The sequence below is a fragment of the Oncorhynchus mykiss genome, chromosome 6 (genome assembly GCF_013265735.2).
Source record: "Oncorhynchus mykiss isolate Arlee chromosome 6, USDA_OmykA_1.1, whole genome shotgun sequence".
Taxonomy (NCBI): Eukaryota; Metazoa; Chordata; class Actinopteri; order Salmoniformes; family Salmonidae; genus Oncorhynchus; species Oncorhynchus mykiss.
Window position 1 is genome coordinate 72,113,638 of NC_048570.1, and position 288,358 is coordinate 72,401,995.

At 42.4% G+C, this 288,358-nt stretch overlaps 11 protein-coding genes and 1 non-coding gene across 34 annotated transcripts; 7 read left to right on the top strand and 5 right to left on the bottom strand.

Annotated features, from left to right (window-relative positions):
• Positions 1 to 4,100: 4,100 nt before the first annotated feature.
• LOC110526510 (plakophilin-3) lies at positions 4,101 to 21,826 on the top strand. Of its 3 annotated transcripts, none has more exons than XM_021607537.2 (13): positions 4,101 to 4,238; positions 5,097 to 5,274; positions 11,329 to 11,417; positions 11,847 to 12,212; positions 12,415 to 12,619; positions 17,489 to 17,663; positions 17,765 to 17,882; positions 18,290 to 18,454; positions 18,614 to 18,793; positions 18,940 to 19,093; positions 19,224 to 19,419; positions 19,535 to 19,622; positions 21,091 to 21,826. In XM_021607537.2, the coding sequence occupies exons 1-13, from the start codon at positions 4,233 to 4,235 to the stop codon at positions 21,130 to 21,132; spliced, it is 1,962 nt and encodes a 653-aa protein (XP_021463212.2). In that variant the 5' UTR covers positions 4,101 to 4,232; the 3' UTR covers positions 21,133 to 21,826. The 3 variants fall into 3 exon arrangements, with proteins under 3 accessions (XP_021463212.2, XP_021463211.2, XP_021463213.2); XM_021607538.2 differs by lacking the exon at positions 4,101 to 4,238 and adding an exon at positions 4,872 to 5,002; XM_021607536.2 differs by lacking the exon at positions 4,101 to 4,238 and having other exon boundaries at positions 4,869 to 5,274.
• Positions 21,827 to 22,909: 1,083 nt separating this feature from the next.
• Positions 22,910 to 37,239, bottom strand: LOC110526512 (anoctamin-9). Its single transcript, XM_021607539.2, has 24 exons — positions 36,738 to 37,239; positions 33,971 to 34,042; positions 33,706 to 33,828; positions 33,373 to 33,515; positions 33,228 to 33,277; positions 33,068 to 33,126; positions 32,797 to 32,876; positions 29,993 to 30,127; positions 29,750 to 29,843; positions 29,593 to 29,653; positions 29,410 to 29,492; positions 29,056 to 29,160; positions 28,759 to 28,923; positions 28,645 to 28,681; positions 28,384 to 28,495; positions 27,876 to 27,933; positions 27,649 to 27,746; positions 27,186 to 27,385; positions 26,824 to 26,976; positions 26,577 to 26,721; positions 25,436 to 25,558; positions 25,079 to 25,172; positions 24,595 to 24,707; positions 22,910 to 24,432 (listed from the first exon to the last, which is right to left on the bottom strand). The coding sequence occupies exons 1-24, from the start codon at positions 36,759 to 36,761 to the stop codon at positions 24,399 to 24,401; spliced, it is 2,361 nt and encodes a 786-aa protein (XP_021463214.2). The 5' UTR covers positions 36,762 to 37,239; the 3' UTR covers positions 22,910 to 24,398.
• Positions 37,240 to 37,372: 133 nt separating this feature from the next.
• Positions 37,373 to 40,799, bottom strand: LOC110526513 (protein TSSC4). 8 transcript variants are annotated; one of them, XM_021607545.2, is made up of 4 exons: positions 40,659 to 40,799; positions 39,298 to 39,422; positions 38,872 to 38,945; positions 37,373 to 38,765 (listed from the first exon to the last, which is right to left on the bottom strand). In XM_021607545.2, exon 4 carries the CDS (start codon positions 38,694 to 38,696, stop codon positions 37,761 to 37,763), a length of 936 nt encoding a protein of 311 aa, XP_021463220.1. In that variant the 5' UTR covers positions 38,697 to 38,765; positions 38,872 to 38,945; positions 39,298 to 39,422; positions 40,659 to 40,799; the 3' UTR covers positions 37,373 to 37,760. The 8 variants fall into 8 exon arrangements, with proteins under 8 accessions (XP_021463220.1, XP_021463215.1, XP_036836784.1 ...); XM_021607540.2 differs by having other exon boundaries at positions 39,281 to 39,422; XM_036980889.1 differs by having other exon boundaries at positions 39,251 to 39,422.
• Positions 40,800 to 43,552: 2,753 nt separating this feature from the next.
• Positions 43,553 to 67,672, top strand: LOC110526514 (anoctamin-5). Of its 3 annotated transcripts, XM_021607549.2 has the most exons (21): positions 43,553 to 43,870; positions 50,848 to 50,895; positions 55,172 to 55,242; positions 56,137 to 56,244; positions 56,918 to 56,986; positions 59,442 to 59,726; positions 59,837 to 59,956; positions 60,078 to 60,193; positions 60,750 to 60,884; positions 63,180 to 63,285; positions 63,589 to 63,649; positions 63,767 to 63,918; positions 64,027 to 64,101; positions 64,221 to 64,449; positions 64,703 to 64,881; positions 65,020 to 65,117; positions 65,322 to 65,443; positions 65,574 to 65,779; positions 65,958 to 66,160; positions 66,356 to 66,461; positions 66,662 to 67,672. In XM_021607549.2, the coding sequence occupies exons 1-21, from the start codon at positions 43,795 to 43,797 to the stop codon at positions 66,884 to 66,886; spliced, it is 2,790 nt and encodes a 929-aa protein (XP_021463224.1). In that variant the 5' UTR covers positions 43,553 to 43,794; the 3' UTR covers positions 66,887 to 67,672. The 3 variants fall into 3 exon arrangements, with proteins under 3 accessions (XP_021463224.1, XP_021463226.1, XP_036836786.1); XM_021607551.2 differs by lacking the exon at positions 50,848 to 50,895; XM_036980891.1 differs by lacking the exons at positions 50,848 to 50,895; positions 55,172 to 55,242.
• Positions 67,673 to 71,434: 3,762 nt separating this feature from the next.
• LOC110526515 (vesicular glutamate transporter 2.1) lies at positions 71,435 to 93,405 on the top strand. 2 transcript variants are annotated; one of them, XR_005052234.1, is made up of 13 exons: positions 71,435 to 72,167; positions 73,853 to 74,108; positions 74,654 to 74,772; positions 76,595 to 76,709; positions 80,532 to 80,619; positions 80,753 to 80,839; positions 81,458 to 81,600; positions 87,393 to 87,542; positions 87,725 to 87,857; positions 88,059 to 88,169; positions 89,600 to 89,727; positions 89,857 to 90,275; positions 90,306 to 93,405. XR_005052234.1 is itself a non-coding variant. In XM_021607552.2 (12 exons), the coding sequence occupies exons 1-12, from the start codon at positions 72,094 to 72,096 to the stop codon at positions 90,196 to 90,198; spliced, it is 1,746 nt and encodes a 581-aa protein (XP_021463227.1). In that variant the 5' UTR covers positions 71,436 to 72,093; the 3' UTR covers positions 90,199 to 93,405. The 2 variants fall into 2 exon arrangements, 1 of the variants encoding a protein (XP_021463227.1); XM_021607552.2 differs by having other exon boundaries at positions 71,436 to 72,167; positions 89,857 to 93,405.
• A 14,305-nt stretch (positions 93,406 to 107,710) lies between these two features.
• On the top strand, positions 107,711 to 130,827 carry LOC110526517 (growth arrest-specific protein 2-like). Of its 2 annotated transcripts, XM_036980892.1 has the most exons (9): positions 107,712 to 108,074; positions 113,948 to 114,176; positions 115,118 to 115,227; positions 117,699 to 117,840; positions 120,627 to 120,725; positions 121,506 to 121,569; positions 121,694 to 122,201; positions 122,468 to 122,575; positions 126,989 to 130,827. In XM_036980892.1, the coding sequence occupies exons 2-9, from the start codon at positions 113,966 to 113,968 to the stop codon at positions 127,199 to 127,201; spliced, it is 1,455 nt and encodes a 484-aa protein (XP_036836787.1). In that variant the 5' UTR covers positions 107,712 to 108,074; positions 113,948 to 113,965; the 3' UTR covers positions 127,202 to 130,827. The 2 variants fall into 2 exon arrangements, with proteins under 2 accessions (XP_036836788.1, XP_036836787.1); XM_036980893.1 differs by lacking the exon at positions 120,627 to 120,725 and having other exon boundaries at positions 107,711 to 108,074.
• Positions 130,828 to 130,829: 2 nt separating this feature from the next.
• LOC110526518 (transmembrane protein 178B) lies at positions 130,830 to 137,775 on the bottom strand. The gene is made up of 4 exons (XM_021607557.2): positions 137,092 to 137,775; positions 133,185 to 133,298; positions 132,564 to 132,701; positions 130,830 to 132,193 (listed from the first exon to the last, which is right to left on the bottom strand). The coding sequence occupies exons 1-4, from the start codon at positions 137,492 to 137,494 to the stop codon at positions 131,946 to 131,948; spliced, it is 903 nt and encodes a 300-aa protein (XP_021463232.1). The 5' UTR covers positions 137,495 to 137,775; the 3' UTR covers positions 130,830 to 131,945.
• Positions 137,776 to 143,049: 5,274 nt separating this feature from the next.
• Positions 143,050 to 154,095, bottom strand: LOC110526519 (zinc transporter ZIP13). The gene is made up of 10 exons (XM_021607558.2): positions 153,895 to 154,095; positions 152,554 to 152,901; positions 151,189 to 151,302; positions 149,061 to 149,194; positions 146,293 to 146,415; positions 145,972 to 146,061; positions 145,059 to 145,109; positions 144,693 to 144,825; positions 144,209 to 144,308; positions 143,050 to 144,056 (listed from the first exon to the last, which is right to left on the bottom strand). The coding sequence occupies exons 2-10, from the start codon at positions 152,876 to 152,878 to the stop codon at positions 143,981 to 143,983; spliced, it is 1,146 nt and encodes a 381-aa protein (XP_021463233.2). The 5' UTR covers positions 152,879 to 152,901; positions 153,895 to 154,095; the 3' UTR covers positions 143,050 to 143,980.
• A 19,298-nt stretch (positions 154,096 to 173,393) lies between these two features.
• LOC100136249 (Spi-1/PU.1 transcription factor) lies at positions 173,394 to 181,260 on the top strand. Of its 2 annotated transcripts, none has more exons than XM_036979109.1 (5): positions 173,394 to 173,766; positions 174,361 to 174,451; positions 175,319 to 175,506; positions 179,496 to 179,670; positions 179,830 to 181,260. In XM_036979109.1, the coding sequence occupies exons 1-5, from the start codon at positions 173,719 to 173,721 to the stop codon at positions 180,150 to 180,152; spliced, it is 825 nt and encodes a 274-aa protein (XP_036835004.1). In that variant the 5' UTR covers positions 173,394 to 173,718; the 3' UTR covers positions 180,153 to 181,260.
• A 3,095-nt stretch (positions 181,261 to 184,355) lies between these two features.
• mybpc3 (myosin binding protein C3) lies at positions 184,356 to 226,327 on the top strand. 9 transcript variants are annotated; one of them, XM_036980894.1, is made up of 34 exons: positions 184,356 to 184,570; positions 189,366 to 189,698; positions 191,488 to 191,661; positions 191,965 to 192,042; positions 192,222 to 192,370; positions 192,576 to 192,693; positions 192,883 to 192,931; positions 194,823 to 194,882; positions 195,048 to 195,050; positions 196,163 to 196,192; positions 196,473 to 196,642; positions 197,087 to 197,219; positions 197,442 to 197,444; positions 197,796 to 197,920; positions 198,073 to 198,178; positions 199,296 to 199,462; positions 204,532 to 204,697; positions 204,791 to 204,897; positions 204,991 to 205,020; positions 205,145 to 205,284; positions 205,921 to 205,968; positions 206,768 to 206,927; positions 207,336 to 207,440; positions 207,770 to 207,958; positions 215,355 to 215,489; positions 216,018 to 216,185; positions 218,288 to 218,376; positions 219,610 to 219,805; positions 220,108 to 220,247; positions 221,244 to 221,403; positions 221,613 to 221,749; positions 222,036 to 222,222; positions 223,710 to 223,730; positions 225,879 to 226,327. In XM_036980894.1, exons 1-34 carry the CDS (start codon positions 184,546 to 184,548, stop codon positions 225,926 to 225,928), a joined length of 3,951 nt encoding a protein of 1,316 aa, XP_036836789.1. In that variant the 5' UTR covers positions 184,356 to 184,545; the 3' UTR covers positions 225,929 to 226,327. The 9 variants fall into 9 exon arrangements, with proteins under 9 accessions (XP_036836789.1, XP_036836792.1, XP_036836791.1 ...); XM_036980897.1 differs by having other exon boundaries at positions 191,488 to 191,622; XM_036980896.1 differs by lacking the exon at positions 196,163 to 196,192.
• LOC118965108 lies at positions 218,999 to 219,053 on the top strand. The gene has a single exon (XR_005052440.1). It is a non-coding gene; the product is annotated as a U7 small nuclear RNA (small nuclear RNA).
• A 1,056-nt stretch (positions 226,328 to 227,383) lies between the features above and the next one.
• On the bottom strand, positions 227,384 to 255,038 carry LOC110526521 (leucine-rich repeat-containing G-protein coupled receptor 4). The gene is made up of 18 exons (XM_021607560.2): positions 254,220 to 255,038; positions 244,551 to 244,622; positions 241,256 to 241,327; positions 238,299 to 238,370; positions 236,448 to 236,663; positions 235,255 to 235,326; positions 234,507 to 234,575; positions 233,396 to 233,467; positions 232,857 to 232,928; positions 232,531 to 232,599; positions 232,279 to 232,350; positions 232,105 to 232,170; positions 231,905 to 231,976; positions 231,621 to 231,692; positions 231,347 to 231,472; positions 231,082 to 231,179; positions 230,911 to 230,964; positions 227,384 to 230,817 (listed from the first exon to the last, which is right to left on the bottom strand). The coding sequence occupies exons 1-18, from the start codon at positions 254,405 to 254,407 to the stop codon at positions 229,469 to 229,471; spliced, it is 2,883 nt and encodes a 960-aa protein (XP_021463235.2). The 5' UTR covers positions 254,408 to 255,038; the 3' UTR covers positions 227,384 to 229,468.
• Between the last annotated feature and the right edge of the window lie 33,320 nt (positions 255,039 to 288,358).

Sequence of the window (288,358 nt, forward strand, 5' to 3'; positions counted from 1 at the left end):
ATTGCGAACATATTGGATGTGTTCAACCATGGACCTGGAGAAGATGAGGATGTCATCCAGGTACACAAACATGAACTGGTGAAGGAAGTTACGCAGCACATCATTAACTAGGGCATGGAAAACGGTGGGAGCATTAGTAAGTCCAAACGGCATGACCTGGTACTCATAATGTCCATTAGGGGTGTTGAACGCTGTCTTCCACTCGTCTCCCTGTCTGATGCGCACCAGATTGTATGCGTTCCCTAAATCCAATTTTGAGAAAACTGTAGCTCCCTGTAGTCTCTCAAAAGTTGACGACTAAAGAGGAAGAGGTTAACAGTTCTTGATGGTAATGTTATTTAAACCCCGGTAATCGATACAAGGATGTAGTCCCCCATCCTTCAAAATTATGTTAATACACTAATATTGCACACAGAGTGAGACCATGGAACTTATTTTGTGACTTGTTAAGCACTTTTTTACTACTGAACTTATTTAGGCCTGCCATAACAAAAGGGTTGAATAGTTATTGACTCAAGGCATTTCAGCATTTAATTTTGTATTAATTTGTAAAAATGTCTAAAAACATAATTCCAATTTTACATTATGGAGTATTGTGTGTAGGCCAGTGAAACAAAATATAAATGTAAAACATTTGTCACACAACAAAATGTGGAAAAAGTCAAGGTGTGTGAATACTTTCTGAAAGCACAGTAGACATTAGTCAACAGCCTGGATGTCATGTATACTCCCTTTCCGGCGCTTGAGGTTGTCAGTCTGCTTATTATTACTCACACCTGTCACCATTGTTACGCGCACCAGTGTCTCATCAGACTCACCTGGACTCCATCACCTTCCTGAATACCTTCCCTATAACTGTCACTCCCATTGGTTCTTTCCCTAGGTGTTATTGACTGTTTGTGTTTCATGTCTGTACGGTACTCGTGTTTCTTGTATTGTTCCATGTTCATTTATTCATTAAATATTCACTCCCTGTACTTGCTTCCCAACTCCTAGTGTACACATTATAGAATAAGCCTCACCAAAGGGAAGCAACAGCGATTTTTTTATTTCTTTTTTACTGGTGACGTCGGGTCCAAGGGCCTCTGCCATAGCTGTCTCGTCAGGCTTCCTGATGTCGGCGTCCTGATGTCTCAGCTGGCTTGACAGGATCTCAATTCTTAGGTTCCCGTCAAGCGTCTGTGGCCGACGCTACCGAGGATGCCTCAGCTAGCTCGTCAGGCTCTCATGCCTCAGCCGGCTCGTCAGGCTCCCATGCCTCAGCCGGTTCATCAGGCTCCTATGCCTCAGCTGGCATCGACAGGTTCCGCGCCTCAGCAGAAGCGATCGGCCCGCTTTTGGTCTCCAGGACCGTCCCTCTGGTCGGCGTCCTGCGGCTAGAGTCGCGTGTCAGGGTGGGGTTACGCACACCTGTCACCATCGTTAAGCGCAACAGCGCCTCATCAGACTCACCTGGACTCCATCACCTTCCTGATTACCTTCTTTATAACTGTCATTCCCTTTGGTTCTTTCCCTAGGCGTTATTGACTGTTTGTGTTTCATGTCTGTACGCTACTCGTGTTTCTTGTATTGTTCCATCTTCATTTATTTATTAAATATTCACTCCCTGCACTTGCTTCCTGACTCCTAGCGTACATGTTACACTGGGTCACACTTTTTTGGGGATAGTTTGGATTTTCTATCTGGAGATGCTCTGCAGATGGTCATACTATCAACAATGATCTATTGATAAGCAACTGCTTGCTAATGTTACGGTCAGGGTTTAGTATAAGGGTAAGAGTTAAGGTTAGGGTTAGTAGTTAGTTAGTTGAAAATGTTACTGATAGTCTGTAGATGCATCTACAGATGGACTATCCAAATAAAGTGTTACCACAGCCTGTAATGAGTAGCCATGGATTCTGAACTCCCAAAGTGATGTCACTGTTTCAGAGTAAGGAAAGGCACATCTGATGACCTCACTAATACTTGTTTTTGTTCTCACTCAAAACTAAGCAATAAGGGACTGAAATCAGTTTAGCTTGTGTCCTAATGAAACACAGTGGAAACAAAGGATTGGACTTTTTCAAACCAACGCTTTGAATGTATTCATTCATAGAAAAATGCAAACAGCAATATAAATGTATCTTGTCCAATGGACTTTTCAATCACAAGAATGATATTCAATAATTTCTTTCATTTCAGTTCATTTCAGTTCAATTTCAGGCCAATGGTGAGTTTAAAGGTAGGGTGTGTTAGTCTGAACTAGCTTGTAGGCCTATATCTGGAGACATCCGGAAGGGAAAACATGAGCTGCTTTTCTGGTTGAATCCCCCCCTCCAAACAGATAAAGTTATTCTCAAGATCTCAGTGTGTGTACCTGCAACCACCCACCCAACCTGAGTCAGCAAGCTGCCAATGATCATGACAGGTCTTGACAGGTTCGGTCGTCCAACGGGAATCATTGACAGCAATCTGTTCCTGAGAAAGACTTCATGACACACATTGCCACCCATAGATACACATGATGAATTTTGGGATCTCTACGGTGCCACCTTCCTGCATCACCTTGACAGGCCTTGGCATGGTCCCTACACTACATTCCTGCTACCCAGATAAAGCACTAAATAAACTTCCGTTAGTGCTAAACACGACTGCTAGAATCTTGACTAGAACCAAAATATGTGATCATATTACTCCAGTTCTAGCCTCTCTACACTGGCGTCCTGTTAAGGTAAGGCCTGAATTTCAAGGTGTCACTGCTAACCTTCAAAGCATTACTTGGGCTTGCTCCTACCTATCTTTCGGATTTGGTCCTGCCGTACATACCTACACGTACGCTACGGTCACAAGACACAGGCCTCCTTACTGTTCCTAGAATTTCTAAGGAAACAGCTGGAGGCAGGGCTTTCTCCAACAGGGCTCCATTTTTTATGGAATGGTCTGCCTATCCAAGTGAGAGATGCAGACTCGGTCTCGACCTTTAAGTCTTTATTGAAGACTCATCTCTTCAGTAGGTCCTCTGATTGAGTGTAGTCTGGCCCAGGAGTGTGAAGGTGAACGGAAAGGCACTGGAGCAACGAACCGCCCTTATTGTCTCTGCCTGGTCGGTTGCCCTCTCTCCACTGGGATTCTCTGCCTCTAACCCTATTACTGGTGCTCTTCCATGCCGTCCCTAGGAGGGGTGCATCACTTGAGTGGGTTGAGTCACTGACGTGATCTTCCTGTCCGGGTTGGCGCCCCCCATTGGGTTTGTGGCGTGGCGGAGATCTCCGTGGGCTATACTCTGCCTTGTCTCAGGATGGTAAATTGCACCAGACGTGCTACCTGTCTCCAGACCTGCTGTTTACAACTCTCTAGAGACAGCATGAGTGGCAGAGATACTCTGAATGATTTGCTATGAAAATCCAACTGACATTTACTGACATTTACTCCTGAGGTGCTGACCTGTTCCACTCTCTACAACCACTGTTATTATTATTTGACCCTGTTGGTTTGAACATCTTGGCTATGTTCTGTTATAATCTCCACCCGGCACAGCCAGAAGAGGACTGGCCACCCCTCATAGCCTGGTTCCTCTAGGTTTCTTCCTAGGTTCTGGCCTTTCTAGGGAGTTTTTCCTAGCCACCGTGCTTCTACACCTGCATTGCTTGCTGTTTGGGGTTTTTAGGCTGGGTTTCTGTACAGCACTTTGAGATATCAGCTGATGTAAGAAGGGCTTTATAAATACATTTGATTGATTGATTGACTACATAATCAATGACAGCAGCATGTTCATGAGAGAAAGTTAATGACATACAGTGTTGACCAAGGTCAACACTTTTAACCCTCTGGTCCAACCCAACCACACATTCATACAAAATCTTCACCAAACAGAACCAGTACACTGACATGAAACCCATTGATATCACTATAACAATTTTGGGCCCTGACAGTTTGTGATTCATTTAGACACATTTGGTTAAAATATGTTCTCACATCTTCACTTCTAACCTAGCCTCTCCTCTTTGACTCATCTTTCTCTCTGTCTTCATCCCTATCCCATACTCCCATCTTCATCTAAATCGGGCCAGGATGTGGAGTATAAGGGAAGGGTTAAATCAGGGGTGAGCCCTCAGAGCTCAGCACTCCTTAGTCTAAAACCACCACCTCCCTAAAAGAGAACAGACGGACTAGAGCTAACTGTAGGTAGAAGGAATACGGAAAGAAGACAGAAAATATTTAAAACACTCTGGCAAAGGCTCCTTAAACCTATTATGATGGTGAGTCCCTTAATCTGACTATGTTGGGGTCTTTGGATTATCTGATGGGATAATGATACATGTAAACCTTGTGAGTGTTTTATTGTACCTACATTAGGTACCTAAAACCGGGCATGGGTCAAAGATGGTAAGGTATGCAATGTTGGTTCAGAAGGAGATGACATGGTCTCAAATGATGTCCTGTCGTTTCATAGCTAATTAATAGGCTAATTATTAACTTCAATTCAATTCACATCAATTCAGTAGCGAGGGAAAAACAAGAACAGAATATTGTGGGCATATACCGGTCATTAAAAATAATCATGCCAGTAGACCGCTGATAGCCTACAAATTTGAGGTGGGTTTTTTGAAGTGTTTTATGCTTTGGCCACAACTACGAGTATATATGAGGATAGAATAAGTCAACAACATATGAGTTAACAGAATGTGAACTTTTACCATTTCGATTTTCACTGGAACAGTTCCTTTAATTTATATCCAGAAATGTATGTTACAACTAAAGATTCCAGCTTTAATTGAAACATTCTCCTAGTGTATTATGCTGCAGCTGCTGCAGTAGGCTGTGTGTTGCCAATGTGAGACTGCGTGACATCAAATAACTCCTCCTAGCGTTTGGCTGGAGGAGGCAAGCATAAATTCAGAAAGAAGTGTAGCAGGGTGGTCTGCGTGCCTTTGGGAATTATTGAGTGCATGAGTCTGCCACTTTATACATAGGAGCTGGGCGTCATTTACACATAATAACGAACTAGGGACTCTATTTGAAGGTCCTCTGTCAATTTGAAATGATTGTTTCAATTTGTGGTTATCGCAATGAGTGCGACCGTTGCTTCAGAGAGCTGCTTTCTGTCTGCCCTACAGCCCAACACCGCGGTCACCACTTATGCAGTCCCGTCCGATGTGCAGTTGGGACCGAGGGGTTCCATAATGGACGAGGTGGAAAGGGCTAAGAGGGTTCAACAACAAGTCAATTTGCGCCTCGCCGAAAAGAAGTATTCTACCCTCACACGGCTGAACTGCTCGAACTGCATTTCCCCAGGTGGGCAACTTATTTTACGTTTTAGCCTGTGCCCCATTTTAGAAATGTGAGGCATTTGTTTTCCCAATTTAAAAGCACACATGAATTATCAGCTGTGTGTAGACCAGACCAAATACTCATTAAAACAAGTTTTGGAATTCTTTAAGGGTTTATAGTGTGGTGTGAGTAGTCATATTAAGGTATAGCGGTTTCCCGTAAGACCACCTCCAACTAGGCTATATTACTCTCTCCTACATGCCATGAAAATGCAGGCCTGCAGGTATTTCATAACATGCAGGGGCAAGGTAACACATCTGAGTGATCTGACCAATGGTCCTCACATCTGCAGTCATGGTGTCAACAGATGCTATGGCAAACCAGTAAAGCATTCAATCTGTCTTGCCAGATGCCAAACAGTAATTCTGCATATAAAAAGTTACTTATACACAGATGCTTTTACACAGAAGATGTGATATTCTGAAAAAGCATAACATTTTTATTTATTTAACAAGGTAGGCAAGTTGAGAACAAGTTCTCATTTACAATTGCGGCCTGGCCAAGATAAAGCAAAGCAGTTCGACACATATAAAAACACAGAGTTACACATGGAGTAAAACAAACATAGTCAATAATACAGTAGAAAAATAAGTCTATATACAATGTGAGCAAATTAGGTGAGATAAGGGAGATAAAGGTAAAAAAGGCCATGGTATCAAAGTAAATACAATATAGCAAGTAAAAAATAAATGTAAAAAATAAACACTGGAATGCTACATTTGCAGTGGAAGAATGTGCAAAGTAGAGATAGAAATAATAGGGGTGCAAAGGAGCTAAATAAATACAGTAGGGGGAGAGGTAGTTGCTTGGGCTAAATTATAGATGGGCTATGTACAGGTGCAGTAATCTGTGAGCTGCTCTGACAGCTGGTGCTTAAAGCTAGTGAGGGGGATGTGTTTCCAGTTTCAGAGATTTTTGCAGTTCGTTCCAGTTATTGGCAGCAGAGAACTGGAAGGAGAGGCGGCCAAAGTAAGAATTGGTTTTGGGGGTGATCAGAGAGATATACCTATTGGAGCGCGTGCTACAGGTGGGTGCTGCTATGGTGACCAGCGAGGTGAGATAAGGGGGGACTTTACCTAGCAGGGTCTTGTAAGATGACCTGGAGCCAGTGGGTTTGGCGACGAGTATTAAGCGAGGGCCAGCCAACGAGAGCGTACAGGTCGCAGTGGTGGGTAGTATATGGGGCATTGGTGACAAAACGTATGGCACTGTGATAGACTGCATCCAATTTATTGAGTAGGGAATTGGAGGCTGTTTTGTAAATGACGTCGCCGGAGTCGAGGATCGGTAGGATGGTCAGTTTTACAAGGGTATGTTTGGCAGCATGAGTGAATCAAATCAAATCAAATGTATTTATATAGCCCTTCGTACATCAGCTGATATCTCAAAGTGCTGTACAGAAACCCAGCCTAAAACCCCAAACAGCAAGCAATGCAGGTGTAGAAGCACGGTGGCTAGGAAAAACTCCCTAGAAAGGCCAAAACCTAGGAAGAAACCTAGAGAGGAACCAGGCTATGTGGGGTGGCCAGTCCTCTTCTGGCTGTGCCGGGTGGAGATTATAACAGAACATGGCCAAGATGTTCAAATGTTCATAAATGACCAGCATGGTCGAATAATAATACGGCAGAACAGTTGAAACTGGCGCAGCAGCACGGTCAGGTGGACTGAGGACAGCAAGGAGTCATCATGTCAGGTAGTCCTGGGGCATGGTCCTAGGGCTCAGGTCAGTTGAAACTGGAGCAGCAGCACGGCCAGGTGGACTGAGGACAGCAAGGAGTCATCATGTCAGGTAGTCCTGGGGCATGGTCCTAGGGCTCAGGTCAGTTGAAACTGGAGCAGCAGCACGGCCAGGTGGACTGGGGACACCAAGGAGTCATCATGTCAGGTAGTCCTGAGGCATGGTCCTAGGGCTCAGGTCCTCCGAGAGAGAGAAAGAAAGAGAGAATTAGAGAGAGCACACTTAAATTCACACAGGACACCGAATAGGACAGGAGAAGTACTCCAGATATAACAAACTGACCCTAGCCCCCCCGACACATAAACTACTGCAGCATAAATACTGGAGGCTGAGACAGGAGGAAGGAGGCTTTTTTGCGAAATAGGAAGCCAATTCTAGATTTAACTTTGGATTGGAGATGTTTGATGTGAGTCTGGAAGGAGAGTTTACAGTTTAACCAGACACCTAGGTATTTGTAGTTGTCCACATATTCTAAGTCAGAACCATCCAGAGTAGTGATGTTGGACAGGCGGGCAGGTGCAGGCAGCGATCGGTTGAAGAGCATGCATTTAGTTTTACTTGTATTTAAGAGCAATTGGAGGCCACGGAAGGAGAGTTGTATGGCATTGAAGCTCGTCTGGAGGGTTGTTAACACAGAGTCCAAAGAAGGGCCAGAAGTATACAGAATGGTGTCATCTGCATAGAGGTGGATCAGAGACTCACCAGCAGCAAGAGCGACATCATTGATGTATACAAAGAAGAGAGTCAGTCCAAGAATTGAACCCTGTGGTACCCCCATAGAAACTGCCAGAGGCCCGGACAACAGGCCCTCCGATTTGACACACTGAACTCTATCAGAGAAATAGTTGGTGAACCAGGCGAGGCAATCATTTGAGAAACCAAGGCTATCGAGTCTGCCGATGAGGATGTGGTGATTGTCAGAGTCGAAAGCCTTGGCCAGGTCAATGAATACGGCTGCACAGTACTGTTTCTTATCGATGGCGGTTAAGATATCGTTTAGGACCTTGAGCATGGCTGAGGTGCACCCATGACCAGCTCGGAAACCAGATTGCATAGCGGAGAAGGTATGGTGGGATTCGAAATGGTCGGTAATCTGTTTGTTGACTTGGCTTTCGAAGACCTTAGAAAGGCAGGGTAGGATAGATATAAGTCTGTAGCAGTTTGGGTCAAGAGTGTCCCCCCCTTTGAAGAGGGGGATGACCACAGCTGCTTTCCAATCTTTGGGAATCTCAGACGACACGAAAGAGAGGTTGAACAGGCTAGTAATAAGGGTTGCAACAAATTCGGCAGATCATTTTAGAAAAAAAGGGTCCAGATTGTCTAGCCCGGCTGATTTGTAGGGGTCAAGAGTTTGCAGCTCTTTCAGAACATCAGCTGACTGGATTTGGGAGAAGGAGAAATGGGGAAGACTTGGGCGAGATGCTGTGGGGGGTGCAGTGCTGTTGACCGGGGTAGGGGTAGCCAGGTGGAAAGCATGGCCAGCCGTAGAAAAATTCTTATTGAAATTCTCAATTATAGTGGATTTATTGGTGGTGATAGTGTTTCCTATCCTCAGTGCAGTGGGCAGCTGGGAGGAGGTGTTCTTATTCTCCATGGACTTTACAGTGTCCCAGATCTTTTGAGTTTGTGTTGCAGGAAGCAAATTTCTGCTTGAAAAAGCTAGCCTTGGCTTTTCTAACTGCCTGTGTGTATTGGTTTCTAGCTTCCCTGAAAAGTTGCATATCACAGGGGCTGTTCGATGCTAATGCAGAACGCCATAGGATGTTTTTGTGTTGGTTAAGGGCAGTCAGGTCTGGAGAGAACCAGGGGCTATATCTGTTCCTGGTTCAAAATTTCTTGAAAGGGGCATGCTTATTTAAGATGGTGAGGAAGGCATTTAAAAAAAATAACCAGGCATCCTCTACTGACGGGATGAGGTCAATGTCCTTCCAGGATACCCGGCCAGGTCGATAAGAAAGGCCTGCTCGCTGAAGTGTTTCAGGGAGCGTTTGACAGTGATGAGTGGAGGTTGTTTGACCGCTGACCCATTACGGATGCAGGCAATGAGGCAGTGATTGCTGAGATCTTGGTTGAAAACAGCAGAGGTGTACTTAGAGGGCAAGTTGGTTAGGATGATATCTATGAGGGCGCCCGTGTTTACGGCTTTGGGGTGGTATCTGGCAGGTTCATTGATCATTTATGTGAGATTGAGGGCATCAAGCTTAGATTGTAGGTTGGCTGGGGTGTTAAGTATGTTCCAGTTTAGGTCGCCTAGCAGCTCGAGCTCTGAAGATAGATGGGGGGCAATCAGTTCACATATGGTGTCCAGAGCACAGCTGGGGGCAGAGAGTGGTCTATAGCAGGTGGCAACAGTGAGAGACTTGTTTTTAGAGAGGTGGATTTTTAAAAGTAGAAGTTCAAATTGTTTGGGTACAGACCTGGATAGTAGGACAGAACTCTGTAGGACAGAACTCTGCAGGCTATCTCTGCAGTAGATTGCAACACCGCCCCCTTTGGCTGTTCTATCTTGTCTGAAAATATTGTAGTTCGGAATGGAGATTTCAGAATTTTTGGTGGTCTTCCTAAGCCAGGATTCAGACACGGCTAGAACATCCGGGTTTGCAGAGTGTGCTAAAGCATTGAATAAAACATTTAGTCACAGCCAGGAAATATCACTGCATGTGGCAATGAACCATATTATGTGAGTGACACATTCCTTTTCATGGGTTTGTCATTCACATCTTACAAGGCTATGGCACCCGAGGCTTTAGATTTTAGCAGAAGTTTGATGCCTATACAGTATGAACAAGTAACAGTCACATGGCTCATAAGTGACAGAGGATCAACTCAGCGAATTATTGAAGAAAAGGGTAGTATTTAGTCTCTGAGCTTTTAATCCTTGTGCTGACTGATTTAACACTTTTAAAGATTATTTCATGCCCAATACTAATAGAAGGAATATTTAGCTGGATTCCTCAAAATGGTTACACAGTTGGAGAATGTTTATTTTTTTAACACTAGAATGATATCCTCAGGTAGCTAGTTTAGTGGGCAATGTTTTGAGCATGTCAATTTCGGATAGTTGACACTTTATGACATTATTTTTTTTACAGGATTAGGGAGGGAAATGATGCACAATACAGTATAATATGATAAAGTATAATGGTAGTTTTGAACTGCTAGTCATGGTGGATATTGATAACATAATGCTCTGATTAAAAAAAGTGGGACCCTCCGATGGTTGGACACGAATGTTCCATACATTCAGCTCTTCAGAATGGGTTATCAGTAGCACCAAGCTGCTCAGCTCATGTTCTATTTTGGACATGGTTGAGTGGGTTGGGTTGGATATTGTGGTCAGATCTCAAAAAGAACTACGTGAAACCAACACATAAATCAGTCAGCTGCCTGTGTTTTGCAATGAGAAGGCAAACAACTTGGGTTGGGAAAACTATACTGTTAATTATAGTGCTGTTATAAACAAATTAAGAAAGTTTTTTTGATTGAAAACATACAGTGATAGTAGGCCTATTCCACTCAGCAGTGAAGTACATTCCCAACAATTGATCATATTCGTGTGTGTGAGTATGTGTGTGTGTATGTGTGTGTAAGTAAAACTCATAATGGAGGGGATATTGGGAATATAATGCATAGTTTATTTGACAAAAGCTTATGTTATGGCAACTCCTATTCAAACTCAACAGGGGGCTATAGATAATACTGTAGATAGATAATACAGTCTCAAATGACTTACAACATCATATTATCACACTGTTGCCATGGTTATACAGTCAAAACATACAGTGCTTGTATACACAGTAAGAAAATGAGATTTTTATGTCCTGTTATGCACTCTCTCTCACAAAACAAAGAGTCTCCCAAAGGTATACTACCCTGCTTGCTTAGTCCAACATTATCTTGTTTCTTCCCTCAATGTTTCTATATCTCAGTACAGTGCAGCTCCAGTTTTAGGCTAATCCCCTTTAAAACATTAGGTATTGTGCAATATCTCCCTGGGTGTGTGTTTACATTTCTACATGTTTGCTGCTTGTCTTGGTGTACAGCTGAGGCTGATATTGTTGTTGTTTTTCATGCACAAACATAGTAACCATGAGTCCAAATAGCAAAGAAAGTGGCAAGAAGCTAATCAGTCATCATTGGTCACTCTTTGTGGTAACAAGAACAAGACACGTTATAACTTCATTAATATGTAATTAGACTAATTACAAAGTTGTAATCTCAGGAGAATGTTGTGGTTGCATTCTCTGTCTAAGACAAACTATTTCTCTATCCACATGTAGACCATGGTGGCACAATGAGATTTAACACGTACAACCCCGGATTCAGCTCTAAGTCAATGGTGTATAACACAGGGAGCAGGACCATGAAGGTGAGTACGGTAGGACTTCATATTTTCTAATGTTCAGTTGTGTTTATTTTTGCCTTCATGATAAACCCTAATCCAACAGCCCCAAAGTCCTACTTTTCTAGCTGATTGCCATGCCACCTTTGTCCCTTATCTAAACCAGGAGAGATGTGTTAAAAAAAGAAACTCCACAGTCCTACCACAGTGACACACTTCACAGCTGCACCCTCACAGCACATACATGCAGTATTTCACAGGATCCTACCATATCTATGTTTAGATGAGACACAGGAACAAAAATCTCTGGACAGGATTCTACTGCCCAAAGAGTCTAAAAACATCTTACCCATTACCTAATTTTTAAACTAGACAGTTTGGCCAATGTTTGCTTTTTGGGGATTTTTATAGTGTAGATAGTTAAGTGTAACAGTGTTCTCTCTGTATGTCCTCTAGATGCCCCCGGTATCCCAGCAGTACTTGGGAGGTGGGTACTCGTCTTGCTCAGCGGTGGAGTTAGGACCTAGATATAGAATCAGCCAGCCTCCAGTCAACATTGGCTACCTCCACCATGACGACATCCAGCTGGGTGGCTACCAGACCAGCCGGACGAGGACCGCCAGGTCCAGATCAGTTTGTCAGGTGTCTGGCGGGGGCAGTGGCAGTGTGTGCGGAGGCTGGGGTCAGTACCAGAACTCCCTGCACAGTTTAGACATGCCCACCGCGGTCAACTATCTCTTCATGTCCGACACAGCCATGCAGGTGCTGGGAGCAGCCTACATCCAGCACCAATGTTACCATAGCAGTGATGCCAAGAACCAGGTAACAGGTCCTTCTCAATAATAATAGCCATTTACAGTAACATACTTCATTGCCCAAAATTGAATTTACAGCCCTACTGTTTAAACTAAACTGAGATCTCCATGCTCTTATCAAAAATCCATTGTAATATATAATTGATTGTCTTGTTATGGCTTAGTAAGTCAGCCTGATAGTCATATAGACTGGCCCACCCTGTCTACAGGTGCGTCTGCTGAAGGGTGTCCCAGCCCTGGTGCAGCTCTTCAGCAGTGACAGCCAGGAGGTCCAGTGCTATGCTACAGGCGCTACACGCAACCTCATCTATGAGAACATGGACAACAAGGCGGCCCTCATTGAGGCCGAGGGAATAACCAAGCTCATCAGTGTCCTAAACGAACCAGATGAGGAGCTTCACAAGAACATCACTGGTAAGATCATCTATATACTTTAACAATCAGCTTGGATCTCAAACGAAGTTACAATTTTAAAGTTCAAGGAAATACTGTGTCAGTATGAGAGCAAGAAAAGCAAAACATTCAAAGTGACATGTCCCCAATCAGAGATTCAAATAAACACTTTATTTCAATTAGAGTCCAGCATAAAGTTAATAAAGTTTAAATCCCAAATATAATATATTTTTAGTAGTGATGGACACCGATATGGAAAATCTATATCAATATCATTTGCTTTTTTCTAACCAATATCAATATCCTATCAGTTTTATGAAAAACATTGCTGCTGTGTGAATGTTTTATTTTCTGTTTACTTCTACAGCTTTGAGAAGTCCAGACAAATAACATTTTGGGGGAAAAAAGCCAACCTGGCTTCTTCATTTATTGAATCAGATAGCTCATTGATCACAAAGCCCACTGATATTGCAAACTACTTTAATGACTTTTTCATTGGCAAGATAAGCAAACTTAGGGATGACATGCCAGCAACAAACGCTGACACTACATATCTAAGTATATCGGACCAAATTATGAAAGACAGGAATTGTACTTTTGAATTCCGTAAAGTCAGTGTGGAAGAGGTGAAAGAATTATTGTTGTCTATCAACAATGACAAGCCACCGGGGTCTGACAATCTAGATGGAAAATTACTGAGGATAATAGCAGACAATATTGCCACTCTTATTTGCCACATCTTCAATTTAAGCCTACTAGAGAGCATGTGCCCTCAGGCCTGGAGGGAAGCTAAAGTCATTCCGCTACCCAAGAATAGTAAAGCCCCCTTTAAGGCTCAAATAGCCGACCAGCCTGTTACCAACCCTTAGTAAACTTCTACATTTTTTGACCAGATACAATGCAATTTCACAGTAAATAAATTGACTACAGAATTTCAGCATGCTTATAGGGAAGGACACTCAACAAGCATAGCACTTACACAAATGACTGATGATTGGCTGAGAGAAATTGATGATAAAATGATTGTGGGGGCTGTCTTGTTAGACTTCAATGCAGCTTTTGACATTATTGATCATAGTCTGCTGCTGGAAAAACATATGTGTTATGGCTTTACACCCCCTGCTATAATGTGGATAAAGAGTTACTTGTCTAACAGAACACAGAGGGTGTTCTTTAATGGATGCCACTCAAATATAATCCAGTTAGAATCAGGAATTCCCCAAGGTAGCTGTTTAGGCCCCTTGCTTTTTTCAATTTTTAATAACGACATGCCACTGACTTTGAGTAAAGCCAGAGTGTCTATGTATGCGGATGACTCAACTTTATACACGTTAGCTACGACAGCAACTGAAATGACTGCAACACTCAACAAAGAGCTGCAGTTAGTTTCAGAGAGGGTGGCAAGGAATAAGTTAGCCCTAAATATTTCTAAAACTTAAAGCATTGTATTTGGAACAAAACACTCACTAAACCCTAAACCTCAACTAAATCTTGTGGAAATTGAGCACGTTGAGATTACTAAAACTGCTTGGAGTAACAACACTATTAACAAGGCAGGTCCTACTGGCCCTAGTTTTGTCGCACCTTGACTACTGTTCAGTCGTATGGTCAGGTGCCACAAAAAAGGACTTAGGAAAATTGCAATTGGCTCAGAAAAGGGCAGCACGGCTGGACCTTGGATGTACACAGAGAGCTAATATTAATAATATACATGTCAATTTCTCCTGGCTGAAAGTGGAGGAGAGATTGACTTCTTCACTACTTTTATTTATGAGAGGTATTGACAAGTTGAATGACCCGAGCTGTCTGTCTAAACTACTGGCACACAGCTCGGACACCCATGCATACCCCACAAGACATGCCACAGGAGGTCTCTTCACAGTCTCCAAGTCCAGAACAGACTATGGGAAGCACATGGAGCCATGACTACATGGAACTCTATTCCACATCAAATACCTGACGCAAGCAGTAAAATTAGATTTAAAAATCTGATTAAAAAAACACCTTATGGAACAGCGGGGACCGTGAAGCAACACAAATATTGGCGCGCACACACGGCACGCGCGCACACACACACACACACACACACACACACACACACACGATACATACACATGGATTTAGTGCTGTAGATATGTGGTGGAGTAGGGGCCTGAGGACACACAGTGTGTTGTGAAATCTGTGAATGTATTGTAATGTTTTTAAAATGGTATAAACTGCCTTAATTTTGCTCGACATCAGGAAGAGTAGCTGCTGCTTTGGCAGCAATAAATACAAGTACAAACTGATTGCTGTGTGAATATTCTACGGGTTTAACCTACCCAACCACTTTGGATACAATGAAAAGCCAGTTGATGCCCCATCAGCAGGAAGTTAAGTTGAGAGAGTTTTGTGCTTGCAGAAATAGTAATGTATGTTTGTTTTTGGCTGCCCAGGGAACAGACTACTCTCAGGAATGGTGCTTGTTTAATAAAGTTAGATCAAGGCTGAATCAAGGCTGAATCAATTTCTGCAACATCACATAATTATAGTATTCTATATAACTGAATATAATAGCATAGTCTAACGTTACTGTAAAAAAAAAAAAAAACATTCATATGAGATTTTAGGATGATTGTGCAAATGGTTGCATTTTTCTCTCATGTGGCTATAAGGGCACAAGACGAGACCAGATGCAGACACAGGAGGCAGATGAGTCCAATATGTTTATTAACAATCCAAAAGGGGTAGCCAAGGTCAGGCAGGTGGGAATGGAGTCCAAAAGAAAACAGGCAAAGGCAGGGAAAATAAGCGACACCTGGAGGGGGTAGAGACAATCACAAGGACAGGTGAAACAGATCAGGGCGTGACAGTGACCAAAACTCAGCAATGTGCACCACTAGGCAAAATATGTGCTTTGATGATAACTAAACACAGGTAAGCTACAGTTTGTTAACACCATCTGCTAAAGTTTTTGCTAACTGTATATAATTGAAACCAACAGTGTAGATTACTTCACTGTTTAAAGAAGATATATATGCATATCCCCATGAATTGGATTGAGATCAAATCAGACGCTGCATGGCATTTCACATGTAAACTTCACCTGTAAAATAATCATAATTCAAGACTGACAGTGAGAAATGTGAAGGGAGGGTGACCACAAAAACTGGTGAGTAAAGTAGAGGTAAAGAAACACACAAGCAGAACGTGATTGGGATCTTCCGCTCTGGCGAAAAGGGAAAAACACCAAAAGAAAGATGCCTAGGGTCCCTGCTCATCTACATGAACATGCCTTAGGCATGCTGCAAGGAGGCATGAGGACTGCAGATGTGGCCAGGGCAATAAATTGCAATGTCCGTACTGTGAGATGCCTAAGACAGTGCTACAGGGAGTCAGGACGGACAGCTGATCGTCCTCACAGTGGCAGACCACATGTACCGATCCTGTGCAGGTGTTGTTACATCTGAACATCACACCTGCGGGACAGGTACAGGATGGCAACAACTGCCCGATTTACACCAGGAACGCACAATCCCCCCATCAGTGCTCAGACTGTCCACAATAGGCTGGACTGAGGGCTTGTAGATTGTAGGCAATCTCAACGCTGTGTGTTACAGGGAAGACATCCTCCTCCCTCATGTGGTACCCTTCCTGCAGGCTCATCCTGACATGACCCTTCAGCATGACAATGCCCCCAGCATACTTCTCATTCTGTGCATGATTTCCTGCAAGACCGGAATGTCAGTGCTCTGCCATGGCCAGCGAAGAGCCCGGATCTCAATCCCATTGAGCACGTCTGGGACCTGTTGGATCGGAGGGTGAGGGCTAGGGCCATTCCCCCAGGAAATGTCCGGGAACTTGCAGGTACCTTGGTGGAAGAATGGGGTAACATCTCACAGCAAGAACTTGCAAATCTGGTGCAGTCCATGAGGAGGAGATGCACTGCAGTACTTAATGCAGCTGGCGACTGCACCAGATACTGACTGTTACTGTTACTTTTGATTTTGCCCCCCTTTTGTTCAGGGACACATTATTCAATTTTTGTTAGTCACGTCTGTGGAACTTGTTCAGTTCATGTCTCAGTTGTTGAATCTTGTTATGTTGATACAAATATTTACACATGTTAAGTTTGCTGAAAATAAAAGCAGTTGACAGTGAGAGGACGTTTCTTTTTTTTGCTGAGTTTAGAAATAATATTTCCCATTACAGATCCGTAGAAGGTCCAAAAGGCTTCTAACAGCTTCTGCCCCCAAGCCATTAGACTCCTGAACATCTAATCAAATGGCTACCCGGACTATTAGCATTGCCCCCCCCCCCCCCCCCCCTCATTTTACGCTGATGCTTTCTCTTTATTTTCCATGCATAGTCACTTTACCTCTACCTACATGTACATATTACCTCAATTACCTCGACTAACCGCTGCCCCCGCAGATTGACTCTGGACCGATACCCCCTGTATATTGCCTTGCTACTGTTACTTTTTTGTTGCTCCTTAATTATTTGTTATTTTCTCAATTTGTCTTATTTTATATTTAAAGTTTATTTTAAGTTTATTTTAGTAAATACTGTCCTAACACTTTTTATTTTCTTAAAACTGCATTGTTAGTTAAGAGCTTCTAAGTAAGCATTTCACTGTTGTATTTGGCGCATGTGACAAAATAACAATACATTTGATATTGATACATCAGATATTATTTATTGGCCACATAGAAAATAGGCTCCCAAGGGTTTACTTTGGCATCATATGACATGAATCCCACTGTGTTAATAGTGATTATTTAGACCTATTGAAGTTAAATCATTTGGATGTCAGGTAATCAGCACACACTCTATCCTGGTCATAGGCCGTTTTAGTGTATGCGACGGAGTAGTTCAATAGACCCTCTCTCTCCTCTGTCTGTCCTGCAGGTATTCTGTGGAACATGTCCTCTAAGGAGAGTCTGAAGGAGAAGTTGGCCAGAGAGACATTGAGTGAGCTCACAGAGAGGGTGCTGGTGCCCCTGTGCAGTGGTGGAGATCCAGAGCTGATCCGTCAGAGTCCATCTGAGGCAGACATCTTCTACAACACCACAGGCTGCCTGAGGTAGCTATACATATCTGCCTACATGTTGTATACATACACACTGTACATGGACTGTTACATGTACTGTATACAACTTCTCTGTACTCTCTTCCTCTGTTCAGGAACCTGAGCACAGTGAATGAGAGGACGAGGCAGCAGATGAGAGACATGCGAGGGCTGGTGGACTCGCTGGTGGCCTACATCCAGAACTCCCTTCAGGATGAGAAATCAGAGGACAAAGTACACCTCAACTGTTCTACCTATGTCACATTATTGTGTGTTTGTTTCACAACTTGATTATTTTTCTGGGCATGTTCTTTCAGGTCCAACCCTTTTCACTGATTTAATATCTCATTTGATTTGATCTTAAATACGATAGGCTTCAGCAACTCATTGGTTCAGCTGGGGTAGAGTGAGAGCCAATCAAAGTATCTGTAAGGTTCATCATTAGTGGTACTGTTTGTATTATCTACCAGACAGCCAGACTGGTCATGCTGTGGCCTATCTGCTATGCCTTATGTAACGCAGGCTGCTCTGAGAGACACAATGGCCACCAGTGTTTCTATCTCACCCTCTCGCTCTCTTTCTCTCGCTCCCTCCTTCTCCCCCCCCCCCCCCCCCCCCCCTATCTTTGTATGTGCCTGCAGGGTGTAGAGAATGCAGTGTGTGTCCTGAGTAACCTGTCTTATCAGCTGTACAGTGAGATCCCTCCCTCAACCCTACTGCGACTGGAGGGGCCTACGTGGGCCAGAGCCACTACTGGGACTGAGTCCATTGGCTGTTTCACCCCACAGAGCAAGAAGGCAAAAGAGGTAGGTGTCATTTACACAAGGCAAACCCAAAGGAAATATCAAGTTACGGCTAAACATCAAGACACTGAAACATGTACAGTATGTCGTCATGCAATCCTGATGGATATGGAACCATGATATGTTTTTTCTGTAATGAATCTCTCCCCCTGATCTCTATAGCGACGGAACCAGGAACTGTCCACCTCAGAGGTGGCTAAGCAGCCGAAGGGGGCGGAGTGGCTGTGGCACCCCCAGGTGGTGGGGCTGTATAACCGCGTGCTTCAGCACTATGAGACCAACACGGCAACACGAGAGGCTGCAGCAGGGGCCCTGCAGAACATCACAGCCGGAGAGACCAGGGTAAGTCCCACCCCTCCTCTCCCCCACTGGCTCACCTAGCCATCACTTTCACCATGACAGGCTACTTATGCTTCATTCAGATTTACAGTTCAACTGAAAATGTACTCAACACTAGTGTTGAATTCCCCTTCCTCCTTGTGTATTAGTGGGCGTCAGTGCTGAGTTGGGTGGCTTTAGAGCAGGAGCGGATGCTGCCTGTGGTGCTGGACCTCCTGCAGACACAAAGCGACCAGGAGATGTGTTCCCTCACTGGCCTCCTGAGGAACCTGTCCCGAGACAGCAGAAACAAGAACGACATGTGTGAGACACTCTACCTCTGTCTCTCCTGCCCACAACCTTGTATCCATCCATTCCATTCATATTAATCACAGTAATTCCCCTTATAAGGAGACTTTAAAGAATGGCTACATCTCACCCTTCTGACCTCCAGCTACGAAGGTAGTGAACGTTCTGGTGACCAAGCTCCCCAGTGATGGCCACCAGAAGGAACCCTCAGGTGAAGTGGTGGTCAACATATGTGGGATCCTCAACAACCTGGTTGCAGGCAGCTCACTAGCAGCGAGAGACATCACCTTCTTTGATGGACTCCCCAAACTTTTTGCAATCAAGTCTTCCCACAATAGCAGGTTAGTGAATCTTGTCTCTCAGTGTTCTTGGTTTTTGTTATTCATTGTGTCTGCTTTTTATTTCCAATTTCCTGTCTGGCTCCTGTTGTTTGACTATGTTTTTCTCCTACTATAGCTCAGGGAAGCTGAAGGCTGCCAAGGCTGCTTCCACAGTACTCTTCAACATGTTCCAGTACAGCAAGCTGCATAAAGATTATAAACAGGTGAGGCTAACACCATTTAACATAGACATTGTGCTAGATGGGATTGGAGAGCAGGAACGGGGGGGGGGGGGGGGGGGGTTGTTTGGCCTCTTCCATTGTGCATGGCCCTCTGGTTCTTTATTTTCTTTATGGCCTCTAATGGTTAGTCTAACTTTTTGTTAGACTTTTTTTTTTCTCCCCTCCCCTGGATCCACTGATATCCCCCATAGTTCTTTGGCACATATTTTCACTAAAGCTGTTAATTATTACATTTTAATGGAAGTTAATTTTTCTTGTGGCCCTTAGGAATCCTCATTCTGTGCAGGTACTACAGTTATCAGTTCAAGTTTATACAATCTAGTTATCTGTTATCAGTTATATATTTAGACTAACTTTTATATCATGGTTTTCTTTGCTTGAGTTGTTTTGGGGTTTATTGAACAGGACCAGTAAAACACCTTGGCTTGGTGGTTGGCAGCTGGACAGTCCTCTCATTTGTGCTATAGTGCTACTTGAGTTTGTAGTGCAGTGTCTAATCCCTTGTTTCCTTGGATGGTCAGTTAAATGGTATGTTTGGAATCTGGCAGTGGAATGCTGGGAGCAGCCATTGATTGTCTCTTGCAAGATAATGGCTGTCTGATATTTTGCACAGAGAAAAAAACAATCTTCAGTTGACACTTGTAAACACTGTTTGGGACGATACCAGAATCGTGAAAAATTGTCATAGACTGTTCTCTCTACCTCATGGCAAGTGGTACAAGAGCGTCTGGGACCAAAAGGCTCCTGAACATCTTCTACCCCCAAACCATAAGATTGCTGAACAGTTAATATACTGGCTACCTGGATTACTTACATTGACACCTTTTATTTATTCACTTTTACCCCTACCTACATCAGTGGAAGCTGCTGAGGGGAGGATGGCTCATTATAATGGTTGAAATGGATCCAATGGAATGGTATCAACCATATGGAAACCAGGTTTGATGTGTTTGCCACCATTCCATTGACTCCATTCCAGCCATTATTAATAGCAGTCCTCCCCTCAGCAGCCTCCACTGGCCTTTTCGTACTTTTTAACTCTGCATTGTTGGGGAAGGGCTCGTAAGTAAGCATTTCACTGTAAAGTCTACACCTTTTGTATTCGGCGCATGGGACAAGTACAATTGGATTAGATTTATGTGATACTATTTAGTATTGTGGCAAGGAAACAAGTGGATTTAACTTCTTTAGCCCTAATGTTGGATACAAACATCATTATGTTGTCATCCAGTCACATGTATTGGTTTTCCCAGCTATAGCACACACTATTTCACATACAGCAGGTTTTTAAAGGAGCAAAGTGTTTGATCTGCTTCGTGTTTTCATTTTTGCCATGGAACAAAAATATTGTGATACTGGTATCGTCCTGGGCCTACTATTTACCCTTTCTAAAAACAGACTGCTCTATCTAAGTGGCCTTCTCCCTTGTGTTCTCCCTTGTGTTTTACAGAAAGGGTTCACAAAGTGTCACTTCACCGACACGGCCATTTAGAACAGACGGCTTGGCCCGTTGACTGGATTCATATTCTGGACCTGCTGGTAGAGCCAGCAGGAGGACCCCCACAATGAACCTGACACATCTGGTCTCAAATGGATGCGTTGATGGAACCTGAATAATTCTGAGGAATGTATTTACTGAATGTATTTAAGGACGGAGGAGAAGCAGCTTTTCTTTACTCAATATATTTTTTAAATTATCACATTTTATTGGTCTTTCAAAATGGACTGCTTTACCAGCTTAATATTTGTATTGTCATGAGAGTGTGTTGGATGACTGAGGAATCTTCACTTCAGGACGGTGTGTGTGCGTGGTTCATGCCTGTGTGCATGCATATGTGTGAATGTTTGCTTAGTGGACTCATCCCGTAAAAGGCATTGGATGCCTCTTTTCATCTCTGGTACCATATGGGCTCAACCTGCCATTCCTGCAAACATACAGTGAATACAACCCTCTAGATGTTATTAGTTCTACAGTACATGGATGCTTCACTGAAAGACAAGATACAGGATGGGTGCCCTCCAAACTCCCATGGTCATGGTGAAACAATGTTTTCCGGTTCCATCCAAGGAGCCTCTTCTGTGTTTATTTTCACCCCAAATAACTAACAATAAACAGCATCTGACATGACCAGACAGTTGTTCCCAGTGTATCCTTTTAGAATGAAAATAAAATTATCATTATCTTATCTTCTTTCACAGATCTGTGCTACATTGTTTCATGATGGTTACTAATCGTAAATGCTCACTGCCTCACATAGTACATAGCACATAGTATGGAGTTTCCTCTGAAGCGTTTGTACTGCCTTCTCTTGTGGGAGGAATTGTTCTCATTGGCGGCAGGCCAAACAGGGCGTGTTTAAGTTTACAGATACTGTTCCTCAGTCTGGCAGCACACTATGAGGTATGAACTGTGGTGAGAGGGTAAGGTTCTACAGGAAGTCATGGGAAATGGTGGTGGAGTAAAAGGACCAGATGAAGAGCACAGACACAGGCTAACAACCCTCTTTATAAAGGGAGTGGAGAAAGCCTTGGAATGCAGACAGTAGGATCTGGCTTGGTTTTATCTCCTCTGAGATCAACAGAGTCAGGTTAGAGAACTTCCGTGAAAAACAAAAGTTAAGAATGGAGAAAGGAAGATTGATGAACTGTTCTACCATGACTTAGTCTGATTTGTCCACACAAACATGTTTTTAAAGAACAAAAGTCTATTTTATATGCTCAGTGTGACCTTAGTATTTCTGAAACCTCACTGAATGCAGATATGAAGTGAACCCACTAAGAGGATTTATGTTATTGGAACACTGAGAATATTTTTGGGTTTAACTCTAATAGGAACTCTCAATGAAATGACAGGCCAGGGGACATGGATAGAATAGTTATCGCTACAGTAAGATGACATGTAGTTAGGAACTGCTTTTAGCAGACCATGTAGATGAGCCCTTTCATTTCCCTTCACTTTGCCAAATCTATTTTCACAAGGTAGGTTAGGTAGTTTAGTGCTGTATATAACTTTGGGCTGTAGAAGAGAAGATCACTCTGCCCTCTTGTGGTATACAGACACTATGTTCATAGAGGGTTGTTTCATAGAAACCTTCTATTGGACCACTTTCTCTATAACTATCTCTTCTGTTTTATTTACCTGACCTAATGTGAAAATTGTTTTTTGGGTGTTGATCAGGCTCAACTTGTTAGGGAATTACACAGGGTGTGGTCCACCAAATGGTAGTTAATTGTGTCTACTTAGCTTACCCCCAACAAATCCTCAAGTACACATTCAGCTGAGGCTTTAATCTTTGTCCTGTCGGTCCATCAAAAGTGAGAAGCAAATGAACAAAATTATAGTGCACTTTCACTCAGGTGACTGAGACTGATGAGCAAAACCCTGTCACATACTGTATGTACAATATACAGTAAAAAAAAATGTACACCATTCCAACAACAATACAATATCAATTTTTGGCTCAAATCATTTCTGAATTATACTTTACAAAAACTCGTGCTCATACAGAACATAAAGCAAAGCTATGTTTGAATTTAAATTTCAAATAAAGAAATAAGGCAGTGGATTAAAAGGAAAGTCATGCATAATTATATAACAAAGAAATGACATTCCCACTTTGTGATTCTATATGTTGAGAGCACATAGGTTACTAAAAGCATGTAAACATCAGTACAGTATTTGCAAAACAGGATGTCACACCCTTACCCAAAATAAAACTACTGCAGTTCTTTGTAAAACGTGATTGGCCAGAGTACGGTATTCAATACATTTCAACTCAGGTTTTCCATTTGTATGTCATGTACAGTTTGTGAAACAAAATTAACCCCAACTCTGTTACTGTATAGGCATCCCTGCTAGGTTAACCTAATGGAGCAGGCATAAAATAAATCTACACACTGAAGAAGGTTGAAAAGTTGAAAAGTTTGTATGCTATCCCTGCAGTGAAAATACTTTTTTATTTTAATTTTAATTAAGTAATCTTTATGCAACATTTTTGTGTACGGACCCATCACACCTTTTAATTTATCTGATTTCACACCAACCAAACTTCTAGAAGACTGCGATGGTCCCCTTTTGATTAGAAAAAATAAATGCCTGAAACTAGATCCCCTACATACTGGTCTTGACGAGAAGAAAAAAAAACGTTATCTTCTGCACTGTTCAACCAATCCGGTAAATGTGGAGGAGGAGTTAAGATGGTGTGTCGCCTTGTTAACGTCTAAAAGCGGAAGTCGCGTCACAGGCTCTCTTTCCATATCCCCTGAAAACCGGAACATCTGGTTGTTGGGGACTCGGCTGAGGCTACTGCTGGGTCATCAGTCATTCAAGAAAATACAATGTTATATGGACCTCTTCTTATGAACCCCAGTTGTGGTTTGGCGTCTGGTATCTGAGGTTAGTCTGTCAGTATATTGGTTCATTTATATTGGGGTACCCTTGCTTATATGTGAAATAGAGTTTGGAGCAGTCTAATCCTCGTAGAAACTTGTCACCCCGATCGGCTATTAAGATACGTTTGCATGCGCCACGGGTAGCCATTAATCACACCGGTATAAACAGTGTTGACCATGTGGGGGGAAACTCAGCGGTGTTGGGAGAGGAGGCTGTCCTACCTCTCATAACCAGGCGCTAGCTATGCTGTAAGATGCTGATCTCAGGACAGTGCAGAGAGCATAATTTTTAATGTGTCTTTTTTCAAATCTTCAAAGTCATGTGTCATGCTGGTCATGTCTCAGGATGTCCCTCCGTTGCAGTCATCACACATCTGTGGACTGGCTGTACTTCATATCCCTGTCAACACAGACAACATTCCTTTTCATCAGATCATGGAAATCACTATGGGGATAATACGTTCCATGCAGATGAAGTACGGCAACACCAAAGGTAACACTTTATAATATATGTTCATACAAGGGATATTGTGGTAGTCTATAACCATATGTTTTAACTCACTGCAGTTCCTCTTTGAGTCTACTGAGTTTGTCCTTCAGTCTGTCGTTCTTCACCAGCATGGGGGAGTCCGGCACAAACCAGGCAGCAATGAATTTAAAGATGACCACTACATGCTACAGATAGAGGTGAAAGGCAGACAGGCTTGTTCAATCATATCCATGATATTTGGCATTGCTCAATGGCCATTTGGAGTTGCAAGGATAAGGTTTTGACAAAACCCTAAACTCACCTTCTTAGCTTGGCCTTTAACAAGTGATTTTATTGTTTTAGACATCCTTTGTGTTTGCTTTAACATCTTTAGTTTTATTGTAAAGTGTCACAATTTTAAATGCCCTTTAAATAACGCCTGATTTGATCATGGGTGCAGAGCTTAATTAAAATCAATATGGAATTCAGTGATTCCTGATGTGCCAAAACTATACTGAAAATAATCTAAGTAGTTTGACGCAAATACACATATTCATGGATGCAAAGAAAGACATACCTCAAATAGGATGACGAAGGCAAAGCGTACAGCCATGATGAGCCAGAACTGGGAGGTGAGGCTGTAGTCAACATCATTTCTGTAGTCTTTATAGCTGGGAAAACACACCAGTTTCACCATCAACAATCTCTCTCAACAATTACTGGTATCACTGGATTGGGTTTCTTTCTGTTTGTGACTGCATAGACTCTCGCTACATGTATGCATGCCTGAGGAGAATTGGTTGCTTTGGTTTCTGATTATTCAAACACTCAGTTAATATAAACAGTGAAATTAAGAGATGGGCAGTAAGGTTGAGACAGACTTTGGTAAATAGTAGCTTCTGTAGTGACCTAGTTGTGCCTTACAGATGCCCACCTGCATTGTGTAACATTGAAGCCGCTCTCTGTGATCAGTTGACTGGGGAAAAAATCATTCCGCACGCTCAGGTCTGTTATATGAGCAGTGGATAGAGTGTCGTTGATATAGCCCTTCATACAGCTATAAGGGGGGGAAAAAGGGATTATGGTCATATAAAAACAAACCTGCAGTACCCTTCTCCAACTCATGAGGTTTTATGCAGCTAACCGTTAAGAGAACCCCCAAAATAATGCCCAGCACAAAACATACATTTAAAAGCATACAACTTAGTTTGCTTATACAAAATCATAATTCCGTATCCAATTGTTTGGGAATTTGGAAACAGTCACATGGTAACATGGCGAGTCAGTATTATTACAACTTTAGGATGTCCTTGACATCTGCCACCAGTGTTTACCCACAGTGCTTTGTTTCATATGCAAATATACCCATTTGTCCACAGCATGGCAGCATGGTTACTTACACCAATAAAGACTAAACTAGGGAACTGTTGAACTCTGCCTTACAAAGCCTTTGGAACAGTTTCAATAAAGAATGTATTATTTAATTTATCTCCCCAATTTTCGTGATATCCAAACTGGTAGTTACAGTCTTGTTCCATCCCTGCAACTCCCGTATGAACTCGGGAGAGGCGAAGGTCAGGAGCCATGCATCCTCTGAAACACGACCCTGCCAAGCCGTTCTGCTTCTTGACACACTGCTCGCATAACCCGGAAGCCAGCCGCACAAATGTGTCAGAGGAAACACTGTACAACTGGCAACCGTGTCATCGTCCACGCCACAGAAGTTGCTAGAGCGCGATGGGACAAGGACATCCTGGCCGGCCAAACCCTTCCGTAACCCGGACGACGCTGATCCAATTGTGCACCGAATCATGGGTCTCCCGGTCGTGGCTGGCTGCAACACAGCCCGGGATCGAACCAGGGTCTGTAGTGGCCCCGCAATCACTGCAATGCAGTGCCTTAGACCGCTGCGCCACTCGGGAGGCTCGAATGTAGTCTATCAGATGACATCATCTACATTATTACTATGGCATTCATTGCTTTAAGAGTCCAGACAATGCTCTGTGAAAGGTCTACACTACTGTAGGTGCAACCCATGCACCAGTCACTGCACAAGGTGCTACAGTAGAACTTACTGTACATCAGCTTCTCCGTTGGCACAGGGTCCGTAGTGGTAGCGATAGACCAGCCGAGGGATGAAGTCTGAGGACACCCCAATGACTAGCCCATTGGCAATGACAGCCAGAACACCAATAGCTTCCAGAACTTTGGTCCATATACCTGAGGAATCATATTAAGGGATGAGCATACAAGCCCCAACAAAAACATGGTAAGGAGTTTACCAGAGACGCACAAGCTTTTACATATACTGTTTTAACTCACCAATGTCATTGGTTTTCTTGGGGACTAATCTGCGTTCCAAGCTGACCATCTTGATGGCATCCAGACGGATCTCAAAGATATTGTTGATGAGGGCCAGTAGAGGGGCCAGAGGGAAGGCCGCCACAAAGATGGTGGTGAAACTGAACTGAACAACTGCATGAGGAGAAGAGTGTAATAACACAAGAGATTTAACATTCAAGACGGGATTGGGAAGTCAATAAAAACAACTGGGCAGAATCATTGAACATAAAAGAGACCATGAATCACAGTGTAAGAGAGAGATAGACAATCATTTTGGTGAAATAAATAAAAACGTTGGACTTGGAGAGACAATGAGACATCCATGGAAGGTAGCGACGTACCCATTTCCAGAAACTCATTGAAGAGACTGAAAGAGTTGACATCATTCAGATCGTAGTTGCGGAGCCAATCACGCAGCTTGCAGATATCACATGGGTCATGGCCCATCTTCTCCTCTTCACGACATGCATTTTTGTAGCAGTGGCCACACTTCCTCTCCAGCCTCTTAGTTGTAGTCCGTCTGAAGTAACTCTTGAACCAGCTGCACAACAACATAGAACAACCTAAAGTGAGAAAGTATGATGCTCCACTTTGGATGTCTAATTCGGTTAGTTAGAAATGTATTCAATTCATTAACTACAATTCATTTTTACATGGGGTTTTATCATCTGACTGACAGTCAAATGTTTATTTGCATTACCAAAAGCTTATTCAACACATCAAAGGGCTTATTCAACCTATTCATTTCCTCAGAATGTATCTATGTTAAGCAGTTAGATAACCATAGCTATATACTGTACTTACGGCACAGTAAACTCAAAGATGTTATTCAGTGTCTGTTTGAGCAACATGATGACGGCCATTTGAATGAAGAGGTCAGTGAGGCAGCCACTGGGATGACACTAGCAAGGACAGGAAAAGGCAGATATGGTAACAGTCTGGTAACAGTCTAAAGACAATCCAAACCGTTCAACCATGTCATAATCCCATGTTAAGTAATACTTTTTTTTAAATAGTGATGAGCTACCCACCTCCTCCAATCTCCATTTACCAGAAATACGAACATAGCTGCCTGGGCGACCATTTATCCTATGTACAAGAACAGTGTGTTTAGATTCATTAAATGTAAACATTTCAAATACTTACACCTTTATGGTTCAGGATTCAAACATTTCAAGGATCACAGATACAGAAAGCACCTTCTCCATACAGCTTAGCTGCCCATGACAGCTGACACAGAGCAGTACCTTACCAACAGTTTTTCCCTTGGTTTTAACTGGGCAAGTCAGTTAAGAACAAATTATTATTTACAATGACGGCCTACCCCGGGTAAAACCCTAGCCCCGGACGATGCTGGCCGCCGCCCTATGGGACCCCCAATCATGGCCAGTTGTGATACAGCCTGGAATCGAACCAGGTTCTGTAGTGGCGCCTCCAGCACTGAGATGCAGTGCCTTAGACCGCTGCACCACTCGGGAGCCCCATGTACTGTCAGCCAGATCAAATATTAACACGACACACACACGTTGCACTCAGTACCTGCCCAGAAAAAATGCCACATATATGAGTGAGGAGAAGAGGGTGAAGAACTGGAAGGTAAACATCTTAACAGTGAAGCTCCTCTCAGTGGCCGCAAATGACTGTGTCTTCTCTGCAGGCAAGAGCAGAAATGTTAACTTAATTCATTGACTCACTTAGGTAAGTACAATTCCATCTGATGGAATTACAGAGATTAACATTTTAATTTACAATCAAACATGTACATGTTCAATGCAAACATATGTGCCTCTTCAGACTCACCTATCTCACACAGCTTGAAGGCCACCACCTTGTTGACCTTTCCGGGTAAGAGTGGAGAGGAGTTAGTGATTGTGCAGGTCTGCATGACTTAGAGGGGTTACTGGTTAAACTTACTTTGGTCATAACTTGCATGGTGAAGTAGTGTAGTACAGCACCCAACATTACTGCTACAGTGTTGGCATGGTCCCTTACAAACTCCCATGTTCCCTCTGACAGCTGCACGGCAGCAACCACACGGAACACCACCAGAGCCTGGGTTAGCCCGATGATCAGAACCAACTGGTAAAAGAACACACACACACAGTGAGAGGATAACATTGACTGAACCGGAGCTAAACACTGGTATAGCCCAGGATGAAAACTGCTACGTCTGTGATGCAATATGGCACTGAGTGACTGACTGGGACTGACCATGAGAGTGACCAGCACCAGAACTAGAGTGCTGCGCAGATAAGAATGGCGAAACTCTTTGGGATGGCAGTTTGGATCATTCACTACTCCCAGGATGAGCTCCTCCTGCAGGCCAAATGGAACAATATTCAGGATTATACCACAGCATGAGTCTGAGGTCATATCAATCACACAATGGGTCCCTACCATAAGATGACAGGAATCAACAGGACATTTTTTTTTTTGTTTTTTGAAAGAGTATATGATTGGGTAATATCAATGAGTAACAGACAACCTAAACCATGCTAAAAACATCCTATAGTATACAGTAAATCCAGACATATAATGGTTACTTAGGCCTAATTGAAACCATACCTCTTCCTCACACCAGTCAAAGACTTTCCATTTGGACACAAACGTTGCTTTGTGTCTCTTCCACAGCTCCAGAAAAATGGTAGCTGGAAAAATAAAAAGGGCAAGTCAAGACAGTCAAGATTTATCTGAATTAAAAATGTATTGGATGGAAAGAATCAGTTTTACCCTGTGTGAGAGACTTACCCCAGACTGCCATGAACATAGCAAAGGCCACCGTCCCCTCATTGTCAAACAGATGACTCACCTGCACACAAGACACATTTTGAACATACAAACTTTATTAACTATTTTTTTAAATAGTAACATTTGCAATGCAGTATGGTAGAATGACATGAGTTACCTTGGCATAGGTACAGGTGTCACGCAGCTGCCATACTTGACACCACTTGTCACACCTCGGGCACATTACGGTGTCAGACTCACAGACCTCCTTTCTGTAATATGAAGACACACAATGCACCTTCAGAAACACATTAGAGTTTTAAAGAGGAGCAACTCCATGTAACCCATTTTTTCTTCCTACTAACATGTCAGCACCAATCAGCTTAATAAAGAGTTTTTCTCAGTGGGTCTGTCAACTCACATGAGGGGGCTGGTGTTGAAGAAAGCCAGTGCATACAGGAACACAATCACACCCAGAATGGCTGCAGGGACCAGCAGGATGGTGTACCAGCCCAACCACAGGTAATACAGAGCCACCTTCTCTCCAAAGTAACTCCTGACAGATACATTTCAGTTTGCATGTTCAAATTCAAACCAGGAAAAGGACATTCCTAATCAGTTAACACCCCTTACTAGGTTTCCAGGGGGATTAAAATAATATTTAATTAACACGTAGTTTAGTTTCTCAGTTTAGTTTAGTGTCATCTTCAGAATTTCCCTTTCACACCACTGAGGTAAATGACATGTTGTATTACTATTTGCATGCTATATATTTAAGCAATAAGGCACGAGGGAGTGTGGTATATGGCCAATATACAGTGCCTTGCGAAAGTATTCGGCCCCCTTGAACTTTGCGACCTTTTGCCATATTTCAGGCTTCAAACATAAAGATATAAAACTGTATTTTTTTGTGAAGAATCAACAACAAGTGGGACACAATCATGAAGTGGAACGACATTTATTGGATATTTCAAACTTTTTTAACAAATAAAAAACTGAAAAATTGGGCGTGCAAAATTATTCAGCCCCTTTACTTTCAGTGCAGCAAACTCTCTCCAGAAGTTCAGTGAGGATCTCTGAATGATCCAATGTTGACCTAAATGACTAATGATGATAAATACAATCCACCTGTGTGTAATCAAGTCTCCGTATCAATGCACCTGCACTGTGATAGTCTCAGAGGTCCGTTAAAAGCGCAGAGAGCATCATGAAGAACAAGGAACACACCAGGCAGGTCCGAGATACTGCTGTGAAGAAGTTTAAAGCCGGATTTGGATACAAAAAGATTTCCTGGCCGATTTCCTGGCCGTCCCTCTAAACTTTCAGCTCATACAAGGAGAAGACTGATCAGAGATGCAGCCAAGAGGCCCATGATCACTCTGGATGAACTGCAGAGATCTACAGCTGAGGTGGGAGACTCTGTCCATAGGACAACAATCAGTCGTATATTGCACAAATCTGGCCTTTATGGAAGAGTGGCAAGAAGAAAGCCATTTCTTAAAGATATCCATAAAAAGTGTAGTTTAAAGTTTGCCACAAGCCACCTGGGAGACACACCAAACATGTGGAAGAAGGTTCTCTGGTCAGATGAAACCAAAATTGAACTTTTTGGCAACAATGCAAAACGTTATTTTTGGCGTAAAAGCAACACAGCTGAACACACCATCCCCACTGTCAAACATGGTGGTGGCAGCATCATGGTTTGGGCCTGCTTTTCTTCAGCAGGGACAGGGAAGATGGTTAAAATTGATGGGAAGATGGATGGAGCCAAATACAGGACCATTCTGGAAGAAAACCTGATGGAGTCTGCAAAAGACCTGAGACTGGGACGGAGATTTGTCTTCCAACAAGACAATGATCCAAAACATAAAGCAAAATCTACAATGGAATGGTTCAAAAATAAACATATCCAGGTGTTAGAATGGCCAAGTCAAAGTCCAGACCTGAATCCAATCGAGAATCTGTGGAAAGAACTGAAAACTGCTGTTCACAAATGCTCTCCATCCAACCTCACTGAGCTCGAGCTGTTTTGCAAGGAAGAATGGGAAAAAATGTCAGTCTCTCGATGTGCAAAACTGATAGAGACATACCCCAAGCGACTTACAGCTGTAATCGCAGCAAAAGGTGGCGCTACAAAGTATTAATTTAAGGGGGCTGAATAATTTTGCACGCCCAATTTTTCAGTTTTTGATTTGTTAAAAAAGTTTGAAATATCCAATAAATGTCGTTCCACTTCACGATTGTGTCCCACTTGTTGTTGATTCTTCACAAAAAAATACAGTTTTATATCTTTATGTTTGAAGCCTGAAATGTGGCAAAAGGTCGCAAAGTTCAAGGGGGGCGAATACTTTCGCAAGGCACTGTACCACAGCTAAGGGCTGTTCTTAGTTGGTTCAAACTAAGCTTGATGATGAGTTGGTTATTTGAATCAGCTGTGTGGTGCTAGGGGAAAAACCAAAACATGCACCCAGGGACGGCCCCAGGACCGAGTTTGGGAAATCCTGCTTTAGGTAAGCACATCACATTTAGCTGCATCGGCAAACCCAAAGTTCTGTGTGGATATAACCACTAGCTGACATACTTCCTGGAAACAGAGTTAATTACTTTGAAAGTGAGAGAGAGAGACCATTTCTTATTTGGGCAAAAGTCTGTTCTCCACCCTCTCTCCCCAGTCCTCCTACCTCATTGACCCTGAAACCGATAAATGGTCAAGGAGAGTGACAATGTTTTGTAGGAAACGAAAGATGGTCCTCCCTTCCTCGATAGCCTCCTTTTGGCATGGAAGCAGAAGTGAATCCTACATGATTCCTTCGCGGAAGAGTTTTACTCTTCCACACCCACTTTGAAATCAGCTGTTGTTTTCTTGAAGGAGAAAAGCATGCAAACATTTAAAAACAATATTCTATTGATCATTTTATCTACAACATGTCTTGCAAAACTAGCTAGCTACATTTGTTTTTAATCACTGTATACTTGGGGATTCCACCCTGCAAACATCATTTACGTCCATGTGCCATTGCACAAGGAGTCTTATTCCATACAAGCACAATTTTGTTCAAGTTCCCCCTTCTCGACGCCTCTCCTTGATTACCTATGACCTTTTTCAAAAGGAGGCCAGAGAGGACGGAGGTGAGAGGATGCAGGAGTTGAGCAAATCCAATTGAGGAAAGGCCACTGTGAAACCAAAAGACACAGAAACACAGCAGGATATATGGAAGGTCTTACCTGACATCATCGACAGGCTGGGTCATACAGAGAGCAGACCATCGTGCCCACTTTTGTTTCAACACCTTTTGCTTGTTCCTCTATAAAAACAGAAAGCGGCTCATACTGTAGATGTATTTCACATCAATGAATTTCATATGGGCTACTTACTTACCTACTTACTTACAAGGCATAAACAGCTACAATGCCCCTCAAGATTGAACAAGTAATCAGGTATACTAATCAGGTATCCAGGTATATTAATTATTATTAAGGAGAAGTTTTTTTTAACCTCATGCAGGCAGAACGTGGCCTCAAAGACACCCTTCTTCTGGAGCTCTTCGAGGTTCTCTGTTGTGTTGAAATGAAAAAGAGGGTTACGAGTGACGAACAATTGAAGTCCGGGACAAATATGTTGCTAAAGAGATCAATGGAGGGAGCACTTCACATACCTCCTGTGTTGATATGGGTGTGGTGTAGGATGTAATGCACTACTCTGATCCTGAAAAAAAAACCAAGAAAAAGGTAAGAGAACATGTTGGAAGTTAATGTGTTTTGCGTATGGAATGGCAAGAGAGAGAGTTCAATGCATCTCACCTGGTTGAGTGAGGGATGATGACACATTTCCGGTCGCCGCTCCAGTTGCAAGCATCAGACACCTTTAGTAGGTACCTGTACTTGTCAAAGATCTCCTTTGGGGCCCGGACACCATAAAACACCTTGTCATCATGAACGATTTTCTGACACAAAAACAGGCAAAGTACAAGATGAGCATTGAACCAGGTGAAATTGGATCATTTTGGGAGGATTGGCCATACAGTATAACTTCCACACATTCTCTACAGTTGTACACATCCCAATAAAAGGAACCTTGCCTCAACAACGCTCCATATAGAATGTAAACATGATTCAATGAAGTAACAAACTCACTGTCACTTTCATGTTTTTCTTCCTCAGGTGGTCAATAAAAGCCACCTGCTTCAGAAACTTTGGGTGATCTTGGTCCTCAACTTTGTCAGCAACTAGAACATAATCATATGTTCTCTGCTGGTGCTGTGGGAAACATACACAAGCTTTTCTGTATTCTAGGGACTGTGTCATACAAACAGGTTGAATAATTATCACCTGTATGACTATGTATGTCTCTAAGTTATGAATGTGGTGAAATTAATAGATGGTGTGTGTTGTCGCTTACCAGAGTTGGGAGTAATGCCTCCATGGTATTGTCAAAGCCATCCGTGTTTCTCTCCTGCAGCTCATTACCATCCTAAAACACAGGGTAACAAAGAGGAACAATGTGACATCTCTCTTGTGATACAAAGGCTGGCCCATCTCCCCACCTCACTGCAGTGGTCTGCCAGGCATGTGCCAGTCAGCATGGACCACAAGGAACCTCTCAGCTAACATAATGGTCAATGATGTGCCTTCATTCACTACATCCAAATTGTCATTGTGGCTTCACTATCCTGTGTCGAAAAAAGGGACACTAGGCAAATTCCTTTTTACAGTTGGTCCATGAGATGTCAATAACACACATCGCTAAGCAGAGGGGTAAAACAAATAAAGGCAACTGGGCCATCCCTCTTGCCATCTCTGTTGTTATGCAGGTTTCTCTCTAAAGCCTGTCAGTCTTTCACTTTCATTCTTCCAGACTCCCACAGGATTTTCCAGATTACAGGCCCCAACACGCCCCACACTGATTAGCTGGGAGGGCTTGTAGCTTTTGCTGTACAAAAGATGGGATTATTTAAACCTCAGAATATAACATTTATATTTTGTTCAAAGGCCACACTGAGTTCTATGCTCTGCTATGTCTCGAGAGACATGATCCAATCTTGACTGATCATATTTTGGAGGTGTGCCACTATTACCCTCTTTAGTGCAGTTGAATAAACTTTAATGAAATAACCTGTTTCACCAGGAGCACAGCCAAGAAGACCAGGCAAACGTTGAAAGGAGGCTGGCTCTGATGTAGGGTATTGTGTAGTGGATATGGCATGGGTTGCCAGAGGAGAGGTGTCATACATCAGGCCTCAGCATCACATAAATCATAGACACTCTTCAGAGAAACATGGTCCAGGGTAAAAAGCTGAGACCTGACAATTTCTCAAAGATCTACATGCTTTAGATGAGGACCATGGTGGGAGACTGTTCAGCCAACTTTGAGTGAAGTTATGCTTGAAACCCAAAGGCCAGATTAGTGACCTTTAAATCAGTGAAATATTTTAAGTTGGTCTCGGATTTTTGTTAATTTATTTTAGCTGCTGCAATGAATCCAGCCTATACAGTGCCTTCGGAAAGTATTCAGACCACTTGACCTTTTCCATATTTTGTTGCGTTACAGCCTTATTCTAAAAGGGATTAAATAAAAACAATTCCTTAGCAAATCGACACACAATACCCACACATAATGACAAAGCAAAACAGTTTAGAATTTTTTTGCTAATTTATTAAAAATGAAGACAGAAATACTTTATTTACATAAGTATTCAGACAATTTGCTATTAGACTCAAAATTGAGCTCAGGTACATCCTGTTTCCATTGATAATCCACCTCAATTGATTGGGCATGATTTGGAAAGGTACACACTTGTCTATAAGGTCCACAGTTGACAGTGCATGTCAGAGCAAAAACCAAGCCATGGGGTCGAAGGAATTGTCCGTAGAGCTCAGAGACAGGATTGTGTCGAGGCAGAGATATGGGGAAGCGTACCAAAACAATTCTGCATCATTGAATGTTCCCAAGCACACAGTGGCCTCCATCATTCTTAAATGCAAGAAGTTTGGAACCACCAAAACTCGGGGGGAGAAGAGCCTTGGTCAGGGAGGTGACTAAGAACCCGATGGTCACACTGACAGAGCTTTAGAGTTCATCTGTGGAGATGGGAGAACCTTCCAGAAGGACAACCATCTGGCCTTTATTGTAGAGTGTCCAGACGGAAACCACTCCTCAGTAACAGGCACTACAGCCCGCTTGGGAGTTTGCCAAAAGGCACCTAAAGGCTCTCACACCATGAGAAAACAGATTCTCTGGTCTCATTGGCCTGAATGCCAAGCGTCACGTCTGGAGGAAATCTGGCACCATCTCTACGGTGAAGCATGGTGGTGGCAGCATCATGCTGTGGGGATGTTTTTCAGCGGCAGGGACTGGTAGACTAGTCAGGATTGAGGCAAAGATGAACGAAGCAAAGTACTGTGAGATCCTTGATGAAAACTGTCTCCAGAGTGCTCAGGACCTCAGACTGGGGCGAAGGTTCACCTTCCAACATGACAACACAGGAGTGGTTTGGGAAAAGTTTCTATGTCCTTGAGTGGCCCTGCCAGAGCCCGGACTTGAACCCGATCTAACATCTCTGGACAGACCTGAAAATAGCTGTGCAGCAACGCACCCCATCCAACCTGTAGGAGCTTGAGAGGATCTACAGAGAAGAATGGGAGAAACTACCCAAATACAGGTGTGCCAAGCTTGTAGCGTCATACCCAAAAGACTTGATGCTGTAACATAATGTGTAAAAAGGTCAAGGGGTCTGAATACTTTGACGGCACTGCACATGGTCATACTACGAGGCAGAAAAGTTACAGGAAACCTCAGCTACAATGAGCCACAGTCAATGTGTTCGCAGTCCAAATAAAACACCTGTAAAATGAGGGTGTATGTGACATTTGACCCACATCTAGTCCATAGATAAGGCACTGTATACCACTTTTGTTACAGTAACATAACACAACTCAGCATACTCACAAACTTCTGCACAGGCTATAGCAAGATGGCAATAGATTTTAACCTGCTATGAGGTCACCTCTAAAAAGCAGTTTCATTGCCATAATCCATGAGTGAGTATAACATTTTTAAAAATACATTATTCAGTCCAACTGATTTTATAATCATTCAAAATACTGTACATGAAAACATGTTTCCTAAGTGGTTTGCAGGTGAGTTGTTAATAAATAATTTTCCTCACCTGCTCTGGATTCTTGAAGTACATGTTGCAATACGCTCGTAATCCAAATTGAGCGAAAATTGATCACCATTCACATATTCTGTCGTTGGAGCGCCGTTTCCTTCATTACTCACGAAACGTTTACCCTTACTTCAGACATGGAGCTCTAATTATACTAAAAGTACAATATTAAAAACTTCTGTACTGAGCTAAAGATAAGTTGACTTCACTTCCGCGTTTCTGAGTCAATTGCTTTCAGGTAGGTAGCGTCACTGCTTCTCAAAAGGTGAGGCGCTGATTTTGAGCGCTTCTCTTGGAATAGCAATGCGGCCATCTGGTCATAGTAGGACAGTCGCAGTCGTTTAAAAGGTTTACAGTTAGTGACCAAAACGGAGTCTCTTGGTATCTCTCTACCTTTGAAAGTGCATGCAAATGATTGTGCTTTGCTTATCTGTGAAACCAACGAATGCATTTAATTATTTGACGTTGATATGAATGTAGCTATCTATATTAACTCATAAACACATTCTTCAAATAGTGTAATATAATGATAACACGTCGGATAACTTCTAGATTAATCACAAATTAAACACTATTGGCTTCACATCAACCATGGAAAATACGGGAACAAATATTCATAAGTGACAAAGAAACGATTTAGTTGTGGGAAGACTTTACTGCGCCAATAATCAATAATAGTTATAGCAATAGGAAAAATAATGCCACTTACAAGGGTCTACTACAAATACAATTGTTTACATTACACTTCCACCAGTATACTTGACAGCTAAATTCAATGTTCTTTGGACTTCAAAACAGCCATATACATTAGCATTACTGACAAGTGCTTTTCATGTCTGAAGTTAATATTCAAAATACACATTTTACATTGATTCTGATAAAGTCAAGAGGCCGAAACCATTCCCTTGATTCAGAAAAAAACTCCACTGGTTGAGGTTCTACAGGGAAGCACTAAAATACTGTCCATATTTAGGGTCCTCCATTATTTCCAGAGGACTTCAATTGATTGATGCATGTGTACTCTCAGTCCTCCTCTTTCTCTGACACCTTGCGGAAGTTCTTCCTTTTGATGTTCCTACTAATGACAAAGCCAATAGGCGGCTGATCCTTCCTATCAATCAGCACGCCCTCTGCATCCCCCACCGGTGTCCACTTCCTCTTCCGCTCACTCTCCTTTGGGCGTTGGGGGGCGATTGCTTGGCCTATACCCTCCTCTTCTTCATCATCTAAGTGACAGAGACCCATCCCTGCCTTAGTTCGATCAGGCTTGTTAACTTCTGCAGATTCATCTTTCTGTGGCCGGCTAGGTCTGGAAAACACAATCTTATGCTCTGAGCTACTACTCTGGCCTTGGTTGAAAGTAGGTGTAAAAGGCTCTTCAGGATCATCTTCCATCGTGTTCTCCTTCTCCTTCTGCTGCAGGCTTTGTATGTACTGCTGAGCCACCATGCTATTCTTGCTGTCACTGGTCTCTGGCACATCCTCCAGGTCGTAGCGCGTCCAGCGCTCAGGATTCACCAGGTAATCTGGCACTCCTCTCTTCTGAGGAGGCTTGCTGACCAATTCCCCCACCTTCTCCCCATACTTCTTTCCACTCGGCAGCAGTGGGGGTGGAGGGGGACGTGCAAAGACCCCATCAATGACATTGTCCTGGCCCAGATGGGACGAGGACAGCTTAGCGGCACTCTCCAGGCAATCAAAGATGCTTCGGCTGCGGTTGGAAAAGCTTGAGCTGCCACCTGTCAGACTGAATGCGGGTTTCTTGGGACCGGGACCAGGGCAAGAGTTCTGGTGCTCTTCATCATCAGATGAGGACAAATCTTCCACCTCTGGGTCTATGGACTCATTACGCTCTTCAGGGTCGGAGTCACTCAGAGAGAGGTTATCTGTCAGCTTGATTGCGTCACTGTTGGACAGCTTGTTACGTCCACCGTCTCCGTGGTCCTCTTGCTCACACATTGCTCTCAAGGGCCTGGGTCTGATGCCACAGGAAAAAAACAACTTTCAAACAGTCAAGGGGTCAAGAGCCTGGAAGAGTATGAGAGGGTTGTTCTGAGTGGTAATTGAAACATATAATATGTATGGTAATATAGCATGCATTATAATATTTTCACTTTGTCAAGAAATGACTGACCTTAGCCTGGTAGAGCTGCAACACCGCCACTTTCTGTATCCGTGAGGTTCAAGGGTGGCGGCAGTCCTTCCACCCTTAACAGACACACAGAAAGATATACATTAAAAACAGCCATACGGATCTAGTCATTTAAAGCTTAGGCCTATACTGTAAATAATAAGTACATTGCCAGGTAAAAACAATGAAACTATCATTTCAGAGCAATTGCACAACATCAACACAAGATGTCAAGTGTGACATCAGGTGTGGTGAGTCAACTGCAGATGAGTAGGCCTATAAGTCCTCTGCAGCGTCGTGTGAACATTAAGTACTGTAAGTGGGTGCATCTGTACCGAGGGCTTTCAAATCATTTAATGTTTGACATCCTACGTAATGTTACCGTTTGTGTTAGTGTGAGGACGTATCTTACTGGAGTTGCAGACTCACAGGTTGCGGGAGCTGGTTGGGATGCTGCTCAGCTCAGATAAGACAACAAATGTGTGGGGATTGATGACAGCTCCAACTTTTGCCATGGTGTGACCAATACCAGACAAAAATGGTGTAGCGACAAGCTGTAAAAAAATATAAAAAAATACACGCAGATCAGTCTGTTACCCACTCACTGCATATATGTAAATTGTGATTACATTGCATACATACAACCAGACTCATATACTTAGATGGATCTGCATACAACACAGTAGCTCTGGTCCATCACGCAACAACAATGCCTTGCGTTGCCTTGCATACCACCCATAGAGATATTGTAGTTAGAGGACACAACATTGTATCTGTCCCATTATGATGTCTGCTAGAGCATGGGCAAAGCAACTGAAGCCATCTCAATTTTGAAGTAGTCAATTTTCTCCTTCTACTTCTTCTATGGCATTTGTAAACAAACTGAAAGGGTGCATACTGCCACTTGAAGTGTTGTTTGAACAGGTATAAAGCTAAGATTGGCGATTTACTACCACCTGCAGTTATGGGATGTTTGCTCATGAGTATAATTAATTGTCTGCTCCCTTCATCAACCTGGATGGAATTATGTGATCCTTCCTTAACCTATAGGATGTCCCACCTTGTTGACTGACTAATTAAGCATGTTTAAAGTTCTCAATGGCTCTGCCCATCCTAAAACGGGCCTGATTCCTACATCTAGCTCAATGATACTGCCAGAGAAGCTCTGGTCCACGCTTGTGCAAGCAGCTAGTAGTGCAGATCTCACGCATACGCGCGGATCAGGATCTTTTGACGATAATGAAAGTACTCCTAAACGTCTTTTGGGAAAAAGTACACCCTGTACATACAGAGAAAAGTAATCCTGCAAACTACAAATATGTTTACTTTGATGAGTTACGATGAAAGGATATGGAAAACGACAAAGCAGGGGCATCTCGTCGTTGTGCGATGGACAAGAGCTAACACAGCGACTACGCCCCCTAACATTAGTAGCTAGTTCGTGCGTATCTCAGGTCTCCTAGCTAGCTTTTGTTTGTAATGGTATTTGACGGGAAGACAGCATAACAACATGGAGGGTTGAGTAATTCACCACGAAGTAAACCAATTATGGAAATCGACATTGGATATCTATTAGCTAACGTCAACTAGTAGCCTCATTGGCTAGCTAACTTTAGCTGTAGCTGACTTTGAATAAAGGGAGGGTGGAACATACCACAACCACACACAATCATTCTATATCTTACAATACTTCATCGATTCGTTGGAATGTGTTCAGTAAACTACCTAGCTACTACATCAAGCAGTCAAAGCTGATTTGTGTTGCTAGCTAGCTGCAGCTCCCGCTTTACCTTCTTCACGCTGGCGCTGCAACTTCGGTTTGTATGCTGCAATGTATGCTGGGTAGGGTAGTTTCCCCCCGCTCCTGCCTTTAGTGGGCAAATAACCCAATCGTCATACCATACCGCCACCTACAGTAGTCTAATGGATTGTAAATGTAATGCCAGTGTAGGCCTACATCATAATTTCTAAACATACATCTTATTCGCTGAGATTTAACGGTGGTTGGCATCCAATTTCTGTTGCATTACCGCCACCAAGACTGGGGTATAAATTCGCACTGAACTAAAGGCTAGAGCTGCCGCTTTAAAGGAGCGGGACTATAACCCAAAATCCCGATATGCCCTCCGAAGAACAATCAAACAGGCAAAGCGTCATACAGGACTAAGATTGAATCGTACAACATCGACTCTGGCGCTCATCAGATGTGGCATGGCTTGCAAACCATTACAGACAACAAAGGGAAGCACAGCCGAGAACTGCCCAGTGACACGAGTCTACCAGAGGAGCTAAACTACTTCTATGTTCGCTTTGAGGCAAATAACACTGAAACATGCATGAGAGCACCAGCTGTTCCGGAAGACTGTGTTATCACGATCTCCGCAGCCGATGTGAGTAAGACCTTTAAACAGGTCAACATTCACAAGCCCGCAGGGCCAGACAGATTAACAGGACGTGTACTGTGAGCATGCGCTGACCAACTGGCAAGTGTCTTCACTGACATTTTCAACCTCTCCCTGTCCGAGTCTGTAATACCAACATGTTTTAAGCAGACCACCACACTAAGGTTTCCTGCCTAAAAGGAACACCTATGTTAAAATGCTATTCATTGACTACAGCTCAGCGTTCAACACCATACTGCCCTCAAAGCTCATCAATAAGCTAAGGACCCTTGGACTTAACACCTCCCTCTGCAACTGGATCCTGGACTTCCTGATGGGCCGCCCCCAGGTGATAAGGGTAGGTAACAATACATCCGCCACGCTGATCCTCAACACAGGGGCCCCTCAGGGGTGCATGCTCAGTCCCCTCCTGTACTACCTGTTCACTCATGACTGCACGGCCAGGCACAACTCCAACACCATCATTAAGTTTGCCGATGACACAACTGTGGTAGGCCTGATCACTGACAACGACAAGACAGCCTATAGGGAGGAGGTCAGAGACCTGGCCATGTGGTACCAGGACAACAACCTCTCCCTCAACGTGATCAAGACAAAGGAGATGATTGTGGACTACAGGAAAAAGAGGACAGAGCATGCCCCCATTCTCGTCGACAGGGCTGTAGTGGAGTAGGTTGTGAGCTTCAATTTCCTTGGTGTCCAAATCACCAACAAACTAACATAGTCCAAGCACACCAAGACAGTCGTGAAGAGGGCACGACAAACCAAGGAGACTGAAAAGATTTGTCATTGGTCCTCAGATCCTCAAAAGGTTCTACAGCTGCACCATTGAGAACTTCCTGACTGGTTGCATCACTGCCTGGTATGGAAACTGCTCGGCCTCCGACCGCAAGGCACTACAGAGAATAGTGCGTACGGCCCAGTACATCACTGGGGCCAAGCTTCCTGCCATCCAGGACCTCTATACCAGGCAATGTCAGAGGAAGACCCTAAAAATTGTCAAAGACTCCAGCCACCCTAGTCATAGACTGTTTTCTCTGCTACCGCACGGCAAGCAGTAGAGCGCCAAGTCTAGATCCAAGAGGATCTAAACAGCTTCTACCCCCAAGCCATAAGACTCCTGAACGTCTAATCAAATGGCGACCCAGACTATTTACATTGTTGTTATCATCTATGCGTATTCACTTTAATGACTCTACCTAGTATATGTACATATTACCTTAACTAACCGGTGCCCCTGCACATTGACTCTGTACCGGTACCCCCCTGTATATAGTCTCACTATTGTTATTTTACTGCTGCTCTTTACTTACTTGTTACTTTTATTTCTTATTCTTATTCATATTTTTTTTAAACTGCATTGTTGGTTAGGGGCTCGTAAGTAAGCATTTCACTATAAGGCTGTTGTATTCGGCGCATGTGACTAATACAATTTGACTTGATTTGAAATCATTATACATTATACTGATCCACAAAATGGAAAAAATGGGGAAAGTAAAAACATTTAAATGACCCTGCCATCTAACCCTACAGTCATTAAGACTATCGTTATGAACGCTAAACCAACCTTTCTGAAGCATACATCACTCATTGACCTATCCCTCTGTGCTGTCACAGATCTACTAGGCCTACTCACAGGGATTCTCTCAGGATCCCTCACTGCCTCAGCATAAGACACCTTCTGTACGACTTACTCTGACTCTGGCCAACTCAACCTGCCACTCTTGCACCCACTCTTTCGATCCCTAGCAAACATGGGCACCCCACAGTTGACACACATAACCTTTTCCACCGAAACCTCCAGTGTTTCCCCCAATCGTTTTTTTTTCTCTACAAAAAAAAACTAGAAAGTAGGTTACATTTTAAGAACCATCACCCATCTTCAATTAGTACTGTACTCTGTCAGAGAGAACATATTTTGAATAAATTTGAAATATATTATATATCATTTAGGCCTAATTCTAAGAGAAAGTAAATATATTTATATGTATATATATATATATATATATATATATATATATATGTATGTATATGCATGCAGTTTGCTTGGTGGACTGTGTTTCTTCACATAGCACAAATTGAAATAATTTAGTAGGATAGTCAGTTAGGCTCATATGATTAGGCTGTACAAAATATTTATTAATTTGGTGAGAATTGAAGGGTTTTCAAAACCGTACAAAATTACCAAACATCCAGTTTGAGGCCATTCACATGGTAAAATGCATGATGCACTAATTCCCAAGAACAATGATTTGCCGACAGAATGTGCGTGGTTTTGCCACTCCCCTTTAATATGTATCGTGGATAGAGAAGCAGTATGAGTGCAATCATAATATGATAGGATATGTCAAGACAATGTTGGGCTATTCTTTCAGCCAATGAATGCCAGAATCGTTGATTTTTGGTGTGAAACCCAAGCCTCAAACTAAAATACAGTGGGTCGAGGATCGAGTCGTGGGGTGGCATCCTCTCTCTCCGTCCTCACTTTCCAGAAAAAGCAACTCCTTTCTCATAGTCGGTGGAGATGAGAAGAATAACGGGAAAGGCAAGGGATGACATTTTGATCGAAATGAAGAGCGCAATGGACTCCCAGATTGGAGGTAAAAAGCACATTCAGAGATTAGCCTACTTTGGTAATATACACGGTAAATGTAGACTATACCATCATCTTTGTTTTCATTGGCTATTAAGAAGTTTACTATAGCGCTTTCAGAAAATGCTCAAGGAAACACATCCAACCAAAGGCTACTTCGATCAGTTTTGTGACTAGAAATTCCACTGTCTATCATTTGGGTTCGGAATAATGTTTGGCTAATGGCTATTACTTCTGTCTGTGCCATATGTCACTGTACGTTAGTGGGCTACCTGGATGAGGCACATACAATGTTTTGCCTAAAGAGTCGCAAATGTTATGGAATGTACATGTTATTTATAACAGATTATGTTTCGGAAACAGTTTCATGTGTTTCACAGTTGTACAACTAAATGGTAAAGGTTTGAAAAATAGTTCTGAAATAACTGAAAATACATGCAATGACGTCATTCACATGCTGACAGGTCTACTGGGAGAGAGGACAAACTTGAAGTTTGAGAAACTAACAAATTAAAGTAACTGTCCAGTGTTTCCAGATGTATATGAAATAGGACCAATAATTAATTACAATATGAGTGAAGTCGTTCTCATTCCAAAAAATTGCAATTAAGTATGTTGTGTTTTCTGCGTTGGAATGGTGTGGGCATATATGGGCCCAAAAAAATATTTAGCTAGTAGACTGCTGATTGGCCATCTAGAGGATAACATCATCCTCTATAAGGAAATCGCAATACATTTTTTTGAAGTTTGAAGCGGGTTTTTAAAGTTTTTTTTCTCTCCAATTTATGCTTTGGCCGCATGAGTCAGCAACATTACTTGGGTATGAGTTATCAGAATATTAACTTTTGAAAGAGATTTTTACTGGACAGGTACTTAAAGCTCATTCCAGAAGTCTGTAAAATGGCATGTATTTGGCTATTTCTTTGTTGATTTGCACATCAGCATTCAAAGTGATTAGTATTGAGTCCAAATAAGTTAAATATGATTCATAATGATGTAATTATAATAATTTCCAAGCAGGTTTGTGATAAAATAATTATTGCAGATTGATGTCTTCTTCAATGCAAGGTTGATCTGTTGTGCTAATGTATAGGCCTAGTAAAGCTGATGCAAGCGGCACTCTGCTTATCTATATCCCTCTATTGAGAACTTATTAGTCACTCCACACTGCACAAGGAATGTCGCTTGAAACTGGCCATTGTTGTGGCCATGCCCGCCCTTTTAAACACCATTAACTGCCCCATAACTTCAGTATTGCTCTCAGTATTGCTCAGTACGTCTCCCCTTAATGTGCTCCTGTGTGAATAAGCTGTGTCTTATGTTCATGTTTTCCATGAAATTTCATGGCGAAAAGGAAACAAGTTATAGGTAGACATCTGCAATGATGTGCTAAGACAGACATGTCCACTCCATCGCATGTGGTTGTCCTTAACTGTCTAATCATGGATTTGTAAAATCCAACACAAATTGGATTGCTAATTGTTTTCAGTTATTTCCTAGTTTCAGGATGTGTCAAAGGGCTTCAGTAGGCCTCTAATCCATATCTATAACCTTTGCTTTGTGTGGTGCCACACTGTCCCAAGGTAATACTCCCATAATTACATGCTGGAGAACAGATAGTTGTTAACATTGAGTGCATGAACTCTTAAACACAATTATCTGCTGATAGTCTCTCTACCTTGAGTGCCAATTTAGACAGGGAATAGACCATGATGCTATGGACTGACTGAGCAGTCACTCACTGAAGAGATCTGTAGGGAGGAGTTGGACTGTAACACTACTACTGTTTTTCCAATTGTGCTTAGTGACAAATAGGCCGTAAAGGCCAGAATATATGCAGAATATATTACTAGATCACATTTGTTAAAACAAAAATGTCACAATTTGTGAGAATGTGGCAGTGTGCCTATACAGAGTTGCCCACAGAGACGACTTTGTCTCCAAATACAGCCATCCACTGCATAATGTGTTAAGCTGTCATGGTAGCAAGGGTCCCTCTATGAAATGTTGCTGGTTGAGAGGTAGCTCAGAAAATGTAGAGCTGCTGTGGGTAATAAACAGATTTGAACAATTACAAATGTTCCTTTTGTTAAAAATACTTTGTAGGCTGCGATGTATTATGTATGGCTTCACAGAAAATAGTACTTGACCATTCATAATGTCGACAGTAAAATGGTTTCAATAATGCCGCAGTAATTATGGTTTTGAGATATTGTTACATCCGCCTCTCTGCTGGGTAATGAAGTGATTTGGTGCAAATTCACTGATGGATGGAAACAGTCCGGCTTCCCTCCAACCTGTCTCACACTGTTTACTCCCAGCATCTCACCTCTATAGGGCTGCAGGTCGCCTAGTGGTTAAGAGCGTTGGGCCAGTAATTGAAAGGTTGCTGGTTTGAATCCTCGAGTTGATTAGGTGAAAAATCTGTTGACTCTGCTGTCCATTTGACTTATTTTGGTATATCAGAAACAGGTTCCACTATCTCTGAACAATAGGTATTTCTGTTCTCAATGTGTAGTGAGTTGAATGAGCAGGTTAATTTAAGGACAATCTGTCACTTGCCCTTTTGTGTTAAGGCTCCTTGTTGGTAAATATCCACAGTATGGCTGACTACCCACACTGGGTCTAGATGGTGTGGACTTCTGTGTTGATAGACTGCCCTTTCACACCAACGGCTTTGTGTTGGCTGTTATCAGGGAAAACCTTCCTGCACAATAACAATGACAAAGATCTATTTATATGTGCGTCTGTGTTGTGGATCACCATGCTGACAGTTTTATATAGGGACTGAACGTGAATAGACTTCAGGTTCATCTGCATCTATATAATACAGTTCTATTGCAGAATAATAATTTTCATAGTTATATTACCCACATGCTCACACTGGCTGCCTTGTTATGGCTCTCATGGCTCTAAATCAGTTACATATCCCAAATAGTTTTTTTGAAAGGTTCCGATAAGGCACTGTAGTATTATCAAATATTAGTAAACAACATCTCTCACTGTCGCAGTAAAACCTCTATTAATTTCATAGCGTGTTTCCAATTCTGCATGCCTAATTGGTCTTGATCAGGGGCAGTCAGGCACAAACTAGGCCAGGCCTAAATAATAATCTTTACATTACAGCACTCACCCTTAATCATTGATGATCTAATAAGAAACGTATTAGACAGTTGTGTACCGCTTCCATTTAAGGTGTTTTATATCTGGCTACGGAGGGCAAGCCAGTGAATTCATCTTGGCTCACAGACGAGGGGGAGCCCCAGTGTTGCCATGGAAACTGGCTGAGTAATTATATTTTCTCTTTGATAGCTGAGCTAGACAGACTGTGAGCAGTATCTGAATATCTGAATATATGCGAGAGTGTTAACTAACTTCTCATATAAATACTTCTCTGATAAAAACATTACACGCCTGGACTTTTCTCCTTTCACCTCCAATTGGTTATTATCCCTTCTTTGGTCTTCCACAATTACATTTCAGTGGCCATGAGCAGATTAATATATACATCTTGAGTAACATTGGTCGATGCACTTGATCACAGTGGGCTTTGTGATTGTGTTGCTTTGTGGGTTTAGGAAGCTCTGTGCCAAAGCATTCCATGTTCTATCTGTGGGTTAACCTGGGCATCACATCTGAACAGGCAACAAGCTACGAAGAACAAAGAACAAAAGTTTGTTTTCATGTACTCTGCCATATCCTCAGTGGCGATTATGCAGTACGCAACAAGGCCAAAGGGTGCAGATGAGAAAAATTAGGGGAATAATTCTGATGGACAAGATCTGTAATATTCTAACATTTCTACTTTTCCTCCTTATGCAAGAATGCCTCATTCAAACAGTATAGTATTAGAAGGATGACATTTCATGTCTGTTTTAGAGAAGATAAAGTATGAATTCTGCTATCTGCTCTGCCCACGATCCCTCGCTGGGAGGGGCACCGGGATATTGCTCCACTCTACTGATCTAACTTTCAGGGTTTTGTCAAGGCAAAGTTCCCTTCTGGGTCTTGGCCAGTTGTATCCTGGAGATAAGAAGGGAGATTTTGTTTGTTCCATGTGCAGAAAGTCATCAACAGACGATGTGAGAATGGGGATTCAAAACAGCTTTCCAACTGGACAAAAACTGGTTGACTCATTGTTTCCACGTCATTTCAACAAAAAAATGTAATGTGATGACGCTGAATCAACGTGGAGAACTGATTGGATTGGAAAAAAGTCATCAACAAAAGGGAATTTAATCTTTTTTTCACAGAATTTACAACCTAATTACAATTGCATGGTGTTTTGTTGATTTCACGTTTGAATTCACGTTAGTTGACAACTCAACCAAATGTAAATCAAAACTAGAATGGCTTCCCCCTAAACATAGACCCTATGCTGCTTCATTTAAAACATGCTAAATAAAATGTATTTAAAAATCCTCAAGTTAGCATTTGGTTACTTCAGCAAGGTAAACAAAAGCAAAACATGGATTGGTCTTTCTTCCTACAGGGTAAGGAAACCAATGTAATTTCAGTGAGGTATCCTGTGTGTTGTCTTTCCCCTGAGAAAATGAACTTGGGGATGATGTCAGTAGTTAGGCTATTGGAGCCATGAGTCATGTATGTTTGAGTCAGTCAAAAGAAGCCAGTCTGATATGTCATGGTGCTATTTTTAGCTGGAGCTACAAGGATGATAAGAGTTTAGACATAATAGGTCACATCAGGCCATGGTAGCAACATAGTGACATTGTTGTGGTTCATTGTGTCTCGTACACGAACATCTTTCAACAATAGGATGTATGTTGCACAAGCCTCACATGCTGGCCTTCTAGATGATCCATCTTCTGTATGTAGGGCCGTAAGACATATGGCCGGTTATCTTACCATGTTGGTCATGAGTGAATGAGAATGTGGTGAGTGTGTGGCCTACAGTGTTTCCCTGATAAACTAATCAGCTCTAGTTATGTGGGGGATGAATGGCACATAATGGGCCAATCATTTCCATTTAGTACTTATTGACCTACAGTATATACAGACATATTGTAATGCTTTAACTTTTATTCTAGATATCCATCTAATTAAATAGGGTACCGCGTCACTGTGCAGCATCACAATGCCTATTATAAACTGTATTTTTTATCTATTATGAATTGTATTTCTATCTATTATAAACTGTGAGAATCCCTGGCCTAACATGACATGAGATTGACGCACTTTTGTAGTTCATCAGAGAACAATTTCACCTGTGATATGATGATGATGCTCAGAGCCCTGGGTCTGACCACCCTCTGCAACTGGATCCTGGACTTCCTGATGGGCAGACCACAGGCTGTGGGGATAGGCAACAACACCTCGTCCTCACTTACTCTTAACACGGGGCCCCCCAGGGGTGTCCTCAGCCCTCTGCTGTACTCCCTGTTCACCAACGGCTGTGTGGCTAAGCACGACACCAACTCCAACATCAAGTTTGCTGACGACACCACGGTCGTAGGCCTGATAACCAACAGCGATGAGTCAGCCTATAGGGACGAGGTAAGTGAACTGGCATTGTGGTGCAAGGACAGCAACCTCTCCGTCAACATCAGCAAAACAAAGGAGTTGATTCTTGACTTCAGGAAGGGAGGGAACATTCCCCGATCCACATCAACGGGACTGCAGTAGAGAGTCACTAGTTTTATGTCCCTCAGCATCCACATCATAGAGGACTTGACATGGACCAACAACACCACCACTCTTGTCAAGAGGGCGCAACAGTGTCTCTACTTCCTAAGGCAGCTGAAGAAATTTGACATGCCATCCCGGGTCCTCTCCAAATATTACAGCTGCACCATCGAGAGCGTCCTGACCGGTTGCATTACGGCCTGGTACAGTCGGGAATTTCTCCGTCCAGACCGCAAGTCCCTTCAGAGGGAGGTGAAGACAGCCCAGCACATCACTGGAACTGTGCTGTCACCCTTCCAGGACATCTACTCAAAACGGTGCCTGAGGAAGGCCTGCAGCATCATCAAGGACCACACACACCCCAGCCATCAGCTCTTCACTTCATTACCATTGGGAAGACAGAATTGGAGCATGAGGTATGATACCTACAGTCTGAGACAGTTTCTATCTAAAAGCCATCAGACTTCTGAACACTTAAACTGGACTGACCACCTGCACTGACTCTCCTCTCCTCATCTTAGCACACATGCACTCACTCACTCACACACACACACACACACACTCACACACACATAAAAATGCATGCTACACACACATCACAACTGCTGTTGATAAATTGTGCCTTCTTGTATTATACTTATGCTAAACATTTTATTCTACTTAGCCATTTACTTTATGTTCATATTTTTACATTTCCTTATTGTTGTTGCAATGTCGAGAAGGAACCTGTAAACATTTTGTTGGACATGGTATGCCATGTGTATCCTGTACAAACGACTAATAAAACTTGAAACATGAATAACAGTGGTAGCCCAGTAGCTGAAACAGAAGAGGAGAAGGTTCATTAGAGGAAAGTAGCCTAAAGCTCAGGCCTCGTATTACCATTTAAATCACTAACCAAATTGGCTTGGTCTGATGAAATACATCATTTACCAGGCTGTCTAAAGGTTTATCTGGCTGAAACAATAAACAATCAGGAAGGCACTGTGACTGTCACTGGAAAGTAGACAGGTGCTGCCGGTGGGAGCAGGTGACGCAGGTGCTGTTAGGTCCTCACCAGCATCAAGGTGACAGCTTCTTTATGCCACAAATTAACATTGAATAATGTATTCCTGTCCTCACACTGCCACTTACTGTGATTGAGGCAAACAGAGAATATATCAAACATATTTAACACATGGTCTTTTTGTTTGAGGCTAGTGTGTCTGTGTCTGGTGGGTGCTACTCTAGATATTCTAATTCAGAATTTGTGTATCTATGATATCATGAAAGCATCTATCAATGTCCAGCAGCACTTTGTTAAGCAGACTAACCCCTTTGTCCTGTGTCTCTCCTCTGAAGAAGATGGCCCTGCTGTGCTGACAGCATTCAGGATGAAACTATTAACAGGTACTGGCAGACGAAAGGCTTAATGTGACACCTGTCTGTCCATCCATCCTTTCATCCTCTCCTAACCTCACCTCATAGTCAGTGGCTGTGTCTGTATGTACTGCTGTCGGTTACTCTGAGGCTTGTGCTGTTTGCTCGCTGCTCAGCCTCCCTTCATGCCAGCAGCTGCAGAGCCAGGCTCCTCATAGCCCAAACCCAGCCCTATACTACTCTGCATCCTCTGGTCCTCTGTGAGTGAGTGCCAAGGCCTTGGGTTTACCAGTGGATCACTCCATTTGATTTAGTACAGGAAGCAAGGAAATGACCTTTCAAATCCAACATGCTAAATTTTATTGAATTTACCTGTACCATATTTGACATTTTTAAATATATTTTTTTGTGTGATTTTGTTGGGAGAATTTTATCTGTGCATCTCTCTGTGGGTTATTTGATATATCAGAAAGGGAAACATGAGCAGAAATCTGCTAGAGCTCTCCCTTTATAAAGATCTAAGGCCAAGGCTTAAGGCCAACACTCCTAGCAGATGCTGAAAGAACACCTGCACTGAGTGCATACATCTTTATGCATTTATCCAGCACCTAAGAAATAATATGAACTGGGTGGTTTAAGCCTTGAAGGATGATTGGCTGAAAGCCGTGGTATATCAGACTGTATATGACCTCTCGGGGGGAGGGGGGTTGTTGTATATGGCCAATATACCACAGCTAGGGGCTGTATCAAGGCACTCTGCGTTGCTTCATGCATAAGAACAGCCCACACCCCCTCGGACCTTATTTCTTAAATGGATGTGCAAGACAATGTGAGGTATTAATCACTCCAGACTACCCACTGAAGGTACTTGTAGGTCAGCTACAGTAGGATGAGAGGTTCTCTAGGACTTCGATGGGGTTATCAATGTCAGTTTAATTTAGCGTGTGCTGGAGACTACAGACTTGTTTACAGTAAGTTAGTGTTCTGCAGACAGTGGGTGTTATTTTGATGTACATCTTCACTAGTGGATCTCCTACTATCTGAATGTGGGTCTAGTTCCAGGAGGTGGTACACTACGTGACCAAAAGTATGTGGACACTTGCTCATCAAACATCTCACTCCAAAATCATGGGCATTAATATGGAGTCGGTCCCCACCTTTGGTGCTATAACAGCCTCCACTCTTCTGGGATGGCTTTCCATTAGATGTTGGATCATTGCTGGGGGGACTTTCTTCCATTTAGCCACAAGAGGATTATTGAGGTCGGGGCTGATGTTGGGCGATTAGGTCTGGCTCGCAATCGGCTTTCCAATGCATCCCAAAGGTTTTCGATGGGGTTGAGGTCAGAGCTCTGTGCAGGCCAGAGAAGTTCTTCCACACCGATCTCGACAAACCATTTCTGTATGGACCTCGCTTTGTGCACGGGGGCATTGTCATGCTGAAACAGGCAAGGGCCTTCCTCAAATGGCTGCCACAAAGTTGGAAGCACAGAATCGTCTAGCATATCATTGTATGCTGTAGAGTTAAGATGTCCCTTCACTGGAACTAAGGGGCCTATCCTGAACCATGAAAAACAGCCCCAAACCATTATTCCTCCTCCACCAAACTTTACAGTTGGCACTATGCATTGAGGCAGGTAGCGTTCTCATAGCATCCGCAAAACCCAGATTCGTCTGTCGGACTGCCAGATGGTGAAGCATGATTCATCCCTCCAGAGAACGTGTTTCCACTGCTCCAGAGTCCAATGGGGGTAAGCTTTACATCACTCCAGCCAACGCTTGGCATTGCGCATGGTGGTCTTAGACTTGTGTGCAGCTGCTCGGCCATGGAAACCCATTTTATGAAGCTCCCGACAAACAGTTCTTGTGCTGACATTGCTTCCAGAGGCAGTTTGGAACTCGGTAGTGAGTGTTGCCACCGAGGACAGACCATTTTTACGCGCTTCAGCACTCAACGGTCCCGTTCTATGAGCTTGTGTGGCCTACCACTTCGCGGCTGAGCCGTTGTTGCTCCTAGAAGTTTTCACTTCACAGCACTTACAGTTGACCGGGGGAGCTCTAGCAGAGCAGAAATTTTAAAAGGTGGCCTCCTATGTCAGTGCCACTGAAAGTCACTGAGCTCTTCAGTAAGGCTATTCTACTGCCAATGTTTGTCTATGGAGATTGTATGGCTGTGTGCTCGATTTTATACACTTATACAACGGGTGTGGCTGAAATAGCCAAATCCACTAATTTGAAGGGGTGTCCACATACTTTTAAATATATGGGATATATACAAACAATAGTGTATTTATGTGTTCAACCATACTGTATTTGAGGATATGTGTCTCCCATTGTATTCCTTTTTGAAAACATTGAAAAATGTGTGTTGCTTGGGTGCTGAGGTGTATGTGAACGTATGCATACTATGCGTATACTATACTGTGTGTTTCTGCATGTGTGTGGATGTGCTGCTATCTATAAATGTCTAATAAAAGTGGCCTTGTCCCTGGTTGGTAACACACTCCCTCTCTCTCTCTGTGTTTGCTCAGCTCTGGACTGATAATAACTGTTAGCAGTACAATCATCACAGCTTGGCACACCCCTCTGCTAGTTTGTCCTTCATAAGGGTTAGGGATGCTTGTGCTCAGACTCATCTGGCTGGCTGGCAGTCTCAACATCATTCCTACCTCATGAGTTGTCTCTTTAATTTACCTCTCAGCTGTACAGAGCGGCTCCCTTGAGCCTCTCATTGGCTTGCAAGGCACTCAGTCAAACCTCTGGTTCTTTAAAAATATCCTACTCATCCAATGAAAGAAAGGCTCAGGGCAGAAGGAATCCTTCCTGTGGTAAGCTAGATTGTGTTACGTCTGAGTGAACTACAGGGCCTCTGACTGGGCTGCTGCCCCCTCCCCCATCCCTCCGTGTACGTAGAGGCCTAACCTCCCCACAGGAAGTGCTTGTTTCCCAGCATTCAGAAATAACCAGGCGGCAGGCAGCGCTGCAACATGAGCACATTCCCTCCTAGCGTTTTCTGCCAGGCTGGGGGAGTGCTCTGCTCTGCTCTGCTGCTGGAATGCTGTGTGTCTCTTGTCTGTGTGTCTCCAGATGGAAAGTGTGCTTTTGTGAAAGTTGGTCTTTTATAGGCACATGTGTTTAGTTCTTTCCCCTGGTTTTATGTCTGAGAGCTCTTGGGAGAGTGAGTGTCTTCATGTCTATTTCACCATGCTGTTGCCCTGAGGGCAGTCCATGTCAACACAGTGGTGTGTTGGGGTGTTCTGACATCTGACCACAACACAGTTCCACTGACAGACTAATGCTGTTTTCTTCACATCAGCAATCCCTGCTCTCAATATAGAACTATTGCGCAATAGGAGGGAGACCGACTCGATCATCTGCAAAATCATTGGCAAATCTGTAGAAAAGGAATGTTGGTGGAAACAGAGGGATGGGTCATGTAGTGTATCTGATGACATTACACAGTCATTTTAGTTAAATAACATAGCTTTATTTTTCTAGGATTCATTTAGCCAATTGACTGTATGTAGTGAAGGTATCATACATGACCACAGGGAACAAGTTTGACATTTCCATATCAAGTGTATGTTGTATCTCATATGACCTATTAGGCTAGTTCGTGTGATGAGGCTGGAATAATTACGTAAAATATTATAGACAAATAACCCATTGCTTTCTCTCAAGTAAATGTGTGGTCACACATTTCTGCACACATATCACTATGTCATTTGTACATTGTAAACAGTTTTCTGTTAAAGGGGCAATCCTTAGACCTCAGTGCAACATACATTTTTTATTTACATTTGTTTGAGTTGTCAACTAACGTGAATTCACCATGACATTGGATTGAGGTTATAAATTGGGTGAAATAGAGATGAAATTCCCTGATGTTGATGACTTTTTACAAATCCAACCAGTTTTCCACGATGATTCATTTTATATTTTTATTGAAATTATGTGGAAACAACATTGATTCAACCAGTTTTTCCCCAGTGGGATAGATGCAAGGACTGACCTTCCAAGATACCCAAATTATAGTTTTAAACATGTTTTGAGGCTATACTGTGTTTGTTTACATTTACAATATTTACCAACATTTGATTAAAACTAGTTTATATTTTGTGTTCCGACGGGGTGTGACAGTTAAACTAAGCTCATGAGGCATGTATAAGTTATATTATTCAAGAATCAATGGACTCATATGCAGTATATCAATGTACTATATATCCTAAGTCCAAAAATGTATGGAGCAACTGCAGATTGCCCTTTATGGGAACTAATCTCTGCTCGTGTTTATTTTCTCTACACAGAGGAATGTAATGGCCACAGTCTTAATAACTTTGTAGAGGACGGAGGTACACAGCTACCTGGACACACAGAGGTGAGTCCCATGACCCCATGTTGACCTACGTTAACATATCCCTGCCCTAGATGACTTCCCAAGCTCTCTGTGCTGTAATGCAGCAGTGTTCTGACATGCAACGGGCAAATGAATTGAACGCTGCAACAAACAAAAAACACATCAAATGATTTACATGATAAAGGTTAACAAAATGTTGAAGGATTAGTAGATACATTTCTTTGCACTTATGTGCGTATTTGGCTGTAAGAAATGTATGATTATGTGTTTTGTTTTTAGTCTTCCTCCACATGCTTGATTGATCCTCATCCGTGATCAATATTCTTGATCAATAGTGAGTGTGTATTGAAAGTAGGTTGTTTTGCATGCCTTTGTGTACCTTGCCTAAGTTGGAAACAACTGACCTCTTTCTACTACAGTTCTCATTGTTCAGTCGCAAGACCTCAGTGTCTCTCAGTGTCTCTCAGGGCTTGAATCAAGAAGTGGCTGTATACTGGTCTGGGATGATCTGAGAATATCAAGACTAGGTTTAACGTTATTATAAAAACCAAAAAGTTAATTTCAGGCACTAGTGCAGTATGTACCACTTTGCTTGCCATAGTTGAGGGCTACGTTTAGCATAATGATAGGCATGCCTTCACTGGAACATGTCCAGGATCCACTGCCTCCTAACTCCTATTCAAGTAACATAAGACAAACCACACAAAAGAAAGTCCACACTCATTACAACATAAATGTGTTTATTTCATTTTGGCCGTGTCCTAAACGATATACTAAACTACGACCATGTACTTATAATATGCTTTTAACATGCATCGTCACATTCAGTAAACAGATGTTCTCTGTTCATAGGAGGAGGAGAGCAATAGTTTGTGTGGGTTAGTGTTCTGACACTCTTCTCTGTCTGCCCTCCAGACTGACAGACTACAGCAGAACAAAGACACCGTGTTCTTCAGGGACGGGGTTCGCAGGATTGACTTCATACTGTCGTACCTAGATGACAAGGATGGAGAGAAGAAGCAGGTGGGCAGCATAACGCACCATCATCAACACCGTGACAGAGAGCATTGTGTGGTTACAGAGAGACACATGGCAGTTTATCAACACGGACATGACAGCACAGAGCATTAACCTTGGAGTGGTCAGGCTTGCTTTGAGTCTGAACGACTTCAATAAGAACACAGCTATTTCAGTTTTCCGTTGCAATACCTTTTTTCACAGTAAAGATGGTGTCTGGGGTCAACTGACCACGTGACCATGACTCATAATCAGCCTGAATTAGGGCGGTAAAGAGGAGAAGGTGGCTAAAAGGAAGTGGCTGACAAGATCCCATTGGTTAAAACTTTGTTGTTGGGGTAATTGCATCACCTCTTTCTTGACCGAGAAGCAAAGATTTCATGCCACAGACAGACCATAGACAGACCAAATGTCATTATTACAAGGCCCTCTAGCTTCTGATTTTTGGACTTTGAGAATGCTGTGACTGGTGCCAGGCAGTCTTTCAACAGAGCTTCTACAAGAACAAAATGGATCCTCTCAAGGAAAGATTATGAGAATGAATGGGGAAGTTAGAATACGAGGAAGGATAAAGTGATAGCAGAGATGATAGAGGGGGAGATACAAGGATAAATGCTTTTCTGCCCTGATCCTTGCTATTGCGTAAAGTGCATGTGTGTCTGTCTCTGTATTTGTACAGGAGAGGAGGAGGGAGTTTGAGGCCAACCTTAAGAAGGCTGGACTGGAGCTTGAGACTGAGTACAAATCGGTGAGTTACCCATCCGTGGCACGCTGTCGTCCTCTAGTGGTCATCATGCAGCAGCACATCACATTACTGCAAAGTGGGGAATATCTCAGCAGAGCATTCTTAAAGGGGAATTTCACTCCACAGTCTTCTTTCCTCAGTGGTAGAAAGGTTTTTAACATATACTGAGTGTACAAAACTTTGGGAACACCTGCTCTTTCCACAACATAGACTGACTGACCAGGTGAATCGAGGTGAAAGCTTACCTAATATGATTCCTTCAACCAGTGTAGATGGAGGCGACAGGTTAAAGAAGGATATTTAAGTCTTGAGACAATTGAGACATGGATTGTGTATATGTGCCATTCAGAGGGTGAACAGGCAAGATAAAAGATTTAAGTGCCTTTGAACAGGGTATGGTAGTACATGCCAGGCGCACAGGTTGGTGTGTGTCAAGAACTGCAACGCATCTGGGTTTTTCACGCTCAACAGTTTCAAATCAAATTTGATTTGTCACATACACATGGTTAGCAGATGTTAATGCGAGTGTAGAGAAATGCTTGTGCTTCTAGCTCCGACAATGCAGTAATAACCAACAAGTAATCTACCTAACAATTCCAAAACTACTACTTTACACACACAAGTGTAAAGGGATAAAGAATATGTACATAAAGATATATGAATGAGTGATGGTACAGAGCGGCATAGGCAAGATGCAGTAGATGTATCAAGTACAGTATATACATATGAGATGAGTAATGTAGGGTATGTAAACAAAGTGGCATAGTTTAAAGTGGCTACTGCTCTTAAACGCTAGTAAAACCAAATGCATGCTTTTCAACCGATCGCTGCCTGCACCCGCATGCCCGCCTAGCATCACCACCCTGGATGGTTCCGACCTAGAATATGTGGACATCTATAAGTACCTAGGTGTCTGGCTAGACTGCAAACTCTCCTTCCAGACTCATATCAAACATCTCCAATCGAAAATCAAATCAAGAGTCGGCTTTCTATTCCGCAACAAAGCCTCCTTCACTCACGCCGCCAAGCTTACCCTAGTAAAACTGACTATCCTACCGATCCTCGACTTCGGCGATGTCATCTACAAAATGGCTTCCAACACTCTACTCAGCAAACTGGATGCAGTCTATCACAGTGCCATCCGTTTTGTCACTAAAGCACCTTATACCACCCACCACTGCGACTTGTATGCTCTAGTCGGCTGGCCCTCGCTACATATTCGTCGCCAGACCCACTGGCTCCAGGTCATCTACAAGTCCATGCTAGGTAAAGCTCCGCCTTATCTCAGCTCACTGGTCACGATGGCAACACCCATCCGTAGCACGCGCTCCAGCAGGTGTATCTCACTGATCATCCCTAAAGCCAACACCTCATTTGGCCGCCTTTCGTTCCAGTACTCTGCTGCCTGTGACTGGAACGAATTGCAAAAATCGCTGAAGTTGGAGACTTTTATCTCCCTCACCAACTTCAAACATCAGCTATCTGAGCAGCTAACCGATCGCTGCAGCTGTACATAGTCTATTGGTAAATAGCCCACCCATTTTCACCTACCTCATCCCCATACTGTTTTTATTTATTTTATTTTCTGCTCTTTTGCACACCAGTATCTCTACCTGTACATGACCATCTGATCATTTATCACTCCAGTGTTAATCTGCAAAATTAATTATTCGCCTACCTCCTCATGCCTTTTGCACACATTGTATATAGACTCCCCCTTTGTTTTCTACTGTGTTATTGACTTGTTAATTGTTTACTCCATGTGTAACTCTGTGTTGTCTGCTCATACTGCTATGCTTTATCTTGGCCAGGTCGCAGTTGCAAATGAGAACTTGTTCTCAACTAGCCTACCTGGTTAAATAAAGGTGAAATAAAAAAAAATAAAAAAATAGTGATACATGTATTACATAAAGATGCAGTAGATGATATAGAGTACAGTATATACATATACATTTGAGATGAGTAATGTAGGGTATGTAAACATTATATTAAGTAGCATTGTTTAAAGTGGCTAGTGATATATTTTTACACCAATGTCCATTATTAAAGTGGCTGGAGTTGAGTCAGTGTGTTGGCAGCAGCCACTCAATGTTAGTGGTGGCTGCTTAACAGTCTGATGTTTAACAGTCTGATGGTTTCCTGTGTGTATCAAGAATGTTCCACCACCCGAAGGACATCCAGCCAACTTGACACAACTGTGGGAAGCATTTGGGTCACCTTGTTGTTCATGCCCCGATGAATTGAGGCTGTTCTGAAATTAACTCAATATTAGGAAGCTGTTCCTAATATTTTGTACAGAGTGTTTGTTTCTATGTTTTCTTTACAAACTTTTAGGTGAAAATATAATAAATGTATCATAAATGTACTCAATATTTTATATGATTACTCTGTTTTGTGCTTAAATTGTATGGTCAGTCAAATTGCCTCGCTCTGTCCTCTCTCAACTCCTTCCTCTTAGGACTCGGATGATCTGAAAACATACTTCCTGAAGATCCACGCCCCGTGGGAGGTGTTGGCCACCTACGCTGACGTGCTGAAGATCAAGGTTCCCTTTAAGGAAAGCGACATCCCCCACGGACAGGACGTTCCACTGGAGTGGCTCTCCCGACCGTTCCGCCTGCCAGGGAAGGTGATGCGCCCACAGCCTGACTACTTCACCTCTCCATTTGATAAGGACAAGATAGACTTCTTCCTCATCAAAAACCGAGACACCTTCTTCCCCCCCTCCACACGCAACAGAATAGTGAGTACAGAATCTTAACACAGAATCCAGAGAGACACGCGTGCACACACACACACACACACACACACACACACACACACACACACAGATCTGATGTCCCTTCCTGTCAGGTGTACTACATCCTGTCTCGCTGTCCGTACCATAAAGAGGACCGCAAGGAGACAGACAAGAAAGGTATCAAGCGGTTGCTGAACAACGGGACCTACACCTCAGCCTTTCCACTTCATGATGTAAGAATCATGTGACGCCCCACCTACATCACATCAACATACTCACAGTAGATTTCATGTGAAGATGTCAGATTTATTTCTAAACTAGAGCTGATTATTCTCCTTTCCCCTATGCTGTCAGTGTCGATACTGGGAGAGGAACACAAATAAGCAGTGTGAGAGCGAACGCTACCACCTCTATAAGAATTGGGCAAGGTTCCTCTGTTTCTACAAGGAGCAGCCCCTCAACCTCATCAGGTAAGATAAAATCGGCTGGACATCGGTTACATTTCCCCGATGCATGGACACAAAGATCTACGTCTATAACGGGGGGAGGGGAGGGAGGGAGGGAGAGAAGTGGGCGAACTCAGTCCGGCTTTAAACTTACACTTGAAAGTTGGAATAGTAGAATGCACAAGGTGCAATTTCGAAATTGGGTAGTGCATCATCAGTTCCTCTTGTCATGTCAGTCATTGTATATCTTAGAGAGATATTTATAACTTGTCAGAAATGTCAGCTAACGGTTTTTTACTTAGGTTTTTTAGACCATAGATATTGTTGTAACAATTTGTCACTCAAATGTCACATGAATACACATTAGACATGACAAAATGTCTAGAATTGCATGAAAATGTGCTTTAAACCTGCAACATTCTCTCCACCAACAAGAGCGGTGTGAACAGTTTGTGTCATCAACAGCTTGTGCACATGGGGGGGGTGGGGGGGGGGGGGCTGATCTATAACACCATGCAAATACTAAGTGTCCCTACTCCCTAATGCCAAATAAGTTGAATTATGTCTGTGTTGTTAACAGGAAGTATTATGGGGAGAAGATTGGGATCTACTTTGCCTGGCTGGGCTTCTACACAGAGATGTTGTTCTTTGCTGCGGTCATGGGTGTCATATGTTTTACCTATGGTGTGCTAAGCTACGATGATAATTTAACAAGGTTAGTACCACCAGGGGGCGGAAAGGTGCCTTATTTGAAAAATAGGAAAACAGTTAATTGTCTGCATTTAAACAGGCTGCCCAATTCTAATATTTCACCCAATTATTGGCAGATGATCAATCAATCAAATGTATTTATAAAGCCCTTTTTACATCAGTCGATGTCACAAAGTGATGTACAGAAACCCAGCCTAAAACCCCAAACAGAAAGCAATGCAAATGTAGAAGCACGGTGGCTAGGAAAAACTCCCTAGAAAGGCCAGAACCTAGGAAGAAACCTAGAGAGGAACAAGGCTCTGAGTGGTGGCCAGTCCTCTTTTGGCTGTGCCGGGTGGAGATTATAACAGAACATGGCCAAGATGTTCAAAAGTTCATAGATGACCAGCAGGGTCAAATAATAATAATCACAGTGGTTGTAGAGGTTGCAACAGGTCAGCACCTCAGGAGTAAATGTCAGTTGGCTTTTCATAGCCGATCATTCAGAGTTAGAGATAGCAGGTGCGGAAGAGTGAGAGTCCAAAACAGCAGGTCCCGGACAAGGTAGCACATCCAGTGAACAGGTCAGGGTTCCATAGCCGCAGGCAGAACAGTTGAAACTGGAGCAGCAGCAGCGTGACCAGGTGGACTGGGGACAGCAAGCAGTCATCAGGCCAGGTAGTTCTGAGGCCTGGTCCTAGGGCTGAGGTCCTCAGAGAGAAGAGAGAGAGAGAATCAGAGGGAGCATACTTAAATTCACACAGGACACCGGATAAGACAGAAGAAATACTCCAGATATAACAGACTGACCCTAGCCCCCGGACACAAACCTTCGCAGCATAAATACTGGAGGCTAAGACAGGAGGGGTCGGGAGACACTGTGGCCCTCTCCGACGATACCCCCGTACAGGGCCAACAGGTAGGATATAACCCCACCCACTTTGCCAAAGCACAGCCCCCACACCACTAGAGGGATATCTTCAACCACCAACCTATTACCCTGAGACAAGGCCGAGTATAGCCCACAAAGATCTCCACCACGGCACGAACCCGAGAGGGGGCGTCAACCCGGACAGGAAGATCACGTCAGGGACTCAACCCACTCGACGCACCCCTCCTAGGGACAGCATGGAAGAGCACCAGTAAGCCAGTGACTCAGCTCCAGTAATAGGGTTAGAGGCAGAGAATCCCAGTGGAGAGAGGGGAACCGGCCAGGCAGAGACAACAAGGGCGGTTCGTCACTCCAGTGCCTTTCCATTCACCTTCACACTCCTGGGCCAGACTACACTCAGTCATAGGACCTCCTGAAGAGATGAGTCTTCAATAAAGACTTAAAGGTCGAGACCGAGTCTGCGTCTCTCACATGGATAGGCAGACCATTCCATAAAAATGTAGCTCTATAGGAGAAAGCCCTGTCTCCAGCTGTTTGCTTAGAAATTCTAGGGACAGTAAGGAGGCCTGCATCTTGTGACAATAGCGTATGTTCGGCAGGACCAAATCGGAAAGATAGGTAGGAGCAAGCCCATGTAATGCTTTGTAGGTTGGCAGTAAAACCTTGAAACCAGCCCTTGCCTTAACAGGAAGCCAGTGTAGAGAGGCTAGCACTGGAGTAATATGATCAAATCTTTTGATTCTAGTCAAGATTCTCGCAGCCGTGTTTAGCAATAAGTGAAGTTTATTTAGTGCTTTATCCGGGTAGCCGGAAAGTAGAGCATTGCAGTAGTCTAATCTAGAAGTGACAAAAGCATGGATAAATTTTTCTGCATCATTTTAGGATAGAAAGTTTCTGATTTTTGCAATGTTATGAAGATGAAAAAGCTGTCCTCAAAATATTCTTGATATGTTCGTCAAAAGAGAGATCAGGGTCCAGAGAAACGCAGAGGTCCTTCACAGTTTTGTTTGAGACGACTGTACAACCACCAAGATTAATTGTCAGATTCAACAGAAGATCTCTTTGTTTCTTGGGACCTAGAACAAGCCTCTCTGTTTTGTCCGAGTTTAAAAAGTACAACAGTTTTTAAAAAGTAACAACAAATAAGATCTGATCTCAATGTTCAAAATACAAATTATTGGGCTGCCTGTTTAAACACAGCCTTTGAATCATGCCCAAGTGGGCTCTCATACACACACACACCTAATGGTGTGTATTCAGTATATTAATAATAATTGTGTAAAAAAAAACATCTTTGTTGTTGCACACCCAACAGTACACTAAATCACGCACATCTGTCAGTCTATACAGGACATGTGAAGTCACGTCATATCAAATGTATTAATGTTCTTTCCCACTTTCTATTCCTCCTATTTATCTCTCCCACAGTAAGGAGATCTGTGACCCCAGCATTGGAGGGAGTATTGTGATGTGTCCGCTGTGTGATAAGAAGTGTAGTTACTGGAAGCTCAACTCCACGTGCCTCTCATCCTGGGTAAGGGAACATACACATTTTATTCTGTCATTCACAATGTAATCTTTCCTCAAATGGTTAATCATAATCTCTTGATGATTGGCCATTACATCTAATTATTGATGGCTCTTCACACTTAAAAAAAATATTGTCTGTGTAAATATTCTGCATGCTTAGCTTATTGTTTAAACCAGCCTGTCAATCAAAGCCAGTGAAATCTTCCATGCTGAGTGTGCAGTATGTCATCTTTCTGTGGCCAAAGCACAGCATGTCATTTCCTCTGGGTGGTTAGGAGCTCATCCTGTCCCATGTTCCCTCTTCCAGCAATCCCATCTGTTTGATAACGAGGGGACCGTGTTCTTTGCCATGTTTATGGGGATCTGGGGTAAGTGTCTGTCCACTCTGTTGTTACTGTATTAACCTGTTGGAGAATTACAGTACATCCCCTGTGAGGGAGACAGACTGTTACTGTTAGAGTGTAATGACCCTGTCGGTTCTGCAGTGACTCTGTTCCTGGAGTTCTGGAAGCGGCGCCAGGCCCAGTTGGAGTATGAGTGGGACCTGGTGGATTTCGAGGAGGAGCAGCAGCAGCTCCAGATCCGCCCGGAGTTTGAGACCAAGTGCACTGACCAGAGACTCAACCGGATCACCCAGGTACGGGCTGCCAACTGGTTATTACACACTACTTGTAATACTGTGCAAATTCTAAAGTATTCAATGAAAAACTACTGACTGGGCTTTCCGTTATTTGTTATTGTGCAGGAAATGGAGCCATACCTACCCCTCCCCAAAAAGTGTGGTCGCTTTTGCCTCTCCGGGGTTACTGTTCTGTTCTGGGTAAGCCAACATACTACATCAACTCTGTGTGTCTGCAAGCATTTGTTCGCCAGTGTGCAGTATACTGTATGTGGGCTGTATGTGTGCACTGTAGCATGTGGATTTTGTATTCTCCACAGATGCTTCTGATTGTGGCCTGTATCACTGGGGTGATAGTCTACAGGCTGGCTGTGTATGCAGCCTTTGCCAGCATCATGAAGGACAGCCCCACTAAGAAGATCCATCTGGTGGGCTCTCTCATCACCCCGCAGCTCGCTACCTCTGTCACCGCCTCCTTTATCAACTTTGTCATCATTATGATCCTTAACTTCTTCTATGAGCGAGTGGCCATCTGGATCACAGATATGGGTGAGGAGGAGTAGCTCCCTATCATGACGATTTTCTCAGGAGTAGCAGGAAATGCAGGGGGATGGAACACTGATGGCATATCAAGTGATGTTTACCCCAGGTCCCATTAACTATACATTTCCTACTCATTTATTTTTTAACATTTTTTTCTCCTATAAAGATTCACTCATACCTCAGCAGTACTTTACACCCATTAGTTTAGGTAGCTGGTGTGCCTTGAATGGCTTTGACCTCCAACTACTTGCTCCAACAGAAATTCCCAAGACACATCTGGAGTATGAAAACAAGTTGACAATGAAGATGTTCCTCTTCCAGTTTGTCAACTACTATTCTTCATGTTTCTACGTGGCCTTCTTCAAGGGCAAGTTTGTGGGTTACCCAGGCAACTACACGTACATGTTTGGCAAATACAGCAGGCTGAGGAACGAGGAGGTGAGCTTTGTCACACACCATCTACAGTATATGAACATATTCTATTATATGAAACTCACACCTTTTGAAGAATAAACTACAGTATTTATGTTTTGATCTCAAACCTAACTGTTAAACACCCACTGCAACTTGTCCCAGTGTGACCCAGGAGGCTGTCTGATTGAGCTGACCACCCAGCTGGTGATTGTCATGACAGGGAAGCAGGTGTGTGGGAACATCCAGGAGGCCCTACTGCCGTGAGTTTCACTGACCTCTGACCTACTTCTGATATACTGCGAAATGTACCTCGATGATCTTTCAGTTGCATATTTACTCCACCATGGGGTGTGAACCAGCTTGAACTTGTTAAAGATGTCCGACATTCAGCATGTCATTTGTACACGTGCCCTCCTCAGAGTTCAGTATTCTGTATTCTCTTGATCTATATTATATCCTGTCAGGCTGCTGAGGAACTGGTGGTGCAGCAGGAAGGCCCGGAAAGACCAGTACAGCCGCTGGGAGCAGGACCACGACCTGCAGAACTTCAGCCAGCTGGGCCTGTTCTATGAGTACCTGGAGATGGGTAAGGAGGCCCTTAACCCACTTCACTCTCTTCCCACATAGACAGGAGAAGGTGTAGGGCTGTTCATCAACATTCTCTCTCTCTCTCTCTCTCTCTCTCTCTCTCTCTCTCTCTCTCTCTCTCTGTGCAGTAATCCAGTTTGGTTTCATCACTCTGTTTGTGGCCTCTTTCCCCCTGGCCCCCCTGCTGGCCCTCTGTAACAACATCCTGGAGGTCAGAGTGGACTCCTGGAAGTTCACCACCCAGTTCCGCCGGCCTGTGGCGGCCAAGGCCCACAACATCGGAGCATGGCAGGAGATCCTCAATGTGGTGGCCATCTTGTCCGTTGTCACCAATGTGAGTAGGATTAAATGTTATTAAGCTGTAGCCACGTTGTTGTTATCAAGTGTTCAAATCTATGTCTTTATTGTTGAACAGCCCCATTTTATAATTCATATATTCTGTATAATCAAAATACAGTAATTCAATAGTTCAATGTGTCTTGGATCCCCTCTCATACTCTCTCATCTCCCAGGCATTCATCATGGCCTTTACTTCAGACATGATCCCCCGCCTGGTCTACCTGTATGCCTACCACCCTGGCTCTGAAGCCACCATGAGTGGCTACATCAACAACAGCCTGTCAGTGTATGACATCTCCCAGATCCCTCTCCTCAGTACGCCCGAGGAGGGGGCGATTCCTGCCTGGTTCAACAGCTCCTTCATCACCACCTGCAGGTGGGAAGCGACTGCAATGCCAGGCCACTCACTTGCACATTTAAATACCCTTTGTCTTGACTTCACTTGACGTCTTGACTATGAAGCTGTGATTGTATTAATCCAGATGTTTACAGAGGACAGGTCAATGCTTGGGGTTTAGCACGATTGTATGTAGTTGTTGTGTCTTGACATTGGCCCTATATATTGTCTCAGGTACCGTGACTACCGCTACCCTCCAGGCCACCAGAGGCAGTACTCCCACACTATGCAATTCTGGCACATCCTGGCAGCCAAACTGGCCTTCATCATTATCATGGAGGTAAGCCATCCAAAATATGTCTATGGAACACAGCACATCTCTCCACTCTAAACCAGCAGGTGCTCTCTCCATTATATACAGTATGCAGCAGAGCCCAATCTTTGCTATCACTGTCTTTCAACATGTTATCATCTGTACTTAATAAGGTGAGTGTGTGATAATGGTATGCTCTGTAAAGAAATGTATTCCTTTCCCATCAGCACGTGGTGTTTGTGGTGAAGTTTTTTGTGGCCTGGCTGATACCGGATGTGCCATCCGAGGTGAAGGCTCGGATCAAACGGGAACGTTACCTCATCCAGGAATACCTGCACAACTACGAGGTTGAGAAGCTCAAGATCCAGCTGAGTCAGAGTTTTATCATTGAACCCAAACCTGAGGTCTGCACTGCCACCGACAAGCATGACGTGTTATCGGAGTGCCTGTAGGCCACCAATCAATGAACTGACACCCACCAGGGTGTTGCTGTGAAGTCTCCTCCACTGAAGGCAAACAGAAGTACAGTAAAGGGCTTCTGGCAATGGGGCAATCCTATCTACTGTTTCTCTTTGTTTTGTTGTTTGTTCATTTTCTAATGAGCAGCTAGCAGATTTCAACCTTTTCACCTATATTAGGACTTTCATTGGAGGCAGGGATGGAATAATTTGATCGATGGCCACATCTTGTCACCTTTTCTCAACGTCCAATGCTGTTGCAATGCAAGCTCCTATTGTTCTGCTTGCTTCATATCTTCTGTGCAATGATGTTTCTTGCAACTGATTCAGTCATTCAGTGTTGATTGTGATAGGATATTATGGAATCCTACAAAAGTATGTGCCAACTTGTTAAGTGTTCAGTTAAATGCTATTGGGATTCATGATATTGTGCCAGACAATATACAGCTTCTTGAAAAAAATGTAATCTAATGCTCAATTTATCTACAATGTCATAATATGTTACTAACAAATGTCCAGCAAAAACTGCCAAAGATATCCCATGGCTTTTATCAGCAGCTATCTAATAAATGACCTTTAAAGAAATATGCATGTTTGATAGAATGTAACATATAAAAATCTAATTTATTTGCCTTCAAATGTTGGCATGTTATCTGCTTCAATTTTGTTGTAGCTGGGCTACATTGAATGTGATGTGTTTTCCTTGCGTTACTGTCATGTATTTGAGATATTTTCATGGGAGTCAATGCAAAAACTGTAAATTAAAGGCCCAATGCAGCCGTTTGTATATCAATATCAAATTATTTCTGGGTAACAATTAAGTACCTTACCGTAAAAATTGGCTAAAATTGCTTTTTAGCTAAACTGTTTTTTCAAGCAAGAATTTTGCTAGGACTGTCTGGGAGTAGTCTGAGTGGGGAGGGGAAAACTCAAAACTAGCTGTTATTGGCAGAGATGTTTGGAACTTTCTTTGTATCTGGTCTATCAACCAATTTACTACATGGTGATGTCACCATGGAAAGCTGAAACTCCCATCCATGCAAACCTGATGATTAGGAGGTACTGTGTATATTGTATGTTCAACCAGCAAATAACTGATCACATTTTTTTTCATCAGCTGTTGTACAATTTCGATATAAAACACAGGAAAAACAGCATTTTGACTGCAGTGGCCCTTTTAAAAACTGCTTCTCTCAGCTGGGTAATGCTAGATTGATGGTCCAAGAGGGTAATACACCCATACGTCTACTGTACATACACTACCGTTCAAAAGTTTGGGGTCACTTAGAAATGTCCTTGTTTTTTTTTTTGTTTTTTTTGTCTATTAATATAACATCAAATTGATTAGAAATACAGTGTAGACATTGTTAATGTTGTAAAAGACTACTGTAGCTGGAAACTGCAGTTTTTTTTATGGAATATCTACATAGGTGTACAGAGGCCCATTCTCGGCAACCATCACGCCTGTGTTCCAATGACACGTTGTGTTAGCTAATCCAAGTTTATCATTTTAAAAGGCTAATTGATCATTAGAAAACCTTTTTGCAATTATATTAACACAGCTGAAAAATGTTGTCCTGATTAAAGAAGCAATAAAACTGGCCTTCTTTAGACTAGTTGAGTATCTGGAGCATCAGCACTTGTGGGTTCGATTACAAGCTCAAAATGGCCAGAAACAAAGCACTTTCTTCTGAAACTTGTCAGTCTATTCTTGTTCTGAGAGATGAAGGCTATTCCATGTGAGAAATTGCCAAGAAACTGAAGATCTCGTACATCGCTGTGTACTACTCTCTTCACAAAACAGCACAAACTAGCCCTAACCAGAAAATAAAGAGGAGTGGGAGGCCCCGGTGCACAACTGAGCAAGAAGACAAGTACTTTAGAGTGTCTAGTTTGAGAAACAGATGCCTCACAAGTCCTCAACGGGCAGCTTCATTAAATAGTACCCGCAAAACATCAGCCATTGGAATACAGGAGTGATGGTTGCTGATAATGGGCCTCTGTATGCCTATGTAGAAATTCCATTAAAAATCAGCTGTTTCCAGCTACAATAGTCATTTGCAACATTAACAATGTCTACACTGTATTTCTGATCAATTTGATGTTATTTTAATGGACAAAAAAATGTTTTTTCTTTCAAAAACAAGGACATTTCTAAGTGACCCCAAACTTTTGAACTGTAGTGTATGTTTGGTCTGATAGAGCCCTTTCCAGTGGATACAATCTACACTCCATTTGAAATGTTTTGAGTGGCATATTAAGTCATACCAGACAAAATATTAGCCCTGTTTTTGGGGTTGCATTCCTCTTTCTTGTTTAGATTTATGGTGAGATATGCAGCTGTATATATGATTTCTTCTGGTGTGGGAGGCAAATGTGATTTTGCCTGTGTTACTCACACATGTATCTATCTGCTCTTTATTTTGACACTTTTCAAACTCATTGTAAGCAGGAAAATCACCTTTCTCAGCCCTGTTAGTCATTACTTACTGAAGTTAAATGGATCATTCCTGCTTTTTCTGTCATAATCTGTGTCTGTACTCCGTAGCACATTCTCTTTTTAATTTTGTTTTAGCACAGAGCACTTATATGGGACTGATTTGATTTAGCCAATGAGTCTTTCAGACGGAAAACTCCACTACATTATTAAATGTTTAATGTCAATCATTCCAACATGTCTGGATGGTCTCATATTAAAAGGAAAGTTGACTTTAGATTACATGTTTCAAAGCAATTTTTATGAAATTCAACTTCAGAAGGGACTGTAGCTTATTGAATCGATTTCAAGTTACTGTAATGAGATTTGTGCAAACAGAGGTGTTAGCTATAGAGTATATAGACTCAGAGTATGCATCACAATCTCTTGTGTCCCATAGACATTCAATGTAAGGAAACATGCATATTTTAACAACATGAGTGAACTGTCCCCCTTACAGCAATAAATTCACACTATTTTATCACAGCCAGTATACACATGAAGAATGTTGGGATATGTACAGTAGTTGCAACATTCATTTCAGTAAACAACCCAATTATTATTTAGATTGTTGTACAGATTACATTTGTAAAGTATAGTTTACTCAATGTAAGATTAGGTATTTCTGTCGTTTATTGACCAGATTTGATTCTGTAGGCTTTTTCTAGGTTCATCTGTTTTGAACTAATCTGTTTTGTAAATCTTAATAGCCTTTCATGGTGATGGTGGAAACTATGCCATTGGATGATTTTACTTGGTATAACTTCAACTTCAAAGTCACGTGCTACATCACTATCTCAGGCTTGTCAATATTCCAGTGCTTGACTAACACCACTCTCAGCCACACAGACAAAATCCCTTGGGAGACTCTTGACTCCTCATGTCCTTCTTGCATGCAGGGTGGAAGCCACAGTACATGACCAGTAGATCAAAGCCTTAAATGTCTATGTTTACTTTTTGGGTTGTTCTTCAAAAACAATAACTTTCTATTGTTCTATTCCTATGATGTTTCACAACTCATATGTTTTAAAATCAGTCTGTGTTGTGTAAATATGTTATCTTGCTTGTTTTGCATGAAAGGCTATTGACCTTATTAACAACATTTTGATAATGTAATTCCTTTAAATAAAATATTTCAGGATTTTAAATGTGTGCACTCTACAATTTACTGTTTAACTAAGAAATCTCAAATTCACATTTATTTCTATGACAATAGTAGCCTATTCATATGAGAAATAATTCAAATATTTGACAAATAACAGTCAATATCATGTTTTTTTTAAATAAAGTTGATCGTCACGATTTCACACCCAGCCAGTACTGCATGTAAAACGTAGTGTACTTCAAGGATGTCTCATTGTCCTAATGCAAACCTGATAGGAATTATACCAAGTGCCCGCCAGATGGCGTCAGTGCCTCAATCCATTTATATTGTATTAGCATTATGTAGGTGCCAGTTTATTTCAGAATACCCATGTGTCTCTCAAAGGTGTCTGGCTCTCACATTTTAATATTTCACAATGACCCAACTTCAGAATGAATTGTGGTGGAACCGCAAGTCCCTCGAAATAGTCAAAAACGTGAATTAATGATTTATTATTTGCAACATTGTTTCAATGAATATGCATGGAGTAGCCTCCATATTATACCATTCTACCCTTTGATGTTATAGTTACAGTGGGGATGTGTGTGTGTGTGTGTGTGTGTGTGTGTGTGTGTGTGTGTGTGTGTGTGTGTGTGTGTGTGTGTGTGTGTGTGTGTGTGTGTGTGTGTTAGAGAGAGAGAGAGAGAGAGAGAGAGCAAGCAAGAGAGAGGTGGGTGAAAGTGTATGTGTGGGGGATGCCTAAATTATTGATGGATTCCTGTTTTCACGAGAGCTCATATGAAGGGAATCCAGCCCTCATCTGGTTTCCATAGCACCGCCCTCGGGAGGCTAAGACAGTATTGTATGTAGGCTACATGTAGACTTCATGCCTGATATAAAAACAAACATTGGGAAAGGTTGTAAAACTGGAAATGACTTGCGTTTGTATGTCATAGCCCTCGCACTTTGTAAGGTTATGATTTCCAAATGCAATCAAACCATCCTTTCTTATTCCAGCCTGAACCACTCCCTAAATCAGTCGATTACAGTATAACAACAATAGCTTTCAGGACAGTAGGCTATATTGAATTTCGCTCTGGTGATCAGTTATGGGGACGCGGCGTGCACCACGCGCAGATAGTGTGCACGAGGCTGTCGCTGACCTTGGTGCTGAACAGCCAGAGGTTCTCGCGACGTCAGAAAAGCTGGCTGTCTCCACATGAGACGCGCAAGCCCAGCTCTGTGGTTTATAGAAGCAACTCCACACACCGCCAGTTCCCGCTTTTGCTGATTGTTTTTTTGTTTAAAATTATATGGTTATCACCGTAGACGCTTCTAACGTTTTTCTCTTTCGTTCGCTTTAGGAATTATCTGTAGATTTTCATCACGATGGCATTGCATGCACTTGTACGTGAGGCGAACGATGAGTATGTAATGGTGAATGGGGAATCAGGGCTCATCTGATTTCTCTCATATGTAGGCGTTTTACAGCGATCGACGCGTGATAGGCTACAGATCTTGTCTGCTTTTCTTATCAAATAATAATATACATCGCTTGCTTCACGGGTTTGTTCGGTCACATTGTACCGTAACATGAAGCTTAAACAATAGACATTTTTGAGAAAAACATTACATTTGGATATGGAGTCCGTCAAGATGAGAGCCAAAGAGGGGATAAAGGAATTTGGGGCGAAGACCCTGGGGCAGATGTACAAGTAGGTGTTGAAATTCTGTTTTATATACAGGCTAGCCCATGTTTAAACATAGGGCTGGTTATGATTTCTGTATTTTCAAGTGATAGGCCTACAATATGGTGGTGTCATATGGTGGTGTAATGGTAGTAGACTACTGTACGTTCCTAGCCTATGCCGAGAAGTGTGTTACTTTTATCTCAAACAGCTTGCAGTCATGGTCACGCCTCTAATAGACGTAGTGGGAAAATTATGCAATTCTGTATAACCTCGTGAAAGCACAGGAAGGACCTTGATGTATGTGGAAAAAGTCACTAATACATTCACGCCTAGTATGTATGCGATTAGATCATTTAAAAAGTCCACTGAGTGTTATCTTCGTTTGCAACTGCGTCCCTGTTATATTTTAAATATTTTACTAAAAACCTCATGTAGTTGTGGGAGGGTATCTATTTCATTATTTACGGGATTGGTATCGATGTATTACTAGTCTAAACGTCTAACTGATTTGTCTTGCTAAGTGACAAGGGCTTCATTCAGACATATATTCTGATGCTTGTAGTTGCAGCATACTGTCAATAAATGTATTGTTGAAGCTCTAAATGAATATATTTCGTTTTGGTTAGAATATTTTTTCGATTCATTGGTGCTTCCTTCGATAGGCCTATTTTGATTCCAAATCCCACTTTAAACTTAGGCTGTATGAAATAACAGTTACATGTTATTGCGTAAAAAATATGTATTTTTCGTTGGGCATAACGAAATTATCACCTTACTGTAGTTCATGTAAATTACACATTATGTGCAGTAGTTTTGATATTCCAAATGTATATTCTAAACAGGAGTGCTTAATTAGATATCTTCATTGTTACAGTGCTGTTGTGAATAAGAAAGAGTTATTGTAATTTTTCCTTATGTCGATTTCACATATTTTTTTTTAGGTATAGGCCTAATACTGTAACTGTAGGCTAAGCTTTATTTGGGTTCATTTTGGGCAAACAAATTAATTGTGCATATGGTCATAAATGCATTTGAAACCGCAGCGTGAATGTTTTCCTGGAGAGATGAGCAACTGCCCAATCCGTGAATGCAAATGAGGGTGAAGGTGAGCGGTTGCTGCAATGCGGTGGACTCATCTTCATTCGCTTCTTGCTCCAATGTACGATGCTTTTTTGGCCTTCGATTAAATTGAACCTGGTGCCGCTAACATACAGCGCTATTTTATATTAATAGTTTCTAAATTACCTTGCAAAAGTAGACTTTTCGTTTAGTGAAAAAAACAAAAACATTTTCTGGATCATGTTAGTTATCATGTTCTGAATCATGTTGGTTATCATTCATCAAATAGCGCCCCCAGTCGTTGGGGCGAATACACTATCCTCATAAAACAACGGATATGTAATGTAGACCTAGATAACCTAATAAAATTATGTTTCAGTACGCTACCCAAAGACGATGGTTTTCAAATATAAATCAGTCGTCTTCCTTATTTTCAAAAACTTCTACATTTTAAAGACTATTTTTGGACATGCAGGCTATAAAATATAGGCATGTAGGTCTATTATTTAACTTAATTGTAGGCCTGAATTGTTGCTACACTAAAATGCCTTTATTTTTCATAACATTCAAATATCAAACGTAGGCTGATCTATTAATTTGATGCTGATTAACCGAGGAAATTGGATGACTTTTTATCTGGCTGTTTGAAGGGTGATGGAGAAGCGACAGGGAACTGGTGAAGTTATCGAACTAACAGAGGACGGCAGGCCCTCTGAGGCCCAGGAGAAGAAAGCACCTCTGTGCGACTGCACGTGTTTTGGGCTGCCCCGCCGATATATCATCGCCATCATGAGCGGTCTAGGCTTCTGTATATCCTTCGGCATCCGATGCAATCTGGGCGTGGCCATCGTGGGAATGGTCAACAACAGCACTATTCACAAAGATGGGAAGATCATCATCACAGAGGTGTGTATGGTGCACACTTTACTGACGTCAACATCGTGTCACCGCCCTCCTGCTCCATAATTTGTCGTCCCTAAAAATAGTCCAGATGTTGGAGGTCTCCTAATCTTCTCACACTTGACCTGACCTTATATTGAAAATAAAAAATAGGCAAAGGCAGATACAGGACATTTCCCTTATTGTATTGGTTTTATAGCGAGATTATCTCATTATTTTTCAGTGCAGCCATAATAGGTATGCCACAACCATAAACTATGGTATCCCATAATAACACAGCATTTAGCCTGTGTATCCTACACATCGGAATTGTGTACCGTATATGACAGTAGTGATTATTGCTCACATTTCTGCTACTCACTATATCCTTATTTACTGTTATGATATGAGAGCCTTATGATTTGGTTATTACGGTTATTATACGGTATTATACGTTTTGTGAATTATTGTATTGAATTATAATGAAATTATACATGTGAAGAGGATTTATTATGATGTTTCATCGATTTTTTATGGTTTGTTTTATTGTCTTTTTTTATTTCACTGGAAAGAAAGCGAAGTTCAACTGGGACCCAGAGACAGTCGGTATGATCCATGGTTCGTTTTTCTGGGGCTATATAGTGACGCAGATCCCGGGAGGGTACATATGCTCGAGACTGGCAGCTAACAGGTAGGCAGGCCTACATTTTTTTATTTTTTTTTTATTTTTTTTTTACAAAAGTTCTCATTCCCTCTCACAGTCTCAAATGTGATTTATTCGTTATTATTCAATTGGTTACTAAATCCATCACTATGAAATGAACGACCCTCAAGAAAAAAATGAAAATAGGTCTGATTTCTTTTAGTCATGAAGAGATGTACCCGAGCAACTGTGATGATGACGTGGATGTTGGCTACTGAAGCCTGGATATACTATCGGTTTTCAACGTATTATTATCACACCTTTTACCGTCAGAATACATTTTGTAATAAGCATTTTTTTTAACGGAATCAACATTTTAATGGTCTGAAAATGTTGCAGACACAATGGCATACAAGGGTTTGCTTGGACGTTTCAAATCTTTACGACAATTCGGCCTTTATTGTAAATGAGAGGGAGGATTTGTAGGCCTGTATTGTGACCCAAGGTTTAACAGACAGTAGGCATAGTAACCAGTTTGACACTGTGACTGCAATGGAGAAGGCCATTAATGGGGAATTAATTTGTGAGGGAGCGACTCAGCCGCTGACGCTGGCAGTACTATTGAGATTTGACGGTGTCGCTCCGGTCCACAGGGCTTTCTGCCACCTGTTAATGAGGTCCCCGGGGGGAGCCGTGTCTAATTTGTTGCATTCTGGGGGCATGGCGACCAGCCCGGTCCTCGTCGCCGAAGGCTTACTCACGCTCATATGCACTGTGCACACTAAACATGGCTTATAAATAAGGTTAAGGCCTAGCTTACATGAGGCATGAGCAGCATTTAAATATAGGAGATGACAATAGGAAATCTAGGTTTAATTACTTTATATTTAGTGGGTCTTTGGACCTTAGTTCATCATAGTAGTGCCCATAATAATTTGGTGATGGCAAGTTATACCCTGAATATACATGAAGAAAAACTATCAATTTGGTTGAGTATATACAATATTACTATTTGTTGAGCGGGCTATTTAAATATATACGATGTGTTACATGTGTATAATCTAGTTTAATGTATAACATGTTTATTGTCTATATGCTTTCTTGATTGACATTGAGATGTAATCGAATCAACCTGTCTCGTGCCAGAGAGTCACCTCAATCGGATTAGAGTTGCCCCCCGCGTGCGGGTGGGAGGAGCGGGGTCTCCGGGTGTGTACAAGACGTGACAAAATTTTTAAAAATACCATGTTTCGTGTTATTCATTTGCGATTGCCTCCACTGGCTCAGCTGCGCTGAAACCAATGTCGTCTGCTGTCCGCACTCCCTGTCATCACGCTTTCATTTCTTTCTCCAATTGAATTATTGCAATCAACCGTAAATTGAAAAGTTAAAGTTGCACTAGCCAATGCTTGACATGAAAAAATCCAAGTCTTAAATATTTTAATTATGCAAGAAAATTATATATATATATATATATATATATATATATAATTGAACGTAAGATTGGCCATTTGATTAGAATAAGAACAGCAGGCCGAGTTATTTAACCATTGGAAAATGGGATAAAGAAATTACATTAAATAGCCTATTTGAAAAGCACTAACTCCATTTCGATAGTAAACCAGTAAATGAGTGTGGAATGTGATATGTTCGATGGGTCCCTGATGAATTTAGCCCGGATGGCCATAAAAAAAATCTGAGATTAATAAATTAAACATCAAGTCAATGAGAGGCCTAGGCCTTTGAAGAATAAATTGGCCAATACATAAATGCAGGTTAAATAAATCACTAGGCCTACTGGATACATTGTTTATCAAAAGGATAAACGACATACGATATGTGCAAATGTATATATTTCTGTTTCATTTAGGGTTTTCGGTCTAGCCATTTTCCTTACCTCGACGCTCAATATGTTAATCCCCTCCGCGGCACGGACGCATTATGGACTGGTCATCTTTGTGAGGATATTGCAAGGGCTGGTGGAGGTAAGGAGTTATTTAATTCAAAAGTCACATTTCTGGAGAGCTATTTATTTCTATGCACATTTTAATTGAGATTGCATTGGCCTATCCTGTCAATACCACATCTTTTGAAAATGGCCAATTTTCCTTTGTGGCATTTCAATTCTGATTAGGCTACAGTATAGCAGAGGCAATGGAATAGAGGCAGTACAACAGCCAGAATTCACCCTGGAGAAATGTGAGACTGTTGTATTGATCTGCAGCTGGGTATTTGTATTTGTTCTAAAAATATGTTCAGCGTTTTTTACACAAAAATTAACTGTAGTTGTTCTGGTTTTGTCCCATCTTGATTACTGTCCGGTAATATGGTTACGTGCAGCAAAGAAAGACATAGAAAAGCTGCAATTGGCTCAAAACAGAGCAGCACGCCTTGCCCTTAACGACACATCAGTCTTTCCTGGTTGACGGTTGATGAGAGATTAACTGCTTGTTTTCTAGTTTTTATGAAAAATATTACTGTGATGAAAATTCCAGATTGTCTGCATAATCAAATAACATACAGCTCAGACACCCATACATACCCCACAAGACATGCCACCAGGGGTCTCTTCACAGTCCCCAAGTCCAAACGAAATGACGGCAAAGCACAGTATTTTACAGAGCCATGATCGCTTCCATCTCCAATTACTCAAGCAAACAGCAAAATTACACACACACACGCACGCACGCACACACACACACACACACGCACACACGCACACACAAACTATCACACTATCACACTCTAACACACACACTCTAACACACACAATCTACACACACATTATTCTTTAGTTGTATTGTTTGTATATCTTTATACAGTTATTTTACATTTGTGTAACTGTTCTTGTCTATCAGTGTATCAGTGTTTTCCCACTGGGCACAGACGGCAAATTAACATTGATTCCATGTTGGTTCAGTGTAATTTCATTGAAATAATGATGTGGAAACAACGTTGATTCAACCAGTGTGTGCCCAGTGGGTTGTTACTTGACATGTTTTATGTTTTTGTGTGGGCCTGCTGCTTCGGCAAAAGCTAATAGGGAGCCAAATAAACCAATAAACCCGCTGAAACATATCTGCTCTGCTCTCTGGTAGCAACACCACAGTTAGAAAAATGCTGGTCTAGCCAGAATCATATTCCCAAAGACAATGTGCTGAAACATCAGCAGCTCATGAATCCACTGTCCAGTAGGCAAATTGAAACATGAGATGTTGGCAGCGGCTGCCTTGTACAGTAAAACATGATGCCATGTTGATACTGAAGGGCAGGCTACATTCACAGTGTCATAATAAAACACATCCAGCTAAACGAATCAGATGTGGAAAAGTACTCAAATGTCATACTTGAGTAAAAGTGAAGATACCTTAATATAAAACGACTCAAGTAAAACTGAAAGTGGATAAGTAAAAGTAAAAGTAAAAGTTGTCAAAAATATAAATAGTAAAGTACAGATACCCCAAAACAATGACTTAAGTAGTACTTTAAAGTATGTTTACTTATTTACTTTACACCACTGAAACAGATACACAATCCTGGCAGCAGAGACAACAATTGAGAATCATTTTGAACACCATTGATGGAATTTTAGAATAATACTTTATTGTCCATTATCTTGCAGAGATTGGAAATGTATATTTATTCTCACAGGCCTGACTAACTACTTTCTGTGCAATAATTCTATTAAAATAATTGTCTATAGGCTGCGTTGGCTGTGAGTGATAGACATAGGGTTCAAATTAATGTCTTGTGATAATGAATGGTGTAATTTAATAACAACAGCACATCTACGTGTTTGGCATTGATGGCTGAGGTGAGACTGGGCCAGTAGCTCCCATCTGGGCACACACTGGTTGAATCAACGTTGTTTCCACGTCATTTCAATGAAATGACGTTGAACCAACGTAGAATAGACATTGAATTGACGTCTGTGCCCAATGGGTCCTTGATTTGAATGAGCCATCATGTGACAAAGGCTAATCTGGTTATGTCTTGTTTTTGTCTCTGTAAGGAAAGGTGTTTTGAGTAAATTCAGTAAATAGCGCAACATGAATTAAGTTGGGCGTGGCATACGAGCTTACAGGAGGACCTAAAAGTGATTTATATATAGTGATCTCAGATCAGTCCAGTGGATAGCTAGGATACATCTCCTCCTAGCATGTCCATGCAGATTGCATTTTCAAATAGCACACTCTGTTCCAATTAGCAGCTAATGAACATTTAATGGCAGCAGCATTGTCAGTGAAATGAGAGGCTCATCAGTTAGCTCAGAGCACTGCGTCTCTTATTAATGTTAATCAAAAAGGCAATGAATAGAGAGGTATGTTGGTTTTGGTTTGTGATCATATTTGATTTACAACCATGGCAGCTCATATCTAGTAGTATCATCTCTTGTGATTGTCAGCTCAGTGCAGGCAAATCTATTATCAATATGTCTTCTGTTTACAATTTCTCCCATTATTCTGTGAAACCATCTATTTGAATTGCACAGTTTTCTACATTTAGTCTTTAAGATGGTTGTGTGCAATCTCATGTTTTTAATTTTATTTTTTTATATATATTAATCAGTTGGGCCAAAATGGGTCAACTATTTGAAGGACATGTGAAGAATGATTAGAAGACAAGGTTAAGATGACAAATGAATGTTGCATTTTACCAAATTAATCCAATCGCAGGTGGTACTGTAACACGTTACACTATATCTTAGCTAACACATTAAGGGCGATAGACTGTAACAAGGCTCAAGATTCAAGGCCTGCCCACTGGGCACACACTGGTTGAAACAACGTTGAATTGGTGGTTATTTCATGTTCATAAAGGTTTAATTTTACCCAATGAAACCCACAGGGGTGGTAATTGTAACAAAATGCCTACAAGTTTAAGAGATGACATGTTACCCCAGGAAAGGTAGCCTATCGGTTAGAGCTTTGGGCCAGTAACTGATTGGTCGTTGGTTCAAATACCCGAGCCGACAAGGTGTCAATGTGCCCTTGAGTCAGGCACTTAACCCTAAATTGCTCCAGGGACGTCATATTACTGGATGACCCTGTAAAACTGCACCTATCAGGTATATGTGACAAATAAAACATACAGTACCAGTCAAAAGTTTGGACACACCTACTCATTCATGGCTTTTTCTTTATTTGTACTATTTTCTACATTGCAGAATAATAGTGAAGACATCAAAATGATGAAATAACACATATGGAATAATGTAGTAACAAAAAAAGTGTTCAACAAATCAAAATATATTTTAGATTCTTCAAAGTCGCCACCCTTTGCCTTGATGTTGACACTCGGATATAAATGATGACGGGCGGTAACTATAGAAACAAGACAGCTTTATTCACGTCAGGGGAATTTAGTAAAAAGTGTCAGCCTATTTGCAACACACCTCCTTGTTATTGTATTTCCATTGTTGTGTGTTTCACCTGCATTCAGTAGTCTATGAATTGCATGATTATGAAGGCATACATGTATGATAGCATGTAGACTTATTTACAGTGTATGTAGTTCTGTCTTGTGATGTACATGTATTATGTCATGTTTGATGTTTTGTGTGGACTCCAGGAAGAGTAGCTGCTGCTTTAGCAGTAGCTAATGGGGATCCTAATAAAATGCTAAATACTAAATGTTAAGCAGTATTGCTAGAATCCATTGCTATTGCCATAAGGAGCAGGATGATCAGAATTTTCTGGCCATCTTATTCATTATAATTTAATGATAATAGCAGCAGTATGATTTACTTTAAACCAGTTACCTACTCTTAGTTGCTCATGGTTCTGTGGTTTGTGTGACCTACCCAGGGAGTGACCTACCCAGCCTGCCATGGGATCTGGAGTAAGTGGGCTCCTCCTCTGGAGAGAAGTCGCCTGGCAACCACCTCATTCTGTGGTAAATACTCTTTTCAAAGTATCTTATCTGTCACACTATGGTAGTGAAGCAAGAGGTACAGTAGTTGTACTTCCTTTGTCTATTTAGATTTCCTTTTTCTTCTCTTCCCCCTCTCTACCATTTCCTCTTACAGGTTCCTATGCTGGTGCTGTCATTGCCATGCCTCTAGCAGGGATCCTGGTGCAGTACTCGGGCTGGTCCTCTGTGTTCTATCTCTATGGTAAGATAGTGTTCCATGGTGATGTTATAGCTTCCAAATTTAAAAGCATGAGCTGATGCACACCCATCCCGAAGAAGGCACTGTGTGACAAAACGTTGGTTAAGTTTACCCACTCAATTGTTGGGAGCATATATAGAGTTTTCAACTGTTATTCTTTTTATATCGCTATCAAATTTGTTTTTTGTAATTTTTTCACATTCTAACCAACAACCTATTTGAAAATATGTTGCGTATAGTACATCATCTTCAGGACATTTTAAAGCTGGTTGCTGATGCTTTCAGACCTCCAGACCATTGATTTCTTCCCATTGTTTTTGTGGGACTGTTCTCCAATAATTTTCCATCTCACCCTGGACTAAATGAATTTGACCTTTCTGTCTGGGGTTTAGTCTATGGGGGATTTCTGAAAGATCCGATTGCCTTTTATGAATTTGATGTTATCGTATAGGCCAATCTAAGCTTTTCACATGTTCACATACAACAATGACACAATTAAAACACATTTACAATAGGGTTTCTGTAGCTTTGCTGCATGGTTCCATAATGGCTAGAAGATATACATAATCCACCACCCATATTTTATTTATCCTGTGTAATAATCCCAATATCATTGTGCAGGGTGCTTTGGGATCTTCTGGTATATGTTCTGGATCCTTGTGTCGTATGAAAGTCCTGCTGTGCACCCTACCATCACCCAGGAGGAACGAGTCTACATAGAGGAGAGCATCGGGGAGAGTGCCAAGCTCATGGGCCCTGCTGAGGTGAGGGACAGGGCTTGAGGTTGGTTGAATAAAAGTTGTTTGAAGGGTTTCAAACAACTTTCACTCAACTAACCTCATGCCCTGCTTCTCTGTTTCAGTGAAATAATCCAAATCTGTGTGAAAGTTTGACAAAAGTTTTTTAGAAGGCCATTATGTTTTCTGAGTGATATTAGGCCAGAGTTCTCAAAGTCTTCAAAGTCCACTTCTCCTCAAATCGATTCCGATGATATTAAATTGGGAGATGATACTATGCCCCACTTTCTATTCAGGCTTGTTTTGATCTCTGCTCCCCTGAGGCCTCATGCATAAACTGCGAGTACGTCCAAAATATAGCAGCACGTTCTATAATATATAGTCGAATTTAACAGGTAAACATTTGATCTTTTACATTGAAGTAGGCCTATGTTGGCTACTGTAAGTACACAACGTAGTCTCGGGGCAATCTCTGACACTCTGACACTCTATTTAGTATGGTATGTTACGTTAAGTTAAGCCTCCTGTGACGCGGAAAAAAATGTTTGTGGTCAGAAAATATGGTTATTTATATTTCATTGTATGTGCAGAATTGTCCTCTGTATCTGTCATTAGGATGTAAATATTACAAAATTGACATTACAATCAATGGGTACAGTAGATGAAAAACATAGATGTGGCATGTGGGTGTCCACTACAGAGCACATTTTTTAGAAACTATTATTTAGCTCTTATTTAATGTGAAAAAAATATTACAAGTCCTGACAACTCACTTAACTATTCCTGTGAAATCCACATACTAGAAACAATTTGAATATCAAACTCACAAAAATTATCTTTAATAATTACACACACTTCTTTTCAAATTACCATAAAATGTGCACATTTTGGACGGCAGCTATTTTTTTTAAGAACCAGGAAGATAAAGTTGTCAAAGTCACACCCCCACATGTGATATCACTGAAAAGCCCATCATGTCCTCTCAAAGGGACAACAGGACTTAATACAGTGGCTTGTATGGCCTTAGAGATACGGACCAAGAACTGATGTCCACTAAAAAGGACAAAAATGAATTGCTGGGTCTCAGGAGTTTAGGTTACATTATGAAAGAATAGCGGTAGTGCAATATTCTATGAATTACAGGATGTATAATATCATACATTTTACCTAGTCGTACAATATCATACGAATTGGATGACGTAACTTATTATATATCTTGGATGACGCATAGTATTGCACGTCTTGATCTGAGACAAGGTTGCTTGTTGCACCATAACAACAAAGGAGAATTATAGAGAGAATTTCTGTTGGCGGTTAGGGGAACTAACGTCAAAAAGTTAGAAGAACTAAAATGACAAAGTTTACGTGAATTTATGTAGCAGGTTAGGTGGATTGGGTTAAGTTTAGAATAAGGGTTAGGAGAAGGGTTAGCTAAAATACAAGAGTTGTCCCTGACGCGACTTGAACATGCAATTTTTGGATTGCTAGTCTGTCGCAGATTAAGGAAACAGCATGCTTCCAAACTCAGCCAGGCTAACCTAGCTGAGTAAAAGCAGTAATAGTAATATTTGTCCATTTGGAGATATCATAGCCAGTATACGCGTCCTCAAAATAATCAGAATTGATTTAAAATAACTCAAATCTGTCATTTATTTTCATAGCTGTGCAATTTTGCATCTGACAAGGATGTTTGGTGTAGTATTTTTTTTTGCATGAGGACCAGTCGTCTCTCGATGAATGACAACAGGCACTTCGGCTTCCAACTTTGGCTTGCCTGGAGAAAATGTTTTGTGTGCCTGAATAGCCGAAAAAACCCTTGCCAGTCCACAACAAAGAAAAAAGTCACAACATGTCATCATAATATACAGGTGAAGTCAGAAGTTTACATACACCTTAGCCAAATACATTTAAACTCAGTTTTTCACAATTCCTGACATTTAATCCTAGTAAAACATTCCTTGTCTTAGGTCAGTTAGATCACCACTTTATTTTAAGAATGTGAAAAGTCAGAATAATAGTAGAGAGAATGATTTATTTCAGCATTTATTTATTTCATCACATTCCCAGTGGGTCAGAAGTTTACATACACTCAATTAGTATTTGGTGGCATTGCTTTTAAATTGTTGAACTTGGGTCAAATGTTTCGGGTAGCCTTCCAAAAGCTTCCCACAATAAGTTGGGTGAATTTTGGCCCATTCCTCCTGACAGAGCTGGTGTAACTGAGTCAGGTTTGTAAGACCTCCTTGCTCACACATGCTTTTTCAGTTATGCCCACAAATTTTCTATAGGATTGAGGTCAGGGCTTTGTGATGGCCTCTCCAATACCTTGACTTTGTTGTCCTTAAGCCATTTTTCCACAACTTTGGAAGTATACTTGGGGTCATTCTCCATTTTGAAGACCCATTTGCGACCAAGCTTAAACTTCCTGCCAGATGTCTTTATATCCTCATAATTTTGTTCCTCATGATGCCATCTATTTTGTGAAGTGCACCAGTCCCTCCTGCAGCAAAGCAACCCCACAACATGATGCTGCCACCCCCGTGCTTCACGGTTGGGATGGTGTTCTTCGGCGTTCAAGCCTCTCCTTTCTTCCTCCAATCATAACAATGGTCATTATGGCCAAACAGTTCTATTTTTGTTTCATCAGACCAGAGGACATTGCTCCAAAAAGTACGTCCCCTCTTTGTCCCCATGTGCAGTTGCAAACCGTAGTCTGGCTTTTTTATGGCGGTTTTGGAGCAGTGGCTTCTTCCTTGCTGAAAGGCCTTTCAGGTTATGTCAATATAGGACTCGTTTTACTGTGGATATTTTCACAAGGTCCTTTGCTGTTGTTCTGGGATTGATTTGCACTTTTTGCACCAAAATACGTTAATCTCTAGGGAGACAGAATGCGTCTCCTTCCTCAGCGGTATGACAGCTGCGTGGTCCCATGGTGTGTATACTTGCGTACTATTGTTTGTACAGATGAATGTGGTACCTTCAGGCGTTTGGAAATTGCTTCCAAGGATGAACCAGATTTTTTTCTGAGGTCTTGGCGGATTTCTTTTGATTTTCCAATGATGTCAAGCAAAGAGGCACTGAGTTTGAAGGTGGTCCTTGAAATACATCCACAGGACCTCCTCCAATTGACTCAAATGATGTCAAATAGCCTATCAAAAGCTTCCAAAGCCATGACATCATTTTCTGGATTTTTCCAAGCAGTTTAAAGGCACAGTCAACTTTTTAATCATATTTAATCTTCTGATCCACTGTAATTGTGATACAGTGTATTATAAGTGAAATAATCTGTCTGTAAACAATTGTTGTGAAAATTACTTGTGTCATTCACAAAGTAGATGTCCTAACCGACTTGCCAAAACTATAGTTTGTTAACAAGACATTTGTGGAGTGGTTGAAAAACAAGTTTTAATGACTCCAACCTCAGTGTACGTAAACATCTGACTTCAACTGTATACACAAACTGTTCCAAACTGTTTTGGCCCATCATTCCTCCCCGACCAACCTCCCTACTTTCGCTTATGTCCGAAGTAACTAGAACATTAGTAGGTATGATACAGTACTTCTTGGAGGTGCTCAGAAATACGTGCAGTATATTCCGTATGACTCTGAGGCCAGGCTGATGTACTGTAATAGATGTTTTATTTATTTAGAGTAGACAATGTTTCAGAATTCGCGGGTAGACCATCGTAAATAGGATTGTGGAAAAGTCGATGCAAAACATTGTTGAATTCAAACGTTCTGCTGACAGGTCAACAGCAATTTCCATTGTTTTCTCTTTCAGAAACGGACAGTTCTTTTGCCAGCTACAGCATAAATTACTGCAAAAGATTAAAAGATTCTGCCAACACAGTAAATAGACCAGTAGCTTATGTAAAATATTTGACAGTATGGGTAGCTACAGTATTGCTGTGTGATAGGAGCATAACATCATAGCCTATTTCATCTCAGAGCCTATAGGAAGGCAAGACATAGAAGCCCAATACTCTAATGATAAACTACATACAGTGCCTTGCGAAAGTATTCGGCCCCCTTGAACTTTGCGACCTTTTGCCACATTTCAGGCTTCAAACATAAAAATATAAAACTGTATTTTTTTGTGAAGAATCAACAACAAGTGGGACACAATCATGAAGTGGAACGACATTTATTGGATATTTCAAACTTTTTTAACAAATCAAAAACTGAAAAATTGGGCGTGCAAAATTATTCAGCCCCCTTAAGTTAATACTTTGTAGCGCCACCTTTTGCTGCGATTACAGCTGTAAGTTGCTTGGGGTATGTCTCTATCAGTTTTGCACATCGAGAGACTGACATTTTTTCCCATTCCTCCTTACAAAACAGCTCGAGCTCAGTGAGGTTGGATGGAGAGCACTTGTGAACAGCAGTTTTCAGTTCTTTCCACAGATTCTCGATTGGATTCAGGTCTGGACTTGGACTTGGCCATTCTAACACCTGGATATGTTTATTTTTGAACCATTCCATTGTAGATTTTGCTTTATGTTTTGGATCATTGTCTTGTTGGAAGACAAATCTCCGTCCCAGTCTCAGGTCTTTTGCAGACTCCATCAGGTTTTCTTCCAGAATGGTCCTGTATTTGGCTCCATCCATCTTCCCATCAATTTTAACCATCTTCCCTGTCCCTGCTGAAGAAAAGCAGGCCCAAACCATGATGCTGCCACCACCATGTTTGACAGTGGGGATGGTGTGTTCAGGGTGTTGCTTTTACGCCAAACATAACGTTTTGCATTGTTGCCAAAAAGTTCAATTTTGGTTTCATCTGACCAGAGCACCTTCTTCCACATGTTTGGTGTGTCTCCCAGGTGGCTTGTGGAAAACTTTAAACGACACTTTGTATGGATATCTTTAAGAAATGGCTTTCTTCTTGCCACTCTTCCATAAAGGCCAGATTTGTGCAATATACGACTGATTGTTGTCCTATGGACAGAGTCTCCCACCTCAGCTGTAGATCTCTACAGTTCATGCAGAGTGATCATGGACCTCTTGGCTGCATCTCTGATCAGTCTTCTCCTTGTATGAGCTGAAAGTTTAGAGGGACGGCCAGGTCTTGGTAGATTTGCAGTGGTCTGATACTCCTTCCATTTCAATATTACCACTTGCACAGTGCTCCTTGGGATGTTTAAAGCTTGGGAAATCTTTTTGTATCCAAATCCGGCTTTAAACTTCTTCACAACAGTATCTCGGATCTGCCTGGTGTGTTCCTTGTTCTTCATGATGCTCTCTGCGCTTTTAACGGACCTCTGAGACTATCACAGTGCAGGTGCATTTATACGGAGACTTGATTACACACAGGTGGATTGTATTTATCATCATTAGTCATTTAGGTCAACATTGGATCATTCAGAGATCCTCACTGAACTTCTGGAGAGAGTTTGCTGCACTGAAAGTAAAGGGGCTGAATAATTTTGCACGCCCAATTTTTCAGTTTTTGATTTGTTAAAAAGGTTTGAAATATCAAATAAATGTCGTTCCACTTCATGATTGTGTCCCACTTGTTGTTGATTCTTCACAAAAAAATACAGTTTTATATCTTTATGTTTGAAGCCTGAAATGTGGCAAAAGGTCGCAAAGTTCAAGGGGGCCGCAAGGCACTGTATTGAACAATAATTAATCTTTTGCATAGAAGTGTGATGGCTGTAGCATTTAGCCTACTTTTAAATGGTTTCAAATATAAAATAAATCTATCAGAATGTGCGGACAGGCACTCTCTATAGGCTGCATGTATGTGTTTCTCTCTTTCGCACCGCTGCTAGCCTTTCACTGGTAACTCATGTATTTTCCTCCCTTTTGCTCCATTGTAGAAATTTAAGACCCCCTGGAAAAAGTTCTTCACCTCCATGCCTGTCTATGCAATCATCGTGGCCAACTTCTGCAGAAGCTGGACCTTCTACCTACTGCTTATTAGTCAGCCGGCCTACTTTGAGGAGGTGTTTGGGTTTGAGATAAGCAAGGTGAGACCAGTGGAGCGTTCCCAGGATAGGGCACCAGCCTAGCCAAACAGTGTTTCTGGGGTATGGTACTCGGGGCCTAGGTGAGGGAGGAATGTGTGAAAATGTTGTGCTTGGCTCTAACGGACTTTAATACCTTTTAATACCTCTATGTTGATGTTGATTTCAACTGTTCCTGTCCTCAGGTTGGCATGGTGTCTGCCCTGCCCCACTTGGTGATGACAATCATTGTGCCCATTGGAGGGCAGTTGGCTGACTACCTACGCAGCAGGAACATCCTGTCTACCACTACAGTTAGGAAGATCATGAACTGTGGAGGTGAGAGAACCCCTTCGGCACACTATGCACAATTATATAAAATGTGTTTAATAGAATAGTACTGCTTTTACACTATCTGTATGATGGTGATACAATGACTGTAGCAAAGCAATTCTGTTTTGGACTGTAATTAAATTGCAACTGTGATGGTCCATAGCCCCTGGGTTACTGTAGCATGTGTGTGACTGTCTGTCTCTGCAGGGTTTGGCATGGAGGCTACGCTGCTGCTGGTAGTGGGATTTTCCCACACAAAAGGGGTGGCTATTTCCTTCCTGGTCCTTGCTGTGGGCTTCAGTGGATTTGCCATATCAGGTCAGTGTCTGTTAAACATGTGGTATCAGAGAGTCTGCCAGTATAGATCACAGCTGCCTGTAGGATACTCCTCCTTTACTATTTGTAGACAGAGAACAAATCTACCAACTACACCGTAGATTCTGTCTAGAATGGCCACTATTTATTGCCGGTTGATGTTTATTGTCATGAATCTTGCCATGGAAGCAGCACTGAGTGATTTCCTCTAGATGGGCCGGCTGAAAAATCTAAGTAGGCTATATCGTCAAAATTCAAGAAAACAAAACGTGACCTTTTGGTCTTAATTTAAGGTTAGGCATCAGGGTTAGCAGTGTGGCTAGGGTTAGGTTTAAAATCAGATTTTATGACTTTGTGGCCTTGCCAGCTAGTGACCACTCTGCAGAGCTGCCTCCAGAACAAGATTCATGATGAAAAACTAACTTGCCTACTTATTGTTCCACAGCCACCGATGTGGTCTAAAAAGGACTTGCAATCAGCAATATCCAGCTACAAAGGGAACAGGGTCGATTTCCCCCATTTCTCAAACATCTATTCCAGCTGAAGCTTGTGGCCGCAAGGCAGACCTTGGTTTTACTACTACTCATTTTTCTTGGGCTTTCTCCTGGAGTATTTAATAATTCAGCACAAGTCCCAGAGGAGCTGCCATACAGGCTGGCTGTGTGCAGCTACAGAGGACACTCAGTGTGGGGGAGGAGATTCACTGGCTAGCTACTCCCTTTGCAACAAGATGGCTGCATGGTGCTTTGTTTTCATCGCAATTTAAATTCCATTACATTTATATTATGTTTGGGATATTTCAGTAGTTTTGATACATCCACATACTAGTACTCCATTAAGGGGGATGTGGTCTTAATTAAAGAAAAAAAGGTAATTACTAATGGTGGTTTTTATTACCTACCTAGAATGAGCTCTAGAGACCATAAGGGCTAGAGCCTATCAGATCTGCGCTAGCCGACATCCACATATCGGTTGTTTTGTCGGTGTCTGAGGTGCAGCCGCGTTACAAGTTCAAACACTCGAATGCGTGATGTTTTATTGCCTGATAGGCTATGATTCCCCCCATCCAAATTAACATTAAATAATGAATTAGCATATAACTTCTATTGGCGTTTTGAACTTCTAACGCAGTGGGGATACTAAGGAAGGGAGTGATTTGTGACACAACAGCAGCCACTCACTTATTTGTCAGTTCATAACGCAGTTACACCTCCAACAACAGTTGTCATGCAGATGTCAGCCATCGCGGGTTTACACTAGATTTGATTGAAACGAGGTCTAAGTTATAGTGAAATCAGTTAAACCACAAGAACTATAACCACTGGATTTTATTTAATCAAATGCTAATCAATTGTTGTCTTAGAGATTTGTCACGTAGAGAGTAACTTCACACTGAAAACCTTGTATTTCATTCTGAACGTTCTTTCCATCAGGATTCAACGTCAATCACTTAGACATTGCTCCACGCTATGCCAGTATCCTTATGGGCATATCCAACGGTGTGGGCACCCTGTCTGGCATGGTATGCCCATTGATCGTAGGTGCCATGACAAAAAACAAGGTAAGACATCCTGTTACCCTTGGAAAGTCCATAAAACATCATGGTTAAACGTAGATTCATTATCAGATAGAACTACAATTCTCTGTGACTTTGTATAAAACACTTTATATTCCATCTGTCCACATGAAGACTCGAGAAGAGTGGCAGTGGGTGTTCCTCATCGCTGCTCTGGTTCACTACGGGGGAGTCATCTTCTATGGCATCTTTGCCTCTGGAGAGAAGCAGCCGTGGGCCGACCCAGAGCTGACCAGCGATGAGAAGTGTGGCTTCATCGATGAGGATGAGCTGGCAGAGGAGACGGGCGACATCACCCAGAGTTACAGTGCCCTGGGCGGCGGTCCGACCAAAACGTATGGTGCCACTACGCAGAACGGGGGCTGGGCTGACAGCTGGGATAAGAAGGAGGAGTTTGTCCAGGAAGAGGCAGAGGGAGGGCCGTATGGCTACAGGCAGGACCAGGACTACTCCTAGAGACAGCAGACACAATGACCATCAAACGGTAGACTTATTTTGTAGTGTTTACCAGTTTAGACGAAACAAGTCAAAAACCAAACAAAAAAGATAACAACCCATTGTTGTATGTTTGCACAAATTCAAATCATTATTTCAAAATATAAAATTAGTTCAAAACAGGATTTTATTGTGCAAATAAAAATATTACTATAGAGATGTAACACATATCAAATTGGCAGATCTATTTGTAAACGTAATATGCATATAAATTATAGATATATTTATTTGGAGTGCAATTGTGTGTAAGTGTGAACCATTTCCACCTCATCAATCTGTGCTTCTTCATTCTGGAGATGCCTGTTATGTACGATCAGACAAGATTTAACTGGCTTCCTGGATCATCATGCCTAACTGGTTCTTATTACAACTCCTCATGAGCCAGCCATTGCAGTGTAAAAGAAACATGTCACTGGTAAAAGGGGACTTAACCAGGAATGAGACTGTATGTCTTAGGTTGTACAGTATCTCTTCTGAATGCACTGAAAGTAGTGTGTCCTTTTAATGCACAATATCATTTTCTTTTCTTATTATTATTGGTTTGTTAAACTGTGTCTTTAACACAAAAAGGCATAAAAATACAATAATGTTTTGAAGAACGACATAACACTTTCGCCAGCTGATGTAAAAGTCTTAAGATGCATGAAAGAAGAATAATGACGAAGCGTTGCTCACGTGTTTACTGTGCCATTTTGAGAGCTTGGGACTATACGGTTCTATCTGCATTTTCAGAGCTTGGGACTATACGGTTCTATCTGCATTTTCAGAGCTTGGGACTATACGGTTCTATCTGCATTTCTTTCAAAATGAAGTTAGTGACATAGCCTTGTTCTGTTCAATGTTCTCTTCCTATGTACCCCAATTCAAGTTGTTAAGTTCAAAAGAATACAAGATATAAAATAGCTGACACCATTCAAACCAATGAGGGTTTGGAACTTTGAAGCCAATTATCTCAGAATCATCTTCTTACAGATTGAACCTTGTAGTCCCAAGCTCTCTATTTCATGCCTATAACAATGTTACATCTGTTGTTAAAAGTGTACGTTTGGAGGTTACAAACATTCATAACTCAGTTATGTAATTATTATGATCATTATGTCAGTTAAATTGTGTGGTCAATTCAAGTCATTTCAAGGCATTTCAATGAGCTTTGTTGTTGTTTAAAGGTAAATGTTTGTCTGAGGTGACTAAAGAAAAATAACTATGATGTATAAGAGCACATGGACAATATAACCAAATGCTGGCCGGCACTATCAAGGGCCTGTGCAATGCAGCGAAAGACCAGCCAGCCGATCCAGAAGTAGCCAATCAGTATATCTACTGTACAGACAGTCCGTCAGCAGGAGATATGTTTTGCTAATGAAAAGGAAACATTTTTAGACTGGGATAGTGACCCAGATAGACAATGTTGTTAAAGAAAACTATACCTTACCAGTCCAGGAGGACAATTAGCCAAGTTGGGGATTGAGATTCATATTACATATACTTGTAAAAACATTAGAGCATTACTGAATAAAAAAACATGACAGTATAGCTGTTACTGCCTATGTAATGTATGTCACATTGAACGTTTACCATTCCTTAAAGAGTAGGTAGACAATCAAAAGAGCAGCAAGACATGATTTAGCCAGTGTGTATAGAGTGGGAATGACCAGTGTAGAGATACTGGGTTCCAGTCAATGATTTATATATACACTAGATGACTGACAAGGGCCTTGTTTAGAAGCCGCCGCGCCTCCATCTTGGCACTCCCCAACAATGTAAATAAATATTTTGGAAGCTATAAAAATGCATTTATTAATGCCTACATTTGTTTTTGCCATGTTTATTCTATTACAGAAACTTTAATGCATACTGTTAAATGATATTATGTGAGCTAAACATTCCAAAAAATACATGTAAAATGTTTTCCTTAAAAGTATAAGTTACTGTCCCCAGTACAAAAAAACTACTTAAATACATGTAATTTTGGCCTATAAAACATTTAATTGTAATACTATAGAATTCCATTAATTCCAATGGAGGACTGCTCCTACTGGGAAGTGCCAATATGGCTGACCGGTGGCTTCAAAGCCTCTCATTGACCAGTAGATAACATCAGCAATCCAGGGTTTATATACATCATTGGTTTCAGTAGCGTGTCAGGGACCTAAACCTGCTTTTCACTGTCTGTCTGTGGAGACCAAAAGTCAGCACTTCACAATGTATTTATGGAAATGTATTTATGCATGGAACAAAGCCGTAGTCTGAATGTTCTTACTTTTTATTTCTTTCACAAAATGTATTTTGTCTCTCAAACTGTTACTAATGTGTCAATTTCTTTGCACAATTTACCAAAGGTAACGTGTCAAGCTGGGTTTGAACAGGAGGGCTATATACTAAAGGAATTGCTGGACATTGCAGTGAAGGCCTCTGTAGGCCTCTCCAGGTGGCGCTAACCATACTCAGTGTACAAAGCAATAAATCCATGGTAACAGTTGTTGTCAACCATTGAAAAATGTAAAACACTAGCATATGTAACTAGAGCGTTACTTTTACGTTTCAAGCTGTGTTTTTTGTGATATCAAATATAGAAAAGAACAAACACAAGTACTTGTAAAAATATAAAACCTATGTAGTTAGAGTCCTCCACACAGCTCTTTGACATGCTGATAATGCAGGGAGTTTGTGAGGGGACTGCTCACCAGAAGAGAATGATACCCTGGGCCATTCCTGTGACATGGATGATGTCTATCTCCATATCTCTATGGTTCCACTCCTGTTGGTGTCTGCGCATCCGTTGTTGTTCTGTACAGTTTTCAGTGGTCGTTTTGGAGGGTGTGCTATTGTTCAGTTTTTTCTCTCTCTCTAAACCCTGTTGGTTTGATTGATGTGTGTTCTGTCAGTGGCTGGACCCCTATTGCCCCCTTAACCATCTGTCTCTAACTACCTAAACCCCTTTCATTGTTGCAATATTCAATGATGTGAAGGTTGTCTGTAAAGGTGATCTAACATTTACAGAAATGGTAGATGTATAACATGAAGTAACGGTACCTTCTTCCTGTTTTGTGCCTCTGAGTGAAGTTACAGTGTGATTCTATGGCTTATTTTGCTGTGTCAATGGAGAAATTTGTTGATGTCAAAATGAAATGCTCTATATATCCATTTTATAAAAAAACAAATGAACAAAACATAACTTGTGTCTGTATTTGTGTGAACACATCCACAATCGTACAGCTCAATCAGTGAAGTCTGTATAGGCAGATGAAGAAGCCTGGCTTTAAGTCCAATTGCTGTATTTATGATTCCAAGGGGAAAAGTGCCTAATGTGTCTGACTACTAACATTGGTATAATGGTCCTTCAGAGTTACAAGCTTGGACAAGAGCACACTCTCTCCCAGAAAATGTGCTTTGTGGTATACCTTGCATGATGTCTGCACACGACCTGAGTCCGTCTTGCACTAAGCTTACAGGACATGGTGACCCCTCTCTACCAAAGGACCCTTCCTCCCTCTCTATTCTCCTTCTTTGACTTGTAGTGAAATCAATGGACCAGTCCCTCGTGCTCAGCCGAACCTATTGACTGTTCTAACCTCTTAATGGAGATGGGAGGGAGGAGCAGCACTTATAGGGCTATTTGGAAGAACTGCTCGATTCAGAGAGACCCTTGGGACTGAAGCCCCCCTCATGGTGGGAGACCCACAACACTCTTTTTGAAACAGGCCCAGGAAATATTTCCTCATGTTCGCAACATTCAGCACTAAACTGGTACACCGAGTTTATATATATATTTTTTACAGATGGTTAAATCGATAGATTGAGTGATTGTTAAAAGGTTGCTGTGAAGACCAGCATGATTGCTAAGAATGGTTGCTTAGAAGGCACAGATGAATTGTTGAGGGCTTCTCCTCTTGCATTCACTGCTAATTGATACCAACAGTCAGTAAAAAGATGACCTTCAATTCAAATAAGTATTGGCAGAAACTGAAAGGTTACAGTCTCTGTTAGACTTCCCCGTGTCTCAGCATGTGTCTGTGCATTAACAGAGAATCCTGTCACCCTGTCATGCCAATTGAATTAGCTACCTTCCATTCGACAACTAATTTCCAACTGAAGAAATGGCTAACTCCCAATTCAACTTTATTAACTGTGATTAATTCATTACATGTCCCTTCCCTTAAACACTACAAAGGTAAAACTATGTGTTAGCATTCTGCTATTGTCCTGGCTTTGTTTACATTTAGTAGATAAACTAATTCCAAATAGAATAGGCCTGGGCCTCCCGAATGGAGCAGCGGTCTAAGGCCCTGCACTACAGACCCAGGTTCAATCCCGGGCTTGATCACAATCAGCTGTGATAGGGAGTCCCATAGGGTGGCGCTCAATTGGCCCAGCATTGTCCAGGTTAGGGGAGGGTTTGGCCAGGGTTCTTTACTTGGCTCATCACGCTCTTGTGACTCCTTGTGGCAGGCCAGATGCCCGCAGCCTGACCTCGGTCGTCAGTTGAACAGTGTTTCCTCTGACTGACACATTGGTGTAGCTGGCTTCCGGGTTAAACAGGCAGGTGTTAAGAAGCACGGCGTGGCGGGTCATGTTTCGGAAGACGCATGACTCAACTTTCACCTCCCGAGCCCATTGGGGAGTTACAGTGATGAGACAAGCTCAGAATTGTTGAGAAAAAGGGGGTCATTTTTATATTTTTATAATAAACAAAAGAAATTGCCCTATAGTTTGGTAGCTGTCAATACGTAGTTCTGTCACATTTTCAAGCTGCCACCAAACTGCCACCTTTAAATCAAATATATCTTCAGCTGCTACTCAATAGCATTTAACACCCGATGAAAGGTACCAGTACACAGGGACAGGACTAGAGAGCCCTGGAAAAAACCAAACTGCCACCTTTAAATCAAATATATCTTCAGCTGCTACTCAACAACATTTAACACCCGATGAAAGGTACCAGTACACAGGGACAGGACTAGAGAGTTTTTTCTACACTAGTGACGTCGTATTTCCTTGTTTCTCTGCTAAACAGCAGGATGTTTGCAGAAGTCATGGGGGCGGAGCTCCTTTGCTGATTGATGGCACCTGGATCAGCAGAGGATAAACAATCAAGGGGGAGGGAGCGTGTAGACACAGACACCCAGCAATTACACCATGAGCCATGTCCTGGCTCAGCCCATTGCTTTCATTAATTTGACAGGCTCGATAAATGTGTCACCAGCCCCTTAAATTATATTTTCTCCCAGCCAACCAGCCAGAACGGTCACGGTTCTCATCTCATAGCAAACAGGGGAACTGACCCATAACCCCCTGTGTGACCATCAACCCATCTATTATAACTAAACTGTCTATCCCTATTCTGTCCTATATGATTATTAAGGCAAGAGAGCAAAATGGAAGTGTCTATGTAAGTGTGCGTGTGTGTGTGCATTTACATGTATGCATTATGCAAGTGTGTGTGTGGTGTTAGTGAATATCAGAGGGTGTAGCTACATAACAGAGTGTATGTCCATATGCTCAGTGGTTTAAAGATGACTGCTCATCTGTGGGTGGGGGGCAGGTGATATAGTGACCCCGGGGGACCATGAGGGGAGGCTATGTGATGCCAAAATCACTCTTTGATGACTGGGGCAGCACTGGGGCCCATAAGACCCTCTGGGCTCCCTGTTCACCCTGAACACCCTGTTCTCCACATACAGCCTCCATGATACACGGAGGAGCTACTGAAATCATTGTCCGAGGACACAACACCCCCAGAGACGATAATGTGAAGCACACCTATCGTGCATTTCAGCATCTCTGTGCATAAAACACTGAACGAATGAATGAATTGTCGGTTGTAAAGCGCAATGAAGAGTACAACCCACATAGCCCAACCCCCTCTCCAATAGACCACTGCTACAGATTTCATCTATAATTTGGAGGTTTCATTACATTGGTGCAATAACACACGAAGCTAGCGACTGATTTTTTATTGAATGAACTTTGTCGTATGGATTACAGACTGGAACAATAGAATGTAGAATCTTATTAGTGTAATGTCCCGGTTACCTCTAGCATCCCTGGACGAGAAATATGATTCCACTCTCATATCGCATGTCCTCTCCCCAGCCATCTTCAGTCATGAAAAGCCACGGGACTTTTTCACAGTGTTACATGAATGATTGTAGTAAGACAGGATGCGTATTTGGCAGGGGAGAGGCATGGATTGGCTGGGTGAGAACCCGCCTCTGGCTCTGGCAACGTGATAGAGAGTGGAGGGGATTGGCACGTGTTGCTGAATTGCATCACCCCAGCTGGTAGGTGTTGGCCCCCCCTCGTCTGTGTGAGATATGAGATGTGCGTCACAGGTATGAAACCGAGGGAAAGTCTCTGGGGCGTGGCACGATAATGGTTAGAGGGCTGAAGACACACGCACTCCACTTCACCTGGCTTCCTCTCAGATCAAACTGTACAAGACCTGCCCACACAAGCACAAACACAAGCATACAAACAAACACATGCACACACACACACACACACAGGCAAATGGACAGGTGCTCTCCTCTCTCTGCTCAAAGAACTGACCTCTGTACTTAGTTTTCCATTAGTAATATTGTTGCACACAATACTGTCTCTCGTACTGTTTTCAGAATGTCAGTGAATGCAGTCTTCAAAGGATATGCCAGTGTTTGTAGTGCAGCCCTGCATCTAGAGTAGCATCAAAGGAGATGTTTACAGGATAGAAGAGAACATAGAAGGGAAATGTTTATCAAGAGGAAAGGTAAAAGTGAGAATGAATATGAATATTTCGCACTATATTCTCATAAGAGGGTTCAAGGACATCGGTTCGGCGTTAGAAGCATTCAGACACAGCGGGTTTGGGAATATGGATTTTGGGATGTTTTTCAGTGTGAGAGATGATCCTGACTTATAAATGAAATCACATAAAAATGCACCACAAAATAAAAAGGAGAGGATGCAACAGACGATTAGAAAATGAAAAGGGTTTTCTACGATAACATCTGAAAAGCATTCAAAATCTATAAAAGGCAAATGCTTCCTACATCATGGCATTATTCATGCCAAGGAAATGACCATGTGGTAGCATGTTACAGAAGACGGGATGGAAGACAAAAACCTGCATGTACAACCAATGCATGTCAGAAAAGCACCAAAGTCTCTGTGTGATGGAGATAGCATAATGATCTGTTTCAGCACTGGACAGCTCCACTGCCACCAACCTGACAAAAAATGCCAACTGAGGAATGGAAGGGAAAAAACAGATGTGTGCAGGGGATAGAGAATGGCAAGGAAAGTAGACGGAGTAGAAAGTGTGAGACACGGGAAGGGGGGTTTCAATTGATGGAACTTAGGCACGTGTGTGTATGGGGGGGGGGGGGGGGGGGGGGTCTACTGCCAAGAGTTTCTCATTCAGCCCTGCATGCCTCTCAGCCTCTCAGTAGCTCTTCACCAGATGGGAGGTAGGGAGGGGTGGAGGGTCGTGAGGGTAGGGGGGCTCTCCTGAACCCCAAGCATTAGGCCTCCCTTTGTCCTCTTGGCTGTCACCGATGGCAGCACAGTGGGGTAACACAGGCAGGCACATTGCAAATCTCATTAAAAAGTGAGAGGAGTGGCTGGAGGAGGCTTTAGGAGGCTTTCTAATAACAATACATGGGGAAAGCTTGCATATTGGATTCAATCACAAACATCTGCCCCCACCGTAACTCACTCTATCCACAAAAGGTCTTCAATAACCTCAGATACTTTAAGGATATTTGTTATGAAATGAAGAAAGCATCACAATGTTACAGACATTTTACAAACTGCCGTATTTTACCATGACAAACACAAAACAAGACTGTCTGTGACTTGTGTTACACATCACCAGCATTGTAAGTCAACCAGTTGTACAGGGCCGCATAGAATGATCTTCTCTTCCTTTCAAACAAATGTTTTTACTTCTCAACCAACCAACACAACCACCCACACTCACAAACACTGCCCTCCTCCCTGTCCCTGGTCCCCTCCGCCTACCCTAGTCCCTTCCTCCACTTTCTCCCTCTATGCTTTATTGATTTCATGTTGTCACCACACCTCTCTATCTGATTTCATTAGTCACAGTGAGGTGACACATCAGATGGAGGGATCTCAGAGAAGGAAGAGGACAACACAGGAGTGACAGTATCACAGTCTCACATCTTGTTCAGTGTTAAGATGGAGCACAATGTCGTACTTAGGAACTGAATGGTTATATTATATTGTATGATATTGTATCCACAAACTTGACTGTGTGATGATTTCCAATGTTGTGTGTATGTCTATGTAAGTGCAGTTGGTCCTCTTTTGAACACTGCTCATTCGTCACGTCACTGACCCTGTAATTGACCGTTTAACACAGTGAATGGGGGATTCAACAACCCTGTCATTTCACTCATTGTAAGATTACACACATACCAATTGGCCTATCATCCAAACCCTATCAATGTTACAGCCACTCGGATAACCAGATGGATGGCTAGCTCTTTCCTCCTGGCAGATACACTATGTGCTGCCAAAGGATTTGAATTGTCTTCTGTCTTTTCAGCTTCATGTTTCTATCTTTCTTGCATTTCTAATGTGAGCGTTTCGGTGCTTTTCTAATGTGAGCGTTTCGGTGATTCAGTGAGTTTTCTGATCTATGTTCATTCATTTCTTCTGGATTTATATCCGATTTTGTTTGTCTCTCTTCCTCTGTCCTCGGTTTTCAACTCTCTTTCATCTCTCGCTCACTTTCCTTTTTCTGTCCTGCTTTAATGAGCATGGTGTTCACTGCTGGGGCGTACTGTCCCTTTAAGAGCGGGAGGTGTGAGCGCAGACACCTTGTGATGAGTGAGAGGGAACAAACCATAGAAAATGAACGCATACAAGGGGAGGCACACGAGAGACAGTGCCTTGACATTTACGGAAGAAAGAAATAAGTGCAGTCTGATTCTCTCATAGACAAAGACAGAAAACCCCACAATATAGCATCTTGACACCAAGGCAGAACTATAGAAATCAGCACAGAGTTTGCTAGATAAAGAAGGTGCCAGAGCATAATTTATTAAGTAGGGGGACAGAATCAGAAAAGGGTCAAGATGAATGTCAAAAAGAGTCAGATTGATATAATATGATAACGTATGACCACTGTCACTGTATTTCTCTGATTATGTCCATTCCCTGTTCATCTGCCCCCCCCCTCTCTGTTTGTCACTGCATGGTGACTCAGACACTGCAGAACTGCTAGGTCTTACATGATATGAAATTAGTCACACTGCAACCGGACATTATCTAGCTCTCTTTCTCTCTCTCTCTCTCTCACACACACACACACACACACACACACACACACACACACACACACACACACACACACACACACACACACACACACACACACACACACACACACACACACACACACACTACACACACACACACACACACACACACACCAAGCATTTAGCCTCAGTACTCACTACCAACCTTCCCCTGCAGCTGGCCCGCAAACAGCCTGGCACGGACAGTGAGCTGGTGTACTTATCATAGAAACTCCATTACCAGACTGTGCTCCTCCAATGTATCTAGACACCTGAATAAATACATAAACTGATTTTAATGATGCTCTCTTCACACTGCCTTGACCACACATCACACAGGATGAATGCCCAGACTGGCTGAGGCTGTCAATCCACACGCCTCCCCTCAGAGACATCCTGCTCTCTCTCTGTCTCTTTCTCCATTTCTCTCTCTCAAATTGAAAGTCAGCACTGCATGGTTGGTATGTCAGCTGTGAAAAACCGCACAGTCTTTTAAAAGTATTTTCTTTAGTTTAGAATGGCTTCAGCAAGTCAGTCAAGCACAGGCCTTCTATTGAAAATAAAGTGCCCACTGCCCATAGATAGAATGTGACCATGAAAGGAAAACTGTTCTACAGAGATAGATAGATTCTACTGAGAAGAATGCTTGACACTCATTGTCATTTAGCTTTCAGTGACATTATGAGCACTCTGGGGCGGTTGATGTTGCTTTAACAGCTTGGAGCACAAGCTCTTCAAAGTGCCCTCGCAAATTGATTACTTAATGCCACTCCCCTCCTTCAAATAAACATGCACGCTGTTCTCACAGACCTAATGCTTAAGTGTCTTGTTACTGTTGCAGATAAAATCATGTCCCCTGAACGGGTATTGGCAGACATGTCTGTGCTGTTTAGAGAGAAAATTATGGTGGGAGGGGAGATCTAGGGAGGAGAGACAGGAAGGAGGCAGGAGTGGGGAGCAAGGAGGGGGAAGAAGGAGAGATGGGAGAGGGAGAAAGTGCAGGAAGTAAGGAGGAGGGAGGAGGGAGGAGGTGTGGTTAGGAAAAGCCTGTTTAGTCCATCTGACTGCTCCCTGAGTAGCGATGCAGCGCCCACATGAAAGTGGGTTGTGTCATATGTGGCTGGCTGTGGCACGACGCCACGTCACACGACTCCTGAAATCTAGCCAACGAGTAGGCCGTCTGGGAGCCAGGAACACAGGGGACCACAGACAACAGACGGAGAGATGGCAGGAGGAGAGGGAAAGAAAGAGGAAGAGAGTGAGAGAGTGACCGAGTGACCGAGTGAGTGAGTGAGAGAGAGAGACAGAGACAGAGAAACATAGTAAATGGTATGAATAATTTAAATTAGGAGTGAGAAATGTATTGGAACAGAAGGCTGTGGCACAGCATACATGCAGTATATGTGTTCCCCTCCCCATTGACTAAGGACAGAAAACAAAGCACATAATAAGGGCGGACAAAAGGGGACTGGGAAGATGCAGAGCAGTCAGTGCTAGTTTGATGTAAAACCAAGTGAATATGTGCCGGTGTCTGTAACGGACCACAACAATACAGGTCTTTCTCTACCTTGTGAGGGAGTCTAGTTTTAAACTCAAAACCTGGCTCTGTGAGACTCAGTGAGGGTCTGTGTCCCTGTGTGTTGGGATGCTCATCACAAACCCTGACTTTGTGAGACTCAGTGAGGGTCTGTGTCCCTGTGTGTTGGGATGCTCATCACAAACCCTGACTCTGTGAGACTCAGTGAGGGTCTGTGTCCCTGTGTGTTGGGATGCTCATCACAAACCCTGACTTTGTGAGACTCAGTGAGGGTCTGTGTCCCTGTGTGTTGGGATGCTCATCACAAACCCTGACTCTGTGAGACTCAGTGAGGGTCTGTGTCCCTGTGTGTTGGGATGCTCATCACAAACCCTGACTCAGTGAGGGTCTGTATCCCTGTGTGTTGGGATGCTCACCACAAACCCTGACTCAGTGAGGGTCTGTGTCCCTGTGTGTTGGGATGCTCATCACAAACCCTGACTCAGTGAGGGTCTGTGTCCCTGTGTGTTGGGATGCTCATCACAAACCCTGAATCAGTGAGGGTCTGTGTCCCTGTGTTTTGGGATGCTCATCACAAACCCTGACTCAGTGAGGGTCTGTGTCCCTGTGTGTTGGGATGCTCATCACAAACCCTGAATCAGTGAGGGTCTGTGTCCCTGTGTTTTGGGATGCTCATCACAAACCCTGACGCAGTGAGGGTCTGTGTCCCTGTGTGTTGGGATGCTCATCAGAACTCCTGACTCAGAGAAGGTCTGTGTCCCTATGTGTTGGGATGCTCCTCAGAACTCCTGACTCAGAGAGGGTCTGTGTCCCTGTGTGTTGGGATGCTCATCACAAACCATGACTCAGTGAGGGTCTGTATCCCTGTGTGTTGGGATGCTCATCACAAACCTTGACTCAGTGAGGGTCTGTGTCCCTGTGTGTTGGGATGCTCATCACAAACCCTGACTTTGTGAGACTCAGTGAGGGTCTGTGTCCCTGTGTGTTGGGATGCTCATCACAAACCCTGACTCTGTGAGACTCAGTGAGGGTCTGTGTCCCTGTGTGTTGGGATGCTCATCAGAAACCCTGACTCAGTGAGGGTCTGTGTCCCTGTGTGTTGGGATGCTCATCAGAACTCCTGACTCAGAAAAGGTCTGTGTCCCTATGTGTTGTGATGCTCATCAGAACTCCTGACTCAGAGAGGGTCTGTGTCCCTGTGTGTTGGGATGCTCATCAGAACTCTTGACTCAGTGTACCTGTGTGTTTGGGATGCTCATCAGAACTCCTGACTCAGTGTATCTGTGTGTTGGGATGCTCATCAGAACTCCTGACTCAGTGTACCTGTGTGTGTCTGTATTAGCTATGGAAGTGCACATCCAGCACATGACTAGGTGTGTATGTGTGCATGTAGAATATTTGTGTGTCCTTGTCTAGTTCTCTTTTTCTATACACCTTTTGTCCATCTTTTCAAAGCTGAGATAGGTTGTCATGGAGACCGGGGCACTTGTGGAAAAGGAAACAGGCAGAAGGGAGAAATCTAGTTGTCATCAGATACTCTGAGATTGTGTGGTCGAGGAGAGAGAGAAAATGAGAGTGAGAGTGAGAGCGAGAGAGTGAGAGCAGGAAGACTGCAACAGCGACAGAGAGTGGTGAAACCACAGGCACAGCTGAAATCCTGCTATCCTTTCTCTGCTCAGGCCAAGTGGCGTAAATGTAGATAAGAGGACAAGTTGAAACAATATGCACATGCACACAAACACCAGTCCCGAGGAGGCTTGGCTGGGACCTTCCCCTGGAGCCTGTGGTTGTGTCTGCTCGTCATGACCAGGTAGCCTCCAACATGTTTAAACAGGCTTCCATCATCGGTCATAACTCAGGGACCAGGTGTCTAATCCTTCACCTGACGACAGGGGTTAAGAGACTGAGTAGTGATAATACAGCCATCACAAGCACTCCATCACATGATAATTACATTTCAGTGGCACTCCATTGCTTCCACGCTCTAAGGATAATCTTGTTAAAACCGAGTGGTTGGCATCCCAGTGACAGAGAGAACAGGCAGCCTCTCTCATACAAAGGCTCATAGAGCAGCCAATGTCTGTCTGTCTGTCTGAATGAATGAATGCACAGTGTGGAGGAGTAAAGCTTTTGTTGAGTAACCTTGGTGCTGGTGAGCAACAGTCATGCAGCGGTTGGTCCACTCATCTTTTTATCCTTGTATATTTGTGCTGAAAGTCTGGTTAATTTCTGATTAAGAATATACTGAAAAAGGAAAAGCTGAAATGTAACTTGAATTAGATGTGTTGGTTGTATTATAATGTAATCACATCTAATATTCCATTATGAAGTCATTGATATGGCATGCGGGGTGAGGCTGGAACTTGAACGCCACAATGGATAAATGTATTGGAAAGAAATTGCTTAAAATGATTCACCAATATACTTCAATACATCCCCTTTTGGCAGGAAAGGATAATCCAAGCAGAACTGTTTGTATCCTACACAGCATATCATGATGCTGTCCCTCTAGACATTTCTCCTCCCTTTTTCTTGGCTAGTATGCTGAGCTGTCTACTAAGTAAGTAACTATATCTCCCCCTGGCGGCTGGTTTAAACACTGCAGGATCATGAACATACTATTTACTGTATCTAAAATATCTTACAGATGCTATCGAGAAGAACATATTGTTATATTTCTGCAGAGCTTAATGACTCAATCACCAAAATAATGCCACTGGATAGTTTAGTTTGTCAAATTCCGATCCCTATTGAAATATTTCTCATTTCCAGTCCAAGGCTACCCCCGTCTCATTTTCCATGTAAGATCAGCATTATACTGTGACAAAGCAGACAGCCAGTGTAATTACTTTACAACTGTACCCTGCAGCTACTGACCTGCCGCCCTGGAAGCCCAGGCTCCAGTAATATCAGGTTCATTTGTCTGGCAGGACTGACACATTATCCATTAGACATTTTTATGAACGTCTCACACCCATTCCTTTGCTGTCTTCGAGTTTGATTGAATTTTCCAGCTCTGGTTAATTAAGAAGAGGACAGCAAGCTGATTAAAAATGAATAAGTTCCTTTGAGAGTCAGAGTGAAAAATAACAAAGTACTTCTTCATTTTTTCTACAACGGCAGACAGAAAATACTTTCTGACTGGCATTTAACATGGCAATGCTTTTCCACTGATTGTGTTCAGTATTTAGTGTGTGAAACACTACTAACAAGTTCAAAGGTCCAGTCATCATACACAGGGTGATCTGGAACTACATGCTCAAACAAAAATGTATGATTATTAAAACATATTAAAACATTGCACATTTAACTTCTATGATAAAAATGTTATTACTTGAGCGCAGAATATAACCCTGAAAAGGAGATCTGTCCATTCTAATTTGACAGAGTGATGCAACGTTGGTCTATACATAATACGTGTGAACCCATCTGATGGTGCATGGGTTCTCTTGACCCTGGGGACCAATTTGAGTGGTGCACAGCATAAGGGTTTACTGGATTTCCATCCCCCCCCTACACCATATTTGGGGAGACACTAATGGTTCTGGTTGTCTTGGCAACATGTGATGCCATCTGTCAGGGTCCTGCTCACTGATCCATGCAGTGTATCTGAAACATTGTTTTTTAGACCGTCTCTGTTCGCCCTCAGCCATTGTAAAAACAGAGAACCATGCGCTTATGTTTTGAACAGGGTAGTTTCACTTCCAATAAGTTATCCTATAACAACACATCTGAAGCACAAATACTGTAGTAAACATATTACAGAAGAAAATGGATTTTACTTTGAAGGATTTCACATCAGACATTTGGTCAAAACACATTTTGGAATCCACAATGAACACATGCTGTTTAAAAAAAGTGTATTATAGTACATATTTTCTACTGTATAATACAGTAGCAGTACAATGAAAGGACAACAGCGGCCTTCCTGTTCAAGTCTAGTTCCAGACGTTCTACTGTTAATGAACTCTGTTGGTGCTTCTGAGTCATTGTTAAATGGGTTTAACATGCCTTTAACACACTGGCAGCACGGCCAACACACACACACACACACACACACAGATTGATTCCTCAGTTCACATGAGACGAGTCCCAACTTCAATCTGTCCATCATGAGGTCAGCTTCTTCAAATCTCCCTCAAAGCAATCATTCAGACAAACATTTGTTTATGTAAATATGTTTGCTCTCTCTCTCTCTCTCTCTCTTTCTCTCTCTCTCTCTCTCTCTCTCTCTCTCTCTCTCTCTCTCTCATTAACAAGCACACACATACAGGAGTCTGATGGGCTGAATGTTAAGCAGTGCAAATTAGGGAATGGGCTTGTGGCAACTGGGAAGGACTGTGTCTGAGGGGGTTCATCTGTCCCCTGGGAAGGAGTGGTGGATCAACCACACCTGTGACCCTATCCACCTCCTCACAGGGGTTGGCATGTCAGAGCCTCAGCCACACTAGATGGATAGCTGCCCTTAAGCTGCATCCCCCCACCCCTCCCTCTCTTTGACGAAATGTGCAATTACTTCTGCCCCCCCCCCCCCCCCCCCCCCCCCCCCCCCCCCCCTCCCTCTGCTTCAGCACCAATAAACAAGATATTAATGAGCCTGTAACAGGGGCGGGAGAGAGGATGTAATATAGTTGGTTTACCAGCTGATGTCGTCAGGAAACAGGGAGGTGGGAATAGTGGGAGAAAGGTTTGTACTGGGCTAGCATACAGTTGGTACACTCCATAATTGTCATTGGCTACAGACAGTCCTGCAATATAAATCAAGAACTAAACTGTCAAGACTGTTTGCTTTATTTTGATGTGTAAACTGAGTTGAGAATTATGGATATACACAATATACACAATATACACAATATATACAAAAGTATGTGGACACCACTTCAAATTAGTGGATTCGGCTATTTCAGCCACACCTGTTGCTGACAGGTGTATAAAATTGAGCACATAGCCATGCAATCTCCATAGACAATCATTAACAGTAGAATGGCCATACTGAAGAGCTCAATGACTTTCAAGGTGGCACCATCATAGGATGCCAACTTTCCAACAAGTCAGTTCGTCAAATTTCTGCCCTGCTAGAGCTGCCCCGGTCAACTGTAAATGGAAATGTCTAAGAGCAACAACGGCTCAGCCGAGAAGTGGTAGGCCACACAAGCTCACAGAACGGGACTGCCGAGTGTTGAAGTGCGTAGCGTTGTCCTCGGTTGCCACACTCACTACCGAGTTCCAAACTGCCTCTGGAAGCAACGTCAGTACAAGAACTGTTCGTCGGGAGCTTCATGAAATGGTTTTCCATGGCCGAGCAGCTGTATATAAGCCTAAGATCACCATGCACACTGCTTGCCATCATTGGATCCTGGAGCAGTGGAAACCTGCTCTCTGGAGAGATGAATCACGCTTCACCATCTGGCAATCTGATGGACGAATCTGGGTTTGGAGGATGCCAGGAGAATGCTACTTGCCCAAATGCATAGTGCCAACTATGAAGTTTGGTGGAGGAGGAATAATGGTCTGGGGCTGTTTTTTATGCTTTGGGCTAGGCCTCTTAGTTCCAGTGAAGGGAAATCTTAACTCTACAGCATACAATGACATTCTAGACGATTCTGTGCTTCCAACTTTGTGGCAACAGTTTGGGGAAGGCCCTTTCCTGTTTCAGCATGACAATGTCACCGTGCACAAAGGGAGGTCCATACAGAAATGGTTTGTCAGAAATTGCAGTCGGTGAGAAAGAACTTGACTGGACTGCACAGAGCCCTGACCTCAGCCCCATTGAACACCTTTGGGATGAATTGGAACTCCGACAGCGAGCCAGGCCTAATCGCCCAACATCAGTGCCCGACCTCAAGAATGCTCTTGTGGATGAATGAAAGCAAGTCACCGCAGCAATGTCCCAACATCTAGTGGAAAGTCTTCCCAGAAGAGAAGAGGCTGTTATAGCAGGCTGTTGTAGCAGCAGAACGGGGAGCAACTCCATATTAATGCCCATGACTTTGGCATGAAATGTTCGACAAGCAGACGTCCACATACTTTTGGTCATGTAGTGTATGATCTCATCCCACTTGATGGTTAACAATGATGAACAGGGCCCTCTACCGATGCCACCTGAGTGCATTTCTCCCTGCTCTGATGAAGAGTTGTTGGCTCCTCTCATACAGGAGTAATATATTTTGTTGAATTATTTGTAAATATTTGTTAATATTAATTATTGTATTTATTTATCAGGGGTGCTGCAGCACCCTCAGCAGTCTTACTACCCGCTGCTATGTCCTTGAATCCTATGAAGCCATTTACAAAAAATGTAAAAAGCACCATTCATCTGTAAAACACATAGGTAACACTGGATAGGGACTAAATGCCTTGGTTTCTTTTTTACAAAATACATATATTTTTTAATCCATTTCCACTGTCCAACATGTGTTGAATTACCTCTTCACTTAGGTAGCTGAGCTGCCACCCATATTGACATGTCAAGATACTGCCTGCACATAGTAGTCATAAAGACCACCCACAGAAGTAACCCCTGCACGTTTTAATGGCAGATGGAGATGATTAAAGTCTCCGCGGGAAACTTGCTGGTGGAGGACTGACAAAACAGTGGTGCTGAGTGCACAAAGCAAGAATGTCCAGTACTCACCACGAGACAGGGTAACATTAGCGATGACTAAGAGTTCTACATTATTTATAGTGGAATCCAGATACAAAATGATAGGAACTTGCGCTGTGACTAATACAAGTCTGCCTTTTCTCTTGTCACAACGTCGTTGACAGTGGTAACACCTACAGCTTGTAAGATGACACCAGCAGCTTTCACAAGGCGCAGAGGGGTGTTTCATTGAGAAGTGGAGGTAGCCTACGTTCTTATTGCACATTTTCCATTTAGCGGACCTGAGAAGATAACCTGTAAGTGATGTTTGGTGCTGCTGTGCCGACACACACAGTCTCTTTGTTGATTTTTACTGGGGGAATTTATTGAACAGTTTTACTTACTCATTGACTCTGTAAGTATTTCCTTTATACTGTATTATTCATATGCAGAAAGTTGATTAAAGATATTATGAATTTTTCATAATGAAGGTCATTGATGAGGATGGTGATGGCTGTACATGATTAATAAATAGCCTGTGTTTTTGTTTAGTTTGACCACTATCTCCACTAATTGTATTTTCTACTACTCACCACTAGGCCTACTAGAAAAAACAGTTATTGACTTTGTGAGTTGGTATCTAAAAAGGGAAGCTATAGATAAAATGTATGTATTTTACAAAATGCATTAGTTTATCATTGAAATATCAGTGAAATAATGACGATTTCAAGCTGTATGTGATACATCCTAACTAATAGATGCTAACCCGACAGCTGCATTTGCCAAACCTTAATATTCATTTTGAACCTGAATATATATAAAAAAAATATCATATTTTCATATATAAAAAAATTGTATACATTTTTTTAACTTAATAAGTATGAATGTGCCTAAAATTGTACTCAATGAACAGCTTGTGCTGTGGTCACTGTTTATTTTATAAATGTCTCCTTAGAACCATCCATGCTAAAATTCCTTTTTTTTTCTGTTTGATTTTAGTGGCCTAGTAAAAAGAAATGTTCCAGTGGAATTCTAGAGTAAAGCCCCATTGTTCAAGGTGTATAAACAGCAATGGGCAATTGACCTTACAATACTATATGTCGGTCTGGGGTTTATTTAGTCTGGAATCAGTTGAGACAGAGCCATGTAACGGGCCTGGAGCCCAGCAAGATGTAGCCTACCTACCCTCCAACCAACCCTTTGAATATCTGTGTTCAGTAGGGTCGCATTACCCCAGTTAAGCTGTTTTGATCTGAGACTCGATAATTGGGGACACCAGATCTCTGTTCAAATGCTGTTTCAGAATGGTGTAGCTTCCAGCAATGCTGTTGGACATAGATATGTGTTCATAGTTGCCACAAAAAGCCTGCTGGCTGTTTGGTGGTCAATTAGTTCCACTTGACAGTAGTAAAGGGGCTCTAAGTACGTACCACAACACAGTGACAAACACTGCTGTTGGCAATTAATTTGTGTCAGGACAAGCCGTTGTCAGTTTGAGGTCTTTTCTGCTCAAACTCTTGAAGCTTGAAAGGAGGTACTATAATTTCAAGATGATAACATTCTCTCAGCCTGTTGAAAGGACACTTGTTTACCGGTGCCAGATGTGAGACAGCATCAGAGCCGTCCGACCCATCCCAATGACAGAGCCCAGGTTAGGGCCAGCTCAGGGAAAGGGAACAAGACCATCAATCAGTCTTGTCAATTTCAATTTGAATGGCCCGCTTTTGCATTACAGGAACATACTACACACATTCTTAAATTTGATATTACCAGAAGAATTCTAAACTTTTTTCCCCCTAATGGGTAGTTTGCTGCCCTGTGAGGTTGTTCCCTCCCATTAAGACACAGTCAATGAATAAGCAGCACAGTAACATGCTCCAAAATGTCACTGAAGGAAATCTTGTAGGTCTAGGTAAATGAGGTAGTGGAGACCAACATAATATCAATGCAGGTATGGGCTTGTGTGCGTCTGTGTATACTTGTGTACTGTATGGTTGCATGTTTTGGTGTCTGTGTACATGTGCAGGTGTGTGTGGGTGTACATGTATTTTCGGCCTTGAGTATAAAGATCCCTTGTGTCTAAAAAGGTAGGTCAGGGACCTTTGCACTCTTTCCGCAGCCCTGGATTGTCCTGTAGTAGAGGTGTGAATGTGGCACCTGTGTGTTCTGTTAGAGCGTGAGGCTCCCAGCCCCGGGCCGGTCAGCCTGAAAAACAGCCACATACATGGCAGACAGGCCTCCATCTACTCACCTACATTTGAATTTATAAAGCCACCCTACTAAAGTCACTATGACGAACAAAGAGGGACCGTGAGTCTACAAGATCATCAATCTGATCTGTCCATGGTTGAGGGCTTTGTTGGTACATTGACTTACTACTATTGCTATAGGTTGTGTGCTTGCTGCGCCATCTAGCCATCCCTCCCCCTTCCTACCTGCCTGGATTCCACACAGCTCCCAGGTCTCCTAGGTGTCTCCCTTAAACTGGGGCTTGTGTTGCGCAAACTATGTAGGCTTTCCTGCCCACCTGAAAAAATACTACAGCCTACTATGGTATAAATACTGTAGTATTGACTGTAGTGTTTTGGCAGACTTTACTGTAGTATTTGTTGTAGTGTATGCTGCTGTATTTACAGTTAACTATGGTACAGTACATTCAGAAAGTATTCAGACCCCTTGACTTTTTCCACATTTTGTTACATTACAGCCTAAAATTGATTAAATAGTTTCCCCCTCTCATTAATCTACACACAATACCGAATAATGACAAACCAAAAATGTTTTTTTTAGAAATGTTTGCAAATAATACCCTTTACTCAGTACTTTGTTGAAGCACCTTTGGCAGCGATTACAGCCTCGAGTCTTGTTGGGTATGATGCTACAAGCTTGGCACACCTGTATTTAGGGAGTTTCTCCCATTCTTCACTGCAGATCCTCTCAAGCTCTATCAGGTTGGATGGGGAGCCACGCTGCACAGCTATTTTCAGGTCTCTCCAGAGATGTTTGATCGATTTCAAGTCCGGGCTCTGGCTGGGCTACTCAAGGACATTCAGAGATTTGTCCCGAAGCCATCCCTGCATTGTCTTGGCTGTTAGCGGTCGTTGTCCTGTTGGATGGTGAACCTTCGCCCCAGTCTGAGGTCATGAGCGCTCTGGAGCAGGATTTCATCAAGGATCTCTCTGTACTTTGCTCCATTTATCTTTCCCTCAATCCTGACTAGTCTTCAAGTCCCTGCCACTGAAAAACATCCCCACAGCATTATGCCGCCACCACCATCCTTCACCGTAGGGATGGTGCCAGGTTTTCTTCAGATGCGACGCTTGGAATTCAGGCCAAAGAGTCTTGGTTTCATCAGACCAGAGAATTTTTTTTCCCATGGTCTGAAAGTCCTTTAGGTGCCTTTTGGCAAACTCCAAGCTGGCTGTCATGTGCCTTTTACTGAGGAGTGGCTTCCGTCTGGCCCCTCTACCAATAAAGGACCTTCAATGCTGTAGACATTTTTTGGTACCCTTCCCCAGATCTGTGCGTCAACACAATCCTGTCTTGGAGCTCTACGGACAATTCCTTCGAACTCATGGCTTGGTTTTAGCTCTGACATACACTGTCAATTTTGAAACCTTATGTAGACAGTTGTATGCCTTTACAAATCATGTCCAATCAATTTAATTTACCACAGGTGGACTCTAATCAAGTTGAAGGGTGATCAATTGAAACAGTGCACCTGAGCACCTGAGCACCTGAGCTCAATTTCGAGTCTCATTGCAAAGGGTCTGAATACTTACGTATATAAGGTATTTCTGTTGTTATTTATGTATATGTATATGTATATGTTTATGTATATGTATTGTCATTATGGAGTATTGTGTGTAGATTGATGTGGGGAAAAAATTATTTAATCAATTTTAAAATAAGGCTGTAACTTAACAAAATGTGGAAAAAGTCAAGGGGTCTGAATAATTTCCGAAGGCACTGCATAAATACTGCAGTAAAAGAGAACTGTAATATGTACTATTGTAATTACTGTAGTGTTTTTGCAGATTGAAGTGTACTGTATTATTTACTTTAGTGTTTTTGGGGACTGTAGTACGGTATACTGTATTATTTACTGTAGTGTTTTTGGGGACTGTAGTACGGTATACAGTAGTATTTACTGTAGTGTTTTTGAGGACTGTAGTATACTGTAGTATTTACTGTGATGTTTTTGAGGACATTACCGTAGTATTTACTACAGTGTGTTTGTTTTATTATCTTTGACATCAAAGTGGAAGCTTTCTCCTTTTAGGAAACCTACTAGAGAAATACTGAACGGATAGTTCAGCACTTCTGCTCTTTTCTATAACTTGTAGGGAATACAGTATATGGTCTATACTTTTCATGTATGTTTCTCAATTATGGTTGGCACAAATTGTGATATAGGGAAGGGAATGGGCAGGGTATATGCAAATTAAATACTGTAGTATTTACTATAGTATTCTATAGTTTACTACAAAATTCTATAGTAAGTACTACACATGATCGAGGGATACTACAGTGTGTAGTATAGTATTCTACAGTATACTACAGTTAATTATAGAATTCTATAGTAAACTAGTATTTTTTCATGTGGGTGCCTATGTGACAACATGACAGCTCCTTTGTCAATATTTGAAGACAATAGGACATTACCTTGAAATTATACTGTTTGTACATGTGTACCCTATCAATTTTCAGTACAGTTAGACTGATGGCTTCTGTGGGGGTTACATCCCTGTCAGCAGTCAGTATGTGTAACGGTTCTCTTGTTGTGAAGTAGAGGCGGACCAAAACGTAGCGTGGTGGTTATTCATTGTATTTTAATGAAGACACTATACATGAATAAACTGACGAAAACAAGAAACGTGAGAACTCAAAACAGCCCTATCTGGTGCAAACACAAAGACAGGAACAATCACCCACAAACACACAGTGAAACCCAGGCTACCTAAGTATGATTCTCAATCAGAGACAACTAATGACACCTGCCTCTGATTGAGAACCCTACTAGGCCGAAACATAGAAATACCCAAATCATAGAAAAACAAACATAGACTGCCCACCCAACTCACGCCCTGACCATACTAAATAAATACAAAACAAAGGAAATAAAGGTCAGAACGTGACAGTATGTTTAACCTTCCAATAGTCTGTGACTTTAAACAGAACTCACCTTTTCTTGGCAATTGAAATGAACGACACATCTGACGTTAAGATGTACATACCACAGAATCTAGGCATCTTATGGTAACACTCCACTCTAGAGTTTGTTGAAGTTGACCAGTATGTTTTCTTCTGTCTTTCACTGCAACACCGGTGCATGTGTTGTTTTCTTACCCCTGCAGATTAACTGTGGGGATTACGGGAAGTCAAAGCATGTTTCTGCATGGGGTTGGCCTTTATGATGAATACTTGTCTGGAAAGAGGAGAAATGAGGCATAGAATAGTGCCAGGGGATTGGCTCTTGGCTTTAGATGTTTGTCTATTAAATCCTTCCCTGACATCAGTTACACTAACAGTTATGACAAAAGGTTGGTGCGTGTGTGTTCATGTTTGTGGGAAGATATGTGTGTATGTGGGCTCTGTGTGTGATCTATTGTGTCAGTACATGTATTTTGTATGTTTGTGTGGGTTAGTATGTTGTCTGTATGTGTATCATCCATGCTTTTGTTTTCCACACTGAAGACCATTACGAGTTTTACCTGTGCCAAAACCTTCTCCTGCCCGGACGGACCTCCACCAACTCCAAACCTTTCCGCTCATGTGGGAGTCTGGTGGACAGTCCTCCTACTGTGCTCTGTTGATCACTCTCATAGGCCCCCCTCCCGACCTGGCCCACACTTGGCTCCTGGCTCCTGTCTCAGCTGTATGCCCCTGTCCTGGCCCCTGCCAGGAAGGTGTGGAGTGCTCCTAGGCCTGGTTAGGGTCAATGAGAGTGTTCCACACCATTCGATTTACTGTCAACTGAACGAGAGGCTAGAGCTTGTTTGAGTTGGGTTGAACTCTTGCTGTAGTAGGCTATTAAAACTTTACACAGAATGGCTGTCCTGAAATGTACAGAAAATATTGAAACACCAGAGGCTGACAGACAGGTCGACGCCCCTCTGACAAAGAGCTGATTTACAGATAGAAATGCCGCACCACAAATAAGCTCTCCAACTCCCTCCTTTGATGTGACATATTCAAATGTTGCAAATCTAGAAAAGTGACAACACAAAATATTTTAAATATGAATTAAATACAACATTAACAGTTTATTTTCCTCCTGTCCTGCAGGCAAAAGAGGAGGGAACCATGAACAGTCCAGCGGAAACAGAGGACGACCAATACAGTCCAATACATCTCACTGGGCTCGGAATATGTTGCCTCCTCAGTCCCAAACAGCACCACGATGGGCCTGGTCTGGAGAGCCCACAGCAGTACACCAAATGGCTCCCCAGCCGCCACGAGGCCAGCCTGCTGCCCATGAGAGAAGACCTGGCTCTCTGGCTCAACATATTTCTAGGTAGTGTGACCTTCACATGATTTTTATGTTGTTACAAAGCACCTGCAACAAACTTGTAACCATCTTGGGGTTTGGGTCTTTTAAAACACTTTTAACAAGGAATGTGTCTAAACTATGACTAAGATAATGTGATGCATTGGTTTCGCTAGATTCTTGTGCAACATAGGCCTATTTTTTTAGTTTCTGAACATCAATACAAATGTCACCCAATGACATACAGGTTATGTGAGGACATGAAACTGGATCATACTTTTTATATTGGATAAGGGGGACCTTGCTATTGGTTGGTGTTCTGAACCTAAAAGGCATACATGAACCTAAATCTTTGAAATACCCCTGCATGTCTGGTCACTGAAAGGAACCCTGTTAAGATTCCAAGGGAACAATATTGTTGGAAGGAAGTCAGGAAGGAGCTGAACATGTCACAGCCTGTGTGTGTCTGGGTCGGGGAGACGACTAGATAATATCCATCACTCACACATAGGGATCGACTTGCAACAATGCAAGCCACGCATAAGTATTTTCTAGGTCTACAACCAGGAAGTTTGCATGAGAATGATGTCGTTAATAATAAGGTCCCATTAATAAGGCAAATTCTTCAGTTTAATATGGCAAGTGCATTACTCCAGATCAACACCCTTATCATTATTCACAAATAATGCCAGAGCAGTATAGTACATCTCTGTCATCACAGTGAGTAGTAACCTCAGGACAAAAACACCTGTGTAATGACATATAACGCCCTACATGATAAGTATGTAGTCACTATAAAGTCACTTATCATGTACAGATACAAAAATGTAAACAGGGTATAAGTAAATAAAACATTATTATTAGATGTAAAGCACACAGTGATATAAGACAAGTATTTGATGTGAAATGGGCTCCCCTTTCTGTGGCCTGTTTAGCATGGTGTTGGTGACTGACGTTTCTCACCACAGACTCTGGGGTCACGGCTGACAGCCTGATGGACAGGCTGGATAATGGGGTTCTGCTGTGCCAGCTGGCCGAGGAGCTACAGGAAAGGATGATCCAATGCAGCAATGGCAAGGTAACATACAAACATACATGACCATAGACAGCATTCATTACATGATCCCAATTAAGAATATCAATCTTTCATCAACTTACTTATGCCATACAGATGTCTATATTTCAGTGGCTCAGTCTTTTTAAAACATTTATTTCAGGTAGGCTAGTTGAGAACAAGTTCTCATTTGCAACTGCGACCTGGCCAAGCTAAAGTAAAGCAGTTTGACACATACAACAACACAGAGATACACATGGAGTAAAACAAACATACAGTCAATAATACAGTAGGAAAATCTATATACAGCATGTGCAAATGAGGTCGGATAAGAGAGGTAAGGCAATAAATAGGCCAAGGTGGCAAAGTAATTACAATATAGCAAATAAACGCTGGAATGGTAGTCTAAGACACTCTGCAAATTGAGCCATCTCTGGTGTACATTTGGTGTATTTTTGTATTATGATGAAACCTAGCCATCACTTGAAAGTAGACAGTAAAGGACATTTCACTGAGAGTCTCTGGTTTTGAAGTCACCATCTGTGGTTCTCCTCACCCCTTCTCTGCTGCTGCTGATACTGATACTGACTGAGAACTGCATAATGCAACGCTTCATTGTCATTCTTGAATTGTGTTTACTAGTAACTGTTTCCTAAATTTATAAAAAAATAACTCAATATTGTTTATAATCTTACACAGAATCTTCCCAAGTGCTGGCTGTTGGAGTTACTTTCTATGGTTCACATCTGACTAGACATTTGGAGGGAATTTAATTAAAGGCCCAGTGCTGTCAAAATGATGTTTTACTGTTTTACTGTTTTCAGCTGATAAAACTATCAATGTAAAAAAGTGAAACATTTGATCAGTGTATTTCCTGATAGTTGCTGGTTGAAAATACATTCTACACAGGACCTTGTAATCAGCAGGTTTTGCATGGGTGACATCACCAGGCGGTTAATTAGTTAAAGGCCCAATGCAGTCAAAAACGTGATTTTCTTGTGTTTATATATATATATATATATTTCCACACTATGAGATTGGAATAATACTGTGAAATTGTGAAAATTATGATAATGCCATTTTAGTGTAAGAGCTGTTTTAAAAGACCGCCTGAAATGTCAGCCTGTTTTGGTGGGATGGAGTTTAGTTAATTAGTTAATAGAGCAATAACATAGAGATTTCCAAACCTCCCTGGCATTAACAGTTAGTTTTCAGTTTGCCCCTCCCCATTCAGACCACTCCCAGACAGTCCTAGCAAAATTCTTGATTGAGAAATGTTTTTTTGTTTGATATTGATCTAAAAATGGCTGCACTGGGCCTTTAAGAACATAATTGATGCTAAGAGGATAATGTAGTGGGATTGACCCCAAATTAGCTGTTATTAATAATTATAATGCACTAATTATACCATGTTATACACTGAGTATAAAAAAAACATTAAGAACAGCTGCTCTTTCCATGACTCAGACTGACCAGGTGAATCCAGGTGAAAGCTATGATCCCTTATTAATGTCACTTGTTAAATCCACTTCAATTAGTGTAGATGAAGGTGATGAGACAGGATAAAGAAGGATTTTTAAACCTTGAAACAACTGAGACATGGATTGTGTGTATGTGCCATTCAGAGAGTGAATGGGCAAGACAAAAAATGTAAGTGCCTTTTTAAAAATATTTTTTTTACCCCTTTTTCTCCCCGATTTTGTGGTATCCAATTGTTGTAGTAGCTACTATCTTGTCTCATCGCAACAACTCCCGTACGGGCTCGGGAGAGACGAAGGTTGAAAGTCATGCGTCCTCCGATACACAACCCAACCAGCCGCCTTCTTAACACAGCGCGCATCCAACCCGGAAGCCAGCCGCACCAATGTGTCGGAGGCTACACCGTGCACCTGGCAACCTTGGTTAGCACGCACTGCGCCCGGCCCGCCACAGGAGTCGCAGGTGCGCGATGAGACAAGGACATCCCTACCGACCAAGCCCTCCCTAACCCGGACGACGCTAGGCCAATTGTGCGTCGCCCCACGGACCTCCCGGTCGCGGCCGGTTACGACAGAGCCTTGGCGCGCTCTGATAGCACAGCTGGCGCTGCAGTACAGCGCCGTTAACCACTGCGCCACCCGGGAGGCCCAAATGTAAGTGCCTTTGGGGGTATGGTAGTAGGTGCCAGGCGCACCGGTTTGTGTCAAGAACTGCAATGCTGCTGGGTTTTTCATGCTCAACAGTTTCATGTGTCTATCAAGAATGGTCCACCAGCCTATGGACATTAAGACACCTTTACACAACTGTGGGAAACATTGTAGTCAACATGGGCCAGCATCCCTGTGGAACGCTTTCAACACATTGTAGAGTTCATGTCCTGACAAATTGACGCTGTTCTGAGTGCAAAGGGGGGCAACTCAAAAGTAGGAAGGTGTCCTTAATGTTTGGTATACTCCCTGTATTGAGCTGAATTAGAGTACATTGACTTGGTGATTGTCCCTGTGTATTTTCCCCAGCCCTTCGTCCGCAGGGGGATTAATTGGCGAGCTGATGCTGCTTCTGGCTCTTTCTTTGCCCGGGACAACGCTGCCAACTTCCTCTACTGGTGTCGGAAGATTGGTGTGGATGAGACCTACCTGTTTGAGTCTGAAGGTTTGGGTGAGTGCCTACTTGCTTGTTCATTTCTGTCTGGCATTGACAGGACACAAATCTGTCCTTAAACAGCCAATATCCATCAAGTTGTCTAAGAGAGAATCTGTAAATCTCTGTCAGAGTCAACCAGATTAACTCATGAACACTGAAATGGTGTGGCTAATTGGCAACAGACCCTACAGTTAGATCATTAACACACTTCTGCCGATTCTAATCTGTTGTAAATCTGTGCTCAAGATGTGCAACGTCCAGAGACTTAGCAGAGATAATCTTATTGAGAAACAGTCCTCATACACTTCACAAGATGTCTGGTTTTAAAACGTTCCCGACGCCCATCCCATCTCTACTCTCATCCATATACAGTATATACAGTTCAAGTTTACGTACACCTTAGCCAAATACATTTAAACTCAGTTTTCAACATTTCTGAAATGTAATCCTAGTAAAAATTCCCAGTCTTAGGTCAGTTAGGATCACCACTTTATTTTAAGAAATGTCAGAATAATAGCAGAGAGAATGATTTATTTCAGCTTTTATTTCCCTCATTACATTCCCATTGGGTCAGAAGTTTACAGACATTCAATTAGCATTTGGTAGCATTGCCTTTAAAATGTTTAACTTGGGTCAAACGTTTCGGGTAGCCTTCCACAAGCTTCCCACAATAAGTTGAGTGAATTTTGGCCCATTCCTCCTGACAGAGCTGATGTAACTGAGTAAGGTTTGGAGGCCACCTTGCTCACACACGCTTTTTCAGTTCTGCCCACAAATTTTGTATAGGATGAGGTCAGGGCTTTGTGATGGCCACTCCAATACCTTGACTTTCTTGTCCTTAAGCCATTTGCGACAACTTTGGAAGTATGCTTGGGGTCATTGTCCATTTGGAAGACCCATTTGCAACCAAGCTTTAACTGATGTCTTGAGATGTTGCTTCAATATATCCCCCTAATTTTCCACCCGCATGATGCCATCTATTTTGTGAAGTGCACCAGTCCCTCCTGCAGCAAAGCACCCCCACTACATGATGCTGCTCCCCCCCCCACCTTTGGGCTTGCAAGCATCCCCCTTTTTCCTCCAAACATAATGATGGTCATTATGGCCAAACAGTTCTATTTTGTTTCATCAGACCAGAGGACATTTCTCCAAAAAGTTTGATCTTTGACCCCATGTGCAGTTGCAAACCGTAGTCTGGCTTTTTTATGGCGGTTTTGGAGCAGTGGCTTCTTCCTTGCTGAGCGGCCTTTCAGTTTATGTCGATATGGGACTTGTTTTACTGTGGATATAGATACTTTTGTACTTATTTCCTCCAGCATCTTCACAAGGTCCTTTTCGGTTGTTCTGGGATTGATTTGCACCTTTCACACCAAAGCACGTTCATCTCTAGGAGACAGAAGGCGTCCCCTTCCTGAGCGGTATGACGGCTGTGTGGTCCCATGGTGTTTATACTTGCGTACTATTGTTTGTACAGATGAACGTGGTACCTTCAGGTGTTTGGAAATTGCTCCCAAGGGTCAACCAGACTTGTGGAGGTCTACAATTATTTTTCTGAGGTCTTGGCTGCTTTCTTTTGATTTCCCCATGTCAAGCAAAGAGGCACTGAGTTTGAAGGCAGGCCTTTAAATACATCCACAGGTACACCTCCAATTGACTCCAATGATGTCAAATAGCCTATCAGAAGCTTCTGAAGCCATGACATCTCTTTCTGAAATTTTCCAAGCTCTTTAAAGGCAGAGTCAACTTAGTGTATGTAAAATTCTGACCCACTGGAATTGTGATAGTGAAATAATCTGTCTGTAAACAATTGTTGGAAAAGTTACTTGTGTCAAGCACAAAGTAGATGTCCTAACCAACTTGCCAAAACTATAGTTTGTTAACAAGAAATTTGTGGAGTGGTTGAAAAACTAGTTTTAATGACTCCAACCTCAGTGTATGCAAACTTCTGACTTCAACTGTATAAATACTCTATCATACCCTCTCATCAGACCATGGGAGGTGCTGTTTCCCGTTCAGTCCTCTTCTCTGTTCTGTAGAAGCATGGCCCGACTGGGAAAACATTCTAGTGTCACCTGTCTTTGTCCCCCACTGACTCTCTAGCTTTTATCTGTGACTGTCACTATGAGAACGCCAGCCATGCTTCCTCACTAGCTGTAGAGGATTTAGCGAGTGGATGAGATGGTTTAAAGAGAATGAAAGAGACAGATGTTTAGGTGGAGCTGGAAAGCAGGTCAGCTCACAGTGCTACCTGACTCTGTACCTTGAAAATAGGGATGATATATTTTCTTCTGTGACTTGGATTGTCTTGTCTTAGGATCATGTATCACTCATTCACCTCTGTTTCTGTTCGATGCCTTCAGTACTGCGGAACATGGGAGACTAGTTATAGCATGTTGACCCCATTTAGTGATGTTAACTGTGTGTGCGGTATACCTATTCACCTGGGCATGTTCCTGCATGGGCATGCATGACACTGAGAGAGTTAATGTGTAGGTTTAACTACCATACGCGTCAGTTTGCCCCCTAGTCTGACTAAACTGGCTTGTTGGTGAATTTTCTCTCAGAATGATAGAACAGGTACATGATGACTACTGTATTTTTCAATTTTTATGTTTGACACAGGAATTTTAAAGTCATTCACACTGTATATTTTCATACGTACCTAATTGCTTAAATTGTTGTACTTCAATGTACAACTACATGTAAGTGTAGACTGTGTATTTGTGGCATTATGTCTGCTCTACTCTATTCCTGCTTTCTCTCCTCCCTCTTCCCTGCTGCATCTCTGATCTCTGGTGTAGTGATGGATTTGCAGAATAGAGCAATGACCAGAGCAAAGAGCAAAGGAACTTCATTGCCAATTTCAAAGATCAAAGGTTACCTATGGACACAGTCGGGAGGTGTGTCCAACGTGTTTCACATTTGAACTCTAATACCATAACTTTTCCCAATTGTTTGTGTTTTGGTGGTGCTTAATTTTCATGTTAGGCTACTGAGAGAAGTTAATTTCACTACACAGTATATCCATGATTCCTTTCCCTCCAAAACAAAACCACACCTTCTGTCCCTGTGAAATGAAATTACATGTTTAGAACAAGATATGTTTTGATAAGTATTTTAATCACTTTGGAGAGCCTGACTTTGAAGACTACGGATGATTACAGGCATTGAGCGTGCTGTGTTAAGCCTGCATGCCCACGTTTTCTTTAGACACGTTTCTGGTGCCTGCAGGGATTTGAGTTCAGCTTAAAGGATAGCTGGGCTGGAGAAAGGCATAACCCCTCCTGAGTCCTCACTGATATTCACCCGTATTCAAAGTGCTGCTTTTGTTTTCATTTTCCTCATAGAGAATGTCCTGTTATATCTTTGCAAGCATCTCTTTTGGCAGCTGAATGATACTCATTGTTAATGGGTAGCATGTGTGTGGGGTTCTTGAAATGTAAACACATTGGTTTGATCTTTATTCAATTTTGTCTGTGTGAATCCTCATATTCAAATAGCATGGTGCAGGATGAAGGTCCTGACATTCTGACAGTCTGTGTGGTTTGTCATGGACATTCATGTTTACATTTACACATGTAGCTGCTGTTCATGTCATCAGGCTTTATACATAAAGATAATACATTAATATGACAGTATTTGTTTAGCCATGACATAAGTTGTGTGTGCTTTATGGGCAGTGCTCCACAAACAGCCTCGGGAGGTGTGTCTCTGTCTTATGGAGCTGGGAAGGATTGCAGCCAGGTGAGTTGTCATGACTCTGTGTACATCATTCACTCAGACTTGCACAACTGCGCTTTTCCCTGTTCACGGAATCTTTCTTTACCAACCGTCTAACAGTCATGGTGTCTCACTGACTCACTCTCAGGTATGGTGTGGAGCCCCCAGGGTTGGTGAAGCTGGAGAGAGAGATGGAGAGGGAGGAGGGAGGGTCTCTCACCCCATCGTCACCTCTGGCCTTCCCCTCACCCACAGCTCTTCCCTTAATCTTACCGCTGCTCCGTGCTCCTACACCCCCTGCTTCTGTATCCCCACCTCCCAGTCCAAGCACACCCCCTTCCCCAGCCCCAATAGACCCTACACCTGCAACTTCCATCTCATCCTCGTCAACCACCACTAGCACAACTTCCACTCAAACCTCATCTGTTATCACTGTCACAACCTCCACTCAGACCCCTCCCACAACACCAACCACAGATCCTATCTCAGCCCTGAGCCTTACAGAGACCCCTGTCTCCCCATCTCCACATCCTCCACCACTGCCGTCACCTCCATCCCAACCCTCACCCTCCCCCTCACCTAAGCCCAAGGCGCGTCGTCCAAGCAAATCATCTGCTAAGAAGACTCCAAGCACATGCGACTTGTTGGATGACATTGTAAGTACCTCCTCTCAAATAGGCCTAAAGTAACCATGAATTACCCATCAATATAATGAGAAGTACAGAAGCTAATCAGTGTCATCTTGCCCCACTGACTGTATCGTAGGAAAGATCTTAAGTATTGACCTAGTCTAGCACACCAGACTTCCTCTCCAATTGTTTAGCAAACATTCTTAGCGGTGATAATGCTGGTAGGTATAGCCTACGGGAAGAAGGAGGTTATGTCTTTGCTTGCTTTATCTGAGAGATGTTTTGTGTTTCAGGTGAGAAACATTATCAGGGACACGCCATGCAGCTGCCCCACTAAGTTCCCTGTGGAGAAGCATCCTAAAGGATGCTACCGTGTCGGGGAGAAGATCCTCTACGTACGAGTATGTTAAAACCCCTTCCTTCACCCTAATTGTAAGGGGTTAATAAACTTCAGGCAGTTGCGTGAAACCATGGAAGTAGATTATATTTATATTGTTCTATACAACAACCACATGAGGAAATATAAGGCATTTAATTTGTTGGTATTGACTTAATACCAACATATTACATTCTTTGCATTTTCTTATGTAGTTGTTTTTTAATCAAGTGATATTTAAGAATGTTGATTGACATATATTCAGAATATTGAGCAATGAGGGCGTGTTTGCTGCAATAAGTGGAAATCTGTAGAGAAGGACTTGTTCCAGGCAAAGCCCCATGGGATACAGGGTTGCTTGGCAACAGTAGACTGAGTTCTAATGGTGAAAAAGTATTATTAAAACATGCCCAGGTTTGTAATACTTGATTTGTCCTAATGTGTATTGAATGTCTTACAAATAAATTATTGTAAATTATTTTGTTTAACAAAAAGTGAAATCTTAGCTATAATGTCAAATTAACATTTATACTTGATTGAGTAAAATGTGCATTTTGCCTTTAGTTGCTCCATATCTAACATATTCTGAAATGGACTATTCAATTCCATAGTTAATTTATCAACAATTGGATGGGGTCGCACTCTATGGGTTCAACGAACCAGAAATGCATCAATTGCTTCCTCAGTGGAAGCTTTCCCTATATGGCCTTGACTGACACTGTAGCATCGTCTGTCTGCTGTCCACACTGAGCTGACAGACCAAACCGTAGGTTGTTTCTCATCTTTTGGGGACAATTGGTCACCAACAGAAGACCGTTTTAATGCTCAGTTAATGTTATTGAAATCCATTGGCTTAGAATGTGTTACTCAATAACAGTGTGTGATTTAGCTGTCTTTGTCAGTAAGCTGACACGCTGAGTTACAACTGCATTCCTATTTTTTCCCCCTGAGCAACAGACACCTTATTTTTACCACCCATTTAGATATAATGGCTGCCTTAGACTCACGGAACACCTGTTTCTCAGTAATAGTCAAATGTCTAACATGGGAAAACATGCCCTTACGCCACATCAAAGAAAATGGAGGTCATAAAAATGGATAGCCAAGGGATGTTGTTGGTTTATGGCCAAGTTCAGTGAGGCTGTATGTTTAGGACGAACATTTACAAAATGGAGAAATATGCGTACCCTGACGGTTTCATGGTCACGGTATTGCATCTTTCCTTTCTTTCATCCTTCAGTGTTTCTCGGCAACCAAGGTCATATGACTGGGGTTTGGTTGCATGTAAACCGCTTGTCTGTTGAAGCTCTGTAATTTTCCTGATATTCCAGATGTCCTCCCCTAAACACACTTTGGCTTATTTTAGTCTTCTGTGGCTTCCTGAGAATAACTGCTAATTACAGATTTAATTACAGAAGCATGGACTTGTGCCAGGCTACGTTACCTTTTCCACTTTAGATTGTCTGTGTGCACAACATCTCCATCCTAACTGTTATTACTGTACAGCAACATGGACTTGTGCCAGGCTACGTTACCTTTTCCACTTTAGATTGTCTGTGTGCCCAACATCTCCATCCTAACTGTTATTCCTGTACAGCAGAGGTATTCAACTGTGGGTCTGCAGCCCATGTACCTCAGGGGGTCCGCAAAGTATATTTTTTAATATAGTGTATTTTATTTTATTATTTCAACGTTTTTAAGAATATTGCTAGCAACAACAGAATGAATACATTGTGAATAACAGAAAATATTATTATTTTCATCCACACCAGAAAAGAAGATACATTTTCTTTCTAATGTCGCCTAAGGTATGACGGGGGTCCTTGGGTTTTCGGTTGCCTAGGAGGAGGTTCCTGGGTAAGAAAAGGTTGAAGACCCCTGTTGTACAGCACTACCTACAGGATACACAGTCCTTTCTCTCAATCACTAAAAAACACACTTCTCTTCTCTGTATGAATAGAGCACTACAGTTCACTCCCCTGTAAAGATGTTACCTGTGAATGTGTGAAGTGATGCCCATTAACCAGGCCTTGATAACCCCTGTATGTCTGTCTGTCTGTATGAGTCCTGTGATGTTTCCTTGCCTTTTTAAAGAGCAGAATCTATTGATTACTAAAACCAAGTCATTAGTGGTGTGATTTAATCAGACAGCTCATTGAAGCCTGGCCTGGTATGACACCACCTCTCTCCACTGGAGATTTTTCAATCATGCTAGCCCTGGAGGGCTCCATGCAGCATTCTCAGCTGTTGAAGAAAGGAAGGCTTTTCTTCTCCAAGCCCAATTAAGCACCAGGCTTTATAGCAGGAATGGTAACTGTGTCTGGCACTGAAGAGAATGGAGACATTAAAACCTCTCACAATATCATTTCACTTCCATTACTTCCTATTTCCATCAGAACACATAGGAGCTTTGTTTGGTTTGCTTTATATTTTAGCAGTGGTCTGATAGCTATAAAAAGAAGACATATCTCCATTTGAGCAATCATTTAAGTTCTATAGGATTAGTTCTATGGGTTCTATGGGTTCTATGGGATCACCTAAAAGGAAAACGCAGTTTAATTTCAGAATAAGTAGGAGATGGTGGTTAGATTATATTAAAGGCCCTGCCCTTTTTGCATGTGACAAGATCCTCCCATAGAGTGAGATATATGTGAATTTCTACAATACAATTACTCCATCTCTCATGTAATGACCAGTGCAATCACAATACATTTTCCTCAGAAGGGAATGGTTAAAGCATGGCCCCTAGTGGATGATGGGTGAAGGCCTCTTCCCCCATTAGCATTCTCATGAATCTTTCAACAACAAACGGGAGGAGAGAGAATCAATAGAGCTGCCAGGGAAGGAAGACACAGGGGAATCCAGCAGTCAGCTTATGGGCTGTAGTAAAGGCACACGTGTGGGGGGGCAGGGGCTGTTAGAATGAATCTGATTATATAGAAGAAGATGTCTGCCACAGGGGGTTGTGTGCACAATTCCTGAGAAAGTCTACTTGCATAATTCTACTATGTGAATATTGAGTTTTGAGAGCCATAACAGTCATAACGTATTTTGACCAGTATTCTGAGTTGACTAGTGTTCTGTTTACATACGCAATTAAATAAATACAGTAACCCAAATATATTTTCCTCATAGAGCTCTTGAAATGTATTGCTGTAGGCTATAATACAAATCCTTATAGCCTACAGTATTTTAGCCCACATTTGTATGGATAGCTCTAACCTACGGTTGATGAGTGGGAAAAACATAGGTGTTTCCCTCCACTGCTCCTGCTCCCCCTCCCTCCTTCTTACCCTTGTGTTCGTGTGTTATGTCAAACTTGACCCCGCTGTCAGCGATAACATTTTAATCTGCCGGTGGACAGCTGAGGCAGATCACGTCTCAGGGGCTTCTTTGGTTGGTAAATGGGACTACCAGGCATTGTCTGTGTGCACGTGGGTGCTTGTGTATGTGCGTGTGTGTATTCACTTACACCCCTCCACCGTCCATCTCGCCATTAGCATGCATAGTGGAGAACAGGAGGCGTATAGCAGGGGTGTAAATCTGCTTGTATTATCACATTCTTAATGGTTCCATAATGAAGGGGTTATGGGCGATAAGGAAGGAGGGGGTGGGCCGGTGTTGACAGAAGGACGGCTGGCCAGGCAAGGCCTCTTGGGAATCTAGACGTCTGTGTGGAGCTACAGCTTTGTAAAGAGACAGCGATCTCTATTTTGCTGCTTTCATTTTCTTACAATCCGACTGTATTATTTGAGAGCTGTTGCCATGGTAGCGTCAGGTTTGTACCAGACCAGAGGGTGATGTGTAGAGGAAGGTGTCTATGCAGTATGTTGTCAGAGGGCTTGATTTAAAGAGTTATCTCAGAGTGTTTGCCTGCTATCGCAGGTGTTCTAAGTGTAACTATGTACATGGTGACTTCACAACAACGTACTATTTATGAATGCTGTGTGCGTGCCTCCGTGCCCGTGCGTGCCCGTGTGTGCCCGTGCATGCATGTCTGTGGATTAGTCCACTGCATGTGCTCAGCTGGCGTCATGAGGCAGTGTTTCATTTGGCTTAATGAGATTTTGACAAATCTGTCTCCTTCTATGGATCAGAGATCATTTGACTTTCATGAGGGCTGTTACACAGGCAGAAGGAACTGGTCAATATTTGATTAGAAGGGTATCTTCTCTTCTCTTCTTCTCGGGGGTCATACAAAGAGCAGTTTCAGTCTGGGGAGTGGATCATAACATTTTCCAAGGTTACTATGCCTTGGCCTACTTGAAATCAGACATAGGTGAAGGGGGATTCAAAACCAAGCTAGGTACTGAGCAACAAACAAGTACTTTTGTTGTGATATGGTTGAATTGGTTAAGTTGCTCAAATGGAATAGCAGTCATGGGTTTTATTGTACCTGCTGTTTCTGACTATCCCCTCCATCTTGTTCTTCCTGCAGATGCTGAATGAGCGTCATGTGATGGTGCGCATCGGGGGAGGCTGGGAGACCTTGGGATGTTACCTGCTGAAGCATGACCCCTGCCGGAGTCCACCGGTCACCCCGGTCAGGACCTGTTGGGCCAAAGGCAAGTCCCCCAACATGAAGGACCTCTTACCACTGTCACCAGACAGCTACATGGTGGTGGGGGCACACTCCCGTGCCAAGAAATAAAACATGAATCTGTTCAACCATAACAGATAACTGACACCACAACCTAGCAATGAAGCTTCCTGGTTATGCTGAGCATATGATGTTTTTTTCTGGGGATTTATTTGAATGAAAGCTATTGCCTAGTGACCAGAGGTGTGTGTGTGTGTGTGTGTGTAGATTTATCTTTGGTGAAGTTGGGTTTAGTGGCTCACATGTATGTAGAATGGTATATTTTATCATCTAAAGGAATTCAACAAAATACCTGGTATGGTGTTATTTTGGGGCAGCAGGTAGCCTAGGTGTTAGAGCGTTCGGACAGTAACCGTAAAGTTGCTAGATCAAATCCCTGAGCTGACAAGCTAAAAATCTGTTGTTCTGCCTGAACAAGGCAGTTATTAATAACCCATTGTTTCTAGGCCGTCATTGTAAATAAGAATTTGTTCTTAACTGACTTGCCTAGTAAAATAAAAAAATAAGATTCTTTTGAAAAAGTGATCTTACCTGTAAAAATCGATCCTGTAGTCTTTAAAAGAGTTGATTCAGAATGGCTAGTATAGCTGAGAGGTAATGGCATTTAGAATTGTATTTTACTACATTGGATGAGGGCTCATCTGAAGACTGTCCAGTCATTTCTCTATAAGAATTGGTTTATTGTATTATAAAATATTTTTGTTAGAACCCTGAGAGAAGACGATATAGGGATCAGTTATGAAAGGTTTATTTTTCATTATTTGATGTATATTCTGGAATGTACTCTGATTGAATATCATGTAATGACATCACATGGGCATGAAAAAGGGCAAAAATGTGAACTATCAATGTATCTGTAGTCAGATGTTCGATGGTTAGCTATTACCTTGCAGCCTTGACTTTTTCTGTTGCTGGAATTAACACGACTGAGGACACAGCCAGAAAATACACAACTCTCCTCTAGGTGGCACTGTGTCATAAGCAATAGATGGTACAAGTAACACTTAGCCCAGGGTTTCTTAGCCTCTATGGCTGAATTTAGACATGCAGCACAATTAGGATATTTTTTTTGACCAATCAAATCAGCCTTATTAAGATGATCTAATTTGAAAAGACCTGTGATTGGTCAAAAGACCTATTGGTGGAAAAGAAGATCAGAATTGGGCTGCCTGTCTAAATGCAGCCTAATATTATTACAGGGAATTCATCCACTGAGGTCCACTTAAAGTAAGTCTAGCATTTGGACTAAATCAGTGTCAGCTCACTAACTGACAGATGTCGGCAACATCCATGTGATTGTTTTTAAAACCTCATAAATGCTGTATTAAGTTTGGAGAATGAATATGTGCTACATACTGATGAAAGACAAACTGAGATGGATGATGGTTGTTTTTTTTAATTGTCAAATCATGGCATTCATGTAATTCCTCTGAAAAATGTGCCACATGTCCAACCAAAACTTTACTGCAGTGGTTGCAAGAACCATAATAGCCTATTTGATTATACTCTCTATGAGTGTGAAATTGTGTACATGTAAGCCAAAATGGGCAGTATACGGGAAGAGGTTTACCTAAGCTCAGTGTTTTTCTGTTGTGACATAAGATGACAAAATACATGAAATATACAGACACAGTTGACTTATTAATTACATTTTATTTCAGTAAAATAAATTAGATTAAAAAATGGACACAAGTTTGAATACATTAAAAGAAATGAAACATAATGATCTCATGCGAGACTATAATGTCTTTTAATCGTCTTTCTCCATCCTCGTGGATTGAACCAGTATAAATGACGTGTAGAAAATCATAGCAGTGCTACTTAAAGAGGTGCCACTTGAAATTGTGGCATTTGTACAGTGTCCCACATTGCTCACACTGAACACTTTCCAGTTCCTCATGAAACACTAGAAGTCCCAATAAGAGAACTACTTTGCTGTCACTTTTGCATACAAGTTGTATATTGTGCTTACCCCTTCTCTCATTCTTTTTTACGTGGCCATTTGACCACTTTTTCAGAAATCTTGCTCTGCTACCCAGATTTTTCTCTATCAACCGGATTAGCAACAAAACCTTTATCATGATTCAAACAACGCAATTGCAATACATGTATTGTTTATTGTAGCAATTATCCATGCATTCAATACCATTGGCCAATTTAGAGATCTAAGGGACAAAAGCTGTACATGTGTGTTAATATAAACTGGAGGAGAAGACTGTGGATGAACTCAGAATGGCAGCAGAACACCACCAATATCCACAACTCTTTTACAAGTCTGAGGTGGTGCTACATGTAGTAACAATGTTGGGATGTTTCACTTTGTAGTCACTTTGAGGCAATGTTTTTATCTACAGTCAAACACTAATTCACTGGAAAGGTTATAGCTCATCACCTCACCTCATAACACTGCTGAAAAAGTGTTACAATGAGTGTGCTTTTTTAAAATATAGGTAACAAAACGGTGTTCCTTGAGTACTCTGTACTCACAAAATACATAAATTCCATCTTACCTGTAATTCCATCTTAATTCATGTATAGTGCTAGCCTCCGAAGCCTGTCTGAACCCAGACCTGCCAAAAACAACATGGCCTGAGTTTCATCCCAGACCCTTTATGTAATACACAAGTGTGCTTGTATCATTATTACACCTCTCAAGTCCTGCAAGAACTGGGTACTTACAGAGTACATTAATCAAATGTTACCCAAATGAGGGCCTTTTGACCTCTCCTGATCTCTATGAATTGCGAAGGGGACTCAGAAAACTGCAATGGGCCAGTATGACTGCCTGTTGCCTGGGGCAAAAGTGGCACTGAAATTAGAAATGGTGAGCTCCCTCAATTCATTCAGCAGGAAAGTGGTCGACTCAATAGGGATCCTTCATACTGAAGTGATGCAGATGATGCTTTAACAGGACATCATGTTGTCTGCTTACAAGATGCCACATTATTGGTCTTGTCTCCAAGAGACCTGAGCTGATTCCTAGTTTCCCCTACTGAGGAAGAATACAGAGAACAGCTATGTGCAAGAGCAGACACCCCTGCATCAAACGTGAGGAGAGAAGGATTGGTAGACAGGAAAAAACAACATACCAGTGGTGTTACTGATGTAAACATGATATTGAGTATGACTTTTTACAGCCCTACTGCTCTCTCAATGTAAATCTCAACATTACCCATTTTCACTTACAGAAGAATATTGACAAAAAATGTTGTGTTGAATAAGACATGGATTCAATGATACACTTTAACAGAAGCTTTGGGAATCTATGCTGTGCAAATACCTGCATTTTGCAGCAGTTCACACAAAACAAATCACTCAATGGATTGATACTTGCTACAATGTGTTGTGCTATGTGAAAGGTTTTTGTGACAGAATACATTAAATGCAAGTTCAACACTGGTGTCTGCCATTCAATTCCTGCCAAATCCAAGACGGCAGGTATTGTCACTTATAACTGTAAATTACCGTCTGTCATTGTTTCTAAGTTTGAATGTGTTACCAGAAGGTTACATTTTTATTCATTGAACCCCGTCCTTCAACATACAATATTTACTGATCCTTAAAGGTCCAATGCAGACGTTTTTATTTCAATATCAAATCATTTCTGGGTAATAATCAAGTACCTTACTGTGATTGTTTTCAATTAAAACATCTTCTCAGCAAAGAGCAATTTCTCAAGCAAGAATTTTGCTAGGACTGTCTGGGAATGGTCTGAGTGGGGAGGGGAAAACTGATCAAACAGCTCTTACACTAACATGGCATTATCAGCATTTCACAGTATTATTCCAACCTCATAGTGTGGAAATATATATAAAACACAGACAAATCACATGTTTGACTGCACTGGACCTTTAACTGCCTCTGCTACTCTCAAACAGTACTTAATGTGCCTTGCAATCACTCTTATTCTTCTAATCATGAAGCATACAATTTATTCCAGCAAACAACATCACTGAAGACCCAAATTTCCATTGTTACCTCGAAACAAACAGAAACATTTTTTCTTATTCAAGAGTTACTTTATACAAACAATGACCTGAATCTACGTAGAGATGCATTTGTACATACTGAATCATAGAAGCGTTGAAAGATTTGCTCTTCAAAATTGTATCTTGCTGTTCCACCCCTGCCATTTCCAGTTTGTGCTCTTGGTCCTCTGCTGCAAGAAGCAGGTTTTAGGCTTAAACTGTAAAGTCCTTTCTAGGGATAATGCTTGACATCAGTCAGCTGATTCAAAACAATGGACAGTTTATGCCAGCATAATTTTTTGTTGCGAACAATAACAAACACAGTACAGACCACCCGACTAAAAGAGGAATGATGACAGGATGCTCTGCCACATGTTCTTGTTTGTTGGTTTGTTCCATTTAGAGATGCTTGTTGTTTCTTTCTAAGCTCTTGGACTGTGTTCTGTGTTGTGTGTGTTAAAAGAGAGCACCATTTTAAGACAATTCCTCTTGGGAAAAACAAACAGACAAACAGTCGCCTTTAGGCTTCCATAGAGTTATTAGTCAAACGTTTAACAACAAAAAGGTCTTGCCATGTCCCAAAGTATTCTGGGGGCCATTGCTCTGTGTGTCTTAGATGTACAGTAAATAGTACAGTTTGGTGTGGTTTGTCTTTGCTCTGTTCTCCCATGTACAATTTCTCTGGTACACTTATGATTCAGACGGATGACGGGTGGTATGGACAGGGAAGGGGGATGAGGTGAGATGGTGGTTGGACAAAAAATGTTGGACGAAGTTGGATGGGTGTTGCTTATTTGTGCGCGCCGTGGGCCAGTCACACAGTCCCATCACACGGTTCCATTCTCCTGCCTGGGCTTGTGAACGGTTGTACGGGAGGGGGTGCTTAGGGATGGGGCCAGGGTGCACAGGAAACCAGCCAGCAGAGTGAGGCCTAAGCCCCCCCAGGCACAGAACATGGACCAGCCGTAGCCATGGCTAATATCCTCTGGGAGGCCATACATGTAGCGTGGGTAACGCGACAGCTCAAAGTTGATGCCCGCCACACACGTACACAGGGAGATGATACAACACGTTCCTGAGGGAGGACAAGGAGACAAACGGAAATGTATGGGATTCACAGCAACTTCAATGAACTATATACAGTATTATGTAATTCCTATGTTGGTAGACCTAGTGGGTCAGCCAGACAATAAATGGTAACATCTTCACATTCCATGTCATGAGTTTCTTGTACATCTTATTATATAAACCTATATGTGTTCACACGTATAGCTCTCTCTCACACACAAGCGCATATACCCACAACTACTGTAGTCTACACAATGCATCAAACAAAGACATCTCCAATTACTCAAGCAAACAGCAAAATGACACACACGCACGCACGCACGCACACACACACACACACACACACACACCAAACAGAGAGAGGAGCCAGCTCTTACCTCCCATGAGAAAGAGTAGTCCAGCTACATACTGCATTAGGTCATGCTGCTGACAGCAGCCCAACACTCCGATAATCCAGCCAAACAGGATGATAGACACGGCCATGCCCACAAAGCCAGCCGTCATCCTGCGTAGATCTGCACCAACAGACACACACCTCCATCATTTTAGTGGACAAAGAACAGTGGAGATCAGAGCAGGAGGCCCAGTGGGATCTATAACATGCACATCACAGAAATGCAATGTCTGCACAATCATATTCACGGCATATGATACACTGAAATATTCCTGACACAAATAGAGCCATACACCCTTACAAATCCCTGTCACTTCCTTCATGGAAACATGTCATCTTCCTTATCTTTTTGAAGGATATCAGAACTAGAGAGGGCGACTGGGAGGGGTGAACAGTGATAACAAGAAGATGAAATTGCTCTCAATGGCCGCCACTTTAAATGTATTTGATCCTGAGATAACAGTTAGAGAGAAAGAGAACTAGAGAGATAGACAGAGAGAGAGAAAATGATTGAACCCAGGGAGAGTCCAGACATACTGTACAGCCAGTAAGAAAGAAAGAAAGACAGACAGACAGACAGACAGACAGACAGGCTCAGACTTACGGAGTGCATGCCACTCATCCTGACGGATGGTCTTGGTGATGTTGATGGGTAAATTGCGCGGAAGGATGGAGGAAGAGTAGTGATACTTGACTGGGATGCACCGCTGAATCAATCCTGAAGAAAAGAGTTTGTGATTATGATAGAAACACAGTCTTGATAAGACCTTGATAAAACAGGCTGCTTTGCAGACTATAAACTCAACCACACTGAATATAGTGACTCAGCTAAACATGTAGACACTATAGTAGTTCTAAAAGAGGAAAATTGTTTTGAGTCCTTTGTGTCACTGTGAATGATGTCATCATGCAATATCCTCAGTGTGCCTCAACGTGAGAGACAGCTAGCTGTGATTCAGAGCAGAAACAGCATCCGGCATCATTCATGTAGATCAGCCTCTAATTATCTCTCAGTGCGAGGTGGGTATCCAGACCAATTATAACAACAGGAAGAGACGAGTCTTGCATTACTGTTTCATCATATCACTGCGATGAGATAGACCACCTATGTATGCTCAAATGACATATAATTATTGCAAAGATCTTCACATATTCCTGGATGTTGTGTACTGTAATCATTGTGGTTGATTTACCAACAGTTACTTGTTAGATCAGGGAGAAGGGAGATTTATGCTGGAATATGTTTATGACGTGGTTTTGTAAGTGTGGAAGAAGACCCCTGTCATGAAGCCTAGTCAGTCACCATGAATGGAAAAGGCTATATGGTTCTGGCATAAACATGAGAAAGAATCAAAAAAGAAAAGATGAACTAGTGTGAATGTTCAAAAAAGGGTTTTTACAAGGATTTCATATTGAGTTCACTCAGTTCAGAGTACAGAAATACATAATTCATTGTTCTCATGTTCGTTGGGGAAGCACAATACATCCAGATGAGTGGTGAGACATTTATGTCCCATGACTACTTCTGCAAAATCTAACATTGTGTGAGTCTCAAGACTAAGAACAATGGATGGAGACCAATTTACTAAGCACTTGCTCAGTAGCAGATCTGACTACCTACTCGCTAATATTATTTGATACATTTTAGGTCAAAGGCAGCAAAAACAAGTAATCAAATGTGAGAACCCAATGTTGAGGCAGGGATATCACCAACACATTGTCATTGGCCTACCAAATGTGATAGAGTTGTCAAAAGTCACAGTGTGAAGCTCCACTCTTAGAACACCTGAACTTCAGCTGCAAACATTCAACTACGTGGAAGTAAAGGAAGTAAAAAGTACTGTATGCAGGCTAAAACATGGAGCCAACAGTTCACAGCCTCATATGGAACTATAGCAGCCTGAGAGAGGAAATAGACATTTCTGCATTGGGGTCCATGTCCCAGTTACTGAGGAGAATCTATAGTATTGGCCAGATTAATCACTTTCAATGTGCTCTGGTCTCATAGTGTGGTGGTAGCCAGATCTGTCATTTGTTTTCATGCCATAGATGTAGCATTGAATCACAAACATATCTTCACTAACTTCACTATAGAGACACTTTGAGGTTTGAGTTGTGAGGTGTCTGCAGATGCAGACCAACTCATCATTCTGATAAACAAGGGAGCAGCTAGAGAGAATATCATGTTGTCCAGTGGGCCTATGTGTCTCAATACAATTCAACCTGAGGATGTAGTGGATTTTGTTGTCGAGTTATGATATGCTACAGATTACCTTATTCTATCAAAGAAAGCAGCTCACTTTCCCACAATTCTGACAACAGTAACTGTTTACCTCAGCATGAGGGTCGTTCCACCAATTCGGTGCCTTTTGAGAAGTGTAACTTTATGATATTTTTTTTTGCTTTCACCTAATTTTAACATTCTGTTATAAAGACCACATGTTCAACTGAATTTTTTTTCCATCTCAAGTTAGATTAAAAAAAAATGACTATAGTAAGTGCCAAATAAAGTAACAGGGTTGACCTTAACAGGGTTGAAGTCAGCCGTAAATCCACTTATGACATGGGGAATGGAAGATTGTTGTGTGAAACAGAATGACAATTAAATGCAAGCTTCACCCCCAAAAAAGACCTTGTAAAATATTTCTAGGGTGACGTGTTATGCTCGACCAGCTCAGTTTCCCACCACAAAACAGGCAAAAAAGAGAGAACCAACTCACCTGCTTTTACACTATGGTTTTACTATAGATGTGTTGGTTGATTAACAAAACCGATGCATGCGCAACTATGGGGCATACACAGACAGTGTTGGCTTAGATTGTTGACAGCATGTAAACTGTATTTCCTCTCCCATGTTTATTGAAAACAAATACATTTGCACAATGAGCACTTACTTGTTGTCTCTCAAATACATCGTTACAGTTGTTGGTTAGCTAGCTAGCAAATTTGAGCCATATTAGCATAGACATGACATCAGTCAAAACAAGACATGGTATCAAGAACAAGATACAACTAGTTGAAACGAGCCACATACGATTCCCCACATTGCAGTTTGTCATTGTTCTTAGTTGGCCATTCAGAATAACAACACATATTTTTCTGCCCCATTGAATCGAGAGCATCGTTTTCGTGAAGTTGTCAGCTAACCCATCTATTAGGTGTTCAGTGTTTCTTTAGAAAAATGAATAGTTTCCCCATATAAAAAAAAAGAGCTCAGTTCACGTAACAGGGTTGACCTTAAAATGAGGGACGGACGTAAATTAATCACTAATCACATTAAATAAATAAATAATAATCTTCAGAAATGACTTTTTCAAAGCAACAAAATAATTAGGGCTTTACAATGATGCTGAAAACTTGGATACGTTTTGGGGTTAAGTGGGTTCAAATCTTCCTAGAAGTCACTGAGGGTGCATAGAGTGACATGTCAAAATGCTGAATATTATTGGCACCACAGTCTTTATTCTTGTTACAAATGTAAATATTTATTGAATTCTCCATTTCATTTAATATAACCGGCTTTTAAAATTCAACATTGGTGCACAATTTCTACTTAAAATATCAAAGGGATGCAAAATGAACTTTGTTTTCTTGGAACAACCCATGAACATGTCCTCTAGGCCTACTCTGGACAGTTCGAATCTGATTGAATACATAAGGAAAAGATCCTGGTAAACAAACACGCTATAATGTGTGGGAAATTCTCCAAAATATTCAGTGTCCTGAATTTCCTTAAACGAAGGGACTGTGTTTATGCTAAAATTGATGCTGTTGTTCTCTCATTATTCGTCAGAATCTCAGAGTAGTCAGGCATGAACGCCTCATGGCATTGCACAGAAAGCTCTGCTGTTATGTATCGGACGAGGCCGTTCTGCGAGAGTTCCATGCACTGTGATTTTCTTTCCTGCAGCTCAAAATTCCCACGAACCAGGATGTTTATCAATAATTCAGTCGTTGGTCTTCTCTCGATCTCCCCCGTGGCAGTCGACGCATCACCCATAACACATTATCTACTATTTTAACGTAACAGATGCCAAATGCACTCATCAAAATTGAGCAGTCCAAATAGCACCTGAGACAAAAACCGTTTCGCTTTTACAAGGGAAGACCCCCCTTCCTCCGCCATAGCGTGCTGCTGCTAGGCGAACGGGCTGGGCGCAAAGCCTGAAAAGCAATTCAGCACCATGGACAGCGTTGTACACACAAAGCGTAAAAAATACGCAGGTTTCACGTCTTCGGCGTCACGTATACAACTGGCATTCCCATTTAGATTATTTACTGATGATTTATTTGCTACTGAAGTTTACAATGATGAACAAAAGCCCCTCTTGTAAAATATTATTATGGCAACGGCCCTACAGTGACAGTTACGAGCAACAGTTAATCCCATGCCCAGTGTATCAATAAAATCATGTTAAGCTTTGATCTGAGCATCATGCTTACACTCAGTGAGCTGCATCAGTACCACATCACACCAGGGCCTTGTAGGCTATTAGCTGTAGCATCCTTACCTTTATATATGAGATCCTCTGTCTCCAGGTCAAATCCATCTCGATGACACTTTCTCCAGAGCCCAGAGATGGTTGAATTGAACTGGCGACTGCAGTGGGACTCCATAGCTGACGCTGCGGCCAGAAAGTGCCGTTTTTCCCTAATAAGAGGCTGAGCTCCGGCATTTGGACTGTTATCTTTCCTTTCAATGCCCTTTGGGGGCATCTGGAGGGGGAGATTGCTATTTGAGATATATATGTACCCCGGGTCGTTTCTCTTGTTGGCGTAGTTTTTACACCTTTCTCGGTGTCTCCGCGCATCTGTCTCATACCAATAGTCGGTGCAGATTGCCATGGCTAGCAACCCCAACGCACAGAACGCTAAGAACAGCCCACTGCTGGTTAAAATTTTCATGGCGGCCATCTTCCCCACTCGATGGAGAGCCCAGACAGTCGCGAGAAGAATCCTCGGCTGCCGTGATGGTACCCCGTGTCAAAAATCACGACGGCGCTCACAGCCTCATGGAGCTCTTGACAGCAAACATGATGGACGCCCCGGTTCTCTTGGGCTAGATGCTGTCTATTGTTGTCCTGTGTCCCGGCAGATGTGATGATTTTTCCACCATCTGTTTTGGTACTGGAAAGAGGAAAGGTGGATGGATGGCGACCAATGCTGCGAGGAGTGGGTAGTGATGCAATGCACTCTCTCTCCTCTCGGGTTTCAGTAGGATGGGAAGAAACTAAGCACTGGCAATAGATCTCCAGCAGGTTGTTCAATAATGATAAGAATCATAATAATAATACAAGGGGTAAATATGTATGATTTATTACATTTGAATACATTGTGTTAATATACGAATTATATTATATGTATTATTAGTAGTATTATTGTTATTATTTGGGACATTGTGATCTGCTACAACTGTAAGGACCTGACACAGTTGTTTTACTATCATATTAAGTATATATTGGGCCATGTTTTATGTATCATGAAGAAACATGCACATGGACCACATGCTGGATCAAAACCTATTTGTAACCCAACTTATTTCATTTACAAGCCTTTTCTGTGCACAGTTGACAAACGCACTGAGACAGGTGCGAGCTGAAATTCAATTGAACCCACCAGAGCAATGATTGGTGACTTTGTTTACAGACTACCGCAATCCAGGTTTGATTGAATTGAGCCCACAGCCTTTCAATATAGTGAATGTTTCAATGTATAAAACAACATGTAGACACACTGACTAAGGGATTCCCAAGGCCTACATTAGTGCTCTCCAACCCTGTTCCTGGAGAGCTGTAGGTTTCCACTCCAACCCTAATCTAGCACACCTGATTCTAAGAATTAGCTGCTTGATAAACTAAACCAGGTTAGTCACAACTGGGATTGGAGTAAAAATCAACAGCAGGGTAGCTCTCCAGGAACAAGGTTGGAGACCCCTGGGCTACATGATAACAACATCAATGTTTAAGATGAATCAAACTGTATCCCTCATTTACTCAGGCTTAGCTGATCCAAAAAACTGCTAATGTACATCAAATAAACGTTTTACACAACTTTGGAGAGACATTCAATCAGTACTTCAGCACTGTTATGCTATATCCACTTAGGGATAGGTTTTATCATTTACAATACAACGCAATAAGGTTATAAAAATGTTAATAAAATGTTATTACTTGAATAATTACATTGTTAATAGAGTAATTACATTGTTTTTACACAAGTATAAGAGCAATTTAGTGTAAAGTGTCACCAATGAAGTTTTGGGGACATATTCCTATTCAAAATTGTACATATGGGTCTCAATTGTTCATCTGAGGTAAAGGGAGGCAATGACAGCAATGGAAATCGGCACTTTGTTAAATAGTGCCAATAGTGCAAGAATAGATGTCCTTGAAAGACTTTACATGCATTGCTCATGCATTCATTTTCTCTGGGTATACTATGTGCAATACGTGATCCCTTTAAATACAACAAGATATCTAACATTTACATTGAACAAATGATACATAAGTCTTGTTCGAAGTGTGCCAGACTTGAGTTTGGAGGTTTGCTGATCTTGAACTGGACTTGTCTTTCCTAGGACCTAGAGGGATCAAGATCTATCTATCTCCTGTTAGATATGTTGTGCAATGTTTCGATAGATGATCAGAGAGGCAATTTATGTTCGAGGTCAACGGTGTTAAGTTCATGGATTTTCTCGCTTTGCAGTATAGGTTGTCATTCAAGTCTTGTTTATACCTGGCACTAACATGTGTCCTTTGTCCTGGTCTTGTCCTCATTCTACACATGGAATTAAAATGTCTCTCATATCTGTCCACTGTGTCCGCATTGTGACTTGATGTCTTGGTCCCTCCCCAAATGTAACTTATTTGACAGACTTTCTTTCAAAATAGTGTTTGTTCATTTTAAGACACAAATACATGCCATAAGTAAATGGTGCCACATGTCAATGATTTTAGAAGGTCTGATACTGATGATTTAAAAATGGTTTCACTGTCCAGATCCATCTACATTTGTAAGATATCCAGATACTATGGGAGAATCTCAATTGCATCCTCTCTACTCGCCTCCTCCTCAAAACCCATTGGAGGATGTCAGAGGGGAGGGACCTCTGGCTTTCTCATCCAATGGGTTTTAAGAAGGCAAGGCGAAAGCATGTGAGGAGTATTCATTTGAGATTCTCCCAATGTTTGCCTGACTACCTCCGAAGGTGGTCAGGAAGATCTGATCACAACCAGATCACAGTGCGTCTTGTAATCGTCTACACCTGTCTGAAGATGTGGGCACAAACGGAATGTGGACAAGATCAGGAAAAATGGTGCATGTTAGAACCAGGTATGAACAGAGATTCAGTGTCTTAACTCACAGGAAGGCTCCCACAGACAGTAGGCTTCTCACAGGACTAAGGAAGGTAATCTGCAGGGGAGTCGTTATGGCAACTGGCTCTTATCAAGAGTGAACAAACAATCAATACCCCCCTCCTCTGGCTCCCATTACATTTTAAGCCAGGACTCTTTGCTGCAGAACATGTGCTTACAGAAAATGTCTGTTTAGTGTGGAATTTTGTTTTGATTACATAGCATGTTGATGCATAATCTCCATATTGCCAAAGCTTTGACTTACCATAACTTGTGAGCATGCAAATACCAAGGGTGAATACAGTGCCATTAGAAAGTATTCACACCCTTTGACTTTTTCCACATTTTGTTGTGTTACAGACTGAATTAAACACTTATTAAATTGAGGTTTTGTGTCACTGATGTACATACAATACCCCATAATGTGAAAGTGGAATAAAACATTTTAAAAAACATATTTACAAATTATTTAAAAATGAAAAGCTGAAATGTCTTGGGTCAATAACTATTCAACCATTTTACGGCAAGCCTAAATAAGTTCAGGAGTAAACATGTGCTTAACAAGTCAAATAAACTGCATGGACTCTGTGCAATAATGTGGGGGGGGGGGGGGGGGGGGGGGTGCAGACATTACATATCCCTTTGAGCATGATGCAGTTATTAACACTTAGAATGGTGTATCATTACATCCAGTCACTACAAAGATACAGGCACCCTTCCCAACTCAGTTGCCAAAGAGGAAGGAAACCATTCATGGATTTCACCATGGGGCTAATGGTGATTTTTTTAAAGTTTAATGACTGTGACAGGAGATAATGGAGGATGGATCAACAACGTTGTACTTTAGTTACTCCACAATATGGACATAAATGACAGTGAAAAGGAAGCCTATACAGAATAAAAAATATTCCAAAACATGCATCCTGTTTGCGACAAGGCACTAAAGTAATACTGAAAAATAACGTGGCAAAGAAATAAACTTTTTGTCCTGAATACAAAGCATTATGCTTGGGGCAAATCCAACACAACACAGTGTACCATTTCATATTCTCAAGCATGTTGGTGATTGCATCATGTTGTATGCTTGTCAACGGCAAGGAATAGGGAGTTTTTAGGGTAAAAAGAAATGGAATATGGTTAAGCACAGGCAAAATCCTAGAGGAAAACTTGGTTCCGTCAGCTTTCCAACAAACACTGGAAGACAAATTTCACCTTTCAGCAGGACAACTACCTTAAACAAGGACAAATATAAACTCAGCAAAAAAAGAAACGTCCCTTTTTTAGGACCCTGTCTTTCAAAGATAATTAGTACAAATCCAATTAACTTCACAGATCTTCATTGTAAAGGGTTTAAACACTGTTTTCCATGCTTGTTCAATGAACCATAAACAATTAATGAACATGCACCCATGGAAGGGTCATTAAGACACTAACAGCTTACAGAGGGTAGGCAATTAAGGTCACAGTTATGAAAACGTAGGACACTAAGAAGACCTTTCTACTGACTCTGAAAAACAAAAGAAACATGCCCAGGGTCCCTGCTCATCTGCGTGAATGTGCCTTAGGCATGCTGCAAGGAGGCATGAGGACTGCAGCTGTGGCCAGGGCAATAAATTACAATGTCCGTACTGTGAGACGCCTACGACAGCGCTACAGGGAGACAGGATGGACAGCTGATCATCCTCGCAATGGCAGACCACATGTAACAACACCTGGACAGGACCGGTACATCCAAACATCACACCTGCGGGACAGGTACAGGATGGCAACAACAACTGCCCGAGTTACTCCAGAAATGCACAATCCCTCCATCAGTGCCCAGACTGTCCGCAATAGGCTGAGAGAGGCTGGACTGAGGGCTTGTCGGGCCTGTTCTAAGGCAGGTCCTCACCAGACATCACCAGCAACAACGTCACCTACAGGCACAAACCCACCGTCGCTGGACCAGACAGGACTGGCAAAAAGTGCTCTTCACTGACGAGTCGTGGTTTTGTTTCACCAGGGGTGATGGTCGGATTTGCGTTTATCGTCAAAGGAATGAGCGTTACACATAGGCCTGTACTCTGGAGCGATTTGGATGTGGAGGGTCTGTCATGGTCTGGGGCGGTGTGTCACAGCATCATCGGACTGAGCTTGTTGTCATTGAAGGCAATCTCAACACTGTGTGTTACAGGGAAGACATCCTCATCCATCATGTGGTACCCTTCCTGCAGGACATGGCCCTTCAGCATGACAATGCCCCCAGCCACACTGCTCTTTCTGTGCATGATTTCCTGCAAGACAGGAATGTCCAGTGTTCTGCCATGGCCAACAAAGAGCCCAGATCTCAATCCCATTGAGCATGTCTGGGACCTGTTGGATTGGAGGGTGAGGGCTAGGGCCATTCCACCCAGAAATGTCCGGGAACTTGCAGGTGCCTTGGTGGAAGAGTAGGGTAACATCTCACAGCAAGAACTGGCAAATCTGGTGCAGTCCATGAGGAGATGCACTGCAGTACTTAAAGCAGCTGGTGGCCACACCAGATACTGACTGTTACTTTTGATTCCACTTCTGTTAGTCATGTCTGTGGAACTTGTTCAGTTTGTCTCAGTTGCTGAATCTTACGGTCATACAAATACTTACACGTTATGTTTGCTGAAAATAAACACAGTTGACAGAGAGGATGTTTCTTTTTTTGCTGAGTTTACACAAGTTGCTTACCAAGACGTCATTGAATGTTCCCGAGTGGCCTAGTTATAGTTGACTTTAATCTAATTTAAAATCTATGGCAAGATTTGAAAATGGCTGTCCAGCGATGATCAACATGACAGATTGAAAAAAATATATATAAAAAATGGGCAAATATAGTACAATCCAGGTGTGCAAAGCTTAGACTTATCCAGAGACAGCTGTAAATCGCTGCCAAATGTGTTTAACAGACTCAGGGGATTGGATACTTATAATCAAGACAGTGATTTAATTTTCCTATATTTTTTTTTTTTACTTTGACATGAGTACTGTCATTCCCCCCCACTAATTTCAATACCACTTTGTAACAAACGTGTGAAAAAAAATCAAGGGGTGTGAATACTTTCTGAAAGCACTGTATATAGTCAAATTAAGGCCACACAAAAATATTTAGCATAATATTTTATTACATTTACAAGCTCTCATTATAATTAAGGAGTTCCAAATATATCTGTCTGAGTGTCTCTCCAAAATTAGCATTGTATACAATTGAAAAATACACCATATTTTTTGCTTGAATATACATCAATGTAACAGATTAACCCTACACAAAAACCAAATGGTGTGTGTGTGTGATGGAAATCGTAACACAATTTGACAAAAACATTGCACCATGTTACTTTCTGAAATACTTCAATAAATACTAGGCAGTACATGCAGATACAGAAACCAATAAGATACAACAAATATAAATTAGCCTGAAAGAGGAAAACAAATAAAAAGCAACACATGAGCATACAATTTGAAGAATGTAAGGAAATGTGTATGCATTTTAGTATGGTAAAGCCATGTGAGATTAAGTTTATACAGTATGCATGAGCTGCTCATATGTGTCTGATAAGACCTGTTTGAGTATGTGCATACATGGAATAAAACAGAATGAGACGGTGTCTGCCCATTATGGTCTGATGCTCTCAGATAGTCCAGTCACTTCCATGAAAGCTTCAACAAGCTTTCTTTGGCTCTCCTGCCATTTCAGAATGTCTGTCTCTGGGTTTAGCACATTCGTGTCCACACAGACAGTAGTCAGAGATCTGCAGACAAGGTGGACACAGTTGGTCTAGAGTCCTGATAGAAAAAGCAAGTATCATGATTCAAGGTGCCGTTCTGATTGCCAGATCACTTCCATGTTGATGATATGATGTTTTGGCACTAGGTGGAGTATTAAAAATAGTTCCATAAAAAGAAATCAAAAAAGGCAATGGAGTACAATCTGAGGACTTAAAACTGTATAGAAAGGGGGATTGTTTCCCAGTCCAGTGAATGTTGCTGTGATGTTTTCAATTATATTTTGGTAACGCAGGCATGTCTTTTGAGCTCAATCCACTACGGCAGACAAGACGGCCATGACGGCAATGCCACAGCACAGGAGCAGGATCTGCAACAGGGAGTGTCTGGAAAAACAGATTCTTATTATTTTTTTGCTTCAGTGTCTGCCCATTCATTTTCATATTAGTGTAACACTTTTTCCCCCTCTGCATATTTAGTCTCTTAGTGGGTATTTGCATGGTGGTCAGTGGCTGTCCAGACTGACCAGTGTACATACCCGAGGCTAGTCTCCTCCAAAAGGTCAGGCACCACGTTGACCAGGGCTATGTACAGGAAGCCTCCTGAGGAGAATGGTAAGATCCACGCTGTTGCATTTTCTACACAGGATGAAGTGGAATGAATGAGACATTTGGTTTTGCTTCATAATTTAAAAAAAAACTTTTCATGCTGCTTGGAGGCCAAAGCACTGAAGGCTATGTGGTTCCTTGATAGCCTATACCAAGGGTGTGGACAGTTCAACATGGGCAGGCGCTCACCGGAGCGGAGTACCAGCACTTACTGGTCTACTGCTTTAGCTCCTGCACCTCCTATAGAATATTAAATCAGAAGTATTGTGGATCTCTTGCACCTAGATATAAAACAGTACCGGCACCCAAAATAAGTACGGTTCCTTATTTCAGTCCAAGTCAAGCACTTGGTGTGGAGCTGTAGTTTCAGTGCTCTGCTGCTGTTTTGTATATGAAGGATGCTAGGTGGCTCACCTGTCCCTCTGGGAGACTGGGCGCACAGGGCGAAACAGGCCCCCAGCACCCCTCCCAGGGCTGTGGATAGCTGCATGCGGGCGGCACTCCAGCGGTCAAACCCTGCACGCAGCAGGATGGCAAAGTCACCAACCTAGAGATGAGCAAACATGTAGTAAGCAATGCGTCACAGATTCACATAAGCAATGTGTCACAGAGCCCATTTATGTAAGCAAAAAAAGATAGGGATATCAACTAGAACTGAATCAATTCATGACTCAAAAAAAGTCAAAATTAGCTTTCAACGGCATAAGTGTGTTACAAAAAAAAAAAAGATAAAAAAAATAAATAGGTCACATCCCTTAAAAAGAGCGAGTTTGAACTTACCTCATGGGGGATTTCATGGAGCAGGATGGCAAAGGTGGTGAGACACCCAACCTGTCAAGAAATACACATAACATGTCTCTGATCAGGCTCTAAAAAATATATACTGTACAAGACATGTTTCCGATTCTAAACTAAAACACTGATGACGCCTCTCCTGTACTACATTACAGTGTGTATACATGACAATGTTTGTTTCATGGATCCAACTGAGCTTCTACTTTGATAAACCATCACGCCTGCATATAGAAATATGAGTGCAGATAGAAACCAAAATAAGTGGGATGCCCATGTGTGAGCGATGTAGAGAAATCTAGCTAGTTTACTTCCTCTCTGGCAAACTCTCCCTTTGGCTCATGCTGTTAGCCTTATGCCTCTCCAGCTGGACTTTCTCCCCCACAACCGTGGGTAATGTAATCATTTTTATATATCAGAAAATAGCGAGGTATGGTGTCCAATGTCCTGACTCAATGTTCTGTAATAATGACAATACCGTAATTAGTATTAAAAGCATATAATTGTGTTGTTGAAACTAGTCTCTTAAGCAGGGGTGCAGTATCATGCCCATAGTGGACGGAGCTGAGAATAGTGAATGTTATGGCTAAGTGCGAGCTGATACAGATCTACAAGTCTGCCAAGGGGGTTGGGTCCTCTGCCAATCATGGTCATGAGATGGGCATGAGCCTCTCAAATGCCAAAACAACCACCTTCCATAACATACTGTACGTAGTCTGTACTAAGTCGGCTCTATGTTGAAGTATTGTATGCATTGTTTATGACCAAGTTGCATTTTGTTGAAATGTTGGCATTGAAATTAGTAAGTGCTATTAGGTTTAATTCACATGTATTAAAAACCCACACATGGTGACTATTTAATATAGAGCACCTGGACAGACTGTTCTGCAGACTAACTCACCTTCCTGCTGACCAGGAAGCTCCCTGCCACAGCCAGGCCATGGGTGAAGTTGTCAATGCAGTTGGCCAGCAGGTTCAAGTACCCACTCGTCTGCCAGACAGACACACAGAACCAAGTCTGTACAGGTTAACATTCAAAGGATCCCACAGCTGACTCACGCTGAAGTCATATACATAAAGCTAAAGGGGTTAGTAAGTACAGAGGATTTCATTTTGGTGGCTCTTAAGCAATGGAGACTTCCAGATTCTTCTCCCTTTTGTCATTTACATATGGCTTGTTAAAATGAACAATATCCCGTCAGACAAACTTTACCCAACTTACCTTGATTTTCTTTGGCACTTGCTGCAAGCTGCTTTTTGTCTTGCAGGACGAGCTCCACGTATCAGAATGGTGCCCATTGATGTGGGACAACGCCTCACTACTGGAGTCTGAGCTATGGGAGGTCTGAGGAGAAGGGGTGACAAAAAAACAAACAGGTATTAGCCCAATCAGCAGGAAATTCTAAAGCATGCAAAGGTTTACATAGTACACTACACACATTCCATTGAATCAACCTACAGTACTGTGTTTCTTCTATGTCACCCATAGCTTCTCTCCTCCAACCACTGACTGCACATTAGCCTAAAATTCCTGCCGCAGTCGTCACATCTTCCACTGAATTTGCGTGCTTTGAACAAAAAACAAACTCATTCTACCTCAGGCCATTCTCCTTCCCAGAGCAGGGCTGACTTCCCCGTTCCTTCCTCGTTTAGAGCCATTTACAGTACGGCGGCATTTAATAGTCAAATTAAATGAGGGAAATATCCTGCTGTATTCTAAATGTGGCTGGGAAATGTTTTCCATTTTTGTAACCGAACCACAAGCAAGAAGTCAAACTATAAATATCTTCTCAAATATCAATCTGTCTCCTAATGTGTGAGTGGGCTGGTTAATTAAGGGAGAGTTTGACACCAGGTGATTCATGACCCATGTCTCTAAATTGAATAGTAGCGGCATCTTGATAGACATCGAAACATGCTTGATAAGACTCCATTTGTGGAATTAGTACTGATCTACCCCGAGTCTCACTATCCACCCCTGAACACTCTCCTCTGGCCTCTCTGAAGTAGATGTAGCAGCTGCTTCCTCCCAATCTCTATAAATAGCTACAATGAATGAGCCCAGACATGGATGCCAATCTTCCTCCTCCTGAGCAAAAGAGAAGGAAGAGGAAAGTGGTACACACATACACACCTTTTGCGAGATGTATGGGGCACAAGGATAAGAAACAGATATACCTGAAATTAAACTAAGAATTATCTCTTGTATAACAGAACATTTTAGCATATGGGATCACAAATGCAGTATGATTAAAAGTGCTGGTTTTCATTCGTGCCTTTCCATCAGCAACTTAGAGTTGACTATATCAGTGAAATAAAATTGATTAAAAAAAGGAAGCCTACAGACATTAAGGCCTTCAAAAGACTGCAGTTGTGTACCTCTGTTTTACATACTCCACAAGAAGCTCTCCCATATCTACAGAGCAGAGAACATCTCAACTCATCTAAATCCACACTGTCAGACAGGGAAAACGCACCACCCAAAACCACTCCATACCCCTATATGCCAAAACATCAAAAGAATCCCGAAGCTAATACTCTGCACTAATACCCCTCCAAATCCCATATGAAAAAGGGTCTCACTGGTATTAGAGAAATGGAGGGGAGAGAGAGAATACAGCTTTGATCCCAAGCGTGTCTAGCAGATAGACACTCAGGGCTATGGCACAATGGGTCCCTGCATCAGTAACCACGTTTCCATCCAGATTAAAGTTATACCGTATACAAAAAAAAAATCATGACAGCTGGGATGGAAACGGGAAGTGTCGGTACAATTTCATTGTTTGTTCGACAAGGTGGGGATCTTTTTGTGTCGGTAAAATGAATTACTCACATTGCGGTGGAAACAATTTATTGAGTAATTGTTGATAGAATTACCATAATGTCGAGGTAAATTTGAAGTCACGCAATGCTATGTTGAATGGTCCTCCTACTACAACTAGAAAAAGCTTGCCCAGTTTATTAGGCTTCGGATGAAAGAAGTTATGATGAACTTCACAGGGTGGTGCACAGTCATGAGCCTAATGCTCCTTTCCAATAAATATTGAGGATATTACTTTGTATGCTAGTGAGATTATCTGTGCTTAGCTGCCGATTGATTGGGAGTCCCATAGGGCGGCGCACAATTGGCCCAGCGTCGTCCGGGTTTGGCCGGGGTAGGCCGTCACTGTAAATAAGAATTTGTTCTTAACTGACATTCCATTCCCAGTTAGTTGTTTTTTTAGTCGGTACATGACAAACTTTAGCACCAAAGTGGTTTCTCTGTACACTGCCTTTTATCCACAACACAACAGTTTGATAGAAACAAACCTCTGGAGGGAAAATGTGAAAAATAAACTATTTTAAATGCATATTTTATAATATTCACATGAACATCTGTCACAAATTGGATGGAAACCTAGCTTATGACATTTGTTTGACTCACTTATTTTCCATTTGGACTCAAACTCCACTTATAAAAGCTATAAACAAGACCATTCTGGGAGATTCCCATTCGGCCAGAATGTGTCATTACAGCACTGTTTATTCATTACCTTAAGATTGTTGAAGTTAAAATGCTAATGATTCATCACTGAAGAGTAGAATAAAAACTGATAGTGGTTTATTCAGCCACAACATTATCAAACAACCTAATGTGCCTTGTTAAAGTTTAGATCAGAGTTATCCACTGAAGACCAGCTCAGATCAAACAGAAAGCCCTAGATAGAGCCAACTGATCCACTAGCCACCTCACCGCATGGAAGAGCAGTGCCACTTTGGTACCAGTGAAGGGATTAAAGAGCATTGGTGCACTGGACACACCTAAACAAATATATGAGGGTTTCAGCATATGGGATGAGGTGTGTAATTACATGCCTGACATTCACCTTCTTTGGAAAGACATGCCCACTATCTTTAAATAATTTTGGGCTATTAAAGAGTTGACTTCACTCTGTTGCGCTTCATTTGATGTAGACAACATGGAAAATACAACAGCATTGAACTACTCACAGGGACATGCTGGCTGTTACCAATGGAGTCCTCCTGGCTGTTCTCATCTGGGAACATATTCTCCAGGAGAAGGAAGGACAGCATGCCCATGATAACCCACAGGCCCTGGGTCCTGTAGTGGAGCTGGCTCTCGTCTGAACACAGGGAGGATGGAAGAGACATAAAAATGGAGCCTCTCTCACACTAACAGGGATGACAAACTAATTGGAAAACTTCCTCTAGGATTGCATGGTGACCCCCTACCACATGGATCAGTGGAATGCAGGCATGGCTTAGGTTTGCTCATCATCACCACTGAGGACATCACAAATCAGCAAAGCATTTTGAAGTGTATTTCTACATGACAACCAGAGGACCTCAGGTTAGGGAAACTTAATCCTGGGCCACATCAAGTTGCCAAACGTTGTAGATAGAAATGCCATGAATAGAGCTGACATGATTCCTTACAATTTACATCAGTGTTTCTCAACTCCAGTACCCCCAACAGTACACATTTTTGTTGTAGCCCCAGACAAGCACACCATATTCATATCATCGAGGGTTTGATGATTAGTTAACAAGTTAAATCAGGTGTACTTTTCCAGGGGTACAATAAAAAAAAATATAGGTTGGGGTACTGGAGTTTGGAAACAGTGCTCTAGATGACAGAGAGGCATGTCTGTTTACATATCATTACACAGGTGCACCTTGTGCTGGGACAATAAAAGGCCACTAAAATCATTTTTGTCATAACAATGCCACAGTCCAAGTTCAGGGAGTGTGCAATTGGCATGCTGACAGCAGGAAAGTCCACCAGAGCTGTTGCCAGCTCACTACCATAAGCCAACACTCCAACATCATTTTAGAGAACGTGGCAGTATGTCCAAATGATCGCAACTGCAGAATATGTGTAAGCACAGGACCTCCACATCCGGCTTCTTCACCTGCGGGATCGTCTGAGACCAGCCACCGGATGAAACTGTGGTTTTGCACAACTGTAGAATTTCTGCACAATCTGTCTCAGGGAAGCTCATCTGCATGCTCGTTGTCCTCACAAAAGGTCTTGACCCGAGTGCAGTTTTCCGTCGTAACAGACTTCAATGGGAAAATGCTTACCTTCAGTGCCCCATGGTGGCGGTGGGGTTATGGTATGGGAAGCCATAAGCTACAGACAACTAACCCAATTGCATTTTATCAATGGCAATTTAAATGCACAGAGATACCGTGATGAGATCCTGAGGCCCATTATCATGCCATTCATCAGGTGCCATCACCTCATGTTTCTGCATGAAAAGGCACAGCCCCATGTACACAATCCCTGGAAGCTGAACATGTCCCAATTCTTCCATGGCCTGCATACCCACCAGACATGTCACCCTTTAAGCATGTTTGGGATGCTCTGGATCAATGTTTACAACAGGGTGTTCCAGTTCCCGCCAATATCCAGCAACTTAGCACAGCCATTGAAGAGGAGTGGGACAACATTCCATAGGCCACAATCAACAGCCTGATCAACTCTATGCGGAGGAGATGTGTCGCACTGCAAATGGTTAGTATCACACCAGATACTAACTGGTTCCGACTCATTCCCTTAACTTTTTTTTAAAGATAGCTGTGACCAATAACTGCATATCTGTATTCCTAGTCATGTGAAATCTATAGATTATTATAATATCAACTGTAACTCAGTAAAGTCTTTGAAAGTGTTGCATTTATATTTTAGTTTAGTTTATATGTTTGCACTAAAACAACTTTGAAGAGTCATTGTAAAATGCTATATCTGACTTAAAAAAAAAAAAAATTGACAGGAATATCTGCACTTCCAACATTCACTTATTCAAAAAATAAATGTGGTACCCTGGGAATGTTAGCTGTCATTCCCTGTCTGGCTCTGTCAGCTTGAAAAGTGTCGAAATCAACTGTTTTCGCAAACAGCCTATCTTCACAATATTGCTGACATGTCAGAAAAGTGATATGCAAGCCTATGTACACACAGGAATTCCACTGGTCTGTGTGAAGGGTCAGAAGATGTATACTGGTGGGGGGAAATAAGCACAGGCAATTTAAAATGGGGATGTCTCCAGGGGATAGAAAGGATATGGATGGGGATAGAAAGAACAGAAGGGTGCCTGAGAGAAAGTTGACCCACCTGGGCTGCAGGAGTGGGAATGTGCCCAAGCCTCCGGGAGCAAGTGGAGGAACACGTCACCCAAGAGACCACCAATGGCAAAGCTCAGAAGCTGCTTTAGCTTCCGACAGCCAGCTGGAAACAGAGTGTAACAAGAGATGGTAATTATGAAAAGTTTAGTTGAGGTAGGCTGTATCAGCCATGACATACAAAGTGCTGGTTCTTCCCTGTTTGAGCTAAAACATATACAGGCTTCATTTAAAATAAACCTACGGAATAAGTGATTTTCTACTTTAGCTTTCAAATTAAGAGCCATTACATGTTTGTCTATTTAAACATTTTCATCTTTGCATGAAGTATGACTTAATGATGACTATGACTGAATTAAAGAAATAGGCCTACTGGGTAATTTCTCGATAGAAAAAAATAGATCCAATATATTCAAACTTCTGAACGAACAGCTTCAGAGAAAGCAATTGCCATTGCAATGATATTACAAGATGGCATTAGTGATTTGACTTCTCTATCCTTACCAATACTAATAAGCACAAAGGACCAAGACAGGCAAAAGCCAGTGCCCTTCAGTGTTAATTGTGTTTTCTGAGATGTGTTGAAATGCAATACAGAGGCCTGGTTTCTCTTCTTTGAGAGTTTAGAATACATGGCAATGAGGACACACCCAATTCAGCACCATTTCCATATTTGTCCATCTAGGCTTATGTCAGTGATACCAGAGAAAGTAATTCTGTAGGTAACAAAAAAATAAAAATACTGATTTAATACAAACTTGTCCTAAAACAAACACAGCAGGATTTGGGTGAGCCAAAAGCATAATCCAAAAGTGCAAATGAATCAGTGAGATTTGACCATAATTTAACAGTTTTTAACACTATATGCACATAAATAGTACCGGTATCTCACATGGTTAAATACTCAAGGCAACAAGAAAGAAAAAAGAAATCAGCAACACAGCTTTGGAGGTAGTGACTGTGGCCTCGATATAGGCTGTGTTTAAAAGGGTGTGGTCATGCAGAGTTCAAAACCACATGGTTCATCTCATTAGCAGCAGTTTCCTCACCAGGGAAAAATAGAGGGGCTATTGCTCTACATTTAAATGGCTCGTTAGAAAAAACGATGCAGAACAATTTAAAATATATTTTATTTTATGATAAATGTATGCCCAGCTCACAAGGGCCCCTTGATAATGTGAGGCATTTGCCTCTTCTGCCTAATGGTAAGTCACCCTGAGGTAGCCTACAGTGACTGTTTAATTACACGTGTGGTGATCAAGGCCTATCCAGTGTGGCTCATTTTCAGAAGAAAGAGAAGGCCTACATTAGTCTGGCTAACAGCAAGGCTCACATATCAGTTTAGGTCACAACTTACCCACTGTCTTGAGGGCCTCTCCTGCCTCAATAGGAATAACAAGAAGGGGGAAAATTCCAGTTAGGCCTATAGCAACAGACCCAACCAGAGAGCAGAGCCAGACATCGGCACGTTCACTTGCAAAGAAGTCGGCTAAGGCCCGGAAGCCTAGGAGCTCATCTGGAAGCCCTGGGCCTGATCCAGCAGCTGTGGCTGTGGAATGAGCCATGGCTGCCTGGGACATCTTCTTACCACTGGATGCCCCTCTGGATGAGACGACCAGCAGGGCAACACCAGTGAACAGTGCAGCCAACGCCCAGCTGGGCCTACCACCTCCTGATTTCATCCGTCCCTCGTTCCAGAGAGCACCTGCAACCAACAAGGACAATGTTGCAAGATGGAGAGGTCATCATAGAATGTAGATAAGAATGCATGTTGTCTTAACTCAACAGATGCTTTCTCAAACAAATTGTAAGCATATTCACTGCCAAGCAGTTTGTATAAACATTTAATGGGTGACGATAGATTAAAAATGGACAGGACAAAATGCATCCCTTGGTAGGGTAGTCATTCCACAAAAACAGATGGAAAAAGTGCTCCACGAGCAACTGCTTAGGTCTGCTAATATCTAAGAAAACGTGTCTAAGGGGCCCTATTTCACAGCATTTTGACTTGAACTAAATCTAAAATCTAAAAATATTATTATATTAACGTTATATGGTTGTGTGTGATACCCTGTCTACACGCCAGCGTCGCATTTTGAATGTGTCCATCAGAGCGCTGTTCACCGTCGACGAAACTCACACATTTAAGGGAGAAAGTAAACACTATAAAGTTGGAAGCTGTTGTGGAGACTTCGCAAACATGGCTTGCAGGAACAAGTTAAATGCATGTTTACTTCAACGATAGATATAGGATGCTGATATCTTGTTGTATGATGCTCGCGCAGTAAAAGTTATGACATAGCACAAGCGAATGTTGCACAAGTTCCTGGAAAGGCCCAAACATTTTAACATTGATGAATTGTAACAATTTGTAGGCCAGATAACATTAGTTAATGTACTCACTGTAGCAACTGCTGTATCTGCTACGTTAGATATGCATGTATTTAGCTAGTTAGGTGAATTTTGTTTTTACTTTGCCAAAAAACAGTAGCCTATCAGTTATTTAATTCGCCCTGCTACTTGGAAAGTTCTGGCTGTCTACAAACAAACTCTATAACAAGCTTAACTAGCCAAGCCTAGCATTTCAAGCCTTGAAAGTTGAAGTCAACTAGTTTGGATTGCTAAAATCACGCAGTCATATTAGAAGAAAAACTACATAAGTAATGTGACATAAGAAAAAAACGATAATATATTTTACCCTGTTGTGATTCCTGAAGTTCTTGCACCAGTGTGTCCCTGCCATCCAGCTCCGTGAGGCAGGCTAGATAGTGCCGTTGTTCCACTCTCCTCCAGCTGATGCTGCAGATAACTACTTGTTTGCTACAGCCAACATTCCTGCCACGGCTTCCACTTTTCCAGAGGAGCCACGTCACCGGAAGTGTATTTTTATTCCTGACAGCATGGCCCGGATTTGGATGAGAGGGAGGGATGAAATGTAGTTTAGGTTTATGGGGTCTATTCATCAGGGAAACCGTTTAAACGGGACGGACCTACCCAATAGAAACTCACTTTTGCCGTTTAGAGTAAACGGTTGCTATTGCCAAACGTTTTGCAACAGACGAAACGTTACTTTTTTTGTAATTGATCTAGGCAAGTCAGAGGAAGAACGACAGATTTTTACCTTGTCAGCTCGGGGATTCGATCCAGCAACCTTTCAGCACAACGCGCTAACCACTAGACTACCTGCCGCCCAACGCTGCAATGATTACACCCCAGATTTGGCATTTGCCTGCAATGCTTCTGTTTCATTTGTGAAAGGTTCACTATAGTAGAAGTACAATTAATGACTGATTTTTTTTTTTTTAAGCACAAGTACTCATTTACAGTAACGAGAGTATATTTGTAATTAGTTACTTTACACCTCTGCCTTAAGTAGTAGCCTATAAGGTAATCTCAAAATATTGTATTTATTTATTTAACTAGGCAAGTCAGTTAAGAACAAATTATTATTTATAATGACAGCCTACCCCGGGCCAAACTCGGACAATGTTGGACGCCACCCTATGGGACTTCCAATCACTAAGTGATGGTTGTATGGGGACTTTGTTTATGGCTCTATCACTTCCTATGTGTCAAAGGAACTGAACCGAAAAGGAATGAAAGCATAAACAAAAGATATACAAAATATAGTTCTCACACAAAAATCATCTAATTGGACTGTATTCTATATACGTCCAATGTTCTGGCAAAATTACTATCATGGCATTTTCTCTAATGCCATATCTAGGGTTTTCCTACTTGTGTTGCTTAGGCACTATCCTAAGTTGATAACTATATGATAAGTTTACAGCTGTTAGGCACTAGTTTTGGGCAGTCTACAGGGATGACCTATGGACTTCTGGGAAGAAAACTGCTGTAGAGTCAAAGGCCTAGAAGTAAATGTTCAACTTTAATAAGGCTGGTATTTTGCTTGGACCCTTAAGTGGTCCGAGCATAAATCCTAATTGGATGTTCCGTTGTGCATGTGCGTTTATGCTTACACAAGCGCGCATGTCAAGGGAAGAAAACCAAGTATCCTGGCAGATTACAACTTGTTCAGAATGCGTCTGACGTAGTCAGGTAATTTTCAGGTCAATGCCTGGAGGTCAGTCAGAATTGGTGTCGAGGGAGTCTGTAGTAAATCAAATAAAATTTATTTATATAGCCCTTCGTACATCAGCTGATATCTCAAAGTGCTGTACAGAAACCCAGCATAAAACCCCAAACAGCAAGCAATGCAGGTGTAGAAGCACAGTAGTTTTTACTACAAGTCATTGTGTCTTCCACTATTGTAGTGGTGATAGGTATGAAGTCTATTTCATAGCTATGTTATCCACGGAGGAGCTAACCTCACGACCGAAGTACTCTAAGTATTAGACCAGTCGTACGTGGTGTGATCGTGGTTAATGATTCTAATAATTTTCCTCCTAAATGGAGGATTCTATTTATTAGTGACATGTGTGTTAACCATTGGAAGAGTGCACTAGAGATTCCCTTCCACGTGTTGCACTCTGAGTGACTCCTATGTCGCTATTGTCAAGGGTAATTTGATTGGTTAGGTCTCTAACCTTCTTACTGATTGTAGCTAGACTGACTGTCGCTGGTATTGGTACTGGTGCTCAAAGGGACCAGTTATCCTACCGATTTATTCTGAAATATTATACTACCGGAACACATGATTGGAGCATTTTACTAGTTGTATTGTAGTTGAACCTACACATGGCAAGGAATGATTATTGTTGCCATTTGTTTTGGAGGTGGACAAGTCCACTGGATTTCCTTTACGACCAGTGTGGTACACCTCAGTACTATCTTAGATGTGTTCTAAGATAATCCCCGTCTAGGGGCCTGTCTGCCTCGCACTGTTCTCATAGGGGAGTTTACAACTAGATTTAATTTATACTCTGGCTGCCTCGTACGGTGTTGTCCGTAGTCTCGACCCCCCCCTGGCCTCGATGAGGCTCATCATGGGTCTGGGCTAATATTCCCCCGCGTGGGGGCTGCAAACGGAAAGGTCGGACCCTATGTACGAGTTGTCAGCGGCTGCGTTGTTATGAGAATGGCTGTAACCTTTCAACCAAATCTCCTGGTGTTTGTGCTTCAAAACTCTCAGTGGCTGTAGAGGCATGTCAGTCACCACCGCGTCCGCGTGTGGCAACCTCTTCAGTACCTGCGAACTGAGACGAGGATATCAGTCTGTGATATCGCAAAGTGTTTCACCAGTGGGAGTCATCGGGTCAGTTGCTGGACTGACGACATTAGTGTCATTGTAAGGAATGACAATCCTTAAAAAAACGGAAAGGGTATCATCAGAAGCAGAGTATACTCTGCGCATCAATGTTTTTCTTGTTGATACGGCCGCAGTGCTTGCGGAAGTGTCCGAAGGGCAAGAAGATTTCATCTCAACTACCATATTGCATGACTGCAAGGAGGAGGGAAGTTGCTTATTCACAGAGACAGCTAGCTCAAAATCATGAAAATAATGGTCAATCAGGTTGGCTGATGGAATGTGTCGAGATATCGCAATATCTCCTTGGATTGGATTCTGCCCCAATAGGTTTTTAAACATCTTTTCTCCAAGGGGTGCTTTCGACAGATACCCCTCGTGAATGACTGCGTTGCAGCCAGCGTTAGGGGAAGACAGTATGGTCAGTGGAGGAGGCATGGTGGCCTGTGACCATACCTGGTTGGTTTTCCAATCCATCAATGGGAGTAACCGATCCATCAAGTCTGTTCCAAGTAGCAGGGTTACAGTTTCGAGGCTGGTAACATATACAGGGTGAACGAGCGATATGTCCTTGAAGTGTAGTTTCAGCATGACTCTCAATGTGAGAGGCGAGGTAGTCTGAGTGACCCCTCGAAGTGGAGTGTCACATCGTTCCACTTTTAACCAGCGTTTAGTTGGCTTCAAAGCCCTTTTAAGATCATCAAACAATGTTTGAGAGATGAGTGATATTGTCGCACCCGAATCAATTAGCGCATGACAAGTTAAGCAGTCCCCTGGGACTGTTTCCAGGTATGGCCGTTTAGATTCGTGGTTAGTGGACATACTCCCCACAAAGTGGAGTGGTCGTTCTCAACGACGTGATGTGCAATTTCTGTTCAAGGTGGAAGCAGATTGACTTTTCCGATTTTGAGTGGGCTTGGCTTTAACGAAGCGTTTGACCTTTTTCTTCGCAACCTTTGTATCAGAGTCTATAGACAATGTTTCTTGATCAAGCGGTCCCTGGATAGGGTCTTGAATGAGAGCGGGAGAAATTTGAACTTTAACGTCCTTGCTATGGGTGTTAATTCCTGCGGACCTGGTGTCCGGTAAATTCCTCGTCTAGTCCTTGTGACTTATCTTTTACCATTTTCCCAAATTGTTCTCTCTTTAGTTCTTCCCACTCACTCAACCCCAGCCACTTTAATAATGGGAATTGATGGGAAATGATGTAAATATATCACTAGCCACTTTAAACAATGCTACCTTATATAATGTTACTTACCCTACATTATTAATCTCATATGCATACGTATATACTGTACTCTATATCATCGACTGCATCCTTATGTAATACATGTATCACTAGCCACTTTAACTATGCCACTTTGTTTACATACTCACCTCATGTATATACTGTACTCGATACCATCTACTGTATCCTGCCTATGCTGCTCTGTACCATCACTCATTCATATATCCTTATGTACATATTCTTTATCCCCTTACACTGTGTATAAGACAGTAGTTTTGGAATTGTTAGTTAGATTACTTGTTGGTTATTACTGCATTGTCGGAACTAGAAGCACAAGCATTTCGCTACACTCGCATTAACATCTGCTAATCATGTGTATGTGACAAATAACATTTGATTTTATTTGATTTAGTGGAACTTCTGGAGAACATTGGTCTACGTTTTGATCGTCCTTCAACCCTTTGTTACCGTTGTGCTCTGACACTTTTTGTGGGTTGGGGTGCAGGAACGTAGCGAACAGGTAGATTGTAGCGGTAGTCATGTTGATGGCGACGTACTTTACAGTTATTTAGACCGCGGAGGTTATTGAAATCATGGTTTCGTGGTAGAAACTGTTGTTTGCGTCATCTCTCAACGCTCCAATACCTGATAATGCACCCTCTAACTGGAGTGAGTGCTCCTGGTCAAACTTCAAAACCGAGTGTTCAGGGCTCTTAGCGTTGTGAACTTTTGATGCATAAAAAACTGTGCTTGCAAGCTCTCTGAGTTGTAAGATAGGCAAGCCAACATGGGCGGCAGTGCCCAAGTAGGTAATGAAGGTAGGATACATGTTCGACAGGAACATTTGTTTAAAAGGTAACAGGTCTTCCATGCCTGTTTCAGTGAGTAGGCCAAAGTAAGCAGAACGAAGCCTATGATAGTAAGCTTGTGGGTGTTCGTTCCGAGCTTGTTTGACTGTGTTAGCCAGTGAGCTATCGTGTTTGCGAGTCGTAGAACCACTGAATTCTAGTTGAGCGCTCCTGTTTGTAGATAACTCTTCAGATTTATCTAGTTTGGCGTGAACATCATTGTATTTAGTTTTGGCTAAATCCAGTTGTTCCTGTAGCATATGATTTTGTCCCTGTAGAAGACGATTTTGTTGAAGAGCTTGTGCTTGTTCATCGTCATACGTTTTTGCAATTACATTTAATTGTTCAGTTTTCAAGCGCAGTTCCATAGCTAGCAGAATTTTCCCTTTTCTGCATTTGTCATTGGTTTCCCGGTTCTCTCCCTCTGTCCCTTTATGTCTCCCATTACCTGTTCGTGCTTCAGCTGTGCACTGCGGTATTGGACAGATGCCAAACTTGGGTGGCAAGACATCAGTGCTAGACTGGAGAGAACCTTTACGAGGCCTGCGCCCGATGGTTGATTTTGGAAAGCGTTGTTGTCTGATTTTCCACTAATGGCATAATTAGGGTTGGTATCGCTGCTGAGGTCAGAGATCAATCCATTTGCGGGTGGAGGTTCACTAATTAGTGGGCGAGTGGGGACTACCCCCTCTGATAGCTTGCACATTATTAGAACATTTTGAAAGGAAAACATTTTTGTCCTAATTTTCCAAAGTTTGGTTTTGGAATATATTGGGAGCTGCAAAGACAATTTTAATCTATTTATAGACGTTAATGAACCATCAGTACTGGACAGTACTGTGGGAGTTGGACGTGAATTAATTTACAAAAGCAAATTGAATTAATCAATGATAATGATTAATCATACCTGGATAGGCTATCTGGGTATTAAACTTTAAATTAACCTGGGAAGTTGGTTCATCTGGGTTACTATTGCAAAGTTTAAAGTGTCTCATTTAATTGGAAGTACCTAGAAAGGTATGTTCGACAATTTAAATAAATCAATTGAATGAGACGATAATACCCAAGCAATTGAGATTGCTGGATTATCATAAAGATAATGTTAGATACATTTACCACTATGGTACACTTTCCCCCCAGGCCAAAGCCATATGGGATTCCCGCTGTAGGCGGGACTGATTGATTGTGCTTTGCAGAAGCAGATTTTACTGACTGATCAAATTTAATGAATAATCAAGCCTGAATAGGCTATCTGGGAATTAAACTTTAAATTAACCTTGGAAGTTGGTTCATCTAGGTTACTATTGCAAAGTTTAAGGTGTCTCATTTAATTGGAAGAACCTAGAAAGGTATGTCTGACAATTTAAATAAATAAATTGAATGAGACCCAAGCAATTGAGATTGCTGGATTATTTTAACGTGATCCACGTTTGGATTTCCAACCTTTCTTTTAAGAGATGTACTTGCGATTCTTCACCACCAGTGATGCAGAATGCTGAAATCAAACGGAAGTACAAAGGGCGGGACTTCCGATGCGCAAGGCGAAGGAATTTAAACAGAACACAGGAAGTGAACAATGTTACCCCTCTGTTAGCTTAGCATCTCGTAATCCTACATTGTTCAAAAATATCACGTTCTAAGCACAAAATAGGGTCCCTTTTACCATGGAAAGGGTGGGTTTACTAGTGACGTCTCACATTAAACCATTCGGCATACTTTGCTAGCGTTATGTTGACCGGAGCGACACGGTACATAATACGGGTATGCCTGTAGTTTGTCCACACTGGTGTAGTGCGGTGGGGGAACAAAAATAATTTGGCTCGGACACCGAACGAATATCTTCTAATTTCTAACCTTACTGGCTCTAGAAGTTAATATTGACTGACAGAAATAGTACCGTTTGGCCTAATGGACTAAATCTGGAATTTATCACTCATTGCTCTGACGCTAAAAACCACTACTGGAGGTGCTCTGGAGCCTCTTCGAATGGGAACACACACACACAACCAATTTGAATGTATACAAAGCAGTCTGTTTGTACAATTCTGTTTGCACAGTTGATATTTAGAAATTAGAAGATATTCGTTTTGGGGCGGCAGGGTAGCCTAGTGGTTAGAGCGTTGGACTAGTAACCGGAAGGTTGTGAGTTCAAACCCCCGAGCTGACAAGGTACAAATCTGTCGTTCTGCCCCTGAACAGGCAGTTAACCCACTGTTCCCAGGCCGTCATTGAAAATAAGAATTTGTTCTTAACTGACTTGCCTGGTTAAATAAAGGTAAAAAAAAAAAATATATATATATATATTTAGAATTCCGCAGCAAAGTCTAATTCTCTCTTAGATTCCTCGCACGGGGCGTCATAAATGTATATTATCAAAATAAGCCAAAAGTGCGTCCTAGTTTTAAAGTCCTCACAGGGGGCACCATAAATGTTGTGTCTTTACTGTCATTAAATGAAGACTGATAGTTTTTATCAAAATTCTCTGTAATGAGTTATTATGCGATTAGACTGATTAATCATGTAACCGTAATTACTAGGAAGTCGGGGCACCAAGGAAAAATATTCCGATTACAATGTTATCATTTCCTAAAATAACTTTTTAGATATTTTATCTGATCAATTAGTCTTCTAATTATTGAATTATTGACTTTACCTCACGTTAGTCTCATTCCAAACGTCGTAAATTGTTGGTTATCTGCACGAACCCAGTCTTCACTATGAGTCATCCATACATCAATTGTCTTAAATCATTTATTTATTACTAAGTAATTCACAGAAATGCATAAACAAACAAACAAACAAGGTAAATGTGGTTACATGAAATGATAGGAGAATGTGCCCTAGTGGGCTAAACCGGCATGGCGGCTTGTTAGACAAAAGGGGAAGTGGGGGTCGACTAAGAAGTCACTACAGAGTTAATAATTATAACAATTGAAATGCTAATCCTTTACACATGAACGCTCACTCATTTGGGAACAATTGTGTTCAGTGTGTCGTCTTGATCGCTGGTGAAAAGTTTGTTTCTTTTGTAGAATTGTCGGTCTCTCTCCCTCTCTCTCTCGGTTGTGGTTAGAGGGGATTGTTCAGAGTGACATTCGTTATAGAATGGATGCTTCGGCGGTTGTCGTTCTTCCCGTTCAATGATGCCGAATTCCTAGCTGCAGACTAGTAATTAATATCAAAGACTTGTTCTTATTCTGTCGGTATCGATAGTCTAAGTTTAACCACGTGGTATGGTTAAAATATTCAGCAATGGTCTACAACCTTTGTCTCCCCTAATGGAGAAAAACATGGTCTCCAACCTTTAGCCATCTCTTAATTGAGGTAAGCTCGGTCTGCTGATCGAAAACCCGAGTGGGGGTTTTATTCAGAAGGGCTGAAAAGGGCTGTCCCAGGATGTCTGACCCTAACTGGGCTCAGGGGCGGTCCTCTGATTTAGTTCAAATCAAAAGGGAATTGTATTTTCCTTCATTAAACTGTCCAAAATCATATGACACAATTATACAAACAGTATCATACTTACTCATTCATCTTCTACAACAATTATCTGAGGCTATTATATAAACAGCATTATGGTAATGTTGCCACACCATCTCCCCTGAGCTTCCCCAAGTTGTGACAAATGGACCAGTTCATAGCTGGATTCTTCACCGTTCTTTTATACTTTCTCCGGAACATGAAATTTGTTCGTACCTCAAGTTCTGTGAGGTGGAAGGAATTGCTTTGTTCTCTATAAAAATGTACTCTCTCTATACTGTGTGTCCATGAGGAGATCCTCAGGAATTTACGACGTCTCTCTGACCACAGCAACCTAGTTGAAGGAGGAAAGGGGGAGGCAGGGAGAGGAGGATGAGGCTTGCTACACCCAAAGAGGCCAATGTCATGACACTGCCAATAACTTCTTTAGACAGCACCTGTCCAAGGATGAGTAGTGCTCAGAGGCCTCTTTCAAATACCTGCCTGAGTGTGTGTTCAGAATAAAAACTTGTATCAAGAAAAGGTATGACATTAATCTATAACATCGTTTCTACTCTTTTATTCTATTCTTTTTTATGATGCAGACATGTTTTTAGGGGGTAGATCAGCTTTGATATTGCAGATAGATTGTGGCTTCTATCAATGTAATTGACTGCATCATTTCCAATTCCCCATATTTTTTGGGGTAAATATACTGTATATTAAAAAATCTTGCATATCTTAATTTATTTCCACAATTAATAAATCAAATGAGTAATAATGTTGTCAGTTCATACGAAGGATTGTTACCTATAACCAGGATTAGCATTACAAAAATGTAATTTTTGGCAAGTATTTATTATTTTGACAAACAATTATTGTGATTCATCCTGTATTGTCCCTAACATCATTGCAACAGACATCAGACACACACACACACACATGCATATACAATTGTAGCTGTTTTGGGAAGGCATGCAAAATTGAGCAAGAATGGGGAGATATGATTAACCAATATCGAGTCCTAGCTGATGGCGCTCAAATACACCCCCCTACTCTGAAACACACAAACACTGGTCCCCCGTTGTGAACATTTTCCCAAGCATCTCTGTGCAGTCAGACCTTTTCATTATTTTGTGCCACCCTGGCCACAATAATTTGTCCTGATTGCTCTGAATGTCCAAGTATGACCCCATCCCCATGGGTTACTGCAGCTAGTGTTGCTAGCACTGCCACTACATGGGTGGGGATACCCCACCGTAATCCCCACCTACTAGGTTTAAGGTCATCAAGGTTCTCATTAGCAGCTTTGAGAAATTCCTTGAATATTATGCTCAGCCATCTGGGGGCTTTGGCTTTATTGGACCAACCCTGCCAGGCAGGCTCAGACACTTGAGGGGGCAGTGCTGCTTTAGTGGGTCACTGACCACCTTTATTTTTCTGTCTTGGCTGGATATAGGCTACTTGCTGTACGCTGATGAAACAGATAAGGATTTCTCCTTAGTGTGTGGGTCGCTCAGGTGGGTGTCTAGGGTACAGAGTTCGGGACCTCTTCATCACGATCAGACAATATTTATAATTAATTTTAAAATGTATATCCCATATCTGCACAAAATTGAAAACTCTCTCTGTCATAACTCCTGCTTGCAGACACACATGGGCTCTGGCATTTGCAATCATTTCCCTTTTTTACTCATTTAACCCGACTTTTACAAACACAAAAATACACACCCCACCTTCCACCACAATACACCCGCATATACCCACATACTGTGCCTTCCATGTCCTCTGTTCGTTGTTTTTATCCCTACCATCTTGAAACACAATGGACACACGAGGGCCTTGAGAACACATGCAGATTGTTTGTGAGTGGTTAAGATAACAGAAAACATGAATAATGTCCGCACTATGAGTCATCCCTGGCTGACTTGAGCAATGCATATAGAAAGAGGAACTTATGGTTATTGGGACAAGGGCCCATGAAGCAGAGTTTGTGGAAAACATAGTGTGTGCGTGTGCGTGCATGTGTGTGTGTGCTTGTCAATGGGCCATGTGATTTAACTTTGTCTTCTATCCAAGCCTTGTCTGATGGTTGGATCTTGTAAAGCCGAGTGCATTGGGGAAAATGAGGAATCGGGAATAAGAAGTGAGAAATCTGGATGTCCCCTTGCACGCCTGTCAGGGGAGGCTCCATGTCATTGTGAAAGAGATGATGGCCAACGAAACTGCTGGTGTCAGTCAGGCAGGAAACCAGGGTCAGGGTCCTCTCTACAGCCTGTCTATCCAGGCCATGCCCTCAAAACCATAATTTTCCTGACAGTTGCTCCCTTTTTCGAGAATGTTTTTGGGGGATATATATTCTGATTATCCTCCAACACATATGCATACAACCAGTTCTTTATTATCTGGGTAGACAGTAGACAAAACAAATAACTATGACTTACATTTGGATAACCCACTCCCATAGCAGTGTGTGTCCACTCCGTTCAATTATTGTCACACCCTGATCTGTTTCACCTGTCCCTGTGATTGTCTCCACCCCCCTCCTGGTGTCGCCCATCTTCCCCATTATCCCCTGTATATTTATACCTGTGTTCTCTGTTTGTCCGTTGCCTGTTTCTCATGTCAACCAGCGTTTTTGTTCACATCGCCTGCTTTTCCCAGTCTCTCTTTTTCTCTCCCTCCTGGTTTTGACCCTTGCCTGTCCTTACTCTGAGCCCACCTGCCTTACCACTCTGCCTGAGCCTGCCTGCCGACCTGTACCTTTGCCCCACCTCTGTATTGTTTGACCTCTGCCTACCCTGAGCCTGCCTGCCGTTCGGTACCGTTGCCCCACCTCTTGTTCACTGATCCCTGCCTGCCTTGTCCTGTCTATTGCCTGCCCCTGTTGGCATATTAAACCATTGTCAATTCGACGTGTCTGCATCTGGGTCTTACCTTGATTTGTGATAATTATAAACAACTCTCTGATATACATCCAAATCAATAAGGGCCCTTGGTGTTCAGTTCATCATATGGTAATCTAATGGAGTCTATGGCATACTACTGAATTGCACCTGCAGTATAAGGCCTGGAAGGTGCAAGTGGCTCCACAGAGGGAGCAGAAATCAGATCACAGATGACTACCTCGACCACTACCTCTAATCAAGCTTTTCTTTGTGGCAAGCTGTTTAGTTACCATCTGGTTTAAGGAAGAAGGAGAAGGAGAAGAAAATCTTTTGAGTTCCAGGTTAAATTGGTAAAAATTTAAGGAAGTTTTTAGTTCCCTAGTTAAGTTATAGAAATCTCAGATTTCTTGCTCTCTGTGGCAATTTGCTTAACTGACTCAGTGAGATTCTCCTGCATTCACAGAGAGTGTGCTACTATACATGCTGCTCCTGGAAGACTTATGAGAGGGACGGTAAGAGTGAGGCTGGCTGGACTGAGAGAGACAGGAGGCGTTTCTTCCCATGAGCATCCTTTGATACAGATTGTAATGTTATGAAATATGTTTTTATGCTGGTTTCAACTCAGAGATATATCTGTATTACTAGTATTGGTATTCTTGCTACTTTTTATTGAATGGAGTAAAGAGGCAATTTGAGAGGCAATTTGGCCTTTCTGGATCACTAGGTTACAGTTTGCATTTTATCCTTATCCATTATTTGATTTGATAGTCTTGCGTTATAAGTTGTTGAAAAATAAATGCTAATTTACCCTTGTTGATCGTTAATAGTATATTTTATCTTTGTCTGAGAGTCAATGGTTTACATAGAGAGTAAAAATGTACCTTTAAAAGTTATCTTTAGCTAACATCTAGGCAGTAGACCTATGGTCATCCCTGACAGCTAATACTTTGTATCCTCATTGGTCTTAATTTGTTTCTTCTAAATGTAATTACTTGTTTTAGAATATGTTGTCAGCACATCAAAACTAATAACAGGACTCTTTAAATAATAAGTAGAATGAAGAATGTTTGGTAACACTTTTTGGATAGTTCATCTATAGATGCTTTACAGACACTATCAGCAACATTTCAACTAACTATCTACTAACCTTAGCTCTAATCCTAACCATTATCCTAACCCTTATTCTAAACCTAACCCTAACCATAACTTTAGCAAGCAGTTGCTTATCAACGTATTCCGGATTTTCCAACTCACTATCCAAATAAAGTGTTATCGAATGTTTTACTGGGCTATAACATGTTTCCAACTATTCAAGCTAAATTACACTAGTTGTTCAAGAGAGTTTGTCAGAGGATGATTACGTAAATGCTGTCAAAACCAGCACAGTGTGGACATTGATCTGGAGAAATTTTGGTCAAATAATAGACAAAGAGTGCAACATTTCCTGTTGCGACGGTCTCTGTATCCTGTTTTCCACAGTCAGTGGTCTTGCATGTCATCCCCTTGTGAGAGGGTCTGTGGGTACGCTCTCGTGACCAGAAAGTGTGAGGTCTAGTAGAGGCTCTCTGTCTGTCCAAATTAAACTAACAGATTATGACATAATCAAAGGTATCCATTTATAGCCAGATATAGTCCTGACTAGAAATGTAGGCCTGCATTGTGACTATTTTGCAATCCTTAAGAATACAGTCTTTTGCCAATGTAAAAGAAACAGCCTGTAAAAATGTTTTTTACTCAAATTGGTTTAAACCAGGTATGGGCAACTTTGATGGGGATGGGGGCCACAAAAAATCTGAACTCGGTCTGCATATCCACATCCATACCCACATATGCAGTCAGTTGCAAAAGACTCCAGGCTTTTGGGGGCCCTAAGCAAAAACATTTTGTGGTGGGGGGTGCCACCTTGCAAGCAAAACATTTTGCAGCAGAGAGAAAAGAATGTAAGCTGCAATATGTTGCAACTTTTTGGGCAACCAGACCAAATGTACATAGAATTGTGAGTTATAGATTTTATTTATTTATTTATTTCACCTTTATTTAACCAGGTAGGCAAGTTGAGAACAAGTTCTCATTTACAATTGCGACCTGGCCAAGATAAAACAAAGCAGTTCGACTGTCACACCCTGACTATAGTTTACTTTGTATATTTCTATGTTTTGGTTGGTCAGGGTGTGAGCTGAGTGGGCATTCTATGTTTCATTGTCTAGTTTGTCTATTTCTATGTCTGGCCTGATATGGTTCTCAATCAGAGGCAGGTGTTAGTCATTGTCTCTGATTGGGAACCATATTTAGGTAGCCTGGGTTTCACTGTGTGTTTGTGGGTGATTGTACCTGTCTCTGTGTTTTCACCAGATAGGGCTGTTTCGGTTTTCATTACGTTCATTAGTGTTTGTATCGATTCGTGTTTTACGTTTGTTTATTAAACATGGATCGCAATCTACACGCCGCATTTTGGTCCGACTCTCCTTCTCACCTAGAAAACCGTGACATCGACACATACAACGACACAGAGTTACACATGGAGTAAAACAAACAGAGTCAATAATACAGTATAAACAAGTCTATATACGATGTGAGCAAATGAGGTGAGATGGGAGGTAAAGGCAAAAAAAAAGGCCATGGTGGCAAAGTAAATACAATATAGCAAGTAAAACACTGGAACGGTAGATTTGCAGTGGAAGAATGTGCAAAGTAGAAATAAAAATAATGGGGTGAAAAGGAGCTAAATAAATAAATACAGTCAGAAAAGAGGTAGTTGTTTGGGCTAAATTATAGGTGGGCTATGTACAGGTGCAGTAATCTGTGAGCTGCTCTGACAGTTGGTGCTTAAAGCTAGTGAGGGAGATAAGTGTTTCCAGTTTCAGAGATTTTTGTAGTTCGTTCCAGTCATTGGCAGCAGAGAACTGGAAGGAGAGGCGGCCAAAGAAAGAATTGGTTTTGGGGGTGACCAGAGAGATATACCTGCTGGTGCGCGTGCTACAGGTGGGTGATGCTATGGTGACCAGCGAGCTGAGATAAGGGGGGACTTTACCTAGCAGGGTCTTGTAGATGACATGGAGCCAGTGGGTTTGGCGACGAGTATGAAGCGAGGGCCAGCCAACGAGAGCGTACAGGTCGCAATGGTGGGTAGTATATGTGGCTTTGGTGACAAAACGGATTGCACTGTGATAGACTGCATCCAATTTGTTGAGTAGGGTATTGGAGGCTATTTTGTAAATGACATCGCCGAAGTCGAGGATTGGTAGGATGGTCAGTTTTACAAGGGTATGTTTGGCAGCATGAGTGAAGGATGCTTTGTTGTAAAATAGGAAGCCAATTCTAGATTTAACTTTGGATTGGAGATGTTTGATGTGGGTCTGGAAGGAGAGTTTACGGTCTAACCAGACACCTAGGTATTTGTAGTTGTCCACGTATTCTAAGTCAGAGCCGTCCAGAGTAGTGATATTGGACAGGCGGGCAGGTGCAGGCAGCGATCGGTTGAAGAGCATGCATTTAGTTTGACTTGTATTTAAGAACAATTGGAGGCCACGGAAGGAGAGTTGTATGGCATTGAAGATTGCCTGGAGCGTTGTTAACACAGTGTCCAAAGAAGGGCCAGAAGTATACAGAATGGTGTCGTCTGCGTAGAGGTGGATCAGAGACTCACCAGTAGCAAGAGCGACATCATTGATGTATACAGAGAAGAGAGTCGGTCCAAGAATTGAACCCTGTGGCACCCCCATAGAGACTGCCAGAGGTCCGGACAGCAGACCCTCCGATTTGACACACTGAACTCTATCAGAGAAGTAGTTAGTGAACCAGGCAAGGCAATCATTTGAGAAACCAAGGCTGTCGAGTCTGTCGATGAGGATGTGGTGATTGACAGAGTCGAAAGCCTTGGCCAGATCAATGAATACGGCTGCACAGTAATGTTTCTTATCGATGGCGGTTAAGATATCATTTAGGACCTTGGGCATGGCTGAGGTGCACCCATGACCAGCTCTGAAACCAGATTGCATAGCAGAGAAGGTATGGTGAGATTCGAAATGGTCGGTAATCTGTTTGTTGACTTGGCTTTCGAAGACCTTAGAAAGGCAAGGTAGGATAGATATAGGTCTGTAGCAGTTTGGGTCAAGAGTGTCCCCCCCTTTGAAGAGGGGGATGACCGCAGCTGCTTTCCAATCTTTGGGAATCTCAGACGACACGAAAGAGATGTTGAACAGGCTAGTAATAGGGGTGGCAACAATTTCGGCAGATAATTTTAGAAAGAAAGGGTCCAGGTTGTCTAGCCCGGCTGATTTGTAGGGGTCCAGATTTTGCAGCTCTTTCAGAACATCAGCTGACTGGATTTGGGAGAAGGGGAAATGGGGAAGGCTTGGGCGAGTTGCTGTGGAGGGTGTAGTGCTGTTGACCGGGGTAGGAGTAGCCAGGTGGAAAGTATGGCCAGCCGTAGAAAAATGCTTATTGAAATTCTCAATTATGGTGGATTTATCAGTGGTGACAGTGTTTCCTATCTTCAGTGCAGTGGGCAGCTGGGAGGAGGTGTTCTTATTCTCCATGAACTTTACAGTGTCCCAGAACTTTTTTGAGTTAGTGTTATGTCATTCTTGTGTCATTCTTGTGCGCTATTTCTATGCTTCCAGTTCTTAAGTTTTCTTTATGCGACTTTTACCTTTGGTTTTGTACACCAGCTTCAAACAGCTAATTTCCTGCAATTCTATAAAAGTTGCCATTGGGTGGAGAGAAATGTTTGCAATTTTATAAGTAATTTCATTCAATTCTACTAATTTTGCCATAGGATGGAGATAAATGTTTGCAGTTTTTAATATGATATTTGAGTGAGAGTGACAACAAAATCAATGAGGCTCCCCGGTTGATAATTGGACCATGATTACTAGAAGTTTAGATACAGTAGCTAGACTAACTTAACAATCAAAAATGATTTAGCTGATTGACTAATCGACTGACTGTCAGTGACTGACATAACAAGAGAAAAGCTGCTGAGGCACAACCAAATTTCAAAATTGCATCTTGTGTATTCTACTATTCTAACTCAAAACAGTAAGTTGACACCCTGACTGAGTCCCCCTCCAGTGTATTTTTTGTATTGCTAAATGAGAACAATTGTCACACTGTGGCCCTGAGACCTCAGGGTATTAAAGCCATAAGGGGCTGTAAGAGGTGTCAATGTGACTGCTTGCTTATAAGGATGATTTAGCCATCAGAGATATGCATCTTGTGAACATAACTGCATTCAGACATCTCAAGTTGTCGAGTACTCAGTCGCTCGCTTTCGTAGCCTAAAACCAAAGCGTCCATGGGTGCACGTGATACAGTAAACACAACAGCATCCGCGTGCCTGTAGCTGGTTTACCAGACCTAGTCTTGTATTAAAAAGCATGTTTTATGAAGTATTGCCATTCATTAAGTATTTATATTCCAGTAAAAGGCTTTATGTGTCCAGGAGCTTTGTCCACAAGTCATTGCTGGAAATCAAACACAGTAGACATTTTATCTACTATGTTTTAACAAAGAAAGAAGCTGGTCTGATCTAGCAGGGACTGATAAGATATTATATTTCCTTGCTGTATGAAAAGGCCCAACGTGATCAGACAAGACAATCACTGAAATACCCCTATAGATTTATATTTTAAGTTTTGCGGCCTAGATCATACTGAAGTTTAGACACACAAATGGAGTCATTCACAGCAACCCCCCCCCATAAGGAACTGAATCTAAAAGAGAATTTCCCAGTTCCTCTTTTACATAGTGCGTGTGTGTGTGGGTGGGTGTGTGAGTGTGTGTGTGTCTGCATGTGTGATGCTGAAAATGATGATGGTCAAGACTGAATCAAATCAAAGTTTATTTGTCACTGCGCTGAAGGTGTAGACCTTACAGTGAAATGCTTACTTACAGGCTCTAACCAATGGTGCGAGAAAAAAAAGGTGTGTGTGTGTGTGTGTGTGTAGGTAAGTAAAGAAATAAAACAACAGTAAAAAGACATTTGAAAATAAGAGTATATACAGACACCTGTTAGTTAGGCTTATTGAGGTAGTATGTACATGTAGGTATGGTTAAAGTGACTATGAATATATGATGAACAGAGAGTAGCAGAAGCGTAAAAAACGGGGTTGGCGGGTGGTGGGACACAATGCGTTTAGCCAATGTGCAGGAGCACTGGTTGGTCGGGCCAATTTAGGTAGTATGTACAGTACATGAATGTATAGTTAAAGTGACTATACATTTTAGATAAACAGAGGGTAACAGCAGTGTAAAAGAGGGGTTGGGGGGAGGCACACAATGCAAATAGTCCGGGTAAAAACTTTTGAGAAGCCTTTTTGTCCTAGACTTGGCACTCCAGTACCGCTTGCCATGCGGTAGTAGAGAGAACAGTCTATGACTGGGGTAGCTGGGGTCTTTGACAATTTTTAGGGCCTTCCTCTGACACCGCCTTGTTGACTAACAGTAGAAATGTAAAACCAAATTATAGGCCTGATTCTGTTGGAATGTTATCTGCCTATTTCCTGTAGCTTTTTACATTGTAAGAAACACACATTTAATGTATTGAGCCATTCATTCAAACACAGAACTGAAAGTGTGTTCTTGTCTTTCCCAAAATGGGATGAGCACAATGACGCCTGTTTAGGTTTCATCTTGTTTTTAGCTGTCGAAGGCCTAGTAATCTGAAGCCTTATGTAGTATGCAGTAGACCTGTATGTGGATGTACTCCGTAAAGCAAAGTACAGGGGAACAGAAATTACAGTATATCATACTCATCAAACGAACTATAGTGCTGTCCATAAGGCTGAGAGACTGACCTCTTACTGAGATGTCCACCAATCTCCACCTAATAGTTCATTTTAAACAGATCTGGGAAACCTGAATGATTAATGACAAAACAGCATATTTTTGTGTTTGAGAAAAAACTATATATTCAAAAAGAGAGTCGTTTGTGTGCTCTGAAAATAGCCGTGGTGAAAATAGCGTGCTGGGCTTGCTGTAACGTACATAGTGTATTAATACTAAATGTCATCAGTTTTGCTCAGACAGCTGTGATTAACATGGGGGCCATGGACAGGCTGTGTGGTTTTAGCAGACCTACAAGTGGTAGAAGGATGCAAGGGACTCAAATTATAACCCCAGACCATGCAAGCAAGGCAAACTGAAAAGCCACGTAAACCAAAATCCAACAAAGTACACCAACATCAAATGCACAGGCCTACCAAATTAAGATTGTTATACTGCAACCAGTAAGTCAAACTGATTGTTTGCCTTTGTTAATGTTGATTATTAAACAAAGAATACACTGTATTTGGTGCTCCTTAGCACATACAAATATGATCAGATAAGGTTATAACAATTCACAGAAAATTCAACATAGTCTTTGATAGAGATAAAGGAGAGGAAAAACAATAGAATACATGGACATCTATAATAAAAACACATTTGACTACATGGTTTTTGGTTGTGTGTTATATTAAGCTTTGAACAACCAAGGGAATATAATAATCATTCCGAAATTATCTTCAGTGCGATTTGGATCTTACTGTCTACAGTATTTCAAGTATCTGGTCATTATCAGACTGATGCACTCTTCCTCTGTCCAAATCTATACAAGCCTGTCAGTTGGAGGCTAGGCTTGTGACCTCACTTCTCTTCAAGTTAAAACAGAGATGTTGTGTCAGGGAGAGATACCTGAGACAGATAGGGCTGGTTTCCCAGACACGGCCTAGTCCTGGATAAAAAAGCATACTCATACTGTGTCCTATAAACCAGCCCATAGGGTCAGGAGAGAGGGTCATCTGTACCCAATGTGAGGAAGAATGGTGAATGGTGAGAAAAACACATTTGGTCAGAAAATAGAATAAAACATTTGCGATTTCTCAAGAATCCCCCCACCAACACTACTATTGTCTTAGGAGGTATTTTATCTCCTCTCCCTTAATCTCCACAGCTGTTGCAGGATTGCAAAAAGGCAGTGTCATGATTTTATCTGTCCAGCTAATCTACACACAGATGAAACAATTGTTTGGATAGAAATATAGCAGAATTAATCGATGTATGTGAGTCATTATTTCACTGATACGGCTAGAACTCAAGCTACTGGTTTGTTTTTTAATTGACATATTTACACCAGTTTATTTGAAGGGATAGCATAGTATAGGGAATAACAGGGGTCCAAGTGCCGAACGTTGCTGAACACCAAATCCAATGTACACACTGATACTGGTCTGCGAGATGACAATGTTAAATGCAAAATACAATTGTTATAATGTGGACCAGGCGACTATCAATCTGGCATTGAAACATGCTAAAAATGTTTAATATTAGATTTGTAATATTCATATAGATTTGTATAGTGTATGCAATGTATATGCATATGGATACCTGCACTTTAGCCACACAAAAAAACAAATATTTAATTTGGTTGGAAAAAGGGTCACAATGAGATGCAAAGATACTATCCACTGACAGATGATGCTATGCCAGAAGACTGACAGTTAAGACAGGCCTTGAAATGATTGGCTGGCTTGCGAGGCGATGCAATTGAGCCTTAATAAATGTGAGATGTTAGAATCTCCCCCTTACAAATCACCAATGACCAGGAACCGCCACCAGACACACTGAGATGTGTACACCCACAAAGATATACAGAAGTCAAAATATCAGGTTCCCTTTTAATTTTCAGTCACTGAGTAGGGCTAATTTATTTTATTTTCATAGACAAAATTTGAGAGAATAGCTTGGCTTACAAGTGGATAAAGTTGTGTAGGCAGAGAGAGACATTTTGGGTTTCGTTTGGTGAGAGGAAATTTGGTAAACGTTGTGCAATGGTGCGGGAAAAGTTTTGAAAGAGTGTGAGAAACAATTGAAGCTAAGTGCCTGAAGTAGGTCAGTTCAAGAAGAAGCCTTCATGTTGCATCCGTACAGAATGGAGGGGTACCTCATCTCACCTGGTCCTGTAAGTACACAATGTGTCAAACAATTTGTGTTAATTCAGTTATAGGCCCAAGTATATACAGGTATGTGGTTATTTGTTGAGTTTATGTACTTGTTTATATACCACAGGATGTACTTATACAGAAAATGCATCTCAAGCTCACTGAATTCAAGTTTGAATTTCATATTAACATTGAATTTTTCAAATTATGATAATTAATTCAAATATATTAAAATATTACTGTAACATCATTCAATTTCAAACTCTTAAACTGGTACACAATGTTGGTACTTTTGTGGTCTACATACTGTCAAAATAACAATATTTCTAACATAACAGTTTATACAACTAACAATATGTTTTGTTTCATAACAATCAATTTTGTAAGGTTATGACCAACCATGAAAAAACCCCAGCAAAAGTATTATAGTAAATGTCAATGAAGTTTAAAAAGCTCAAAATGTTGTTCAGCAATGTCATTATCAATAAACATTATCAAGGGAAGAAAGCAATTTGTATATAGATGTTGAGTGTCAGTTCCTTGGAAACAATGGTAAAACATTATGTGAAGTTTTGTCATGATTTCAGTTGAGGATATTATTGTTGTTTTAACAGGCATCAGAAGACATATACGAACCCGACATCTATAGACAACAGATGTCAGAATATTCATATCCCTATGTCATCGATGCAGAGAGTCAAGGAGGTGAGCTTCAAAACAATACAACATTTTTCCTAGTATTAATACCTCATGTATTATCTATTGATAATCTTGGTAACTATGATACAATGATATACATTTAAAATTGATTTTGCTTTCTCTGATGAACTTACCATCACATAATTGTAGACGAAATAAACCATTTGAAAATCACTTATACGGAAGTGAATAGTGCCGGCCCAACTAGATATGTGTTTGACCAGGCCTGAGGAAATCACACACAGTAGCTATACTCAAGACAATACTCTACATAAAAGGTATAAAGACACTGCAGCTGGAGCCAACCATGTTGCCCCCATGGAGTACAGGAAACAGATGCCATTTCTGTCAGGCACAACTTTCCCCCCTGGGGTTTATTGAAATGGAGAGGTTCGGTTGTATTTTCTCCTGTAATCAACTGATCCTACTGCAAGAATAAACTGGTAATTACTAGTAGGAACTGTAGAATTATAAAGGCTCTGCTCCATTTATCAAACTAAATTATTACAGTATGCTTGATAAATATAAAATCCTAAGAATGGCAAGTCTCTGGTGCAGTCTCAGGACAGAACACAACAGATCACTAAAACATGTTTACATGCAGAAAGTTTTTAGAGTTTCTACACGTTTTAACACATTTGTGACATTCAGGCTAAAAAAGAAAGAAAAAGACAACTGCCAAAGCAAAGATGTGTGAACAGGAAATTGCCTAAAACATGTTGCTTTAAATGAATAGCAGACATTGTGTATTTGGAATCTGTAGTCAAATAGGTTTTCTCTATTCTATGCCATCTGAACATTGCCATTTAGTGTACACTTCCTTCAGACCTACCTCTTACTCAATGAACAATTAAAATGTGTCTCTCTGTTCAGAACACTGGGACTATCACGCCACTCATCATGTTCATCCTCTGGACTTTGACAACCTCCAAGAGGGCCACTTCACTGAGCTCCAGAGTGTCCAGCAACTACATCTACCCAGTATGGCTCGTTACAGCGATGTTGACACTCTCTCTCTGGACCCTGGCCTTGGGGGACACAACCATGCCCTACCCCCACCGGTGAGCCCACCCCATGACCGCTGACCTCTCTTTTCCTCTAACACAGACCAAGTGTTTGAGTTGGTCATTCTTTTCAAGCAGATGTAGTGTACGTGACTAATAGAGAATGTTCTGAATGTTCAGGACTAAAGCAAGTAGCAGAATTCATTTACATGTCCCCTCTAGTGGCAATAGCAATGCTTCAGAAATGCTTAACAGATAAACATCAAATCAACCATCTCGCTTCAGATAAAGAAATTAGTATGAAAGCATATCGGGGCTACTGTTTGTTACTGGTGAGCTATGTTGCGTGGAGGATGTAGGGTGCGCCTACACACAGATGGTTTGACATTGTGGCCTTTTCCCAACTGGGGCCTGCTGGTGTTGCTACAGAACTATAATCTGCCAACTCACTAACGGCTGATGAACAAATAATTCTTTTTTTAACTAGAAGTGGCCTCCTCAACATTATGTCACACACACACACACACACACACACACAGAGAGAACACTGTCTGTCTTCTTAGTGTAATATTACACTTTAAACAGAGAGCATTAATTAATGAGAGTGGATGAGAATATCCTTAAAGATGCCTTTTCTATTTTTAAATGGAACTGACATACTGCCTCAGAGCAGAAACAGTGGGTTTTTAGAACTGTATGCTGAATGTTTTGCCAGGATTTTGCACAGCCAAACAGTCAAACTGCAATAACAGCAACCACACATCACACCTCATGCAGCGGGGCGGTGTCCTAAAATCTTTGCGACCGCTGGGCTAACTTGAGATGATTGTATTGTCAAGAACAGGTCAGTGGGCAGAGTTTAACAGATATACTACTCTTAAAAACATGGCGAAGGTTTGAACTGAGAATCATGTAAAGAAAACGTTGTTATTATGAGTAGGAAGACAAATATGACAATACCTCTAAAATACAACTGGTCTCCTGACTTGAAGCAAAGAGTCAAATGTAGCAAGCTAGCAGCGATATGCTAAGCTAATCAGAGCAAGAAAGCTAGCTAAGCATTTAGTAACCTCTTAGCTACTCATGTTGAATTAATAAATATAACTACTATAGCTAACTAGGTGTCAAATATACAAATAAGTCAGGTAACATTTGGTTTATTGAAATGTTAAGTTGAATAAGCTTTATGACAAAAACAACAGGGATGGATAGTTATGCTGCTCCAGGGGTATCAATATAAAATGCTAAGCAAAACAGAACTAGTTGGCTAGCAGATAGCTATATTTTACTAATGTTGAGTCAAAGAACAGAGCTAGCTAGCTAGGTCTCAAATATGCCAGTAAATGTTAGTTTGGGTGACGATAACAATAGAATTTAGAAAAGGGCAATTCCACGACTCAGATTTTTCACTTAAAATGTATATCAAACAAACAAAAAATATTTAAAAGTTTAACAAACCATACAGTGCACAAGGGCTAAGTTTAACAATTTACACAGAAACATTTACAAAAACACATTTACTAGAAGAACTGTGCAGATTCAAAGTTTGGTAACAGAATTTCTGTAAAATTTCAGAATTAGGACTCAACAATGTCTACAGAAAGAAGGGGGTGTCAGCTATGGCATGACACCTTGACTTTGAAAAAAATATATTTTTGTTATGGAACTACAATAGGTGAAGTGGATTTATAGGTGGTTAGAGCATTGGACTAGTAACCGAAAGGTTGCAAGTTCGAATCCCCAAGCCGACAAGGTACAAATCTGTAATTCTGCCCCTGAGCAAGGCAGTTAACCCACTGTTCCTAGGCCATCATTGAAAATAAGTTCTTAACTGACTTGCCTAGTAAAATAAAAAATGTAACAGAATTTCATCATGGGTCCCTGATACTACACAGAAATGGATAATTATGGATATGAATGTCATTCTCTTCATGGGGATCTATCCTAAATATGTACATATCCTCCTTTGCATATTTTGGGGATTATTCTACACAACGGCTATTACTTTAATGAGCTCTGCCCCCAAACAAGACCAAATTTGCTTGGTCCGAAAGGAACCAAATCTGAACCAGTCATAGACATACGTCTATGTTTCATAAGTTTGGACATCAAAGTACAGCACAGTAGAGTTCAGTAGAGTACAGTACAGCAGAGCACAGAACAGTAGAGTACAATCGAGTACAGTAGAGTACAGTAAAGTAGAGCTTAGTTCAGTACTTTACAATACAGTACTGTACTGTACTTTTCTTTACTGTACTGTGCTGAACTCTACTCAACTTTTATTTACTGTACTGTATAGTACTGTGCTGTCCAAACTTGTGAACCCAACTGTGGTTTGTGACTACTATGATTTCCCGTTGTAGCCAATTAAATTGCAGAAATTCCTTTACCGATTTTTGGGAAATTCCGTTACCAAATTTGGTTTGAATCATTTTTAATCATTTAATAATTTATTAACAAAATTGATATCAGTAAAATACTATAATAATTGATAGGTGTACTTGTTACATCTGTGACCTTTCTTTATCCTCCCTCATGAGGGAGAGTAATGAGAAAATATCTTAAAGATATGTGGGGTTTTGGTAACGGAATTTCAAAGCACAAGGCAATGTTTCTTAAACTTACAGAAGGCAGAAACATGTACCCTAAAGTAAATTTGAACGTGTTAATATTAGTTGGAAGGGGTCTTTTCTTAACATTAAAGTAATTTTTAGGATGGCAAATGGTTGAAAAATGTATATTTGCCTTAATTTCTCCTATGAACTTCACATGTTGGTGCTCATGGGTCCTTTTACATGGAAATGACCATATGTCCATGGCTGCCCCTAGGGCAGTAAATACTTTTTGTATTACCTTTTGTGCTTGAATTCTGCCCTTAGGGCACCAAAGTGATCCAAACCAAAATTAACATTACTGCACCCTGGGAAGCATTTAAACAATGCATTCCAGTTTGCTTAAAGTCTGCCCTCAGGGCACCAAGTGATCTTGACCCAAACTAACATTTCTGCCCCCACGGTAGCATAAACAGTCTATTCCATTTTTTTTGTTGATATCGCTTATTCATCTAAACTTTTAATAAAATAAATGTTAACTGACCTATTGGCAGATTTGAGACCTAACTTAATAGTTATTTTAATTTTATAATTCAACATTAGTAGGAGGTAGGTTTCTGCTCAGCTAAGCTACATTTAGCTTAGCATTTTACTTTTCTTCCCCCAGAAGTTTATATAGCTCATTTAACTAAATATTTTTGATAAAGTAAATGGGAGCCGATTTACAGGTATATTAGAGACCCAGCTAGTTCTATTCTATGACTCAATATACTATCTATTAATTCAACATTAGTAGCTAAGAGGTTACTAAATGCTTAGCTAGCTTTCTTGCTCTGATTAGCTTAGCATAAGGCTGCTAGTTTGCTACATTTTACTCTTTGCTTCAAGTCAGGAGACAAGTTGTATCTTGGAGATACTGTCACATTTGTTTGACTACTGTAGCACAAAAAGGATTTTAAAACATTACAACTTGTAACTCAAAGTTATTTACAAGATTCAGAGTTAGAAACCAATCGGATTGGTTCTGCCCTAAACCAATCAGATTCTTTCTGCCCTTAGAACAAAGTTGACTACACTTTAAGTAAATCTGCGTTGAAGCTCTTTTTCTCCCACATAAGTATTCATTCAACTCCACTGTCACTTGATAAATTCGAGGGAGTGGGTATTCACAGGAGGGTGTTGAGGGGAGGACAGCTCATAATAATGGCTTGAATGGAGTGTTTGATACCATTCCATTTATTCCGTTCCAGCCATTACTATGTGCCAGTCCTCCCTAATTAAGGTGCTACCAGCCACCTGTGGTGGGGATAAATGATTGGGGGAGTAAAAACGGTTGCCGTCATTAATAACACTTGCGCCTCACTGTGTATATAACATGATCAGCATGGTATCTCATTTGTTTAGTTGTAATTTCTCAGTGAATACTGCTCCAAAAATAATGTATTATAATTGGTTGTAATTGTAATGGTTTTGTATTGTACATGGTTATTGTTGTTTGTTGTGTCCAAGGTGTCATATTACCCTCGTGCCATGGGCTACTTGCACCCCTCTCCTCAGACGATGAGGAGCTCAGACGACGAGGAGCCAGGAGGCCGCAGCCCTCCACTAGAAGTGTCTGATGAAGAGTGTCTGAGAGACCACATTGCCCAAGTAACAAGGGGAGAATTGGGTAGGGAATTCTTTCATAAATGCTTACCTAATATCTCACATGATGATTTAGATTTTGAGGTGACAATAATCCTACCCCATGTAGGTCATAGGTAGGGAACCTCCTCAACTGATTCATTGCATGTTTAACCATTTTGTCATTTTGTCAACATTAATATAGGCAACAAGAAGAAGATCCGTCTGTACCAGTTCCTGCTGGATCTGCTGAGGAATGGGGACATGAAGGACAGTATCTGGTGGGTGGACAGGGACAAGGGCACCTTCCAGTTCTCCTCGAAACACAAGGAGGCACTGGCACATCGGTGGGGCGTACAGAAGGGCAACCGCAAGAAAATGACCTACCAGAAGATGGCACGGGCTCTTCGCAACTACGGCAAGACAGGCGAGGTCAAAAAGGTCAAGAAGAAGCTGACTTATCAGTTCAGTGGTGAAGTGCTAGGGGGGAGGTCTCACTTGGAGAGGAGGCCATATTCCCATTTGTAGAGGGAGAAACATAGTGGAAGTCCTGAAGAAGGGTAGAGTGAGAGAGAGATAGTTAACTGTATATAGTATGCAAGATGGTTATCAATGTAATAAATATTGATTGTGTTCAAATCAACAATAACTGTTTTTGCTGCTCTTGTAAAAAGCATTTATGTGAACGTCAAAGCCAATGTCTTAATGGAATCTGACAATTAGCAAGTTTTGCTCCTACAACTCAATAATTGCACAATCACATCTGGACCTTTTACATTCTATAGCATGTAGAAACAGGACCGTTTCAAATGATACTGTCAATCATTATCACCAGAAGGCTTACAGGAGTGGTAATACAGATGACCACTAGAAGTCCTCAGAGATCTCCTTTCTTAAAGCTGGCTGTTTTCACTGACTTCTACGCACTGTTGGACTCACTGACCATTGTGCACATTTGACATTGATTAGACTTGGATGCAATGTAAACAAACAAAAATACTATGATAAAGAACTCTTTAGCATTAATGAAATTGATTTGACACTCTGAGATGCACTGACGTTGGATATGCAATTCCTATTGCTTAACCTTTGGTGTAGCAGCACACAAACACAACATATTATACATTAGCTTTTGCTAATCAGAATTGAGAATTCAGCCAAGCCGTGGTATAAAGCTTGTATATTTGATTGATGGTATTATATGTGTATTACATACTAACTCATGTTAGCTCAAGACTTTGGGAAGGAAACCCTTCTGAACATTGGGTGGTTTAACCTGCAAACTTTTTGGACTGTCCCCTTGACCATTACTTCCCTGTAACAACCCATTGACTTGTTCCTGAAAGGAAAGAGGGTGAAGAGGCTTGTCACCCAGCCCTTATCATCTGCTTGTGCTCTGAGATATAGCACAGACCCTTGCCTCCTCCGAGCTAGGGTGCAATCTATTCCTAGCCTAGGAATACCAACACAGGGATATTTCTCCCATGCTCTCAATCATAGACCCCTGTTTAAACTGTGTGAAAGTGTATATGATAAGGTTGTTCTCCGTACTCTATGTGCTCTCTGTATAACACATGTTGGCATGTTTGTATGTTGGCATGACTCAATTACATATCTGCACGTGGTGAACTCGAAAGCATTTCTATTTCTCACACGTCATGTGGTTTTAGTTGACTCATCCTCACATTGTTCCAGCACATCACAGACTGGCTTTAGAAAATCCTCTGGGAATCACAGCCATCTACGCAGAACCCCAGTGGCCGAGCCAGATAATATATAGACATGTGGGCAGCCGTGGAAACTTTACTGGGCCCACTGGCAGCATACAAGGCCACCCCATTCCCCACCATCCACCCACCCCCAGCCCAGTTATGTGGCAGCCGAAGCCTGTAGGTGTAAATAATTATGGGTGCTGACACAGCTCAATGATGGGAGCACAGGGCACAGTCTGCAGTGAAAAGTGACCCAAAGTGAGGTATCCAGAGAGGGCACCATCAAGAGACAGATAATAGTTTTAAGTGTATTTTCCCTATGGCACCATAAAGCAATGAATAAATACAACTGAAAAGGAGACAAAGGACGGGGATAAAGTTAGAAAAATTCAATTTAATACTGCAAAATTTTAGAAACAGTGAGGATTGATTTAAGTGAACCCTCCTGCATTTATTACTGACTGAGCGATAATGCAAGGTTGAAAATAAAAACATACAGTTGAAGTCGAAAGTTTACTTACACTTAGGTTGGAGTCATTAAAACTCGTTTTTCAACTACTCCACAAATTTCTTGTTAACAAACTATAGTTTTGGCAATTCAGTTAGGACATCTACTTTGTGCATGACACAAGTCATTTTTCCATAAATTGTTTACAGACAGATTATTTCACTTATAATTTCCTGTATCACAATTCCAGTGGGTCAGAAGTTTACATACACTAAGTTGACTGTGCCTTCAAACAGCCTGGAAAATTCCAGAAAATTATGTCATGGCTTTAGAAGCTTTTGGTAGGCTAATTGACATCATTTGAGTCAATTGGAGGTGTACCTGTGTGGGTGTATTTCAAGGCCTACCTTCAAACTCAGTGTCTCTTTGCTTGACATCATGGGAAAATCCAAATAAATCAGCCAAGACCTCAGATTTTTTTTTTTGTAGACCTCAACAAGTCTGGTTCATCCATACCAAATAGATGGTATCATGAGGGAGGAAAATTATGTGGATATATTGAAGCAACATCTCAAGACATCAGTCGCAAATGGGTCGCAAATGGGTCTTCAAAATGGACAATGACCCCAAGCATACTTCCAAAGTTGTGGCAAAATGGCTTAAGGATAACAAAGTCAATTTCCACCGTGCTTCTACACCTGCATTGCTTGCTGTTTGGGGTTTTAGGCTGGGTTTCTGTACAGCACTTTGAGATATCAGCTGATGTACGAAGGGCTATATAAATACATTTGATTTGATTTTCTTTGAATTGGAGTGGCCATCACAAAGCCCTGACCTCAATCCTATAGAAAATTTGTGGAAAAGTGTGTGTAAGCAAGGAGGCCTGCAAACCTAACTCAGTTACACCCGGCACAGCCATAAGAGGACTGGCCACCCCTCATGGCCTGGTTCCTCTCCAGGTTTCTTCCTAGGTTTTGGCCTTTCTAGGGAGTTTTTCCTGGCCACCGTGCTTCTACACCTGCATTGCTTGCTGTTTGGGGTTTTAGGCTGGGTTTCTGTACAGAACTTTGAGGTATCAGCTGATGTAAGAAGGGCTTTATAAATACATTTGATTTTACACCATGGGCCAAAATTCCCCTAACTTATTGTGGAAAGCTGGTGGAAGGCTACTTGAAATGTTTGACCCAAGTTAAACAATTTAAAAGCAATGCTACCAAATACTAATTGAGTGTATGTAAATGTCTGACCCACTGGGAATGTGGGAAATAAAAGCTGAAATTAATAATTCTCTCTACTATTATTCTGACATTTCACATTCTTTTTTAAAAATGTTTACCCCCAATTTCATGGTATCCAATTGTTGTAGTAGCTACTATCTTGTCTCATCGCTACAACTCCCGTACGGGCTCGGGAGAGACGAAGGTTGAAAGTCATGCTTCCTCCGATACACAACCCAACCAGCCGCACTGCTTCTTAACACAGCGCGCATCCAACCCGGAAGCCAGCCGCACCAATGTGTCGGAGGCTACACCGTGCACCTGGCAACCTTGGCTAGCGGACATCCCTACCGACCAAGCCCTCCCTAACCCGGACGATGCTAGGCCAATTGTGCGTCACCCCACGGACCTCCCGGTCGCGGCCGGTTACGACAGAGCCTGGGCGCAAACCCAGGGACTCTGATGGCACAGCTGGCGCTGCAGTACAGCGCCCTTAACCACTGCGCCACCCGGGAGGCCCGACATTTCACATTCTTAAAATAAAGTGGTGATCCTAACTGATGATCACTAAAATGATCAGGACGTCGTGTTCAAGATCAGGGTCAGACATGCCTTATTATACCAAAATAGTTCGCCCACCTCCAAACTCCATAATATTTTACTCCAGTCAGTCTGTCATGTCCTCGCTATGCCACCAAGCCGAGGCTTCAGATGGTAGGCCCCTACTAATAAGATGCTAAGCTCCAGTGTGTCAGGCAACAGTGTATGATTCAACCAGAACAGGATTTATTTAGAGAGGGTAAAGGTCCCACATATATGTGTATTACTTCCTAGGGAAATTAGGTTCTGATGTAAAATTGACTGCCATTTGGAATGCTTGTTTTACATGAAAAGGTATTGTTACAGTACAAACATAAGGAAAAATATTTTGCTGTTTACAGTGCTGCCTGTTCAGAAAATTAATGTTACATTTTCCAGATGGATGATGGAAAGCTGTGCATACGGCCATGGAAGGATTCCTGAAAGTCCTGGAAGTCCTTGTTCACCAGGGGAAAAGCACTCACATTCCTGCCAACAGATAAAAGGATTGCTCTAGTCTCCTGTCTGCTGTTTTCTGAAGCGGCTACTACTTTTTACAAGGCCAGGCAGCGGCACAAATCTAGAAAGAGCAGGAAACCTCGCTGGGCTCAGGTTCTAAATTTAACCCCCCACCTCCCATTCCCTCCCTCCCTCCCTCGCTTTGCCTGTCATGCAGCTCAGGTGTTGGGAGAAGAGATGGTTGAAATATGGTCTGCAGGAGGTCAGAGGGGTCTGGGTGTTGTGTTAATGTGGGGTGGAGGGATAGGAAGGGATGAGGTGCACGTCTATTATCTCATTGCCGGACAGAAAGGGGATTGGGTCTAGACATCATGACAAAAGAGGTTGGGTTAGTGCTGTTGTGAAGGGGGGTTGCTCAGGAGCCCCACTATTAAACGCAAGTGGTGAGCTAGGAAGGAGCCTGTTATTTATTGTTGGTTACTTTCTGGAAGACACATTCAATCAGGATGCCAGAGCCGGTCAAAAAAACAGGTAAGTGTACCCGATCAGATTCCATCTCATTTTACTTCAGCATCACTGTATCTCCAGCTGCTATCTAAAGACGTCGCTGGATTTTTTTACCTCCTCTCCCTTTTCCCTCTGTAATAACAAATCCCCCCCAACCTGTGGGACTGGTGGGGCTTTTGATCACTGATCATCTCATGTCATAGTTTCTTGTCTTCACAGTTGCATTTCAGAGAGGTTACATTTGAAAGTTGTTGCTGTTACAAGGGGGAACTTTGCCAATGCCTGCCTCTTCAGCTTCATATTAGCTATGCATGTCTTCTGTGCAGTTTTTCTGTCTATTTGATCCATTGAAACTGTAAAGGGAGTGTACAGTGCATTTGGAAAGTATTCAGACCCCTTGACTTTTTCCCATTTTGTTATGTTACAGTCGTATTCTAAAATGGATTAAATTGTTTCCCCCCCCCTCATCAATCTTCACACAATACCCCATAATTACAAAGCAAAAACAGGTTTTTAGAAAGAATTTTAAATGTATAAAAAAATATCACATTTACGTAAGTGTTCAGACCCTTTACTCAGTACTTTGTTGAAGCACATTTGTCAGCGATTACAGCCTCCAGTCTTCTTGGGTATGACGTTACAAGCTTCGCACACCTGTATTTCGGGAGTTTCTCCCATTCTTCTCTGCAGATCCTCTCAAGCCCTGTCTGGTTGAATGGGGAGAGTCACTGCACAGCAATTTTCAGGTCTCTCCAGAGATGTTAGATTGGATTCAAGACCGGGCACTGGCTGGGCCACTCAAGGACATTCAGACACTTTTCTTGAAGCCATTCCTGCGTTTTCTTGGCTGTGTGCTTAGGGTTGTTTTCCTGTTAGAAGGTTAACCTTCGCCCCAGTCGGAGGTTGTGAGTGCTCTGGAGCAGATTTTCATCAAGGATCTCGCTGTACTTTGCTCCATTCATCTTTCCCTCGATCCTGACTAGTCTCCCAGGTATGATCTGTTTCACCGTTTAGAAATGATAGCACTTTATGCATCTAGTCCACCCATTTGAAGGTGTCATATTTGGACCAATTCACTTGATTACAAATAATAATGTAAGAGTGAGAAAGTTACAGAGGAATAAATATCATACCCCCCCCCCCCCCCAAAAACAAAATGGTGAGAGGTTAGCATGTTTTTGGGTCATGACCTTTGTGAATCTGTAACTTTCTCACTCATCATTAATCACGATTCATTCATGATTCTCTCTATAAACATGGTAGCATCCACATTAATGTAGAAACATATTTGATTCTTATTTACAATAAAAGTGACTCCAAAATGAAACAATATATTATTTATCATTCATAGCTATTGGGCCCAACATAACCAAAACCAACTGCAAATGCATCCAATAAGTTCACACAGTCACAAGCTTGATGTAGTCATTGCGTGCTATGAATATGGGAACAAATACAAAACTTTTGACAAAACGTTATACATTGTCAGTGAATTTGTTCAAATACTTATGACACCTTCAAATGGGGGGACTAGATACATGAAGTGCATTGATTTCTAAACGGTAAAACAGATATGTATGAAAATACCCACAAATAAAAGGTGACATTCTGTACTGTCGCCTCATATAAAACATTTGATCTCAAAGTTTTAGCTTCACTGTCCAAATAAATACATGGGGGATTGTACGTAAGCCCAAGTTCTAAATTCAGAGTGCATCATTTCATGCACCACTGAGTTCATGTGTAAACATCACTCATCGTGTGCAGATGATCCAGAAATGCCTCACAGGATTCTAACCAGACAAATGACTTTCCAGTTTTTTGGGTCAGACGGAAAACATTGCCATTCACTGTGGAAAGAGCCACTCAACAGATCAGATGACAATGCAGTCTCCTCCCAGTATCAGTTACTCAGATACAATATGTCTGCTAAGCGTTCAAGATCTCCCAAAGTAAAACAGTCATGGGCTGTTTGAGTAATTCAGCATTAACATCAAGACCCTGTTATCAACAGATAATTATTCTGTACATCTGTTTTTTGTTGAAGTGTCTTTTAAATGTAGAATGAGTCTCTCTACTGATACAAAGATGCTTTGCACTGCATCTGAAAAGGGGTTTTGAATTCCCCAACTGATGAAGAAATTGTTTGTGGGGAAACTATTTGGACTGAAATAAAACAAGAACTAGAAGATACAGGTGAACTATATAAGTTAATTGGGTAAACACTTCCTGGTCCTAATGCTAGCTAACTGCTTTGCTTGCTTGTTATTTTTTCCTTTTCTTTTTACAATAACGATTGTTAGTTCAAAATATGTTTCAACCCTCATATTATATATTTTTTCTCATTTACTTTACTTTATATGGAGGAATTTGAGCGAAGTGTAATATAAATAGGCTCAATAAATACACAGTTGAGGTTAAGGAGGAGATACCAGTCATCAATAGCCTGAAAAGGGAGCACACTTGGAAGCCCAGAACAGGCGTAACATTCTTTCTATGCTCCCTGCGCAACTAAAATAGTGTCTCACTAATCCCTCTACTGTGCTACCTGTGCCCCTGTCACTGAGGTTGCCTGCTGAGTGCATTTATTAGTGGGGCACAAATGCATTCTATATTTAAACCCATAGGGTTGTCTTGCTCCATGTGGAGGTCATTTCATTCGAGATGTAATGGGCTGATTGGAAACCATTCTCTGGTTAGAGGGTAATAAAACACCTGATACGACTCACAGAGAGGAGGAATGTATTAGACAATAAAAACCTCTCATTAACAACACATTGGAGAGCTCTGATATCAACCCACTGCAATGCAGATGATTGCAATGATAAGATCAGCCTTTTCAACATTTATCAATTTCACTTGATTAATTCAACTGAGTTTAAAATAGGGGTACAATTAAGGTTACTGTATATACAGTGCATTAGGAAAGTATTCAGACCCCTTGACTTTTCCCACATGTTGTTACATTACAGCCTTATTGTAAAATTGATTAAAACATTTTTTTGCCCCTCATCAATCTACACACAATATCCCACAATGACAATTCAAAAACAGGTATTTGAATTTTTGCAAATTTATAAACATTTTAAACCGGAAATATCACATTTTCATAAGTGTTCAGATCCTTTACTCAGTATTTTGTTGAAGCACCGTGGCAGTGATTACATCCTTGAGTCTTCTTGGGTATGATGCTACAAGCTTGTATTTGGGGAGTTACTTCCATTCTTCTCTGCAGATCCTCTCAAGCTCTGTCAGATTGGATGGGGAACGTCACTGCACAGCTATTTTCAGGTCTCTCCAGACATGTTCGATCGGGTTCAAGTCTGAGCTCTGGCTGGGCCACTCCTACATTTTCTTGGCTGTGTGCTTAGGGTTGTTTTCCTGTTAGAGGGTTAATCTTTGCCCCAGTCGGAGGTCCTGAGTGCTCTGGACCAAGTTTTCATCAAGGATCTCTCTGTACTTTACTTCGTTCATCTGTCACACGATCCTGACTAGTCTCCTAGTCCCTGCTGCTGAAAAACATACCCACAGCATGATGCTGCCACCCCCATGCTTCACCGTAGGGATGGTGCCAGGTTTCTTTCAGAAGTGATCATTGGCATTCAGGTCAAAGAGTTCAATCTTGGTTTCATCAGACCAGATAATCTTGTTTCTCATGGTCTAAGAGTCCTTTAGGTGCCTTTTGGCAAACTCCAAACGGGTTGTCATGTGCCTTTTACTGAGGAATACCTTCCATCTGGCCACTCAAATATTTTTTAATTTACCTTTATTTAACTAGGCAAGTCAGTTAAGAACAAATTCTTATTTTCAATGACGGCCTAGGAACAGTGGGTTAACTGCCTGTTCAGGGGCAGAACGACAGATTTGTACCTTGTCAGCTTTGGGGTTTGAACTTGCAACCTTCCGGAATATAAAGGCCTGATTAGTGGATTGCTGCAGAGATGGTTGTCCTTCTGGAATGTTCTCCATCTCCACAGAGGAACTCTGGAGCTCTGTCAGAGTGAAAATCGGGTTCTTGGCCACCTCCCTGACCAAGGCCCTTCTCTCCCAATTGCTCAGTTTGGACAGGCGGCCAGCTCTAAGAAGAGTCTTGGGGGTTCCAAAGTTCTTCCATTTAAGAATGATAGAGGCCACTGTGTCCTTGGGGACCTTTAACGCTGCAGAAATGCTTTGGTACCCTACCCCAGATCTGTGCCTTGACACAATCCTGTCTCGGAGCTCTACAGACAATTCCTTCGACCTCGTGGCTTGGTTTTTGCTCTGACATGTGCGGTCAACTGTGGGACCTTATATAGACAGGTGTGTGCCTTTCCAAACAATGTCCAATCAGTTAAATTTGCCACAGGTGGACTCCAATCACATTGTAGAAACATCTCAAGGATGATCAATGGAAACAGGATGCACCTGAGCTCAATTTCAAGTCTCATAGCAAAGGGTCTGAATCCTTACGTAAATAAGGTATTTCAGTTATTTATTTTTTATAAATTTGCAAACATTTCGAAAAACCTGTTTTTGTTTTGTCATTATGGGGTATTGTGTGTAGATTAATGAGGGAAACAATTTCTTGAATCCATTTTAGAATACGGCTGTAACGTAACAAAATGTGGGAAAAGGAAAGGGGTCTGAATACCTTCGGAATGCACTGTATAACCTTATTTGTAATTTTTCTGAAGTGCTAACATTTAGATAATAGAACTACTATCTTGTATCATCATAGTGCACCTCAAAGGTTTTACATCACAATTTACTGCAAAAATGCATGATAAACTGGGCATCTTAAAGGGAATAATATCATTCTAACCCATCCTTCCCTCTCCAGTCTCAGCATTTGCCAAGAAACCAAAGACTCAGGTGGCAGAGGAAGGGGCAACAGTAGTTTTTGAGACAGAGACAGAGAAGCCTGATGCGAAGGTGAGATGGCAGTGCAACACAAAGGACCTTGTCTCTGACGACAAGTATGTGATCAAGGCAGATGGAAACAAGCACTCACTTACCATCCAAGCAGTCACCAAGGAGGACGGCACTGCCTATGCAGTGATTGCCGGAGGGTCAAAAGTCAAGTTTGACCTAAAGGTGAAGGAGAAAGAAGTCATGGAGGAAGTCAAATTGGAATTGAAGGAGAAAGTGAAGGAGGAAGTGAAGGAAAAGAAAGGTGGGAGTCTATGAGGCTGTAGACCTGTGTCCAGAGCCATACTCACCTATGAGCCCGAGGAGCACCGAGCACAGAGGCCACCAGACACCATAAACATGTTTGTTGATCACTGAGCACTGTTTGTTGCACTGGTTGTTATCACCTCAATCACAGTCTGTTTTAGACAATCATTCAGTATGTTTAATTTCATCAAGCACAGAGCACAGTGTGTACTGTAACATTACCTACATAGTTGATCACACAGCAACATGTACCCTTTCAGCCTGGCAGTAGGAACTGTGTGTGGTTTGATAAGATGGAAACATGTCTGGGGTCAGAGAGAGACAGTGGCTGTGGAGAGCTCAGACTTGGAGCAGCTCCAGCCTGTCCAGGGCTGCTGTGATTCACATCAAACCCTCCCTGATGACCTTCACCCTGGCCTGACACAAACAGATTGTTTCCTCATGAGTAACCACAGCAGCAAGTGCTCAGGATAGATAGCCACAAGAGGCATCTGACAGGAGATAACACAGTGCACATGGAAACTTGATCCGTTCAAAGTTGATAAATGGAAATATTTGCAAGATAAGCTTAGACAAATGTGTAAAATAGGGACCTTGTAGTAGTGGTAAGGGCAGAAATGTTGCTAGAGGCAGGCAGGTTCAGGTGCAGAAGTTGTGCTTTTATTTATGTCAATGGGGATCCAGACATTCAATTGACAATATTGACAAAGTAATCAAAAATAGACATTTCCAAACTTCTAATAACACTTACAATGAAAAATAAAATGCTTAGAGGGAGGCAAATATGTCTACTTCAGACTCAGGTTGGGGTATAACAGGCTCACATCAGCCTCCTAAAAATGACCCAAACAGGCAATTATATTTTTATAGCTCCCCCCTGGGACATACCTCTGTCAAAATGACAGTTAACAATAACTGGTAATGTAAAATGCATATTCATTCCAAAATCCTTCATTACCCTTCAATGTGGAATAATAGTCTAAAGCAGACATAATAATCATCAGAACTTATTTAATTCACAATTCACAGTCGAGTCATTCATAATACTGGCGTCCTCACGGGGAGGCCACCTACAACTATTAGAAAGCGCCCGCGCACGAATACATTACAGATAGGCCCACTCAGAGCCATCTAGCAAAAGATTGTCTATTATATTTACAAGATGGTCTATTTACCGCTCCAACAATGGAAATACACATCCTTTAAAGATGGAAGGCAGGCAGGCAGGAAGAGGTGAGATCAGGTGGGACCATTCCAGCTAATGAGAGGGAAGATACGCCTATGGAAACCATAGGCCTATGGAAACAAAGCACTCTCAAATGCTAAGATATTTTATGGGTTAAGAGAGAGCATGCGCATAGGCTAAGTTTCACCACAAAATGTAACCCCTTGAGCATCCCATTGATTCCTGCATGATGCCCCTCCTCGATCATCTCATTAATTCCTGCATGAATGCCACCCCCCCCCAAAGCATGCCATCTTCCTGCTTGTGTGACACTTTTGATATTGTGTATTTCCCCGGATTGTCTATGCAATTAAAATGTGGGTCAAAAGGGAATGAAAGTATTATCTGAGTTTTTCATTGGTCCACCACCAACATTCAGCCAACTTGTCACAACTGTGGGAAGCATTGGAGTCAACATCGGCCTTGGGGGGTGTGCAACTCAATATTAGGAAGGTGTTCGTAGACTTAGTGTATATGGCCTACAGTCGAAGGTACACTTAGTCTACTAACTAGAGAAACATTCAGTTCTATGAGTCTCCCATTGTTAACTCTTTGTTAACAGAGGAAGCCCAGGGTGGAGCAGGGGACCCAGCAGCTTCAGAGCCAGCTGCTACAGACACTTTAGCTCCAGCGGAGGCCCCAACCCCAGCAGAGAACCCTGCAGCAGCGGACACTACACCAGCAGCACCTCAGCCAGGTGCCAATATACAGGCACATGACACTCCAGGATTTGATGGTTAGACCAATGTTTACAGAGTGTTCCACCGATCCTTTGAGCTACTGGATACACGCTTGTGGTGATGTTGTAGGGTCACAATGCATGGAAATGGATACATTGTAATTTGCTTCACTGAAAAACTTGTGCACTGCGCTTGCCAGTATCACAATTTAGCTTTGTATCAGCCTCACAACCTTCCACGGAGCTTCTGTGAAGAAAAAAAACACAAAAAACAGATGGTTTAACAATCCTTGGTAGTTTACTTGCTCCCAGCTTCTCCCTAGCTATGTCCTGTTTAAACTTTTCCTGTTCATTTCCCAGAAAGTCAAGCCCCTGACATGAAGACAGACCTCACTGGCCTGTTTACAGAGAAACCCCAGAGTGGGGAGGTCACTGTGGGTGAGTGACACCATTACATCTTAGTCATTTAGCAGACACTCTCCTCCAGAGCGACTTAGTTAGACACCAGACATGGTAACATTAGGGAACAGTACCCCAGAGATCATAACCATTCATGCAAGCCATTCATAAAGATGCTATGGGCATGTCAAAGCATGTTTCTCTACTGTTGTGTCCAGGTGAGAACATCAATTTTGTGGCTAAAGTGAATGCTGCTTCACTGCTGAAGAAGCCCACCATCAAGTGGTTTAAGGGGAAGTGGATGGACCTGGCTAGCAAGTCTGGAAAGAACCTGCAGCTCAAGGAGCTTTATGATCGTAACTCTAAGGTTAGACTTTTTCCCCATCCATGGGCATGTTACATACTGTTGTCATCAATGTACAGTTCTGAACATCATGATAGGTTGGACGCTGCAATGAGCTGTTAAAAGTTGTTCAGGAAAGTCCTAGAGATCACCTTGCAAAAGACTTCAGAGGTTTTATGGTTTTGGTTGACATTATTATTACCAGGAATTATTTTGCCTTTGATTTCAGGTCTACACCTTTGAGATGCAGATCATTGCAGCCAAGCCCAGCTTCGCTGGAGCTTACAGGTGTGAGGTGTCATCCCGGGACAAGTTTGACAGCTGCAACTTTGACCTAACTGTGCATGGTGGGTGCCCTCACACACAGTACAATCACTAGGGGCAGATTAACAGAAATTACAATTGTTCTTATTTTCTCCTTAGTGCCTGCCTTTCCTTGCTAAATCATACAGTAAATATCAGTTATTTTTTATAGTACCTGTGGTATAAAAATCAATGATAGAGAAGAGATAACTGATTATTCTATAATGTTTCAGAGGCCCGGGCTGTGGAAGGGTTTGACATCAGGGCAGCTTTCAGGCGCACGTAAGCTCAAACATTTCTTTCTTTCTGTGTGTGTGTGTGTCACAGGAGGTTGGTGGCACCTTAATTGGGGAGAACGGGCTCAAGTGGCTCAATGGCTGGAGTGGAATAAATGGAATGGTATCAAATACATGGTTTGATGCCATTCCATTCTCTCTGATCCAGCCATTATTATGAGCCATCCTCCCCTCAGCAGCCTCTACTGGTGTGTGTGTGTGTGTGTGTGTGTGCGAGTGCGAAAGTTAAAGGTATATCAAGTTGTTATTTAGCAAGCTGTATCAACAAAACAACACAAATTAACTTTGTACAATGGTATTAACAAAAGCATTTTTCGACAGCCCCAAACTAGCAGTCTGTGCATGTTGTTGGACGGCTATTCAAATGCTTCTCTTTTTTTGTATACATTATGTGCCAATACACAATAAGTAAATAGGGTGTAATAGTATCTATACAGTCCTTTGGATATGTGAGAGAAATAACTATCTGGCAATGCCAACTTGTCAGGAGTGGAGCTGCTAGGAAGAGAAGTGTACCATCAGGAAGGTAGTGGCGGAGGGGTGTTTGCTGCAACATTGGTGGTTCATATCCAAACACTGGGGCCCCTGATTACCAAAAAGACTTCAGGGAAAGGTTTTCAGTCCATCTTTTTCTCTGCTTTCCTTTTTGGCCAAACAGAGCCCGTTTCTGGGAATATGTAACTTCCTCGCTGGAATTTGAGAAGACAGCCTTGGTGTGAAAGAGACAGGGTTTGACCTAACTCAGAGACCACCTTAGATGTTAAATCCACTGGGTCATCCTTTAGCTTGACAGATTGAACACTGTCATCGTGCCAACTTTGACAGAACCAGCTTCTGGTCTGGAGGTGAGAGAGTACAATAGGCAGGGTTAACAAGCAGCTTAACAGCACACCAACTTTATATGTCACTCAAACGCTCTCTCTGATCTACCACGGGGTCATTATCAAAACAGTGGAGCCAGCTGCACAAACAGTGAGCCGACATAGTGAGTTTTCGTCTTGCCCCTGGTTTGTTGGTATTGAAAGTGCCAGGATGTGTTAAGACACACAGGCTTTTCTGTGGCACTGGTTCTCCAGGGCTGTCGGATGAGAGATATCACTGGAGGAAGTCACCGCCGTGTGTTGTAATTCTACCACATAAACCACCAGGCCCTCGTTTAATCCTGATCGCTTCAGAGATCAGAGAGAGGAGATAAACACTTCCAGCCACATTTAAAACGGCTTTCCTCTCCCTGAGATCCCTCATCACATTGATCAGTGTGGAATACAGATTCCATGGGGATTTTGACCAGGTGCTGGCATTCACTTTGAGTGGTTTGTTTTTTGTTTAGAGGACTGTTGCTTCTCATGGTTACGCTAGTACAGGGTAAGGATGCCAGAAAAGACAGCCTGTCTGTCTCTATCCATCTATATTATACTATATTTACAGTGCGTCCCAAAGATCTCTTTGTTTCTTACCCCTTAAAATATCTACCAGCTCCCTGCGTTCCACCTTGAAAAAATGTCAAGACCCTTTCTGCTACTGTCTTTAATTGTCCCCCATTATGAAATCGGGGAGAGGACTGTGGATTTGTCTCTGTTCGTTCCTTCATACGTTAGTCACACGCGATATCTCAGACAGTACTGGCCTGATTTAAAAAAAAACTTGGGTGAATGATACATCTTGCCACAGAGATCCGGTACTTACAAAATTACACTGATTAGTCCAAGGCAGGAGCTATAGTAATGAACTGAACATCATTCGTGGGGGATGACATGTTTTTTGTTGTTTTCAAGGGTGCTGCTCATCTCTTATGGTGATGATGATAACTACACTTTAAGAATACATTGCTTTGATAGGGTACTGACATTGTGATATTGGTGCTGATATTTCTACAGCAGTATGGATGGAAGCGAGGAAGCAGGAGAGTTGGACTTCAGTGCCTTGTTGAAGAAAAGGTGAGTGTGAATTATCTCTGATTATTTCAGAACAAAAAGTTGAGTAACATTATTTTCCAAATCAGTAAGCTTGTTTCTCTTGGGCATGTTATCTCATTGTGTCCATCTCTCTTTGTCACCCCCCCCCCCCCCCCCCCCCTTTCTTCACTGGATTTCACTATACAGAGAGTAAGTGACTACTACTAGTTTACCCAACAGATTGGATTAATGGACATGATTTCCCAGCTACTTTATCACTAACCTGAATTCAGTTCAGTCTTGCTGCCTACTCACAATGCATCTTGAGTCCTCCTGCTAATCTCATACTGGTCCCAGAATACTTCTGCCTAGCACACTCACACCCCTCATGCCCTGCAGAAGACTGTCACTTCTACCAAACAAGCTAGAACACATAGAGCAGTACACTATTAGAAAAAAAGTTCCAAAATGGTTCTTTGGCTGTCCCCATAGGAGAACCCTTTTTGGGTCCAGGTAAAACCCTTTTGGATTCCATGTAGAACCCTCTGTGGAAAGGGTTATACATGGAACCCAAAAGGGTTCTTCCTGGAACCAAATAGGTTTCTGACAAGGGTTCTCTTACGGGGACAGCCAAAGGACCCTTTTAGGTTCTAGATAGCACATTTTTTTCTGCGAGTGCAGGAGATTTAACACACATCTGAATGCACTAGAAGCTTTCACAACACTTTGTGGTCTGCACCTGTTTCTTCCCTATGAGTGTCACTGCATCATCACAATGAGTCATCACTGACTCTCAAGACCTACCTTCCACATCCAGTCACGACTCCACCTGTTTTAAAAGCAATGGTTTATTTCCGCCCCCATCACACACAGACATTGTTCCGTCTCACTCAATCTCTTAATGTCAAACCCATCTCCTAGTCTAGTGGATTTCATGCCCTGGCATTTACCTTGATGTCATGAATTGACCTATACTGGCAAACACATTGTTTGGGGATCTCTTGTTTGTTGAAAATGTGAATGTTGTTTTCAAAATTCATAATACAGTCAAAATGATTCTGAGTTGATGTTCTGTATAATTCAGATTAATCTGAATTTATTTTCAATATTTTACAATAGCTGTGACACTTTTCTGCATGTCTGCAGACCATTGCAGCAGAAATTATATTTGTTGTAGTTGTTGTGCTTGTTTGTGGTCTTCATGCGTGGGTTCTGCTATAATTCGGTTTTGGGTACTGCAATGTATATTTAATGTGTGTATTAATCTGTTTGGTTTGTCTTGTCATGCATGTCGCTTGGGTTCTGCTTCGGAATGAGCGCAGCAGTTGTTTTAAAGGTTCACCAGGTCATCGGTAAGAAACAATTGTTGTCGATGTAATAATATGCTATCTGATTGTTATGTGAAGACTGCAATGAGTTTTTGAGTGAAACCTGAATGCAAATTTGACTTATAAAATTGTAATGGAAAATTGAAGAAAATAGATAATGAAGAAAATGTATAAGTAGGCCTATTGAGCATGAGTAGACCTAACTGTTACTGTGCATGGTCAGTAATGTAGCCCAATGATAATGCTAAGTGATGGCTTCAGACAGTGGCTTACCTTGTCCCCTTGTGTCGTCTTTCTGTGCCAGTGCCTCTAAGTCCCAGGTCAAAAATGAGCCTGATGAGGATGTATGGGAAATCCTCCAGAAGGCTCCAGCCAGTGAGTATGAGAAGATTGCCTTCCAGTATGGCATAACAGACCTGCGTGGGATGTTGAAGAGGCTGAAGAAGATGAAGAAGGAGGAAAAGAAGAGTGAAGGTTGGTATCTCTATCTTTGTGAAACCAACACATATCCTTCAGCTAATACATTATGCATCCTGAGACTGAACCCGACCTAAAATGGAAACCGCAAATACTCATTTAGGTACTCATCCCTTCAGTCATCCCTCCATGGAAGCCTCCATTGTAGAAGCTAGCTACTGTATCTGTATTTACAGCTAAATGTTACCTCTGCAGCACAGGAGGTTGCTGAGGGGAGGACGGCTTATAATAATGGCCAGAACGGAGTGAATTGAATGGCATCAAGCATGGAAGCTATGTGTTTGATGTAGTTGATACCATTCCACTTACTCCGCTCCAGCCATTACTACAAGCCCGTCCTCCCCAATTAAATCGCCACCAACCTCCTGTGCTCTGCAGATAAGTATTGTTAACTATAGGAAAAGTAATTTCTCTCCATGTGTCTGTGTCTACAAACTCCAGTTTTCCTAAAGAAGCTGGACCCTGCCTACCAGGTAGAAAAAGGGCATAAAATGAAACTATGCATTGAGGTGGCCAATGAAGACGTAGATGTAAAATGGCTGAAGAATGGGCAAGAGATTCAATCAACTGGAAGGTAGCCATCAGCAGAGAGGGTTTTCTGAGCTTGCATTCAAATTGAATGAATTACTGATGTACCATCTCTTACAAATGTGTGTACAACACATGCTTATTCAGCAACTCAACAATACAATTAGCTATCTCTCAGATTGCTGTATATGTCATGCTAACGTTTCTCTTCCTTCCCCCCAAAACACATGGATGGACTGTGCTGATCTTGCTGACCTTTCATGAACAGCAAGTAAGTGCTTTCATCATTTCAAGCAGCACATCTGAAATTGTTTTGCTAGGTACCAACAGTACCAAAGAGCTGAAATAAGCTACACAAGAATACGACTTTGTCAACCATTGTAAATATGGAAGCTTTTTGGGGTCTCCACACTGCTGTCTAATCTGAAAACACAATGATGACTGATGTAAAACTGTTATGCCATCAACCAATTTACCAGCTATCTATACAATGTATCATCAACAAGAATACAATGTTACACAGAAGGCTATTGCGGTTTGAATGTTGTCTATGTCTGTCAAAAAGAAGGGACAATTGAGTGAATAATTGAGTGGATAATGAAGGTTCTTGTCCATCTACCAGGTACATCTTTGAGAGTGTTGGCAACAAGCGATACCTCACCATCAACCACTGCTCACTGTCAGACGATGCCACATACACTTGTGTGGTCGGAGATGAGAAGTGCACCACAGAGCTCTTTGTCAAAGGTGCATGTGAGACAAGCTGAAAGTGGACAATCAACGGTCCAACATCAATGTTTCGTTTGTACACCAGTTTGAATGCATTTCACACTGACGTTATATTTGTGCCTGGTGGTATAATGGTGGTTCTTACTGTTTATTTCTCTGTGTGTCTGCAGAGCCTCCTGTCACTATTACAAGTCATCTGGAGGACCAGATGGTCATGAAGGGTGAGCGGGTGGAGTTAGAGTGTGAGGTGTCAGAAGAAGGGGCTACTGTCAAATGGTAGGACATTCCCTCAACCCACAAATCAAACTCAAACACCATAACTTCCATACCATAGAAGGTGTGAGGAGGTTAACAATGGGTGCCATACTAGACAGGGTCTTAAGATTTACAAAGTGCCAAGTCCCTGACCGAGGACATCAAAAGCATGGTCTGGCATACTGTTCACATTACGTCACTTCACAACAACTCAGACAGACACAACAGATGGCTGTAATAACTAATATGATGACATAGTGGTACAGTAGGAAATAGCTATATTTTGTGTTTCCCTTGTTAGAAGTAATCCACATATCAGATCTTGGTTTGATACATTCCTCTGGTTGTAAGGATTGAAACAGATGTAGTTTCTGAGTCTGCGCTGCATGGTACAATTTCCTCACATGTCCAGTTGAGGGCATTTGTGTCTCTCATGGCTTTAATGTGTTAGTCACCCCGAGGCTCTGACTTCCCTGACTGAAAGATAGATGCTGAACTGCCTGCCACAGTCACTCTGCCACGGTGTCTCAGCCACGGTGTCTCTGCCACGGTGACTCTGCCACAGTGTCTCTGCCACAGTGTCTCAGTCACAGTGTATCTGCCACAGGGCTAGGCTGAATATCATAACATGCAGTAAATTATCAGCCACATGAAAGGTCACACAGAGCTGTTAGCACCTCCCCTGTCCTTTAACGGAACAAGAAAGTAATTGTGAATTATGGTCACCCATCTAAAATACAACAGGGTGATGTTCCTGGAATTGGGCCTAATCATGGGCACAGAAATAAACATCTATCTGCCAGTTCGTTTCTTTGGGAAAACATACAGTATCAGATTGCCATGATACCACTGTTAATACCTGTGTAACAGTGCCTTCATTGGTGAAAATGAAATAGTCGTGGTAAAGTGATGACCATTCAGAAAAGTGACATGTTGAGAACATTTGTAATGCAAAATGGCTGACTGTGTTACATCGACAACTCTGTATCACATTCACTAGAGACTGTCTAACATAACCTCAAATCAAAGCTGTTATAGTGACACCTCTGACTGTTTTGTAGAAATGTAGATGAAATTAATCAGACAATAATGGAGAATTTGATACTGCTGGTGCTCATGTGGTGCTCCGTCTATGCAGGGAGAAAGATGGTGTGGAGCTGACAAGGGATGAGTCCTTCAAGTACCGCTTCAAGAAAGATGGCCGCAAGCACGTCCTCATCATTAATGAGGCAACTAAGGAGGACTGTGGCCACTACACAGTTAAAACCAATGGCGGTGAATCTATGTCTGAACTCATGGTGTCGGGTAAGTGCTCACATCAGTCAACAGAACAGACTGAAATACATCTCTGCTCAACAATGTTGAATATGATAGCTAGTATCCTGGGGTCCAACCACCTGCAGTCCATAAAGCATGTCCAGTTTATAGACAGACAAAGTAATCTTTGAACTAGAGTACTGGGCTGAAGATACAGAAAACATTGTGAATCTTCTTCCTCACCCTTCACCGAGACACAGCCTACTCTTGTGTTCCTGTCACTCCAAGCAAGCCCCTGTTCTGCCTAACCTTGAAACATGGCTGCCCACGCCATCAACCATGTTACTATGTCAAGGTTACCGCACAGACACAAGTCTGTCCAAATGCCAGCTAAAGTTAGAAGACATGGCCCATATATTTTATCTGAAGGGTACAGGCTGGCGCAGGTGACCCTCAATTGTCTATCTGTGTCTTTGTCTGTCTGTGTCTCTCTCTCTCTCTCGCGCTCTCTCTGTCTCTCTCTGTATGTGTTCTATCTTTCTCTCTCTGTTTGTTCTCTCTCTCTCTCTCTCTCTCTCTCTCTCTCTCTCTCTCTCTCTCTCTCTCTCTCTCTCTCTATTCTGTCCTGTCCCATTGTACTGCATGTTTAATTTGTTCTGTATATCTAATTTGTGCCAATAGGTGTATATTTATAGGGTATTCCAAAAAGGTATTCAGGGAACATGGCAAACTAAAAATGTTGTCCTATTCCAGCGAGTATAGAGAATCAACCCACAGGCGATGTGGTAGAGACGTTGGATGATGACCATTCAATGGAAACGAACGTAGGAGAAAATCTAAACCAACGTAGGACAAAAATTAAATAACATTCATTTTGATTGAACAACAACCATCAATTAACAATGTCACTTCAGCATTTTCAACTGTGACAGAACCTTAGCTGTGTCATTGTGACAAATAAAAACACCCATTCTCCACCATCTCATAACTAAACATCAGTTTATCACCGTTTTACAATCCTAACATGACCGTAAGTGCCCAGTCATTGATGTCAAGAGCTGCAGTATGAAGACATTGGTTTTGCTGTCTTTCAGTTAGACCTGGATTTTTTTTTTTTTTACATTTTAAAAGTTTGGACACACCTACTCATTCATGGATTTTTCTTTATTTTTTACAATAATAATAGTGAAGACATCAAAACTATGAAATAACACATATGGAATCATATGGAAATATATTTTAGATTTGAAATTCTTCAAAGTAGCCACCCTTTGCCTTACCACACTCTTGGCATTCTCTCAACCAGCTTCACCTGGAATGCTTTTCCAACAGTCTTGAAGGAGTTCCCACATATGCTGAGCTCTTGTTGGCTGCTTTTCCTTCACTTTGTGGTCCAACTCATCCCAAACCATCTCAATTGGTTTGAGGTCAGGTGATCCTTCTTGGTCAAATAGTATTTTTTGGCTACTACATAATTCCATATGTGTTATTTCATAGTTTTGATTTCTTCACTATTTTCTACATTGTAAAATAATGTAGAATTATTATTATTATTCTACAATGTAGAAAATAGTAAAAATACAAAAAAACCTTGAATGTGTAGGTGTGTCCAAACTTTTGACTTGTACTGTATATAAACAGACATGTATGTTTGTATATATACAGTTATCAAACCAAATAAAAATCAAATCACATTTGAAACCAATTACAAATACAACCTTATCATGAAATGCTTACTTACGAGCCCTTAACCAACAATGCAGAGTTTTTAAAATGTATTTAGTAAGTAAGAAATGTTTTGCTAAATGGACTAAAGGAAAAATAGTAACACAATAAAATAACAATAATGAGGCTATATACAAGGGGTACAGGTACTGAGTAAATATGCAGGAGTACGGGTTAGTCGTGTAATTGAGGTAATATATACAGTACATGTAGGTAGGGGTAAAGTGACTACGCATAGATAATAAACAGAGAGTAGCAGCAGCGTATGTGAGGAGTGTGATGGAATATTAATGTATATACAGTGCCTTGCGAAAGTATTCGGCCCCCTTGAACTTTGTGACCTTTTGCCACATTTCAGGCTTCAAACATAAAGATATAAAACTGTATTTTTTTGTGAAGAATCAACAACAAGTGGGACACAATCATGAAGTGGAACGACATTTATTGGATATTTCAAACTTTTTTAACAAATCAAAAACTGAAAAATTGGGCGTGCAAAATTATTCAGCCCCTTTACTTTCAGTGCAGCAAACTCTCTCCAGAAGTGCAGTGAGGATCTCTGAATGATCCAATGTTGACCTAAATGACTAATGATGATAAATACAATCCACCTGTGTGTAATCAAGTCTCCGTATAAATGCACCTGCACTGTGATAGTCTCAGAGGTCCGTTAAAAGCGCAGAGAGCATCATGAAGAACAAGGAACAGACCAGGCAGGTCCGAGATACTGTTGTGAAGAAGTTTAAAGCCGGATTTGGATACAAAAAGATTTCCCAAGCTTTAAACATCCCAAGGAGCACTGTGCAAGCGATAATATTGAAATGGAAGGAGTATCAGACCACTGCAAATCTACCAAGACCTGGCCGTCCCTCTAAACTTTCAGCTCATACAAGGAGAAGACTGATCAGAGATGCAGCCAAGAGGCCCATGATCACTCTGGATGAACTGCAGAGATCTACAGCTGATCTGTCCATAGGACAACAATCAGTCCTATAATGCAAAAATATGGCCTTTATGGAAGAGTGGCAAGAAGAAAGCCATTTCTTAAAGATATCCATAAAAAGTGTTGTTTAAAGTTTGCCACAAGCCACCTGGGAGACACACCAAACATGTGGAAGAAGGTGCTCTGGTCAGATGAAACCAAAATTGAACTTTTTGGCAACAATGCAAAACATTATGTTTGGCGTAAAAGCAACACAGCTGAACACACCATCCCCACTGTCAAACATGGTGGTGGCAGCATCATGGTTTGGGCCTGCTTTTCTTCAGCAGGGACAGGGAAGATGGTTAAAATTGATGGGAAGATGGATGGAGCCAAATACAGGACCATTCTGGAAGAAAACCTGATGGATTCTGCAAAAGACCTGAGACTGGGACAGAGATTTGTCTTCCAACAAGACAATGATCCAAAACATAAAGCAAAATCTACAATGGAATGGTTCAAAAATAAACATATCCAGGTGTTAGAATGGCCAAGTCAAAGTTCAGACCTGAATCCAATCGAGAATCTGTGGAAAGAACTGAAAACTGCTGTTCACAAATGCTCTCCATCCAACCTCACTGAGCTCGAGCTGTTTTGCAAGGAGGAATGGGAAAAGATGTCAGTCTCTCGTTGTGCAAAACTGATAGAGACATACCCCAAGCGACTTACAGCTGTAATCGCAGCAAAAGGTGGCGCTACAAAGTATTAACTTAAGGGGGCTGAATAATTTTGCACGCCCAATTTTTCAGCTTTTGATTTGTTAAAAAAGTTTGAAATATCCAATAAATGTCGTTCCACTTCATGATTGTGTCCCACTTGTTGTTGATTCTTCACAAAAAAATACAGTTTTATATCTTCATGTTTGAAGCCTGAAATGTGGCAAAAGGTCGCAAAGTTCAAGGGGGCCGAATACTTTCGCAAGGCACTGTATGTGTGTGGCATCAATATGAATGTGTGTGTGTTTTCTGTGTGTGTCCGTGTGTGTATTGCAGTGTCAGTGTAGTATGTGCGGGTGTGTGGTTAGAGTCTGGTAAGTGTATATCGAACCTGTGCAAGAGAGTCAGTGCAAAAAAAAAAAAGAAAAAAGAAGAAAATAAAGGGGGTCAATGTATATAGTCCAGGTGGCCATTTGATTAACTGTCTAGCAGTCTTATGGCTTGAGGGTAGAAGCTGTTAGGGAGCCTTTTGGTCCTAGAGTTAGTGCTTGGGTATCGGTTGCCATGCGATAGCAGAGAGAACAGTCTGTGACTTGAGTGGCTGTAGTTTTTTGCCATTTTTAGGGCCTTCCTCTGACACCGCCTGGTATAGAGGTCCTGTATGGCAGGAAGCTGGGCCATACACACTACCCTCTGTATCGCCTTACGGTCAGATGCCGAGCAGTTGCCATACCAAACTGTGATGCAACCAGTCAGGATGCTCTTGATGGTGCAGCTGTAGAATTTTCTGAGGAAAAAAAATCTTTGCAGTCTCCTGAGGGAAAATAGGCATTATCGTGCCCTCTTCAAGACTGTCTTGGTGTATCTGGACCATGATAGTTTCTTAGTGATGTGGACACCAAGGAACTTGAAGCTCTCGATCTGCTCCACTACAACCCTGTCGATGTGAATGGGGGAGTGCTTGGCCCTTCTTTCCTATAGTTCACAATCAGCTCCTGTGTTTTGCTCACGTTGAGGGAGAGGTTGTTGTCCTGCCACCACACTGCCAGGTCTCTGACCTCCTCTCTGGTTCGTCGTTGGTGATCAGGCCTACTACTGTTGTGTCATCGGCAAACTTAATGATGGTGTTGGAGTCGTGTGTGGCCACGCAGCCGTGGGTGAACAGGGAGTACAGGACTAAGCACAAACCCCTGAATACACAAGTATCTTGTGTGTATTATTTTATTGTGTGTTGCTCAGCGGTTGTTGCTCGTAGTTGAATTTAAATATGATATCTGGCCCAGCTCACAACTATAGTTTATCTGGGCCCCATCAAATTTAGCCATTGCCAAGAATTACCAGCTGCCAACCCCATTATGCTCTCAGTAGCAGCTTCTCATTGCTCCTGTCAGCTAACTTCATTCTGCCGTAACCTTCACTAGGAGTGGAGTAGTTTACATTGATCATTGCGGACACTCCCTGTCCACTACCCTTAACTGTCTCGTACTCTCTCTTATGTTGATAGACTTTGAGCTTGCAGCCTCCGTTGATGTCTAAAAGTATTAGTTTCCTGTGTGGATCAGATGCCCTATCCTCTATGCATCTGGTGTTGTCATATACTGTATATATACTGTATATCCATGTCACTTAGGATCCCCTAGTAAAAGTCCCCTAGAAAAACCTAGGATCATAATGAACACACCACATATTCTGAAATACTTCATATACTACATACATTGTGAATCATCTCTGACCTCTGACTTCTGACCCTTTAGAGAAGGAACTGGAGGTGTACCAAAACATTGCTGACCTCACGGTGAAGGCAAAGGATGAGGCTGTGTTTAAATGTGAGGTCTCAGATGAGACTGTGAAGGGTATCTGGTACAAGAACGGAGTGGAAGTGAAGGCTGATGCCAGGACCAATATTACACACATTGGCAGGTGAGAATGGTATCCATACTGTTGTACTGGGTAGGATCAGAAGGTTTGTTGAGTAGTTGGACAAATATTTGTGAAAATTCTGTCTCACTGAAGGATCCACAAACTCACTATCGATGATGTCAAACCTGAGGACCAGGGTGACTACACCTTTGTTCCAGAGGGATACGCATTCAACCTCTCAGCCAAACTCAACTTCCTGGGTACTTTTACAATTACACCATGTCATGTGCCCCTGCATTTCATAATGATCCTTTTCATTTTATGAATTCATTGCGTGTTTGTCTGCTTTTCAGAGGTCAAGATCGATTATGTGCCTCGCCAAGGTATACCATGGTTTATTCTTCATCCTCGCAGCCTCTTATTCAATTGAAAATATTATATATCTTGGATTGCTGGATTAAGAATACATTTACATATTTTGCATTCCATCATTCTTTATTCCTGAAGATCCTCCAAAGATCCACCTTGACTGCATGGGTCACACGTCCGACTCCACCATAATGGTAGTGGCTGGGAACAAGCTGCGACTGGACGTGCCCATCACTGGAGACCCAGCGCCTACTGTGGTCTGGACAAAGGGAGAAAAGGTAAAGTTGCTGGTTTTCCTTATTAGCCACGCAGGCTAGCACATAGCCTCTATTCCAATCTTGGTAGGCCAGAACCAAATCTTGTGTGAATGCTGGCCTCTGACCAGTGGATGTTTAGGAGAGACTACCTCAGTGCCAACGACTGTACAGATGATCAGGTCTTCTAGGTAAGGCTTGCTGTGAGAAGACTGAACCATGTTGTTTTGTCTTCCCCATTAGTACGTCATAAGCTGTCTGATACTTTGTATGTTCACTCATACAATTAACTCTTCCACTACCAGTGGCCATGTACTGTAGACTAGCTTAATTATTAATGTTTCTTTCCTTGTTTTTTTCAATATCAACTATGGTGTTTACCTTGTTTTCCACTTTCAACTATGTGGTTTCCCATGTTCTCAATTGTCAAACTTTTTAATTTACGTCTTAGCTAATTGTCCCACTTTCATGGTGAGAGGATCCCTTCCTCACCCATCCCAACAGGTAGGAGGTCTGCAGGCGATCACATGACCTAAATTCCAGCAGGTGTCTGGTTGATTGCTGGGAACGGGAGGTTAGTTGGGGAGAAGGGGGAGACAAGAGGGGAATACCCTCTGGCCTCCTCTTCAGCACCCTTACTGCTTTGCTCTGCTCATGTAGGCTGGCTCTGAGGTGGCGGCAGAAACATGGAGCATCAAGGATGGGGATGTGAGTGTGGCCCTAAACACCAACGCTGAGGCCTGTGCATGTCTCTTTTCAATCTCTGTTACTACTTTCTCTCCATAGCACCTGGGTTCCAAAAAATGCATCTCTTTCCCCTGTATATGTGTTTGTGCATTTGTGTCAGTCTCATGCTGTCCTTTCTCTTCTGGCATCCCTGTTACTTTTTATTCCTCATGCTCTCACACACTGTTCATTTCAAAACATCAAGGATTGTATTTTGTCTGTGCCAACAGAGGCCTGGGTGGCAACATGTTGACTGATAACTTAACACAGCATTCAATGCTAATTAAACAATGCATGCGGTTTCATACTTCCATGACGATCAGGTAAGAGCATGTTCAAAATCTTCTGCTGAAATGAAAGACATCGAAGGGGTGACACCAGGGCAGAACAGTAAGTATTATAGCTGCTTTGCATGGCCATTTCAGCTGAGTCTATGAGTAAACCTCCCAGTGTGGTTGGTTTTCATGCCAAAAAGCATGACCAGGTAAATCCTTTCCAGCCAATGTGTCTTGGAAAGTGTATTTCGTCCTTTTTTGGCTTTGACAATAAACAGTATCATCAAGGGTGTGTTCACTACAACAGACCGGAAGCAAGCAAGCCGAAACAAGGAAGGACCTACCTGAATTTGTCCATTAAGAAACTCTCGTTTGCAACGGTGTGCACTAATGAATACACTCCAGATCAGATGATATAAACGGTTGCATTACGAATTGGAATTGATCCCTTAAGTTCAGCTGAATGAGAACGACTCCGCTAATGATCTGCTGTCCTGATGAGTCAGGTGATGACAGAGGGAGATGGAAGGCTCCACGTGGAGAGCACCAAGGGACACTGTATCTTCACTATTGAGGGAGCGGATAAACAGGACGAGGGCCTCTACTCTGTGATTGTGCGGAACCCTGCTGGGGAGGACAAAGCTGACATTAACGTCAAAGTTGTTGGTAAGATACAACCACTGCCCACAAGGATTTTTGTTGATACATTTTTCATTCTGTCATTAGTCAAAGAGATGAGACAAATTAGTTTAATCAGGTTGTGCCTTGCTTATCCTGTATTTTACACTATATTTTGGGAGCTTGGGACAAAGGTTCTATCTGCATTTTTGTCCAAATGTAGTTATTGTCATAGCCTTGTTCTGTTCAATGTTCTCTGCCTATGTAGTACTCTAAACACCCCAATTCATTTTGTTAAGTTCAAAAGAATATAGATAAAAATTGCAGACACCATTCAAACCAATGAGGGTTTGAAACTTTAAAGCCAATTATCTCAGAATCATCCTTTTGCAGATAGAACCTTATAGTCCCAAGTCATCTTATTCATGTTTTTTTATGGCCTTTTCTTTTCCTCAGATGCGCCAGACCCTCCCTCGGCCCCAAGGATCCTCAGTGTTGGAGAGGACTCCTGCGTTGTCCAGTGGGACCCCCCTAAGTCAGATGGTGGCAACCCGATCATTGGTGAGGATATACAGTAGCGTGCATAATGTCTTACCAGATCTTATGTTCAGGCATACACAATGCTCACTTGTTTACAGCGAACATGTACAGAGAAAATATGAGTAGTTTGATTGTAGTATACTGATAAGTACAGTCACATGTCTATCAGTGGAGGCTGCTGGGATGACGGCTCATTAATAATGTCTGGAACGGAACTGAACGAATGGAATAGCATCAGACACATGGAAACCATGTGTTTGATGTATTTGACACCATTCCACTACAGCCATTAAGGTGCCACCAACCTCCTGTAATGTATACAGTAACAATGTTTGACGTTTTCTTCCCAGGCTATGTGCTGGAGAGGAAGAAGAAGAAGAGCTACAGGTGGATGAGGCTGAACTTTGACCCCTACACTGATACTACCTATGAGGCCAAGAGGATGATAGAGGGTGTGGAATATGAGATGCGTGTCTATGCAGTGAACGCCATTGGCATGTCATGCCACAGCGCTGCCTCACAACCCTTCATCCCAGTGGGTGAGTTCCCCTCCTTGTGATTTTCCTTTATATACATCTATGAAATTGAACTTCCCTGTTTGAGGGATGGGGAAATACATTTTGTTCTATGTGGCGCCTCGTACAATCAGGTCATTCAAAATGCGAACAGATATGTGTCAGCTTGTTGGTGTAAACTTTGGGTGGTGGATGGTCATCGTATAGGCATGTGCTCTCCCTTGGGTGGTCACACTGGACAGTCAGTCACTCACCAGTCATATGATTATGTTTACATGCACATCAATAATTCAATATTAAACTGATTATGACAATAGGTAGATTATGCAATAGTCATGTAAACATCTTACTCTGATTATCTTGATCGGCGTACGGTCAAAATCGAAGTAAACAAGCAGCAATTAAAACACCAGGTTTTCTAAGCAATCTTTTGAATTATTAGGATGTGTGAACGGCTTAATCGGAGTTCCAGCAGTGCATTTGATCTGCACTTGTGACAGCACCAGCAGTGCAAGCTTCCCTCTTATGTGCGAGGGAAGTTACCACAAGAGGGCACAGTGGTCTGAAAGTACAGTGCCTTGCGAAAGTATTCGTCCCCCTTGAACTTTGCGACCTTTTGCCACATTTCAGGCTTCAAACATAAAGATATAAAACTGTATTTTTTTGTGAAGAATCAACAACAAGTGGGACACAATCATGAAGTGGAACGACATTTATTGGATATTTCAAACTTTTTTAACAAATCAAAAACTGAAAAATTGGGCGTGCAAAATTATTCAGCCCCCTTAAGTTAATACTTTGTAGCGCCACCTTTTGCTGCGATTACAGCTGTAAGTCGCTTGGGGTATGTCTCTATCAGTTTTGCACAACGAGAGACTGACATCTTTTCCCATTCCTCCTTGCAAAACAGCTCGAGCTCAGTGAGGTTGGATGGAGAGCATTTGTGAACAGCAGTTTTCAGTTCTTTCCACAGATTCTCGATTGGATTCAGGTCTGGACTTTGACTTGGCCATTCTAACACCTGGATATGTTTATTTTTGAACCATTCCATTGTAGATTTTGCTTTATGTTTTGGATCATTGTCTTGTTGGAAGACAAATCTCCGTCCCAGTCTCAGGTCTTTTGCAGACTCCATCAGGTTTTCTTCCAGAATGGTCCTGTATTTGGCTCCATCCATCTTCCCATCAATTTTAACCATCTTCCCTGTCCCTGCTGAAGAAAAGCAGGCCCAAACCATGATGCTGCCACCATCATGTTTGACAGTGGGGATGGTGTGTTCAGGCTGATGAGCTGTGTTGCTTTTACGCCAAACATAACGTTTTGCATTGTTGCCAAAAAGTTCAATTTTGGTTTCATCTGACCAGAGCACCTTCTTCCACATGTTTGGTGTGTCTCCCAGGTGGCTTGTGGCAAACTTTAAACAACACTTTTTATGGATATCTTTAAGAAATGGCTTTCTTCTTGCCACTCTTCCATAAAGGCCAGATTTGTGCAATATACGACTGATTGTTGTCCTATGGACAGAGTCTCCCACCTCAGCTGTAGATCTCTGCAGTTCATCCAGAGTGATCATGGGCCTCTTGGCTGCATCTCTGATCAGTCTTCTCCTTGTATGAGCTGAAAGTTTAGAGGGACGGCCAGGTCTTGGTAGATTTGCAGTGGTCTGATACTCCTTCCATTTCAATATTATCGCTTGCACAGTGCTCCTTGGGATGTTTAAAGCTTGGGAAATCTTTTTGTATCCAAATCCGGCTTTAAACTTCTTCACAACAGTATCTCGGACCTGCCTGGTGTGTTCCTTGTTCTTCATGATGCTCTCTGCGCTTTTAACGGACCTCTGAGACTATCACAGTGCAGGTGCATTTATACGGAGACTTGATTACACACAGGTGGATTGTATTTATCATCATTAGTCATTTAGGTCAACATTGGATCATTCAGAGATCCTCACTGCACTTCTGGAGAGAGTTTGCTGCACTGAAAGTAAAGGGGCTGAATAATTTTGCACGCCCAATTTTTCAGTTTTTGATTTGTTAAAAAAGTTTGAAATATCCAATAAATGTCGTTCCACTTCATGATTGTGTCCCACTTGTTGTTGATTCTTCACAAAAAAAATACAGTTTTATATCTTTATGTTTGAAGCCTGAAATGTGGCAAAAGGTCGCAAAGTTCAAGGGGGCCGAATACTTTCGCAAGGCACTGTATGTATTTTTACAATGCAATCATGTATTATGCCAAATCAATTAAATTAAACCATTACTTATGAGAAGCAATTCACCTCACATACTGTAACCTACTGTAACAGTGTGAGCTAGCCCATCTAGATGTCACGATCACTGTCTTCCATCTCCTTGTCATAAATGAGCCAAGGAGCAGCGTGCATGTAATTCCACATCTTTAATAAAGTGAAACCTTCACAAAAAATAGGTAAACAGATGCCGAATGTGACACAACCGTGGCGCACACAAACACTCACAGAAAATACATTATTACCCACAAACACAGGTGGGAAAAAGGCTACCTAAGTATGTTTCCCAATCAGAGACAAAGATAGACAGCTGTCCCTGATTGTGATCCATACCAGGCCAAAAACAAAGAAATAGAAAACATAGAATGCCCACCCAAATCACACCCTGACCTAACCAAATAGAGAAATAAAAAGGCTCTCTAAGGTCAGGGCGTGACACTAGATGAATAATGCAGAGAAGTAATGAGCTGTGTCTGTGGAAAAACTGAAAGTATGCATCTTAGAAATAGTTTTCACATACAAACTGTATATGTCTGAACTCAGAATCAAGTAGGCTTCACAAAAATAACATGGTCGCTGTGGTAGAACGTTTACTTTGATTGGTGATCTTCTGCATTAATCAAAGTCCCATGAGGTAGCCTGATTTCAGATGTGTCCATGTAAACAGGATTATTAGGAAAATCGTTATTTTTGCATTGCATGTAAACGTTTTTAATCAAACTATTATATTCATCTTATCAATCCCCAAGCTGACAAGGTACAAATCTGTCGTTCTGCCCCTGAACAGGAAGTTAACCCACTGTTCCTAGGCCGTCATTGAAAATAAGAATTTGTTCTTAACTGACTTGCCTAGTAAAATAAAGGTAAAATAAAAAAATGACAAATAAATTCACAATAATCGTATTATTGTCCATGCATTGTCACACTGTCACATCAACACAACTTCTGTCCTGGCAGAGATTACTGATGTGAGCTGACCACGGAACATAAACAGAGCATAAAAACAGAAGAAACAACCCCATTGTTCTGACCTGTATTCTCTGAATATAATGTTGATATTACTTCGTTAATAATACAGTTGCGCTAATATGTCACAAAATTCCCAATTTGATGTATCAAATTGTATGTATTTTTTTACATGATTTTAATTGGAAATGTACAAAACTGTTTCCATCTTAAAGTATTTGGATTACCCATATACATATTTTCAGTGGCAGTGCGTTTGATTGATGCCAGTGCTGTCTATCACTACAGTGAATTGTCTTGGGGGTTTGGCTACTGAGAGTTAAGTTTACATATCCCCTAAGCCATGTAAGGTCTGCTATGCAATCACAACGGGCACCTCTAACCACTCAACAACAACACATGGTCATCTTGACATTTGGTTCCTATGGCATGCTGACTTGTGCTTGTAGGGAAAACATGTTTGGGTAGACACTGTCTAAAATAAGACTGGAGGAGGTGTCTTCAAGACAGAAATCAGTGTCTAGTGGAATTATGGGGCTCTCTTTACCTTGGGTCCCCCTCTACTTTCTCCTCCTTCTCGGGGATGTGAGTGTGAACATCGAGGTATCTGGACGGACCCATCTCTTGTAAGACAGCTGATTAGGAAACTATCTGTGGCATCCCCCTCTATAAATAATGGCATGTAAGCGTGTGGCGGGGCTGGGACCAGCTGCTTAGAACCCAGGGGCTAGCTGCTACTGTTGAGGCTGCTCTGGGAGGACATCGACCCAGCTGAACTGCTGCTGTCGAGTGCTATCACTGAGATAGAACAGATCGAGAGAGAGGAGCAACAGCAGAGTAGATTGAGGCGTGTGGGAGACAAGGAACAGGAGGAGTACGACAAGCTCACTTCGAAGAGCACTATCTTAACCTTACTCAAGGATGACCAAGCCAATGCTGCCAAAGACGGCCGAGAAGAAGCCGCCAGCGGAGGAAGTTCCAGTGGATGGTGCAGCAAAGGCACCGACAGAGGGGGAGGCCAAGCCACACGCAGCAGCAGTACCTCCTCCAGAGGAACAAGCCCCAGATCTGGCACCAGAGACCCCTGTTGAGCCAGCAGCACCCTCAACAAGGCCAGTCCCAGCTGAAGGAGCCCCAGCTCCGGCACCCCCAGCTGAGGATGGGGCCTCTCCGGCAGAAGGAGACCCATCAGCCGATAGAGCCCCCCCTGCAGAGGGTGACCCAGCAGAGCCTGCCCCGGCACCAGAGCCCGCCCAGGCACCAGAGCCCGTACCAGAGTTGGAACCTCCTAGGAGTAGGCATTGATTTATTTTCCTCTAAGCTAGGGTCAACTATTACGTGCATGGTTTGTGCTGTAATAAATACTGGGATTTCTTTAATGATAATGATGATAATAAGATAGAAGGTGAACCCTGGCTGTGGTTTCTGTGGTTCTGTTCTCCTTTTTACTGTTATTGTAAGGGGCAATGTAAGTAGGAATGGACAGTGCCACCTTCATTGGTAAATCAGAGATGTTTGTTGTATGTTTTGTCTCACAGGCGCAAAAGAGAAGAAAAGTTTTCTACTAACAGACTTTCCTGTGTTGTTGTTTGTGTGTTGGCTAATAAAATGAAAAGGATGTTTCTCAAAGCATTGTTTGCTGTGTTCCTGTACTGCCCGTAGACGCCAGTTGGTCTTTCCCATTCAGTCTGGCCCTTTAAACACAGACTGACCTCTGACCTCTACTACATGCCTCCCCTGTCTGGTTAACCTGTGACATGGGACCATGGGCTCAGGGCCTGGGGGAAAGGCAACTCTGTAACTCAACCTCTGATGGCTGTCAGCTTGAGCTTATTTTAGGCTGCTTTTGCAGGATGTCTCTATGTGCTAATGTGTTGTTACATGCAAACTGTTTATGTGGTACAAATCAGCTATGACAGGATAAATTACAAATAACCTCAGTTCTCTCTGTTGATATTAGGATTATTCATGAAATACATCTTTAGATTTATGGATGTAAACAAAAAATGAGTAAGATACTCTATTTGTTTCTCCATTGTTATTTACCCATTTTCTAAGAAAAATGGTGAGATAAACATGACATTAAGATTTATAGGGACTGAATGGTTTCCATAGTAGCATTGATGCAGCTAGCCCAGTATTGCAGCCTGGTCTCATAGACTAGACGTAACATAGTAAAGGTAAATACAGAACACTAATATTAGTATGATATGTCACGTTTGGTATGGTTACCACAGGAGGTTGGTGGCACCTTAATTGGGGAGGATGGGCTCATGGTAATGGCTGGAGCGGAATAATTGGAATGGTACCAAACACATCAAACACTTGGTTTCCATGTGTTTGATGCCATTCCATTTACTCTGTTCTGGCCATTATTATGAGACGGCCTCCCCTCAGCAACCTCCACTGATGGTTACATAAGACAGATGGTTACTTAACTTCTTGGTGACAGGGGGGCAGTATTGAGTAGCTTGGATGAATAAGGTGCCCAGAGTAAACTGCCTGCTACTCTGTCCCAGTTGCTAATGAATGCACATTATTAGTAATATTGGATAGAAAACACTCTGAAGTTTCTAAAACTGTTTGAATGATGTCTGTGAGTATAACAGAACTCATATGGCAGGCGAAAACCTGATAAAAAATCCACCAGGAAGTGGGAAATCTGAGGTTGGTCGATTTTCAACTCATTCCCTATTGAAGATACAATGGGATATTGGTCATGTTGCACTTCCTAAGGCTTCCACTAGATGTCAACAGTTTTTAGAACTTTGTTTGAGGCTTCTACTGTGAAGTGGGGACGAATGAGAGGGGAATGAGTCAGAGGTCTGGCAGAATGCTTTGAGCTCGTGACGCGCGGTCTCTCTCTCTCTCTCTCTCTCTCTCTCTCTCTCTCTCTCTCTCTCTCTCTCTCTCTCTCTCTCTCTCTCTCTCTCTCTCTCTCTCTCTCTCTCTCTCTCTCTCTCTCTCTCTCTCTCTCTCTCTCTCTCTCTCTCTCTCTCTCTCTCTCTCTCTCTCTCTCTCTCTCTCTCTCTCTCTCTCTCTCTCTCTCTCTCTCTCTCTCTCTGCGTGGATGACATCAGTGAAAATCACTGCATGTTTTGGAACTACTGAACATAACACGCCAATGTAAAATGAGATATTTGGATATAAATATGCACTTTAACGAACAACCACAACCTTAACCCCTTTAGCTAACCCTTCCCCTGATCTAACCCTTTACCCTAACTCATAAACTTAATCTCAACCCTTACCCCAAACCATAATCCCTAGTCTAGCTAAGGTTAGCCAGGTAGCTAACGTTAACCCCCCAGCCACCTAGCTAGAATTTCTAACATATCATACCTTTTGCAAATTCGTAATATATTGTATGTGTCGCAAATTCGTAACACATTGTTCGTTTTAGATATTCGTAACATATAATACGAATTGTAATTCGTAAACATGTTATACAAAAAGGGTAATGGACAAATGAATACATACCATCCTAAATGGAGTGACTCGTAATTGCATACAGAATAATATAAAATGCTCTAAGACCAGGTTGAGTATTGATGAAAGCTCTGTCATGCATTTTTTATTTAACCAGGCAAGTAAGTTAAGGAAATATTCTTATTTACAATGACAGCCTACATCAGCCAAACCCGGACGACGCTGGGCCAATTATGTGCCTCCCAATCACAGCCGGTTGTGATACAGCCTGGATACGAACCAGGGTGTCTGTAGTGACACCTCAAGCACTGAGATGCAGTGCCTTAGACCGCTGCGCCACTCGGGAGCCTACAAGGTCCATACTTAATCTCCAATGTGCTAGCTCCAGGTCAGCTAGCATGCAGGGGTGCTTAACACATGGGTTGTGGTAAGGTTGGAGATACTGTATTTCAGGAAGTGATGCTTTTATTGGAGGACCCTAGTTTACAAGGCTGTTACCAGTAGCAACACACTTTATCTGCAGCTAAGTTAAACTGTCTTGATGCTGAGGCATCAATGACAGGTAGCAGTAAATCCACAATAAAAATATCCTGCATTGACACCTGCTAACACTGAAATGTTTCCTTCTCTATTTTTCAATATGTCTTTTTTACAGTCATATACTGTGACATCGGTGACATACCATATGGAAATATTGATGTATTTTTTTCTTGACATTGATTTCTTATTTAGACTAGAATAATGTTGCTGAAATCTCTCTCTCTCTCTCTCTCTCAGCCCCAACCAGTGAGCCCGTCGGCCTGTGCGTGGATGACATCAGTGACACTACCATCTCACTGAAGTGGAGAACCCCGGAGCATCTGGGTTCGTCTGAGCTGGATGGCTATGGGGTCGAGTACTGCAAGGAGGGCTGTGAGTACTGCATTCAATATTTTGATCCCTGACACACACACTCACACAATGTCTGGGTAGATAAGGAGGAGGATGGCATGAAAGCTGTTAACACACTATTTGAAAAACAACCTAACAATATTGAAAAACTGTCAAATAAATCCAAATGCAGCAACATTTCAGAGAGCATTGCCTGTTTAAATTTTTAAAAAAAATCTTGACCCTCTTACATAAAACGACACCCTCTATCTATCATGCTAGCTGTATCACACTTTCCATGATGAGCCATTATCTAAAAAGCTTTGGTTTTAGTCTGACAACATCAAAGGCCTAAGTTGTCAAGAGTGGTTTGAGCCAGGGACCATTAGCACAACGCGTAGGTAATTAAATCAATCCCTCCAGGGTTGGCTATGCTGGCCAGCTGCACGTCAATGTTCTAACTCCATCCAAGCAGGCAGCCCTAGTTGTGATGACATATAGGGATGGGGCACTGAGCCTTCTTCGGATGTTGCGTTTTGACATGTCTGTCTGGCCGTCTCTTGCCCACAGCTGATGAATGGGTGCCAGCTTTCGAGGGTCTGACAGAGAGGACATCTGTAATCATCCGGGACCTGCCTACCGGGGAGAAGATGCAGTTCCGTGTCAGAGCCTACAACATGGCAGGGCCCAGTGCACCTACCTCCCTAGCACAGGCCGTCACTATCCGCGAGATCATGCGTAAGCATTCCCCCATGATTGCCTAAAACGAATCCAATTTTTCAATTATACCCTCCCTCCCATACAATGAGCATGAAGTCAAAACATGTACAAAACATAAATATATTTTTTACCAGGGAAGTTCCTAAAACACTTGTACTGTAAGAGTAAGACATCATCAGTTTGTTCAAAATCCAAAGGTTGTAATGGAAAGTATGTGAGGTGTCCTGCTGTTGTCTCCTCTCTCCTATTTCTCTACAGTTTGAGATATTTAGCTGATGAGGCTTGAAGTTAGCCTCCACTACCCTACATGGATCTCAGGGCTCACAGATCATGTTTGGGAACATACATACATTGCCAAGGTCATCAGCTATTTCGCTCTCAGCACCTAACAGATTAGTTGTGAGGTGTATTTTGAGTTCTCAGATGTACACTGAAGCCCCCGGCCTTTGCACTTGCTGCAGGATGATATTATCACTAAGTGCTGATTGGCAGTAAGGAAATTTCACGGTAACAGTGACACTGAGACTCAGATTTTTCACTTTAAAATGTATGTCAAACAAAAACCAATGATTGCAAAGTTAAACAAACCATACAACTCTATGCATGATGACTACGTTTAACATTTTCCATTGAAAGTTACAAAAACACATTTACTGTGGAAATTGTTAAAAGTAGTTCCTGTGCATAGAGTTGTATGGTTGGTTTAATTCTCCAATGATTGGTTTTTGTTTGACATACATGTTAAAGTGAAAGTCTGTGTCACCGTTACTGTGGAATTGCACTGAAAAGCACTTGATGTTGTCAACTCACGCTTATTACTACCGCACAGGCGGTTGGTCAATGTACATGAGCAGTAACTCATTGGATCAGTAATGGTGCCATCAAGCTAAACGTGATAGTTGAAAGGTATTGTAATGAAACAGAAGGGAGCAGGTCTCGAACCCTCAACCTTCGAGCCCGAGGTCCGGCGCGCTATCGAATGTGCCGCAAAAGCATGCTCATTGCGGCAGAGTCCATTTCCGTGCTTATAAACCCAGGGTCGTTACAGTATTGTGGTAGTCTCAGGGAAAAGTCTGAGCCATGAACCAACTTCTAGGGTTGGGCGGTATGCATATTTTCATACCATTCCTGTACCATAGAGGGGTATACGGTATTACTGGCAGTGCACACAATGGTCGGTATTTTTTTCCCCCAAAAAATTCACACAGCGGACACTAGCTAAATGCTAACAAGCGAACATAAACTAATTGCAAGAACAGACAACCGAGCTCTAAGTTAAATAACTACAGTATCTGAAAAGGCTAATCAGTTTGCTGCAGCACAAAGAAATGTTTGGCAGCCAGGATTTTTATCCAAGGGGGGATTTGATTGTTTCTGCCATAACCAAGAAGCTTGCCACTAAGTTAGGACGTTAGCAAACCAAATGCATAGCTGGAGCCCTGAGCTGGAGATAATTTATTTGGCACATCTTAGATAGTGAAAACTTATAGTTATAAGCAGTGGCGTAGCACACACCCCCGAGAGGCGGGTAGGCCCCGAGCTTTAGGGTACTGATGGCATTGGCATAATTTCAAGTAAACTGAGGGTAGGCTATAGCAAAGTGACTTTATTCTATTTTCTGCATTCCTACACAATTTAAAAATGTCTAAAATGCTGTACAGAGAACAGCAAGAACAAGCAATTGACAACAATTGACTCCAATCATTATCACCTTGGCTGCTATACCTTCATTCACCTCAGTTGATAAGGGACATAAATAACATTCTTCAGCAACATATCTTACAGCAATTAGCTGCTACGCATTAGCTCAGCACCGGAATTTAAAACTGGAGTTTAGTTTCAAGTCAAACAGCTGTAACCTAGTCAATTACAGCCACCTTTCACCTTTGCACTGTTTTGAGAGGAAAGTTGGGCTGTTCACCTGCAGTCAGGCAAACATTCTTCCCGCCCACTTCGAGGTGTCTGCATGGTCCTAAAGCCAGCCCAAATTGACACCCCTGATTGACAATATTGAGAAGACGGTATACCGCCCAAGCCTACCACTTTGCCCGCACACGCACACCACAAAACTGTACCCAAACACTTTTATTCATTGACATTTATTACATTTTTGTTAACAGAGAAACCCAAAATCTGGATTCCTAGAAATCTCCGCCAGACCCTCATCAAGAAAGTGGAGGAGACAATCAACCTTGTGATCCCTTTCCAGGTATGGGGTAGAGTACACCCTTCACACTCTATAGGATGAATGTACTGTATATATGCTGGTGCCCTTGCCCATAAGAGAAATATGTTGAATGAAATTGCTATTTCATTTTCTTTGGTGCACGTTGAGTTATGGAATGGTGCTACCGACATGAAAGAAATATTACAGTTTACTATGGAATACTAGTCCTACTGTTACGGTTTTCTTGTGGTGAAGGAGAGTCGGACCAAAATGCAGCGTGGTATTCTTGATACATGTTTAATAAAGAATAAACACGAACAATAAAAAAAACAACAAACACAACGAAAACCTATACAGCCTATCTGGTGCAAAACAAACAGAGACAGGAACAATCACCCACGAAACACTCAAAGAATATGGCTGCCTAAATATGGTTCCCAATCAGAGACAACGATAAACACCTGACTCTGATTGAGAACCACTCCAGACAGCCATAGACTATGCTAGATACCCCTACTAAGCCACAAACCCAATACCTAACAAAAACCCCAAGACAAAACACACCACATACAAAACCCACGTCACACCCTGGCCTGACCAAATAAATAAAGAAAACACAAAGTACTAAGACCAGGGCATGACACCTACCTATCTATAGGTTTTGGAAAATTTGCTCTTTTAGTATTTGTCCAGTAGGTTTCCTCAAGGAGAAAGCTCCCATTTGTGCGTCAAAATAATAAACCAAAATTACTGCAAAAACACAACAGTAAATACTACAGTATACTACAGTCTGCAAAAATACCTCAGTAAATCACGCTATGTCTCTTTATTCCTTTCTGCTTTTCCCTCAAGACTATAAATACATACAGCTTCAGTTTTGAAACTGTATCCTAGTAACACATGCAATTGACAGACTGATAACTGATACAGACATGATTATCTTAAACAGCTCATAGTGAGTAACTGCTGAAAACCACAAGCCAAGGAGTCTGGGCCACCGCCAAATGTACCACCATCTACTGTATTCATTAGGAACATTTATCTAGGTTCAAATCTGCCATACAAATATCTGAACAATATCATATTTCAAATGTCTTGGTCTGGAGATGTACTGAAATCATCATCACCCCTGGACCTGTAATGATTATTTAGTAAACGTAGGTTACTGAGGAAAACCAATATTTCACACATATTAACTTACTTGTACTGTAGTCCTCCAGAATCTGGTTTGGTCTTTCTAAAAAATATTAGATTGTTTATATTATTTTATTTTAGGGCAAGCCTAGGCCTGTGATCACCTGGAGTAAAGATGGGGAGCATCTGAACCCGAAGCAGGTCAGCGTCCGAAACAGCGACACCGACACAATCCTGTTCATCCGCAAGTCAGAGAGGAAGGACTCTGGGAAGTATGAAGTCAAGCTGCAGATTGAGAATGTTGAGGACACAGCCAGCATCTCAATTCAAATTGTCGGTGAGGACTCCTCACAACTCTAATGGTTTGGAATATAAATGTTTTATGATTGATCAGTGGCACTATCAGTTCACTCAGAATGGGTTTATGCTGTATCTGAGTTAACTATGAAACTGACACGTTCCGCAAGCTGGTCCCATTATGGTTGGATATTGAAACAAAACCACACCTGTCCCTAAGATAACATATTCTACGTGTACCCACCGTGTGGTTTACATTTCTCTGTGAATGATTGGATTGGAGTTTAAGGTAAAGTTATGGTACAGTATGTTGACTCAATAAATATTATTTCTTATCTTTAGATTTGCCTGGGTCTCCAGAGAAACTGAAGATCATGGATGTTTGGGGCTTCAATGTGGCTCTGGAGTGGAAGCCACCCAAGGACAATGGAAATTGTGAAATAACCGGCTACATGGTTCAGAAGGCTGACAAGAAGACCATGGTGAGAGTCAATGTGCTGGGCAGTGTCTAACATGAAAATGTTCTCTTCATCAATTTGAGCAAGAGGTTCATATACGACAGAAAACTAGCAATTAATATTGGTCAGACAATATTGAATGAGTAAAGTTATACACTGCCCCTCCCATGGCAGGTTCAGGAAAGCATTATCTATATTATAAATGATGATTAGGCTAATATTTATCTTCTAACTGACACACAGAGGTCATCCCAGTGTGTGTGTGAGAGAGGGCGAGCTGCCTGATAATTTGCTGTTAGTTCTCTGGCTGGGCTCAGAGTGAACTATGCCAAGCTCTGAGTGCCAAGGCAAGGTAGCTAAGCTCTCTGACACACGGCCATAATTGACTCATGTATGTACACTATGTGAGGGGAAGAATGATACATGGTCACCGAGGGGTATTTTACCCTCCCTTGTGACACACAGTCAGCCACAGCTAGGCAGAGAGCCTTTGTGAGCAAGGAAAACTGCATGCTGGGCCTGTTTGTTTGAGCTCCAACTGCCACCTTCCACCGCCCCAGGCAGCCACCCAGAGCACAGCAAGCCAAGCCCGTCCTGTTTTTAGCCCCCAGCCTTGGCCTCATACTGGACATGGCTTGTCTGTGTAGTGATGGAAACCCATTGTGCTTCTGAGCTGCAAGGTTAGTGGCTAAATAAAAAGCTCCCTGTTCAGGTTTCACACAAGTCATTATTAGACCCAATTAATTTCCTACATCTCACTATGGCAGGCTGTGAGATATGAGATTATCATGTTACAAAGAACAATATCTCATTTGGATATCGGAGATGCCCCATTACTAAATATAACACAGTTGGGCCCCTTTGTTTGGCAAACATTCAATGGAGTTGGCATGCATTCTCATTCTCTCAAGACACATTACACTTACATTGTGGTTGAGTTGTTCTGTAGTATTTTGGTAGCCCTAAAATATTGTCTCACTTAAAAATGAAGAGTTTGACTAAAATATGGTTGGTTTTCAGGAATGGTACACTGTCTATGAGCTATATAGGCGAACTAACTGTGTGGTGGCTGATCTCATCATGGGGAATGAATACATCTTCCGTATCTACGCTGTGAACATGGTAGGCCTCAGCCTAGAGCCCTGCTTCTCAGCAGACAGTGCCTACATCCAGAAAACAGGTGGGCTCCCATACCTGATGCACCGTTCATGGCAGTAATACCACCATGACATCATAACTATAAACAAACAATAGTTATACATTTATGTATGTAGGAGCAGCATTCATATGAAATTAATTTAAAAAAACATCCCCTACTGCCACCTGTGTAAAAACCCATAAACTTTCTGAACAAAGGTTGAGCACTGCATCTATTCATCTGTTCATCAGGTTTCGAATACAAGCCCCCAACCTACAAGGAGCATGACTTTTCCGAGGCGCCTAAGTTCACACACCCTCTAGTGAGCCGTTCAGTCATAGCAGGCTACAACGCCACCCTCAGCTGCTCCGTCAGAGGCATCCCCAAGGTGAGGTGTCCCTATACAGGCGAGAATGACAGAGACAAAGGCTATGCTGCTCACCATGAATGATATAGTGATTTATCACCATCAGAATGACCATCAAATCAGCACGACTATTACATTATCATCATGTCTGCTACTAATACTGTAGGGGGATGTCAAGCATGTCCTGACCAGTAAAACAGTAAAAACTATGAGCCTTAGTTATAGCAGATAGACATTATTTCATTTTTTTTTGCCACATGCATTACTTTAGGCACATCTAGTTCACATTGTAACCTCTCTCTCTCAGCCCAAAGTGACATGGTACAAAAACAAGATGGACATCTCCAACGAGGCCAAGTACCGTATGTTCAGTAAGCAGGGCGTACTCACCCTGGAGATCCGCAAGCCCTGCTCATTTGATGGGGGAGTGTACATGTGCAAAGCAGTCAACGCCAGTGGAGAAGACGCAGTGGAGTGCAAGCTGGAGATTCGCCGTAAGTATCCCTAACACTACTCACCTTTTCTCTGCTGGTGAGCTCCTTAACACACCTGGCCTGCCAACCAACTGCCAACTCCATTGTCATTCTTGTATGCTCAGTGGCTAGTTTATTAGGTACACCACCCTGTTCACGAAAATGGTTCGCTCCTACAGATAATTAATCATGTGGCCGTGGCTTGTTATATAAAGCAGGCAGACAGGCATCAAGGCATTCAGTTACTGTTTGATTGAACGTAAGAATGGGCAAAATGAGTGACCTAAGAGACTTTGAGCGTGATATGATCGTCGGTGCCAGGTGCGTTCCAGTATCTCAGAAATGGCTGGCCTCCTGGGCTTTTCACGCACAACAGTGTCTAGGGGTCACCAAGAATAGTGTGACAAACAAAAAACATCCAGTCAGCGGCAGTCCTGTGGGTGAAAACAGCTCATTGATGAGAGGTCAAAGGAGGATGGCAAGAATGGTGCGACCTAACAGGCGGGCCACAAACTGGCAAATAACGACGCAGTGGTGTGCAGAATGGCATCTAGGAATGAACAACTCATTGGTCCTTGTCACGGATGGGCCATTGCAGCAGATGACCGGGTTCCACTCCTATCAGCTAAACACAAGAAGTGGCTCCAGTGGGCACGCAATCACCAACACTGGACAATTGAGGCGTGGAAAAACATTGCCTGGTCCGAAGAATCCCTGTTGCTGTTGTGTCATGCTGATGGCAGAGTCAGGATTTGGCGTAAACAGCTTGAGTCTATAGCCCCATCCTGCCTGGTGTCGATGGTACAGGCTGGTGGCGGTGGTGTAATGGTGTGGTGAATGTTTTCCTGGTACACGTTAGGGCCCTTGATACCAATTCAGCAATGTTTCCATATCCTGAAGAATTCAGGCAAAGGGGGGACCGACCCGGTACTAGATTGATGTACCTAATAAACTGGCCACCGAGTGTACATGGTGATTGTCAAGGTTTCCAACTTCCTATGTACTTCACTCTGTTTACGGTCTGGAACAGGTACCCTTAGTACATATTTGTCCATCAAATATGAAGTCATATATGAATGTCTGAAAATGTCATCATATATGAATGCTTCCCAACTCATATTTGAAACATATTTTGGGGTTCCCTTATGAAATAATACATTTGGACATCAAATCTGAGATGGAAGAATTCTACTTGTACATGTTAAATGGCATGTTCAAATCTAGAACATGTATCATGGTAATCATAGTATGTTCTAGAGGGCAAATACAGTAAATCTATTCTTCCTATTTGAGATCTCATGTTAACATATACAGACATATCGTTATGTCTTCATAAGGGTATATTAACTCCCTGACGGACCTTTAGAATGTACACTGGAATACATGTAAAGGTTCTAAATGGATCCTGACACCATTACATGATCCATCTCCTCTGACGTGTGTCTCTCCTTCTGTCTGTAACCCCACCATGCTGTGTCCTGTCATGCTTCTACTCGTTTTATTCCCAGCACCTGGCACTTTCCCCCAAGGTAAGCCCCCACACTCAGTAATAACTGAGGTCAATCCCGTTATTATAGAACTGTTTCATTTGTGTTAATTGGAGAAGAATAAAAGGTGAAAATACTTAAACCTTAATTGCTTCTGGAAATCGCTCTGCATAAGACCGTCTGCTAAATGACTAAAATGTAAATGTACTATCCGTTACAGTATGTAACAATGTGCATTGTCCATCTCACTTCATTTAAGGTAAAACATGTTACAAAATATTGGATAATGTGAAAGTATAAGACAAGTTTTACCTCATCTGTACACTATAGATTTTTAGAAAAATCTATCTTGATATTAACAAATTGAACTGGAGATGTTATTCTAATCCCAATGTTATTGAAGAACATAAACATTTCCTCAGTGGTATTTTTTATCAAATGGCATGGATATTATAAATAATATACACTTCTCAAAAAAATAAAGGGAACACTAAAATAACACATCCTAGATCTGAATGAATGTAATATTCTTATTAAATACTTTTTTCTTTACATAGTTGAATGTGCTGACAACAAAATCACACAAAAATTATCAATGGAAATCAAATTTATCAACCCATGGAGGTCTGGATTTGGAGTCGCACTCAAAATTAAAGTGGAAAATCACACTACAGGCTGATCCAACTTTGATGTAATGTCCTTAAAACAAGTCAAAATGAGGCTCAGTAGTGTGTGTGGCCTCCACGTGCCTGTATGACCTCCCTACAACGCCTGGGCATGCTCCTGATGAGGTGGCGGATGGTCTCCTGAGGGATCTCCTCCCAGACCTGGACTAAAGCATCCGCCAACTCCTGGACAGTCTGTTGTGCAACGTGGCGTTAGTGGATGGAGCGAGACATGATTGTCCCAGATGTGCTCAATTGGATTCAGGTCTGGGGAACGGGCGGGCCAGTCCATAGCATCAATGCCTTCCTCTTGCAGGAACTGCTGACACACTCCAGCCACATGAGGTCTAGCATTGTCTTGCATTAGGAGGAACCCAGGGCCAACCGCACCAGCATATGGTCTCACAAAGGGTCTGAGGATCTCATCTCAGTACCTAATGGCAGTCAGGCTACCTCTGGCGAGCACATGGAGGAATGCCACCCCACACCATGACTGACCCACCGCCAAACCGGTCATGCTGGAGAATGCTGCAGGCAGCAGAGCGTTGTCCACGGCGTCTCCAGACTCTGTCACGTCTGTAACATGTGCTCAGTGTGAACCTGCTTTCATCTGAGAAGAGCACAGGGCGCCAGTGGCGAATTTGCCAATCTTGGTGTTCTCTGGAAAATGCCAAACGTCCTACATGGTGTTGGGCTGTAAGCACAACCCCTACCTGTGGACGTCAGGCCCTCATACCACCCTCATGGAGTCTGTTTCTGACCATTTGAGCAGACACATGCACATTTGTGGCCTGCTGGAGGTCATTTTTCAGGGCTCTGGCAGTGCTCCTCCTGCTCCTCCTTGCACAAAGGCGGCGGTAGCGGTCCTGCTGCTGGGTTGTTGCCCTCCTACGGCCTCCTCCACGTCTCCTGATGTACTGGCCTGTCTCCTGGTAGCGCCTCCATGCTCTGGACACTACGCTGACAGACACAGCAAACCTTCTTGCCACAGCTCGCATTGATGTGCCATCCTGGATGAGCTGCACTACCTGAGCCACTTGTGTGGGTTGTGTGGGTCTCATGCTACCACTAGAGTGAAAGCACCGCCAGCATTCAAAAGTGACCAAAACATCAGCCAGGAAGCATAGGAACTGACCAAGTGGTCTGTGGTCACCACCTGCAGAACGACTCCTTTATTGGGGGTGTCTTGCTAATTGCCTATAATTTCCACCTGTTGTGTATTCCATTTGCACAACAGCATGTGAAATGCATTGTCAATCAGTGTTGCTTCCTAAGTGGACAGTTTGATTTCACAGAAGTGTGATTGACTTGGAGTTACATTGTGTTGTTTAAGTGTTCCCTTTATTTTTTTGAGCAGTGTATTTTACATAGTCTAGAATTAAAATGTAAAAAGACAATAATTAGATCGAATAGTCTAAAATAGTGAAGTATTATCACTCATTCATTGATCACCAACAATAAGTTCTAAAATGTTTGATTTATGAATTGGAAATATGATTCATGACTTAGACTAATTGCCTTGCAGCTCAAATCACCAAAGAGGAGAGGGATAAGCAGATGAACAAGGCTGATTAGGTGTAAAGAAGCCGGTTGAAGATAGGGTGGATGTCCCGTCTCATCCTACACGGACCTCCACTGGGACCCTGGCCAGACTACAGCTCAATGTGAAGAGACCAGAGATAATCCACTAGCTTTCATTTCCCTGTGTCCCACTACCACCCCGTTATGTGCACATGCCAATCTTCCCGGTTCCCTGTTGTGAAATCATCTTACATAGATCATCCAAGACACTACATTCATCCACATTGTATTATTGTACCTTTATTTATTTCATGGAATAATTTGAGGAGTAGCAAAGGACTGCATTGTTTGATTCACTCTTGCATCCTTAGTAGAAAAAACTTATTGAGTATTAGTGGCAAAGATAATTTGTTTTATGTATGAAAAATAAATGCAAAGCTTTGTCAACGGGCAGTAGGCGCCCCTTTTAGTCTCACTTATTCAAATGCAAGTCTATACCAGGTTTCTAGGGTGCCCAATCATACTCATATTCCCAGCTGTAAACTGGTTATAATGCAAGTTAAGTAAACCACTACCCCTGATGTGGCCTGTTCACTAGTGGGGGCCTTATAAAACCCCACCATTGTTTAACATGGGAAACAGACAGTGGACAGGGGTTAACACTGAGATGAATACACAGGTGGAGCAGCACTTGTGTGCTTCATGCTGCCCTACCCACAGAACATGATCACTATGAGGTCAACAAACAGTTGATGCTGTGACACTTGAATGCCAGAGGGAATGAACAAAAGCTGCTGGGTATTAATGTAACAAAGCCTAATTAAGGCCAAAAGAGGATACTGCAATATGGTTAATGTGTTTGGCCCAGTGGGAGGTGTGGGGAGGGTTGGAATGTCCCATTCCCCCTGGGGGTGCATCGCTGGGAGGTGAAATGTTTGGTCAAGCCACGTACATTGCCAAACAGGGTGTGAGAGGTAAGGCTGCTCCTGTTGGTTTCTGAGGTCCACTGCCAACCACCTACCTTCATCCACGACACATTTAAACAAACACATAATTGTCAAACTTGGTGTAGATTTGACATGTCATATTCAAATCCATAGTTCATGTGCACTTGTTCACTTCCAGTAAGCCCCATCATGATGTTGTTGTTACACCCTTCGCAAGGTTTGTATGTGTTAAAGGAACAGGGGCAGGTGACATGGACACCATCAACAGGGTTATTTTTTAACCCATAATGCATTCCACACACCAGTCAGAGGAGCCAATTGGGAGAGGTGTCAGTGCCCTGGTGCACTGTGGACCATTTATAGCAATGATGATTTCAACAGCACCCTTGAGTAGCACTATGGTCAGTCAGTCAGACAGAACCTAACACTGTAGGCAAAGAAAAACACTCCCGATAAGTCCTGATGAGGTCAAAATCAGGCCAACTTACCTGTGTGTCAGTGTGGGGCAAATAAATGATACGAATGAGTGAGAATGTCCGTCAGAAATCTTGTACATAAAACATTGTTTTTTTCAAGCAACTGGTTTTATATATTTTGGTTTACAAAAATCACAGTATACAGTACATACTGTACATTCCTCCCACAATTGGCATCAACTAAAGGCATGACTTAAATTCAGTGACTCTGTACAACCAGATGTATTTACAAACAAAGCCTACAGTTCCAACCAAAATAACTAAATACCAATAGCATAAGAACACACACCTTACAAAGCACTGCTGGTAGCCACTAAAGTAGAAGAGGTAGCTTCCGTGGTTAGACAATGCATCCCATTCTTGATTATTGTTTTTTTCTATCAAAAATAATTTACATATGGATAAACAGACAGCAATACACACCAATTTGGAATTTGCACGTAAGGGCTTCAAACATCTCCAATACAATCTGGACAGTTGGTTGGGGTTATAAAATTATACTCAGTCAAAACATTGACAAATCCATACAAAAATAAGAAACTTTGTGATATAATTTCAAAAGCCAATGAACTTCATAATGTGGACACATTAACAAAATGTTGAGGGGAGTCTAGGCCTCCCTACATTGCCTAATTTCCTGAGCGCTCACATGAAATACACATGTGGATACAAGCTCCTTGGGTGTGGTGCAGGCCCCATACACAAAGTCATGCTCGTGCACATCAAACAGATATTCCCCTACAGTCACACGTGATCCAATAAAATGTTTCATAGTGAAACATTATCTACATATGTTGTTATTATATCATAATATATACCATGATCTCCATTACACTGCTGAGCTGTGGGATTGTATGCATATTGATCAAAATGAATGGGTTGTGAGCACCAATGATGTCCATAAATTTATTTTTAAAAAATAAAAAAATAAAATATATATATTTTATAGATTTATAGATATATAGATTTTACTACAACGCGATCTGTCTCAGAACAATCCAGAAATGAAGGCCTTTGTGTGGCACCAACATTCAGCGCCAGAGGCTTAGCTTGCACTTGGTACATGCTGCACTCACCTTTCAAAGCCAACTTCCTGACACCTGAAATAACCTTGTCCATGGCCCAGACATTCTGCTCCTCTTTAAGCAATAAATTAGAACGATCCTGGGGGTAAAGCACAGTTCAACTACATTATTTTCAGTCCAAGAGACAAAACAAACAAAGTCATAAAAGTCTCCACAACAACTAGGAAGACTGTTGATAAAACAGTGCTCTCTTCCAATCCCACGTGACATCCAAGACTTTATCACTCATAGCGAGGAAGAATTGTTGACACTTATTGTCAAAGATAATAAACATTTAAGTCATTGTCTTGTACTCTTGAGGAATGAATACAGGGCTTGTGAAGATACATGAACAGATTCATACTGGAGATTCAGTTGGCTCACATTGGGAGGGCTGAAAATGCAGCTGTCAGATTATATTTAACACATTGTCAGTACCCCTTCATTTAAAGCCGCTTCCATAAAATTCTCCTTTCAGTTACTTTATATTCTCATATGAAAAACAACCCTAGAATGAGGATTATGATTACATTTGCTACATATACAAATGAATAGCGATTATGGTAAGGCTTTAAAATCGACAGACCAGGGAATAACAATAAAATAAAACATATAGCTAGCTACGGGCAGAACCTACAAAAAGATGGCACATAGATGCTTGCCTTAGCAAGAGACGTGACAGATGAATTCAGGCTTGTAACATCTTGATAATGAGTTTGCTCTAAAACAAGAAGCAGGCACTGGTGGCAAGGTTTCCTCTTTTGTTACATATTTGACAGCCAGTTTGGTGTTATCACACACAGGAATCAGTTGTAAATCCTGAAGGGCAAAACAAGTGTTGGCCAAAAGTCTCAGGTCTCAGAGAAGTCTCATTTAATGCCAGATTCCTTTTTTTGTGACAGTTGAGTCTGTTTCACACAGTGATTAAAGAAGTGCTCCCTGAATGATTTGTGTGCAGGGACCCACATGCACATGTTTTGTTGTTTATCAAAAACCTTTACTTTTTGTTATAGTGTCACAGACACAGACACACACACAGACACACACACACACAGACACACACACAGACACACACACAGACACACACACACACAGACAAAGAGTTTCTCAGTCTTTGATGCGAGGTATGTTGTATGCGTAGTGGACCAGAGGGAGCCCTCGGCTCTGGCAGAAGCAGGCTCGTCCACAGGCCTGCACCTGGTCTGAACTGTCGGACACAAACGAGTCCCCCTCGTCAGCGTACTCTGACTGGGCAGAGAGGGTGCCGCTGTCTGCCCAGTATCCCTCCGTACGCTGGCCCGCTGTCGCACCAGCCGAGAGGGTAGGGCAGCTGTGGGACTTCACCAAGTGTCTGCAGACTGATGTTGAGGAGGAAGAGGTCCTGGCGTGTAGAGCCACCTGGCAGCGCTCACACATGCCTGTTTCCCCACAGAGCTGGGAGTACACCCCACAGTCATAGCCCAGCCGTGTGGAGGAGTCTCCATCCCCATCCACAACCCCAGAGCGCCCTGCACACTGCCCAGCCTTCATCCCCCGGGCTACAGCTCCATGGCCCCGCAGCCGCAGCCAGTCCTCCCGGAAGGCGGGGCTGAAGAAAACGTAGAGCACGGGGTTAAGGCATGCCGGTAGGGGGAAGAAGATGAGCGTGACGGACTTGGCGATCTCAGGGCCGCCTGCGGTGCCAGACCTGGCCAGTAGAGGGGCAAAGGAGAAGGCTGCCACAGGACAGAAGAAGATGCAGTTGGTGAATATGAGCCATGCCACATGGCGTACGGCCCCTGCCTGCTCCTGGTCTGCCAGCTCCACCCTGCCCAAGCCACAGTACAGCTGGGTGTACACTGCTGCTGTGAACAGGTAGGCCAGAGCGTTGAGCAGCACCAGGGCCACAGTGACCCCCAGTGCAGGGCCCTCACCGCCAGAGAAGGGTAAACAGAGAGGGGAGGCTGAAGGGTCGCTGGTACTGAAGAGGGGCAGGCAGGCTGCTGCAGCCGCCAGGAGTCCCAGGAGAGCAGCCGCCAGGGCGAAGCGTCTGTCCCCGAACCCCCTCTCGCTGCTCCTCCTGGGCGAGATGGTCTTCCCCAGGAGCCCCCTCACCGCCACGCTGCGCTCCACAGCCGCCAGGGGCAACAGCAGCACCGCCCACTCGGAGGAGAACACCGCCAGGGCCCCTGTCGCCCGGCAGCCCACCCCCGTCTCCCACCAGACCCCAAACTCAGCGAAGGAGCCCCAGGTGGCAGCATCCAGGACAGTGAGCACCCCCACATAGACCCCAGTTAGCAGGTTGGTGAGGGCCAGGAGGCCAACCAGCAGCCTGGCAGGGGAGAGAGCCAAGGCCCGGCGGGAGAAGGTGGCTGCCAGCACCAGAGTGTTGAAGATCAGGGCCACCAGGCAGATGAACCACACAGTCAGACGGATCATCCAGCTGCCCAGGAGGTGCTCACAGGGCTTGAAGGCTCCTGGAGGAGAGAGACAGAGTCAGACTTCAGTTAGTAAGAGATGTGACAATGTACACAATTCAATGCTGTAGATTACAATAAAGTGTGGTTTACCTGGAGAGGGAGAGCAGTGCATTACCATCGATATCCTCTCCACATCTTCTCCACCTAGAACACAAAGATGATTTAGCTAATCAGTTTCAATAAACTTTTTATCTCTCCTCTGAATAATACTTGTTTATGTCAAGAGTGGTCTAATGACCAATCATGACTGACATAATTTACCTGTAACCTTCTTGATGTTCTCCTCATCAGTGGAAGATGTTGAAGAATCACATCCCACAAATGCACAGCACTGGTAAGCATAGGGAACTGATACTGACCTGTAGACCACAATAGGACCATTATCATTCAAAGTGTTGCATGACCCCAACCTCACAGTTGGACTTAAGTTTAGTTACTGTAAGTGAATTGGGTTTGGCACTACAGTGAGTTCACATCTAGTTCAGGACAGTGTGAGGTCATTTGGATGAATTACTGGGATTCTGACCTGAGTTTGGGGAGGCTCTTCGCAGTAAATACATTTTTCATCTGCAGGTTTCCTGTGAGTTTCAGTTGGTTCAGTGAACTCAGTCCAGTTGTTGGAATGCTGGTCAGCGAGTTTAAGCTCAGGTCTCTAAAACAAACAGGACATATTAGCATACATACATTCCTGGAACACACTACTAGCATATGTACACATTTGTTTAAACAGTAATGTATTTGTTATCATGACTTGTATGAGAACAGATTTAGTTTTTACCACAGTACAGTGTCCTACTCACAGGTTTGTTAGCACCGTCAAATAGAGGAAAGCATCTCTGTGGATGGTTTTCATTTCATTTCTACTCAGGTCCCTGCAGTAAAGAAAATTACTTAATGATGTGTTCAGAATGAGGGCAGCAAATTAAGCATGCTTTTTTAAATTAGCCTCTGGCATGAGCTAGTGAAAGCAGAACTGAGTTCATTTCCAATGAGATCTACTTAGGCCCTTCACCTTTAAGCCTCAAGGTACTATAGGCTGCAAGTGTGTGTGTGTGTGAGAGTGTGTGTGTGTGTGTGTACTCACAGCAAGCGCAGGGCAGACAGGCCCTGGAATGTGTCCCTGTCGATTTGCTGGATGTGGTTGTGCTGCAGGCTTCTATAATTAGGGCAGAACACAGAATATACACTCAGGAAAAGGTAGAACGTGGGGGTCATCTTGAGTGTAATGTTTAAAAATGTGTTTGTGCTCTTGCTCACATTCCCAACAATATATACCATACTCACATTTCCTGCAACTTTAGACAGCCCTGGAAGGAAGGCAGCTCCTCAATCTCATTGTAGGACAGGTCTCTGATGGGCAAAAGGATGAAATAATATAATCTGGAATATCACCAGCATTTATGTGAAATAGATTAATAAGGTAGGATAAGGGTGAGAGGTGAGGTTGGGGATACTTACAGAGTCCGCAGCACCTTGAGATCCTCACAGAGCTCAACCGGTACGGCAGCAATCTTTGTGCCTGTCAAAGTACTGAGAAAGAAACACGCTGATTTAATTACCACTCACAAACGGTCTCAATTAACCTCAAACAAGGCAGGAGAAAAGCCAATCACTCACAATCTGTCTAACACGAACACATTCATTCTAACATTGTTGGTCAGTGTCAGTTGTGTATGTTGATGTAAAGCATCTGCTGTATTGTGTACTCACAGACTCTCCAAGTTGTTAGTCCCAGTGAGACAGGGAAACTCCTGCATCATACTGGCTCCACGTAGCATCCTGAAACACATACCTCACAGGGTTAGAATACAATAGGTATGACACACCAGAGACTAACTTTATGCTGAATAACTGTCCACTTGTAACATTAGATTATGGTATGAAATAAGCACCAGCATTATTCAGTGTACTGTATCACATGGTGATTAAATACATTTTTATTGTAAATCAGTTAATTCAGAGATTCTTACCACACTATGAATACAATGTTCAGAGTACCACACTTGGTTTTCTAACAGATATGGACAGGGACTTACAGGGAGTGCAGGTCAGACAGGTTCTGGAAGGCTGAAGTTCCCACAAATGACAGGGGGTTGTCATACAGGTGGCTGGGGAGGATAAGAGAAGAGGACACTCTGACAATAAACGTATTTACTATGAGAGAATGGCACCATCTTCTGGACAAGTATCTTCTAGGCCCATGGTTAGTCACTATATTACCAGCGTGGTGCTGTCAGTCAGTCACTATATTACCAGCTTGGTGCTGGCAGTCAGTCACCATATTACCAGCTTGCTGCTGGTGTGTTTCCCAACTCCTGTCCTGGACTACCCCCAACAGTACACATATTTTGTAGCCCCGGACAAGCAGACCTGATTCAACTGGTCAACTAATGATCAAGCACTCAATGAGTTGAATCAGGTGAGTTTGTTTGGAGCTACAACCAAAATGTGTGCTGTTGGAGGTACTGGAGGACTGGAGTTGGGGAACACTGTGCTAGTATGAATGTGTGAAGGCTTAAGGTTCTATTCTATAATATTTGTTGACAGTAGGACTGGCTTTGAAGTATGGTCTTACATGGTGCGGAGCAAAGGGTTCTTGTGGAAGGCTCCCTCAGGTACGGCTGCTATGTCGTTGCTGTGAAATCCACTGGAGGAAAGTGAAAATATACACAGTGAAAATTATTCTAACCACAATCTTTGGGATGAAGGTGGAATATTAAATATGCAACGACACATTTGCAAGAGCTGAACGAGAAGAACGAGATACAAATTGTTATTAGGAAAACAGATGGGTCCCAAATTAAGTAAACTGTTATAGTTGCCAATATGTAAATGACGACTAATTCTGTACACGTGTCCTACAGCTTCCTGATTTCTGCACTTGATGTGGCTTATTCTAGTTTTCACCATTAGATGGCATCTTTCAATCTAATGTGTGTCAATTATTTGAATGAAGGTCAAATAATTACTAATTGCTAATTAATCTATACTGCTGTCATAAAACATGGTAAATTCCATATATGTTTAATATTGTTTTTCCATCAGAAATATGAAAGGACACCATCTGGAGAACAGTTTTGACTGTCCACATGAAACGTTGTGAAGTCATGATCTATTGTTCAAGATGTCCCAGTGACACTGTGAAAACAAAGGCCAGGTAATGTACCTAATGTGCCTGTGTCTTTTATCTAGTAGACATGTCCCTTATATCCATCACAAGTTGAAGGGATCAAGAAACCATTGTACAGGAACGTTAAGACAGCTTCTCTCTCTACTACAGCGCTGACAGACAGGAGAGGAGAGCAACAAAGGTAAGGAAAACAGATAAAGGAGTGTATTCTTGGGGGCACTAGTCAGACCCCATCATTAATCTCTCAGCTCCCCCTGCCAAGGTTCACAGTTCCACTGAGACACATCAACAGCTCACATTTCTACAAAAACACTGCAGCCTGCACGGAACCAGAAAATGATATCACCTCTAGGCCACATGCCGCTTACTGACTAAACAACCTAATCACTCAAAGTTGACGTTTCAGATTTAAAAAATCTCACTAAGGGAATCTGTGTACGCATGTGCATCCCTGTGTGTGTGTGTGTGTGTGTGTGTGTGTGTGTGTGTGTGTGTGCTTCCATTTGTGACTGTGTGTGTGTGTGTGCGCATGTGTTTGTCATGGGACAGTACTCACAGCTCCTTCAGTTTGGGCAGTGCCTGGATTGCTTCTGGGAAGGTCATCAGGTTGTTGAAGTTAAGATCCCTGAGGGGCCAAAAGGAGCAGGGAGTTTCATAATCATTACACCACACACCACAGCACACTCAATCATACTGTAACCATTCACTAGCAGTGCTGTGCAAACATACGGTCACCTTAACGACAGTAAAATATTGATCTTCCAGTTACTACACTATAAAACATTATCTTGAAGGGATATCCCGTGTTCACGAATAGCCAAGTGTACTGTAGTTCCCATGACAGACTGGAGTGCTCACGTATAAGGTAGGCTCCTATAGTAAGTAAGACAATTCTCTTTATGCTTTATCAGTGTCAACGTTGTGAGTGAGTGTGACACTGCAAAAATAATTGTCTAATATGGCTGCTGTTAAACCATAGGTCAGAATGTCTCTGTCCCCTCCGGACTAAAGATGTTGTGTCACTGTTCAGGCTGGCGACGCAGGAGGAAGCGTACAATGGGAGGGTAGTGCAGATAGCCATCACGGACTCCGCTCCATTTATCCTGGAGCAATTACAGGAGGAAGTGGACACACTGACGTCCCGGCTGCTCTGGGTGTGTGGGTGGGTGTGTGTGTGTGGGGGGGGGGGGGGGGGGGGGGGGGGGGGGGGGCTCATACACACTGACGTCCCGGCTGCTCTGGGTGTGTGGGGGGGTGAGTGGCTCATAGACACTGTTAATGAGTTTGTATTCAAATGTACTTACAGCGTCTCTAGGTTCTCTAGCCCTGTGAAGCAGCTCTCCCCAATCTCCTTAATTCTGTTATTATGCAGATGCCTGGAAGATAAAGGATATATTTATATTCCATTCCCAGCTCCAAATAGACTTCACTGTTGCAGACGAGCCAAAACGGACATTGAACAACAGAAGGAACATGTATAGGATATCTAGTCTATGTGATTGAACATGCAGGGAGGTTTTAATAGGAGTCCGTCTGGGTTTTTAATCAGGATATAATATAGCTATTCTTAGTGACATACAACACACATAAAACAAAATGTTCAATCTGCCACATGGCATCCCATCCTTTGTGGATGAACAACACAGCACTTTTCACATCTCCCACACTCCCTGCCTGATAGTAAGACCCAATTCAATCTATTCATAAGGTAAATGTCCTCTGGAGCTATCACCAGAGACCACAGTGATTGGTAAGTCAGGTATCATTGTGAGTGCTGGTGTGTCGAAGGCTGATGGATTCAAGGTATTTTCTTCCTGTTTATTCTTGCCAGCCACTAGAGACGCAGCTCTGTCCTATTTCCCTCCAACTGGGCCCTGCAGCAATAGCATTTTTATTGTGTGTGTGTGCGTGCATGCGTTTGTGTGCATGTGTGTGCGTGCACATGTGTGCATGGGTGCATTTGTGTTTGAAGTGATGGCTTCATACAGTATGTTGATACATTTAACTAAGAATTTCATTTGACTTGGAGAGGAATGGATTTGAACATCTGCAATGTTTGAATGGTAGAGAAGTGTAATCTGATGGTTTGTTCCTTTGACACTGTTTAAAAATAACCGTCTTTCATAATAAAAGTGGAGATTGTTCTATTACCCATGATTCCATGATTCTACATTTTCTTCTTCCAACAGACGTACATCTCCACCAAAAATATCTCATATCTGTGCTACATCTGAATCTACAGTATACTATCAATGAGTTGAACCCCCCAAACTCTCCCCTATGGGAAGGAGCACAGAACAGATCCAGAACAGGGTTTAAATACAATCTTGAGTTTACTGAGCTTGCCTGACACAATGGAACCAATAGAATAATCACAAGGAGTCCAAACCCTGCCCCTCTTGCACTCCAGAGAGACTAGAGCAAACACTAAATGTATTTGAAAGATTCAAATAGTATTTGAACCCAGGTCTGGAATAGATAGATCTGCAGCACTCACAGCACCACCAGACTGGAGAGGTTGGCAAAGGCATTGTTGGGGATGTGGGTGATGCGGTTGAGTGCCAGGGTGAGAGCCTGCAGGTTAGCCTGGTGTCTCATGGGGCCCACTGGGACCTCAGTCAGGCTGTTGTCATCCAGCCAGAGGTGGCGGAGCTGCTGCAGGCCCTCAAAGCTATCCTCAGGCACCGTCGTGATGTGGTTGGCATCCAGACGTCTGCAGAGGGAGGGGGGAAAAGAGATTTTAGAAACCTTTATCTTACTAGTTATGTCACACCAATGTGTGAATCCTGTCATACATTCACCACCATGAACATTCTCATGTTGAGGACATCTCATATTGATACAGCACATAACGAGACAGAGAGAGAGACAGAGAGAATCAAGGGCCATGTAAGGAATGGTATTTATGAGGTATTTCTATTGCCTCAGTAGAAAAACATTACACTATGGTCTTCCATTTTTAACAGCTTTCCATTGCCCTTACTCTTATCAACTGCAAATATTTGAATGAGCCATTGGATAGCCTACTACATTCTAAAGTATGTATAGTAAGTATGGTGTTACTATAAAAAATGTAATTTTATTCTTCTAAATATTCTGCATTTATTTCTAACTATTTAGACTGTTCTGGTGAGAATTACAAACAAAAGGTTTTAAATAGCTTTGTTCTACAATCATGGTTTCTACTAGTTTTGTATTTGGCTGGTGCTGCACATTCTGTTCCTCATTCATGAAACCTGCTCCTTAATGCTGATATCACAACATTAACTCTCTAAGTGTCCCTCTCCTCTTCCCTCGCTCTCTTTCCACCTCCATGGACTCCATATCTCTCTCTCCCTCTACATTCCCTACGAGTCTGTGTATGAAGAAGAAAGGCACGATGATTGACAGCTAACTCTCAAAAGCATTATACAAACCCAGCTAGGCTCTGCCAAAACATATCACTTCAGCTACAGACCTTAACTCCTAAGAGAGAAAAGACTTGTGCAAAAAAAGAGAAGGAAAAAAAGAGAGGGAAAACGTGGGACTGAGGGAAAGGATCTGGAGAGGTGATAAATGGCAGAAAGCGGGATTTTCAGCATGTCCCGGACCAGGCTTCCAGCTGGAACTCATCCTACACTATTCACAGTCAGAGTCAAAAGAGGCACAGGGAAACAAAGATGGAGTAATGCTCAGTCATAGTCCCTCGGAGAGTGACATGCAGTAGTCACAGAGTCACTAAGTTAAAGTGAAAGGAAAGAGACGCTGAGGAGCTGGGGATTTGGAAACCAGTGCAGGGTTCTACGCGGACCATTTTTACAAGGAGCACTCGTGCGCGCCTAAGTTGAAAAATGTAGGCGGACACAAAGACATTTAGGAGCACAATGAAAAATATTTGAGGTATTAAAGCTAGAATCCTTCATTTTTCTAGGCACATTGGTGACTAAATTCAAATTCCAGGTCGCACAGCAATAATTAAAATGGCCGCACTGTAGAGCCCTGCAGTGTCTGGGAAACAAAACAACCCACACACATCCCTTTCAAACCCATACAGGCAAAAACCAATCACATAAATAAATAGATGATGTCTCACTGTTGGTAAATGCAACGTGGTGGGGGGTAAAGACAGCATGGTAGCCAGATGGTCCTGTGTGAGCTGTGTAAAGGTTAGTGCAATGATGCAGGCCAGTCTAGAGGAAGCGAATAGGTCAATTGGATTGTAGAGTGAATGCTTCCCATTGTAAATGTCATGATTAAGCTTACGATGTCCATTTGAGGAGTTTTGACATTTCAAGTCTCTAAAAGGTGTGTGTGTATGTGTGTGCATAGTCGTGTAATTCCAGATGGGTGAAGAGATAGGGGGACTCACAGAGACTGTAGAGAGTAGAGGTTCTTTATAGCTGTATTTGGAACAGTTTTCAGCTGGTTATTCTGCAACATCCTGAGGGAGAGAACACAGTTTTATAACCTGAACTGTGGTCACACCAACATGCCTCCTCGTTACAATTTCTGCACAACCAAATCAAATTAAATTGGTCACATACACATATTCAGCAGATGTTATTGCGGGTGTAGTGACATGCTTGTGTTCCTAGCTCCAACAGTGCAGTAATATCTAACAATTCATAACAATACACAACTCTAAAAGTAAAAGGACACAATTAAGAAATATATAAATATTAGGACGAGCAATGTTGGAGTGGCATTGACTAAAATACAGTAGAATAGAATACAGTACATACATATGAAATGAATAAGCAGTATCTAAACATTATTAAAGTGACTAGTGTTCCATTATTAAAGTGACCAGTGATTCCATGTCTATGCAACAGCCTCTAAGGTGCAGGGTTGAGAAGCCGGCCAGGTGGTAGCCGGCTAGTGATGCAACCAGCAGTCACGTGGTGCGTACGAGAATGAGAAGATCAGCTCTGTATCAAGTTAAAGCTTGAACACAGTATGAAAATGTATGCACTAACTACTAGTAAGTCGCTCTGGATAAGAGCGTCTGCAAAATGACAAATGTAAATGAACACAAAAGGACTACAAAGTGTTGCAGCCTGAGCCTCCTATCTCTGTGAAGAGTCATTGACTCCAACTAGCACCTCAGGCTTTGTTTCATAAGCTTGTGTATGGGTTCAGGGTGAAGTAGAGTGTACAGCATGCATTACAGTATGGGGAGGGGAGGATGTGTGTGTCTCTGAGCACACACATTTGTGTCTGCATGCATAGCCCATATCAAAAAATACTATAGTGTATACTATGGTAGGAATAGTATAGTATTCACTGTAGTGTTTTTGCGAACTTTACTCACTGTATTGTTTAAAAAATATATATTTTTATATATTTTTATTAATATATTATCCAATTGGTTTTAGCAGTTACTATCTTGTCTCATCGCTACAACTCCCGTACGGGCTTGGGAGAGACGAAGGTCGAGAGTCATGCGTCCTCCGAAACACAACCCAACCAAGCTGCACTGCTTCTTAACACAGCGCACATCCAACCCGGAAGCCAGCCGCACCAATGTGTTGGAGGAAACACCGTGCCCCCTAGCGACCTGGTCAGCGTGCACTGCGCCCGGCCCGCCACAGGAGTCGCTAGTGCGCGATGAGACAAGGATATCCCTACCGGCCAAACCCTCCATAACCCGGACGATGCTAGGCCAATTGTGCGTAGCCCCATGGACCTCCCGGTTGCGGCCGGCTGCGACAGAGCCTGGGCTCGAACCCAGAGTCTCTGGTGGCACAGCCTTAGACCACTGCGCCACCCGGGAGGCCCTCACTGTATTGTTTTTGCAAACTGAAGTCTGCAAAAACACTACACTCCAAAAATGTAGATTACCGTTTGTTATGAAAATTTGATATCAGCCCTAATTAAATCGGCCATTCCGATTAATCGGTCAACCTCTATTATCTATGACATAGAAGTGGGGGGCTTTCTATTTGACAAAACGTAATAGACAAATACTAAAATAGCAAATTTGCAATAACCTGTAGGTAGGTAGGACTGGGGTCTGAACGGAAGGTTCGGAGATTCTGCTCTTTTCTATAACCATAGGGAATATAATACACTTAGTGTACAGAGCATTATGAACACCTTCCTAATATTGACTTGCACCCCATTTTGCCCTCAGAACAGACAATTTGTCGAGGCATGGACGCTACTGTCGAAAGCATTCCACAGGGATGCTGACTCCAATGCTTCTCACAGTTGTGTCAAGTTGGCTGGATGTCCTTCGAGTGGTGGACCATTCTTGATACATACGGTAACTATTGAGTGTGAAAAACCCAGCAGCATTGCAAATCTTGACACACTCAAACCAGTGCGCCTGGCACCTACTACCATAACCTGTTCAAAATACACTTCAAATCTTTCGTCTTGCCCATTCACCCTCTGAATAGCTCACATACACGATCCATGTCTTAATTGTCTCAAGGCTTTAAAATCATTATTTAACCTGTCTCCCCTCCCCTTCATCTACACTGATTGAAGTGGATTTAACAAGTGACATCTATAAGGGATCCTAACTTAACTGGATTTACCTGGTCAGTCTATGTCATGGAAATGATTTGTCCACAGTGTAAATGGTCTATCCTTGACATGTATGTTTCTCACTTACAGGTGGCACAAATAGGGATATGGGGAGGGGAATGGGCAGGGTATATGCAAATTAAATAGTGTAATATTTACTATAGTAAAAAAAAGTTTGGACGGACTAACATTTCATGAGTATTTACTATAGTACTCTACAAAATGATATACTACTAGTACAACACACAATCAAGGGATACTACAATGTGTAGTATAGAATTCTACAGTATACTACAGAATTATATAGTAAGTACTGTAGTATTCCATAGTAAAATAGTATTTTTTATGTGGGATGTGAGTACTTGACCATGTAGTGATGAGTGTTTGTATCTGTCTGTGGATCCTAGTATCTACTGGACACAAATGTGGTTATGGTGACTATCTCCCTTCCTCTCTACTATCAGTAGTCTCTGTCGTCAAAGCAGGCTAGGGCCCAGGGGAACAGGCCCTCTGGTTTCCTGCTTCTTCACACACGTCACATGGCCACTGCTCGTTGGGAAGGAAGTGAACACCTCTGTTTTATTTCATTCACCAATTTTATTTACAGGTGTGTGTGTGTGTGCGTGTGAATGTCTGTGTGTTTGATTTTGTGTGGGTTGTGCCCGAGCACTCACCAGTACTGGTCTTTGAACCCTTGGCTCAATGTACAGTCACAGAACATACAGGTATTATATGAGTGTTTGTCTGTGTGTGCGTGTTGTAAGTGTGTGGAGGACCAATGAGCGGCACACTTACAGGACTTTGAGCTGATGTAGTCCAGACAGAGCGTCAGGGTGGATGAATGAGAGGTCATTTCCTGCCAGTCGTCTGAGGTAGAGAGAGAGACAAATAGAGAGAGAGAGAGAGAGAGGAAGAGGGAAAGAAAAAGGATGGTGATCAATTCAGAATTGCATCGGAAGCTAAACAAGGATTCGTACAGTAATCTATATGTTGTTGGTACAACTTTCAAAGTTCTCAATTTAACAGCTTCACTTTGAAATGTTAATACATACAAGATTGAAAGTCATTGACCAAAAAACAAATGAAAACACCTCACAGGTTCCAGTTTGTGTTATCAGGCATAGCATAGCATAGCATAGCATAACATAACATAACATAACGCCTGGGGTGCCAGAGAGACGTGTCATTGCGACGGCATGTTGTCAATTCACCAGACACTCTGGGGAGAGAGTGGACACATTAGGACTGGGCCTGGGTTTCCCCTCCTGGGCCTGGTCTACCTCCCCTTCCCTTCCAGCCAGGGTATCAGGAAGAACTGGCAGTGTGATTAATCATGTGGGGGCGGGTTGTCAGGGACTCATAGTTCCACCAAATCTGGCCTGGGAGATTAGCACCAGATTTATCACCCTCTGCAACTTGAGCTGGGTGGCATTAGATTCCCCTGCAGCCAATAGCTGCTGGGTGTGAGCCTGAGAGCCTGGGGAATCTGAGTAACAACTCCCACCATGCCCTAATACAACCCCACAACTCACCCCCTTACTGGGGCCTACTCGGGGACACACTTCCAGGGATGTCGAACACGGTTGGTCCATCATATAACAACCAGACAGCATCATATGACAGGGTCTCTAGTCTAAACCCACAAACGCTAGTGGCAGACTTCCACTGTGATCCAATGGCAGACCATGTTAAAAATCACATATTTGTTGTGGTTGACAAACATGGTTAGGATTTGGAAGGCTATATAATGGTACATGCTCTACAACTTCACTTGGCTTTGGCTCAAACCAAATGATTGCCTTCCAGTGGTGGATTCCAAAGGACACGCTTCACCATCAAACACCCAAATCCATTTGGCTTCTCATGTGTCTTTGTCAACTATTCATTTCACAGCATTTTCATTGTTTCTCAGCAGTAAATTAACTGTAGTCAAATGGGACAGTTTCATGCACATAAATCAAGCCTACTCCTTGACTCAATTGCACTAAGTTTGCGGCAACTGCAACTACTGACAATTATTTATTATTAATCTAGGACTCAAGTAACACATCTTCAGGTTTGAAAGCAGAGTAGGATTTATGTGCAAATTGGTTAGTGTGTCTGCCAGAGTTATAAGGTACTGTAAACTTTACGTCCACAGTCTTGGAGCTGGTCAACGCCCACATGTCTACGGCCCAGCCACCACACGCAGGCCTGCTAACAAATTGCTAGGACATCCTTCACATTTCAGGGTGAAGAACCTCCCCACCCATTCCCTTTCTCTCAACAAATTCAGAACACGTCCCCCTAGGCTTTGATGAAGGCAGAAGAATGTGCTAAGCCTTGTTGAGGAAAGACTAAATCCTTCCCTTCTGTAGCACCACTCCCACAACCATTCTATTTCACTAAGAAACTCACTGGTAGACAACATACACTTTAACATCAGAAGGTGAAGAGATTTGGAACACACACTCAGGGAGACAAATGTGTGCAGAGACACAGACAAATACACAAGCACTCAAACACAAATTGAAGGGGATGACTCCCCTACATCTCTTTATCTGTCAGCATGGTAGCTAGGCTGTGTTGTGCTTTGTTCAGGATGGGAGGTGTGTATGAAGGAGGGTTGCGTGACTATCAGAGAGGGAATGTTTCTCTCTGGGCATGTCCCCCTCTCTCTCAGTCAGCCCTCAGGGCTGGAGCTGTGGTTCAGTGACACAACACCACCCCGGGCTACAGAGCCATCCGCTCAGTTCACTCAATGAAACATTATGATTTGTTTCGAGGATAAGGCTAAACAAACACAAATTAAAAACTAAAGACAGCTGTCAACAAAAAAGCATTCCGAAGCATGAATATAACTGCTAGGCCCTACAGTGCTGCTCAGTAGGGTTGGGCGGTATCCCAATTTTCATACTGAGATACCGTTTCTGTACCATACCGGCAGTGCACACAATGGGAGCTAATTCAAACAAAAGAAAACTAGTTTTTTGTTTAGTTTTTTGGGGGCACAGAACAATTTAGGCAACAGGGATCCTGATCCAGGAGGGAAATGAATGTCTCTGCTGTGACCAAAAACCTTGATCTTGACATTTAGCAAGCAAGTTAGCAAAACAAATGCGTAGCTGGGGCCCTCAGCCTGATATAATTGATTTTGGCACATTTTAGATTTCTTATAGTTATACTTAAAAGCAGTGGCGTAGCACGCACCACAGTATTGAAAATGATACTGTAAGTATTTCGAAAAATATCCCGGTATACGGTATCTCCCAAGCCTACTGCTCAGCTACAGAGCAGGATGGAACCTAGAGAACAGGTTTCACTAAGTATATTTGACACTGGGCAGAGACCCCTGTCCCTGCCTGAAAGGTAATGTTGAGTGGTAGAGTGCAGAGAGGGTGCGTTTTTAGCCAGGTTGTCATGGAAACCATTGTTTTGCCTTCTTCCTTCCTGCCTGGCATTCCTCCACTTACAATGCGATGAAAAGTAAATTGCCCTTTGACAAAGCAGATGAAGTAGGCCTAGTGTTAGGAAAAGAAGGGAGTGAAGACTGGTCCGAGATGATAGACACAGACAGGCTAAAATAACATGGGCACAGAAGCAGAATAATGTTAGCTGGTCATTTTGCATTCTCAGGGTTACATGTTACCTGATATCAGGTAGACAGATCTTATCCTTACTTCCAGCTCTGAACCAGACAGAGGGGTATTTCAAGAGTAAAAAAATGACAAAGATTAGATATGCTCATTGAATGGGTCCCAGAACTGAGACATGCGGTTGCCACCCTGCAAATTCTCAAAGAAAACACAATGAAAGAAAGTCAAATATCTCACATACATGTTCTCTGGAATCATACGTAGCCTATAGTCATGGTACTTTTTGACAGCTATCATGGTATAACTTGCCCTTTCTGAAAACACTGCAACTTAGCCGACTACAATGGCATGACTCTTTGGTGTTAGAGAAACTACAGGGTTCTTTATATCTTGTTGAGCAACTTGTTGATCAAACACATAATACAACTGGTCTGTTGTGGTTGAAAACCACTGATTATCATATGCATGTGACAACAACTGTAGTGGGTAATGTACAAGAAAAGATGAATACTCACAGTTCTTCTAGATAGGGGAAGTTCTTGAAGACAAAAGCCGGGAGCTCTGTGATGTTATTCATGCTGATGTCACTGTGGAACCAAACAACAAGTGTCATGAGTGGATCAGTATTTCTCTCAGGTTAGAAAAAGAACACAGTCATGATTCCAATTAAAATCTCAAACAATCAAGGTGGATTTATACTCCTAAAGATGCAACAACAGAGAATTGCAGAAATAGTACATCATGTTTGATGCCATGGTATTGTGTAGCAAATGTATCTTTTTGGGGGCATAACTATTAAGTAACTGCTCAGAAGCATGCTTTCAATACGGTTACATTGGTTTTCATGTCATGTAGATTGGTAGAGGGAAAGTACGGTCATCTTCCCCAGCAGTATAATGATTCATTTGGGCCAAAACAGGTCCCCAGCAGTACTGTAAACCCTTGAAAAAAAAACTCCTCGTATTGCCCAGGGGACGTTCACTTTTCCAACTCACTGCAGAGAAAGACAGGCATGTAGCAGCATGACAGCTATGCAGACAGCACTCACGTTTCTTCCCCACCTGACTAATTCAGTATGTGACTTACATATAGTTGAAGTCGGAAGTTTACTTACACTTAGGTTGGCGTCTTTAAAACTCGTTTTTCAACCACTCCACAAATGTCTTGTTAGCAAACTACAGTTTGGCAAGTTGGTTAGGACATCTACTTTGTGCATGACAAGTAATTTTTCCAACAATTGTTTGCAAACAGATTATTTCACTGTATCACAATTCCAGTGGGTCAGAAGTTTACATACACTAAGTTTACTGTGCCTTTAAACAGCTTGGAAAATTCCAGAAAATTATGTCATGGCTACAGAAGCTTTGGATAGGCTAATTGACATAATTTCAGGCAATTGGAGGTGTACCTGTGGATGTATTTCAAGCCCTAACTTCCAACTCAGTGCCTCTTTGCTTGACCTCATGGGAAAATCAATAGAATTCAGCCAAGACCTCAGAAAAATACATTGTAGACCTCCACAAGTCTGGTTCATCCTTGGGAGCAATTTCCAAACGCCTGAAGGTACCACGTTCATCTGTACAAACAATAGTACGCAAGTATAAACACCATGGGACCACGCAGCCATCATACCGCTCAGGAAGGAGATGCGTTCTGTCTCCTAGAGATTAATGCACATCAATCCCAGAACAACAGCAAAGGACCCTGTGAAGATGCTGGAGGAAACAGGTACAAAAGTATCTATATCCACAGTAAAACGAGTCCTATATCGACATAACCTGAAAGGCCGCTCAGCAAGGAAGAAGCCACTGCTCCAAAACCGCCATAAAAAAGCCAGACTACGGTTTGCAACTGCACATGGGGACAAAGATTGTACTTTTTGGAGGAATGTCCTCTGGTCTGATGAAACAAAAATAGAACTGTTTAGCCATAATGACCATCGTTAAGTTTGGAGGAAAAAGGGGGAGGCTTGCAAGCCGAAGAACACCATCCCAACCGTGAAGCACGGGGGTGGCAGCATCATGTTGTGGGGGTGCTTTGCTGCAGGAGGGACTGGTGCACTTCACAAAATAGATGGCATCATGAGGCAGGACAACTATGTGGATATATTGAAGCAACATCTCAAGACATCAGACAGGAACTTAAACACTTGGTCACAAATGGGTCTTCCAAATGGACAATGACCCCAAGCATACTTCCAAAGTTGTGGCAAAATGGCTTAAGGACAACAATGTCAAGGTATTGGAGTGGCCATCACAAAGCCCTGACCCCAATCCTGTAGAAAATGTGTGGGCAGAACTGAAAAAGTGAGTGTGAGCAAGGAGGCCTACAAACCTGACTCAGTTACACCAGCACTGTCAGGAGGAATTGGCCAAAATTCACTGAGCCAAAACTTATTGTGAGAAGCTTGTGGAAGGCTACCCGAAACATTTGACCCAAGTTAAATGGTCACATCCTGACCATAGAGAGTCCTTATTTTCTATGGTAGAGGGCGTGACTGGGGGGTTAGTCTAGTTTATTATTTCTATGTTGGTGATTGTGTATGATTCCCAATTAGAGGCAGCTGGTAATCGTTGTCGTAGCTGTTTTTCCCAACTGTGTTTATGGGATATTATTTTGAGTTAGTGCACGTAGCATCTCTGTAGTCACGGTCCGTCCTTAGTTTATTGTTTATTTGTCTTTATTTGTTATAAAGTGAAACTAAGTAATCTGGAACTCAACATCCGCTGCGCCTTGGTCCGACATTTATTCTAGCGAACGTGACATAAACAATTTAAAGGCAATGCTACCAAATACTAATTAAGTGTATGTAAACTTCTGACCCATTGGGGAATGTGATGAAAGAAATAAAAGCTGAAATAAAATCATTCTCTCTACTATTATTCTGACATTTCACATTCTTAAAATAAAGTGATGATCCTAACTGACCTAAGACAGGGAATTTTTACTCAGATTAAATGGCAGTTATTATGAAAAACTGAGTTTAAATGTATTTGGCTAAGGTTTATGTAAACCTCCGACTTATACTGTATGTAATACATAGAGTAACCATGGGCAAAATTGTGATCGAATCCAACTGAAGTTCTAGGAATTGAGAGATTGTTATATAGGCAGGTTTAGTAAAGATTGTAAACTGATTGTAGAAGGATCCTAAAGCAGCCAACAGATTAAGGCACATCCAACTTCCAATAAAAATTACACAGGCTATAGTATAAAAGGACTGGTATGGTATGACACTATAAAAACTATATGACACCATAGCCATTCCCTTGTGTTCAACAACTCAACAGAGAGTACCTTTTAACTTTGGGCCACTCTCATCTTGATTAGGAATCCTTTCATCGGTTTCAAAGAGGAGCCCATAGACACCAGCTGTTAGAGTTGAAGCACAACAGGACTGAAAAAACATTGTGCTTTTGATAATGAAGCGAACCCCCCCAAAAAGGGTCCATCTTGAATTTCACTACCAGCCGTCCCCAAAGTCTTGCATGTGTGTGCATGTAGGACTTTGGATCCTTAAAGGATAATATCGCCCACCACACTCCCACCCCCCATGTTTCTAACTACAAAGGCCCCCAACAGAAGCCCTCATCGTCCCTGCCATCTATCTTTCCCATCTCCAGGTTACCTAGCTTATCCAATTTCCTTCTAGGCTCTGTACAATGGAGCTTCCACCTTGATCCACCCCCTCTTTATCCCCCCCCCCCCTACGGACTCTCCTTGGGGCGTTGTGTGGCCACTATTTGGAAGGCTTTCCCGGTGGTCCCTCCTTTGGATACATTCTGTCTTGCTGACAGCACCCCTACACCTGCACCCTGTAACCATCTTCCACAGGCTGTTGGCTGCCATGGTCAAGAGTGCAGGCAGCCACAGGGACAGGATGAAAGGGTGGTCTGTGAATGCTGTCACCCTCCCTCCCAACTGCTTTAGTCATCAGGGGACCTGCCTATCCTACATAGAAATACAGCTGTGATACATATAGAAAAAACAGCACTCTTTCTGAAGCAAAACAGTTTCATGCCCACTGTTCTGAGGGTAGGAAATGTCAACATGACATCAAATAATGCAAAGTTGTCACTTTGGGCTCATAACAGCCTTGATGGGAAACGAAAATAATCATATTTCCAGCAAGAGTTGCCAAAGGTTTCACTTCTTAAGCGAGATTTCCCTACATAAAAAAAAAGAGATTGGCGACAAAGACATCCTTCAAAACACTAATCACATCCAACAGAGGAAAGTATGGGGAGCAGGCAGCAGAGGCTGTTGTCATGTCTCAACAGAGCACCTTTAAAACTCCCTGGGAATTCACTGCCAATACAAGTAAATAGAGACATACAGATCATCTTTACTCAGAAACAAATGTCAGCTAAAAGACACATGATACCTTTCCTAAATCCCTTTTGGGGTCAACAACAAAATCTACACCTTTTAAACAATTAAAAAAATAAGCAATAATTCATCATCTCTGCTATGATGCAAGATGAGAATAAATATACTATCTCGGCATTATCTCAAAGCCAACCACAACCTCTCCATGGTAAGAGGGTCAAAAAGAGGTCCACCCTGTTCAAGTCTCTGGCAAGTGAGAAATTATACTTGTTATTTAGTGGCTTATTGTGTGGTCTCTGATGGTTGGATCATGGTTTTAGAAAGGTTTGTGGTCATAAGCACATCCTTAAAGACTTTGGTGCTGGGCTAATAAAGAAGGCCTACACACTGTTTATGCCCCCAATTCACTGACAACGTTTGGATCCAAAACGGTTCTTGGTCAGAATGATTTTAACCTGAGCTCAGCATTAGCTTCCCCCTCACAATTACACAGGCCACTGGTGTTTGTCCACAGACCAGACAAGGAGCTCAGCAAAGCCACACAACAACCACAGAGCTCCACATTACAGACAGATAAATATACATGGAAAGATTGCACTGCTTGGCAAAGGCAGACCAAAAAGAGATTCAAATTAAAGCGACTCCAAAACCAAGGCGTGTATATGTGGTATGTGTGTGGGCGGATCAGACACTGGCTGGCATGGAGCCATGAGAGGGAGGGGAAGCTACGGTGCCAAGAACAGCAAGAATTGACAGACAGGACAACGGCAGATAAGTAAGATAGAGATTTGGGGAAAAAGGTTACTATGTCCTTCCTTTGAAGATCTCTGGGCGCAGAAGGTGGCAAGTGTAAAAAGTATCTGATGTAGTCTCTGCAAGGGCTTTGCTTCAAGGAGGCATAGCCTTAGTTCAGATGCACCATGAATCTCAAGGTGATCTTCAAAAGGAGGACAACTTCACTTCTTCAATACCTTTTGGCAGTGTTTATTTAGCCGGCTAATGTAATCCAAATGAAAATCGATATCCTGCCGGTCGATCATTTGTTGAGGTAGAGAAGCCAAACCGGGCACCAACCCAACCACCTGCTAACATTGACTACCTCAGAAGTAAAGCAAACTCAGTAATGCTTTGGCTTTTTAGCCCCCTGGTCCCACGACAGCAGAGTTGTGGGAAAGAATGCAGGTAACGAGTAACTATTTTCTCAGCCGGCTGTTTCTTATTGATTAGAGAGGAGGTGAAGGTGGTGAGAATTGAGGAAGATGGCTGAGGTTCCCTGGCTGCCATGCTGGAAAGGAACAAGGGCACTTTGTATACACAGACAGGCAGAGTGTTCCACCATGGGAGTGCAGAGAAGGTCAAGCATTTACCACATGGGTCCTAGGGGAGACTGATTCGCTGTAGCTAGAGTGCAAACAACCAGCCTGCAATGCAAACAAGTCAGTCCTAAAACAGTGAGAGACAGAGAGGGAGAGAAGTGATCGATATTGGTATGGGAGTTGTTGTCGTTGTAAACGTATTGTTATTTTGCTATTCAAATGTATGTTTTTTATACCAATTGAACCAAGAGAAAAAGAGATTGACAGAGAATGTGATGATGAGAGAGCTGGAGAGGACTACGGAAAAATAGGATGAAAATTAGGAAGATAAGTGATCATAAGTAAAAGAGAGTGTGAGTTGTGTGAGGGAGAGAGAGAGAGAGAGAGAAAGAGATAGAGCAAGAGGGGGGGTAAACATTCTACCATCTAGCAGTCATCCTGTTTGGGAGCGGAAACCAGTGACTAGCTCCTTTCACCTCTGCTGACCATGAACAAAAGTATCATTCAGCTTAAGATGGATCGAGGGCACCAATGGCGAGTGAGCTAGCTGGACCAGTGAGTGAAAGGGCATTAGTCCCCCTATCCCCTCCCTCCCCTAAATGTGTGCTTGTTCACACTATGAAAGGACTTCAATTGAGATGAGATGTGAGAAGTGACACCCTCCTTCCCCAAACCCTCATGCCCCCCGCATGCACACATGAGAGCGAGAGTGCACACACAGTCACCAAGCCCTCAAGAGACTGAGATGTACTTTCGTCACTCGTATCTAGCAGAGATGCAGCAGGCATACACTGTCAGAGGGGAAATTGGTGTACAGGGTGAGGGGGGTTCCAGAACGGATTTCTCTTTCTCCCCACCTGTTATCCTCAGGCAGGAGAGTCTCATTTTCAGCTGCCAATAAAAAACGTACTGTACACACCAACATGCTGCAGGCAGCTCCACCCCCCAGCTCCACCTCTCCAACCTTCCCCTGGGCTGCTGGCTGGTGCCAACCCAACACTCTGATTTATGGACTGATAAAACAAAGGGCACAGGCCAATTCCCATCTGTGTCAAATTCCGTAACATTATGCAAATCAACAGATGCATAAATGTTAAAGTATTGTAGGATTTTGCCAACGAAAGTGGCAATGTACAGTACTGTATATTATTTTGTGACTAAGTATATGGGTTACTAATTTTGAAGAATGACGACACATGAAATAAAAACTTGAAGTAAAGCTCTCTAAATAACTACAAATGCAGGACAAGAGCAGGTCTAGTCATACCTCTGTCTGGAACTATTCCAATTTAAGAAGACATTCCAGAATTCCAAGGCCAGAAATTCAACAAAAAGCTGACTTTCAAAAGATGGAGTTAATGTCTGTGGCCCCATTTCTTTTAGTTCTCTTCATAACATAACTGCTGCCCTCCATTCTCCTCTCTGCTTCTCTGTACAACAGATTCAGTACATTCATGGGGTGGCAGGTTGTACTGGATGGAATCACAGCAGGAGGAAAATCACAAACAAAGCCAACCTTCTGGGAAACCATTCTCCCACCTCTAGGGACAGCAGGGCCTGCAATGTGCCTCTTGTAAGACTGCTGGACCTGTCTGCTTCTATCATTATCTCTGTGTGTGTGTTTATGTGTGTGTCAATTTCCCTGTCTCTTTCTGTCCATTAATCTCTCCCTTCAGACATTTTCCATATCTCAATTTATCAAGCTCTTCACTATTTGCCTGTCTGGCAAATAGCAGATGATGTGTACCCCAATTAATAGATTAAGTTGTTTGTTTGCTGACACACTAATGTAAAGTGTTACCAAAATATATTTCTACACTAAGGATGTAATTCCACTTTTGATGAGTGGTAAATGGGATTAAATTAACATTATGGAGGTAAATATTTTGTTTAGTTCTTTAAACAAACATTAGCTCACTTCCGGTAAGGAGCATTACCAGCTCAGCACAGCCTCCCTGTGCATTAACTCTGACAAAAAGAGTATTTCTACAGCTGCAATGTGTCGCACTAATCCATCATGACCCCTGACCTCTCTACTCACCAAAACACAGAAGGAATGGAAAGAAGGGGAATTTAAGAGACGGAGAAGAGACATTGAATGGAGAGGGAGGGAGGGAGAGAAATAGAAAGAGAGAGACAGCTGCACTAAGGGTCAATTCCACATTAACATAGAAACATTTTTTACTTTAAAATGTATTTCAAACAAAAACCAATGAAAAGTTTGACCACTTTTGACAACGTCAAGTGAACATTTACTTGAAGAATTGTCAGTGGAAATTGCTAAGTAGTCCCTGTGCATAAAGTTGTATCATTTGTTTGCAATCATTGGTTTTTGTTTGACATACATTTTAAAGTGAAAAATCACTCTGTTGGCGTGGAATTGCTCCAAGGCAACCTGTCAAATACTCTGAGGGCTTGAACTGAATATATCACGTAGTTATGAGCTAAAAAGCTGTCACAAAGCATTTGGATAACCCTTGCTCAGTGTAGGTGCACAAGAAGCCTTCACGCCCACACTTCCAGCCGTAATACGTTGACTTGGCAATTGTAATACAATATTTGGGGATGTGTTGGTAATTTACACGCAAGATCACGATGTTTGATAACAGCATACACTACACTGTGTCTTAGTTTACACATTGGTAAATACTACGGTTTCTCTTCATTTTACCTGACACAAAACATCTCTACATTGGCAGTTTATTGGGTCAACTCTAGAGCGTGTGTATTTCTACAATTCTGCTGGATATTAATGAACTCAAGAAGTCAATAAAATGTACTTAGTCCATGTGGTGTAATGTTCAGGTACCTAGGTGGAAATAAATATAAAACCAACCCCTCAGCTTTTATGTTAAGTTAAACAAATAAAGGTGATGGTGATATTGTATATATTAAAATTTCTCATTCAGTCTTGGATATGAAACTGTTCTGTATCAATACCCACTGGGTCCAGACGTCAATTCAACATCTATTTCACGTTGGTTCAACGTAATTTCATTGAAACGACATGGAAACAACTTTAAATCAACCAGTGTGTGCCCAGAGGGTAGTCTTCTCAAGGTCAGATCCTTCCTTCTTTTCCACATTAGGAAGCACATTTCCTTCATCCACCTTCAATAAATAACACATAGACCCTATGACGCCCTTGGGCGGCTGCTCTGTTTATCATTAACTAAGACATTGTGAAACCTTTAAGGCTAGTTAACCAGAAATGTATTAACTATGTAGACCCAGTCTCAGTTTCTCCTCAGTTAGTAATGCTCTCTCTCTCTAGTAAGGTAGTGCAGAGCAACTCGCTTTTCTTGGTACAGAGACAAAGACAGATATGATGGCGGAATAACAGGGAATACAGAAAAGAAACAGTCATCATTCCTTAAAAATAAACTATAGGCTAACTAAAAGACCCATGTCATAGGGCTTTTGGTTTAGTTGTTATTTTGTGTTGATCACAACAGCTTTTTCCTTTCGGCGGTTCCTGAACAAGAATCAGAATATATTTTATTCTGTTAAAAATATAGTCTACAAATCATTTAACATTGCACATTTTCCCCATGTTGATAAGTTGCTTGAGCCACAATTTTGCAACTTAGGAAACTTTGGAAGGAAAGTAAATAAGGCTTAATTATTACAGTAAAGTGTTACTGAACTGACAAATTCTGGGGTGAATTATGGTGTATCCCTGTAAGATGAATTTGAATCACTTTGTAAAGGATATGTAATGCAAATATCAGAATACCAACCACAACAACTGTCTCTGAGATGATGGGTATATGTGTCCACAGTGTTTTCTTTTAGGGATAGGCATACACCTAAAGTGACATGGGACTTTCTCTGCCATGATGTGAGTTGGTGAGTGGAGCAGCATTCAGGACAAACACTCTCTGGCAGGTATAATCACAATCAATCGAGACCACAGAGCTAAGACAGGCCAAAGAATCAGCAAATGAAGACAGATCCACCTTCTTGCTTTACACAGGATGGGCTACTATTCCACATGTCCCTAAATATAAGTGATTGTAGTCTAAGAAAGTGAAAGTCCAGGTGCCAGGCCAAGGAATATGCTATAGCTTGTATGCTTTTCAGTATGGTAAAATACTTCGGTATAAGAGGGGTCATATCAAGGAAAGGTCAGCAAGTGAATGAGTTTGGACCAGCATGAAACATTTTGGCAACCATTGCATTAAAATAATAGCCTAGCCAATACTGTATATACTGTACCAACCTTCAATTTTATGGGCTACTTTTCCTCTGGCTGTTCTTCATTTTTTGTGTTTGCTCTCTCATACCAACCACAATAATGTGTTTGTTATCAGTTGAATAACTGATCCACAGCCCAAAGTTGTAAAAACGCACTCGATTACTTGGCTTCATTGACAGCCATTGTGCAAACGTTTGCTCCAGTATTGACGTGGAGAGGTGCCCCTCTCGAGTAACTAGTGGCCAATCTTACCATTACAAACACGTCCTAACCAGGGAGAGAGATTGATTCTAGGTTTAATCGTGTTTTATTACACAGTTTCAATATGTGTTGATACTTACAGATAGTAGGTGAAGGCGCTTAGACCAGTCGGGACAGTGGTCAGACCTTTCCCAGAGCAATCGGCGCCTCCGTCCTCGTCGCAGCTGCATGAGGACGAACAAATAGCCGGAGTGGATTGTCCTTGACCAGCCGCACCATTCCGTAGTGAAAACAACCGCAAAAATATCCAGATGACAAACACGCGCATGTTCTTCTTCTGTTCAGACGGAGCAAAATGGCTTTACGTGTTTCTCTTATAAGGACATGTAGGCCAATTTTCATGTGACTGCTCTGTTGTGATGGCTTGTCCAAGAAGCTTGAATATGTATTCTTGTTGATAGGTAGTCGACCACTTCAAGGATATAACATGTTAATGCATCAGTCCCACCAAACATATATCCTTAACTACCCCTGTCAAATCTGGGACATTTTCTTTACTCAAACAATGCGGTTTACCTTGCACTAAGTGTCCTCCTATTCATCCCGTGTGGAGTATTGGTCCCATAAAAATAAGTAGCACCCGTCCACACAAACGACAAAATTGGCACCTTTTGCCTTTTCCGTTTTCGTTGTCCCATTAAATCAGAAAACCAGGCGGATCCGTGCGTGGACAAAATAAGAAGCCTCAATACAATTCTCCAACCGAAATGGGAAACACTTGGTGACTTATTTTTGCTATCGTTTCGCTCCTGATTTGTTTCCTGTAGAAAAACACAGTCAGCTTTCAGCCATTCCTCACGTTTCCTTCCTTTGCTCCCTGCCACCAGCAGCCCGCTTTTTCTTGCTCACTCGGTAAGCACCCTGCCGGACAACCTGCCACACGATCTGCTGAATACAGTATGTTAATACTGACCTACATATTACTTATTTCACAACGTCACACTTTAGCTTTAGTAGGCAACATACTGCAATTAATACGTTTGTAATTGTGTAACAATTAATTTAAATTATCAATTCATTTCCACCTCAGTCCTTTCTTTGAGTGTGGTACCATCTCAGGTTAGTCATTTTGTAGTAATTGGTCAATATCTGATATAATGGTAGGCTTATCATTCTTGTTTTAGTGAATTCCAAATGACTGAAATGTAGTTATTATTAGATAGGCCTAATTGTCAGGTTATTATCATTTTACCATATGCTTTCTACCAATAATACTGTAGGCCTAAAATAAAGTGTAACCAGACAGTTTCTTCAATAACTACATGCTCCATGCCAGATGAAACTTGTTACTTAGCCTTCTCGGGTCAAATGTTATTTGTTTGATTACATAATTCTTTGTGTGGGTCCTGTGATTTGTTGAGTTGGAACTTGGGCCATGCACCCTTTTCTTTAATTGAATCTTTATTTAACTAGGCAAGTCAGTTAAAAACAAATTCTTATTTACAATGACGGCCTACCGCGGCCAAACCCTCCTCTAACCCGGACGACGCTGGGCCAATTGTGCGCCGCCCTATGGGACTCCCGATCATGGCCGGTTGTGATACAGCTCGGGATCGAACCTGGGTCTGTAGTGACATCTCTATCACTGTGATGCAGTGCCTTAGACTGCTGCGCCACTCAGGATTTCTGCTTGACTCCTGCCTCCAACAAGGGGGAATGTGAAAGTGTGACAACAATCCTGCCAGTAGAGTAGATACTTCTCTCCCAATGGTTTAAGAGTCGCTGTGCTAAATAGGACTCTATCTTCACCAACCGGGTGGCGGGAAAGGTACTTTGTTACTTGTCCATTGCTCCCTCCTCCTTGCTCTTTTCTGTGGTTGGGCAGGCAATCCTCTGTGGCTTGTGTCAAAGCCTCTGCCGCAGAGGTGACCAGTGCGAGTTCCCCAGAGGCATGCAGACCTATAGTGGGTGCTGTCCAAGGTGCCATTCAGCCTGTTCAACATACAAATATATGGATAGTGTATGATATCGAAGTGGATAGTGTATGACATCATTAAGAAACGTAGAACCAGCCATCTCTCCAAACTGAGTAGCCAGAGAAGAAGGAAACTTCTTAAGGATACCACCATCGGCGATATCAGCTTTGAAAGAGACACATCATGCTCTACACATCATGCTCTGAGCATCATGGAATCAGGGCTGTGTTCTGTTTCATACCTGAGAGAAATACTGATCAGCTCATTACACTTGTTGTTTGGGTCCACAGTGACATCAGCATGAATAACATCACAGAGCTCAGAGCATTCATTGTCAAGAACTTTGAACAGAGAGTATTCATCTTTTCTTGTACATTACTCATAACACAGTTTTTGTCATACCCATATGATAATCAGTCATTTTAAAACACAACGGAGACATTTTTAGAATACATGTTTGATCAATATGTTTCTCAACAAAATATTAAGAAGGATGTCTTTTCAATTGAAGTTTCTCTTACATCAAAGAGTCATGGCATTGTGGAGTCAGTTAATGTAGCGTTTTCAGAAAGCCATACATTTTTTCAAGCACCGATATGATACTCACAACAATGTCATCCAATTAGTTCTAAATGTTATTAGTGCACATGATGGTGACATACTTATAACATGCAACATACATTCCACCACTGTGTGTGAACGCAACAGCAGCCAAGTTTGTTCAGATGGAGAGGAAGATCCTGCAAGGTTGTCAGTTTTCATGTAAATTATATTTGCATAATTTTGCAAGTGAAAGGTGCAAAGGCACTTGTTATGATAGATTGTTTGAGAAGGAAATTGTCCAAACAGAAGCACATTAACAAAGCAAATATCTATGTAACATAGCAGGTTTATCAAAGCATTGGTGGACGTACATAATGGGCAGGGGTTACAAATGTGTTTTTAAGTGACACATTTTTACAAGTTTTGGATCCCCTGATGTTAAATGGAGTATGTAATACATTATTAGATTGTCACATTTACCAATGCAACCTTTATAGAGTATGATATAAGTTTTAAGATTAGTAAAAACCTTTTGCACGCTATATAAAGCCTTTATATGGGGAGGGGGGTGTAGATCAGCTTTAATATTCCAGATAGATTTGGCATTTATAATCCCCCTTATTTGTTTATTCACCCCTCCCATCCCTACCATCCCTCCCCTGATTGGGGTAAGCTAACAATACGTCCTCTATTGCAACCTACCATGATTATAACTGTAGTTAACTAATTATACAGTTGAAGTCGGAAGTTTACATACACCTTAGCTAAATACATTTAAACTCAGTTTTTCACAATAACTGACATTTAATCCTAGTAAAAATTCCCTGTTTTTGGTCAGTTAGGATCACCACTTTCTTTTAAGACTGTGAAATGTCAGAATAATAGTGGAGGGAATGAATTATTTCAGCTTTTATTTCTTTCATCACATTCCCAGTGGGTCAGAAGTGTACTTACACTCAATTAGTATTTGGTAGCATTGCCTTTAAATTGTTTAACTTGGGTCAAACGTTTCGGGTAGCCTTCCACAAGCTTCTCACAATAAGTTGAGTGAATTTTGGCCCATTCCCCATTCCTCCCACAAATGTTCTATAGGATTGAGGTCAGGGCTTTGTGATGGCCACTCCAATGCCTTGACTTTGTCATCCTTAAGCCATTTTGCCACAACTTTGGAAGTATGCCTTGGGTCATTGTCCATTTGGAAGACCCATTTGCGACTAAGCTTTAACTTCCTTACTGATGTCTTGAATATATCTCTTCAATATATCCACATAATTGTCCTGCCTCATGATGCCATCTATTTTGTGAAGTGCACCAGTCCCTCCTACAGCAAAGCACCCCCACAACATGATGCTGCCATGGTGTTCTTCGGCTTGCAAGTCTCCCCCTTTTTCCTCCAAACATAACAATGGTCATTATGGCCAAACAGTTCTATTTTTGTTTCATCAGACCAGAGGACATTTCTCCAAAAAGAACGATCTTTGTCCCCATGTGCAGTTGCAAACCGTAGTCTGGCTTTTTTATGGAGGTTTTGGAGCAGTGGCTTCTTCCTTGCTGAGCGACCTTTCAGATTATGTCGATATAGGACTCGTTTTACTGTGGATATAAATACTTTGTACCTGTTTCCTCCAGCATCTTCACAAGGTCCTTTGCTGTTGTTCTGGGATTGATTGGCACTTTTCGCATCATCTCTATTAGACAGAACGCGTCTCCTTCCTGAGCGGTATGACGGCTGCGTGGTCCCATGGTGTTCATACTTGCGTACTATTGTTTGTACAGATGAACGTGGTACCTTCAGGCATTTGTAAATTGCTCCCAAGGATGAACCAGACCTGTGGAGGTCTTGGCTGATTTCTTTTGATTTTCCCATGATGTCAAGCAAAGAGGCACTGAGTTTGAAGGTAGGCCTTGAAATACATCCACAGATATACCTCCAATTGACTCAAATTATGTCAATTAGCCTATCTGACGTTTCTAAAGCCATGACATAATTTTCTGGAATTTTCCAAGCTGTTTAAAGGCACAGTCACCTTTGTGTACGTAAACTTCTGACGCACTGGAATTGTGATACAGTGAATTATAAGTGAAATAATCTGTCTGTAAACAATTGTTGGAAAAATTACTCGTAGTAGATGTCCTAACCGACTTCCTAAAACTATAGTTTGTTAACAATACATTTTTGGAGTGGTTGAAAAATGAGTTTTAATGACTCCAACCTAAGTGTAAGTAAACTTCCAACTTCAACTGTACATATATTCCTAATTTCCTCTTTCTGCAACTGCTGGATTTTCACCAACAGTGGACAATCCACCATTCATTCTTATCTTAATTCCATTCCTCTGATGTCCACAGATTAACTCATCTTTCCCAGTATAACACCATTTTGCTATTTCCTTTTGCAATACATCCATTTTACTCCATTTTATCTTACGAGTGGCAGACAGACTAATTCTTACATTTTTTCTTTAAGTAATTGCCTCTTCCAATTTTGTGGCAGAACTGCGATGAGTTGGTTATCATTGTGTATTGAGCATACACCTCCTTACACTGTTGTTAGTTGCTTGTGTGACAATTTTACCATCCTTGTTTACAATAGTTTTTTTTTGTATCAGTACATTGCAGTTTTGCTGTAATATTTGATCTACCTTTTCTGTGGATGACATTTAAATTGCAGCCAACTCTGTATGGCTTTTATTTAAAAAGGAAGACACTTTAAATAGGATAACACTGTCAATCCAGCAGAAATGTGCAGTTTTAATCTGCAAAAAGACAAAGAGCCCCCTCTTAAACATATGATGTGCCTTTCTTAGTAGCCTGCTGGAAAACCAGTTTGGATTGAGAGATTCTGTATGTGCCTTAATATTAAAAACATTTAGCCCTCCACACTTATGCTCTTACAGTCACAACAGTGCCGTCAGAAAGTATTCACACCCCTTAACTTTTTCCACATTTTGTTGTGTTACAACCTGAATTTAAAATTGATTTTGTGTCACTGGCTTACAAACAATACCCCATAATGTCAAAGTGGAATTATGGATTTAGACATTTAAACAAATAAATACAAAAAATCTGAAATGTCTTGAGTCAATAAGTATTCAACCCCTTTGTTATGGTAAGCATAAATAAGTTCAGGAATAAAACTTTTTAATAACAAGTCACATAATAAGTTGCATTGACTCACTCTTGTGTGCAATAATAGTGTTTATCATGATTTTTGAATAACTACCTAATTTCTGTAACCCACACATACCATTATCTATAAAGTCCTTCAGTCGAGCAGTGAATTTCAAACACAGATTCACCAGGGAGGTTTTCCAATCACTTGCAAAGAAGGGCACTTATTGGTACATGGGTAAAAAGCAGAAATTGAATATCCCTTTGATCACAGTGAAGTTTTTCATTAAACTCGGTGTATCAATACACCCAGTCACTACAAATATGCAGGTGTCCTTCCTAACTCAGTTTCTGGAGAGGAAGGAAACCGCTCAGGGATTTCACCATGAGGCCAATGGTGACTTTAAAACAATTTACAGAGTTTAATGGCTGTGATATGAGAAAACTGAGAATCGATCAACGACACTGCAGTTACTCCACAATACTAACCTAATTGACAGAGTGAAAAGAAGGAGGACTGTACAGAATAAAAATATCCCAAAACATGCATCCTGTTTGCAACAAAGCACTAAAGTAATATTGCAAAAAAAATTGTCAAAGCAATTAACTTTTTGTCCTGAATAGAAAGTGTTATGTTTGGGGCAAATCCAATACAACACATTACAACCATCCATATTTTCAAGCATAGTGGTGGCTGCATCATGTCATGACATGGCTTGTAGTCGTTAAGGACTGGGGAGTTTTTCAGGATAAAAAATAAATAAAATGGAGCTAAGCACAGGCAAAATCCTAGAGGAAAACCTGATTCAGTCGGTCTTCCAACAGACACTGAGAGACTCCCGATGGGCACAACGGTCTAATGCATGGCATCTCAATGCCAGAGGCGTCACTACAGACCCTTGTTCGATTCCAGGCTGTATCACAACCAGCCGTGATTGGGAGTCACATAGTGCGGCGCACAATTAGCCCAGCGTTGTTTGGGTTTGGCTAGGGTAGGCTGTCATTATAAATAAGAATTTGTTCTTAAGTATCTTTCAGCATGACAATAACCTAAAACACAAGGCCAAATATACACTGGAGTAGCTTACCAAGACAACATTGAATATCGTCAAGTTACAGTTTTGAGAATCTATGGCAAGACTTGAAAATGGTTGTCTAGCAATGATCAACAACCAATTTGACAGAGCTTGAAGAATTTTGAAAAGAATAATGGGCAAATGTTGTACAATCCAGGTGTGCAAAGCTCTTAGAGACTTACCCAGAAAGACTCACAGCTGTAATCGCTGCCCAAGGTGATTTTAACATGCATTGACTCAGGGGTGTGAATACTTATGTAAATGAGATCTTGTATTTAATTTTCAATAAACGTGCAAAAATGTCTAAAAACATGTTTTCACATTGTCTTATGGGGTATTGTGTGTAGAAGGGTGAGAAAAATAAATACATTTAATCAATTTTGAAGTCAGGCCTTAACACAACAAAATATGGAATAAGTCAAGGGGTATTAATACTTTCTGAAGGCACTGTACCTACTGCCAGTACAGTATGGGTTGTTGCCTGATTGGTTCCAGAGAATAAGAAAAAAAGGAGCTAAAACATGAGTTAATCTGTCAAAATGAAGACAAAATGCTATGCAGACATATAATTATTATGATGTAGAAGAACAATTTACATGCAGTTGTTGTCAGCAGCAACCAAAATAGATCCTCTGCCTCTGATAGTTCCGGGTTACTGCCAGACTGAGCAAAACATAGATAGTGTGTTAAAAGTCATGTAATGATTAACTAGTCTTTTTAATTACAAAGACTTCTTATACATAATTTCTTATCAGCAACAGTTTTCTAAACCTATATTGACTCCACACTGAAATACTGAAATAAGCTGGCTGTCAAGCTGGGTCTCTATCTCTAACTTGCATATACCATAATAAAAAATAATGTTTATTTGAAAGATTCAGCTAGCTAGCTTGTAAAGTGGCAAATTAAAGAAGCTTATTTGTTTCTGTTTAGCTAGAAATGTTAGCTAGCTAGCTTACAGTGCCTTGCAAAAGTATTCATCACCCTTGGCTATTTCCTATTTTGTTGCATTACAACCTGTAATTTATATGGATTTTTATTTGGATTTCATGTAATGGCCATACACAAAATAGTCCAAATTGGTGAAGTGAAATGAAAAAAATGACTTGTTTCAAAAAATGTAAAAAAACGTATAAGTGGTGCGTACATATGTATTCACCCCTTTGCTATGAAGCCCCTAAATAAGATCTGGTGCAACCAATTACCTCCAGAAGTCACATAATTAGTTCAATAAAATCCACCTGTGTGTAGTCTAAGTGTCAAATGATCTGTCACAGGATTTCATTTTATATACTGTACACATGTTCTGCCCCAGAGTCTGCAACACCACTAAGCAAGCGACACCATGAAGACCAAGGAGCTCTCCAAATGGGTCAGGGACAAAGTTGTGGAGAAGTACAGATCAGGGTTGGATTATAAAAAAATATCCGAGACTCTGAACATGCCACGGAGCATAATTAAATCAATTATTTAAAAAATGGAAAGAATATGGCACCACAACAAACCTGCCAAGAGAGTGCCGCCCACCAAAACTCATGGACCAGGCAATGGACCAGGCATTAATCAGAGAGGCAACAAAGAGACCAAAGAGAACCTTGAAGGAGCTGCAAAGCTCCACAGTGGAGATTGGAGAATCTGTCCATAGGACCACTTTTAAGCCGTACACTCCACAAGAGCTGGGCATTACGGAAGAGTGGCCAGAAAAAAGCCATGGCTTAGAGTAAAAAATAAGCAAACACATTTGGTGTTTGCCAAAAGGCATGTGGGAGACTCCCCAAACATATGGAAGAAGGTACTCTGGTCAGATAAGACTTAAATTGAGCTTTTTGGCCATCAAGGAAAACGCTATGTCTGGCGCAAACCCAACACCTCTCATCACCCCGAGAATAGCATCCCCACAGTGAAGCATGCTGGTGGCAGCATCATGCTGTGGGGATGTTTTTCATCTGCAGGGACTGGGAAACTGGTCAGAATTGAAAGAATGATGGATGGCGCTAAATACAGGGAAATTCTTGAGGGAAACCTGTTTCAGTCTTACAGAGATTTGAGACTGGTATGGAGGTGTCACGCCCTGATCTGTTTCACCTGTTCCTGTTATTGTCTCCACCCCCTCCAGGTGTCGCTTATTTTCCCCAGTGTATTTATCCCTCTGTTTCCTGTCTCTCTGTGCCAGTTCGTCTTGTATGTTAGTCAAGTCAACCAGCGTGTTTTTCCCATACTCATTTTGCTATTCATTTGGAGGAATTCATGGCAGAGGTGAGAAAAGTCTCCGGTATTTGGGAGAAAGGCGGCCAGCAAACTGCTTGACTTACGTCAAAACACCCGTAGTGTGGCAGACTATGCGGTGGACATTCGCACATTGGAAGCTGAGAGTGCCTGGAATCCGGAGTCTCTTTTCGATACTTTATCTGGATTATCTGAGGAGGTAAAGGATGAGCTAGCTGCTTGGGAACTGCAGGTGAAACTCGACTCTCTTATCGCCTTAACCATTAAAATTGATGGACGCCTAAGGGAACGCAAGAGTGAGAGGAGGTCTGGTCTCAGGCACACTCGTGCACCCGATATGGCGCATTCCCGATATATGCAATTCGGAAGTTTCCTAAGGCAGCTCTTCCATGAGGAGTCAAAGTCACCCGAGCTCTCTCATGAATCTACGACGGTTGAGTTGGATACTCCTGAGCCTATGCAGTTGGGAAGAAATAGGCTATCAGTTTGGAAGCGCTCACGGAGGATGAATAATAACTGTTGTCTGTATTGTGGAGGGGCAGGACATTTTATAGCTACCTGCCCTATTAGGAAACCCTTGTCTCTAGTGGGTACCAGTACTATGGTGAGTCAGACTGAGAGTTCCCTAATTCCCATCACCCGCACACCCCTTTTTTCTCTTGTGCTGTGGGGAGACCAATCTAAGTCTCTCCGAGTGCTCATTGACTCTGGGGCTGATGAATGTCAGCTTCGGAGCTTGGTATTCCCACTCAGCCTCTCTCTGTGTCCATGGATGCTAGGGCACTGGACGGCCGCTCTATAGGGGAAGTCACCCATAGTACTGTGCCCGTTCAATTATGGGTTTCTGGTAACCACAGTGAGACAATACAGTTCCCCCTCATTGCATCTCCCCATGTTCCAGTTGTTTTGGGATTTTCCTGGTCCAAAAGCACAATCACGTGATTGACTGGACCGCAAGCTCCATCCTAGGTTGGAGCCCATTTTGCCATTCTCACTGCCTTCAAGCAGCACAGCCTTCCCCTAATCGACTTCCTCAGGAGGTTAGCAAGATGGTGGATGTCTCTGTTATCACCACGGAATACCATGACCTCCTGGAAGTGTTTAGCAAGGCATGTGCTAAACACTTGTTTAGCAATGGCACCATCCTTAGTGTTTAGCAATGGTACCGTCCTTATGATTGTGCCATTGATCTTCTCCCAGGCAATACACCACCTTGGGTCGGTTGTACTCTCTGTCCGGACCAGAGACCATTGCTGCGGAGGAGTACATAGAAGAGTCTCTGGCCACTGGGGCCGTCCGTCCTTCTGCATTTCCTGCCGGCGCAGGGTTTTTCTTTGTGGAAAAGTAGGACAAGACCCTGCGCCTGTGCATTGACTACCGGGGACAACAATATCACTGTCAAAAATGTTTACCCCTTACCTCTCCTCTCCTCTGTGTTTGAAACTCTCTAGGGGGCTACCATGTTTTCCAAGTTGGATCTTCGGAATGCCTACCACCTGGTTCGGATACGCGAGGGGTTGAGTGGAAGACAGCCTTCAACACAGCCAGTGGAAATTAAGAGTACCAGGTCTTGCCATTTGGACTCACCAACAGTCTCCCAGGCTATGGTCAATGATGTCCTTCAGGACATGCTAAACCGGTTTGTGTTTGTCTACCTGAACGAAATCCAGTTTTTTTCCGGATCTGCCCAAGAACATGTACTCCATGTCAAACAGGTCCTTCAGTGCCTTTTGTTCGTGAAAGCGTGAGTGTGAGTTCCAGTGTGAGTGTGAGTTCCACCACTCTTCTATTACCTTTCTGGGATATGTCATTGCGGAGGGCAATGTTCAGATGGATCCTGGAAAGGTGAAAGCAGTGGTGGATTGACGTCAACCAACATCCAGGGTGTGGTTTTGCAAACTTCTACCGCCATTTCATTCGGGATTACAGCACCCCAGCGGCCCACCTCTCGGCACTCACCTCCTCTAACGTACCGTTCAAATGGTCTCCAGCTGTCGACAAAGCCTTTGTGGACCGGAAGCATCGGTTCACAACAGCACCAATCCTCATCCATCCAGACCCCTCGTGTCAATTTGTGGTGGAAGTGGATGCTTCGGGTGTTGGAATGGGGGCCATCCTGTCCCAGCGATCTGCCCAGGACCAAAAGCTTCATCTCTGTACTTTCCTGTCCCATCGACTCAATCCTGTTGAGAGGAATTATGATGTTGGCAACCGAGAACTCCTGGCGGTGAAGATGGCATTGGAGGAGTGGAGGCACTGGCTGGAAGGAGCAGAACAGCCATTCCTGGTCTGGACCGACCATAAAAACTTGGAATATCTCCATTCAGCCAAGCGTCTCAACTCAAGGCAGGCCCGGTGGGCCCTCCTGTTTATCAGATTCAACTTGACCATTTCCTACCGTCCTGAGTCTAAAAATGGAAACTTGATGCTCTCTCTCGCCTAAACAGTTCCTCTGCCACACCCTCGACTTCCAAAACCATTCTCCCTACCTCATGCCTTGCTGCCACTGTTGATTGGGGTATTGAGAACCTGGTTTGCGAAGTGCAACACTCCCAAATTGGACCTGAAGGGGGCCCGGCTAACCGGCTGTTTGTCCCTAACCCAGTCCGGTCCCGGGTCCTGGAATGGGCTCAATCCTCCAGGCTGACCTGTTATCCAGGGTCCCGTTGTACACTACCCTTCCTTCGACAACTTTTCTGGTGGCCTACAATGATCTCTGATGTCTCTGCCTTCGTCACCGCATGCACTGTGTGTGCTCACAACAAGACTCCACGGCAAGTTCCTTCTGGCCTCCTGCAGCCACTACCGGTTCCTCATCGTCCCTGGTCTCATATATCTCTGGACTTTGTCACTGGGCTCCCCCCATCTGATGGTAACACTATAATTCTGACGGTAGTCGATTAATTCTCCAAGGCCGCCCATTTCATCCCTCTCCCAAAACTACCTTCTGCCAAGGAGACGGCCCAGCTTATGGTGCAGTATGTCTTCTGGATCCATGAACTCCCGGTAGACATGGTCTCCGATCGGGGTCCTCAGTTCTCGTCTCAGTTCTGGAAGGCATTCTGCACCCTTATTGGGTCGTCGGCCAGCCTGTCATCCGGATTCCATCCCCAAACTAACGGTTAGTCGGAGTGAGCCAACCAAGGCCTCTTTAAGGTGCCTGGTCTCAACCAACCCCACTACCTGGAGCCGTCAACTGGTTTGGGTGGAGTATGCCCGGAACACTCTTCCCAGTTCTGCCAAGGGACTCTCCCCTTTCAAGTGCTCCATGGGGTATCAGCCTCCACTCTTCCCTGAATAAGAGAAAGAGGTCAGCGTACCCTCGGCCCAGATGTTTGTCCGCCACTGTCGACGTACCTGGAGAAGAGCCAGGGCGGCTATTCTCAAGACCAACTCCAGGTATTGTCGACAAGCGGATCATCGCCGGACCCTAGCTCCCTGCTACCGCATTGGGCAGAGGGTATGGCTTTCCACTTGGATCTGTCCCACAAGCTGTCTCCCCGGTTCATTGGTCCTTTTCCCATCTCCAGAGTCCTGAGTTCCACTGCTGTCCGTCTTGTGTTACCCCATACCCTCCTTATTCACCCTACCTTTCATGTGTCTAGGATTAAGCCCGTGTCTCACTGTCCTTTGTCTTCTGTCTCCAGGCCCATCCCTCCCCCCCGGGTTATCGGTGGCCAGCCAGTGTATACGGTGAGATGCCTCCTGAAGGTTTGAACATGGGGCAGGGGTTTCCAGTACCTGGTTGACTGGGAGGGTTATGGCCCGGAGGAGAGGTGCTGGGTTCCTGCTAAAGACATCTTGGACCCGGCCCTCATCGCTGATTTCCACCGCCGGGTGAATACTTTCGCAAGCCACTGTACAAACGTAATCAAATTCTAAGAATGTTTAAACTTTATTTATCTAGCCTAGATTTTATCATATGACTTTGGCTTCATATATTTGAATTAAATAATCAACTTTGCTTACCTTAATACATTGAAAAATAATGGGCTTATTGGTAAACTATTTGCAAGTTGGTTCATCAACCATCCTCTTACATCATCATGCTTGGAATGGCAGTTGGTTTTTGATACCGCAATGACAGTTAAATTTTTAATTGACCAAAAGGTTCTATATAGAACCCATGTTTTGTTTGTTGCTAAGAGTGTATTTTATTAAACACATTTCCTCTTGCTTCTAGCTAGCATTTAGTTTTCATCAGCAGAGGTTTGTATGAACCTTGCAGTTTGCCACTCAAACCTGCCACTCAAACCTCGGCAACAAAATATGTTGCAAAATATGAATTGGATCTTCCCCATGCCATAGAGAGCTAACGTGTTGGACATCAGCTTGCCATTTTTCTGACCAGGCGAAATCATGCAGCAAAATCATTAATGTGGATATAAATATCAATGCAAAACAGCCTAAACAAATTAAAAGGGAACAATAGCTGTCATTTCAAAGTTTGATGTGACTGGTTTAGCTTTTGTTAGCTGTTGTTTTCTAAAATCGCCATTACACTGAGGTAGGGATAGAACCCTCAAGATTCTTTGCCTTCACTGGGTATATACATTGAACAAAAATATAAATGCAACATCTAAAGTGTTGGTTCCATGTTTCATGAACTAAAATGTAAAGATCCCAGAAATGTTCCATACAAACAAAAAGCTTATTTCTCTACAATTGTGTGCACAAATTTGTTTACATCCCTGTTCGTGAGCATTTCTCCAAGATAATCCTTCCACCTGACAGGTGTGGCACAATCAACTCCTTTATTTTGCTGACATTGAGGGAGAGGTTGTTGTCCTGACACCACAATGCCAGTTCACTTACCTCTTCCCTATAGGCTGACTCGTCATTGTTAGTGATCAGGCCTACATCTGTGGTGTCATTAACAAACTTGATGATGGAGTTGGTGTTGTGCTTAGCCACACAGTCCTGGGTGAACAGGGAGTACAGCAGAGGGCTGAGGACACATCCCTGGGGGGTCACTGTGTTGAGTCAGTGTGGAGGAGGTGTTGTTGCCAATTCTCACAGCCTGTGATCTGCCCGTCAGGAAGTCCAGGATTCAGTTGCAAAGAGTGGTGTCTAGGCACAGGGCCCTGATCTTGGTAATGAGCTTGGAGAGAACAATAGTATTGGATGCTGAACTATAGTCAATGAACAGCATTCTCACATACACATAGGTGTTCTTCTTGTCAAGATGTGTTAGGGACATGTGAATTGCGATGGAAATGGCATCTTCCATAGATCTGTTGGAGCAGTAGGAAAATTGGAGTGGATCCAGTGTGTCTGGGATGATGGCCTTGTTATGGGCCTTGACCAGTCTCTCGAAGTACATCATGATGACAGGGGGGTGAGTGTGACGAGACGATAGTTATTTAGGCATGTCAACTTGGTTTTCTTGGCCACTGGAACAATGGTAGTCTCCTGGGACTACAGCCTGGGACGGGGACAGGTAGAATGTCAGATGTCAGAGAAGACACCTGCCAGCTGGTCAGTGCACACTCTGAGGATGCGCCTAACTCTGCCATCTTGTGAGTATTCACTCTTTTGAGAGATTTCCTCATGTCAGCCTCGGAGAGCGAAAGCACTTGCTCACCCGGAGCCGTGACAGCCCTCCTGGATGGCTCGGTGTTGTCTACCTCAAAGCGAGCAGAAATGTATTAAACTCGTCTAGGAGGAAGTATTCAGTGGGCACCACTCACCTGGATTTGCTTTTGTAGTTTGTGATAGACTATAGTCCTTGCCACATGCGCCAAGAGTCTGAGTTGTCGAACGATGATTCAAGTTTGAGTCTGTATGGTCTTTTAGCATCCCTAATGGTTTTGCAGAGCTAGTACCTGCTCACCTTGTACACATTGTGTGCAACCGAGTCATCAGGGTTCATTTTGCTGACATTGAATGCTGCAGTACGGGCTCTCAGCATGGCACATACTTCTTTGTGGATGAGTCTTTGAACATGTCCAATCAGTATTCTCAAAACAGTCCTGCAGCATTGAGTCCGCCTCCTCCGTCCAGCGCCTCACTATTCTCTGTCCTGGACGCTGCCTCTTGAGTTGCTGCTTGTAGGCGGAACAGAGAAACGTGATCGTATTGGCTGAAGTGGGGACAGGGGGTGGCTTTCTACATGTAACCAATGTTTGTGCATATGTGGTCTAGCATGTTATTCCCTCTCATGGGGCAGGAGACATGTTGGTGATATTTTGGGAGAATTTGTTTTAAAATTGTTTGGTTATAATATCTCCTGCGACGACAAAGACTGCTTACAAGTTAGAGGATTCTCGATGGCTAATGGTCTTGAGTGCTGCCGTGATGTTGGCTTTTGGCAGTATGTAAACAGCTGTGGCAGATGGTGGGGTCGGCATTTTAGCATCAACAACTCCAGATCGGGAGAACAGGAGCTCGAGATGTTTTCAACTTCGGAACACCAGGAATTGTTAATGAGCATATGAGCACCTCCCCCTACTCTTTTACCAGAAGACACCGTTCAATGCATACGGAAAATGAAGAACCTGTCTGGTTGAATAGCAGAGTTCAGTGTATTGTTCATCAACCATGTTTCTGTGAAGACAAAGACAGCATTCCCTGATGTCCCTCTGCGATTCATCTCTTGCTCGGAGTTCACAAAGTTTATTATCCATTTATGTAAATGTTGAGCAGCTTCACTGCGGGTACATTGTATGTTTTAAAATTCAATAAAAAAATGTAATATTATTCTTTTGTTTTATTATCCAGTGATTGGATATTAGCCATCACAATACTAGGAAGAGGAGGCTGTGTTGCATGTCTATTCAGCCTTGCTTGGAGTCTCCCTTTCCTTCCTCTTCGTTGCCCACGTTGCATGATGAAAGATACTGTACGTTTGTAGCCTCCGATCTAATGTCCAGAGGGTGTTTGTCGGTTGTAGGAAATTATTGCACAAACATTCTGAGCAAACAAAGTAATAATTATAAAAAGAATAGCAAGACACGCCCCCTACCCAGCGCCACCATGTTACATGTTACATCTTACACATAGGGTTGTGGTTGGGGGTGAGAGTTGAACTGGGATGTGGACATGACGCAAGGGTTAGGGTTGGGGTTGGGGTTGAGGCTATAGGTTAATCCGAGATGTGTTATTAACGAAGGTTGATATGTATAATACTACAACATTCATTAAGGTGTCATGACTGGTTTCATGCATTATATTCCCTTCAAGTGATGTGTTTACTGTAAAAACTGTCATAAAGACACTTCTCATGGTTATGACGTAGTTACGTAGTCTTCACAGATGTCCTCCTAACACTTTTTATTGTAGCCTAATTTTAGCCCAAGTGATGAGGCGACATTGACTGTTTTGTCAACATACAGTACCAGTCAAATGTTTGGACACACCTCCTCATTCCAGGGTTTACTTAATTTTTAAAAACTATTTTCTACATTGTAGAATAATAGTGAAGGCATCAACACTATTAAATAACACATATGGAATCATGTAGTAACCAAAAAAGTGTTAAACAAATCAAATATATCTTATATTTGAGATTCTTCAAAGTAGCCACCTTTTGCCTTGATGACAGCTTTGCACACTCTTGGCATTCTCTCAACCAGCTTCATGAGGAATGCTTTTCCAACAGTCTTGAAGGAGTTCCCACATTCTGAGCACTTGTTGGCTGCTTTCTTTCACTCTGTGGTCCAACTCATCCGAAACCATCTCATTTGGGTTGAGGTCGGGTGACTCTGGAGACTAGGTCATCTGATGCAGCACTCCATCACTCTCCTTCTTGGTCAAATAGCCCTTACACAGCCTGGAGGTGTGTTGGGTCATTGTCCTGTTGAAAAACAAATGATAGTCCCACTAATCGCAAACCAGATGGGATGGCGTATCGCTGCAGAATGCTGTGGTAGCCAAGCTGTTTAAATGTGCCTAAATAAATCACTGACAGTGTCACCAGCAAAGCATGGCCTACCATGCTTCACGGTAGGAACCACACATGCTATCACATTCTAGGAGAAGACCCAGATGCAGACAGTGTCGATGTAACAAAAGTGTATTACTAGGACAGGGTGCAGGCAAAATGACAGGGCAAGGGCAGGCATGCCCCTTTCAAAAAATATAGAACTAAGAATAGCCCTTGGTTCACTCCAGACCTGACTGCCCTCGACCAGCACAAAAACATCCTGTGGCGGACTGCACTAGCATCAAATTGTCCCCGCGATATGCAACTTTTCAGGGAAGTCAGAAACCAATATACTCAGTCAGTCAGGAAAGAAAAGGCTAGCTTTTTCAAACAGAAATTTGCATCCTATAGCTCTAACTCCAAAAAGTTTTGGGACACTGTAAAGTCCATGGAGAATAAGAGCAGCTCCTTCCAGCTGCCCACTGCACTGAGGCTAGGAAACACAGTCACTACCGATAAATCTACGATAATCGAGAATTTCATCAAGCATTTCTCTACGGCTGGCCATGCTTTCCTTCTGGCTACCCCAACCCCGGCCAACAGCTCCGCACCCCCCGCAGCTACTTGCCCAAGCCTCCCAGCTTCTCCTTCACCCAAATCCAGATAGCAGATGTTCTACTATGGCCTATTTATTGCCTTACCTCTTCACGCCATTTACACACACTGTATATAGACTTTTTTGCTATTGACTGTACATTTGTTTATTCCATCTGTAACTCTGTGTTGTTGTTTGTGTTGCACTGCTTTGCTTTATCTTGGCCAGGTCGCAGTTGTAAATGAGAACTTGTTCTCAACTGGCCTACCTGGTTAAATAAAGGTGAAATAACAAAATTGAATTTAAAAAAAGAAGTCAGTAATCCAGATCAGTGTCCATAAGGTACAGAACTACGAGTCTCGGGGTCAGGGCAGGCGGAGTTCAATAATCCATGGTGGTGTGACAAGGTACAGAATGGCAGGCAGGCTCAGGGTCAGAGCGGGCAGAATGGTCAAAGGCTGGAAAACGAGAAAACAGGAACTTGAAAAAGACAGGAGCAAGGGGAAAACGCTGGTAGGCTTGACAAACAAACAGGAGATAAAGATACAGGAGATAAAGAGCTGTGAGACATGGGTTTGATCCTAGACACATATGTATACATGAAAAGTGGGATGTATACAGAGGGTATGGGGCAACAGAAGATGAACAGCAGAGAGGCTAATGGCCTTGGAGATGGGGAAAGGGTCGATAAACCGGGGGGAAAGTTCTTGGGTCTCCACCCGGAGGGGCAGATCCCGAGTGGACAGTCATACCTTCTGCCCAAGATGATACCAGGGAGCTGAGGTAGTCTTGAGAAGGGCTGACCGGGCACTCTTCCAGGTACAACGACAGCGGTGGACAAACATCTGGGTCGAAGGTATGCCAACCTTTTCCTCTTGCTCAGGGAAGAGCGGGGATTAATAACCCAGGGAACATTCAAAGGGTGAGAGACCCATGGCAGAGCAAGGAAGGGTGTTGCGGACGTATTCGACCCACACTAATTGCTGGCTCCAGATGGTGGGGTTGGCGGAGACCAGGCAGAAAGAGTTGTCTCCATGTCTTGTTTGGTTTGCTGGGGTGGAACCCAGAGGACAGGCTGGACAATGACCCAATGAGAACATCATTAACCAGAGCCTGGAACACAGCTTGGGCGTTGATAAGGTCAAATGGCATGACCAAATACTCATAGTGACCGCTGGCCATGTTGAAGGCTTCCACTCGTCCCCTTCCCGTATCTGCACTGCACCTGGTGGTAGGCTTTCCATAAGTCCAGCTTGGAGAACACGGTGGCCCCTTGGAGCAGCTCAAAGGACGAGGAGATGAGTTGTAGCAGGTTGCAGGTCTTTTCTGTGATGTCGTTGAGGCCCCGGTAGTCGATGCAGGGGTGCAGGTTTTTGTCCTTCTTGTCCACAAAGAAGAACCCTACGCCAGTGGGGGAGGCAGAAAGACGGATGATGATTGGGGTGGTATTGTGGGTGACCTGGCCTATAGAGTGCCCGTCCGGTGCTCTAATGTCCATGGGAATGGAGAGGGGCTGAGTGGGTAGCGTCCATAAAGCTCTCATCGGCCCCAGAGTTGATGAGTACCCGGAGAGATTTTGATTGCTTCCCCCACAGCAAAATTGAATGAAAAGGGGTGCGAGTAAGGGGAGTGGAAAAGTTCTCCGTATGGCCCACCAGAGTACTCGCTTCTACCGTTGAGCCTGGTCTTTTAGTGGACAGGTGGAGACGAAATGACCAGTAGTCCCACAATACAGGCAAATCTTAGTGTGAAGCCTGTATAGCCGTTCATGCTGGAGACAACTTAGCTCTGCCTAGTTGCATTAGCTTGGGAAGAGGTGAATTGGTAGACTTCGGAGACTCTCGGGGGAGCTCGGTAGCCTCGAGTTCTCTCGGCAACAGATCCATCAGGGACTTTCAGGATGCCTGAGAGGCGAGGTGTACCCCTTGGGGGGGCGAGTGAAAGCGAATCTCCCCTCCTTCCTTCGTTCCCGTATTCGCTCATCGATCAGAATGGTCAAGGCGATGAGTGAATCGAGATCCGTTGGTTGTTCCCGGGCTGCAAGCTCGTCCTTTACTTCCTCCGAAACTGTTGAAAAGCGCTTCCGGGTTCCAGACACTCTCAGCTGCCAACGTGCGGAAATCCAACGCATAGTCTGCCACACTGTGGGAGTCTTGCCGAAGCTGTAGTAACTTCTGGGCAGCCTCTCTCCCAGACAATGGAGCATCAAACTTTCTTTACATCCACCACGAACTCCTCCAGACTGAAGGTTACGGCCGACTGTTGTTCCCATACTGCCGTAGCCCAGCCGAGAGCCCTCCCGGACATTATTGTGATAAGGTACGCTATCTTAGAGTGGTCCGAGGGGAAGGAGGAGGGCTGCAGCTCGATGATGAGTGAAAACTGAGCGAGAAACGCCCAACAGGTGCCTGACTCTCCATCAAAGCATTCCGAAGGAGGTAAGCAGGGTTCCCGGAGTGGCCGGGGAGGTGGCACTGCTAACATCCGGGTTACTGAGGGGCTGGGAGGTTACCGCCGTGGTAGGCTGCCTAAAAGACAACCCGCAGAATTGCTGCAGCAATGTGTTCAACGCTTGGTCATGGCATTCGGCTAAGGTCTGGAACCCTTCCATAAGATCACGAAGCAACTCCTCGTGCCATCCAATGGTTGCTTATTGCGTTGCGGAGCTGGTCCAAGTCTGCTGGGTCAGTCATGGCCAGTTCGTACTATCACATTTTAGGGAAGATCCAGATGCAGAGTGTCAATGTAACAAAAGTTTATTACCAGAACAGGGGGCAGGCAAAACGACAGGTCAAAGGCAGGCAGAGGTCTGTAATCCAGATCAGAGTCCAAAAGATACAGAACGGCAGGCAGTCTCAGGGCAGGCAGAAGTGAATAATCCAGTGTGATGTAACAAGGTACAGAATGGCAGTCAGGATCAGTGCAGGCAGAATAGTTAAAACTGGGAAAACTAGAAAACAGGAACAGACAGGAGCAAGGGGGAAAACGCTGGTAGGCTTGACAAACAAAAATGAACTGACAACAGACAAACAGAGAACATAGCTATAAATATAAGACAAACAGAGAACACAGCTATAAATACACAGGGGGATAATGGGGAAGATCGGCGACACCTGGAGGGGGGTGGAGACAAGCACAAAGACAGGTGAATCAGATCAGGTAAAAACAATTTCATAGTTTAGATGTCTTCACTATTATTCTAGATTTCCAAGATGGCGTAGCAATCAGACTTGTGTCGTGTCTTGTTCTTTGTAAATATTGTGGATTTTTTGCATATATTTTGAATATATTTTAAGCTCACTTTCCATCTACGGACTGAATATACTCTCCTGCAACCCGCCTCACCCAATGTGGTATGAATCTGCTATTTTTATACTTTAGAAGCGAAACCCCCATCAGAAACCATTAGCCACTGCTAGCGGTCTTCACCGTTAACTCGGACATCAGCCAGCCTCAGCTCGATGTCTGCACAGTGCGATATAAACCCAGAGCATATCGGACTGCTTTTTCTCTACTACAGTACATCTCCAGATTCCTACCGCAAGCCCTGAACCTTTACACCGGATCATCGCAGCTAGCTAGCCACAATCCGAGTGGCTACTCCTGGCTAACGTCTCTGTCCTGAAGCAAGCACGAGTTAGCCTTGAGCTAGGCCATCTCCCGGCTAGCCAAAGAGGTCCACCATACAATTCTTGGACTACAATACCTATTTTGTCAATTAGCCTGGATCCTTTACTGCCAACACGGAGCCCCGCCGATCCATCACAACTGGTCTGCCCACGTAATCGTCTGAGGTGGTTTCAACAGGTTCTTCCATTGCAACATCGACGGAGGCCCATCTGCTAGCCCCGGCCCACTAGCTGTCTGAATCGCCGTGTCTCCAGCTCGCCTAGCGTAGTAGCGACTTCTGAATCGGCTCCCTGACTCATCTATTGCTACTCATTGGACCCTGCAGCCCCCAGCACCACTCCCGTTCCCCAGGCGCTTTCATTTTTTGACTTCTGTAACCGTAAATGCCTTGGTTTCATGCATGTTAACATTAGAAGCCAACTCCCTAAGTTTGTTTAATTCACTGCTTTAGCACACTTCGCCAACCCTGATGTCCTAGCCGTGTCTGAATCCTGGCATAGGAAGGCCACCAAAAATCCTGAAATATCCATCCCCAACTACAACATTTTCTGACAAGATAGAACTACCAAAGGAGGCGGAGTTGCAATCTACTGCAGAGAGAGCCTGCAAAGTTCTGTCATACTATCCAGGTTTGTGGCCAAACAATTCAAACTTCTACTTTTAAATATCCACCTTTCCAGAAACAGGTCTGTCACCATTGCAGCTTGTTATAGACCCCCCTCAGCCCCCAGCTGTGCCCTGGATACCATATGTGAATTGATTGCCCCCCATCTATCTTCAGAGTTCGTACTGTTAGGTGACCTAAACTGGGAGATGCTTAACACCCCAGCCATCCTACAATCTAAGATAGATGCCCTCAATCTCACACAAATTATAAAGAAACCTACCAGGTACAGCCCTAAATCCGTAACCATGGGCACCCTCTTAGATATCATCCTGACCAACTGTCCCTCTAAATACACCTCTGCTGTCTTAAACTAGGATCTCAGTGATCATTGCCTCATTGCCTGCGTTCGTAATGGGTCCGCGGTCAAACGACCACTCCTCATCACTGTCAAACTCTCCCTAAAACACTTCAGCAAGCAAGCCTTTCTAATCGACCTGGCCCGGGTGTCTTGGAAGGACATTGACCTCATCCCGTCAGTAGAGGATGCCTTGCTCTTTAAACGTGCTTTCCTCACCATCTTAAATAAGCATGCCCTGTTAAAAAAATGTAGAACTAAGAACAGAAATAGCCCTTGGTTCACTTCAGACTTGACTGCCCTTGACCAGCACAAAAACATCCTGTGGCGTTCTGCATTAGCATCGAATAGCCCCCGCTATATGCAACTTTTCAGGGAAGTCAGGAACCAATATACACAGTCAGTTAGGAAAGCTAAGGCTAGCTTTTTCAAACAGAAATTTGCATCCTGTAGCACTAATTCCCAACATTTTTGGGACACTGTAAAGTCCATGGAGAATAAGAGCACCTCCTCCCAGCTGCCCACTGCACTGGGGCTAGGTAACACTGTCACCACCGATAAATCTACGATAGTCAAGAATTTCAATAAGCATTTTTCTACGACTGGCCTTGCTTTCCACCTGGCTACCCCAGCCAACAGCTCTGCACGCCCTGCAGCAACATGCCCAAGCCCCCCCCACCCCCCCTCCCCACCCCCCCGGCTTCTCCTTCACCCAAATCCAGACAGCTGATGTTCTGAAGGAGCTGCAATATCTGGATCCCTACAAATCAGCTGGGCTAAAATTATCCACCGAAATTGTTGCAACCCCTATTACTAGCCTGTTCAACCTCTCTTTCATATCGTCTGAGATCCCCAAAGATTGGAAAGCTGCCGCGGTCATCCCCCTCTTCTAAGGGGGAGACACTTTAGACCCAAACTGTTATAGACCTATATCCATCCTGCCCTGCCTCTAAAATCTTTGAAAGGCAAGTTAACAAACAGATCACCGACCATTTCGAATCCCACCGTAACTTCTCCGAGCTGGTCATGGGTGCACCTCAGCCACGCTCAAGGTCCTAAACGATATCATAACCGCCATCGATAAAAGACGGTACTGTGCAGCCGTCTTCATCGACCTGGCCAAGGCTTTCAACTCTGTCAATCACCGCATTCTTATCGGCAGACTCAGTAGCCTTGGTTTCTCAAATGACTGCTTTGCCTGGTTCACCAACTACTTCTCAGATAGAGTTCAGTGTGTCAAATCGGAGGGCCTGTTGTCTGGACCTCTGGCTGTCTCTATGGGGGTACCACAGGGTTCAATTCTTGGGCCAACTCTTTTCTCTGTATACATCAATGATGTCGCTGTTGCTGCTGGTGATTCTTTGATCCCCCTCTACGCAGACGACACCATTCTGTATACATCTGGCCCTTCTTTGGACACTGTGTTAACAACCCTCCAGACGAGCTTCAATGCCATACAACACTCCTTCCGTGGCCTCCAACTGCTTTTAAATGCTAGTAAAACTAAATGCATGCTCTTCAACTGATTGCTGCCCGCATCCGCCCTCCCGACTAGCTTCACTACTCTGGACAGTTCTGACTTAGAATATGTGGACAACTACAAATACCTAGGTGTCGGGTTAGACTATAAACTCTCCTTCCAGACTCACATTAAACATCTCCAATCCAAAATTAAATCTAGAATCGGCTTCCTATTTCGTAACAAAGCCTCCTTCATTCATGCTGCCAAACATACCCTCGTAAAACTGACTATCCTATCGATCCTTGACTACGGCGATGTCATTTACAAAATACCCTCCATCACTCTACTCAGCAAACTGGATGTAGTCTATCACAGTGCCATCCGTTTTGTCACCAAAGTCCCATATACTACCCACCACTGCAACCTGTATGCTCTCGTTGGTTGGCCCTTGCTACATATTCGTTGCGAAACCCACTGGCTCCAGGTCATCTATAAGTCTCTGCTAGGTAAAGCCCTCCCTTATCTCAGCTCACTGGTCACCATAGCAACACCCACCCCGTAGCACACGCTTCAGCAGGTATATTTCACTGGTCATCCCCAAAGCCAACACTTACTTTGGCCGCCTTTCCTTCCAGTTCTCTGCTGCCAATGACTGGAACGAATTGCAAAAATCATTGAAGCTGGAGACTTATATCTCCCTCTCTAACTTTAAACAACTACCTCATCCTCATATTGTTATTTATCTTCTTGCTCTTTTGCACCCCAGTATCTCTACTTGCACATCATCATCTGCACATCTATCACTCCAGTGTTAATGCTAAATTGTACTTATTTCGCCTCTATGCCCTATTTATTGCCTTACCTCCCTACTCTTCTACATTTTCACACACTGTACATATATTTTTCTATTGTGTTATTGACTGTAATTTTGTTTAAAAACAACAACTCTGTGTTGTTGTTTTTGTCGCACTGCTTTGTTTTATCTAGGCCAGGTCGCAGTTGTAAATGAGAACTTGTTCTCAACTGGCCTACCTGGTTAAATAAAGGTGAAATAAAAAAAATAAAAAATAAAAACAATTCTACGGTGTATAAAAATAAAGACAAACCCTTTAATGAGTAGGTTTGTCCAAACTTCTGACTGGTACTGTATGTCAAACACCAATCATAACTATTTCTATATCAAAATGACACTGCCTTGATACATGCTATTCAGTGACACAAGATGTCATGACATCTTTCGCACATTTAGTATCTTGTTTTCTCATATCATCACATCTTGTCCCGATGTGAGGGAAACAGAGGGCTCAACATTTCTGTAGAGAAATAGTACCACTTAGTGGTGAGTATTTAAAAGTGCTCCTAAGATTTTTTCTTAGTCTCCCATGTCGGCCAACAGGAGAAGAAAGACAGGCTGGGAATCGTTTCTACACTGCAGAAATACACTGCTATTGCACAACACTCAAATGTATTTCATGTCAAATGATTCATTTAACTGAGTGAAATAAATGTTATTTTGAGGAAGGTAGATTATTGCATCTGTGTAATCTGGTTAACATCTTAAACTGCTAAATTGGTCTCATTCCAAATGCTCCACTTGCTCTCCATATTGGAGGTGGACAGGCCAAAATGTCCATTTATCCTCACTGTGATGATCCAGTTTACACTAATGAGCCGTGCCCCAGTCATGTTATCTCCACTCTGCTCTACAGACATCCAGTCCTCACAGTCAACTCCAATAGGATTCTTTGTGTGGCAGAAAATGTGTCACCGACAACCATTTTCTCTTTTCTCCTTTCAGCCATAGTTTTCAATAGGAAGCCAGTCCCCTTAGGGGCCTATGGATTGTAAGACCTAAGATATTGGCAGCAGGGAGCAAAGGAAGGCATTAGCACCAGATGACGCTGTCAGTCTGTCCTCAAAGAAGTGTCCATGATTATCACCTGATGAAAGCCTGTGGCCTGTGGATGGTCAATGATCACTGTCAGGCCATCATAAAGCAGTGGTTGTCTGTAGAATACAGCTGGCAGAAGAAGGACATCACAGACACACAGGATGAGAGAACAAAACAGACAGAAATTTGCTAATAAATTCACAATTATTCACTTATGAGGAAATGAATTTCTTTCAGAGAGCACAGATATTTGTCGTATTGCTCAGGCAACGTTACGTAAATAACTTTGGGGCATTGTCCGTTTTTATAACCAGTCAATGGAGGCATTGAGGGTATGGTCGTTGCCAATGCGTTGTTGCTCACATGATGTGTGTCTGCTGGACCAATTACATCACGATGTGTGTCTGCTGGACCAATTACATCATCCACTGGCCCCTCAGAGAGCTGTATTGACTGAGAACCTGTTGTCAGGGAACAAAACAGAGAATGAATTTGATTGGCCCAAGATAGAAATGGAATGGGGCTTGTGGTTTGGATAGCGATGGTTGTGAAACCGCAAATTTTACAAAGCAAGTATCTGTCATTGTCACCATTGAGCTCAAAGAGACTTGACGGTCCATTTCACATACATATGATGGTCAACTAGTGTGGTCTTGTCATTCATTCTCTGAGCCTGGTATGACTGGTTGTGACTGGGTATGACTGGCTGCTATGTTGCTCGCCTCAAGTGATTTATATCATCAGACATTTACACCATCAACACAATAAACGCTGTTGTTTAACATGAGTTGATGACCTCAGCTATAAGCCTGGTCTGTCTCTTCAACTGTCTGTGTTGTATTGGGATGTATGGTGTAGATTGTCATCCGCAATAAGAATGTGAGTTGGAGTTACTAACTGGTTTGCAGTTATAACATAATGTTGTGAGAATTATTCTCTATAAAACATTTATGGAATTGCAAAATGCACAGGAATCTGGCCCAAATCATAAATTCATGACATACAGTACTCTATTAATGTGGACTCCTGGATAGATGGCTTGCACCAAGATAGAAATGTCAAATTAGTTGTCTATTTGTCTAACCTTTTTGTGGGAAACAGGCAGTTCAGTAAACAATACAATGGAACAACAGATAATTATATATTTTGTTTGATTATGCAAAGTTTATTTGACAGAGAACATTTTCAGCTTGTGATAGCAGAGGGCAGTATTGAAAATATCTCTGACTCATACTGACTCATACTAGTTGTCATGACTGTCCTGATCAGGTCAGATTACAGGAGACCACAACCCTACAGATTATCTCTCAACCCCAACAGAGGAGGAGAGATCTAGGGGTCTGAAGATGTGGGGGTTTTATGACCCCTCACGCCCCTGGTGAATCTCAGGCCACAGACAAATTCCTTTGTCCTGTTACTATGGAGAACCAGCCTCAGAACAATAAACATGAAATAAAGGGACTTTGGAACAATGGTTTCCGTCAGCCACAATGGTGATCATGACGATAGATGGAATATGAAAATGTATGTCATTTTTGTTTTGTTATTAAAGGTTAATAGATTATGTTATTACGAAAACATTGTAACGTGAAGAGTTTTCCTAGTATATGTTTGATGTTTATACATTGTACGTTGTGTGGAAAATGTCCAAATCAAAGGGAATGTTTTGGTAAAGATGAAATGTTAAGTTAGTTGTCTAAAATTGGATTTGAATAAAATCTAGACCTTGCCTCATTAATCCTGAAGCTAGGTGGCACTATTTTTATGTTTGGAAAAATAACGTTCCCAAAGTAAACGGCCTATTTCTCAGGACCAGATGCTAGAATATGCAAATAATTGACAGATTAGGATAGAAAACTCTAAAGTTTCCTTCACTGTCAAAATATTGTCTGTGAGTGTAACAGAACTGATATTGCAGGCGAAACCCTGAGAAAAATCAAACCAGGAAGTCGTTCTATTTTGAAAACTCCATGTTCCATAGCCGCCCATTGATCCATTTAAAGGGATATCAACCAGATTCCTTTTCCTATCGCTTCCTCAAGGTGTCAACAGTCTTCAGACATAGCTTCAGGCTTTTATTTTGAAAAAATGAGCCAGAAAGATAACATCGCGTCAGGTGGTCACATGAGTTTTGCTCGCGCAACAGAGTTCGGACAGCCATTTCCTTTCCCTCTCCTAATGAACAAGACCATTGCGGTTGATATATTATTGATTATATATTTTAAAAACAACCTGAGGATTGATTATAAAAAACGTTTGACATGTTTCTGTGGACATTACGGATATTATTTGGAATTTTCGTCTGCGTAGTCGTGACCGCTATTTCCTGTGGATTTCTGAACATAACGCGACAAACAAACGGAGGTATTTTGGATATAAAAATAATCTTTCTGGAACAAAAGGAACATTTTTTGTGTAACTGTGAGTCTCGTGAGTGAACATATCCGAAGATCATCAAAGGTAAACAATTAATTTGATTGCTTTTCTGATTTTCGTGACCAAGCTACCTGATGCTAAGTGTACTTAATGTTTTGTCATGCGATCGATAAACTTTCGCTGTAAAGCATAATTTCTAAATCTGAGACGACAGGTGGATTAACAAAAGGCTAAACTGTGTTTTGCAATATTGCACTTGTGATTTCATGAATATGAATATTTTTAGTAATATTATTTGACTGGGGCGCTATGCTATTCAGCGGTTGCTGATGACAATTATCCCAGTTAACCTGTTAAGCCTATAGGGGCGCTATTTCATTATTGGATAAAAAAACGTGCCCGTTTTAAGCGCAATATTTTGTCACGAAAAGATGCTCGACTATGCATAGAATTGACAGCTTTGGAAAGAACACAGTCTAACGTTTCCAAAACTGCAAAGATATTATCTGTGAGTGCCACAGAACTCATTCTACAGGCGAAACCAAGATGAAACGTCAAACAGGAAATGAGCAGAATCTCTGAAGCTCTGTTTTCAAATGTCTCCTTATATGGCTGTGAATGCAGCAGGAACGACCATGTGCTTTCTGTGGTTTCTTCAAGATGTCTGCAGCATTGTGACGTATTTGTAGGCATATCATTGGAAGATTGGCCATAAGAGACTACATTTTCCAGGGGTCCGCCCGGTGGCCTTTGTCTAAATTTGTGCGTAATCTCCAGTTGCTGTAATTTTGTCCTGGGATTCAGAACGGAACGCACACTTCCACGAAGGATATATCATCGAAGAGATATGTGAAAAACACCTTGAGGATTGGTTCTAAACAACGTTTGCCATGTTTCAGTCGATATTATGGAGTTAATTTGGAAAAAAGTTTGGCGTAATTGATGACTGGATTTTCTGTTTTTTTTGGTAGCCAAACGTGACGCACCAAACGGAGCGATTTCTCCTAAACAAATAATATTTCAGGAAAAACTGAACATTTGTTATCTAACAGAGTCTCCTCATTGAAAACATCGGAAGTTCTTCAAAGGTAAATGATTATTTGAATGCTTTTCTGGTTTTTGTGAAAGTGTTACCTGCTAAATGCTAACGATAATGCTAACGCTAAATGCTATGCTAGCTAGCTACTGTTACACAAATGATTGTGTTCCTATGGTTGAGAAGCATATTTTGAAAATCTGAGATGACAGTGTTGTTAACAAAAGGCTAAGCTTGAGAGCTAGCATATTTATTTCATTTCATTTGCGATTTTCATGAATAGTTAACATTGCGTAATGGTAATGAGCTTGAGTCTGTATTCACGATACCGGATCCGGGATGGGTAGATCAGAGAGGTTAAGGGATGGGTAGCGTCAAGAATTAACTTGGTACGCCCAGAGAATTGCCCTAAAGGCGGTTACGCCCACTTCTGACCCAAGGGTATAACACCTGTAAGTATAGAATTTACAAAGAAGACTACGTGACCCAAGCTGCAGCCAAGGTCTAAAAAGTATGCGAACTCCCCCTCAGAGTTCAACATCTTCCTGCACAAGGCAATGCCAGATGCAGCCTCTAGGGGGACGATAATCTACGTGGACGACATTCTCATGAGAAGTGAGACTTGGTCACATCACCTCAATGAAATGGACCAGGTTCTCACCCAACTCGGGACTGCAGGGGCTAAGTTGGCCATCATGAAAGGACAGTGGTGCAGGACCAAGGTAAACTACGTTGGGCTTCTGGTGGGTGCCGAGGGCATCCAGCCACAGTCTAACCGAATCCAAGCAGTCCGCAACATCAAAACACCTACGAAACTTCACGAGGTGCGCAGCTTCTTGGGAGTATGTAATTACTCCAGTCAATTCATTGGAAACTACGCCGACTTGTCAAAACCGTTGACTCGTCTTCTTCAGAAAGACACCCCATTCGTTTGGGACCAAAAATACGACCAAGACAAACGTGTGGTTGCTTACGCGAGCAAAACACTCAACCCTGCTGAACACAAATACTCAGACTGCGAAAAAGCGCTGATGTCGACAGTCTGGGCAATCAAACACTTCACCAGTTATGTCGGCGGACAAAAGGTGATCATAGAAACATGTCACCAGCCTGTGACTTTTCTGAAAAGCCAACGAATCCGTGAGGGTGCTGTACACAACAGCAGGATAGCGGCTTGGCTTATGACGCTACAGAGCCATGATGTAGTTATCTACTACGCAAAAGCGAAAAACCTGCCTTTGGGCAGTGCTTTGGTGGTGTGTCATCGCTGTGGTGACGATGAAACCGACTCCGCACCACCCCCGCGTGACATCGCTCCGCCATTGCCTTCGAACCATCACTACTTCGAAGAGAATGTATGTCTTGAAATGCCGATGGCATTTGTAGATGGCTGTTTTTACCGCCATCTAGACCACTTGCAAGCTGGGGTGGGCTTGGTATGGCACAACGACATTCCGTGCAAACCACAGCAATTTCAGCTTGGCAACAAGACCAGCCAGTTTGCAGAAGTGACTGGCATGCTGATCACCCTGCAAACAGCGGGGAAACACAAATTGTCAGAACTGGCGATCTGCACAGACTCAAACTACGCGAGACTCACCTTCTTATGCCACTTGCCATTTTGGAAACAAAAGCACATGACTACTTCAAGTGGTAAAGAGGTGAAAAACAAAGAGCTCATCCTAGCTTGAACCAGCCTGTGACTTCATCACCAAACACGACATACAGTGGGGCAAAAAAGGATTTAGTCAGCCACCAATTGTGCAAGTTCTCCCACTTAAAAAGATGAGAGAGGCCTGTAATTTTCATCATAGGTACACTTCATCTATGACAGATAAAATGAGGGGGAAAAAATCCAGAAAATCACATTGTAGGATTTTTTTATGAATTTATTTGCAAATTATGGTGGAAAATAAGTGGTCACGTACAAACAAGCAACATTTCTGGCTCTCACAGACCTGTAACTTCTTCTTTAAGAGGCTCCTCTGTCCTCCACTTGTTACCTGTATTAATGACACCTGTTTGAACTTGTTATCAGTATAAAAGACACCTGTCCACAACTTCAAACAGTCACACTCCAACATCTACTATGGCCAAGACCAAAGAGCTGTCAAAGGACACCAGAAACAAAATTGTAGAACTGCACCAGGCTGGGAAGACTGAATCTGCAATAGGTAAGCCGCTTGGTTTGAAGAAATCAACTGTGGGAGCAATTATTAGAAAATGTAAGACATACAAGACCACTGATAATCTCCCTCGATCTGGCGCTCCACGCAAGATCTCACCCCGTGGGGTAAAAATGATCACAAGAACGGTGAGCAAATATCCCAGAACCACACGGGGGGACCTAGTGAATGACCTGCAAAGAGCTGGGACCAAAGTAACAAAGCCTACCATCAGTAACACACTACGCCGCCAGGGACTCAAATCCTGCAGTGCCAGACGTGTCCCCCTGCTTAAGCCAGTGCATGTCCAGGCCCGTCTGAAGTTTGCTAGAGAGCATTTGGATGATCCAGAAGAAGATTGGGAGAATGGCATATGGTCAGATGAAACCAAAATATAACTTTTTGGTAAAAACTCAACTCGTTGTGTTTGGAGGACAAAGAATGCTGAGTTGCATCCAAAGAACACCATACCTACTGTGAAGCATGGGGGTGGAAACATCATGCTTTGGGGCTGTTTTTCTGCAAAGGGACCAGGACGACTGATCCGTGTAAATGAAAGAATGAATGGGGCCATGTATCGTGAGATTTTGAGTGAAAACCTCCTTCCATCAGCAAGGACATTGAAGATGAAACGTGGCTGGCTCTTTCAGCATGACAATGATCCCAAACACACCGCCCGGGCAACGAAGGAGTGGCTTCGTAAGAAGCATTTCAAGGTCCTGGAGTGGCCTAGCCAGTCTCCAGATCTCAACCCCATAGAATATCTTTGGAGGGAGTTGAAAGTCCGTGTTGCCCATCAACAGCCCCAAAACATCACTGCTCTAGAGGAGATCTGCATGGAGGAATGCACCAAAATACCAGCAACAGTGTGTGAAAACCTTGTGAAGACTTACAGAAAATGTTTGACCTCTGTCATTGCCAACAAAGGGTATATAACAAAGTATTGAGATAAACCTTTGTTATTGACCAAATACTTATTTTCCACGATCATTTGCAAATAAATTCATTAAAAATCCTATAATGTGATTTTCTGGATTTTTTTTCGTAATTTTGTCTGTCATAGTTGAAGTGTACATATGATGAAAATTACAGGCCTCTCTCATCTAAGCACGCCCAGCTAGACACTGCTCGTATGTTGGCCCAACTCCAAAAGTTCACAGGTCACTATTTGCCCTAGGTACCACTGCCGTTAACGCAGTCAGTCTAGCCACAGTCAAGAGGAATGTTAGGGAGATTACTGAAGAGATGCCACTTTTCCAGCAGCAGATGAAGGCACAGGCCCTCAGGTTGCAACATGTGGGAAAGTCTCTTTAGGACACTATTCTGGTGGTCAACACACACGCTACTCTCCTGAACAAAACTATCCTGTCTGTAGGAAAGCTAGCAGAGGTCATGAACCATGACTATGCCCATGTCCAATTGGTTCGATTGTTACTGGAGGATTTTCTCCGTGAAGTTAGCTCTTCTGTGGACCACTTGGCCATAAATAGAATCCCCTCATATCTAGTGCCCCTCTCAATGGTGCACAACATATTGACTTCAGCTACTTCAACCACGATAAGGCCATTACAGTCACATTTGGCCTATAGTCTGGGGTCGGCCATCCCAATACATGTTGATGTTGATCGTAATGAAGTGGGATTTCTACTGACGCTGTCGGTTGTTGAACTGGAGAATATCTACAGATTGAAAACAGTGCTCAATGTAGGATTTTGGCGCGACAGTACCCACGTAAAGATTGCCACGCCCCCAGTTGTAGCTTACCAGGAAAACAACCCAGATTTCTATCTCACCCCTGTTAATGTGTACTCTAACCAAAGATGTCCACTACCTCTGTCCTAGCAACCCGTTTGTCAGGGATAACACTGAGCGTCTTTGTGGTATTAAAGCTATCACCAGCGAAGAATGCTGTAGAGCCAAACTAACAGCCAGGGATGGGGCCACCACCACACAAGTGGAGGTGGTAGGAAACCGATGGTTGGTCAACACACCGTTCGCGTCCGCCACTATGACTTACGAACGCTATGACTCCAGCACCCAATTGAACCTCCCCAACCAGACTGTTTTTGTTAAGGTACCAGAAGGGGCGATTATTCACATAGACGACCTCGCTCTATACCAACTTCCCGACGACAGGATAGACACAGAGATTGAAATGCCGCACGCTTTTGCTAAACGTTCCCTTGAGGTACCACAAGCCATTCAAAACCAAATCCAGTACGAGGGACCCATGACTGTTGATCTTAGCGTACGGGATGAGGCACTTTTAGTTGACCCAACTGACTACAGACCAAAAGATTGGTCTGTCGCCCGCTCTTGGATGGTGCCGGACAGTATCCTGACTGTTACCATGATCCTTGGTCTTATTTCCCTTGGCGTGTGCACCTACTACGTACACAGGCGCACACATGCAATGGAAGACCTAATGAGGTCTTATACTAGGATCACCCGTGGGACAGAAGCAATTCTGATTTTTGGAAAGTTGGCAATAGATCCTGAAACCCCCTTAGTGGGCCCAGTCCCAGCCTCCTCTCTCGAACTCGTTAGGTCAGCCCAGTAATGTGCCCAATGTAAGCTTTGGCCTTCAGAGGCCAAGTTTTTTCAAGTGCCTTAAATACGCACCTGCAAGTAGGATCACCCTAGACATGACATTAGAGACAATGCGATGATAGGGTCATTTAGCCAAGACTTTGGACATATATAGAACATAGTCCAAATTAGATGATTAAGGTGTGGTAGACACATTTTATAGGAAATGTTATGATGCATTGCCTGAGTGTTGTACGTTATTAACATCTGCCAAGTTACTGCCTGGGTCCACTAGCCGGGATAACCGGATGACGGGCCGGAACACAGAGCCACTGCCGGACCTCCCAGGTCCATTCTGGTGGTGGTCCGCAGCTTGCGGAAATCCTACCAGGGTGAACCACCAAAAGGGGGGGCCTGCTATGATGATCCACAAACCAGGACATCCGATGGTCATTCTTATGGTGGGTTGCAACATGCAGAATCATTCCAAGTTGAACCTACCAGAGGGGGACTGTCATGACTGTCCTGATCAGGTCAGGTTACAGGAGACCACAACCCTACAGATTATCTCTCAAACCCAACAGAGGAGGAGAGATCTAGGGGTCTGAAGATGTAGGGGTTTTATGACCCCTCACGCCCCTCGTAAATATCAGGCCACAGACAAATTCCTTGTCCTGTTACTATGGAGAACCAGCCTCAGAACATTAAACATGAAATAAAGGGACTTTGGAACAATGGTTTCCGTCAGCCACAATGGTGGTCATGACAATAGATGAAATATGAAAATGTATGTCATTTTTGTTCTGTTATTAAAGGTTAATAGATGACGTTATTACA

What these genes read in the sequence shown, in the direction of transcription:
- LOC100136249 (XM_036979109.1), top strand. Translation starts at nt 173,719, where the DNA reads ATGTTGCATCCGTACAGAATGGAGGGGTACCTCATCTCACCTGGTCCT. An exon ending in ACCTCATCTCACCTGGTCCT is followed by an intron (nt 173,767 to 174,360) that starts GTAAGTACACAA and finishes TTGTTTTAACAG; the next exon opens with GCATCAGAAGACATATACGA. An exon ending in ACCATGCCCTACCCCCACCG is followed by an intron (nt 175,507 to 179,495) that starts GTGAGCCCACCC and finishes TGGTTATTGTTG; the next exon opens with TTTGTTGTGTCCAAGGTGTC.
- LOC110526517 (XM_036980892.1), top strand. Translation starts at nt 113,966, where the DNA reads ATGAACAGTCCAGCGGAAACAGAGGACGACCAATACAGTCCAATACAT. An exon ending in CTGGCTCAACATATTTCTAG is followed by an intron (nt 114,177 to 115,117) that starts GTAGTGTGACCT and finishes TTCTCACCACAG; the next exon opens with ACTCTGGGGTCACGGCTGAC. An exon ending in AGAAGATCCTCTACGTACGA is followed by an intron (nt 122,576 to 126,988) that starts GTATGTTAAAAC and finishes TTCTTCCTGCAG; the next exon opens with ATGCTGAATGAGCGTCATGT.
- LOC110526515 (XM_021607552.2), top strand. Translation starts at nt 72,094, where the DNA reads ATGGAGTCCGTCAAGATGAGAGCCAAAGAGGGGATAAAGGAATTTGGG. An exon ending in ACCCTGGGGCAGATGTACAA is followed by an intron (nt 72,168 to 73,852) that starts GTAGGTGTTGAA and finishes GGCTGTTTGAAG; the next exon opens with GGTGATGGAGAAGCGACAGG. An exon ending in GAAGATCATGAACTGTGGAG is followed by an intron (nt 87,858 to 88,058) that starts GTGAGAGAACCC and finishes CTGTCTCTGCAG; the next exon opens with GGTTTGGCATGGAGGCTACG.
- LOC110526510 (XM_021607536.2), top strand. Translation starts at nt 5,049, where the DNA reads ATGAGTGCGACCGTTGCTTCAGAGAGCTGCTTTCTGTCTGCCCTACAG. An exon ending in CAGGGAGCAGGACCATGAAG is followed by an intron (nt 11,418 to 11,846) that starts GTGAGTACGGTA and finishes TATGTCCTCTAG; the next exon opens with ATGCCCCCGGTATCCCAGCA. An exon ending in GCAGTGATGCCAAGAACCAG is followed by an intron (nt 12,213 to 12,414) that starts GTAACAGGTCCT and finishes CCCTGTCTACAG; the next exon opens with GTGCGTCTGCTGAAGGGTGT.
- LOC110526512 (XM_021607539.2), bottom strand. Translation starts at nt 36,761, where the DNA reads ATGTACTTCAAGAATCCAGAGCAG. An exon ending in ATCATCCCTCACTCAACCAG is followed by an intron (nt 33,278 to 33,372) that starts GTGAGATGCATT and finishes TTTTTTTTTCAG; the next exon opens with GATCAGAGTAGTGCATTACA. An exon ending in GTAAATGGAGATTGGAGGAG is followed by an intron (nt 27,747 to 27,875) that starts GTGGGTAGCTCA and finishes TGTCCTTGCTAG; the next exon opens with TGTCATCCCAGTGGCTGCCT.
- mybpc3 (XM_036980894.1), top strand. Translation starts at nt 184,546, where the DNA reads ATGCCAGAGCCGGTCAAAAAAACAG. An exon ending in TGGTGGCAACCCGATCATTG is followed by an intron (nt 207,441 to 207,769) that starts GTGAGGATATAC and finishes TTTTCTTCCCAG; the next exon opens with GCTATGTGCTGGAGAGGAAG. An exon ending in AGGCTGACAAGAAGACCATG is followed by an intron (nt 220,248 to 221,243) that starts GTGAGAGTCAAT and finishes GTTGGTTTTCAG; the next exon opens with GAATGGTACACTGTCTATGA.
- LOC110526519 (XM_021607558.2), bottom strand. Translation starts at nt 152,878, where the DNA reads ATGAAATCAGGAGGTGGTAGGCCCAGCTGGGCGTTGGCTGCACTGTTC. An exon ending in AGAGGCCCTCAAGACAGTGG is followed by an intron (nt 151,303 to 152,553) that starts GTAAGTTGTGAC and finishes CTCTGTTTCCAG; the next exon opens with CTGGCTGTCGGAAGCTAAAG. An exon ending in CCAGTCTCCCAGAGGGACAG is followed by an intron (nt 144,309 to 144,692) that starts GTGAGCCACCTA and finishes CATCCTGTGTAG; the next exon opens with AAAATGCAACAGCGTGGATC.
- LOC110526521 (XM_021607560.2), bottom strand. Translation starts at nt 254,407, where the DNA reads ATGCGCGTGTTTGTCATCTGGATATTTTTGCGGTTGTTTTCACTACGG. An exon ending in CTGCCCAAACTGAAGGAGCT is followed by an intron (nt 233,468 to 234,506) that starts GTGAGTACTGTC and finishes ACTTTCCTCCAG; the next exon opens with TGGATTTCACAGCAACGACA. An exon ending in TGTCTAAAGTTGCAGGAAAT is followed by an intron (nt 231,977 to 232,104) that starts GTGAGTATGGTA and finishes CCCTAATTATAG; the next exon opens with AAGCCTGCAGCACAACCACA.
- LOC110526514 (XM_021607549.2), top strand. Translation starts at nt 43,795, where the DNA reads ATGAGAAGAATAACGGGAAAGGCAAGGGATGACATTTTGATCGAAATG. An exon ending in CCTCCACACGCAACAGAATA is followed by an intron (nt 59,727 to 59,836) that starts GTGAGTACAGAA and finishes CCTTCCTGTCAG; the next exon opens with GTGTACTACATCCTGTCTCG. An exon ending in CATCTGGATCACAGATATGG is followed by an intron (nt 64,450 to 64,702) that starts GTGAGGAGGAGT and finishes TTGCTCCAACAG; the next exon opens with AAATTCCCAAGACACATCTG.
- LOC110526518 (XM_021607557.2), bottom strand. Translation starts at nt 137,494, where the DNA reads ATGGCCGCCATGAAAATTTTAACCAGCAGTGGGCTGTTCTTAGCGTTC. An exon ending in AGAGGATCTCATATATAAAG is followed by an intron (nt 133,299 to 137,091) that starts GTAAGGATGCTA and finishes TCTTTTCTTCAG; the next exon opens with GATTGATTCAGCGGTGCATC. An exon ending in GGATGAGTGGCATGCACTCC is followed by an intron (nt 132,702 to 133,184) that starts GTAAGTCTGAGC and finishes CTGTTGGTGCAG; the next exon opens with ATCTACGCAGGATGACGGCT.
- LOC110526513 (XM_021607545.2), bottom strand. Translation starts at nt 38,696, where the DNA reads ATGTGTGAGCAAGAGGACCACGGAGACGGTGGACGTAACAAGCTGTCC.